This window comes from Callithrix jacchus, chromosome 11 (assembly GCF_049354715.1).
Source record: "Callithrix jacchus isolate 240 chromosome 11, calJac240_pri, whole genome shotgun sequence".
NCBI lineage: Eukaryota > Metazoa > Chordata > Mammalia > Primates > Cebidae > Callithrix > Callithrix jacchus.
The window spans coordinates 30443637-30731994 of record NC_133512.1 but is presented as its reverse complement, the minus strand read 5'-3'; the positions used below and the strand labels follow the sequence as shown (position 1 = coordinate 30731994).

The window sequence follows — 288358 nt, the reverse complement described above, 5'->3', positions numbered from 1 at the left end:
GGCTTCAGGCCTGGTTCCATCTAGGTTTTGACTCGTTTTCTGCAGTTCTTTCCATTCCGTGCTCTTCTGGGAGCTGACTTTGGCTTCTGGCTGGTGGTTGGTAGCAACTGAGACAGTATGCCTCCTAGCTCACCCCTACAAGGTTGACAGAGTCTGATTTCCCTACTGTTAGCTCTTAAAAGCAAGGAAGGACTTTTCTGGAAACTTCCAGCAAGGTTTTTCTTTCTCCAGAATTGGAGCATGTGACATCCTCAATCAGTGACTTAACATGGACCATGGAATTACTTCCGTGAGCTTAGTCTTATCAAAGTCAATTCTGAGTGACAGGTTATTCTGAAGAGGGAGCCTACCTGAACAAAAGCAGGGTCCTTGTAGGAAGGAAGAGGTGAGAATGGGCGATGGATAGACAATCAACAGAGTTCTCTGCAGTTACTCTATATGATTGCAGTAGGCCACACATTTGAGGAAATCCACGTGTTTGTTACGGAACAAGGTAGCCACAGAGACCTTTTTGGTTTGGCTAGAGGGACTGATGAACCAACTAAATCTGGGCTGTTTCAGTCTCTTAAGCACTTTCTTATTTTGTTTCCCCAGCAGCATCTGCTCTCGCACATGGCTTCTGCTTGCTCTTCTGCTAGACCCTGGGCTTCTCACAGGCACAATGACTGCATCACCCTCAGGAAACCCAGGGTTTTGCCAGAAGCACTCACTCCCCGAATCCCTAACTTCATCCTCTGCTGGACCCCATTTCTAAAGTGAAAGTACACAGAGGAGTTAGTCATATAGAGTCTTGTGCAATTTTAAGAGAGAAAGTGGGTGAGAGTTCATTGTTTTCCCTGAAGCAAGTCTTGGCAGTCCAAAATATTCCCCAGTTGAAGTTAGTTTAACAGCAATGTGTTTTTCTTCCAAGCCACAACCTTGTTGAAAAGAGTAGGGCCATACAGCTTACACAGCTCTATCCAACCTGACAATTACCTTATAGAACAGTACACACTAGGAAACTTTCAATTTTTTATCTGGAGAATCCTTGGTGTTGTAAATATGCAAAGCCTCCATTGCATCAGGCACCTCTTATCCTGAAGACAAGCCACACTCTTGGCTGTTAATCCAGGCCCAGTCAAACACACCAGGGCCTGCCGGGCCAGATCCCACAGTATCGGGTTATATGCTCAGAGAGCACTGCTTAAAATTGAGGCCATTGGAGACGCTGAGGAGGAGGAGGTGCCCAGCTTCCTTTAATACCATCACGTGTTTTCAAGTGGAAGATTCATTTAAGCAAGGGAAAATATCTTCTCCCTAGGCTTCAGGCCTAGGTAGGTAATAAAAAGCAAACAACACAACTCTAAACCCCAAACACTATGTCTTTTTAAATGAGGCTCGAGGCTTAGTTACTCACGTGTGACTAGCAGGACTGGTGTCATAATTTGCAGGGCCCTGTGCAAAATGAAAATGTGAACTCCTTGTTCAAAAATTATTAAGAATTATACGACAGCGACAGCAAAGCATTAAATCAAGCACGGAGCCCTTTAAGCATGGACGCTATGCAACTGCACAGGCCCCACACCTCCAAAGCCAGACTTGGTGACTGTGCTCTTTAAAGTGACAGCACATTTTCTCTCACTATTTCCTACAGCTGATTCTTAGCTCTAAACAGTCATTTCCTTCTAAAGAGCTCAGACTGTGGAAGACTACCTAGTTGGATATTAAGAATTGCTTTAATTGAAGGAGGAGAGCCTAGAGGCAGATACAATTGTGAGTTAATTTTTGTTCCAGAGTCAGCCTTGATTTGCTAGCGTCAAACCTGGTTTAATTGTGCGTTAATCTCTACAAGGCCTTCGGTGAGTCGCTGAAGTCATCCTCTCCTTTACTGTGAAGCCGGGCTGATTCTAGTGCCTACCGTATTGGACTTCTGTAAGAATTAAATGCAATATAGAATGTAAAGTACTTAGCAGCATGCCTGGCTCATGTTATTGCTCAACAAATATTAGCAACTGCCACAATAATTATTAACTGAGAAAGGGGTGTTTTTTGAGGACTGAGACTCCTCCAAGGATGTCTTAGGGTGAGGGGGTTTAAGTTGTGTTGTGTTTGCCTGAGCCTGGTTACCACTAGAAAATTTTTAAAAATGTTTGCTGATAATATATTCTTTATTTGTAGAAAATTTTAGAAAAAAAAATTTAAGTCACATTTACACATGGATTAATCATTCGAAGATAACAACTGTTAGTATTTTAATGTATTTCTCTGAAATTTTCTCTTTTGCATATATGTGTATGAGAATTGTATCCTAGCGTAGCTTCGGTTTTATATTCTGCTTCCTCCCCTTCCTGTAAATATCACCTCATGGCATTAAATTGCTTTCAAAAATTTTCATGACAGCTTAATTCTATATTGTGCAGATGTTCCATAATTTGTTTCCCTATCTCATGGATTTTAAGCCGTTTTCAATTTTTCTGTATTGTAAATTATGCTATAAATGGCCATGTGAATATATCCCTGATCACCTCTGACTATTCCTGTCTTAGAGAAGAGCCCTCTCTCTCTCTCTCTCTTTTTTTTGAAGTGGAGTTTTACTCCTGTCGCTCAGGCTGGAGTGCAATACAGGACTTTTTGCTTACTGCAAACTCCACCTCCCGGATTCAAGCAATTCTCCTGCCTCAGCCTCCTGAGTAGTTGGCACCCACCACCATGCCTGGCTAAGTTTTGTATTTTTAGTAGAGACAGGGTTCTGCCATATTGGTCAGGCTGGTCTTGAACTCCTGATCTCAGGTGATCTGCCCGCCTCAGCCTCCCAAAATGCTGGGATTACTGGAGTGAGCCACCATACCCAGCCGAAGAGTCCTCTCTTAAAGGGATCTAGAAATGCATGGGTTAAGCCTCATGCCATGTATAACACTTGCAAAATGATTGCACCAGTTTTTCTCCCATCAGGTAGGGATAGGGAAATCCTATCTTCCGAGACCTCCTCCAACATCGAGTTATTCGTTAACCTTTGACCATTTGATAGGCACAAAAATTGTCATATCTATAATACTGTATGTTGCTTTGATCAGCAGAGAGACTGGGCATATTTTCACATTTATTGAGTATATTTACTATTTACTCAGTATATGTTTCTTTTGAATCATAAGTTCATGGCTTTTTGCCAGTTTTTTTATTGGGCAATTTGATTTGTGCCCAATTATTATCTGGTTTGTGCCTAACAATATATTTTTAATAAGGTACCCCAAATGCTTACATCTTCTAATAATAATGCGTATGGAACACATCAGGTAGTTTTCTGTAATAATGTAGTGTTACTTCTAAAAACATTTAGAACCAGAGCACGGTATGAAGTGGTGAGATGGTAAAGTATCTGGCAAATATGGCTATTGCCAGCTTCTTTCGCCATTTCAGTCATGTTAGGTGGAACTTGTCTTTTAAGGAAAATTATTACAATACTAAGAGCAATTCTTCCATATTTTACAGGGCTATTGTCAACTGTTAGTGGTAATTCTTTTTTCTGTGATGGGACTGTGTGATTTTTATTTTATTTCCTTTTATTCCTTGTACTTGTCAAAATTTATATCCCGAACACATACTGCCTTTTCTTATCTGCTTTACAGTTAAACAATAAAATCAAACAAATTCAAAGACCTCATGATGGTTAGAATAAGCCTGTAATATTTTTGTTGCATATGATTTAGCAAAACTGAAGTTACAAGTAAAATTATTTGACAAATCACAAATGAGCTATTTAGTCCTATTACCCTTTCAGGCTTTATACCATCTGGTCTTGTAGTTGCCTGCACTCCCTAAAGGGGATGTAATGCAGTGGGTGCCACAATAGGATTTTGGGTCAACTAGATCTGAGGTCACATCTATATAGCCTCATGTTGGTTGTGTGACCCTGGACATTAACGTTTTTATGCCTTAATTTTGTTTCTTTAAAATGGGGACAATAATATCTTCCTAATAAGGTTATTGTGAGAAATTTAACACAGTCATAGACACATAGTAAGTGCTCAACAAATAGACTTCATTTTTATTAAGTAGAGTTGATGTTAAGCCTATTTGTCATTGGATTCAATGATAGCACTGATAGTCAAGTCTGCAGAGGCCTTATTTTATGCCTGTTCAGCCTTCACCCTGAGCAAGTGATGTCAAGAGACAAGTCCACTGTGATCACACCTGCCTGCCAAATAGGGTCTCATGGACAGCTGGCACGGGGCAGACCACTGTGCTCACAGGAAATGCCCCATGTGGCTGTGTGGGCCTTTCCCCGTGTAGCTGTCTCCCTCTCTGTCCTCGAATCTCTCCCTGGCTCGCCCTCTCTGTTTCTCACACACCACACCCTCACAGATTCACACATTAGACACTTAAACACCACACACACACTCACTACACATTTGCAAACCACACATTAATACACTCACATACCACACACTCACACACCACACACACCACATACACACCACGCATTCACAAACCACATATTAACACACACCACATGTGGACTCACACCACGCACACGTACCACACGCTCACAGACTCAGATATGGCACACACACACCACATGCTCACATACCACACACTAACAGAATCACACACACCACACACTCAGACTCACACCACACATTCAGACACACACACCACACACTCACATCACACAGACTCACACTACACACATACACACACACCACATGCTCACACAATCACACACAAACCACACTCACATACCACATGCTCACACACACACACCACACACACAGACACACATTCACACCATACATTCACACATCATGCATTAACACATCACACACAGACACACACCACACAATCACACCACACACTGCACTCACCATACACTCATACACCCCACACACACCACACACACACCACACTCTCTCTGATCTGAGCAAGTGGTGTGCAGGTGAAGAAAAATATCTTTTCCTTGTACTCATCTTAAGTTTATTGGCTGGGGCCCTGGTAATAAAAGACAGAGAACAGCACATATATTTATGTGATCCAAGTTTTGTGTCACATGGGACCCTTCATTAGGAGATACAGAGCCAAAGGAGCAGTTAAACCCGGCTGTTTCTCTGCTAGGTTTGAGCAAGAGTGGAGAGTAGTGGAGAATATGATAGGGCAAAGGAGGTCTGAACGAAATGTGACGGTCAGGGGACCTTAGTAAGCCTGCTGCCCATATGCCTCCCAGCCTCCCTGCGGCTTCAGAGGCAAGACTGCTTCTTCTCTCTGGGTCTAGGGGGCGCCTCTCTCACGAGGGGCTTACGACCTGCTTCAGGGATGGTCAGAAGCTCCATCTTGCACATGCTTTTTCTCAAATTCCTTCAGCTTAAGATATTCAATACGCCCATGCCATATTTCGGGGTAGCATGTCTTGAATCCCGTTAAATGGTGATGGAGGATTACTTTCCACTGATTTTCATCGTACACAAGGTTGTAACCACAAATATGGTGGCAGTCAGTAAGAAGTTTAAATGAAGAAGGCATTCCCTTTAAATGCAATCATAATACTTTAAAGCACACTCTATGACTAGAATTAAACCTTAGAAAGCATATGCTTTGACAGGACTGATTGACTCAACAGACAGACCAACTGTGATTAAGGCAGAGGCCCATGGGTGTACCCAGGAGGCTGACGTCCTTTCTCCCAAGTAGATGGGCAGGCCCTATAAATCTTAAACTCAGCGTTGTCAATCAATTTGGCAAAGAATTAGTAGAAAACCTAGACAAAAACAACTTGGCCAAAGAAGAGATACATCACCTCACCTAACAAATTCTAGAGGAAGAGAAATCCAGAGCCGGTTGACTGAGTAGCTCTGTGGTCATCAGAGTCCCGTGTCTTTTCTGCCTTTCTGCTCCGCCACTTCCCACATGTGGGGTTGTCCTCATGGTTCATTCATAATGGCCGTAGTATGGCTGCAGCAGCACCAGCCATCACAGACTCATTTGACAATGTCCAAAGGCGAGAAGAATGTCCCTCTCCTGTGTTCCTATTTAAGAGGAAGAAAACTTTCCAGGAGCCCCTCTATCTGCCCTCACATGGCTAATTGACTAGAATTTTCCCTCTAAAATTTTCCTCTACATTTTTTCCTCACATGGCTAATTGACTAGGTTAATATCACATATCTACTCTTAAATCCTGTCACTGGCAAAGAAGAGTAAAATTGTACAACTGGCTTGGGGCTGAAGAGAAACTTGGCTTTCTCTTAAGCACAGATCTTCCCAATATCTGAATCAGGTGTGAGTTCAATTAACAAGGAAAAAGTTGGTGGATGCTTGCTGTCTAGCCATCAATAAATAGAGTCTGTCATCCTCTTAAAAGCAGGGCTTCAGAGAGTTTTCCACAACCCGGCACACATAGAAAATTCTAGTGCAGGCCAGGTGCTGTGGCTCATGCCTGTAATCCCAGCACTTTGGGAGGACGAGGCAGGAGGATCACCTGAGGTTTGGAGTTCGAGACCATGGTGAAACCCCGTGTCTACTAAAAATACAAAATTAGTTGAGTATAGTGGCACATGCCTGTAATCCTAGCTACTTGGAGGCTGAGGCAAGAGAATGGCTTGAACCCAGGAGGCAGAGGTTGCAGTGAGCCAAGATCATACCACTGGACTCCAGCCTGGGGGCAACAAGAGTGAAACTTCATCTCAAAAAAAAAAAAAGAAAGAAAGAAAAGAAAGTTCTAATTCTAGTACAATATTTGCATGGCATTCTGAAGTAAATTGGAGAGCTTCAACATGGGGCTTGGTGGAAATAATTACTATCTTTTCTTTATGTTATATAATTAAAAGTAAAAATGCAAAATACTAAGAAGGATATTAAAAACTGAATTTGTGTAACACTTCCAAATAAAACCTTTTCAAGTTTTAACACAAGAAACTTGAGCTTGCTTCTAGAGATGCGTATTTTTTGGTTTCAGGTTTTAGGTTGAAATAGCTACACTGAACTCTTGATCAAGACTTTTGTTTGAATGATGACTTTTTCAAATTCTTTTTTTTTTTTCAAGTTTTAATCAAAGCTTGTATATAAGATTACTTTATTCCTGCATCTTCTCAATTGTTTCTTCCTTGTATTTGCCCTTTTCCTTTCCTACTTGGCGAGATTTGGCTTTCCGTTCAAGGATCTGTTTGCGGTCTTTGTCCAGTTTTAGCCTGGTGATAACCGCCTTGCTGGGGTGAACGCCTACGTGGACAGTTGTGCCATTAGCCCTTTCCCGCTGCACCCGTTCAATGTAGATTACGTATTTCTTCCTGTAAACCTGGACTACTTTGCCAATCTGCTGACCTTTATAGTGTCCTCGTACAGCCTGAACTTCATCATCCTTTCGGATGGGCATGGATCGCACGTTGTACTTCTGTCTCAACTCTTTGGAAAGAGGGGAGGACATAATCTTCCTGCGAATGTGGGAAGGTGCCTTGAAATGCCTTTTGCGATTCTTGCTTCGGTCAGAAGTCACAAAGGGATTGAACTTCATTTCGGCAGCTCCCGCTTAGGTCGACTTTTTCAAATTCTTTATAGTCACCAGAGGAGAAATTTATTCTGAAAGTAGGTGATAAAAATAATTTAACCAGCCAGGCATGGTGGCTCACATCTGTACTCTGGGAGGCTGAGGCAGGCGGATCATGAGGTCAGGAGTTCAAGACCAGCCTGACCAACATGGTAAAACCTTGTCTCTACTAAAAAAAATTAGGTGGGTATGGTGGCGTGTGCCTGTAATCCCAGCTACCCCAGAGGCTGAGGCAGGGGAATTGTTTGAACCAGGGAGGTGGAGGTTGCAGTGAGCTGAGATTATGCCACTGCACTCCTGCCTGGGTGACATAGTGAGACTCTGTCTCAAAAAAAAAAAAAAAAATTAAAAAAAAAAAAAAATATATATATATATATATATGTATGTATTTAAACCATTTTTACAAGCATTTGAACATTTCCTATAGTTGCAAATCTATTTTAAAAATTAATAGGTCTTTTTCTGTCACCGACAAATGTAACAGTGAAATTTTATTCATGAAAGTGGATTCCAAGCTCATTTGAACTTTTTCATAGCAGGTCTTTCAAAATCATGACACTGTTCTAATGTACATATGAAATGGTAGAGTGAGTATTATTACCTAGCCAAGGTGCCACCACAAAGGCACCTCAGGTAATGGACAGAGGTGTATGGTATAGATGAAAAATTGCCTCCCCGGTGAGCCCTTCCAGAGCCCTGTATTCAGTCTTCATTTTGCCCCTCTGCTCGATAATTGTACTTGGGACATAAACTACCCCAGCAGCTCCATAGGTCCTTGTCTACCAAGGGCCTGGTGTGATCTGTAGCCACCTGCCTGGGGAAGCACCCTTTCCCCATGCATACTGGGTTACTTTAGAACAGTGGTTCTCCGAATGTAGTCCCCAGACCAGAAACTAGAGGCATCATCTGGGAACTGGTAAGAAATGCAGGTTCTAGAGCCTTACCCTAGCCAGACCTATTGAATCAGAAACCCTGGGGGTGGGTCCAGCCTCTGTGTTGCAGAAGCCCTCCAGGTGATTCTAATGCGCCATCAAATTTGAAGACCGTAACTGCAAACACTGAAGACTGATGTTGCTCATCATGACCAACTGTGGGCGCTCTGTTAGTCCTCACTCCAACTGTGGACTGAGAGGATTGCTGTCTTGTGGTTGACTTGTGTCTTAGTCCGTTTGTGTTGCTGTAAAAGAATACTTGAGGCTGGGTACTTTATTACGAAACTTTGGCTCACAGTTCTGCGGGCTGTACTTTAATGGTTTCAGCACCTGCTTCTAGTGAGGGCCTGAGGAATGTTCCACTCATGGTGGAAGGCAAAGAGGAGTAACATCACATGGTGAGGGAGGAAGGAAGATTGGGGGGGCAGGGCCAGGCTGTTTTAATAATCAGTTCTCACAGGAACTGATAGAGGGAGAACTCACACACTACCACAAAGACGGGACCACAGCGTTCATGAGGGATCCGCCCCCATGATACAAACACCTCCCACTCGGCCCCGCCTCCAACACTGGGGATCGGATTTCAACTCGAGGTTTGGAGGCGACAAGGACAGACATCCAAACTATATCAAACTGTGACTTATCCAAGGCGCACAGAGTTTCTGCTCCAAAGCAGGGTGTGTCTCCCGCTCTCTTGCCTCTGGCAGTTATGAAATTAAATAGGGAGGCAGAAAGCAGGACGGAACAACAGTCGGGGGAGACAGGCCCGAGGCAACCCACCCATGGGATAGTCGGGCCCATTTTGTGTTTCCGTGCTTGTGGAAGTCATATTTTCCTTAACATTGTTTAAATTTGTCCAGGATTGACAATTGTGATAAGCCTGCCTCTGCCCCATCACAACTCCAGAGAGCAGGAGTAGCCGATCTTAGCCATTGGTCCCACCCACACAGGGAATAAGAGCACTTCCTATGTTACACACACACACACACACACACACACTCTCTCTCTCTCTCTCTCTCTCCCCCCATTAGCAGTTATGGTTGGGCAGTGTCTCACAAGATCTCACCTCCTGTGGGGCTTGTCCCTTTGCTCATGAGGAAGACGGGACCAGTATGCTGTAGGATGCAAAATCTCTTCATTAGATCACAGGGTGCCTGGAAAGTGATGTTAGATTTTTGACTGTAGAGAGAGGGTCTAGCAAGTCACTTAACCACTTCCCCAGTGTCCCTGAATCTTTGCTCAAAGTTGAGTCAGGCTTTCCTTCCAGGGCAACACTTCCTGGTAGTCAATAAAATGTGCATGACAGCAGATGGTGGCACTGGCCCTAAGGAATAATTTACATTGGGCTTTGTCTCTCTCCTCTGGTGTGTTTTTTGCTGACCCTTTGGAGGGCGATTTAGGATGGAGAGCTGAGTGGGTACCCAAGAGCCAAGGGGCTTCATTCTCCGTTCCATTCCTCACCAGCTGAAGAAAATAGTACTATGCCTTGATATTGTGATACTGACTACCCTATAGCATTTGATGCTTAAAAAGCATTTTCACATATTACTGGCTCTTTGGAGTCTCCCTAGGACAGTAGTATGAAGGAGGATTTGAACTTCATAAGTTCAAAGTGACTTGCCCAAGGGAATATGTTTGATTTTTGCAAGTGGAAATATGAACGCAGAGTATCTGGATCTAAGCGCTGTCCTCTTCTTGCCCCAACACGAGACCTCCTTGCTGGGACAGTAGTATGAAGGAGGATTTGAACCTTAGCCTAAGTGACTTGCCCAAGGGAATATGTTTGATTTGTGCAAGTGGAAATATGAGCACAGAGTATCTGGATCTAAGCGCTGTCCTCTTCTTGCCCCAACACGAGACCTCCTTGCCACCTCACCTTGCTCATCCTCAGCAGCTCCGGGTCAGTTTCTTTCCTGCAGACTTTCATGACGAGTCTTTCTGAGACTTGCTTTGTCTAAGAAAACCACCTTGTGTTGTGAAACATCCTCATGCTTGGGAAATTCTTTCTTATATTGGGCAAACATCCTTGCTTTAAAAATGGTAAGTAAGCCCATTTTTAAATGGGTAAGTAAGCCTGTTTTTTCTTTCTTTTCTGGTAAAAAGTGGGGCATAATAATAACAGTAACTAAATTTGCATCACTATGTTCTACGCATGCTTCCTCAACTTCATGAGGAAAGTACTGTTATGACCCCATTTTATAGATAAGGAAAACCCCATTTTATTTATAGATAGGGAAAAATGAGACACAAGGTGTTAAGAACAGGTATAACTGACCCGAGATGGAAGAAACAGAGGCAGAGGGGATTAAATAACTGGCCAGGGTTCAAAGGGCCAGTGGTTATGTAGAGATTCGAGCCCAAGTAGTTTGACTCCAAAATCTACGTACCTGATTCCAGGGCCATGTTGACTTTAAGTCAAAAAAAAGATCCCTGCTAAGTTTCTTTGTGTATCTCGGTGTAATTCCTTCATTCTCTCAAAATAAATCCAACTGCTTTTGTAGCTTTCCCCAGGTCTTGCCATTCAGTTAGTCTGTTTTGTTCCCCTATTAGCTGCACTTCAGCTGTAAACACTTTTGGGAGGCTCTTTTAACATTCTTTTACTCCTGGGTTATTACTTCCACTGTGGCAAAGCCAAATTCTCCCTTAGGAAGTTTTTCCACGTCCTACTTCTACGTGACCAGCAGGAATCTCCACTCCTGTTTCCTCTGCGCAGCCCGCTTCTACTTCACAGTTCACATTAACCAGCCAAACATCGTTCTTCAGGCTGCTGTCAAATTTCCCAATGTAATCAGCACAGAAGATTTTCTATGCATAATTTTTAGGTTAATTTACGTAATGAAAGTAAAAACAAACTAAAGTGAAAACTGTCAGTTGAACTTGTTTTTTTGTTGTTGTTGTTTTGACTTGTTTCTTGAGAAAGTGTCTTGCTGTGTATCCCAGGCTGCAGGCTGGAGTGCACTGGTGCAATCATGGCTCACTGCAGCCTCCACCTCCCAGGCTGAAGGAATCCTCACACCTAAACTTCCTGCAAAGCTGGGACCACAGGGGTGTGCCACCATGTCTGGATTATTTATTTATTTATTAGATTTTGTAGAGATGGGGGTCTTCCTATGTTGCCCAGATTGGTCTTGAACCCCTGAGTTCAAGCAATCCTCCTGCCTCAGCCTCCCAAAGTGCTGGAATTATAGTTAGGAGACACCGCACCTAGCCTGAACCTGTTTTAAAAGCTTGGATTTCAGAAACATTGAAAGGAGTGTGTATTTAAAGAACTACCTGAGCCTTGGTAATTTATAAAGAGAAGAGGTTTAATTGACTCACACTTCTGCAGGCTGTACAGGAAGCATAGCTGGAGAGGCCTCAGGAAATTCACAATCATGATGGAAGGCAAAGGGGAAGCAGGCACCTCTTATGTGGCTGGAGGAGGAGGAAGAGAGAGAGTGGGGAGAACTACACACTTTTAACCAGATATTGTGAGAGCTCATTTTCAGGAGAACAGCCAGGCGGAAATCCACCTCCATGATTCAATGACCTCCCACCAGGCCCCTCTTCCAACATTGGGGATTACAATTTGACATGAGATTTGGGTAGAGACAAATCCAAACTGTAGCAGAATGGGATTAAGCCCAGACTATGAAGCTAAGAAAAACCACTTGCATTATTACTTCTAAAAAATCTGGGGATATTTCTGGCCATGAGATTGGGGAACTGAGACAGGGACTGCCCCATCAAACAGTACCCCTGCTGTTCCCTTGTTCTGAAAGGACTTCCTTCTTTGTTCCAAACTGTCCTTGACTGTCATTGCAGTCAGATGTCCACTTAACCATCTCTTCTCCTCTGGGAAGTTCTTCCCTGATTCCAAATTCAGTTAGGTGTCCCCCTCCAGAGCCCTCCCAGTGGCTTGTTTTTGCTCATTCTGCTAAACAGCTTGGCTTCCGTACTGCCCCATGTTGCAGGTTATCACCTGTAGGCAATCACCTTGCCTCACCCTTCATTGGCTCCTAGTCCTACCCTGTAAAGGGACTGGTTCACAGGTACTCAATAAATATCTAGTGAATGAATGAATGAATGAATGAGACCCTATTCGTGCAGAAACTATTTATGTTTACTTTTTCATCTCTATAAAAGGCAACCTTACTTTTCTGTCAGTGAACATAATGAGAGCCTTTTTTCCTGACTTCTCTTCTTTAATTAGATGGATCATGAAAATTCGCAAGGTGCTTTATAAAATCAACTGGTTCAGAACATCCCTCTCAATTATTAGCAACTCCGAAGGATTCTACAAGGCGCTTTCATGATACCCCCTTTTCCTCGCTGATGTTTGCAGAGCCTGCTGGGTGGAAAGAATTGTGAAGGAAAAAGAGGTGCGCTCCGGAGACTGCTTTTCAACCCAGGTTCCCAGCCAGGACTTTTTCTTCTAGTTTCCCAGAGATCAGGCCAGCGGCTGCTTCCTGCCCCCGGCTGAGCTGTACCTGGAGGCTGGTGGTTTTACTGTTCTTGGGTAAGCATGCAGATTCAGAGCTGCATGCTCAGTAGCTTGAGGCCTCCCTTAACTGGACGAGGTTGGAGCCCATTCCATGAGTTGTCGGAAACGCTCAGCCTTTAGTTCCTTGTTATGAGAGTGTTACTGTGGCTCTGGGCTAGACAATGAATCTAGCAATAGTTTTGATGTCTTTTGTTGCATGCAGCCCATAAAAAAGCAGCCGGGCCCTGCTGTCTGCACTTGGTTTGGGCAGATAGACCCTCTACTATGACAGCCTTTAACTCTCACTCTAACCTGCCCTCATTAACTTACCTACAAAGGGAAATCTTGCATATCACATTTCGTTTTATAGTGGCCTGTAGCGCCCTCATGGTGCCCATCCCACCTACTCGCTTTGAGACCCTGACTGGGGCAGCTTGAGTGCATTGTCCCCGTTTGGTGATTCTTAGAACTGTACATAGGTCACTTTAGTTCACTGGCCTGCTCCTATCTCCTGTCTTCCCTCCATTAAGTAGCTGCAACTGAATTTCGTGATAGCCTTTTCATTTCTGCCTCTGAGGTGATTTTAGGGAATATGTGGAAATCTAAATCTCCTGCTGGTCAACAGGCAAGAGCTGGGTACCAGAGGCTGAGCTGCTGATGGGGTATTTGATTCTTTTTCATTCTGATTAAGCCTCTGGGGACTCATAGTCCAACCATGAAGGACAAATGGATTTTAAATTAGTTCCTAGGATCCAAAAACTCTGGCTGCAAGTACAAAGAGGTTAATGGTCTTCTAGGCATTTTTACTTGCTTCTCAGTTTTACAGCTTTGAATCCTTATGTGAGCCAATAAGAACTTCTTGTTGGCCGGAGATGTTAGAAAACTAAACCCAGGAAGAATAGAAATAGTGCCAGGAAAGACAGATAACCTGCAGAAAGGCGACAAAGCTGCTTCGGCTTCTCCCAACCTTTGCAAGCCTGCCATCAGGAGGGTAGGTGTAGACAGGTGACAGCCCTCATTTTTAACTACAAAAGGGCCTGGAGGTAGCATAAAGAACCATCGGGGTTGGTGTCAAACTCCTTTCCTCCCTATTAGATGTGCCACCCAGAAGGCATGGTCCTGTTGCTTTTCTGTTTAATTTTCTGAACAGTGGACATGTATTAAATGAGGAACAAGCCCTCCTGCAGATCTTTGTACAGTATGCAAGTATTCATTCCATGTCTAAAATGGTAGAAAGTCAGATGTAAGCCAACATTAATAACAGCTAAGCCTACGGGAAGTGTGATTTCCTCAGCCACGACCAAGGAAGTGACAAAGTACCAGATATGTGTTTTTATTTTTTTACTTTTTAATTTTTGTGGGTACAGAGTATGTGTATATGTTTATGGGGTACATGAGATATTGTGATACAGACATGCAATGGGTGATAATCACATGGAAAATGGGGGATCCATCCCCTCAAGCATGTATCCTTTTAATACCAGGTATTCGATTAAGAGAAATCGACTGCAGCAGAAGTCGTAATGGTCTTCAACTCTATATTGTCACCAGTCTTCTAGCTCAAATGAGTGTTTGAATACACTGCCACCAGAAGTATTTTCTGATTCAGAAATTAAAAGCAAGTTTTCAAGTGCCAGGACTAAATCCACCGCAATAATATAAAATGTAATCGCCCCATTTATTATTACAGAGATTATCAAAGGTCCGATGCTGTTTTTAATGGCAGTGTGTTTTAATGGCAGTGTGTTTCAATGGCAGTGTGTTTTACTTCTCTCGTGGAAAAAAGGGCTATGCTTCAGCGATCTAAAATAGCCCCGCTGAGCAAATTTCACACCTCCACACAAGACACTTGAGGATTTGTATGGGAAGGGTCCATTTGCTTGGGTTGAAAAAGATGTGATTTGGAAAGGGAAAAGGTTGCTGAGGGCAGGAAGTGCCTTCCGTTCAGCTAAGGCTATAGGCAGCTGTTATCTTTCTGGTGCCTTCCTCTGGCCCACGGGGGCAGCAGTGGGCAAGAGGGCGTTATTCAGTTGATGGAGGTAGAGGAAAAGTAAAGCATATGAAGTCGAGGATTGAGCACTATGTGGAAAAGTTTGACTGCTAAGCAGGGAACCTGTGTCTAGGCTCTGGGGGATGAGATGTCTAGACATGGGAGGGAATGTGGGGAGAACTAGAGAGGGTCCTTCAAAGCCAAGACACTGCAGACTCTATCTGTGCTCTTAGGATAGCAAAGTCTCTGATGGTTGCTGTTGGGCTGGTGGTATGTAAGCCGTCCCTGGGAGGGGCTCCTGCTTGGGATATGATGATACAAGATGTGGTGCCCAGATGCCCTTGCTATGCACAGGGCATGTGGGTCAGGATTGGGTGACCCAGTCCACCAGTCTCAGCAGGCACATGGCCAGGCCAGGGTTTATCAGTGGTTACAGTAGTGGGAGGTGAAGACAGTGTCCTTCTCATATGTTCCTTTTATTTATTTTACTCCCCTGGCCATTTCTACCATCATTCATATGGCACTTGAGAACATGCAGTTTGATCCTGGACACTAGCTTACCTCTCAGGAAGGGGGATAAATGCCCAGCACAGAACGAGCTTAATGTCAGACATCCTGAACCACTGATTGTGGACCACCCCGACCCTGCAGCTTCACAGGGGGCTTTTTTTTTTTTAATTCTTGCATCTCTTCCCAAATACCATGAAATCCTCCAGACACTGCATTCCTTATTAAGCTGGACATGTATATCTAACTGAAAAGGTGATCAACTAAAAAGTCAAGGTATAGATCAGGGAACCAGGCCCCGCTAGCAGCCCCCAAAGTTGTTGGTATCTTCACGCTGGAAAACAAGCCATTTGATCCCTTTCAGCTAATGAGAAAAATGCATTAAACTTCATGACCAAGAGTATTTATGATCCGTCTGACCCCAAATCTCAAAACCCATTGAAAATGGCATTTAAATTTCACAATGCCCTGAGATTCTGCCAACACAGTAGGGAATATAGCTAAGAGGCTGTGCTACATCTTTGACCTGAGCTTTTTTTTTCTTTTAAATATGGTCTTGATAAATGATTTCTCATTTACCTTTTTCCTTTCTCTATTGTCTGTAACCTTGAAACTTGATTTGCTATCCGCCAAGCAGCACCGATTTGCAACTTCACTAGATGGGACTGGGGAGGGAGGCTTACAGCCTCAAAACAACCTGGTTTCCCCATCACGGGGTCACAGTGAGTAGAGCTGCTTCTGAATGCTTGCTCTGAATTCAGCCTTGCTGAGTGCTACTCAAGGTAAATGTGCTGTGGGCGGTGTCCTCAGTTCCTAATCTGGTGAATTATCGCAGTGTACTTTGGGCAGCAAATTTCTGATGTAAAAAGGTAGTGTTGCACTGCAGAGCTGTGGTCTTAACATTTACACATAGTCACAAAGTTTGATCTCAAAGTCGCCAAACCTCTCTGTGCCTCAGTTTCCCCATACATGCAAAGGTATAATAACCCTCATCCTAGTGAGGGTTATTATACCTTCATCAAACAGTAGAATGTTTCAGCAGCAAATAACAGAAAATTCAAATCAAATTGGCCTCAACACTAACAACACTTACTGACTCCCAGAACCAGAACTGCAGTGGTAGGGTATGGCTTCCTCTCCTATCGTATCCTGCCCCCATCCCGTTTAGTTCTCACGACAACAAAATTCTTACGATGATAGGGAAGAGGAAGCAGCAATCTGCCAGCTGACGTGGTTGCTAGGGTTTTAAGGATTTTATTTAAGGCAACATCCTAACAGATTTTTGAACTACCAAGGTTATAGCCCTTAATGATGAGATTTAGTGCCCTAAAAGTCACTGGCATATACTTGGGATGCTAGGTATTTCATAGCTAGCATAAGACCGTAGGGCCACCCTTGCTTCCCTTGACATTCTAGAATGTGTCCACACCAGGCACAGGAGCCGGAATGGCTGTGCCTTCTTTGAGGTCACCAATATCATCAGAGGATGCTCCTTTTAGGGTATGCAGGTAGTCAATGAATAGCCAGAGCTGAAAAGGCACCATGAGGCTCAAATGTCACCGTGGGTTCCCTTGAAGGGAAGGAAACAGAGTCCAGCCAGTGCTCACTCCTGTTGGGGGTCGTCTTCCAGAAACCTAAAGCAGTGGTTCTCAAACTTGAGCACTGGCTTTGTTTGAGAGCTTCTCAAGATACAGATTGCAGGGCCACTCCTCAGAAGTCTCTGATCCAGCAGTTCTGGAAAAGACCCTGATCATTTGCATTGCTGACAAGTTTCCAGATGATGCTGATGCTCCTGGTCCAGGGACCAGAGTTTGAGAAGCACTGACCAAGGGGCTGAATGATGGAGAACGCTTTGCAGCAGAGACCAACGGCTGTTCAGTTGGCTTTCCTCTTACTCTGGCTTAGTGTATTTATTCTCAACATGCTCCCCCTCATCATTGAAGTATCCTGGATCATTCATTTATGGAGGGAACCACATTTTTACCTTATAGGCTGGAGCTCTCTGTGGGAGAGTGGTGGGGTTTTATAATTTATCAACTATGAGGAGCTCAAGATTTCGTCCCCATGGCTGTTTAGAATGCTTGAGAGAACACAGAAGCTCCCAGAGGTGTGGCCCTTTTTGCACTGGTCCCCAACACTGGAAGCAAAAGGAAGTCCCAAGTGGAAACCCTACACAGTGCTGAGTCTACTATGGCTCTGAGAACTTTTAACTAATGGGTACTTGTAAATGTAACAGCATTTCCTACTGGCGTGAATGCCTTGGGTAAAATGCTCATTAAACTGTCAGCCAGCAGAAAGGTGTTGCTCCTGGAAAGCGGGTCACAGCATCCAGGAGTGGAAAGTAGGCCTCCCCGCAGTCACCTGCCACCGACCCCAGGCGCAAACCCTCCTTTCAAAGCCCTTCAGAGGATGTTACAACTCTCCTTCATCTCCACCAGGAAATTATTATTTTTCTCCAATCAAAAAATATTTATTTATTTTTTAATCTATTTTCTTTTGTTGATAAAGATGTTGTCTGTGAAAACTGAGAATGGCTGGCCACTGTCCATGGTAGGACAGTCTTTCATGTACTTAGAATCCCTTATCAAATAATTTCTGAGTCTTTATCTTTCTTATTTTTGTTTCATCATTTAAAAAATTGCCATTTAGTATTACTCACATAACATTTACACAGTAAAAAGAAATGACATAGCACAAAATAGTATGTAACAATTCTTTCCTGGAATTAACCTCCAATAGTATTGCATATGTACCTTTCAAAGATTTTCCAAACATTTATTTGTACACACACAGACACGTTTTTTTAACTTAATGACATATCTTGGGGTTTCTTCAAATTAGCACATATACTTCTTTATAAGGATAGACTATAAATTATTTAATCACTTCTCTGTTTATGGTTTTTTGACTACTTCCGGTTTCGTACATTGGGCAGTGTTGTAGATATATCTTTCATTATTCTGGCAACTGCTAGATTTCCCAGAAGTAAAGTTGCCAGGCCAAAGTTTGTGTATATATTTTTTTCTTTTGAGACAGTCTCGCTCTGCCACCCAGGCTGGAATGCAGTGGCATAATCTCAGCTCGCTGCAACCTCCACCTCCCAGGTTCAAGTGATTCTCCTGCCTCAGCCTCCCAAGTAGCTGGGATTACAAGTGTGTGCCACCATATCCAGCTAATTTTTTTATATTTTTGGTAGAGATGGGGTTTCACTGTTGGCCAGGCTGGTCTTGAACTCCTGACTTCAGGTGATGCTTGCTTCAGCCTCCCAAAGTGCTTGGATTAAAGGTGTGAGCCATCGTGCTGGGCCCAGGTTTGCTTAGTTTTAATTTTGACAGATAGCATTCTGGAGGTTGTACCAATTCTCACTCCTGTCAAAAATGTTCAAGAGTGCCAGTGACTCCCTACATATGCTCACCTGTATAGTGTATTGACCGGCTTTTAAATTTTTGCCTCATTGGCAAAAATAATGAATGCTACTCACACTTGTAATTCCCAGCTTATCTTCTTATGAGTGTCATTGAGCACCTTTTCATATATGTATACTTACACATTGTGTTTCTTTGAAGTTTGTTTATATCATTTGACCCATTTTTCTCTTGGTTTTTTAACTTTTTTGTAGGTTATTTTTATGTATCAGAAATTAGCCTTTGTCTATCACACATGTATATTCTGTTGTAAGAATTTTAAATATTTTCCCCTTTTTGTTGTTTCTCTTAATTCCATTTAAAATGTTTTATGCCATGGAGCTATTTTTTATTTTTGTATAGTTAAATATAATCATGCTTTTTCTTAGGGACTTGTGAGTTTTATGTCAAAGGGCTTCCCCAGTCGAAGATTATTACAAATGAAAAAGAATATTCCTCGCTTTCTTCTAGTACTTTTGTGGTTTATAGTCTTGTGGTTGCTTTCTAATGTTTAATTTGTGTAAGGAGAGAGGTACTGATACAGCTTTATTTTGCTTCCTGATGGCCGTCCGCTTGTCTCCACACTGCTTGCTGATGGCCATTCACTCTCTCCTGATATACAGTGTCACTCCTGGAAACGAAATTCTCACTTGAACTTGAGTGAACTATACGTGGAATCTGTGCTCATTCCGTTGATTAGTCTAGTCATTTGCCAAAATCTCATTATAAGAAATAGAGCAAATTTATCATGCATTTTAGCATTTGGTAGGACAAGTATCCTTCATTACTCTTTCTCAGAGTTGTCTAGACACACTAGCATGTTTACTTCTGTATAAAAAATTGAAAATCTGTCTGGAATTGAAAGTTGGTATTTCTATTGAGATTGCATTAAATAGATCTATTTAGATTGATTTAAGAAGAATTGACTTTTTATGATTATTAAGTCTTTCTATCTAATGACAAGGTTAGCATTTCCATTTGTTCAGGTTTTTTTGGTGCCCCTTAGTGGCGTCTGAAAGTTTCTTCATGCACAAGTTCTGTATTTCTTGTTAAGTTCATTCCTGGATATTTTTCAGTTTCTTAATATAAATGAGTATTTTTTTCATTTTGTTTTCTAACTTGTGTATATTTTGCATCTTATTTTTATACCCATTAATTTTCTGAATTCTTTTACCTGCTATAGTAATTTTTCAATTGATTATCTTTTTGTACTCTCTGCAAATAGTAATTTTGCCCACCCTCTCCCCATGCTTCCACTTATTTCTTTCACCTGTTCTATCGTAGTGGCTACAACATCTAGAACACTGTCGAATAATAGTGGGAAGAATGGACATCTGGGTCTTGCTCCTGACATGAATTAGGAAGGCTTCTAGGGCTTCCCCATTCTGTATGATTCAGGCTTTGGTGAATGATCTTGTTATTTTATTGAGTTAATATGTTATGAAAGCATCCTCATAATATTTTATTAAAAGTTGGATAAAAATTTTACAATGAATGTTAGATAATTAAATGACTTTTCAGCATCCAGGGAAGTGATTATTATTTTTCTCTTTTGATCTATTAGTATGACAAACTATAGTTATAGCTTTTTCCAGTATTGGAAATAGCTAGTATTTATTCTGTGTTTACTTCATGCGAGGCCCTATTCTAAGCACTTTACATGTGTTAATTATGGAATTAATTATATACTATAATTAACCCCACCAGAAAAATTAGAAAACTAAAAACTAAAGCACAGAGAAGTTAAATAATTATGTGTACAAGGTCCTACATCTGGTGAGTACCAGGTCTGGGATCTAAATACAGGCAGTTTGGCTCCTGAATCTACACTCACCAGCTACTCTCAGCAGCGGTCTTTGAAATTCTGATAAGAGGTAGCATTCTCTTAAAGTGTACTGGATTCTGTCTGCTAACACTTTTTTTGCCTTGATATTAATAGATAACTTTGGACTATAGTTTTTCTATGTGTATATTATCATTGTCGAGTTTTGGAATTAATATCTCCTTAGCTTCAAAAAACTGATTTGAAAGTTTTTCTTCTTTTACTGTGGGCTGGAACAATTTAAGTAGTCCTGGAAAGATCTTTTCTTTAATACATTCTTGGCACCTATGAAAGTGTCTTATTCTGGTGCTTTTGAGTGAACTGGATTTTTGATAATATACGCTATTTTTTTCTCTAATCATTGGTTATTTAGATTTTTCTGTAAATTCTATGATTGGTTTTTGTAGTTTGTTTTTCTCGAAAACCAACCATCTAGGTTTTCAGCTTTAGTTCAGTAGAGCTGAGTATCTCCACATTATTTTGTTTTGTATACATGCAAAACAGTTCCCTATGTACTATTTTGATTTCGTCTTAGCCTACATTCATATGTTTTTCTTAATTATTTTAGCCAGCAGTTCTTCTGTTCTGTTTTGTTTTCAGAGAAGCAGCTTATGGATTTGTTTGTGAGTTTTCTGTTTCACTTTAACATTTTGCTTTTTGGTGTTACCTCCCCTACCCATTTCTAATTTTGTGTCTGTTGTTTCATCTTCTTACCTGACTAGGATGGCAATGGTTTATCATCTATTTTCTTGTTTTCTTTATTTATCCCAAGTACCATCTTTTGGATCTATTTTTAGTTCCATCTAAGAAAACTAATCCCTTTGGCCATATTTAGTTATATTTATTATTATTTTTGTAACTTGCCAGATTAACTGCTCATATTAATTATTTTCATTCTCTTCTGTTTTGCAACACTAGTTGGTATAACCATGAGGTGAGAGGCAGTATCCCAAAGATTGTGATACATGATTCTTGCATTATCAATATTTTCTAGAGATTGCATTTTAAATTTTGTTTTAATTTCTTCTATAGACCAAGAATTAAAGCGAGAATTTCTCAGTTTCCAGGTGGTTAAGATTTTTCTTTTGTCTCTTATAAATCTGGTTATTTTGATCAATATTTCAAGGACAATTAGATAATGGGCATATTCTTTATATCCAGGGTTTAGAGGCATAGATATGTACGGATACAGATACACACACGTGTGTGTACACCCTCCACCCTATTAACTGTGGGATTTAAATTGTCATTAGCTTTCTTTTTTGTCTACTTGATCTGTCATGGCCTGAAAAAGTGACTTAAATTTTCTCACCACAATTGCCTTTTTGTATCTTTCTCTTTGTCTTTATTGCAGTTTTTCTATTATGCATTTTGAAGTAATGCTATTTGCTCTATGAAAATTCACCAAATTGTATGTTTACCGTTATAAATTGTCCATCTTTGTTTTGTATAGTATGTTTTTGAATTTAATATCATGATCCTTGCGATTATTTTGCTTGCACCTAATTTCCATTTCTTTGCTTTACCTTTTACTAGCAACCTTTCCAAGTAATTTTATTATAGATGTATTTCTTGAATGTGTGATGTGGCTGATTTATATTTAAAAATCAATCTGAAAGTACTTTTCTATTAAAAAGGAGAGTTTCCCATTTACATGTACTGCTTAACTTTTTTTTAACTTAAGTTCTATCATCTTACAACTTATTTTACTCTTCCTTTTTATCATTTGCTCTATTGCTTAGGTTTTATTGCTTTAAGCTCTGAGTAAATGTATCTATTTTCTATGAGTTTTTAAGACTGACATTTTGGTTTTTATTCTAATGATACCCCAGTAACTTTTTTTTTTTTTTGAGACAGAATCTCATCTGTTGCCCAGGCTGGAGTGCAGTGGTGCCATCTCAGCTCACTGCAACCTCTACCTCCTGGGTTCAAGCAATTCTCCTGCCTCAGCCCCCCAAGTAGTTGGGATTACAGGCACCTGCCACCATGCATGGCTATTTTTTGTGTTTTTAGTAGAGATGGCGTTTTGCTATGTTGGCCAGGCTGGTCTCAAACTCCTGACCACAGTGATCTGCTCACCTCGGCCTCCCAGCATGCTAGTGATCTGCTTGCCTCGGCCTCCCAGATTACATGTGTAACCACTGCGCCTGGTCCCCAGTAACTTTTAATATGTTGAAAACTTCCTTTGTCAACTTCAAGCAATATTTTTCAACACCTTGCTATGAAAAATGAGGTAAATTAGCAAGACTCCCTGTTGCCCTCTGCACCTTCCTGCCTTATTATCCCTCTCAGCTCTGTTTGTACTCCGTCATTACCATTAGTCCAGTTCTTCATGGCACTTATCACAATGTGTCCTGATGCTACTCATTCATTTGTTTACTTGTTTATTAACTCCCCTTCTGGGCTATAAAATACTTGAGGCCAAGGGCTTTATATAGTTTCGTATGATCAGAAAGAAGTGATACAATTACAGGATAAGAGAAAGGTTATAAGGGACCTTTAAGATGATCTCACCCAAGCTCTCACTTCAAGTAATGAAATTGACCCCTGGCGGGCCCTTCGTCACAGAGCTAGTGAATGACATCACACAGCTAATGAATTTCAATCACTTCACCCAAGCTTGTTCCAGAACTCCAGACTCCCTCAAACACATCTTAATCACAAAGGAGGCTTCACATTTATGTAGAATTAATGTGGATAATATTTTTTAGCAATTTCATAGTAATTTCAACTGCTGTCACTCAGCGTCTTTTAAATGACATATTTGAAAATAGCTTCATTATAATGTACAATTTAAAAAATCATTGTTTCATATATTCATAATAATCTTGTAACTCATTTTTTTTTTTGAGACAGAGTCTTGGTCTGTTGCCCAGACTGGAGTGTAGTGGTGTGATCTCAGCTGACTGCAACCTCTACCTCCCGAGTTCAAGCAATGTTCCTGCCTCAGCCTCCCAAGTAGCTGAGACTACAGGCACACACCACCACACCCAGCTAATTTTTGTATTTTTAGTATAGAGGGAGTTTCACCATATTGGTCAGGCTGATCTTGAACTCCTGACCTCGTTATCCGCCTGCCTTGGGCTCCCAAAGTGCTAGGATTATAGGCATGAGCCACCTTGCCTGGCCATAATCTTGTAACTCTTTATAGATATATTCTGAATATAATTTTTGGACATTTCTTGGTGGAGGAAGCCTGAGAGGAAGAATACTCATTGTAAGTGGGGAACCAAGATTCCAATAAGTGACATTCTCAAAGTCACTTAGAATGGCAAAAATTGATTCCAGAAAAGAATCTCTGTTTCCTGGCAACCAGCTCAGTACTCCCTGAAGGGCACTTGGAAGGAAAGTTCAATCAATGTAAGGGTCAAATGTTTTCTTTTTCAAACGGCCATTTTGCATGTAATGGCTGCTTCGTGCAGACACTGTGGGCTGTTCTCTTGTTTCTAAGATCTAGGGTCCTTCTGTGCAAAAGCATGTGCTGTGGGTAAGAAATTACTTCAACTGAGTTTATTGGCATTTCTTAGCACATATGAGTTCAAAGAAAATTATTACAGGTAAGAGCTCTGTCCATTAAAACACCACTGTATAGATTAAATAGTGATATATTTGGTCAGAGAGACATCCAAGAAAAGCTCAGGACAGATCTTGCCGATTCCAAAGACCAGCCTTTCCAAAGGGTCTGTAAATCTTTCTCCCAACCCCAAAGCCACCTGCTTGGCCCTGATTATTTTTTCAATCTGACTGAATTCCTGCTAGTGGGAATGTATGGAGTGTAGGAAGGGTGCTGAAGTCAGACTGAACCCTTGGTTAGAACCTGAGCTTCTGCATGCTTTTGAGAAAGTCTTTATCATGGCCAAGCCTTCACTCCTTTAGCTGTGGACAGAGTATAATGACATTATTTTAGAAGGTTGTTGTGCTGTTTCAATAGGATTATGTGCGGGTATCTGCTGCTTGGTATATTTAAGTCTTCACTGATCACAACACATTACTATCTGTCAATGATTGGCAGGGACCAAATTGAAAACAGTACTGACCAATGCTGTATCATCATTTGTGCTCAATCAGAGACTTAGGTCAGTTTCTCTGCCAGCTTTCAAAATTCTATTACGTAATAACTCCTTAGGACTTAGAAACATGGACTTCCGGTTAACAGAAGAAAACGTGCAGTCATCAAAAAATAAGGTAATGAACCTAAAGTTAGCTGAGTCACTGGCCAGCTCTATGGATGAGCAGCTCTCACAAAGCAGCACTGTGGCACCCTGGGGGACCACCTATGTGTGATGGGGGATGGGTGCCACAGATCCCTGGAACTGTGGTCTCTGGAAGGCTCTCTCTGTTTCTGACTGATAGGAGACACTTTCTTAAATTTCAGTTGTCACACTGCAGACATTTCTTCCCTGTTAGTAATCATTAGTGCTTTGTGTGCTAGAAATCATGAGTCAGAGGGAACGGGACAGTCTTTTCTATGATAGGCCATTGAGGAGTAACCCCAAATAGAAACAGTGAGTTGCAATTTCTCCTTTAACAAAAATGTTACTGAACACTTAAGATGTGCTGGGCTAGGCGAGTGCTGGCTGATGGCAGGGACACCATCCGCGAATCAGACCCAACCTGCCTAATGGCAGAACTGCGAATAACTAGAAGAGACTCTGTGGTGTTCACCTCGGCCAAGTTAACCTGGACCTGGGTTCCTAAAGTATAAAAAAAGGGAACCTGGACCAGGTCATTCCCCAAGGTCCATTTGGTCCATTTTACTTCTTTGATTCATGTTTATATGAAACTTTACCCGCAGTTTCTAAAAAAAGTAAGGATAGAGAAATATAATAAGTAACATTTTAAATGATTTTACATCTTGATTTCCTCTGCAAAAAGATTTAAACTGAACTGGTAATGATGACTTCATCTAAGCAGCCAATTTTAGCGCAAAATTTAGGAATCGCCATGGAACCGCCCCAAGAGCCTCGGATGTTCTTTTTTTTTTTTTCCGCCTTTTGCTGTTTCTGGCCTGCTGCTGCTCAGAGTTTTCCATGTTGATTTTTTCCCCTGTCTCCCTACCTGCTGGTTCCTCCACATCGTTTACTGCTTGTGTTAATTCACTTTTATTTGACCCTTAGCATCATCCATCAAATTCTCACATGTCCACTAGCATATCGTTGTTTTAGTAAGGACTCTGCAGCTTCAATCCACCTCTGGCCAAAATTCCTCTCACTGTTGCTGCTGTTTCTTCCTCATTCCTCATCTGGCTACCTAGAAATGGGTGATATTAGCATTGAAAGGTCTATTCCTGTCCTCTCCTATTTTTCTCCCCTAAAATTTCAGCTTTTGAAACTGAACAAAGTGATACTGCAATAAACATGCCTGTGCTAAGAAAACTGGGACTTTCCTCTAAAACAAAACGGAGTTTCAAATCATAATGAATCTGAATTTTTCTTTGGAAAACATATTGCATCCAATTAAGCTGTATTGCAAGCTAGGCTCACAGTCTATGATTTATGTTGTTAAGATTAGCAGATGAAATAAAGATTATAAAGCACACTGAACAGGGAAATGCAACTTGGGAATATGTTAGAAGTGTTCATGCTGAACATTGCAGTGTTTGTTTCCATCAGCCTGTTTCTAATTCGAAGCACAAGCACAAAATACAACTAAAGGATAGGATAAAAAATGGAGAATATGTTAGGCCAGGTGGAGTGGCTCATGCCTGTAATACCAGCAGTTTGGGAGGCCAAGGCAGAAGATCACTTGAGGCCACCAGTTTAAGACCAGCTTGAATAATACAATGAGACCCCACCTCTACAAAAATAAAAAATAAGAAAAAAAGCTGGGTGTGGTGGCTTGTGCCCATAATCCCAGCTACTTGGGAAGCTGAGGCAGGAAGATTGTTTGAGCCCAGGAAGTTGAGGTGTTACAGTGAGGCATGATCACACCTCTGTACTCCAGCCTAGATGACAGCAAGACCCTGTGTCTTAAAAGACCCAATTTAAGGTAAATATCAGTCTTCTCAGGTTTGCACTAAGTCACTCAGTGTATTTCAGTCATTATTTTATTTATTGTCCATCCTTCCCTCCCTTTAGAATGTAAGCTCCATGAGGGTAAGGAATTCTGTTGCTTTTGTTTAGTGCTGTATCTTTAGGGTATAGAATAATGCTTGGCATATAGTAGGTGCTCTCTCTATATTTGACTAACTGAAAGAATGGAGGAATAGTCATATTTGCAGGATGAAATTCTAGTATTATAAAAGGAAATCACTATACTGCAGGCTAAATATGGTAAATGGAACACGTGTTTATCTCTGTTCCCTCCAGAAATGCCTCTAAAATAGTATAAAAGACATAAACTCACAAAGACTAAAATAACGAGAGAGAAAACAGCAGCAGACAAGAGATTTCAACAAAGTTTTGATGGCTTCAACCTAGGCGGAGCGGGGAGAAGCTAATTAGAAACGAGCTATTTGTGCCAGGGCTCCCTAGAAAGGCTCAGGATTCGGAGGCATCTTGTGCCCCTCATGCACCCTTCTCAGGAAGCTGCTGGAGGATGTACTTCACCAAAACTGGGAGAAGTCAAGAAAGAAAAAGACCTAGGATTGGGGAAACAGGGATCCAACACAGGAGAGAGCTAAAGGACATTTCCCAGATGAGAGTAAAGGGACATCTCAGCCTGACAGGGTAACAGGCCTAGGGAGCAACCAGTCCAGATGGTAGCAGGGAACAAAAGACTCCAAGGTTGATGTCTTAAAGAAAGGAAAACACGATCTTTCAGGAAACATTTCTCTAGTTGTTAAAGAAGTAGAAGCAGCAGCAGCTGAAGACAGCCTAGTACTTGAACAGACTCAGAGGAAATTTTACAGTTCTGTCAGGATTGAAGCTCCCATTATACAAATGAGAAAACAAAGCAATGATAATCTCCAGGGAAAGCAAACGGCTATACAACAAAATGAAATGGAATTATATTCTACCATGAAGGCTTAACTGTGATTAATAGTTATTTACTCGACGTAATACTATATATACTGGGTTTTCAAGGGGAGGGCAAGTGTTTGGTATGTGGGGGGAGGAGACAGTATAAGAAGATAAAACCAGTATCTTCCATAACTGAGAATCAATAGATGCTATCAAAAACTGAAAAATCATGGCTGGGCACAGTGGTTCACACCTGTAGTTCCAGCACTTTGGGAGGCCAAGGTGGGCAGATCACCTGCGGTCAGGAGTTCGAGACTAGCCTGGCCAACATGGTGAAACTCTCTCTACTAAAAATACAAAAATTAGCTGGGTGTGGTGGCACATGCCTCTAATTCCAGCTACTCAGGAGGCTAAGGCAGGAGAATCACTTGAACCCAGGAGGTGGAAGTTGCAGTGAGCTGAGATCACGCCACTGCACTCCAGCCTGGGTAACAGAGCAAGACTCCATACTAAAAACATAGAATAAAACTGAAAAATAAAAAATTGCAGTAGAAACATAGTATTCAAAACTATAAAGGTAAAAACACAAAGAAATGGCTAAAATTTGAAAGTGCTGGCCTTTGGAAAGCTTTCAAAGCTATGTATGCATGTGTTATATTTTTATATAAGTAAAAATAAAATTAACATTATTCTTTCATTATTTACCTCAAGAGAAGGATCTTGAAGTCAGATGTGTTCATCTTTTAATCTCCATACACAGAAGATAGTTGATAAATGATGAATGAATGAGTGAGTGGAGAGCTGTCATGAACTGATTTAGAGTTTATAACATATCGCTGGCAGCTGGTGGAATGATAACAAGTTCTGCATCAGAAAATGATTTAAGGAAGCTCAGAAAAGCTATGCAATTGTGTACCCCACTACAATGGAGCCCTGGGGTTTCTGCTCAGTTTAACCTATTACACAGTGTAAGGCTGGCAAAAATTGCTCATTTCCATAAAGCTGACTTTGCAGATTTAAAAAGTCCTGAATGGGAAATAAATATGCTGCTCTTAATAAATGTCTAGTTAAGGTATAGTTAATATAGTTAAATGTGAAAGTGTATAAATGATATATTTTAATAGCACCCAGAGCACATTTCAGGACTGAGATAAATGCAAACTTTAAGAAAATTCTAACATCCTCCAAACACATTGCCTTATCATAGTAAATGATAAATTACTAAAGAAAAATGTTATTCTGCAATGTTTTGAAGATTAAGTATCGTATGAGTGAAATTAACATTGTGTGTAAGTGAAGCTGTGACTATATCATGTCAGGTTGGTAATAAAATTGCAAAGGAGAGAGAATTAGAGTTTTATGCCACAGAAATGGAAGTAGTTTTCATTTTAATTGTTTTTCTTTAAATGGATTGTTTCTGTAATATACTATATTCTTTCCAGTTCACAGATGTTCAGGAGGGATAAAAGAGTTATAAAATATTCTAATGTGAGCTTTTAAAATAGCTTTTTTGGAAGAGGAAAAGAGCAATCTAAAGAATTCAGAATTTTTAGAGTTCAATAAAGTATTCATATTGCAAATTTAGTAATTTGCATTTTGTGGTATGGAAAAATAAATGGCCTTTTAACATTGACACCACGGCTGGCCTGTTAGTCACATAAATTCATTTTGCTCATGATTTTACTAAAGTCAGAGATCTCTACAGTTCATTTTCTTCCTTCCTCACCACCTCTCTTGCTAGCAGTAATTCTTTATTCTCGGCCTTAGGAAAGTCCACCTTTTCTCTAGCATCTAAATGTGGCTCTGGATTTTGCCTGAGCTGACCTGGATGAATGACTTTGTTGTGCCAATATGAGAGGCTCCCAGCTATTCCTCTGCCACTGGCCAGAATCCTTCCCCCTCTACCCTTCCAGCAGGCCCCACGCAGAGGCTCCTCTGTGATGGCACAGGGCCAGGGTGCTGTACTCCTTATACTTGCTGCACTTACTATTTCCTGTCTCCTTCTCCCTGTCTTCATATTTTTCCACAATTCTTTCTAAAGCTACGTTTTTCTTTTGTGCTGTATGTAAAGGCTCCTGTGTATCTCAGGGCTCTGATCTTCTGTTACCATCTTCTGTACCATCATAGCTGGTACAGAATTTTCCATGCCGGGCACATGCTCAGAGCCTAAGATATGCCCTGAGAAATGGGCACTACTGTGGAAACCAACACTGGGATCAAAATGCCACTTGATTTACTTGTTTATTCAACAACAATGGCAACCGATGTTTACCAAGTGCCTGTTACCCATGAGGTGCTGGGCTGGTTTTATAATGCTGAGCAGGAGGTGCATGTACTCTGCTTTTATGCAGCTTACAATCTGGTGAGCAAAATAGACACTGAAATGAATTCACCAATGAATCCATGAATTTCAGTATCATAAGTGCCGGAGTCAGAAGTACAGCGGGTATGTGTACATAGAGCAGGGGTATCCCACCTAATTTGGGGGGTTAGGGAAAGTTTTCTTCAGGACGTGACACTTCAACTAGAGTCAGCTGGAAAAGAGCAGAGCTTTCTCCACAGAAGCTCAGGAGTGAAGGCCTTGAGGCAGGGGAGAGAGCGGAGGATTTGAGAAACTTAGAGAAGGATTCTTGCTCTTCATTGACAAGGAGGCTTTGAAGGATGAAGCTGAGTGGGCAGGAGGAGATGTTATGGAGGGCTGGCATGTGAGGAGGCAACAGAGGCTTGAATGGGAGCAGGATGGCATCAGGCCTGTACTCCGACAGAATGGATTGGAGGGTGTAGGTGTGGATGGGAGACATCTGCTCAAATTCTCCCTGGTATTCAAGGTAAGCTGGTACCCTGAGGCTGCCTGGGTCTTCCCATCACTTCCTGTGGTCTTATTACAAGGTCACACACAGTCAGGTGTGAGAGGATGGAAAGCACAGGTGTGAGAGATGCATGGCTGCCTTGATTAGAAGACTTTCTAGATTTTTCTTTGGGCATTTCGTTTCTCAATGTCCAGTCAGTGCTTGTTTCAACCTTGCTTCTGCCTGATCCTCTGGTACCTCTTGGAGGTAGAAGAGGAAACATGAAATAGCGTCGCAAAGGCAAAGAGGAGTGCCCTGTCATTTCGTATAAGGGTTGTATCATCAATCAAGGCAACGAAGCTATGCTTGAGACAGCGGAAAGTGTGTCATTTCAAATGGAAAATCCAGTCATTAACTACATGGTAAAAATTATTAACAAGAAAAGGACCAATGATAGAATGAGACATTAATGAAAAACACAGATATGAGTTTCCGTTTCCCACACTGCAAAGTTGAATTCCATCAGTCAAGCCAGAAGGTTGGGATGACCCTGCTCTCCTAGCCTCCTCTCTACAACCCAAAACAAACATACTCTTTGCCAAAAGCAGCACCCACCGTTTGGAGAGATTTTCTGTTATGCCAGCTATTTAGAGAATAAGTTGTTCTCCTCTCCCTTCTTATGTAGTTTTCCACCACAGGGTGTTTTCCAATTTTTTCCTTGTAGTGCAACCCTTGGTGTCATGGGCAAAAATGCTTTCTGAGTATAAGAACAAATTCCCTCCTCCCTTCTTCTCTCTATCCTCCTGTCGTTTCCACCCTTTCTTCCTTCTTTTTTCCTTTCCTTTCTTTCCATTAGTAAGTATTGTTTATGACATTCAAAGCACTAACTTCTAAATCAAATTTGTGCGAAGTAGCAGTTTTGATCATCATCCCAGCGTTGTCCTGAAATGACTCCCCATTTATTGATGACCTTTCTGCCTGGTCAAGTCAGAGGAAGTGTTAGCCACATGGACTTTGTAGCCACAAATTCTAGCACATTTATTTTGATTCAGCTGGGTCTTTCCTATTTGGGCGCCTTCTTTGGAGATGCTTGAGGAAAGATGGAATGTTGGAGCGGGGGGGTTGTCTCCTCCTTTTTGGAGTTCCTTCCCCTCCACCTTCCCTCTTCTCCAAGGGAGAGAGAAGGTGACAATCCACTGTACGCAATAGAAAAGGAAAACTCAGGCCCCTGAGTGAGAGTCAACAAGCACTCCAGAGACTGAAGCCTGTGCCCACAGGTGAATGACAGCAGCGCCCCTCCGTAGGAGCAGGACCACTGCTGTGGAGTCTAGCAGGGATAGAAGGTGGGAGGCAGGAGGAGCCTGGGGAGATTAGCTTACCTGACCCTCACCTTCTCCCTTTGGCACCGTTCCTTTGCATGCCTGGCCACCCATCATGCTCTCAGCAAGCATTTGCTGAGCACCTTGTATGGCCATGACATTGAGATGCTCTCACATTGTCTCACTCCTCAAGGAGCACACAATCTAGTGGGAGGGAAATAAATAGACCACAGAACCCAATCTGTGGCAAAGCAAATGAAGGAACACAAACGGGGATATTTGCAGGCACACAGGGAGAAGGGGAGAATTTATTATGTCTGGGTTTAAGATTCGAATATGAGAATGTGATACTTAAAGTGACAAGGTCATGCAACGTACATGTGAGGTGTCTGATAAAGCTGCATGGCGGAAAAGTTGGGTGGCACTGTTACATCATAAACAGGTGCTTACACAAAAGATTCTCAAAATAGTAATATGACAAAATATTAACAGAAGGCGTAGACTTAAAGGGCCTTTGAAATGTTAATATAGCTATGAAAATACGGTTCAGCGTCTCATTGCAGACTATCTTTCATAAATATTTCTGTTGCATAAACTAAAACATGCCTGTAATTGGATCATAAGTGCAGACCTCTCCAGGAATAGGACCGAGGCATCAGGAGTTTTAAAACTCCTGGGTTGTTCTGCTGTGTGGCCAACACTCCCAGGCTGGAGTGGCGCGATCTCGGCTCACTGCAACCACCGCCGCCCAGGTTCAAGCAATTCCCCTGCCTCAGCCTCCCAAGTAGCTGGGACTACAGGTGCCTGCCACCACACTCAGCTGATTTTTTGTATTTTTAGTAGAGACAGGGTTTCACTATGTTGACAGGCTAGCCTCAAACTCCTGACTCATGATCCACCTGCCTTGGCCTCCCAAAGTGGATGCCACCGTGCATCATGGGAAACATCTGATTGGACAATGGGGACTTGATTTCTCCAGGGCCTCTCATCCTGGAGTACAAATTGAATTACACAGCAATCGCGATGCAAATGCCACTAGCTCTGATTTGAGCCAGTTCTCACAGGTGTGTTGCACTGCTGTCCCTACTCATGGAAAGAGAGCACTGCAAATATGTCCACTAGTCCTGTCATAGTTCTTAGGGGCAGGTACTGTGGGCTCACAGGCATGTGCAGTTAACTAGCCCATGACATTTCTCCCTCTTCTCTTGATTAGCTTTGTTACCTTATATTGTGACCCCAAACCACGACCCTACACCACACCCATGATGTTTCCAATAGGGGGCAGCCAGGAAATGATTCTAGCTAAAAGATACCATCCTGTCCTCAGAATTGCTGGTCTCAAGCAGCTCTTACAGCTCAGAGTGTTGGGTTTCATCTTCCCGTATAATGAGTTCTCTTTGGAGGGTCTTCATGACCCACAATAAAAAAAAAAAAATTCAGGGGGCCACCCCACAACGCAACAGCCTTGTCTTCATCCCTGCCCATTTTCAAGTAGGAGCCACAGCCATACCAAGCTTTGTTTTGTTCCTAGAAAGAACAGGACAAGCCTGGTAGAAAAAGGAGTATGGGGAGACAGGAGGAAAAGAGTTCTCAGGAGGAAGTCATGCCAAGGACCTCTGTAGCCACAGTCTCCACAGCAGCGGGAACACTGCCTGCGGCCCTGATCAGTGGGCTGTGTCTATGCAGGGAGGGCTGGACTCGCTTGCAGTGTGTTAGGATAGGGCCTTAGGACCTTCACAGAGCGGGTGTCTCATCCTACCACAGACATTATGTGACTGGGCGGCGTTGGGTGCAGAAACCTCATCAGTAAAGGAGCATACAGTGGTTAAGGGAGCACACAGTGGTTAAGGGAGCACACAGTGGTTAAGGGAGCACGCCACCTCTGCCTGTTGAACCAATCTCTCTGTGAACCCTTCTCATCATTTTTCCAGGTTCTCTTTTTTTCTCTCTTCATTTTTTCCATTCCCATCATATGTGTGCACATAGATGCGGCATGTATCTACACCCTATGCTACTGTTAAATGCAAAATTCTTTTTCTTTGTCAAAAGGCACATTTTTGTTGTTTGAGGAATAAAGAGACCCTCACAATGATTTAAAATGTCCATATGCAGTAACATACAACCTTCATAAAATCCTGGCACAGTGTCTATTAACATACTGCAGTATGTACGTATGTATATTTTAACAGGATCTTGCTCTGTCACTTAGACTAGAGTGTAGTGGTATGATCACGGCCCTCTGCAGCCTCAAACTCCTGGGCTCAAGCAATACTCTCACCTCAGCTTCCCTAGTAGCTGAGACTACAGGTAGGTGCCACCATTCCCGGCTAACTTTTTTTCCCTGTAAAGATGTGGTCTCGCTATGTTTCCTAGGTTGATCTTGAACTCAAGGAATTCTAGCCTCAAGGAATCATCTTGCCTCAGCTTCTCAAAGTGCTGGGATTACAGACAAGTGCCACTACACCCAGCTCTGCAGTATAAAATAGTAAATTCCAGGAAAATTTAAAGGAGGCCAGAATTTCCAAACCATTCTGCTGCCATTTATAACAAATAGGCCTCTAATATTATCTACGTCACTCTTTCGTGTATATTTCTATTGTTTCATAAATACAACTGTCTCAAGTGTCGCATGCTTTTAGAGTAGAATAAAGATGCCAAGTTGTTCAGATTCTCCAAGGTTTTGTTTAAGGAGACAAGCAGCTTAAGCAACACCCCCGTTGATAATTTTAGCACAGTTTAGATGTAGAAAAGCAGAGAGATGCCTTACTGCAAATCACCGCCTCCACATCGCTAGTGTGTAAAAATCCAAACTTCCCAAACATACAAATTAAATTAATGCTGGATGTCTCATTTTACAAAGCTTTCATTAGATAGTGGGTTCCTAGAATGCATTCATGTGAAGGCAGCTCTTCGGAAGTTAATCTCCTGTGCAGTATGAAGCAGGCATCCCTCTCATTCTGCATGAAACATTCCAACTATTCCTAAATCATGAGGCCTAGATTTAACAGCTTTTTTTTTCAACTTTTATTCGCTTTATTTATATATTTAACAATTCCAAAATATTTACTTCTTGCTTTGACAAAAAAATTAAAAATATAGGAGCACTGACTAACTCCTCTTTAGGAGAAAAGGGTTATATATACAGCTACGGGGAGTTACAGTTCCTCCTTTAACAAAGGAAAATATTAATAAAAAAAGTGCTTCATTGATCAAAAAAGGGCTAAGAGCTGCAAACATTTGTTCACACTAGATAAGGAAAAAATTATCTAGGTTTTTACATGTGTAATAAGAGGATACAGCAAGGCCAAAAATCATCTTGAGCCAAGAAAATTTAGTCTTGGAACAAACAAAGTGTACAAGGATTTCCAATGTTACAGCAGCCCCTGGCAGAGCTGCAAAGAAAAGCCAAGAGGTCTCCGTTCAAGTTCTAGCCTGGGGCCAGCTTGAGCAAGGGGTGCTTCTGCTGCTGGGGCTTCTGGCAGGGCAGTGAGGGAGTCATGGCTGAAGAGCACAGTCATGTCCACTGTCTGGGCAGACTTCACTAGGCATTGGCTCACTGTTCACCAGTATTTCCCGTACACCTTGTGCATGTCTACAACTAGTCTTCACTGGGTTATTGATGAAGTATTTTTGAACTGGAGAGATGTTAGAAAGCCATGTGGATCAACCCCTCATTCATTATGCATGAAAATGCAAATAACTTGCCCAGGGCCATAACACAAGTAAAGGTTAGAGTTGAGACTACAGTTTAGTGCTCTTCGCTTCTAGTCCAAGACTCTTTCTGTACCTGCTACCATAACTCTTCATCTCCCACCTCCAAAATGGGACGACTCCCTGTGGTTATCCTGCCAGTTAACCTGTCCATCACTAAAGAATGGCCATGATGAAACCCTGGGTACAAAGCTTCTCTAGCCATAGCATGGGCCCAGCGGCAGGTTCATGTAACAACCCTGGGCTTCTACAGACTCACCTGCTCCCGGGCCCGGCTCCCTCTGTTCCGCAGCCTCACTGCTAACAGGGGTCTCAGCCGTCTCTAATTCTTCCTGGTGGAAGCCTTAGGACCTAAACCTTCAGCTCCTGCATGCACAGCCATGGCGGGGCATTAATGCTAGCTTGATTTCCTCCAGAAATGGGCGATAGCTCTTCAAGCATTTTCTACAGGCTCCACATGGCTCCAAATCACAGCCCATGGCCACAGGCACTGCCAGCTCCCTCAACAAAATTGGGAATTTTGTGGACCCCATGAGAGGCCTTGTTTATTACCTCTCCCAGAGAAAGCAGACCGGGGCAATAATCGTCAAAGTAATATTTACCCCTTAATAACTGCCTATTTTTATACTGGTGTTAGAGGTTAATAGCAGTGTTATTTACTTCTCTGCCAAAAAGAACTGAAGGATGTGAAATGTAGCAGTCAATAAAGCTGAGCAGTCAGATAAATAACATTCATATTATTTCCTGACAAATCCTTCTGCAACCCAGGGATATAAATAACCCTAAGAAAGCAGTTCCTGCATTACAAGTTTACTGATGTGTAAAATGTAATTTAAAAGACAGCCTCGAACCCTAGAAACACTGGATTCTATAACTGTGTGCACTAGCAGACAGCCCCACGATTGTGCGCGCGCACACGTGTGGAGACCATCTTCAAATGCACATTTATTCCCAGACACAGTTATTATCACTAGTCCGTGAGTGTGGTCATTCCTCTCATTTCCTCTTGACTTCGGGGATGTGCACTTCTGCTTTTCCTCCCACCTCTTTGATGGCTCTTTCTTAGTTTTCTCCTCTCGTACTCTTAAGAGGACTTCGTCCTAGTCCCAGGTGTTCTGTTCTGGTGCCTTCCTCAGTGGTCCCGCCTGTCCGTGTCGCTGAAGCACAAATATGTATCCCCACCTTCCATCTCCCTGAGCTCTAACTTCTGTACTGACAGGCTCCCTGACATTCCCACCGGTGTGTAAGAGGTACCTCAGGCATGGTCTGGTCTCGATCCCACCCCTCACCTGCTCCCTAGTCCCTCAGCCCCTGTGGTCTTCCCCAAATCATCAAATGGCATTACCTTTCATGCAGCTATTTCATGAAAATGCCTAGCACCTTTTTAATCCTTCTCTGATATTCCCTTGCCCCCACTTGATATTAAAGCCACAAGCAAGTCCTGCAAACCTCCATCCCTGTTCTTTCTGTCCCTACCCCATGCCCTGTCCAAGGTCACCATCTTTCTGGTTGCTTTCCCAGCTGCTTCTCCAGCCCCTCACTCATTCCCCTCCCAGTAGAGTGAGCTTTTAAAATAGGAATCCAAGGTCTTTCCTTGGCCTACAGCGCTACGGACTTGACCCTGTTCCTTTCCAGCCATTCTCTCTCTCTCACTGCCCTCTAGCCACAACGGCCACCTCTTAGTTCATCAAACAGATCAAGCAGGTTGCTTCCACCCAGAATGCTGTGGATCCAGTGTTCCCAGGCTGGTTTCCTCCTGTCACTCTGTGAGAGGTCCTTCCAACCATCTAGTCTAAGTACACGCTGCTGCCTTCATGTCACCATTACTATTTTCTTTGTAGCATACATCATTTCTTGAAATTCCATTGTTCCTAGGTGGGCTTGCATGTTCATTATGGATCTCTACCAGACTTCAGCCTCCAGAAGAACAGGGCGTTGGGGCTGTCATCTTCATCACCATGCATCCAGTGCCTGAGGAGCTACCAGGCACATGGCAGGCCCCTGTATTAGTTTGTTAGGGTTGTCATGCAAAGCACCACAGACTGGGTGGCTTGAATAACAGAAATTTATTTTCTTAAGATTCTGGTAGCTAGAAGTCCAAGATGAAGGTGTCAGCAGTGTTGTTCTTCTGAGGCCTCTCTCCTTGGTTGGCAGATGGACGTCTTCTTCCTGTGTCTTCACATGATCTTCATTTATTTAATTTTTATTTTCTTTTTGAGACAGTCTTGCTCTGTCACCCAGGCTGGAGTGCAATGGCACAATCTCAGCTCACTGCAACCTCTGCCTCCTGGGTTCAAGGGATTCTCCTGCCCCAGCCTCCTGAGTAGCTGGAAATTATAGGCACCTGCCCCCACACATGGCTAATTTTTTTGGCATTTTTAGTAAAGACAGGGTTTCACCATGTTGGCTACACTGGTTTCAAATCCTTAACCTCAAGTGATCTGCCCACCTGCCTCCCAAAGTACTGGGATTACAGGCGTGAGCTTCCAAGTCCAGCCCACATGGTCTTCTTTATACATCTGTATCCTAATCACCTCTTCTTATAGGGACATGTAAGTCCCAGTCACAGTGGGTTAGGGCTCGCTCTAATGGCCTCATTTTAACTTGATCCCCTCTTTAAAGACCTTGTCTCCAAATACAGGCACATTCTAAGGTCCTGGGGGTTAGGGTTTCAGCATATGAATTTTGGAGGGAATACAATTCAGTTCACACCAGCATCTAATACAGGGTAATAGAGATGATGATGAAAACTACCATTATTGTGACTTTGTTATGTGCTATACATTGTTTCAGGTACTTCTCCTGTATTATCTTAGTTAATCTTCACAAGCACCCTGTAAGAATGTCATTATCAGTTCCACTTTCCAGGTGAGAAAACTGAGGCACAAAGAAATTAGGTGACCTGCCTGAGGTCACAGACTACGTGTGGTGGAGCCTGTTTGATTCTAGTATCTGTGGTCTTTACCACCATCCTGGCCAGCTCCTCTGCTGAATGCATGGATGCAGGGGGAGTGACCCGGAATTCAGCACGTGCATGTGCATGTGCACAGCAGCTAAGACAGGCACATAGCCACTGTTGCACCGTTATTTCCATGTGACTGAATCTATCAATCTCTATCTTTATGGCTTCCATTATGGCACCTTGCCGTGCTTAGAAAGGTCTTCCTTCTCCAACATTTACAAATTTGGAAATAGGTTTTTCTCCCTCATTTTGAGACATGAATTGTTACTTAAATTGGTCATGAGAGTAACTTTTTTCAGGATGACTTAAACAAGGTTTCTCTTTTGTTCATTCATTTTTCAGGGGAGCTGGGGGAGACAAGGTCCCACTCTGCTGCCCAGGTTGGAGTACAGTGGTGCCATCATAGCTCCCTGCAGCCTTCCCCCTCAGCATCTTAAGTAGCTAGGAGTACAGGTATGTGCCACAACACCCAAATAAGTTACAATCTTTATTTTTTTAAGAGATAGGATCTTGCTATGTTACCTGGGCTGGTCTCAAACTCCTGATCTCAAGTGGTCCTCCCATCTCAGCCTCCAAAGTGCTGGGATTATAGGCATTAGCCACTATGCCCAGCCGCCAATGTTTTTCTTAATCCGTAAAACTGGAACTTTTGGCCTTGACTTATAACAGTGGGAGACTTGAAAATGTGTTGTTTCCAAACCTTCACTGGGGCTTCTCCCCACAAAATCTCTCCTCTCACGTCATGTTGAACAGTTGGTACATGATGTGACACACTTTTCTAAGCCAGAAATCTCTACACTTTCTCCTAATGTCAGCTGCTTTTGACTTCTTTGAAGTCCTCAGACAAAGCAGGGAGGTGAGTGTGTGTGGTGGGTGGGGGCGGGGTGGCTGTGGCTGTAGACAGATGATGACTATTCCCCTCTCCACTCGGGATCCGTAAAAGTCATGGCAGACAGAATGGGAGGACAGGCCTTGCAGTGACCAGGGGAAGAGGGGAGTGAAAATGCAAGATGCTACAAGAAAATGATGTGACCAACTGACTTGGAGATGGACCCAGTAAAACTTGGAACTTTATGAGTTGTAAATATCTTGGTCTGTAAAAAAAAAAATACTGCTGAAATAGTCTTAGCGTAGCACGTCCCATTCTGGAAACCTCAGGCAGTTGCAGTCTGGTATCATGTGGTTCATCATCACTGTCTCTTCTGCAAATTTCTGAGAATAAAAAGAATTGGTTGAAAAAACTAACATCCCCATCGGTTTGTAATCAGTGAGTATAGTAAGTGCAGGGAACTGATGACTGCTTGCAGAGTACATTATTTTATGTATCTTGTGGGAGAGGTTGAGAGGGTTCTGTTTAAAAAGGCTGCCCTAATAAATGATTTACCAGGGCAACCAGAGATCAAAGAAATTGCTCAGAAATTGTATCTCAGGGCACCTAAAATTCAAAGTTTATGGAAGCCCTCAGAACCCCAAACCTTTTATGACTATTATATTAGCTAACCACTAAATTTTCAAAGCAGTGTGACTGCCGTGGGTTTTAATAAGAGCTGCATGGCCTAATCCTTCCTCTCTTAATAAATGGAATGACAACGCCGCTGAGAGACAGTTTGAAACTATGGCACATGTCATGGAAGATCTAACACGGAGCGAGGCTCGGGCCGGATTTGGGAAATTTTAAAGTCTGATGAGAAAAAAATTGACCCAAAACAAATCCCACATACTTTGAAACAAAATGATAGGAATTCTGCCTTGGACATGGTGCCTTAGCTGGAGTCTGCTTGTTAGAGAATTGTGGAGAGGCCGAATAGCTGCAGAGATTAGAAACCCAGTTCAGTGCTCTCAGAGCAGGCTGGGCCCTGCCTTACTCCTGATCACCATTTCACAATGACGAAACTTCCCCAGCAGCCCCAAGACTTTAGAGAGATTCCGAAGAACTAGCTGCTGTTCCTCCTCCCAAACAAGCCATGGTCCACTCTCAAAATGGAGAACCAAAAATAGAACAGCGATCCTCAAAGTGTGTTCCAGGGACCCTTTGAGGGTCAGTCCCGGAGACCCTCTCAGGTGGTGTGTAAGGTCAAAATTATTTTTGTAATAATTCCAAGACACTATTTGCCTTTGCCGTTCTCATCCTCACATGAGCAGCCACCAACAGGACTGAGAGGAGGGTCACCCAACTGAACGCTGCTCAGATTGCAGAATTATGAGCATGGAAAATGGTGGGAGTTTCCAGCCACTGAGTTTGGGGTGCTTTGTTTTGCAGCCGTAGATCATTGGAACAGTCATGCCAGGGATGCATGTTGAGGCTTTTAGTATCAGTGACCTTTATTTTTTTGAGAGAGAATTTTACTCTTATTGCCCAGGCTGGACTGCGATCACATTATCTCGACTCACTGCAACCTCCACCTCCCTGGTTCAAGTGATTCTCCTGCCTTAGCCTCCTGAATAGCTGGAATTATAGGCACCTGCCACCATGCCCAGCTAATCTTTGTATTTTTAGTAGAGATGGAGTTTTGCCATGTTGGCCAGGTTGGTTTTGAACCCCTGACCTCAGGTGATCCACCCGCCTTGACCTCCCAAAGTGCTGGGATTACAAGCGTGAGCCATCATGCCTGGGCAGTATTGGTGATCTTGATGGGGGACCACTCTAATTTTTTTTAGCCATTCGAGAGCTGAGTCTGGGTGTCACCAAAGAGAACAGATAATAAAGGATCAGTCACAGAGACGGAGATCAGAATTGCTGACTTCTTGACATATTGATGGCTTGAATCAAAAAGTGAGGGTATATGCACAGTCGTGGTTTCCTCTCATGGACAGTTACTGGGCTTTCTGCCTCCTACAGCTGCGGGCCAGGGAAAGGTGATGTGGTGCCACAAATAAGGCAAGCTCCGTGTTCCTAATGTCTGGAAGGTCCAGCATTTCCTGTTCTGTTACTGCCATCGTGTATAAACCAGTCATGTCCTAGTTGTTCAACACTGTCCCAAAAATTGGGGCTGGGGCTTGAAGGAGAAAAAGCAGGTCCTTCCTTTCTGGTCTGCTCATGGTGCGCAGAGTAACCCCCACTCCTCCCCAAAGATGGCCACGTTTGAATCCCCAGAACCTGTGGATGTGTTAGACTATGTGGCAAAGAGGAATTAAGGTTGCAGACAGGATTGTGGTTGTTAATAGCTGACCTTGAAGTGGGAGCATGTCCTGGATTATCCACATGCATCCAATGTAATCTAAAGGGTCCTTGAAAGTAGAAGAGGGAGGCAGAGGAGGAGAGGCAGAGGGAAGGCAGGTAAGTAGGACTCGGCTGGATGTTGTGGGCGTTGAAGGTGGAGGAAGGGGCCGGGAGTCGGGGAATGTGAGCTGCCTCCAGAGGCTGGACGAGGAAAGGAAAGGCATTCTTTCCTAGAGCTTCCGGAAGGAGCAAATCCTGCCAACACCTTGATTTTAGCCCATGAGACCTATTTTGTACTTCCGACTGCCAGAACTGTAAGATAATAAATTTGTGTTAAGCCACCAGTTTCCTGGTAATTTATTACGTCAGCAATGAGAAACTAATATATTGCCTGACATCTTAGGCAAGCTACCTTTGTGGGAGGACTTGGCGGAAGGATGGGAAGGTGCGACCCAGGGCCACACATGATATCGATGGAATTTTAGTTCCATTTGCCGTGAAACATTCAAAGACCTAAACCAGCAAGCTGCAAGGAAGGTCTGAGATTTTCTCATTTGTGAAGCTGTAGTTGTATAGGCAGGAAGTGGTATCAGCACCAAGAGCCAAGCTGCATACAATTTACCATCTGACATCTCTGTATTGACTTACTTGGCTTTTGTCTGGCTTCCCCTCCCTGGAATATAAGCTGTGTCATGTTCACTGCTGTGACCTCAATGCTTAAAATAATCCCCGGGCCATAGTAAGTGCTCAAGAATTGCTTATTAGCAAATTCACTCATTCAACACATTTTTGTTAAGACTGTGTATCAATACTAGAAAGTGAGTTAATTGCGGGCAGAGAGTTTTACCTGTTTTGTTAGCTGCTGCATTTCTATACGTAGAACAGTGCCTGGCGCTCAGTAAGCATGTAAGAATAGCTGAATGACTGATTTAAAGAATAACGCACAAAGGCTCTCCTTTTGAGGAGATGTAGACTCGGGACTTTAGTTTTTAGGCTTCTCAGTATAGCCACTTGTGCCAAAATTGAGCTTTGTTTTGTCTCCCAAATTTTCAACAATTGGCCATGACTTGTCAATTCATTGTGTGGCGGGGGAGGAGAGGTGGAGGCATGAAGAGGGGCTGGAGAAATACCATGGGGTTCTGAAGTCAATATTTTTCCAGGTAATATGAGGATTTATCTAGACAGAGTATTTGCTGAAACAATTTCTGTTTTTATTATTTTAATGCATATTTGCAATTTGGCGACATGACATGATCTGTAAGGGAGTCCCACCTCCCCGGTTCCGCTCCAACCCCTCAGAGGTAACCACTGTTAACAGTTTCGTCTATGTTCCCTTCTTTTCAAATATCTTAATAGAGGCCTCATTTTCAGACCTGCCTAAAATAAGTATGGGCTTAGACCTTGATAAGAACCAAAACTGCTGGGAAAACAACTTAAAAACACATGCTAAAAATAATATGAAAGACAACTGTGTAACAGAAATCCCTAGCCATCTAGGGATTTAAAACAGTTTAGAAATTGTTTTTTAAATTGCTGTGATTTGTACAATAGCTGGTTTTCCCATGCTCTATGTTTTTGTCTCTTTAATTTTTTTTATATCTTAAAATTACCAGGAGCCTTAAATCTATCTGCCTGGGAATAAACAAATAAGTCTTTACTACTATGAAAAGCAAAAAAGTACCTTTCCTGACATTTACAGGGATATTTTTGTGAAAAGTCGAATAAAGTACTTTGGAAAACTTTGTGTTTTGCAGCAATATAGGGAGATGAGGTTATCAGTCGCTCTCTCTCATCTAAATAATTCTCACCCATGATGACATCAAACCTCTCCAGAAGAAAGATATCAGCAAATTGGGGCTAAAACCCAGGCAGTGGTCTAATGGCTGTCCTTGAACTTCTCTCTCAGATTCCCTCCTAACCTTGGGTTGGCCTGGCATTTAAAGGCTAAATTTATACTATAATAATAATATTTAATATTTATATATCTTTTTAAATAGATTATGAAGCAATTTTCTACCTATTTTTTTTTATTTGATCCATGAAGTTTTTAAGAGATGTGTGCTATTGCTGTTGTGGTGACCATTAGCTCCCATTTCTCAGATGAGGAAACTGAGGCTCAGTGAGCCTAACTGACTTGCCCAAAACTATAAGGTCAGTTAGTGGTGGAACTTCTGCCTTCAAATCTCTTGTCTTTTCCTGGAAGCAATGGTGGCCCCCAGATAAGAAGCCACTTCCTGTTGTTGTTGCCAAAACCTGCACCAACTTACTGGAAAAATAATAATTACAAAAATAATAAAATTAGATAAGGTGTTTTGTTGATGCAGAAAATACAAGGTATAAACCACGCCTCTCTAAGGTGGTCTCCCAAGATGGAGAATGGACTTTCTTGAGGGAAAAACCCCAGGCTCTGCATGCAGCATCTCTGACTTTTCTACTGCACTGGCTGAAATCACTAGCTAGAGCCCCAGGGAACGGCTTTCACAGGAATCCAGGGCTAGGAACACAGGGGCTCCCCACAGCATATTCATCGCCTACCTCAGTCCAGTAACCCTCTTCCCCTGGCTTGCTGCCTCATTGTCCAATACCCTCGCAGCAGGCTGAAAACACAGACAGGTGGAGCTGACACTACAGGAGTCTTCAAAGACTTTAGAGTTTAACAGCAGGGCTGGAAAGATGGGAAGCCCAATGGATGGACCTCTAGGCCTTCCTGGAAGGTGTGGCAGGCTTCAAAAGCTCCATCTGTTAACATGATTGGAAAGAGCATTATGAGAAAGTCCTTCAGTGAACAAATACAAGATGGTGGTGGAGCATGGGAGTGGGGATTGCGTTTGAATCCTACACAGGATTACTACGAGTCTCCTAGCCTTTGTGACTCTGTCTTATCTTAGAAGCAAAATGGAGGTAGCATTATCTGCCATTCCTGGTATATAAAAACTCAATGAGTCATTAAGTAAAGGCACTTTAAAACCTATAAAATACCAAATAAATAAATAAATAACCAACCAACCAACGAACCCATATCTATTTGATTTTTGTTGTTGGTTAGTCTTTCAGATGGAAATCTCTGCCCATAAAAGTCTTCCACAGTGAACAGACATTGATACAAACACACTGGGCTTCCTTCTGTTACCTCATCATCTGTGTGCTCCTTAAAATCAATTGCCAGTGATTTCCTCTCTTCCTTCTTTCTCTGTGCTTATGTAATTCCTTTCCTGAATGGCTTATCTTAGTCCCAAGCTTTGTCCCCCGTCCCAAGTAGCCCTGTATGAAGAGAACATGAGGGAGACCCATTTGGTAGATGGGCGATGACTACAGGATGAAAATGATGTTGACATTTCCCTAAAGTCAGCAACACTGCTCAGGCTACTTCTCAGAGTTAATCAGCCTGGACTTCTAATGTTAGAGACTGGGATTTTTGTCCCCCATTATGTACTTTCTTTTTTATAATAACAATATAGATGACTCAATTTGAAAGTGGGCAAAGAGCTTAAATAGATATTATTTCTTCAAAGCAGATATACAGATGACCAATAAGCAAATGAAAAGATGCTCAACATCTCTAAGCATTAGGGAAATGCTGCTCAACACCACAGTGGGATGCCACAGCACACCCACAGATGACTATGTTTTTTTTTTTTTAATGGAAAATAGCAAGTGTTAGCTAGGATATGGAGAAACTGGAATCCTTATACACTGATGGTGGAAATGTAAATGATTCTGTTTGGTAGTTCCCCAGAAAGTTAAATATAGAATTACCACATGACCCAGCAATTCCACTCCCAGGTATATACTCCAAAAAGCTGAAAACAAGTACTCAGATGCATGTATACGTTCATCGCAGCCACATTCACAATAGCAATGTGGAGATAATTCAAACATCTACAATTGGATGAGTGGATAAACACCCATGGTACATACATACACTAGAATACTACTCAGGAATAAAATGGAATGAGCCGCTGTCACAGGCTACAACACGATGAACCTCAGAAACATTAAGCTAAGTGAAAGAAGTCAGTGAAAGGCCACATATTACATGATTCCATTGATAGAAACTATCCAGAATAAATAAATCCAGAGAGAGAAAGTAGACGGGTAGTTGCCTGGGGCCTGGGTGGGGAGAGGGGAGTGAGGAGGGACTGCTCAGTGGGTAGTTTCCTTTTGGACTGATTAAATGTTTTGGAACTAGATAGAGGTGATGGTTGTACAACACTGTAAATGCACTAAATGCCACTGAATGGTCCACTTAAAATTCAACTGGTTTTGTGTTATGTGAATTTCACCTCAGCTGAAAAAAAAAAAGCACAAAAAGCCATGGAACCCCAAAGCAACCGGAGGGTTGTTTGTTTCCAGAAGACACCCAGCGATGCAGGGGTCTGCTTCAAACAAGAACCTGAGCCAGCTGAGCAACTAGGCCACTAATGAGCTCCCCTCCTCCCCGGAAGCAAATGTTCCTCCTCCCAGCCATTCATTAGGCTCCAACCTGCTACTTGTCAGGTAGCATTAGTTGTACTGGTGTCCTGGGGACTGGGGTGCCCTTGCTCTTCCTGATTCCTTATTTATTATGTTAATGAGAACATAACCAAGGTTCAGAGGCAGAAACTCTGAGATAGATAGTTGGGCTCTATTTGGTGGGCAGGTGGTCTCCACAGGGTGCGGTGGAGGGACTCCCACCAAGATGTCTGGTTTCAAACCCAACTATGTCACACACTTGCTCTATAGTCTTGAGCAAGTCAGTTCTAAGGCTGAGTTTTCTCACCTTAAAATGAAACTACACAGTATTTTCCTTAATTAATATTAATATCCAGAAACAAATCGACTTGGCACCCCCTCACTTGCAACCTCCTTGGTCTGAGGCCCATCATCTTTTCCTTGACAAATGCAATGGCCTCTGAACTGATCCCCCACATCTGCCTGTGCCCTCTTCCTAACATAAAACCGGCCCTTCCAGACATAAGTCAGACTACCACATTCCTCCTCAAAGCCCTCCAGAGAGGCTGGGCACGGTGGCTCACATCTATAATCCCAGCACTTTAGAAGGCTGAGGTGGGCAGATCACTTTAGGTCAGGAGTTCAAGACCAGCCTGGCCAACATGGTGAAACCTGTCTCTACTGAAAATACAAAAATTAGCTGGAAGTTCTGTAATCCCAGAACTCAGGAGGCTGAGGCAGAGAATCACTAGAACCTGGGTGGCGGAGGTTGCAATTAGCAGAGATTGTGCCATTGTGCTCCAGCCTCGGCAACAGAGCCAGAATCTGTTGGGGAAAAAAAATCCCCCTCCAGAGCTCTCAGCTCACTCAGAGTAAAAGCAAGTCCTGACACTGGCATTCATGGTTGCACACAAGAGCCTGCCTGCTGCTGCTCCAATCGCATCTCTTACCACCCATGACCCCTGCTTACTCCACTCGAAGCCCAGAGGTCTCCTTTCTGTTTCTGCCTCAGGGCCTTTGCACTTGCTGTTCTTTCAGCCTGAAACGTTGCTTCTGCCCTTAGTTCCTCCAAGTCTTGAGTCAAATGCCATATTACCAGTAAGGTCTTTTCACCTTAGCATTTTTATCCCTCTTCCTTGCTTAGTTTTTGTTTTATATTACATTGCAATGAACACCACTGCACACTTAACACCAAACATAGTCTTATTTATTATCTATCTCCCCCTAAAATGTAAGTTCTCTGAGGTTTTTTTTTTTTTTTTTTTTTTTTGAGACAGAGTTTTGCTCTTGTTACCCAGGCTGGAGTGCAATGGCGCGATCTCGGCTCACCACAACCTCCGCCTCCTGGGTTCAGGCAATTCTCCTGCCTCGGCCTCCTGAGTTTTTTTTTTTTTATTGCTGTATCCAAAATGCTTAGAATCGTTCCTGGAACACAGTAGGTGGTCTATAAACCTGAATCAAATGAATGAGTTGTTTTGAAGATCAAAGACAATGAATGGGAAAGCACGGTTCAAATGTACAATGTTTTGTTATTCGTATTAAAATGAAGTTTCCTCAGTACACCAAAGTCTACACCAGTAGAATCAAATTTGTGATATTTGGAAAAAGAAATAACAAAAATAAAAATTTTCAGTTGGAAAACATCCATGAGCCGCAGAGGATATTTCAGGATCTGGCAGAGCCTGTTTCTAGACTCTCATCTCAAATGGCACTGTCATCTTCCCAGAGCTCATCTCACCAACCTTAACAGAACCAGCTTCACATAAGCAGGTTTCTGACGTGTGTGAGTCAAAGGAGCCTGGGTATATCGTAGCTGGTGTGGGAGGGTATGGATCCCACGTATCAAATCAGCTTTTTATTTGCCACTGCAAAATTAAATTAGGAATGAAAGCCATTTGGTTCAATGAAAATAAAAAACTAAACTCAAAGTCAGGAGAAAAAAGGCCAAATCACACAGAGGTCAGCACTGCCAGGAAGGGTCCTTCTTAAAGTCTTATAAATAGAAGGTAATTTCTAAAATGTCAAGGGTTTCTCGGCTCAATTAAAATTATTTGTAGCACAAATGTCTGAGACCAGGGAGTGCTTTAACCCATGGAAACGCAGTTACAAGAATAATAGGCGACCAGGCTGTTGAGGTTGTCTTATTTAAATGTTGAAGAATTTCAATCATGTCAGATGACAGAAAGGGTCAGTTGCAAAGAGTGAAGCTGTTGTCCTTCAGATTCTTTCCTCCTGCTTTGACTTAGAAATAGGAAACAGCCAAGAGCCATTTTGTGATCGAAACAACTTCATTTCCCATGTCCATTTGGAAGAAAGAGCCATAACTCAGCTAATACATGCTTAGGGCAGGTTGGGAATGGCTGTGATGCCACAGCCCTGAGCTAGGAGCATATAACTTCTTTCTAAATGTGTTTTGGACTCTGTGGCTGTCATGTACTAAAGGATGAATTTTGCAAATATTATGAACTTATCCATTAGGGAAGCAAAACCAAGTATCCGATAGACTCAGCTTCTGTCACAGATAAATAGTTCTTTACATAGCAAGCCCAAGAGTGTTTGGCACAGCCTCACAATGTCCAGTGAGGTGTCGATTCAAGCCAGAAGTGTGATCGTTTATTGTCAACATAGACTGTCATCACTTGTGGCCGTTAATTGGGAAAATTGCTGATGACTGATACCAGTGGCAATGATGATTACTCTTGCAATAAGCTTAATTAAAATAATGGCATGCTACTGCATGTTACTTAGTCGTGGCACACGTAGGATGGTGTATAGGCACTACAAAGAAGTCACCAGGCAGCATGGGGTTCATATTTCAATCCCGACACACCTGAAACACCCCAAAGGTATTGCACATGATTCTCGAGGTCCTCTGCCTTCTCTCCTGGGATCACAGTTCCTCATTCCTCCCACACACATAATTTCTGGAATAAGTGCAATGACAGAGGTCTGCTGGTTACTAGTTTTAGCCGAAGATCCAGCCCAGGAGATGGTCTGTTTCCTCCTCGTCAGTCTTCTTACGGCGCTGCTTATCAAACTCCATGGGAATGGTGATTTAACTTGGGTGCTACGAGTAGCTTCAATCTCCCTGCCACTGGCAACCAACCCCATCAAAGGTGAGGGAAACCCTGCAGAGAGAAACACTTCTGACCTCGTGGAACACTGCCTCAGAAATCTCACCCTCCACTGGCCTACACCATCCAGTTCATTTTTCTTTCCAGAGTTTTTTGCTTCTGCGTTTTCCCCTGTTCTTCATCACCTGGGGTGTAGGGGAGAGGGGAAGAGAAAGAATAAAAACCTTTGAGGGACGTTTGAACCACCCAGAAGGCCAGCCTCCAACCCAGCCCTGAGACCATTTCCCATAATTGGTGAGGGCCTTAAAAACACAAACAGCCCTCATCCTCGGAGGGAAGATCAAAGGAACATTTACCCACTCACTTAACTCAGAAAAAGTAAAACACCCAGCACAAATTGTGGGCTTTTAACTATCTTGCGGGGCCAAAACCTAATCAGAGTGCAGAGGACTATAAACATCTAGGAAGGGAAGCAGACAGTCATTAAAATTTGATTATGAGACTAGCAGCTCTGATAGGGCTTTGTGGGCTCAGAGAAGAAAAATCCCGGACTGACAGGCCACCTTCCCTGCAGAGGGGTCTGCGTGACAGCGGAGAGAGCGAGTGAACAAAATCAGCCTGGAACGTCTTTCCTTCACATGTCTAAGAATTTGGAGCCACACAGTCCTCTGCAACTTGCTTCCTGTTAAGGCAAAAATTGGCCTCTGCAGTTCATGGATTTTTTTTTTTTTTTTATCTATTAGCTTGCTCATGAAACATTCATCAAATGTCCATCACAGGAAAATGCAAACCTTCACAGAGCTTATCACAGCAACTTCTCTGGCTACTGGGAACTGAGATTTGTTTCATTCATTCATTCACTCAGGCATTAGGCAAATATGTATTGAGTATCTGCTTTGTACCAAGCTCTGTTCTGGGTGCCAAGGATGTAACAAGGATGTTACCTGAGGAGTACAGGAATTCAGGGAGTGGAAAACAAAGATCGTTGCCCTGATGGACCTGAGGAAGTGCTTCCTGGAAAAACTGGAATTGGAATCAGAAGAAATATCTGGGCAAGTTATTAAAAGGAAAAAGCGACGGGATTGGCATTTCTGGAGTGCCACCCTGTGAACAGCACAATGCTGGCAGCTTACAGGTGTTCTTGCTTTAACAGTGGCTTCTGTTGACACTCATCTGATTGCAACAAGTTATGCAGTCAAGGTCAAAATTGCTGAGGTTGGAACCTCAGGCTATTTGTCACCCCAACCCTGAAGTGCTCTCTGGAGTCTAAATGACTCCAAGAAGTCACTCTTGGATGAAGGTTTTGCCTGCAGCAAAGTAAAACCATTTTCAGGGACCCACCTGTAGTCTATGAATTATTCTGTTAATTGTATCACCCTTGGCACTATTAACATGCTGGGTCGAACAGTCCTCTGCGGTGGGGGCTGTCCTGTGCATTACAGGGTACGTAGCATCCTCCCTGGTCTCTTCTCGCTAGATGCCAGTAGCATCACCCCAGCTGTGACAACCAAAAATGTATGTCTCCAGACTTTCCCCTAGAGGACGAAGTCACAATGTTGAGAACCAGTGACCTAATGTGAACTGAATTAACCTTGAAAATACATGTGTTTAAGAGAAACTCACAGAAACCTCAGCACTGATTCAGCACCGCTCATTCAGCCACTCTTTTTGGAGCTACTCCTGCATGCCAGGGCAGGATGACGAGACTCTAGGTGAGATCACAGCTGTCTTCCACCCCCTGACCCATAGTGAGACCCTCCTCTTTGGCTTCCTTGCCACCGGCCTGCCCCCTGCCACAGCCTCTCCACCATCCAGTTTCTATAAAGAGATCTGAACTATCCCTCCTCTCTTTAAAGCCCTCAACAGCCTTAGAGGATAAAATCCCAGTGCCTTTTGGGACACCTCAGACCCTTCACAATCTGGCCTCAGTCACTTCTGTGGCTCCCTCCACCCCGGCCTCCAATTAAGTGGTCTAGTCCCCTCCACCTTCTCTGTCTATGCCCCAAATGGGATCATGCCCTCCTGCCTTGACCCGTCTCCACCCCTGCCTTGGCTTCAGTTCCTTGCTTTTTAAAAATTCATATTTGTGAGTACATAGTAGGTATATGTATTTATGGTATACATGAGATGTTTTGATACAGGCATGTAGTGGGTAATAATCACATCGGGATAAATGGGATCTCCATCACCACAAGGATTTATATTTGTGTTGCAAATAATCCAGTTACACTCCTTTCATTATTTTAAAATGTACAATTGAATTATTATTGACTATAGCCACCCTGTTGTGCTATCAAATACTAGGCCTTATTCATTCATTCTGTTTTTTGTACCTATTAACTATTCCCACAGCCGCCCCCCACACCCATCCTTCCCAACCTCTGGCAGCCATCCTTTCATTCTCCATCTCTGTGGGTTCAATTGATTTGATTTTTAGATCCCACAAATAAGTGAGAACATCTGATGTTTGTCTTTCTGGGCCTGGCTTATTTCACTTAATGTAATGACCTCCATTTCCATCTGTGTTGTTGCGAATGACAGGATCTCAATTGTATTTTATGTCTGAATAGTATGCCATTGTACATGTACCACATTTTCTTTCCCCATTCACCTGCTGATGGCCACTTAGGTTGCTTCCAAATCTTGGCTATTGTGCAGTCCTCACCTTTAAGCCACAGAGGCTCACTAAGCCTTTAAAGCCCAGATCCAATTCCATCTCTTTCTCAACACTCTTCTCAAGCCTTTCAAAACAAATAGCTTCTGGAGCTATATCTCCATAGCACCCGCTCACATCTGCTGTGCATTGTGCCTCAGCTGGCCTGTCCTTCCATCAGCAAGTGTGTGCTGAGGACCTACTATGCGCCAGGTACTCTTCTAGAACCCTGGAGAGAGAGGTGAACAAATCTGGCACGATATTCCTTTGCCAAGCTTACACTCTAGATAGGGAGCTAGGAAAGAAAATAAATGACCAAACACAGTCCGAGGGTCATGGTGCCAGGAGCTGTACTCTGTTGTGGAGATAGAAATGAGCTAGGCCCAATCCCTGCTTTCTAGGAGTGTATGGTCATGGGGACAGGGTGGGAGTGGAACATGAAATGAGGGAGTAGAAGTAGGGGATTATGGGAAGAGGAAGAAAGAGCGTATAAATAATGGGTCCCAGTGTGAGGAGTCCCTAAAGTCATGGAGAGGTCAATGAGCAATGGCCAGAAACCAGAAGGAAGGCTGATTTAGAAACTTCTGGAGAACCTTCCGAGAGGGTCAGGACATTGACAAGGTAGAATGCATTCTAGGGAGGCCCAGCCTGAGAGAGAAGAAAAAGAAACAATTTCTAGAAATGCTTGGATAGAATCCTCATCCAGATTTTCCAGTCCAGAATTACCCCCTTTGCTTCAAGACCACTTGAAGATAGTGGTAAAGACAGAACTGGAAGCCCTAAGGTCAAGTCCTTGACTCATATCCTGTGCCTGAAGCCCTGCTACTCCCTGAATTCCTGTGCTCCTCGGGTAAGACTTTCTGGTGGAGATGGAGCTAAAGAAACTAAAAAGCACTCCCATCCTTATCAGGATAGACTTCATTTGCACGTAAGGTCAGACAAGTTTCCACAATGCCACCTGCTATGGACTGAACATATTCCTGCAAAATTCATGTGTTGAAAGATAATCCCCAATGTAGTGGTACTAGATGAGGTGTGGGGAGGTGCTTTGGTCATGAAGGTGAACCCCTCAAGAATGGGATTAGAGCCCTTACAAGGGGCAGAAGCAACCAGAGTGTTCCTTTTCCATGCAAGGACATAGCAAGAAGGTCCCACCCATGAGCCGTAAGCAAGTCCTCACCAGACAATCTGCCTGCAGACTTCAAGGTCTGTGGGAACTGTGAGAAATAAATTTCTGTTTGTATGTAAGCTACTCGGCATATATAATTTTATTTTAGCAGTCACTTCAAATGGCCTAGATGCCACGCTTGAGGGGACTTCCAGGAACAGAAAAAGCTGTGTCCCATGTCTCCTACAAAGCAAGAGGTCACCAGAATGTATAAAATAAAAAGTCAAAAATCATCCCCAGAGGTCGACATTAAATCATCATTGAGACCCTGTGGCTCTTTACTTGCCCTGTTCTCCATGGCTTGTCTGAATTCTCTCCCACCTTCCCACCCTGCCAAGACTACAGGGATGTGTTGACTTTCATTGCCTTGAAATAGTTAATCTTTGCAACCAAGGTTCCAAATGGAAGGTTTAAACTGGGGATCGGCTCACTCTGCGTGTAGGTCATTTAAGAGCTCAATCTCGTCTTTGAAATATAGATTAACCAGGAGAGTATGAGTTCAGCATTTCTCTATAATGTTGTTTCATTGATCCTATGGGCCAACTGGACATGGCTCCAGACGGATACCTAAAAATTAGTTTTAAAACTTTACCATCTTTTAATATTTTATAACCTGTCAGAAAATCAATTATGGACTCTGCCACCTTTCAACGCTTGGTTTCAAAGGAGCCGATGTTTAACCAAAGCAAGGTTCTTTCCGCTCCTTTACAAAAAGCAATGGACAAGTGCAGAGCAAACGATGACTTCAGGGAAATTCTTGGATTTGTGAAGATTTAGAGATGAATTGAATAGCTTTGACCTGCCAAGTCCACAGCTTGAGTTTCTTTCTCTCCTGAGCAATAGCCGGCGAATGCCTTCCCTAAACACTGGGAAAGCTCAGGGATCCAGAGGTCAGTACTGTGGGATCCCAGCCATAATTTAAACTTGTCAGATATCTTGATATATTTCTTCAAGCCCAGTGAATCACAAAGGGCTTTCTCTAAAACCTGTCTGGGTGCCACATGCACATGGAGTACAATCTTTCAGGTTAAAAAATTTTTTTTTTTTACTTTTTCAGCATAGGAGGATTTAAAGGAAACAGGAGACTTGCCAGAGCAATTTTTATTTTTTCTTTTTCTGTATTTATAAAATTTCTAATATGAACGCATATTTTGTAAGATAAAAACATTTTAAAAAAAGAACTTAGGTAAAGTTACACTAACATAACGCTAAGAATCCATGTTGAAAGAAAGTGGAATTATTTTTAGGTTAACAATAAAAATTTCAACTGGCATAGTGTGAATACTCCAATCACTTCTGAATGGCCATATTCATCAAAATGAACTATAGTTTGTCCTATGAAAGTAGGTAGAAGCCAGGCACCGTGGCACATCTCTAGTCCCAGCTACTTAAGAAGCTGAGTCTTCAGGATCCCTTGAGCCTGAGAGTTCGAGGCTACAGCGAGCCATGATTGTGCCACTGCACTCCAGCCTGGGCAACAGAGACCCCATCTCTATTTAAAAAAAAAAAAAGAAAATAGGAAAATTAAGCATTCATGTTTAAGAAATAGGTGAGGAAGAAAGAGGGCGGGGTGGGGGGAAAGAAAGGAAGACAAGAGGGAAGAGAAAGAGATAAATCCTTGGCCAGGATGAAAGGGGAGAAAAAGAAGGGGAGTTGTAGAATGAAAAAGGGAAGTGAATTGAGTCAGATGTTGTTGAACTGATAAAGTGTTCAGTTCCGTGTGGGGAAATTCCAGCTGGTCTCACATCCATGTTTATTGCAGTAAGTAGCAATCACCTCACCCCTGCTAGTACCCATGGCACAACTGCACATTATGCTGGAAATGAAAGCAGAATATTTGCTATACTTACTATGCTGACATTTAATAACTAGAGGAGGCCTGGGAGAGAGATACCCATGAGATGCTGCCCTTGGTATGTTGGCCACAGCTCCCATAATGAGGATGTCAGTTTCTTGCCTCTCTTATGCTTTTGAACAAACTGTAGTCTAGCTACCAGCTGGGCTTCCCAGATCTCTCAGTGGTTAAAGAGCTGGGAAAAGTCTCCGGAAGAAGGTGATATGTTTTGCCTGGGGCATGGGGAAAGGAACACGGCTACTGGTAGCAGGCATAGTGGTGGGGGAGCCCTACCTGGATTACAGTGCACTGGAGTTTACCTAACAAATTAACAATATGTTCAGTTTCTGCTTTTTGCCTACCTGCCTGGTTCGTTCTGAGGACTTAAGTTAGTTTTCCTTATTGTATTTGCCAAATTCGACGAATTCCTGAAATGCATCACTGGCAAATTAACCCAGTTTGTTTCTTCTACCAAATGCAAGAAACCAAAACATTTCCTTTTCTTATTGCCATTTGGCAATGACATTTTACTTTGGATAGTGGGACGTGTCTAAAGTTCCTCCTGCTTATTAGTTACAAAGGCGCCATAATGTAGGCCTCAATTTCAAATCCACCTCCCACAAGCAGTGGGACCTTGGGCAAATTAATTTACCTCTCACTGCCTTCGTTTCCTAGCTTCTAAAATTCGGAGGGCTCCCTCATGTACTTGTTGCGAGGATTGCCCATGTTCATTAATGTAAAGCCTTTCAAACAGGTCCCAGCGTGAGTTTAACCCTCTGTGTTCACCATGATCGTTTCAATCATCCACACATATCTTTGAGTTCCTGTTAGGTGCCAGGTGCCTTCATGAACACCAGGAATAGAAAAGTGAAGGTGTCTTTGGAGCTTATATTCCAATGGAGCAATAGAGTCACAATAAAATTAACAACAATAACAGCCATTAATATTTATTGGGATTATAGTATGCATAGCCTTACTTGTAAAAGTATTATTTTATAGGAGAGATATCCACAGGCTTAAAGGGGTTCGATAACCTGATCACACAACACAGTTGTTAAGTGGCCCAGCCCAGGGCTGGAATGGGACAACATGGTTCCCAAATTTTCAGTCTTAACTGTGTCTTTCACTTTTGCTGAATTGGACTATTTTCAACTAACAGCCATGGTTCTAGGAAGCAGCACATCCACTTTGTCCTTTATGTTATTCTTTGTGTGTGTGTGTGTGTGTGTGTGTGTGTGTGTGTGTGTGTCTGGCCATATGAAGTCCTACATACCTCTCCAGCACCACTCACCTGGAGAGGCAGATATGGATGCCAGCCGCTGTTTTTTCTCCCTTCCCAAACAAATACAGCTTGGCCAACAGCTGCACTGCCCCATAACAAGGAAACTCTTTTATGTTATTCTTAAAAAATGTTGCCCTGTCTCCCACTTCTTTTATTCCAGGCACTAAGTTTTTTGGTAGCCATTCACTGAACATGATCACATTTAAGCACCCAGTGGAAAGGACTTTATCCGCTGGTCAGAGGAAAACTCGGCATTTGGAAGAATATTTAACACTGTACAGCATTGGCCTTCATGCTGGGAGACAAGTGCACACCTCAAGGCCTACCCTGAGCCAATCACTGGAGAATGGTTTAATTGGTTAATCATATAAATTACAATCACTTAATCATTTTAAGCACTATCAGCCAATTAGCTCAGAATTATGGGCTCTGAGGTAACAGTTATGCAAATGTTTGTTCCACTGCAGGCTATTAACAGCCATATTTTCTCTATCAAGATGACAGAGACTGATGGGTGAGGGAAGAAAAGGAAAGAGAGCATTTGTTTAGTTTAAACTTCTTTCCTCTTGGGTTATAATGAAGCATTCAGCAGGGAGGAGCACCACATGCAGTGATTTCTGTATCCTACTCCATGTGAGTCCCTGAGTGGATTGGAGGGAGGCCCCTGAGTGAAGAACTGCATGGAATGGCTGAGAAACTGCTGAATCCAGACTGCGCAGGAGTTTAGCCCGCCATTGCTGCAAGTGCTGGCTTCATTGACCAACAGGTGTGCTCAGCCATGATACGGATAAATTGGGGACCAGCTGGGCATGGTGGCTCACACTTGTTATCTCAGCACTTTGGGAGGCCGAGGCTGGCAGGTCACTTGAGCCCAGGAATTTAAGACCAGTCTGGGCAATATGGCAAAACCCCATCTCTACAAAAAGTTATTTGGCCATGGTAGCACACACCTGTAGCCCGAGCTACTCAGGAGGTTGAGATGGGAGGATAGATTGAACCCAGGACGTCTAGGCTGCAGGGAGCTGTGATTGCGCCACTGTACTCCAGCCTGGGAAAGACGCTGTCTCAAAAAAAAAAAAAAAAAAAAAGGAAAAGGAAAGAAACTGAGGACCAAAATGGGGACTTGACTTTTGTGGCTGCCTTGTCTCCACCAGGCAACAGAGAGTGTCCACTAATCATGCAGGAGAATTAGATCACGTTCAGACAGAGCATCCCCATACAATAGCAAGGAAGAAAACAAAACAGCGCTGGAAGGCGAGGTGAATCACTATCGGCCCACCCGAAACTGTGAACACCCAAACAGTTGGCCATGTGGTCGTAGAGGAGTTCTGTGTGCTCAGCAGTCCCTGGTTTAGGGCCTGGCACATGGTAGCTTCCCAATAAACTCTTGTGAAAGAATTAATGATTGTGGCCAAATGTGAACCTAAGAAGCAGAGAAAGAGAGGAGTGCTTCTCTGTTGGATGTGGCGAGTGTGTGTAAGACAGTTGGCCCCTGCTGTGCAGTCTTTGCCTGCTCCTGGCTCCAGCAGTGCCTAGTGTAATCACGCTTTCTGTCAGGTGGTCAACTGAGTAGATTGGCTCATTTGCTAGCCTGCAATTGTAATATTTGCAAGTGATGGTAAGGAACATCAGAACTTCAAAGATAGACAGAATTGATTTTGTCAGGAAAGTGCAGGAAGCAACATAGTTTTGTGGTCCCCAGTCACTTTTGACTACAGCATTGTGGTCTTCAGACTTCACCTGTCTTGACTGATTAATTAAAGTTAAGGTTGGGCTGGGACCACTCCCAGCCTCCCACCATTTCCCAAACACACACACAGACAGGCACATGCAACATATTTGTCACAAAATTTCATGCATTCATTAAATAATCCATACTGGACTTTTCTGTGCCGGAGACCGTACAAGGGACCAGGCAAACTGCATAGAACACATGGCACTTGCCATGTGACGGCAAAGTATGATCAAGTGCAGAGAGGACAGGGAGATTCCTGAAACCTGACATAACCAAGAACTTCCCACAGGAGGTGGGGATTGGTCTAGGGAGAAACTACATAGACAAAGAGATGAAAGTAGGGAACTTCAGTGAGAAAACTGTTTAGGCATCAGAATTTATGCCGCATATGTGTCTACGTCAGTAGTGTAATCCACACCATTAGTGTTGTGATGGTTTTTTTTTTTAAGGCTTTCTGTTTTCCAACTTATAAGTTTTAATTGTCTTAAGGAAGTAAGTGGCCTTGTTATATCTTGTTTACACACAACCTGGAAGTGCCTTACCCACAGGCGGCAGGAAAGTGTTCCTGGTAGCTCCCTGTCTGACCTGAGCCAATGGCATTTTTCCCTCTCTGGCCTTGCTTTTTCTTCCTTGAACAGGGAAAATGATATTGACATACTGTTGTGAGGAGAAACTGATTGAAAATATGGCAACACACTTCAGAGAGTGAGGTACTGCTAGAAAAAACAGTCTAAGAGTAAGAATGCTGAGACACAAAACAATGGGTGGAAATAGAAAATTGGACCAAAATCATATGAAGAGGCTTTAAAGATTTTCCTCCTTCCGCATTCACAACACTCTATTGTTGACTGTAGATTTTTTTCCTTGCACTTAATTAGTCAAAAACCAGGTGAACACCCTCTAAAATCCTTTTACAGGTCAGACACTAGCCAGAGTCCATATTCCTAACAACCAAGCTGTTCAGCCACTCCCATGTTGGATTCCTTCCCTTTTAGTTTTTATGCACACTCAGCTTGCACTGTGTTTGTTTGCCCTTGAAAGTATGAAGTCATTTTGTTTGTCTCTGGGGATTTCTCACACCCCTCACTGCCGCCACTGCCTTTGCCCCAAAATAGGTTTCTAACTTCCTGGGGGACTTGTTTAATGAGGATGCCTTGGCAAGACAACTCCCTTAAAAGATCTTATAACATCAGAGCTGAGTCTGACTCTAGCCCCTATGAGACAGGGTCAGCCCACATGCCCAGTGGGTTCCAATTCCTTCCACCTTCCATGGTTCAGGATGGAGTTGAAATTCGCCCTGGGAATTCCCTATACTCTTAGTCTGGCTTGATTTATATAGCATAGAATAGTTTGTGTCTTTGAGTTTCCCCAGAAGTAGACCCAGAGACAGGGGTTCAAATGCAAATGATTTCTTTGGGCAGGGAAGGGAGCATCCACATGGGAGGGGGGAAACAAGGAAGGCAGCCAGTAAAAGGTGCGTGAGTAAGCCAGCTGCCCCAGTGGGCGGCTGGAGCCAAGTCTAGGAAGTAGAGTAGGACATAGCCCATAATTAGACCACCAGAGGTGAGCACACTGGGACATTTAGACACAACTCCTGTTAGTCATTGGTTGAAGGTATTGAGGAGGGGTTGTTAATTTCAAGAAGAGGTACTGGCAGCTGGAAGTCATCTGTGTTTTGGGGAGCACCAGAAAATGGTGGGGTCTGAGGGATGTGGATGGGACCGGAAGAGTATCTGTTAGGATTTGCATCATAATATTTATACTTTCTTGCCCAATGGTCCAAGTTCAGGGACCTAGTACTAGACTTATAGCACAATTACAAACTTATAACATGATCGCAAATTTATACCAGAAGCCAGGGGATGACCAAAACAGCTCTTCATTTCCCCTTTGGATCATTTATCACAGGAGGCTGGGCCCACCCACCCAGACCCTGGAGGGGAGGCGTATTTGGTGGTTTCCTTCCTCTTGCTGATGATTGGTGTCCACCTGGCCATATGTCCTGGTCTCAGCCCATGAAACCTGAGAGAAAGTTGAGGGTGGATATGCAGGGAGTCTGGAAAACAATGTTCTTGCTCATAAGAGAGATACCTGGATGAGAGCATCCCTTTTTTTTGGCTAGACATCTTAGAGGGCTTCTGATGCCTGGAACTTGGGCACCTACCTTGCCATCATGTGGAGCAATCACATCCTGAGAGCAGGATAATAGAAAGATGGAAAACAGGAAACCCCTGGATCTCTGTGAGCCTCTGAGTTACAACTCTACCTTTGGACTTCTTGTTCTTTTAATTCAAGACACTTTTTGTTGAGTTTCTTTCAGTTTAAGACACTTTTATATTCCTTGTGCCTAAAAGCATCCTAAATGATACAATGTCAGGTAACCGGCTGACTGGTGACAAGAAGCCCTACTATATATGAAAGCAGGTGAGTGTGAGACTGCATGGAGAGAGTGAGTCAGGCTGGAAGCCTGCTCCCAGCCACAGCACAATACCACAGACTTAGTGGCTTAAACAGTAGTAACTTATTTTCTTACAGTTCTAGAGGCTGGAAGTCCACAATCAATGTGTCAGTAGGGCAGGTTTCTGGTGAGGCCTCTCTTCCTGGATTGCAGAGGGCCACCTTCTCCCTGTGTCCTCACATGGCCTTTCCTCTGTGCCTGTACTCCTGCACAAAGCACTTCTGCATGACAGTGTGACAGTTGTCTTGAGGAAAAGGACTAGTGTGATTGATGAAATTGGAAATAACAGTAATAGATATAATTTTTTAATATTCTATAATGGGCTGGGCATGGCGGCTCATGCTTGTAATCCCAGCACTTGAGAGGCTGAGGCAGGCATACACATGAGGTCAGAGTTCGAGAACAGCCTGACCGACATGGAGAGACCCCATCTCTCCTAAAAATACAAAATTAGCCAGGCGTGGTGGCACATGCCTGTTATCCCAGCTACCTGGGAGGCTGAGGCAGGAAAATTGCTTGAACCCAGGAGGCAGAGGTTGTGGTGAGCTGAGATCATACCATTGCACTCCAGCCTGGGCAACAAGAATGAGACTTTGTCTCAAAAAAAAGAAAAAGAAAAAAATATTCTATAATGAAATGTTGAAAGTATATTTTCCAGATGACCAATGTATGATGTTTCAAAATCGTGTGTGGATAAGTGATCTCATTAAACTGAAAGAGATACCAAGACATTGTAAGTAACTTGAGGAGTTCATTGATAATGGTTTTAGATTCCACATTGCAACTAACATTTAAGGAAGTGCTACTTGTCAAGTTTTGGTGTAATATTAAAGAACAATTATCTGGAATTATCTGAAAAGCTAGTGATATTTGTGTAAGACCAGATTTTCATTATTTACATCAACCAAAACAACAAAACATATTGCAACAGATTAAATGTAGAAGATAAGAAAATTGAGCTGATCTCTACTTATTGAGACATCAAAGAGACTGGCAAAAATAAAAATTAATGTTACCCTCCTCACTAATTTTTTTGTTGTAGAAACATCATTTTTCATAAAAACGTATTTCTGTTGATGTGAAATAAGTTTATTGTTATTTTTAAATGAATTACTAGATACATACTTTCTTAAATCTTAAAATATGATAAATATCTATAAATACAGCCTATCTAAACAAAAACTTTTCAGAGTTCATGATAATTTTTAAGCCCGTAAAGAGATCCTGAAACTAAAAAGTTTGAGCATTACTGACATAAATTAATGAAAACCATCTGAATAGGTAGCTCTGAGACGGGTCTGAGTTGCAGACAACAGAGACCCCTCTAGCTAGCCAGTTCAAGCAGAAAAGGAATTCATTTAAGGATGCTAGTTAGCTCCCCCAAAGCTAGATGTCTCCTCCAGCACCTTTGTGGAAAAATGGACTCCATCCTTCTTACAGAGGTCTCTTCCACATCAGACCCTCATGAGGGAACCTCCCACAGTGGAGGGACACAGGCTCAGAGTTCCTAGAAAAGCAAGAAACTGGAAAAGCTAAGAAGCCGTCAGGGGAGGTCGGGCTCAATGTATGAAATTCCCCAAACATAGGAAGGCTGTGCAAAAGATTGCTGGGCAGCCGCAAATGTCCACTGTAGTAACTATTAATAGTCTTCTTTTCTTCAGGGCAAAACCAAGGTTGAGGTGAGAGCTGTAAGGGAAGGGAGGAGCCATCATTAAAACTCAATCACTGATGCTGGATCCACCTCTGAACCAATGCATGGAGCCCAGAAATTCCTTAAGCTCTAAGACAGCTTCACTGAAGTTTGTCCCATAGGGGTCTCAGATTCCAAGGCTCAGGGAGAAGGACTGTGTATTTTTTAAATATATTTTTTATTTTCCTTATGATAACAAAAGTGAACATGTAATCCTGATAAATAATCCTCATTACCCCATCATGCAGTGATAAACACTGGTAACATTTTGATGTATTTCTCTTCAGATATTTTACATTTGTTATTTTAAAGAAACATGAGTTCATGCTGTACATGTTATTTTTAACCTTTGAGGCTTATATATCAGGATCATCTTTGCATGTTATTAAATATTAATATTTAATAACCTTAATTTAGTGACTATATAGTATTCTACTGGATGGAGGAAGATAGTTTATTAAATGATGATACATTGCTCTCGAAATATATGCTATAATACTTCTATTTCAGTGGCTCTCCATTTCTTTGTTGTTTTTTTTTTGAGACAGTCTCATTTAGTCACCCAGGCTGGAGTGCAATGACACAATCTCCGCTCACTGCAACCTCAGCTTCCTGGGTTTAAGTGATTCATTTCTCCTGCCTCAACCTCCCAAGTAGCTGGTATTACAGGTGCTTACCACCACACCCAGCTAAGTTTTGTATTTTTAGTAGAAATAAGGTTTCACCGTATTGGCCAGTCTCGAACTCCTGACTGACCTCTGGTGATCCACCCCCCTCAGCCTCCCATAGTGCCAGGATTACAGACGTGAGCCACCGCGCCCAGCTGGCTCTCCGCTTCTAAGACTAAAGACATCAAAGTCAATTTTTACTGCCTCCCTATTTTATAAAGCTAATCCGTTCCTTGTATCTACAGTGCCTCGCAGATAGCAGACAATCCAAAAATACCTGGTAAGTGGTGAAAAGAGTGACATATATTCAACATGAAAAATAGAGTGGATCAGCTCAAGCCTCATGTTTCAGGGTTTCAACATTCGGAGGTTCATGTGGAAAAAAGGAAAGGGCATTTGGAAGTAAATTTTTCCTGTCTTGTGGTTGTCAGCCACCCAACTGTTACAGAAGGGATACCCTGAAGAGATAGCACAACTGAGAGTGGCCTACATTCTGCGGGATACACAGCTGGTGCAGGCAGTGAGTCTTAAAGCCGTAAAGCTGAGAAGCATTAAAAGCACCAAAGAGCCGTTGTAAACTCCTGATTTAGACTTTTAATACAAGTGAGATGTGGCATTGCTGCCAATGAGGATAATGACTGAAACTCATGCCTCTGTCCGTTCTTTTTTTTTTTTTTTTTGAGACAGAGTCTCACTGTTGCCAGGCTGGGATGCAGTGGCGCATTCTTGGCTCACTGCATCCTCTGCCTCTTGGGTTCAAACAACTCTCCTGCCTCAGCCTCCTGAGTAGCTGGTACTACAGGCGCATGCCACCATGCCCACCTAATTTTTGTATTTTAGTAGAGATGGGGTTTCACCATGTTGAACAGACTGGTCTTGATCTCTTGACCTCATGATCTGCCCACCTTGGCCTCCAAAGTGCTGGGATTACAGGCATCAGTCACGGTGCCTGGCCCTGTCCATTCTCATAGGTACGGGGGGGCGGGGATGGGGGTGGGAGAGAGAGAGAGAGAGACAGAGACAGAGAGAGACAGAGAGAGAGAGAGAGAGAGAGAGAGAGAGAGAGAGAGAGAGAGAAACAAACCGAAGAATGGATGAACAGAAAAATAATAGGGATATCTTAATTTTTAGTCAAAAGCAGTTAAATTTGCAGCAACCAGTAATCAAAAGATCCTATTTACCTTTGGTTCGCAGAGCAGATCTTAAGTTAGTTTATTGCATACCCAGGCAGATAAGCTCCACGAGGACAGGCACTGGGGCGCCTTGATTGTCACTGTACCCCGAGTCCCTACAACAATTCTAAGCATGCTCACAAATTAAAAATGAAAACTATTTTTTAAAAAGAAATACAAATACACAAATATGATGAGCACATCACAGGTACGCAGTAAACACCAGTCGAAGGAATGAAGGAAAGAGACCTGGCCTTTCCTGTATACTCCAGCCACTCTACATTCCTCCATAGCTCCAAACTTTCATAGATGTGTGCCCCCCGCTTTTTTTTTTTTTTGCATGTAAACCACTTATTTTAATACAACAAATAACAGCTGAGCTCCCATTAACTGTTCTGGGCATGGGAGATACGTGGACAAATGGACACAGAACCTGCCCTTGAGGAACTCTTGACTGATGAGTATATTTGCCGGTGCTTCTGAGACTTTAATGTGCTTAGCAGTGCCCCAGGGGATCTTGTTAAAATGTGCATTCTGCTTCAGTAGGTCTGGGGCAGGGCTTGAGATCCTGCGGTTTTTGAGACGGAAGTATTGCTCTTGTTGCTCAGGCTAGAGTTCGGTGGCGCAATCTTGGTTCACTGCAACCTCCGCTCCTGGGTTCAAGCCATTCTCCTGCCTCAGCCTCCTGAGTAGCCGGGACTACAGGCGTGTACCACCACGCCCAGCTATTTTTGTATTTTAGTAGAGACAGGGTTTTACCAAGCTGGCCAGGATGATCTTGATCTCTAGACCTCGTGATCCATCCGCCTCGACCTCCCAAAGTGCTGGGATTACAGGCGTGAGCCACCGTGCCTGGCCAAGACCCTGCGTTTTGAAGAAGCTTTCAGGTGCTTTCTCCGAGGTGCTAGGAGACATACTGAGGACAAAGTATTCCAGCGCTTCTGGTTGTAGTATGACAACCGTGAAGATGCTCTCTCAAGGGACAGACTCATAGCCTGATTCCTTACCACATATATATAGACAGCTCTCATCTTATTAAGCCAAAGGTTGTTTGGGGCCCAGAATGTGAATACCTCCCAGGCACAGGTGGCCTGAGGGCAGGCAGGATGACTTTACAGTTCTGCCGCGATGTGAAAGAGACATGGTGGATGCGGCCCGGGTGCTCGTATCTGGCATCGGTCATGGAATCAGGGTTCTTTCTCTTCACCACTGGAGGCAGTTGAGCGCATTCTCATTTTCACATCTCCCACTGAAATATTTCATAAATCTGCAGGGTAATCATTTAAGTTCTTTCCTTCTAAAAAGTGTTCAGAGAGGATATGAGACTTAACAAAATGCAAAGGCTTTTTTTTCACATCATAAATGTGCTTCCTCAGCAACTAATAACTTTCAAATGATCTGTCACACTTTGCATAATTAAATCACAGTCTCAATGGCAGCAGATCACTGTAGGGACAGTAAGAAAACACTGAGAGAAGACAGAAGAATATGAAGGAGAAACTTTCTTGATTAGTAGTTTTTTCCTACATCAGGCTAAATACTCCACACCAGTCAATGGAGGAGGAATTTTTTTTAATTTTTTCTGAGGCAGGGTCTTGCTCTGTTACTCAGGCTGGAGAGCAGTGGTGTGATCCTGGCTCACTGCAGCCTCCACCTGCCGTATATAAGCAATCCTCCCACCAAGTAGTTTGGACTGCAGGTACACACCACCATGCCTGGCTAATTTTTGTATTTTTTTTGTAGATACAAGGTTTCACCATGTTACCCAGGCTGGGCGCAAACTCCTGGGCTCAAGCAACTACCCTCCTTGGCTTCCCAAGTGCTGGGATTGCAGGCGTCAGCCACCATGCCTGGCCTAAACTCTCCATTTAGATCCACCAACAGAACGTTTATAGGGCACCAACTAGGGTGGTTTCTGCCCACAAAAAGCTTATAGTTCGATGACACCAAAAAGTCTAACAACAAAACAGAGCTCCTCAGCACTGCACCCCTAAAGATGAAACAGAGGTAGTCCTCAGAGAAGGAAAAAAAGAAAAAACAAAACAAAAGACAGAGCTCCTCAGAGTTTCAGGAGAACCATCCAGATAACGATATCATTGCAGGGCAATTATAAAAAGGATCATTTTATGGCATCATGTGGATTCAAACTTCTCATGTCCTCTTTCTTGACGCCTCAGCCACCCCACAGCACAGGACTTCAGCCCTTAGGCCTGCTCTCCCTCCAAGACTTTGAATTCAGAGGCAGTTCCCACCCTTTTCCTGTACCCCAACTCTCTAAGCATCACCAGGACTTTATCTTTTGAGACAGGTACAGCGATTCAGAAGACAAAGGAACACAGACACTAGATCCTGACTGGTTTCGGTGATCTTGGGCAAGTCACCTAATGACTCAGTTTCCTCATCGGAAGAATGGGGATCATCATAGTGTCAGTTCATAAGGTTGTGGGGGTGATGCATGGAAGCACTGTGTGGGGCTTTGCTGTCCTCACCAGCACTCCCCTTATTCTCAGTCATCTCCACCGTCCGACTTCGCTCGCCTCCTGACTGATGACGGTCAACCGATGCCTGCCTTCACAGTGTACAGCCCTGGAGACCCAGAAGGTGGTTTTCCCCATTCCCACGACTAGGATGCCAAGTGTTATTAGGGGAAGATGAACCCTTCTTGGCGTGCTGGTCAGACTCACTATAATCCCGTTCTTTGGAATTGTCCCCAGTACACAGAGACAGGCTTCAGCCCTGGTGAGCCCTTGTGCCTGGCTGTAGCTGATTGTCTAGGAGTGAACACCTCGCCTAGACTGGGCCCACCATTCCCTCTTCCAGGAGCTTGACATGCCGGCCTTGACTCAGTCTTGATCATTGGCCAGACTTGGGAGTAAGAATCTCTGACCTTTTGATGCCGAGTCCCCAAGCACTGCCCTGCCTCCCTCGCTTCTCCTGGCTTTTGCTGAGACACCCCCATGTCTTTCCAATAAATTCCTCTTTCCTCATATGCTTTCACAAACCAAAGGAACCTCAGCTGAGGCTGCCGAGAAATAATGACAATGAAGTCTTTCACAGAGACACACTCTTTGATCTCAGATGGCCTGTCTGTCGCTACAGCCCAGCACTTACTGATCATCTCTTTTTGACTCCCTGGGACTTTCGCCACAGCAGCAGTGGTTTAAAATTTTCTCCACTCAGGTTTCACCTGACCCTCTTTCACCTCTTCCTCTACTCTTTAGGGCAGTGTTCTCAAACCTGGCTGTATGTTGGAATTACCCCCAGGGTGCCTGCAAAATCCTGATGGCTGGGTCTCAGTGGGTCCTGATGGGGTAGGGACTGGCCTGGGTTATTCCCATGTGCACCCTGGATGGAATCCTCTCCCAATCAGACCAAGACTATTCTACACAAACCCCTTCAGCCTTCCCCCTCTCCCTCTAGCAGTTTTTACTTTCTAAACCCTTTTTTCTTCCATCCATGTTTAGAGGATGGCATGCACCTGCGCTTTGCCAAGACAAGGCCTAAACTGATGAAGGTGGCCAATTCTTAGTCCCCACCACCACATGCGCACATTCCCTAGGAATCACTGGCCTCTCCTTCTGTTTCTTTCCTCAGGCTCCTCAAAGGAGCAGTCTGTAGCCTAAAGGTTCTATTATGTGCTAAACCAAGTTGGAAAGCACCAAAAGAATATATTTATTATTCTCCTGGGCATCACATGATTTAATCATTGCAATTAAGAGTTTTTAATGAACAGAAAATGTGCAAGAATAAGAATAGGAAACATATAATACAGCACATGCTACCTGTCAGGCACTGTCCTATGCACTTTTCATATGTATCTTACCTAATTCTCCAAGCACCCATGAGACAGGAGCTCTTATCACCACCTTCCAGGTAAAGAAAGTGAGTCATAGCAAGGCTAATGAGCTTGCCCAGGGACATACAGCTGAAATATGATGGAGCTGGGATGCAAGAAGATTGTAATAAACTTTTAGATATAGGGCATTGGATTTTATTTAAGAAACATATAATGTTTTGTTTTCAACTTAAATGGTTTTTTACATATGATTAACTCTGAGTTTGATTTTTTAAATGGCAGTATGACCAGGATTTTAAAATTAAAACAGAAATTAAACAGCTGCTGTCCCTTAGGCCACAATCACTTATTTCTGTAGTAATAGCCTTTTTCTTAAAAAAAAAAAAAAATGAGAGAAAATAAAGGAGGGTAATTGACAGCATTTTATAGTCAGCGTGGAGGCCAAAAATAATCTAACCTAGTCATGTCATATGCTAATATTGATTAAATTTAATGCTGAGATTTTTCAGCAAGTGAAAGAAAACTCAATCTATTTGTTTCAACTTAAGAAAGACCATTTATGGAATTCCTGCTGTTTATAATTGACCACTGTTAGAGCGGGTATTGTATAACGCAGCTGCACTCTGTGATTATTTTCTGCTTACCTTAATAAATTACAAGTTACAGTAGCACTTACTAGGAGCACTGTTTGCCGTCCTGGTCTGCATGGGCAGACAGCAGAATCACCAAATGAGCACCCGCAGGGCTGAGATGAGGCCACTGCGTGCCCACCGTCATAACCAGTTCACCCAAGTGACAAACAAGCCAAAGCTACCACCTTGGCTACAAAAAGAAATTGAATGCTGCTCAATTAGGCAGAAATGAGACTGTCACTCACAGGGGTGGAGACTGAGAATGGCCTTATGTAGTGCTCAATAGCAATTTGGGGTTTTGGAAGTTATTTTACTGTTGTAATTACAAAGGGAAATGAAGTCTGCTTCTGCAGTGTTACCAGGTGCTCTTCCTTCCATTATAACCTTGATGAATAGCCCCCAGAGCAAACACACTGGCTGCTCTGCTTGCTGGTTTTATTATGCAAGTACGGGATTAAAATGAACGCCATTCAGTTGAGGCAGCATTTTGAGACCCAGGAATGTCTGTCCCCATGTAAGCCTTTTGGTGAATGATATAAACTATCTCTCTGCTAGGCCAACAACAATGTTTTATGCTAAGAAAACGACATTCTAATCTAGACATTTTATATAAAAATTAGATTTCATGAAATAGCGTAAACGTGTTGCCATTAGCTCTCCTTTGCCATGAACTCACTGGAGACAAATGTGATCATGTGACAAGGTCCAGGTCCTGAGCTGGTCCAAGAGAGCAAAACATCTCCCAGGTTCCACTTCTAACTTTCTATGGTCAGACCTCAGGGCACACCCCTTCACTTTTCTGTGCTCCACTTTTCCCTTCTGTTAAATGGGGTTTTCTAAATGGAATAACTTGTAGGGAGGGCTACTGAGAGAGATGCTGAGGAAGCAGAGCACAGCAGAGTCACTGACTCCTAGAAGGTTGGGGGGCACTTGAGCAGCCATCCTGTCCAGTCCCCTCTTTGACAGTGGAGGGAACTGAGGCCGGAAGGAGGAGTGACTGCCCAAAGCCACACAGACACTTTAGTGTAGGGCCAGAGAGGGAAGCAGATCTATGAGTCACAGGCCAAGAGTGTCTCCAGGAAAAATTTGATGCTGAGTGGAACCCAATGCAAAAGTCACAACTTCCACCTTAAATCTGACACACAGGGGGTTGCACGGCAGTCACAACCTTGATCTCAGCAAGAACACTAGCTGATGGCGAAATGATCAGGATATTCCCTCTTGAAATGGGCATCATTGCTGTGCCAGTGTTAAAGAGGGAACCAGTGATAGAACGTTTATTAAGCACGTGCTGTCTGTCAAGTGCTGCCCTGATCAGTAAGCTGCAGGTGGGATTCGCATCTCCCCCAAACAAATGCGGAGAGTGAGATCCTTCCATTCCCTCCTGCCTAAACAGTTTCCTCTAAAGCTCAGACTCAACAATGGAACTAACAAGTGAATCTATGTCTTCCAAGTATTTCAGAAACTCTACACCTCTGGTGGCCTGAGAGGGAAACCACTTGCAAGGGTTGGGTTGGTGAGCTAAGAGCTAACCTTCTGACCCTGGCAATAAACAAATAGTAAAGTTGTCTTTTGCTAGTCAGTACAAAACTCCCTCTCACTGCTCTAAAAACCATTTGGAATTGGTCCAACTTGCATATCTGTTGGATGTTTAAGAAATAGATTAAGAGGTCAACAGAGAAAATAAGACATCTCCAGATGGTTGTCTAAATGGACAATGGTAATAAGAAAGGAGTGGAGGGGCCGGGGAGTTCATTGTCGTGGAACAGAAAGGGGCTAATCAAGACCACAGAAGCAGAGAGAAGCCCCGAGTCACCAGTGGAGGGAGCCTGTGATTTTTAGGATTTGTTACATCGAGAGTCATGGAAAACTCAAGTCAACAGGATTAAACTATATTGGGCAGTGCTTCTTGAACTTTAAAGTGCACACTCATTAGCGAGGGATCTTGTTAAAATGCAGATTCTGACTGACGGAATCTAGGGTGGGATCTGAGATTCTGCATTTCCACCAAGCTCCCAGGTAATGCTGATGCTACTGGTCCTCAGACAATACTTACTGGAGTATTTAAAAGTCCATGTGACTGATAGGACAGCTGTAGGGGAGGCTTCAGGATACTCGGTCCAGAGGCTCAGTCTCATCCTCCAGGACCCAGTTTCTTTCCACTGCTCTGCACTGTTGGCTACAGCCAAACGATGCTTCGTCTAGTGTTCATGTAACAGCTTCTAGCTGTAGTCTGCGCTACTGGCCTCTTCATTCTCATCCAGTGAGAGAATGTCAAGCAGAGCTCTGGGAATCCTGACTGGACCAGCTTAGGTCACATGCCTACCCATGAACCAGTCGCTGTCAGAGGAATGAGCTATGTGAAGTTTACTTATGCTCATCAGGCCCCCTTCCTTGAGTTGGGCAAGGAAAGAGGTTCCCTTCAAGCACAAGGGCTGCCAGATGAAAAAATTGGGTGCTGTAGGAAGTAGTACGGAAGAATGAACTCTGGGTATGTTAGTGATCCTTTAGATATGGTGGTTGGTAAAAAATATGAGCATTAGTGACATTCTTTCCCAGTCTTGGGTCTTTGGATGACCCAGAGCTTTCACTTTGTGTCTTCAAAATCACATTGAGGACTTCATACCCACAAAGGTGGCTGCCAGTGTCACCCACCTACACCCACCCACACATACACACTTGTAAGCCCCTGGTTAAAGTGGATGAGACAGGGCTAAAGTCATCTGTGTTTCCTGAATGAAGTTGCCAGCTTCCTTCTATATTGTGGACACCCTTCCATGCCCCTACCATTTCTACTGTCCTGCTGCAAGATTCAAATGTGTTCTTGGGACCCCAGGAAAATGTACTTACCCTGTGTTCTCTTTTCCGGGGTGACTACTAATTGATCTGATAACCTGCTTGATATCACGTGCCCAATGGTAAAACGTGTTACTTCTCCCAAAGGGACCATGCTTAGGTTTTTAACTGGTGTCCTCTGCAGCTTCAGTCTCTTGAATCAAAGGATTGACCCCAATAATGCGAACTTAGGCATCATGACAGACTCTGGATGGGAAGATGTTTGAGGGCAAAGGAGCTTTTGGAGCCCCTGAGACCACAGCATGTTGGTAGGTATGTGTCCTCACCCAGAGAGAAGGCTAGTCCAACATTGAAAGAAAACACACTTCCAGTTTAAAGGCTATTTTTCACAGGGATACATTCTCTAATAGAAACACACACACACCATGACATTAAAAAGCATGTAAGCCGGGCATGGTGGCTCATGCCTATAATCTCAGCACTTTGGGAGACCAAGGTGGGCGGATCACCTGAGGTCAGGAGTTCCAGACCAGCCTGGCCAACATGGTGAAACCCCGTCTCTACTAAAAATACAAAAAAATTAGCTGGGTATGGTGGTGGATACCTGCAATCCCAGCTACTTGGGAGGCTGAGGCAGGGAGAATTGCTTGAACCCTGGAGGCAGAGGTTGCAGTGAGCCAAACCACACCACTGCATTGCAATCTGGGCAACAGAGCGAGACTCTATCTCAAAAAAAAAAAAAAAAAATGGATGTTGCTGACACCTCTGTTTATTACTGTCTATTGTTTTCAGTGGAAAAAACTGCATCTAATTTTGCACCAACTCCATAGGATTTATTTTGTTCCATCTTGCTGATATTTTTGTATCTCGTCACCATACTGCAAGTTCCTCGCAGAACCTTTGTGATATCAAACATGGCACAGTGCAATATTAAATAAATGTATAATCAAGAGGAACCGATATGGTCAGGGCATCACGAGCCCCCACCAAGATTCCTGCCAAAAGTCTTAATAGGGATATGCTACAGCCCTACAATTACCCTACTCTAGTAATAATTCCCCAACAATTCACTTAAACTGTTTTTGAAACTGAAAGATAGCTTTAGAAAGAGTGACCATGTCCAGCTATCAGCAAATAATATACTCTAAAAAGGAAGAATAATAAGGAAATCATGGATTGAGCATGTGGTATACTACATGGCCATCAAATAATCTATGTTTAGATTTAATTAGTTTTCAATCCATGAGTCTATTATTATTCTTATTAATTATTAATCATTAGTATTATTCATATTATTAATCTAAGCATGGGTTTAATTAGTTTTCTCCAAATTTATAACATCCTTCTCAACAAAGGAAGGAAAGGAGAGAACAGGGAGGGAAGGAGGGAGGAAAGTTGGAAGAAATTGCTGGGCAGGGTGAACACTTTGGTTACTGAGCAATGGGGCTGAATATTATTTTCTCTTTCTGATAGAACCTCATAAGATAAGGTCAACATTAAAAATTAAAAGAGTCTTTTGAGGATGACACCATTTTGTCTGTACATTCTATCAGATCTCCATTTGGGAAGCAGCCAAGGTAGCCAGCTGCGTTAGGGCTGGGACCCTGCCAGGTCTCCCTGTAGAGGCCAGGAGCACAGAGACTGAGGGTCTCCTGTGTAGCATCAGCTTTGACATGGGACCAGAAGGACCCTGTGCCAAGCAGGAGTTAGAATGATCTTTATACCCCAAGTCATCTTGTACTTTTCATTGTCCCCCTGAGCTGGTGAGAGAACTGTTTAGATTTCCATGTTTAAATGTGCTAAGTTTTGCTTCACACTGGTTTAAATGATTGCATATTAGACCAATAAGAGAAGAGTTTCCAGTGTAAGCTGAGACCGGAAAACATTCCCAGAATCTGCTTCCACAGTAAGCTGTCAAAACTGCTATTTTGTTCAGAAAACTACTGGAGGTAATTTCAGTTCTTAGATCTGGCTGAGGATGTATTATAAAAAGTTAAGAGTGGAAGGAGGAGATAGTTTTTGTTTTCTATCCTCAAAATGGACAGTATTCTATTGAAAAGACACAGGAGCTCATGTGATTCTCAAAGCTCCGGTGAGTGTTAGTTCAAGGTCTTTCAGCTTCTTCCCTGGAGAACAGAGGGGAGGCCTGGAGCAGTGGGACATAGGGAAGTTTCCTTTCTCACTCCAAGAAGTGTACAGTCAACTGCACCTGCCAGGAAGCTGTGAGGATGGGGACTTTATCTTCGGCGAGTGCTTATACTTTTCTAGCTGTGGATACAACCGTACACAAGAGGAAAGAGTCTAGTGTAACTCCCTATGAAAGAAGAAGTATTTAAATGTAAGAACTAAGATGGATACCGAATTGTTCCTAGATACATATTTTAAACTCTTGCTTTCGTAAAACCAGATTCTAAAATGACATTTAATAAGGGAAGAGAGCTGCCTTGGAGGACCAGAGGCTTGGGCTTTGGTGCCATTTCTGCTATTTACTACTGTGTGCCTTTAGAAAAGCCACCTAACCCAGTAGAGTGACCAACTCAACCTGATTTTCGTGCTGCAAGTCTCAAGTGCCTGGCAAATCAAGGTGGGCCTTGCTGGGTCTCCCTTTACTCACCGATAAAATATGCAAGTTGGATTGGATTGTTTATTTTTTTCTTCTTCTTTTTTTTTTCGAGACAAAGTCTTGCTCTGTCACTCAGGTTGGAGTATAATGACGTGATCTCGGCTCACTATAGCCTCTTCCTCCCAGACTCAAGCAATTCTCCTGCCTTGGCCTCCCAAGTAGCTGAGAATACAGGTGCCTGCCTCTACCGCCCAGCTAATTTTTCTATTTTTAGTAGAGTCAGTGTTTCACCACATTGGCCAGGCTGGCCTCAAGCTCCTAACCTCAGATGATCCACCTGCTTCCCAAAGTGCTGGGAATGCAGGCGTGAGTCACCGTGCCCAGCCAGATTAGATTGTTTCTTAAGTCCCTGTTAGCTACAGAAAAAAACTGGTTACATTAAATTGTTATTTTGTTTGTTTACATATAATTGGCTGTTTTGATTAAAGGATTTGAGGCAGCGTATAAAGAATGAGCAGTATAAAATAGAAAATATATAGAGAGATTTAAAAAACAGCACCTGTAAAAACATTTGGAATAGAAGAACAAGGCCAAGGTTCAAGCTGAAGCAGAGAGATGCTGGACATGAGATCCAATAACTATTACAATTGACTGGCAAGTCTGACTCTGGAGCTTCCTGGCAGTCAAAGTGAAAAAAGAAAACTTAATCTATAATATATTCATTGTCCATGAGGAAAAGTATTAATTTCTCAGGGGAATAAAAGATTTTCCTGGGATTTGGTCTGAAATAAATTTTACACATGAATCGTTACATGAGGACATTGAATTGGTTCAGAAACACTGACTTAACAGCATCCTAACAGTAAATGCAATAATGACCTCACACGGCTGTTTATTGAGAATCCTTCAGTGTAAACAGAGGGGATGACACCAGAACAAACTCAGTGGAAATAATCCTAGAGTCTGCCAAAATAATGTCGTACAAGATGTTATTTTTGGCTTGATAAAGAGAAAATCTACATAACTTAGTACACTTGGTATGCTACATGGCCAGCAAATGATCCTCTCCGGATTAGGATCTTTCAGCCAGACTTTTCCTTGAGATTAAAAAAGGGTTATAAAGCAGGGAAGAAAGGGTAAAACTGTACCTCAGAGAGAACCACACGAAGAGTTCATTGGCAGTGCCTTTGTGGAGGTCGCTTCTGGATCTCTTTCCTCACACCCGGCCCTCCCACACCAATCTCCATGTGGCAGGTCCTCTTTCTTCTCCAGATGGAGTCCCTTCCTCTTTGCAACAGATCAAATACAATGTCAGTCTATAAGGTGTAGATACCTCTTCATATGACTGTCCAAAACTATGTATCATGAAACCTCCAGTTTAGAATTTGATTTGCGTTTTGTCTTTAAATAACCAATGTCTGTTGAAGTGTTTCATGCTAATTAAGAGCTCAGACTTCTAAAAGGGAATTCAAATGTCCACCTTGAACTACAGAAGGAATTGAGCAGTGCTCCAGAGTTCAGGTCAAAGCCTTTGAAAATGAAAACATTTTCCCTCAAGTGCTTATGGCACCCACCATTCTCTGGGGAATGTGTCTGGGGTTTTTGGAAGAGATCTTTATTTTCCATAGCAAATGCCAATAACTGAACTTTTTTTTGTTCAATCTCTGAAGTTACATAACACAGATGTAAGGACAGAGGGAAATTAAGAAATTAGATCCAGGTGAAGGTAAATGAACATCTTGCAGAAGCAGAGTTCTTTTCTAAAATTAACTTTTTTGGGGTTAATTTTCTAAAATTAAAAAAAATTCTAAAATTAATTTTTCTGAAATTAAATTGGTCCTTTTCTAAAATTAAATTTTGTTTTTGTTATTGTTATAAAGTCAATACGTGCTTACAATAAAAGCTCAAATAAGAAAGAGTAAAAAGTAATATTTCTTTTCCCTCCAGACGTACTTCCCAGGAGATATAGGCAAGATATACAGCTTGAATATTTTTTCTAGATACATTCTGTTGAGCCATATTTCTGATTAAAGATGATCTGTCAAGGATCTGGAAGCTGGCTTAATTAATAACACTGCTATTTTTTCAAAAAATAAGTACAAGATACTGATTGAGGATTAAAGTCATGGTTTTTAATCAAATCTCAAATCAGAGCAAGTACCTTATCATTTGGTCAGTGTTTTTCATAACCAAGACCCTTACTCACCCAACTCACGGGCTACCTGCCATAGGTAGCCTAGTATGACAATAGGCAAAATGTTGCAGAAGAAACAAATGTGTCTTGAGCAATTAGCTAGCAAACACAAAGGTTCGTTAGGGATCCCATGAAACTCAGAAGCATATTTTATCATGATCTACAGAAAATTAGATAGCCTAAGATATAACTTGAGACACTGTGGCATGAGATGGTAGAGCTCTCAGATTCAGATTCTTTAAGATGGTGGGATTCTGCAGGTGGTCATAGAGTTCTGAAACTGATTCACCATTAAGGTTATTGAGTGTTGGAAACTAGGGCATAAATGGCACCAAATTCAGGAAGAAGAAGGAACAATTTGTCTAACTTCCTTGATTCCTGCCTTATTTGTCTTTGTGAGTCCCTTTAAGGGAGTCAAGGTTTCCTTTTCTAATAAAATACGATTATGATAGGTAATCTCAAGTTAACAGTAATAATGAGAAAACTAAATAATGTAGTTTAAAACTGTTAGCATATGTGCATATCCAATCAAAAACACCAGAGACACGTCTTGGCCTTTTAATTTCTTTTTCTGTAAAATGAAAAGAACTTTCTTCATTGTGCTTGCATGAACTAACAGATTACTGTGAAAAACTTTTGAAACTGCCAACACTATTTGTATTAGTTATCTATGGCTGTGTAACAAATACTCTACTTGTGATGACTTAAAACTAGCCAATCATTTATTGTCTTCTGCAATTTCTGTGGATCAAGAATTCAGACAGGCCCAACAGGGACGTCTTTTCTCTGCTTCTCACTGTTGATGGTGGTTTTGGCTGGAAAGCTGAAAGTTTTAGATCTGGAAGCATATGAAGCCTCTTCACAATTGATGCTGACTGTTGACTGAAGTTCTAACTGGGGCTGTGGGTCAGAACACCCACATATGGCTTCTCCATGTGGCCTGGGCTTCCCCAAAACATGGTAGCTGGGTTCCAAAGGCAAGTGTTCTGAAAGAGAGAGCCAATCTATATTCTTTTGAAAAATCTATATTCTTTTAATGACCTAGCCTGAGAGGTCACATAGCATCACTTCCACCATATACTATTGGTTAGGGTAGTCACACCAAGATTTGAGGAGAGGGGACGTAGACTCCCATCTCTTGGTGAAGAAGTATCAGGCATCTTGCAAAAAGAGTACATGGGATAGAAGAACCATATAGATGTTGTGACTTCTGGAAAATACAATGTGGCACATTATTCAGTGGAGAAAAGTTTATTGTTAGTGGTAACATCCATGCTGGGAATGTTTTTTAGATATGATTATCAATACTCCTCTTTTGTCAGATCTTGGACTAACCCTACACAAAACAGTGAAATACATAAGGCTTGTTTTCAAAGATGTGCCCCTGCTCCTAGCCTTCTACTTCACTTTTACATTTATTCTTCCTCTCTCTCAGGGGTTCATCATTTCATAACACTTTCCAGATGCCCAAGCACCAGACATTTTTCTACCTCCCATGCAAACACAACCTTTGCTGTCCCCATCCACCAAGGCCTCAGGAGATCTCACTTTCAACCCCACTTTCTAAAGTGAAAATGAGCCATCTCAGAGACAGAACCAATTTCTACAGCATGAGGGTTTTGTGAAAGCAGTGTCATATGCCAACACATGTCTTGGGGGACCAGTAAAGCCACTAAGGTTCTTGATGGTTTGTACCATACAGGAACTTGCTCCTTGCTTCAGAAGAGCCAACGCATGTCCTTGATAGACATCAGAATGTTACCTCTTGTTATCTGTGGGATTATGGGTGACTTTTATTTTATCCATTTGTATTTTCAATCTTTTATAAGTTTTCCACAAAGAATGTGTATTGATTTTGTCATTTGGAAACAAAGCTATTTTTTAACCGCTTTATTGAGATGTAATTCGCAGACCATACAATTCGCACACTTAAAGTGTACAATTCAGCGGCTTTTGGTGTATTTACAGAGGCATGCATCCATCACCACAGTCAACTTTTGAAACATTTTTACCTCCCAAAGAAACCTCACACCCCTTAGCTGTCCCCTTCAACTCCCTCATCCCCCATTTTCTGTCTCTATGGATTTGTCTATTCTGTACCTTTCATGTAAATGGAATCATGTAATATGTGGTCTTTTGTAATTGGTTTCTTTCACGTAATATAAGGCTTTTCAAGGTTCATATGAATTATAGCATGTAACAGTATTTCTTTTCTTTTTATTGCTGAATAGCATCTCATCCAGTATGGATATATCACATTTCATTTATCCATTCCCCAGTTAAGAGATGTGCCAAATCTTTACCCCTGGAAGTGAGTCATAGGAACCGGAATTTCTCTTCCCCAAAATGAGTCGTAGGACCTAGAACTCCTCTCCCCAAAGCAAGCCATAAAACCCAAGAAGGTCCCTCTCCCTTTTCCCTTCTCCCTTGAAGACTCTCATTCCAGAGGGATCTTGTCCAGTCCTCAAGGAAGGAATGCTACACAGAGAGGCCAAGAAGAATGGGAACAGACAGGTCTTGCTGGGTCCCCATCTCCATCTATTACCATCGTATCATACCCTTTTAATCCAATCACATTTCTGCATGGCTGTCCATTCTTCATTGAACCTAAAAATAGACAGTTTTCCCTTTTTGGATTTTCATTTCTGAAGGCCCTTATGTCACATAAAAAGTTGATGGAGTAAGCTTATTATCTTTTGTCTTGTTAACTCATCTTTTGCTACAGACATGTTGGTTGTGATTCTTATGATGGATGAGTAAAGGTACCACACCTTTCCACCCCTACAGGGTGGAGTTGTTTCTGTTTTTTGCCTATTATACATACTACTGCTAGGGATGTTCTTTTATAATTTCGTGAGTGGACACACATTGTCATTTCTCTCATATATACACCTATGAGTGGAATTATGAGATGATATGGTAGCTCCGTTTAACCATCTGAGGAACTATAAGGCTGTTTTCCAAAGTTGGTGCACCATTTTACATTCCTACCAGCAGTGTCTGAATTCTCCCCAATACTAATATCTGTCTTTGAGTCTAGCCATCCTACTGGGGTGTATCTCATTGTGGTTTTGATTTGTATTTCTCTAATTACTAGTGATGTTGAGCATCTTTTCATGTGTTTGTTGGCCGTTTGTATGTCTTCTTAGGAGAAATGTCTATTCAAATCCAATGCCAATATTTCTATTGGATTGTCATTTTATTACAGAAGTCCCCCCTTATCCACAGGGGACATATTCCAAGACCCGCAATGGATGCCCAAAACTGAAAAGAGTGCCAACCCCTTTATATACTATGCTTTTTCCTATGCACACATACCTGTGCATAGGAAATATAAATTAGGCACAGTAAGAGATTCACAATAACTAATAAATAGAGCAATTATAAAAATATGCCAGCATCATTATGATTATACTTTGGGGCCACTATTGAGTAAAACAAAGGTTACTTGAACACAAGCACTACAATATGGTGACAGTTTATATGATAATTAGGAAGGCTCCTAAGTGACTAATGGATGGGTAGAGGATACAGCATGGATATGCTGAACAAAGGGATGCTTCACATCCTAGGTGAGGTGAAGTGGAATGGCATGAGATTTCATCACACTGATCAGAATGGCCTGCAATTTAAAACTTATTAATTGCCTATTTCTGGAATTTTCTATTTAATATTTTCATCCCATGGTTGACTATGGGTAACTAAAACTGCAGAAAGCAAAACCATGGACAAGGAGGAACTACTGTATAGAACTGTAATTGATATTTATGTGTTCTAGATACAAATCTTTTATCAGATGTGTGATTTACCAGATTTTCTCTAGGTTGTCTTTTCACTTTCTTGATGGTGTCTTTTGGGGCATAAAAGTTTTAATTTTGATGAAGTCCAGTTCACCTGTTTTTTTCTTGTCCTTGTGCTTCAGTGTCATTTGTATGTAAGAAACCATTGCTTAATCCAAGGTCACAAAGATTTCCCCTATATTTCTTCTCAGAGTTTTATACTTTTAGCTCTTACACTTTTGTTTTTATCCATTTTGAGTTAATTTTTATTTACGCTGTGAGGTATAGGTTCAACTTCATTCTTTTGCATGTGGAGATCCAATTGTCCAGCATTATTTGCTGAACAATTATTTTCCCCATGGAATTGTTTTGACACTTATGTCAAGAAAATAATTGGCTAGAAATTCAAGGGATTATTTCTGGTCTCTCAATTTTTTTTTTTTTTTACTGATCTATATGTCTATGATTAGAGAATAACCCACTGTCTTGATTATTGTAGCTTTGTAGTGAGTTTTAAAATTGGGATATGTGATACTCCAAGTTTTTCTTTACTTTCAAGGTAATTTTTTTTTGTTTTGGTTTTGGTTTTTTTTGACAGAGTCTTGCTCTGTCACCAGGCTGGAGTGCAATGGGATAATATTGGCTCACTGCATCATTCACCTCCTGGGTTCAAGCAATTCTCCTCTTTAGTAGCTGGGACTACAGGCATGCACTACCATGCCCAGCTAATTTTTGCATTTTTAGTAGAAATGGGGTTTCACCATATTGGCCAGGCTGGTTTCTAACTCCTGACCTCATGATCCACCTACCCGGGCCTCCCAAAGTGCTGGGATAACAGGTGTGAGCCACCGCGCCTGGCCCTCAAGGTTGTTTTGACAGAAGACATACAAATGGCCAACATGCATATGAAAAGATGCTCAATATCAGGGAAATGCAGATCAAAACCACAGTGGATATCGCCACACCCCAGCGGAATGGTTGTTATCAAAAAAGACAAAACATAGCAAGTGCTGCGGCAGAGAAAATGGAATTGTTAGACACTGTTGGTGAGAATGTATTGTGGAAAACAGTATGGAAGTTCCTCAAAATATTAAAAATAGAACTACCATATGATCCAGCAATTCCATTACTAGGTATATTTCCAAAGGAAAGGAAATCAGTATATCAAAAAGCACTCCAATATTTACTATAGCACCATTCACAATATCCAAGATATGAAATAACCTGTGTCCATCTACAGATGAATGGATAAAGGAAATTTTATTCATACACACACACACACACACACACACTATTCAGCCATAAAACAGAATGAAATGCTGTCATTGGCTAGGTGCAGTGGCTCACACCTATACTCCCAGCACTTTGGGAGGCTGAGGCAGGAGGATCACTTGAGCCTAGGACCTGAAGACCAGCCTGGGCAACATAATGAGACCTTGTCTCTACTAAAATTGAAAATTTAAAAAAAGTTAGCTGTGTTGTGGCATGTACCTGTAGTCTCCAGCTACTTGGAAAACTGAGATAGGAGGATTGCCCAAGCCTGGGAGTTTCAGGCTGCAGTGAGCCATGATTGCACCACTGCATTCCAGCCTGGGCCACAGAGTGAGACCCTGTCTCAAAAACTAAAAAGAAGGAAGGACAGAAGGAAGGAAAAAAGGAAGGGAGGGAAGGAGGGAGGGAGGGAGGGAAAGACATTCTGTCATTTGCAGCAACGTGAGTGAAACTGGAAGACATTAGGTAAAGTAAAATAAGCCTGACACAGGCTTATTTCATTCTTATGTGGAATCTCAAAATGTTGATCTCCTAGAAGTAGAGAGTAGAATAGCGGTTCTCAGAGAATGAGGAAGGGGAAAGGAGGGATGAGTAAATGCTGGCCAGCATCTAGCCAGCTACAGTTAGAAAGAATTAAGTTCTGGTGTTCTGTTACACAGTAGAGTGATTGTAGCAAATAACAATATATTGTATATTTCAAGATAGCTAGAAGAGAGGGCTTTGAATGCTGTTACCACAAGGAAATGATAAATGTTTAAAATGATGGATATATGCTAATTATCCTGATCTTATCATTATACAATGTCCACACATGCATTGAAACATCACACTGTACCCCATAAATATGTAAAATTTTGTGTCAATTATAAATTTTAAAAGATAAAATAGAGATTGTTTTGTCTATTTTGTGTCCCTTGCATTTTTATGTGAATTTCAGGTTCAGCTTATCAATGTCTGCAAAGATGTCAGCTGGGATTTTGGAAAGGATTATGTTGAATCCGTAGATCAATTTGGGGAACACTCCCTTCCTGATAATAATAGTACATCTTCTAATTCATGAACATGTGATGGCTTTCTGTTTATTTGGGTCTTCCTTAATTTCTTTCAGCAATATTTTGTGGTTTGCAGAGTATGAATTTTGTACTTCTTTTATTAAATTTACTGCCATTTCATTCTTTTAAATACTATTATAAATTGAATTGTTTTTTCTTTTTTTAAATTTTTATTTTTTGGAGATGGAGTCACATTCTGTTGCCCAGACTGGAACGCAGTTTTCTTAATATAATTTTTGCTTGCTCAATGCTACTACACAGAAATAAAATTGATTTTACTGAACTCATTTATTATTTCCAGTAGTTTTTTAGTGGATTTCTTGGGATTTTCTATACATAAGACCATGTCATCTGTAAATAGAGATTGTTTTACTTCTTCATCTTCAATCTGCATGTACTTTATTTCATTTATTTGCCAAATTACCTTGGCTGGACCCTCCAGTACAATGTTGAATAGAAGCGGCAAGAATGGACACCCTTGTTTTGTTCCTAATCTTTGGGAGAAAACATTGTCATCCACCATTAAGTATAGTATTCACATGGGTTTTTTCATAGATACCTTTTATCAGGTTGAAGAAATTCCCTGCTCTTCCTAGTTGGTTGAGAGTTTTATCATTAAAGGGTACTGGATTTTGTCAAATACTTTTTCTGTATTTAATGATGTGATCGTGTGGTTTTTGTCCTTATTCTGTTGATGTAGTGTATTAGCCTAATTGATTTTTGGATGTTAAACCAACTTTGCTTTCCTAGGACAAATTCCACTTGAGCGTATGTATAATTATTTTTCTATATTACCTATCCTAATATTTTGTCAAAGACTTTTGTGCCTATATTCCAAGTGATACTGATATGTAGTTTTTCTTTTCTTGTGATGTCTTTGTCTGATTTTGCTATCATAGTAATACTGGCCTCACTAGTATGTTGGGAAATCTCTTCTATTTTTTGGAAAAATGTTTGAAGAATCGACGTAAATTATTTTTTTAAATGTTAGGTAGAATTAATCAATGAAGCCATCTGGTCCTGGGCTTTTCTTTGTAGGAAGCTTTTTTATTACTAATTTAATTTCTACTTATTTTAGGTTTAGTCAGGTTTTCCGTTTCTTCTTGAGTAAGTCTGATGGCATCTGTCTTTCCAGGAAGTTGTCCATTTTATCTGAGTTATCTAGTTTGTTGGCATACAGTTTTTAATAGTACTCCCTTTAATTCTTTTTATTTCTGGAATGTCAGCAGTAATGTCCCTCTTTCATTTCTGATTTTGGTAATTTGAGATTTATCTCTTTTTCCCATTTAGTCTGGCTGAAAGTTTGTCAATTTTGTTCATCTTTTCAAAGAACCTTTGATTTGACTGATTTTCTCAATTGTTTTTCTATTTTCTGTTTCACTAACTTCTGCTCTAATCCTTATTGCTGTCTTTTTTCCTGCTTGCTGACAACGCTTTTTTTGAAATATTCAAAAGAAGAAAAAACTACCTATCCAATATGATTTGATAGTCATTTGGGTTATTTTCTGATTGAGGGTATAGGCAATTATGTATAAATTTGTACGAACATTCTTGCACATATATTTATATGAACAAATGTTTTTATTTCTCTTAAGTACCTAGGAGTAGAATAGGAATACAGTAGTGATTTTATAGAAAACTGTCAAACAATTTTCCAGAGTAGTCGTTCCATGTTATATTCCGACTAGCACTCTGAAAATCACCACATCCTCCTGAGGTTTGATGTTGTCCATCTTTTTCCTGTTAGCATTATGGTGGGAGTATGATGGCATGTGATGTTTTAGTCTGCATTTCCCTGATAATTAGTGAGACTGATCATCTTTTCACTTCTCTCAAAGTCACTGATCAAACTTTTGTCCCCTTTTCTGTTGACTTGTCTCCTTTTGTCTTACTGATTTGCATTCTTTATATATTTTCTATGTATGTCTTTTGTTGAATAAATTACAGGAGCTTCATACAATGGATTACTCTAGAGTAATCAAGGTCAATGGACTATTGCTACATACAGTTATGTGTATAAACTCACAGACAAAATGTTGAGCAAAAGAAGCTGTGAAAAAAGAGCACCTACTATATAACTCCATTTGCGTAAAGCTCAAAACCAGGCAAAACTAATCTACTATATTAAAAGTCAAGGGAGTGGTCCCTTTAGGATACTGGGTAATAACTAGGAGGGGGATATGGGGATCTCTGGGTATCCTGGTAACATTCTATCTCTTCAATTATACGCAGGTTACACAGGTGAGTTCGCTTGTGAAAATCCATTGATACACCACATTGCAGTTTGTGCACTTTTCTGCGTGTTACATTGGAGCAAACTATTTTTTAAAAAGGAAAATTTAATGAGTTCTTGAAAAAAGAATCTGTTAATTATCACATGACATTTGTTAGCAGATTCTCTATATATGATGTATTTCTAACTTACTGTATTAGGGTGGGGTTTTTGTATTAAATACTTTCCTTGTTCATACTTTATATTGTAAGCCTAAAAATTTCATTGATAGGTCAATAACAGCTTAACTTTTCCTTTGCTCTGGACTGAAGATATCTTGGCAAATAACACAGTCTGAGTTCCCAAGGGTATACCGATTTTAAAATCTGCTCCTTCTCCATCAATCCCATAATGCTGAATACAATGCTCATACAATGAAATGCCGCAGCTAACACTGCTCTAGCTGTCCCCTTAGGAATTCATTGTAAAAGGGTTTCACTGTACTTTGTAAAGCAATTTGGAATCCTTCATGATGAAAGGTTCTATATAAAGAAGGTAATATAATGGACTTGGCTTTCAACTTATTTCATTTAAGCCTTAACAGAAACATGAATCTACTATATTAGCATCATAAACCAATAGGTGCTATATAAATGCTGAATAGAAATATTCTGGATGAATTAAATTATGAATATAGCCATGTATGGGCTAAGTGCTTTACCAAGTATTATGCAAATGCTGATTAATAAGGCAATTATATTCAATTAAAATAATAATAATAATGCTACATTCTTTTATATTCTCCCAATTCTCTGGACACCCATTGACTTAGTTATTTTCTGTGTATCTGCCACCTAAATCTCAAGCCTAGATGCAAACTCATATGAGATATCCCTTTGGAAGGAAACAGTCTTCCCATGGGTTGGTACCAAACAAAAACTTCAGCAAGTATATGTCAAGGGGACAGGTAAAGGAAGTCCCTCTAATACATGTGACTGGCATGCCTTTAAAAAGTCCATAATATTCAAAAACATACTCCCAGGTATGTGTAACACTGCCCAGGGTTACTTTTATACTTCTTTTTTTTTTTTGATACAGAGTTTCGCTCTTGTTACCCAGGCTGGAGTGCAATGGCGCGATCTCGGCTCACTGCAACCTCTGCCTCTTGGGTTCAGGCAATTCTCCTGCCTAAGCCTCCTGAGTAGCTGGGATTACAGGCATGTGCCACCATGCCCAGCTAATTTTTTGTATTTTTAGTAGAGACAGGGTTTCACCATGTTGACCAAGATGGTCTCGATGTCTTGACCTTGTGATCCATCTGCCTAGGCCTCCCAAAGTGCTGGGATTACAGGTGTGAGCCACCGCGTCTTGCTCACTTTTATACTTCTTAGCATTTCTTTGTAGGCCAGATTCTCCAATGCTCCCAACATCATAATCACCAGGCATTAGCCATGTCATTGAACAAACAGTTGCTGTGCTTTACCCCAAAGCCAGTGATGACCAGAAATGCCTCATGCAACCCCTTCATGTAGTTTAAAACGTTACTGGAATGCTTTTGATAAAAGGTGTGTTAACATGAATCATTATCATCATCGTCATCATTGTTGTTTTAAATATTTCCTATCTGGGGACTGAGAGACGATTCCCACATCTATAGGAGCTGCATTAAAAAAAATTTTTTTTGTATTTGTGAATCCAGATTTACAGAGAAATGTATTTATGGAAATGTGTTAAATCTACAACTATTAGTTTTGCATGTATTTCAGACGAAGTACTCAACTTGATGGGTGAAAAGTGGCATTTCTATATCAACCTCTCGTTTACTGTGCCTTCTGTGATGGGACAGGGAACAGCAGGGTCTGGTTAGAAATCAATTTTCTTGCAGTTCTATCCCTCTCTACAGAATAATATAAATCACCAATCCTGTTGCAGAAAGTTTCACATTTCACTTTGAATGGTCACAAATTTGAAAATAAGGGAGACCACCAGACTGGAGAGGCTGCTAAAGAGAGGATGGTGACTAACTGCTGACGGTGTCACTGAAGATGGAGCCTGGCTTAACTGAATCAGGAAGGGTGAGGGTTTATATCCCTGAGAGGATTTGCAATTAACAAGCAAGACTCTCACCTCAAGGGAAGCATAGAATGAACCCTATTCTTGTCTCTATTCCTTTGGGTTGCAACATCACAGATATTCTGTGCATGAAGATTCTTAACAGCAGTTCAGCCAGGCACAGTGGCTCACGCCTGTAATCCTAGCACTTTGGGAGGCCGAAGATGGTGGATCACCTGAGGTCAGGAGCTCAAGACTAGCCTGGCCAACATGGTGAAACCCCATCTCTACTAAAAATACAAAAATTAGCCAGGTGTGATGGCCCATGCCTGTAATCCCAGGTACTCAGGGCGCTGAGGCAGGAGAATCGCTTGAACCTGGGAGGCGGAGGTTGCAATGAGCTGAGATCACACCATTACACTCTAGCCTGGATGACAGAGTAAGAATCTGTCTAAAAAAAAAAAAAAAAAAAAGGTAGCCCAGAGGATTTCAAAGCTCACATAGCTTGTGAAACACTTTGTTCAAGGAACCTTTAACATGAAACCTCAAAGAGAAAACAAGAGCCCCAGGATGCTCTCCAGGCCTCCTCTCCTATCTCCTCCAGCCCTCCTCGGGGCTCCTCCCAGTCTGTTGTTGCTGCTCTATTCTTGTGGAATGAAGATCCACAAAGTGAGGCCATTGTTAGACTCCCAAAATCTTCAGTGAGCTTCACAAAGCAGATGGGATCTGAACCAGGACTCTGCCCTGCGTGGTGAGGTGGGGTAACTTGAGGCACATGAAAAACAAAGGAATGAAACACAGGGAATGAGGTTCCTACAAAGTCATTGGAGGGGCTGGTGAATGAGCCATGGTGTCACTAGGCTGGATGATTGGCTTCAAGGTCACACCACAGCAGCTATGATGCAGAGGTCAGGAAACTGGCAAAACTGGCTTGCCTCCACTCTGGCTGCTGCCACAGTCAGCCTACACCCACGAAACTGATAGAGACTAGCTGCTGCCAACCGTGCTTGCTCATCAGGCAGCCCTGATACAGGAAGATGGCCTCTGCCTCTCTCTTTCCCATCTTTATGCAAGGGCATCTCTGCAGAATCTAAATCACATCCAGAACCATAGTCTAGGAGTCTGAGAGTCTAGCTGTCAGCCTTCCACTCCATGACAGGAGAAGGAACTAGGTGGATCTCAGTGGGTCTGGCACAGAAGAATTGGGGAAGAGGCAATGCTTATGAAGAGCCTGAGCAAAGGTGGTGCCAAAGCAAACTAGAGGTGAATTCTGGAAGTAGAGACCTTTAGTCCTGCTGTGAAGTCAACAAGAAGTGCCAGCAGCCTTCAATGGATAAATGGAAAGCATAGAATTTCCTCCTATAGAAAAGTTAAAAAATGAGGCCAGGTGCAGTGGCTCACACCTGTAATCTAATCTTCGGGAGGCCAAGATGGGAGGATCTCTTGAGGCCATGAGTTTGAGAACAGCCTGGGAAATATAGCAAAACCTCGTCTCTACACTGAAAAAAATATTAGCCAGGCATACTGGCAGGCACCTGTAATCTCAGCTACTTAAGAGGTTGAAGCAGGAAGATCCTCTGAGCCCAGGAGTTAGAAGCTACAGTGAGCTATGATCACACCACTGTGCTCCAGCCTGGGCAATGGAGCAAGACCATGTCTCAAAAAAAAAAAAAAAAAAAAAAAAAGAGAGAGAGAAAAGTTAAAGAATAGCTAAGGCCATTATTTTTAGGATCATTTGAGATGAAGGCTTAAATTTCTTTCCTATTTTTATAACATACAAAGCTTATCTTTATTGTAAAAATATTAGAAAATGCACTCGCTCAAAAAGAAAAATAAAAACCACCCATAATTCCACCATCCAGGGATAATCACATATTGGTGACTGTCCTTTCTTCTAGATATTCCAGGCTTATTTTACTATGATATCATTGTTTTAAACATTTTAAAAATTACGAACAATGCCATCCAGTGACACCGCCAGCGTCAACATTCACATTGTTGACAGCATTTTGTTATAGAGATGTCTCATACTTTAATAAAACATTTGAAGTCCTCATTTTGTTAGACATGCCAATATGTTAGATTAACAGTGATGGAGTGGCTAGAAAAGGTGATGTTGCAAAGGAGGTTTGAATTGGGAGGTACTTAAAGCTAAATTATTAATGAATGAGTGGGAGGATGCTGGAGAACTCACAGTGCGTTCAAGCTAGAAGGAATAGAGGGCATCCTCGTCCACCTTCCTCATTTAAGGGCTGAGGCCGACTGCAGCCACATCACACACTCTTTATCCCAAAGTCTCCAGTCCTCATTCTCTATATTTCTTTATTCTGTCCTCAGCCATGTGTACAATTCTTATTAAAACTCCAATCTAATCAGCAACTCACAGAAAATATTAAAGAACGAGAACAACAAAAAATAAGTTGTAATAATTTTATTTCATTCATTCCTTTCACCTAGCATTTATTGAAAGATTGCTCTGTGGCTGATACAGTGCTATGAGGGAGGGGTTTAAAAATCCAACACAGACCCAACCCTCAACACACTCACTGTTTTACAAAGGAGATGAGAAGAAATCTTCCAGTCACATCCAGGCAACTGCTTTTCCTGTATGTGGGAATGGCCCTGGGACCCACACAGTTTCTTCCATAATGTTTTACTTCTTGGGTTTTGGTTGTCAGAAGCAGGAAAATGAGGAAGGAGGGCGTGTGTTTTATATCTTCCAGTACAAGAGCATTTAAGGCATGAGCTCCAATATTTGTCTTGTCTAGACATCCCCATCTTTTTATTTTTTCATAATGCAGAAGGCAGTTGCCCCTTATGGTTTGTAGCAAGAGTTCGTTATCAGAGGAATGCTTGGCTTTTAAATGGTGCTAGCACTGAAATCCTCTCTTGTCTTTTCCTGGTTAGGATTTCCTCGTCTTGATCCTTTCTCCTCACATATTGGTCACACATTGCATGCTTCAGAGTGTTCACTTAATCATTCCACTTCTTCCAAGAGAATAGCTAACTCTTAACATGCTGCACTTTTCCTATTACACTTCCTTTGCTTTAAAAAAATATCTTGGAAGAGTAACTTTGCCCATAAAGAAACCATTCAGACCAAAAAGCTTTGTACACGTTCTCCCTAATGGAGCTGGACTGTAAGCAGGGAAGATGTAACAATAGCATCCACATACTGTCTGGGGTTCCTGGACCCATCTATCAACTGGTCCCATTTGAATGGAAACAAAACCTCCACCCGTCTCTCCCTCACACTCGACTTGCATCTTCTGAGGTCTCAGCCACACGTATCTGAAGCTGTCTGGGGATTATTCATTCCACGAATAGTTTAAGGTCTGGTCACTTTACTCTGTTGTTCTTGTATTCCTTCCGTTTGACAATTTGTAGCTTTTAATTTGCAGAGGGAGGGGGCAGAGTAAAAGCTCTTAAGCAGATGGTTGTAATTGGTCCCCAGGGGTGAACTTGGGGAGGGAGGTTGGAGGAGACTCTCACCAAGGTTCTAGGATTCTGTGACTCACTCGGCTTGATTCCAGGCCAGGAGTGAGGTTGCTGATTGCTTCTAACCTGTTCTTCAGCAAGTAATAAATGTCAATTGATCTTTCTTCATGTGGTAGGGATGATATTCATATAAGAGAACATGAAAAATAGTATGTGTTAAAATGCATTCGCAGGAGCCAAACTCATGCGTGCTTTGAATTAAGTCATTGCATCCAGTCCATTTGTTATTCTTTTTATGTCCAAGTTTTAGTAACAATGTTTTCAAATAGTTGACATTTCTCTTGGGACATCTTCCCTAACCGAATGTCATACTAGTGTTAGGTGGGAGTTCTTTGGATTGCTCAATTCTTATTGTTTCTAACAAGATTTAGGCCATTTCTGCAAGCAGAATTCTGCATTGAAGATAATGGGCTTTTCATGCCTGCTCACAAGGAGAAAAGTTATTAGTTCAGTGGGAATTTTACAGAGTACATTATTGAATCTTGGACATTAAAAACTTCAGTTACTTGGAATGCACAAGATAAGCAATGTGCGGCTCACATTCAAAAGCACACCTGGTGAAAAAGTTAAAGTTGCTGTTCCTCTTACTATTATTTTATGTAAGGTCTAGTGTTCTCCCAGACAACTGTATTTATTAGGCCTTTCTTTTTTCTTCTAAAATCTTTTTTGTACTCCAAAATATCCTTATTTTCTGATTATGAAATAGTAGATCTTCATGGTAGAAAATTTGAAAACATATGAAAAAGTACGAAGAAAATGTTAAAAGTGCCTGTGATTCTTCAGTCCTGGGCTCTTCATTTTTAAGAAGATAGTAAACAGTGAACATTATTTGAAATCTTGTTAAATGTTAAACACTTTTTTCTGAATTAAAGATTTCCGGATGTGAACCCTGATTCATTCTTCTGCTAAGGATCTTGCTCTGTTGAACCAGTTGAATGGATCTGATTCAAAGGGAGATTTGATTCTAGTGTCAAAGCTCCCTGATGCCACACTTCAAATGAAGCTGAGTTCTAGAATGACTCCTTTCCTGATAAGTGGACAGTAAGTCAAGGGCAAAGGTTTAGCCTGGTTTCATCTCACTGGGGTCTTGGTGAAACCACTATTTCCTTTTTAATGTAATATTCTGTGAATAAAATCAAGATTAGAACCATGCTTGCAATTAAAGAGATTACTCAGTAGTAATAAAAAAATATATTCAACAAGTTAGAAAATGAAGTATCAGCCCAGCTGCAAGGAATTCTGGGGACGTGAGTATTTTGAGTAGGACACATTGCTGCTCTGGGTAAAAATGATGTTTATGAAGTTGAAAAGGGAGTAAATAACCAATAGGCTGTCAACTGTGTCTGCCACAGAGATACTCACAGAGCAACTCAGAACATTCTGGGACACTGACCTAAGACTTCTAACCACACATCCCATGAGTTTTGAGCTACAGAGGAGTTATTATGCCCACTTTCCCATGTAAACCTGAAACCAAGTCAACAAGACAGTTATGTTTCAGAATTGTTCAAAACACATAGTGAAAGATAAAGGAATAGCTTCACAGAGCACAGGGAGTTTTACTGATTCAAATCATGTAGACGTACTTATGGCTGGATTCACCTTCTATCTCCAGAAGACTTTTAAAAGCCAAGTCTCTGGAAGCAAATTTTTTCCAGATTGAACTACCCTAAGATATTTGCATTCACGTCAAGAAATGTTTGTTCTATGACGGGTGCGATGGCTCACAGCTGCAATCCCAGCCCTTTAGCAAGAGGATCGCTTGAGCCCAGGAGTTGAAAACTAGCCCAGGCAACATAGCAAGACCTCATCTGTACAAAAAACTTTAAAAACTAGGCAGCTCAAGTGGCCAAGGCAAGATGGGTCAAGACAGAGTGGTGGTTACAGTCTTGGAGCTGGCAAGAAGGATAACAAGGACAAGAAAAAGAAATAAGAACCTCCTATACCAGCTGGAGTGAGGAAGAAGAAGAAAACAAGGGGACCAGATACTGCCAGCAAACTGCCACTGTGACATCTCACACTCAGTCCTGATTAAAATTATTGAACGTTAGAGCGAATTAAAGACTATCTTCTCATGAAGGAAGAATTCATTAGAAATCAGGATCCCCTTAGATCATGATGAAACTGTTAGAAGGAAAGCAAGAGGAGGAAAGATCAAAAGAGGGTGATCTCAGGGGACCCTGATGTCAGGAGGAACCTTGGGAGAGGTTATTGATGACAATCACGCGATTGTGTCTACATCTGTGGGCTCAGAGCACTACGTCAGCATTCTTTCATTTACAGACCAGGATCTGCTGGAACCACTGCTCAGTCCTGCAGCCGCAAGGTGCACACTGTGATATGGGTGCTGATGGATGACACGTATCCGCTAGTCACAATGATGAAGGTGGAAAAGACCCCCCAGAAGACCTGTGCTGGTATTGGGAAGTTGGACACCTAATTCAGGAAATTAAGGAATCCATCCTGAATATTGGGAAGAGATGGGTATAAAGCCCCTAAGGGAGTCATTCTCTATGGTTCACCTGGCACAGGTAAAACCTTGTTAACCAAAGCAGCAGCAAACCACACCTTAGCCACTTTGTTGCAAGTGATCGGCTCTGAACTTATTTAGAAGTACCTACATGATGGGCCCAAATTCATATGGGAATTGTTTCAAGTTACTAAAAAACATGCACCTTCCATCATGTTTATTGGTGAAATTGATGCTTTTTGGGGACAAAAAGATATGACTCAAATTCTGGTGGTGAGAGAGAAATTCAGCATATAATGTTGGAAATGTTGAACCAGGTGGATGGATTTGATTCAAGGGGAGATGTGAACGTTATCATGTCCACGAGCCAAATAGATACTTGGGATCTAGCACTTATCAGACCAGGCTACATTGATAGGAAGCTCGAGTTCCCCCTGCCTGATGCAAAGACTCATTCAGACGCACAAAAGCAGCATGATGCTGGCCAGTGATGTAACCCTGGAACGACTTGACATCAAGGCCATCTGCACAGAAGCTAGTCTGATGGCCTTAAGAGAACATAGAATGAAATTAACCAATGCAAGCTTAAAAAAATCTCAAGGAAACGTTCTTTTATAAAGAACAGAGAGGCACCCCGAAGGGGCTCTATCTCTAGTGAGCCACAGTTGCCATCAGGAAACTGGCTGAGAGATTTCCCAAGCCCTCAAAGGGATGAGGTTGGGGAGTTTCCCAGAGGAATTCATGTTCCAGTTTATTTTTATTAGCAACACATCCTGTGAGTCTTTTGGAGTTTGGTGTGTAAGACGTCCACTGGGCCGCCTTTGCCTCTCGGTCACTGTGCGACACTGTGCTTCCCAGTAAAGTGTGTTTTTCTTTCTCTCTCACTACACACACACACACACACACAAGAACTGAAAACCAGAAATGTTTTTTCCAGAACCAGTAGTTTTTCATACAAGCAATCACTAAGCTGAAAAATGCACCCTGGCTAACAAATATCAGGTAGGCAAATAGAAACCTATTTATTTAATTCCACAGATTCTCGTTTTGGTGTAACTTAGTTCCGTAAGTCTGTGTATAGAAATGACTTTAATCTTCTAAGACATCATTGATGTGATGTACTTCAATTATATGTTGATGCCAAAATTCTCTATCAATCTAAATGTCTATGACTTTTTCTTAGGCTTTTATCTCCCCATTGCAATTTGAAAGTAAAGGCATCTCCAGCCAGTATTAACAACCTTAACCCAACTCTAGGCTGGAGAACTTGTCAATTCTTCATCATTTTCCGATTCTTCACCTCCTGCCTCCGTTTACCACATCCATCCGCTCACACTAGCCTCTGGATTGGGTGAAGTTTAGAAGCATAAGGGAGATATTATTTGGAACAACGCTGTCATAACAAGGACTTTTTAAAAATTACAATCTTACCCTTTCCTGTTCTTTTCTTCAAGCCAGTGACTAATTCCTCAGAATTTCTAAGATTTGTGTTTAAAATTGCACTGTCTCTAGTCTGTACCTATTATTGAATGAGATAACTACCCTTGCAGAGGTGCATAGAGTGGTTTTGATGGTAAAGCACATTCATTTGCAATCACTGCTGCACAGAATGAAGGAAATGCAACTCTGTTCTCCTGGGAGAAGCCACTTAGGCAAGAAAATAAATAAGAGGATTTTGATTATATTTGGAACTCTTAAGCTTGTGTTCAGGGAAGCTCTGTTTTTAAACTCTTGTCATTTCATGTTTACACAAAAATTATAACGGAAAAAAAATAGGCTGATAGTTCTCTGTACTAGCATTGCACTTTTTTTTTTTTTTTTTTTTTTGAGATGGAGTCTCATTCTGTTGCCCGGGCTGGAGTGCAGTGGCGCAATCTCGGCTCACTGCAACCTCTGCCTCCCAGGTTCAAGCGATTCTCCTGTCTCAGCCTCCTGAGTAGCTGGGATTACAGGAACGTGCTACCATGCCTGGCTATTTGCATGTGTGTGTGTGTATTTTTAATAGAGATGGGGATTCACCATGTTGGTCAAGTTGTTCTCAAATTCCTGACCTCGAGATCCTCCTGCCTCAGACTCCCAAAGTGCTGGGATTACAGATGTGAGTCACTGTGCCCAGCCAGCATTACACATTTTAAAAACTATATCCATGTTTTATTGGGGTAATGCCAGCCACAATTCGTGCGTGTTCATTATTGCATCGCATTGTGTGAGACAACAAATGAAAAGGCTCAGCATGGTCTCTGGCACAGCGCGGGCCGGGAGCAATGTCCTTTTTCTTCCCTTCTCCCTCTTTTGCATGTACCTTATTGCCCCTACTTCTTGTTAGAAGTTATTCTGAAGAGAATGCAGAATTCCAGGTATCTGAACTACAGCTGTCAGAGCCAATGGAGCTACCGTTCTGCTATTGGACAAATTCTCCTAGTTCCCACTAGTTTCTGTGCACATCATGTCTCTTCATTGGTGAGTGCAAAGAATCCATGTTCAAACTGTTTTCTCTTCCCCTACCTGCCACAGTTAATTCAGCAAACAGAGTCTTGGTCTAGTTGGGGGAGAGACGTGCACATGGATAATAACTATTATTATTACTAAATAATATTATTTATCATAATACTGTGTGGCAGGTACCAGGTGCAAATATTATAACAGTAACTGTTACTACTATATTTATTGAGCACTTCCTATATGCCAAACATTGTACTAAATGTTTTTACACACTGTAGAGAATTACTCACTAAATGGGCCCAAAGAAGTATGCTTTAATCTAGAAGCTTCTTAGTTTATCTCCTTCAAACACTGTCTATTAGAAGTTGGACAATATCAGATACTTATCTCTCCAGGTCACCTTCAGTTATTAAAACAGTCCTGGCCAAGCTTTGTGGCTCATGACTGTAATCCCAGCACTTTGGAAGGCTGAGGTATAAGGATTACTTGAGCCCAGGAGTTTGAGGCTGCAGTGAGCTAGGATCATGCCACTGTACTCCAGCCTGGATGACAGAATGAGACCCAGCCTCTACAAATACAAATAAAAATTAAACAGTCCAATTGCAGATATGATAAGGTCTAATTCATACTAAAACAAAACTTCAGGCTTGTACGCAGTTTAGATCTGCCTTAGCCCCTGATGGCTTCCCAGCTGCCATCTGTAATCCCCATGAAGACCAGCTGTGCCTGACTTCCATGAGTCGCTCCTGTAACAGTTCAGTAGCTTCCTGGCTTTACTTGAACAAGCTGGCAACCTTACAACCCACCTTCCCCGACTAGAAGAAGATGGACATTACATTCTCAGCAGAGCTTTTGAGAAAAAGACACTTTGGCAGCTGCCACCTCTACCCTGGCCACCACCCTGTCAGGAGTCAGCTACCTTTTCCTGCCTTTCCACCTTGAAGAGTTCATGTGTTGTGGTTTTGTGATTTTTAACTATCATCTTTATTTGTGTAGAGACACCAGGCACAGGGGTAATTGCCTCTAGTCCCAGCTACTTACGAGGCTGAGACAGGAGAATCACTTGAGCCAGGGAGTTTGAGGTTGCAGTGAGCTATGATCTCACCACTGCGCTCCAGCCTAAGCGACAGAGCAAGAGCTTGTCTCAAAACAAACACACACGTATTTTAAACACATGGGGAGTTGCAGGAAGGTATTTTTGAAAAGGCTTTGCCATAGATCATGAGGGAGGTTTCTGCCTTCTCCCCTCCAGTGAAGTAGGGCCTCCATGGGGCTACCTGGCAAACTTAATATGTAAGCCCTGTGAAGTTCAGTGAAGCTCTAGCCTCCTCTCCCAAAGTCTACTAGGGTCACGTCTGCTGGATCTCTCTGCGAATCCGGAGGGGTGTTTCTGGTTCCACTCTTTCAAATACGGAGTTCCTTTCCCCGACGTCTCCATTTGGAGACAGTCAAAACGTAAGACAACAGGATATGTCCCCCTGTACATTGTGTTATGTAAACGCCAGGTATAATCCTCATAACAGCCTTCCGAGAGGGAGAATAAGATCACTGCATAAATAAGATTTACAAATGAGGAAGTGTAAGGAGACTAAATACCTTGTTCTAGATTGCATATTTTGTGACGCTAATACAGGATTAAAACCCAGGTTGTTCTGATTCTGAGGCCTATCCTTTCCACCACATCCCAGCAGAGAAGAAGGCAAAAAAAAAAGTTGCAAAAGATTGGTGCAAAAGTAATTGTGGTTTTGCAATCACTTTAAAAAAAAAACGGTCATTACTTGTGTACCAACTTAATCACTCAGTGTGAGCAGGGTCCTCGTTGGGGGTAGGGGGAACCAGCAATGTCTGTGCTCTTGGGCAGGTGCTCCTGGCCAGCTGGTGTGGAGGGCGTCCATGGGGAATGATAGGAGATGGGTCCGCAGTGGTATAGTCAGGCCAGACCACAGAGCACCTTGAATGTGGGAGGTGTGTGTCAAAACAGTGGGGACGTTGGACTCTGCCATAGATAACTGGGGGTCATTCAAGTTTTGAGCAAGTGAAGGACTGCCTCATCTCTGGTTTAGAGATTGTCCAGGTGAACGCAAGTAGGAGGGGAGCAAGGTTGCAAGTGGAAGCAAATCGCAGAGCCCGAGTAGAGCTTAGGAAGAGTCCAAGTAGGCAGCTAGGCAGTGCCGCAGGGATAGGGAAGGAGGAACTGTGCTAGGAGAAAAACCATTGGCCTGCAGTGCCCACTATTTCTTCCCAAACACAGACAAAACTGAGGCAGGAACAGGAAACGAGTGTGGGTGCTAATAGCGTGGGTGCTATCCAGGGTGCCCTGGATAAAACAGCCCCAAGGGCGTCTCCAGCGAAGCCAGCCCAGCTGGCACACAGGACGACAGAGAGGTGCTGAGTTCGGCAAAGGTGACTTAAGTGCTCAGTCAAATGCGGTTCTGCAGCATTAGATGGTCGCAGCCCCAGACATGTGTTTTTAATGGATTCCCAGGCTGCTGACAGTTAACATTGTTAATGACCTGCAGAGAGCTCAGATCCCTGGATAAGGGCTACCTGCAAATCTTGGTTATTACTTTTAAAGTATGCAAAGTGAGCCTGACCTGGTTCTTGTCTTCTTCCTTTTTTTAAAAAAATGTAGATTCTAGAGTCTTAAGGCTGGGTGTGTGTGTGTGGGTGTGGTGTGTGTGGGGGTGTGGTGTGTGGTGTGTGTGTGGGGGTGTGTGTGTGGTGTGTGTGGGGGCGGTGTGTGTGGTGTGTGTGGGGGCGGTGTGTGTGGTGTGTGTGTGGTGGTGTGTGTGTGGTGTGTGTGGGGGCGGTGTGTGTGGTGTGTGTGGGTATGTGTGTGTGGGGTGTGTGTGTGGTGTGTGGGTATGTGTGTTTGTGTGGTGGGGGGGTGTGGGGTGTGTGTGGGTATGTGTGTGTGTGTGGTGTGTGGGGCGTGGGGGGGTGTGTGTGGTGTGGGGGTGTGGGTGTGTGGTGTGTGGGGGGGGTGGATGTGTGGTGTGGGGGGGTGTGTGGTGTGTGTGTGGGGGGTGTGTGTAGTGTGTGTGGTGTGTGTGGGTGTGTGTGTGTGGTGTGGGGGGGTGTGTGGTGTGTGTGTGGGGTATGTGTGTAGTGTGTGTGGGTGTGTGTGTGTATGGTGTGGGGGGTATGGGTGTGTGGTGTGGGGGGCGTGTGTGGTGTGTGTGTGGGGGGTGTGTGTAGTGTGTGTGGTGTGTGTGGGTGTGTGTGTGTGGTGTGGGGGGGTGTGTGGTGTGTGTGTGGGGTATGTGTGTAGTGTGTGTGGGTGTGTGTGTATGGTGTGGGGGGGTATGGGTGTGTGGTGTGGGGGGCGTGTGTGGTGTGTGTGTGGGGGGTGTGTGTAGTGTGTGTGGTGTGTGTGGGTGTGTGTGTGTGGTGTGGGGGGGTGTGTGGTGTGTGGGGGGGGTATGTGTGTAGTGTGTGTGGTGTGTGTGGGTGTGTGTGTGTGGTGTGGGGGGGTGTGTGGTGTGTGTGGGGGGTATGTGTGTAGTGTGTGTGGGTGTGTGTGTATGGTGTGGGGGGTATGGGTGTGTGGTGTGGGGGGCGTGTGTGGTGTGTGTATGTGTGTAGTTGTATCTATACCATCTCTCGTATTGACAGACCACTTTCTCTGCCTGAGGCAGGTCACCTTGCTTAGGCTGGGAAACTTGGGAAACTTCATGTCGAGCATGAAGTTTTTCGCTCTAAATCAGTTTTCACTTCTAAATTAGTTCCACAAAACAGCGTCCATTAATCAATATCCTGTTCAATCATGAAGCCTTTTAAGCTGGACCAGGTTGAGTGCAAGTGTCTGATGTGGGCTTCCAGATAAAGTCCGCATCCCTAATCCTCGGAGGCCCTTCGTCATCTGCCCTTTCTTGCCCTTGTAGCCTCATCTCTCCCCTCTCAAGGGCTCCCTGTTTCTAAGCCTTTCTGAACTTGCAGTTCATCCAACATGCTTCTTCATGCCTAGGGCCATGGCACGTTCTGTTCTTTCTGCTTGTGCCCTTCAAGTGCAGCACCATGCGCACCCCCTTTCCTCACCCAGCCCCAACTCACCTTTAACGCTTGGTGCAGGTGACACCTCCTCCAGGAAGCTCTTCCTCATCTGCTGCTTCATGGTTCATCTTCTGTGTTCACACAGCTTTGTCGTAACACTTTCACACTATATAAGTATATTTTCCTTGATTATAAAAGTCACTCACACTTGTAGAAAATTTGTGAAATATGAAAAAAACAAAGCAAAAAAATTAACAACTTGGAAGTTATAAGCACTGTTAACATTTTGATGAATTTATTTCCAATATTTTTTCCATGTATGTATTTGTAAGACTTTCATACTCAGAAAAGAAAAAAAAATGCTGTAAACAGACAAGGGGAAACTTGACTGAGAGAAAGTTGAGTGGATTTATTGTTTGTAGGTGACCAGCAACTTAAAAAGTAATTGCTTCATTTCAAAATCAAATTACAAGGGATTTTCTTTAGCACCAGTGTAACAAAAGTGTGTGCTGGAAAATAAGTGCTTACACAAACACACGCATCCTCTTTTGTTAATTCAGCCTTTCATTGTGTCCTAAGACTTCTTTGAAAATGCATTTTCATTCCATAACCCTGTTTTCTGATTCTCATGACATTGTCCTCTTTGCTTACCTTTTGGTAGCCCCTACCAGACAATAAGCTTCTTTCAGGCAGGGCCTGTGATCTTACCCGTTTTTTAATTTTTTATTCAACCCCTGACCCAGTCTGATGGAGTGGGAGTAGGCATGTAAGAGACAGAATGCATTACCTGAGATTTCCAGAAGATTACCTGAGGCTTCCTGAATTACTTACTTACTCGACCCCTATTTGTTCTCTATACAGAGGTGTCGAGACTATACCAACATCCACAGGCCTGCACCACCCACATGCCCCTTAAGGGATGAAGGGCCACTCTCCAGCTGCAGGGACTGCTGCTGGCAGGAAGCCCTCAAAGATTGCCTCGCCCAATGGGGAGCCACTTCATCCAAGTTCACCCCCTTTCCCGGGGTGGCCTGCTGCATGCAATGACTGGTCCATGGAGGTATAAAGTCTCGGCCCCTGTTCCCCAACTGGGACAACTCTGAAAAGTCCTGCTTCAGAACTCTCCTTGGCATCTACCGAGGTCGCCATTGAGACCACACCACAGCTGAACTCCCCTTGTCCAACCTTGCTTCCCTCCCCTCCCTTCCCTCAGGTGCCACCCCAAGAGCATGCCCCAATAAACCTCCTGCGAATTTGTCTTTGCCTCAGAGCCTGCTTCTGGGTAGCCCAACCTGTGACAGTGGGCATCTAAACAATGCATAGCAGACACACCCCTAACTTGAGGTGACTTAGAAGCCAGCCATGTCACGTGCTTCCAGGTCACAGATGGAGAGTTCCTCGAACAGTGACCATGTCTTAGACCTTTCAGAGTGCTGGGCCTCGCTGCAGTCCCTGGAGCACAGAACATGGCCCAGCACGTCCCAGGTCAAGAGGCCCACATCTTTATCTGAGGATAAAGAAAAGGATACACACTGTTGGTGTAACCCTCATTTTCCAGCACACGCTTTTGTTGTACTGGTGCTAAACAGTTCCCAGGGAGCATCAGCTGGGTGCTGATGGCTGCTGGGATACGAGGCCAGAATGACGAGCAGGTGGTTTCTGAGTCTCAAGCCTGAGAGACTGAGAGAAGAGTGACTGCTGGAGCAAGAAGTTAATATTGTGGAAACTGGTTTGATTTTAGATTGGACTTGAACTGCAACATCAGCTCTGCCCTGGGCCTCCAGCCTGCTGGTCTACTCTGCCCTCATGAGCCAATTTCTTAAAATCTCTCTCTCTCTCTCTCCATATGCATATACATAACAAGAATGACAAACACGTGATTCCCAAGTTTCATATTTATATGGAGAGAGAGATAACCAGTAGGGTGTGTGTGTGTGTGTGTGTGTGTGTGTGTGTGTCTGTGTGTCTGTGTATACACACACACATATATATAGGTTCTGTTTCTCCAGAGAATTCTGACCAACACAAATTTGGATTAAAATCTGACTAAGACAGATACTTGATTAAGAAAAAGCAGCAGCAGGGAAAGGAAGGAGAAGTCAAATGTTTTACAAAGGGATTCACTCTGGTGCAGTGTCTCCAGGGGCAAAAAGAAGCAGGTTTCAATCATGACTTCCTTCTGTTTCTTTGGCTCCAGCTGCACCTTGAGTTAGCTCTCCCGTGATGCAAGCCTTGCAGAGGACACGGAGACAATGCCAGGAGCATGCAGAAGCCTACAGGAAGAGTGACTGATATCCTCAGAGAAGAAGAAAAATCAGATACTAGAAAGAAGGAATATCCAGCAAACGAGACAAAGCTCTTGGAAATTAAACCCACGATGACAGAAATTTTAAATGTAATCAACGAATTACAAGCTAACTGAGTAACTCTCAGTAAATAGAATAAATAGTCAAAGAAATTGAGAAAATTGGAGAATCAATTCTGAAGGTCTGATTTCTGAAAGACAGGACAGATAAAATGGACCAAGGAATTATCAAAAAAATATATACAAAAAATGTCCCTGAAGGTGTGATATTTCAGATTGAATGGGCTTGAAAGCCCAGTATAATGAATGAAAATGACTCATAACAAAGCATATCATACTGATAGTTCAGAGTTCTGAGGGTGAAGAAAAGATCCGGAGAGTTCTGACAGGGAGAGAGAACAGGTTACAGGTAAAATAAATATGGGATCAGACTTCTCAGTAGCAATACCAGAAGTTAGAAGACAGGCCGGGCATGGTGGCTCACACCCGCAATCCAAGCACTGCAGGCCAGGGCAGGAAGATCACTTCAGCCCAGGAGTTTCAGACCAACCCAGGGAGCATAGTAGGACCCCATGTCTACAAAAGTCAAAATTTAAAAACTGGCTGGATGTAGTGGCACATGCCTGTCCTCCCAGCTACCTGGGAGGCTGAGGTGGGATGATTGCTTGCGCCCAGGAGATCAAGCTGCAGTGAACTGTGATCACGCCACTGCACTCCAGCCTGAACGACAGAGTGAAACCCTGACTCAATAACAATAATGTTACAAGACAATGGAATAATGCCTTTGAGATCCTAAGGGAAAATAATTTCCAAACCAGAATCTTACACTCCACTTTCAGTCTATGATGAGGGGGTGAGACAAGGTCTCAAATAAACCTTCCGTGTATCACTTTTTGAGAAGTCGCTAGAAGACGTGTTCCACCAAACCAAGACTGTTGTCGAGAAAGAGGAAGATGTGAGACTAACAACAACAACAACAAAAATAAACAAAAGCCAGAGGATTTGCCACAGAAGAGCAGGAAAAGAGTTTCAAGGATGATGGGGCAGAGGAGTATGAGAAGGCTGAATTCTGATCTTTCATAGCAAGGAGTCAGTGGGTAGTATCTGTAAGTGAAGAATAAGGAAAAAAAACAGTGTAATATTGTTATTGAGAAATATGAAGGCATACAGCAGGAGGAACAGCTAAAGAGATGAAAGGAATTTCCTTTGGGAAACAGGAATTGGAGGAGGGGGTTGAGTGGGGAAAGGATTGCTGTTTTTCTTCATTAGTGCTGTAGTATTATTTGACGTTTAAACTAAGCACATTTATTGCCTTCATACAAATTAAATTGAAATAGGCAAAAGTCTATTAATATGCCAAAAATAATTTGTAAATTGTGAGTAAAAATAGACCCCTTGCCCACACTACTAGAAGTGGCCTTTCAGGGGAGAAAGCACAGCCCTCTGATTTGTCTCTTCCTCTGCAAATGGTTTTTAAGCAAATTCTTAGAAACCCATCAATCTGCCAATTAGAAGAAAATGCAAGAGTAACAGCAGGAATCATGACTGCAAGGAAACAGTTACCATCCCATAAAATTATTGCCTTTACCAAATTAGAATAAACCTGTCAAGACAATGTTTAACTATTTTTATGTAAAAATCAAAACGGTCTGACTTCAACTGTCAAACAGATCCTTCGAACTCGTTCCTAACAAAGTGCTCCCTTAGTAAGTCGTATACTTCAAGTTGCATTTGCAGTTTGGGGAAATGGAGCTGCCTGGCCCATGAATCTGGCGAGCTAGACTTTTCCATGGCTGCTGTTCCAGAAAGACTGGCTCATTTCTTTGGCCGGGCAGTTGCAGCAGGCTGGGTGAATGTTGCTTCTGCAGGAAAACTGTGAAATAAAATATCATTGCACCTACCTCACTGATCAATAACATTAAAAAAAAAATCTAGCTCCTCTATTCGGACAAGAGGCAATTTTCTGTGGCTTCTCACATTTGCTAGAACTTTACAAGTATGTATCACAAACTACCGGATGAGACAAATCGGTACAATACTGGTTATTTTTATGTGCTGCCTCATCTTTTATACAAAGTATCTCGGATCTCTTTAAAGTGAGAGGGCAGAAAGGAAAGTGTGATTTATAGAGCCTAAGGGACCAAGGGGAAGGCTGCAGAATCGGGGAACGGCCCGCTAAGGATTCTGGGACGGGAAGGAAGGCTAGGAGTCAGATGCAAACCTCACTTGCAACCCCTTCCAGAGACCAGGGAGACAGGTGTAGCAGGTGTCACAGCTTCAATTTCACAGTTGTGGAGCTCATTATGAAAGGAAGATCAAGCTAGAAGATAAATGAACATTAACAAAAGTTGAACTGCTTCTAAAACTCTCTGCTTGATCATTTCTTTTTAAAAACAACTGCTTTAAAAAAAAAAAAACTCTGGATTCAAGCAATCCTCCTACCTTACCCACCCCCTCACCCCTCAGGGAGTAGCTGGGACCACAGGCACATGTCCCAACACCTGGCTACTTGTTACATTTTTAGTAAAGACAAAGTCTCGCTATGTTGCCCAGGCTGGTCTTGAACTCCTGAGCTCAAGGGCTCTCCCACCTTGGCCTACCAAAGTGCTGGGATTACAGGTGTCAGCCATCGCACCTGGCTTAGTATTTTTTAGTATATTTCTGAGAGTTGTGCTACCACCACAATTTTATAACATTTTAATCCCCCAACCTCACACTTTTAGTAGTCATCCTCCTTTCTCTTTCTACACCCCCATTTCCCCTACACACACACATACACATGCACACACACGTACATGCGCACGCACAGGTCCAGGAAACCGCTGTTTCTGTCTCTGAACATTTCATAGCAAAAAAATCAAACCACACATAGTCTTCTGAGACTTGTTTCTTTCACACAGCGCCATGTTTTCAAAGTCCATCATGGTGCAGGATTATCCACATCTTCTCCTCTTTCTGGTGGAATAGCCTTCCATTTTATGTACGAACCACATTTTCTTTATCCAGTTCTCTGCCTGTGGACTTTGGGTTGTTTCCACCTTCGAGCTGTATCGATTATGATGCCATGAGCATTTATATACAAGTCGCTATACAGACGTTTGCTTTCAGTTCTCTCTGTTACAGACCTAGGGGAGGAATTCCTGGGTCACAGGATAAATCTATCCTTAACATTTTGAGGAACTGCCAAACTGTTTTCCAAAGGGGCTGCACCACTTTGCGTTTTCATCACAGCTGCATTTCCCCAAACTGCAACTGCAACCTGAGGTTCTGACTTTTCCACATCTCCCTCAACCCTTGCTACGGTCCATCTATCTCCTTACAGCCACCCTGACTGGTGTGAGGCGGTATCTCATTGTCCCAATAATTTCTCATCTTCAATGATGCTCCTATGTTCTCCTGCTATGTGAATTTTTTTTTTTTTTTTTTTTTTTTTTGAGACAGAGTTTCGCTCTTGTTACCCAGGCTGGAGTGCAGTGGCACGATCTCGGCTCCCCACAACCTCCAACTCCTGGGCTCAGGCAATTCTCCTGCCTCAGCCTCCTGGGTAGCTGGGATTACAGGCACGCACCACCGTGCCCAGCTAATTTTTTGTATTTTTAGTAGAGACGGGGTTTCACCATGTTGACCAGGATGGTCTCAATCTCTTGACCTCATGATCCACCCACCTCGGCCTCCCAAAGTATGTGAATTTTAATATCCAACAGCTGTTTTGTTAAAATCCCAAAATGGAAAGAAAAGATCGATAAAGAACTCTTGAACTTTGATGCACAAATTAAAGTTGTCTGTGGATCCCAGTGCTTGGAAAAAAATTTTATTTGAAGGTATAAGCGTGGATACTGAATAAACCACATATTATGACTGTTCAGCAGCAGCTGCTGAGAACATATTGGCCACCAAATGGCTATTCAAAGTAGAGGAAATGAAAAACATACAGGCTTCTTACCGCCAAGCACTTGCAGAATTCTAGTACTCGTAATGATGGCAGTAATACTGTTTACATGCACCTTTACAGATTATATAGGGCTTTGAAATTTTAATTCTGACTTCTATTCCTGGGGGCTGAGAGTTTCAGCAGCCATATCATTCAGGCCCTAACATTGTTGCATTGTAGGGGACTGGGAGGGTTTGGCAGGCTGCAAAACAGTGGCCTTCCCAGGTATTTGCCTCTGACTGCCCTGAACTGCCCACAGAATCGGTCCTCAGCTTCGTTAGTTTTCAAAGAGGTGCCAAGATTCAGGGGGCCCCCATCCTTGTTAAACACCCAGAGACTGATAGTAAGCCAGGCTGATTGTGTACAAGCACACTCTGCCCAGAGAATCAGGCGAGTCTGGCTGACATTCTGTGCATTCTATCTCCAGAGGGCAAGTCTCCTGGGAGGCCCCAAGAATGAAAGGAAAGTGGGTTGGATGGTTCGCAGGGCCAAGTGACTAGGCTAAGAACTGTAACCAAGGCTGTAACCACCAAACAGACATGAGGATGAATATTGACAGCTGGGAACCCCTCCCCACATAGCAGTGCTGAAATCATGTCACAAACTCTCCTTTACACTCTTCCAAAATCCTGAATCCATCACCAGAGCTTTCACTATTACTTCACCCAGTGACTGCTTAGAAGCCCAACACCTGGTGGATACTGAACAAGTAAATGGATGAATTAAGTAAATGGATGAATGGTGAATTAAGTTTCACAATTATCTCCATTTGCTATCTCATTGAGATAATATTCTGGAGCTATTCTCCTCTTAGGAGTTGGTCACACATTATTTCTCAGGATGAATTGCCTCCTGGGAAGATTTCCAAAGAATCATTCATTAGATCACTTTTCACTCACTTATTCACTATTCATCTAACAAACATTTCCTGAGGGCCTACTATATACAAGGCTCAACAGCACATGGGATGGGGCTTTAAAAAATTACATATATAAATATACAAAGAAAAAAAGGCATGTCAAAGGACAAAAGGCAAACCAAAATGTTAACAGTGGTGGGATCAGTGATCATTTTTCTTTCCTTCTTTTTGTATTTTCATTTTCTACAGTGCCTATGTCTTGTTTATTTGAAGTGTTTTAAGAGCATTCAAGATGCATCTTGCCCTCAAAAAACATGGATGGAGTGACTGGGCAGGAAATGGGACAAGACAAACTGAAAAGTGACATCTCTGAAATAAGTACGGGACATGATCATTTCCCTAAGAGGTTCAAATGCTGTCAGGGTTAAGAGGAAATTGTGATGACCCCAGCAGATCAGGGACCAGGTCACAGAGGTGCCATTCTTGAAGGACAAGAGGGCTTCTCTAGGGAGCAGGACCTCAGAGAGTGGGAAGCATAAAGGTGGGGAGACAGCAAGAAGTCTTCACATTTTCTATTTTCTCTTCATTGAGACCATTTCAGTGACCTTGCTTGCGATTCACAGGGCCCTCTAACCTCCTACCTCCACAAGGCTAGGGATCAAGGCTTAGCAGTAGGTGAGGATGCTGGGGGAGGGCAGAGTGCCAGAGGGAACATCTCTGGTGGGACACACTGGGGGAGCCCCATGGCACAGGAGCACAGTGATGAGAGCCAAGAAGGATGGGAAGCCTGAGAAGGATGTTCAATCACATCATGATTCCATAGTCAGGAGAGAGAGGTAGACTGGAGGGCCCAGTGCCCAGACAGACCCCAATGGAGTGGGGACCACCAACCTGGAGGCACTAATAAAAGCCTTTGCCAGCTGGGTGCAGTGGCTCATGCCTGTAATCCCAGCACTTCCAGAGGCTGAGGCAGGAGAATTCCCTCAAAGCCAGGAGTTTGAGACCAGTCTGGACAACATAGTGAGACCCCTATCTCTATAAAAAAAATTTGAAAAAAACTATCCAGGCATGGTGGCACATGCCTGTGGTCCCAGCTACTTGGGAAGCTGAGGTGGGAGGGTCACTTGAACCCAGCAGTTTGGGCTACAGTGAGCTGTGATGGCACCACTGCACTACACACAGCTTGGGTGACAGAGAGACCCTGTCTCAAACAAACAAAAAACACCATAAGCCTTTGCCCTCTCATCACCACTTACAAGAAGGCAGCCAACGTGTGGCAATCAATGCTGTTCTCAATCTAGCCTGACCCTGTGCTGCCCACTCCTCTGCTGCCCTTCTCTTGTCATGGGTCACTCTCCCATACGCTCTGCAAAGCGTTTCCTAATGCTCCTGGGCAGATTGCTCCCTTTTGCCTGCATTTCCACACTCCTTGCTTCATACCATCACTGCCTCCATCATTGTCTAGCACACTGTATATAAAGTTGTGTACATTTGAGTTCCTCAGATTGCGAAGTCATTGAAGACAGGGTCTCTGTCTCATTCATCTTTCTATCAACAGTGCCAAAGTGGGTGATCCAAGTCAAAGCATTCAAAAGGAGGGGAAAGGAAAGGATTTATGAGTAAATGAATGTAAAGGAAACACCAGGTTTGCTTAGAAAAATATTGCCTTGGATAAATGTCATGACTAAGAGTTCATCTCAACATGAGATCAGAATAATTAGCAAATTGTGCTTATGTTTACACTTTTGTTCTCAAGAGAGACTATTTACATATGCTCTCCTGCTTTGATTAGAGCTCTTTTTGATTAGTTCATACAGGATATAGAAGTATTATTTCAACCAAAAATGCAATAAAGACAAAATAGAAATGAAAAAATGAAATGCTTTTATTTACCAATGGTCATCAATAGCAATGAGCCAGAAGTGCAAAGAAATGCCCAGTTCCTGAACCTAATTACTTTCCATAATAGTAAGATACATTAAAAGAGGGAGAAGGGCCAAGGCCTTTAGGTGATTTTCTGAGAAATGTAATGCACTAGTACATTTGCAGAACAATCGGCAACATCAGAGATACCCTTTGTGGTACATTATGTCCTCAGAAGGGAATTGATCTCTACAAGGGAAAATGCCTGTAATTAATTAAAGATAGCTGCAACTTCTTTACCACTACTCTCATGGAGAGGCGCAGCCTATACTCTTTCATCTTGAACCTGGGCTGGCCCTGTGATTTGTTTCATCCAGTAAAAAGTAGCAGAAGTCACACTGTGTAACTTCTGAGGCTGAGCCTTGAGAGATCTGCAGTCTCTGCTGTTATGTGCTAGAAATGCTCCCTCTTAGAATCCAGATACCGTGCTATGAGAGGCTGCATGGAGGGGGACCTAAGGTGCTGTGGTCAGTAGCACTGAGCTTGCAGCCAATAGCCAGTGCCCATTGCCAGCCATGTCGGTGAGCCAGCTTCAACATTCCAGCCCAGTGAAGCCTCCAGATGACCATAGACCCAGCCAACACCAACATGAAGCAGAAGAACCACCTGGTTGAGCACAGTCAACCCACAGAATTGTGAAATATAGCAAATGGCTGCTGTTACTTGAAGCCACTATGTTTTCCAGTGGTTTGTTATGCAGCAACAGATAACTGAAACAATGCCTGATTTGTATTTGCTGGAAAGCTAAGAACAATTTGAAATTCTACTCATCTCTAGGAATAGCAACGTGTAGGACAGAAATAAGGCTTTCTGTCTCCCAGGCAAATCCCAGGAGAAACAGCTTAGTTGGCTGTAGAAGAATTAATAAGAACAACGCAGTAAAGTAAGTGAGACAAACTGTGCTAAGTCAGCAGTGTCACTGGCAAAGTGTGCAAAACCTTACCGCGCCATTAAGGCACGCAATCCAATTACTACAATATGAACAAAGAGAAACGATAAAGTTGATGGGAAGAGTATATAAAATCAGTGGCTGTAAAGAGCGTGGTAGAATCAATAAAGTTTATGAAAATGGAATTAGTTGTGCATGAACGTGGGTAACAAAGGCACAACATGTTCTATATCTAGGAATTAAGGAGAGAGCTCTCTGTGGTCTGAGGCATTCAGAGTGAAGGGTTAACAAATACTCACCTACTCCCTGATTTATTTGGATCACATCTAAGACTGTTGGGTTTATTCTAACTTTTTAGGCTTTCCTTTTGCCTGTGTAGCTTCTACCTCCAACCCAGTGGACACCACCTCTGTGAAGCCTTCTTTATTTCTCCTGCTTGTAGTTAGTCATGTCCCTCACCGTGTTCCAATGATACTTTTTACGAGTTGTTGTAATAGGACTTATCAGCTCTGTTTCAATTTCTGGAGACGTGAGCTCACTGGGAATGGGACCAAGCCTTATTCAGTTTGGCGTCCCCTCTCATGGGTAAGACATGGTTCCGGGCAAGTAGAAAAGGCTACATTGTGAGTGCTCAGCATTCAAAGATAGATGAATGGATACATGGATAGCAGGATACAAAGAAGATTAAATGGATGGGTGTGTGAATCCCCACTGAACTGTGACTTAGGAAGTATCCTAAAAGCTGGAAATATAGGAAAGAGTTACATGGTATTGAGTATTCTCCATAGGATTAGAACCATTCATTGTTCTAATAGCTTAAATTCTGACCCAGATACAATGGCAAGGACCACAGGGTGTACAGGATGCTCTGGCAACAGAATAAAAACATTGTCTGCAGATGAAGAGAGCCACATTGTATATACATTAATTCAGATGACATTTATTGCGTGTCTGTGATGTGCCAGGGGCCGGGATACAGGGCTATGTGGCTCTTGTAGAGATTATGTAAGTCTAGTTAGAGTATTAGACATTAAATAATAAACACACTCATTACAAATTATGATAAGTGCTATGGAAGAAAGGACAAGATGCTGAGATACAGAAAAATCCAGCTTCAGATGGGGTGGGAACAGAAGAAGAAGGCAGGAAACAAGTACTAGTAAGGTTGAGAGCCAAGAGTGTAATTCAGTGGGGTGTGTGTGTGTGTGTGTGTGTGTGGAGTTGGAAGTTACTATTAGGTTGAACCACATGCAATTACTGATATTTAACCATTTACGACCTACAAAATGACTATTTCATGTGGTTCAAGCTAATTTATATGTGTATTCCAGACACAGTCAGGGACAAAAGGGCATTCTATAATACTTTGATCAGAGCAGGGATAGATGGCTGCAAGATTAGAGGGAACTGTAGCCATGAAAAGAAAACTTGCACCCTACATTATAAAAGTAGCACCAGAATTTTAGCAGTATGGGTTGAGGTTAATAGTATTCTTTCAGTTTTAAATACTCGTGCTTGTTCTCAAAACACTTAATGGATGATTCGAGAAAAATTTGAACTTCTGTGATCTCACTCCTTTTAAAATAAAGGTGCAGGGGGGATGTCATTTAAGTTTGGGCCTTGGACAGCAGAAGAAACTATTAGAGTGAACAGGCAATCTACAGAATGGGAGAAAATGTTTGCAATCTGCCCAGCTGGCAAAGGTTTAATATCCAGAATCTACAAGGAATTTAAACAAATTGACAAGAAAGAAACAACCCCATCCAAAAGTGGACAAAGGATATGAACAGATACTTCTCAAAAGAAAATATTTATGCAGATATTTCAACATATGAAAAAAGCTCAGCATCACTGATCATTAGAGAAATGCAAATCAAAACCACAACGGTGATTATTAAAAAGTCAGGAAACAATAGATGTTGGCGAAGCTGTGGAGAAATAGGAATGCTTTTACACTGTTGGTGGGAATGTAAATTAGTTCAGCCATTGTGGAAGACAGTGTGACAAATCCTCAAGGATCTAGAACCAGAAATACCATTTGACCCAACAATCCCATTACTGGGTTTATACCCAAAAGAATATAAATCATTCTACTATAAAGACACATGAACATATATGTTTATTGCAGTGCTACAATAACAAAGGCATGGAACGAACTCAAATGCCCATCAGTGAAAGACTGGATAAAGAATATGTAGCACATATACACCATGGAATACTATGCAGCCATAAAAACTAATGAGATTATATCCTTTGCAGAAACATGGATGAAGCTGGAAGCCATCATCCTCAGCAAACTAACACAAGAACAAAAAACCCAAACATCACATGTTGTTCTTACTCATAAGCCGGAGTTGAACAATGAAAACACATGAACATGGGGAAAGGAACGACACACACCGGGGCCTGTCAGGGGGTGGGGGGGGCGAGGGGAGGGAGAACATTAGGACAAATGGCCAGTGCATGCAGGGCTTAAAACATAGATGATGGGTTGGTAGGTGCAGCAGATCACCATGGCACATGTATATCTATATAATAAACCTACACATTGCACTTAAAGTAAAATAAAATAAAAATAAAAACCATTTGGGCCTTGGGAATTGTGTGTTTCTAAATGAATTAGCCACCACTGTCACCATGTACTGCTATGCAGTCACAGTGACAGGAACATGAGCACACAGCATTAGGTATAAGGTGTGCTCATGTCCCTATTATTGTGACTACATAACAAGTCATCCCAAACTTAGTGATGTAAAACTTCAACCATGTGTGATGCTCACAGGTTCCAAGGGTCAAGTGCTGGGAAGGGCACAGTAAGGATGGTTCTTCTCTGTCCTATGTTGTCTGGGGCCGCAGCTGGGAAGATGTGAATTGCGAGTGGATATAAATGCAGACACTTCTTGACTTACAATGGGGTTTCATCCCCAGAAACCTAAGTTTAAAATATTGCTAAGTAGAAAATGCATTTAATTCTCCTAACCCACCAAACACCATAGCTTAGCCCAACCTTCAGAACATTATCCTAGACACAGACGGGTGTTTCATAGACATGATGGGATGTGAAACACAAAACACAATACCTAAAAAACGCTGGCAATGCAGTATGTGGTCACATATGGGTTGTTTACCCTTGTGATTGTGTGGCTGGCTGGGAACATGAGAGGATCACAGGGCATATTGCTAGGCTGGGACAAGATCAAAATTCAAATTACAGTTTCTATTGAATATGTATGGCTTTCACATCATGTTAAAGTTGAAAACTCTTAAGTTGAGCCATCGTAAGCTGGGCATCGTATTTGGTGGGAATGGAAGAACCACTTTCCCGATGGGTTCTTCGCTCGTTATCTGGTACCTCTGGGCGATATGCAGATGACCGGCTCAGCCAGGACTGTGGTACACAGCACCCCACACAGCATGGTCATCTCGCAGCCTGAAGGCTCAGGTTTTAAAGGAAGGTTTCCAAGAGGGGGCCTCTGGAAAAGGAGAATTCTAAAAGACGAGGACAAAGTTCCATGGCCCTTTCTTCACAGCCCATTCCTTCTAGTGTACTTTACCGGTAGAAACAATCACAAGCTCACTCAGACCCAAGGTGGTGGGGGTGGGGATGGGGGGAGGCAGCAAGAAATCCGCCTCTCAATGGGAGGAGTGTCAAGGTCACATTGTAGAAGAGCACCCTGGATAGGATATATTGCTGCATCTATCTTTGAAAATATAATCTGCCAGACAGGTGTGGTGGCTCATGCCTGTAATACCAGCACTTTGGAAGGCCAAGACAGGCAGATCGCTTGAGTGCAGGAGTTCAAGACCAGCTTAGGCAATATGGTAAGACCCTGTCTCTACAAAAAATACAAAAATTAGCCTGATATGGTGGTGCATGCTTGTGGTCCCAGCTACTTGGGAGGCTGAGGTGGGAGGATCGCTTGAGCATAGCAGGAGTCAAGGCTGCAGTGAGCCTTGATTGTACCACTGCACTCCAGACTTGGCAACAGAGTGAGACCCTGTCTCAGGAACAAAGAAAACAAAACAAAACCAAAGAAATATCATCTGCCATGAAGAGACTAAAGAGAGAGTAACACACAAAGAAACTTTTATTAGAGAGCCAGGTAGTAGCTTTGCAGAGGATTTTTGTGTATCTGTACAAAGTGAAGGTGAAGGTGGGAGTATCCCCTGTTGCAAAAAGGGAGGGACCTCACCAAAAGGAGTTTCCCAAAAACAATCCTCCTCTTGTCATAGCATGCAGAAAACTATTGGCTGTTTCTGGGAGGACACACACACTCCATCTAGAGAGACAGGTGACTTCTGCCCATAGAATTTTGGAAAGTGTAGAAACTTTCCAAAGTTTTTGGGGAAACAGTCCCACAAAGCAATCAAAGATTCAGGTTGGAAAGGCCGCTCTTGGAGCAGATCACATAAGCAATATCTGAGGGTTAGTGGTCGGAAGTAAGAATCAGATGTCAAGACTCAGATATTGTAGACTTCTGCCCAGAAAGGAGGGAAGCAGTAAAATAAATACCCTGATCTTTCTCAACTCCTGCCATTCCATCTCCCTCCACTTCCTACCATTGACCAAACCAAACCAGAGCCAGAGGGCAGAAAGCCTGAGAGATGCTGTCCTTAGATGCCAGCCTCCAGAGATACAGGACGGGGTGCAGATGGGTGGAGGGTGAATCTGGAGCACAGCCCTAAATGAAAGAACCCAGAATCTAGAGATAACTCGGATAAGGGAGGCTCAACCTATGTATTACATTCAAGATCCAGTGACACAGAATAAGCAGCGCTAATTTTGTGTTATTGAGGCTTATTTCTGTCTTGATGCTAATGGTATAGAAGGTTTCTGGAAAAAAAATCTTAATGTGAACACATCCAGAAATCAGGATTTCTGTGTTCTGTCTGAATTACTGCAAGGTAGGCAGCATGGTGGGTGAGCTTGAGGCTCTGGGTTCAAGTCCTTGCCCTGCCATACATTAGTTATGTGGCCTTAGGTGAGTTACTCACAATGCCTGATGGATAGTAAGGGGTTGATCAATGCCATTATTGTTTTTGTGCAATAGACACTTTCAGAGAACAGTTTATATGTGAATAGCTCTGTAGTTTTTCAATACAGTGTAAAGTTGCTTAAAACATACTTTTTAATGCAATTTTAATAACATGCCTCTTAGTTATTCTTTAACTTTTATCCCCCTGACACTTTTTGGATGGATAAAAACATTACCAGCCAAAATTTAAAATCCATATGCCCTTTGACCCAGCAATGCTAAAACTAGGATTTATTAAAAATATAGACTTTATAACAAGCAATGGGGAAAGGATTCCCTGTTTAATAAATGGTGTTGGAAAAACTGGCTAGCCATGTGCAGAAAGCAGAAACTGGACCCCTTCCTGACACCTTACACTAAAATTAACTCCAGATGGATTAAATAAACACTTAAACATAAGACCTAACACCATAAAAACCTTAGAAGAAAACCTAGGCAAAACCATTCAGGACATAGGCATAGGCAAGGACTTCGTGAGTAAAACACCAAAAGCACTGGCAACAAAAGCCAAAATAGACACATGGGATCTAAACTCCAGAGCTTTTGCACAGCAAAAGAAACAATCATTAGAGTGAACTGGCAACCAACAGAATGGGAACAAAATTTTGCAATCTACCCATCTGACAAAGGGCTGATATTCAGAATCTACAAAGAATTAAAACAGATTTACAAGAAAAAAAACAAACCTATTCAAAAGTGGGTGAAGGATATGAACAGACACTTTTCAAAAGAAGACATCTATGAGGCCAACAAACATGAAAAAATGCTCATTATCACTGTTCATTAGAGAAATGCAAATCAAAACCACATTGAGGTACCATCTCACGCCAGTTAGAACGGCGATCATTGAAAAATATGGAGACAACAGATGCTGGAGAGGATGTGGAGAAATAGGAACACATTTACATTGTTGGTGGGAGTGTAAATTAGTTCAGCCATTGTGGAAGACAGTGTGGCAATTCCTCAAGGACCTAGAAATAGAAATTCCATTTGACCCAGCAATCCCATTACTGGTTATATATCCAAAGGATTATAAATGATTCTATTATAAAAACACATGCACATGTATGTTCATTGCAGCACTGTTTACAATAGCAAAGACCTGGAACCAACCCAAATGCCCATCGATGATAGACTGGACAGGGAAAATGTGGCACATATACACCATGGAATACTATGCAGCCATAACAAACAATGAGTTCCTGTCCTTTATAGGGACATGGATTAACCTGGAAACCATCATTCTCAGCAAACTGACACAAGAACAGAAAATCAAACACTGCATGTTCTCACTCATAGGTGGGTGTTGAACAATGAGAACACATGGACACAGGGAGGGGAACATCACACACCAGGGTCTGTGGGAGGGGACTACCAGAGGGACAGTGTGGGGTAGGGAGTTGGGGAGGGATAACATGGGGAGAAATGCCAGATATAGGAAATGCCAGATGGGAATGGAGGCAGCAAACCACATTGCCATGTATGTACCTATGCAACAATCCTGCATGTTCTTCACATGTACCCTAGAACCTAAAGTGCAATAAAATATATATTTTTAAATGTATATATATACTTTATTTTTTAGAGTTGTTTTAGATTCACAGCAAAGTTGAGCAGAAGGCATGAAGAGTTCCCATACAGCCTCTGCCCCACACAGGAATAGTGTCACCAATTATCAACCACTTCTACCACAATAGCACATTTATTACAATTGATGAGCCTGCTCTGACACATTGTTATCACCTGAAGTCCCAAGTTTACATTAGGGATCACTCGTAGTGCTGTAAATTCTATGGGTTTTAACAAATGTATTAATCACATGTCTCCAGCATTATAGCCCCATACAGCATCATTTCATTACCCTTAAAAGCACCTGGGCTCCGCCATTTTACCATTCCCTTCCTTACATACCCTCGATCCCTGGCAACCACTGATCTTTTATTTTCTACAGTTTTGCCTTTTCCAGAATGTCATATGCTTGGAATCATACACTAGATAGCCTTTTCAGATTGGTTTCTTCCACTTAGTAGTTACACATTGAAGTTTCCTCCATTCTCCCATGTCTTTGCATGGCTTGATAACTCATTTCTTCTTAGAGTGGAATCGCATTCCATTGTCTGGATGTACTATGGTTTATTTATCAGTTCAGCTTCTGAAGGACACCTTAGAAGTTTTGGCAATTCTGAATGAAGCTGCTATAAATATCCATGTTCTGCTTTTTGTGTGAACATAAGTTTTCAACTCCACAGGGTAAAAACCAAGGAGATTGTATGGTAAAATTATGTTTAGTTTCGTAAGAAGCTGACAAACCGCCTTCCAAAGTAGCTGCATCATTTTGCATTCCTGCCAGTAATGAGTGAGAGTTTGCCTTGCTCCCATCACCACCAGCGTTTGGTGTTGTGAACGTTCTGGATTTGGGCCACTCTAATGGGTACATAGTGGTATTTCACTGTTATAATTTCCCCTTCCCTGATGACAAATCATGTGGAGCATCTTTTCATGTGCTTATTCGCCATACTCTTCTTTTGTGAAGTATCTGTTAAGGTCTTCAGTCCATTTTAAAATTAGGTTGTTTGGGCCGGGCGCCGTGGCTCACGCCTGTAATCCCAGCACTTTCGGAGGCCAAGGCGGGCGGATCACGAGGTCAAGAGGTCGAGACCATCCTGGCCATGGTGAAACCCCGTCTCTACTAAAAATACAAAAATTAGCCAGGCGTGGTGGCACGCGCCTGTAATTCCAGCTACTCGGGAGGCTGAGGCGGAAGAATCGCTTGACCCCAGGCGGAGGTTGCGGTGAGCCAAGACTGCGCCACTGCACTCCAGCCTGGCGACAGAGTAAGACTCCGTCTCAAAAAAAAAAAAAAAAAAAATTAGGTTGTTTGTTTTCTTCTTTTTTTTTTTTAGACGGAGTTTTGCTCTTGTTACCCAGGCTGGAGTGCAATGGCACAATCTCGGCTCACTGCAACCTCCGCCTCCTGGGTTCAATCAATTCTTCTGCCTCAGCCTCCTGAGTAGCTGGGATTACAGGCACGCGCCACCATGCCCAGCTAATTTTTTGTATTTTTAGAAGAGACGTGATTTCACCATGTTGACCAGGATGGTCTCTATCTCTTGACCTCGTGATCCACCCGCCTTGGCCTCCCAAAGTGCTGGGATTACAGGCGTGAGCCACTGTGCCCGGCCCGGGTTGTTTGTTTTCTTATGTTGAATTTTAAGAATTCTTTGTGTATTTTTGATAACAGTGCTTTATAACGTATGTCTTTTGTAAATATAATATTTCTTCCAGGTCTGTAGCTTGTTATTCCATTCTTTTGAAAATGTCCTGGCCAGGCATGGTATCTCACTTTGGGAGCCCAATGCTGGCAGATCACGAGGTCTGTAGTTGGAGACCAGCCTAGCCAACATGGTGAAACACTATCTCTACTAAAGATACAAAAAATTAGCTGGGTGTGGTGGTGTGCACCTGTAATCCCAGTTACTCAGGAGATTGAGGCAGGAGAATCGCTTGAACCCGGGAGGCAGAGGGCAGTGAGCCGAGATCATGCCATTGCACTCCACCCTGAGTGACAGGTTGAGACTCCCTCTAAAAAAAAAAAAGAAGAAGAAAATGTCTTGCAGAGTCAAAATTTTTTATTTAGTTTTATTATTATTTCTTTTAGTGATTGTCGTGCCTCAGCCTCCTGAGTAGCTAGAATTATAGGCGTGTGCCACCATGCCTGGCTAATTTTTGTAGTTTTAATAGAGATGGGGTTTTGCCACGTTAGCCAGGCAGGTCTCGAACTCGTGACCTCAGGTGATCTGCCTGCCTCAGCCTCTCAAAATGCTGGGATTACAGGTGTAATCCCACCACGTCCAGCCTAATTTTTTAATTTAAATGAAGAGCATTAACAATTGTTTTCACTGATTGTGCCTTTGCCATACCCAAGGTCATCTAGGTCTTGTCCTCTGTTACCTTCTAGGAGTTTCATAGTTTTGCATTTTATACTAGACATGTGTGTTGCATCCAATTAAGTATGCACGAGGATGTTCTCTGAAGTTTGCTTACAATTTCAAAATATTAGGAACAGCACAATAGTCCGTCAGTAGCGGGACTGATTAAATTATGGCACAAAGAGTGAGGCAGAGCTATACATTGTGATGTTGAACAAGCGTCAGGATATACTGTTGAATGGAAAAAAATCAATAGGCAAAGCAGTGTTTACAATGTGCCACCACTTGTACTTTGAAAAGGATACAATGTACACACACGCACACACAAATACACAAACATACAGACACACATACATACATGCTGGTGTGTAAGTAGACGATCTCTGGAATGACACAGAAAAAAAATAGAAAAAATGGTTGCTCCATGTGCAGAGGAAACAAAGTCCTGGGGAGTGGGGTGGGGACGGGAGGAAAGGCACCTCATCTTCATTGTATACTGTTGGGAATTTTTAGATTTTGATGATGTACGTGTATTATTCAGTAAAATTAATGAAATAAAAATCTAACTACAATAAATGCACAGCAATGGATACCTGTTCTATACAATTCAAGGACACATTTTAGGGTTGAAGGAATAATACAAAAATTATTTAAAATTTAATACGTAAGTATCATATTTTTAATGACTGTAAAGCTAAGATGTCCAAGGATGTGGAGGAGGTAGAGGGATGATCCACACACAGGTGGGCTTCTGCAGCAGGAACATTGCCTTGCGCTTTCCTCTGCCGGGAGATGCAGCTCCGGGGGGACGTCTCTGCAGATGGGGGTGGTCTCTCACTGGGTGCCTCTGCCAACCATCCACATCAAAGGTCATTCTCACTCCTGTCATCTGGCAAAAAGAGTGTGAATTTTAGGAGGCAAATCCTTAGACTATGGAATTCTTCATTTCTTCTTTACCAGGGTGTCATTTGCTAGGAAGCATATTTTAGCAAAATAGGTTGGCCTCAAGGGCGCAGAGGGGAGGAAGCCTGGGAAATGTGCAGGAAGTGAAGGCTTTGACTAGAGAGCAGCAGAGGTCAGTCTTTGAGGGATCCTAAGAAAGCATGCCTTGCCCTTCCCCTGGTTCTAAACAGGAAGGCTGCACAGCAGGAAGCTCGATGTGCCCCACCACCTGATTGCCACCCACTGCCATTAAGCTTAGACTGGGCCCCAGGAGCCAAGCAGAGACGGCCAGCCTCCAGCCTTCCGTGGCCTCCAAGACCATACTTCATCTTCGTTGGTGGCCCATCTGTAAATGGGCCAGGGACCTTAGTGACCTCCTTGAACCATAGCCCTAGACCCCCTCCCACGTCCACCTGCTCTGATGAACTGAATCTGGCCTCCCTGGCACAGTGGCAGTTCCCTTGTTGAAGGCTGGCCACCTAGAGGACAGTGACGAGACCCTTAAAGAGGTCAAGTTAAAGCACAGGTCTCTAAATTCTATTGTGTAGAATGTGGTGGAGTGTCCATTGTTCCTGGTCTTCCCCTATGAGCCAAAATTACCAGAAAACTGCACACAGGTGAGACAGAGAAAACCAGGGAAATAAAGACCTGGGCCAGAGCAGCAGGGCACTAAAGGTAAACAGGTGCTAGGATCCAGCCCACTGGATTTCTCTGGGGCCTGATTTCAGCTGGTGGACACTCACCTGGCTTGAGAGTCCTGCAGATGACAGGATATGGACTGTCCTATCTCTGAATCTCACTTCAAATTTGGATTCAGAGATGGCTTTTTTTGTCTAGAAGGAACACTCTGCCCCAAATGACGTCTTTTTCTAACTAAAGAAAGATTTTTGTCTTTTAATGAGAAGGATATTATCATTTTTAACTTGACCCCTGGACTGCAGCAGAAGCTGCATCTCAGCTTGCACGTCCTCTCACTGTGGAGCGCAAATGAGCTCCCCCTTGTACCATGCGTTCCCTGTGTGCTGGGCCCTGCTGGGCGGTCAAGGGCATCGTCTCACTCCTCACAGCAGCCTCCGAGGTGTGTGCTATTTTTAGCCATGTATTTATATATTTGAGACAGAGTTTTGCTCTTGTCACCTAGGCTAGAGTGCAATGGCACAATCTCAGCTCACCGCAACCTTCGCCTCCTGGGTTCAAGCAATTCTCCTGCTTCAGCCTCCCAAGTAGCTGGAATTACAGGTGCCTACCACCATGCCCAGCTAATTTTTGTATTTTTTTAGTAGACATCAGTTTCACTATGTTGGCCTGAGTGGTCTCGAACTTCTGACCTCAGGTGATCCACCTGCCTCGACCTCTCAAAGTGCTAGAATTACAGGTGTGAGCCACCTTGCCCAACCTCTAGCCCTATTTTACACCTGGTCAGCCTGACTTCATCCATCCACCCGTCACTGCTCTTTTAGTAGTTTAAACAACACACCAAAAAGTTAAAGAGCTAAGATCCCATTTCTTGACCCCCTAAGGTCCGATGCTTGAATTCAGTGACATGCTCCTGTAGCTCAAGCAATGCAGAGTAAAGAAAATAGGGTCAAAATCTGCTGACAGTGCCAAGTGCCTTTGCCCACGCAGGAGAGGGGAAGGCTGTCCACTGCTGTCCCATGGATGACATCTCCTTGCCCTTCCTCTGGAGAGGAGATATGGTCACAGATGACCTGCTACAGTGAGAAGCAGCGTCTCTTGGCAGACTGACAGTGTGTATGAGTAACCTCAGGATTCATCGGACCTAGACTTGGAGGTGGGGGTCTGCCCCATCAGCCATCACCTTGTGTCCACTCTGGCTCAGGACACCTGCTCCTGGGCAAGTACAAAACATCTCCTCCCTAGGCAGGGCCTTTGAGGGGATATCCTTGAGTGCAGCCTGGCTCTCTCAGGCTTCTCCCAATTAGGAGAGCACTTGCTTTCATCAATCTCTAATTTAGAGTTCGCTGCCTGATTTAACAAGATGCTGGTGCTGTCCTTGGGATTCCCGGAGTCCTGAAGGCTTTGCTTGGAAACCCCTGGGGAGAAAGAAAGGCGCCCTAAACTTCCTCCTTCCTCACCTTTGAAGGGGTTCCCATGGAACATCCTCTCTTATCCCCGCCTAACAGCATTCCTGACAGTCCCCCTAACTCACAGTTTGTTTTTATTTTTCAATATTTGTGGTTGCTTTAGTTTAGGGTCTTTGGGGGATTTAAACTACACGGATTAAAGAAGAGCAGCTGGAAGGTGGAGGAGAATTCAGCAGAGTGGCTTTTCTCTCTAATTGGTAGCAGCACAGTCGGTAACAAGGTGAGTGAGTCTAATTCTACTCTGCTGAGAGAAGAAGAGTTTGTTTTTATTATCCTTCCAAGACTGTCTGGCAAATTGGCAGGTTTTTTTTTTTTTCTAATATAATAAAAAGTAGAAAAGCCCCAGTTTCTTCCCAGTTCCGAGGAATCATCAAGTGTAGGGGTCAAATGAGAACACAGGCACATCCATTTCATCACATCATTGCCTTGCTCCAGGGACCCCCTTGCCTGCCGGGACCCATCTTACCTAGTCCAGCCTGGTTCAGCGTGGGGACAGCTGCCACCTTCTCCTGTCCCACCACTCTGGGCCCACACCTGCCGGGGCTGCTGAAGGACACGGGCTTCACATCAGCGGCTTTCCCCGCCTCTGGACCAGTCCATTACCCCTCTTCAAGACCTTCCTCAAGCTGCCTGTCTCCACAAAGCCTCTCCAGACTCAGCCAGACCCCTAAGACTGCTCCCTTTCTGTGAATTCCATGAGCTCTTATGCCCATTACTGCAAACATGTTCTGCTTGGCATAGTTTTTAGGTGTGACCACAGCAGCATGGAGGGAACCTTCAACTGTCATAGACACAGACCCTGTGCACAGTCAAAACAGGTACTATAACCGCCCCTCCCCCCATACTCTTACACTGGCCAGTTAAAAAGCAACTAAATACAGCCCTAACAGAGGGTAACTTGGTAATACGAATTTTAAAACTTAATATTTTGTAGGCTCTTTGACCCAGCAATTACACTTCTAAAATATCTCCTCAGGAGAAAATGCTATATGCAGGAATGTCCATTAGGAATATTTATCACTTCTAAAAATTGGAAATAATTCAAATGTCCAACAATAGGAAAATGGCTAAATAAATTGTAGAGTGGCTCTGCATAGGGCCATTCTACAGTCAGTCAGATATTAGTAAATAATATTTAATGACAGGGGAAGATATTAAGGTTATATTGTTAAGTAAAACAAAATAAAACCAAACCAGACTTCAAATTAAAAGCAAATTTTACTTTAAATCATCTCTCTCCAGCTCAGGAGAGCTAGTAAAGGAAATAGACAAGTCATAGAACTAGAAGGTAGAGCGCTTTTGATAGGTAATGATTCATTTTCTATATGCTAGATGGAAAACAAATTAAAATACAGATAAGCAAACGAGGAGAAAAATTGGCCAGCTGCCTCTACCCACATATAACCACAATTAATATTTTGATGCAGGCTTCCCTTGTGTTCTTTTCTTTTTCCTTTCTTCTTTTTCTTTCTTTCTTTTTTTTTTTTTTTTTTTTTGAGAGAGTCTCACTGTGTCGCCCAGGCTGGAGTACAGTGACATGATCTTGGCTCATTGCAACCTCCACCTCCTGTGTCCAAGCTCCTCCTGCCTCAGCCTCCTAAGTAGTGTGCAACACCACACCCAGCTAATTTTTGTATTTTTAATAGAGACAGTGTTTTACCATGTTGGTCAGGCTGGTCTCTAACTCCTGACCTCGTGATCCACCCACCTAAGCCTCCCAAAGTACTGGGATTACAGGCATAAGTCACCGTGCCCGGCCACCATGTTTTTTCTGTGTGCACAGGCAAGTGCATATGTGCATGGGTATGAGTGCATGTATCAAGAGTTGTACTCTTTTAATTTTCCTTGGGTCATTAGTCTAGAAATGCAATATACATCCTGATTTATAAAAGCCTGATGTTAGTTTGTATTTCTGCCCTCTTCTGATAATGCCTTAAGATACTAATTTATTAATGTATCCCCTTCCACTTCACTCTGACATTACATGATATTGTTGCCATACATTTTAATTCCATAGATATTATAAATTCCATGAAGCATTATCATAGTCAATATTTCTTTATATTTCCTACATACACTTTCCATTGCTCTTCATTACTTTCTATATCTCCAATTTCTATCTTTACTCATTTTCCTTCTGTGTGAAAAACAACCTTTGGCATTCCTTTAATACAGGTCTTCTGATGACAGATGTATCCATTTTTGGTTGAAAATGTTTTTATTTCATCTTGATTCTTGAAGGATATTTTTACTGAGTGTAGGATCCTCAGTTGGTTGGTTTTCTGTCAACTCTTTGAAGATGTTTTGAACAGTTTTACTGTGATGTGCCTAGGTCTGCTTTTGCTTTTATTCATCCTGCTAGGAGTTGGGAGTACTTCCTGAATCTGTAGCTCAACGTCTTTCATCAATTTTTGAAGATTCCCAGCTACTGTCTCTTAAATATTGTTTCTGCCCAATCTCTCTCCTCTACTTTTGGGACTCCAATTACACATTATGTTAGACTTTTCACAGTATCTCCATGTCTCTTATTCTATCCTCTGTCATCATTCAACACATCATTCCAAATATTTTTTCATGGCTTATCTTGCATATCATTAATTTTCTATTCAGCTGTACCTACTCTTCTGTTAAACGTACTCAATGAATTATTAGTTTTAGTTACTGAGTTTTTCAGTTCTACACATTCCAGTAGATTTTTCTCTGTTAAAAATCACAATGTTATCTTTAAACATATCAAGCAGGGTTATTTTAAAGTCTAAGTTAATACCTTCCTTGTCTGGATCCCCCATGGATCTGTTCTTTCTCTTGATTTTCATTTGTACTTTTCTTTTCTCTCATGTGCATGGTTATTTTTGTATAAGTGCCTGAAATTGGTTATGAAAAATAGTAGAAAAAAAGTAAAACTTAGAAGAATGTTATCATTTCTTCAGAAAGAATTTATCTGTGCTTCTGGATGATAGCTGCGGCATTAGCAACCATTAATTCAAATTCGGTAATGAGAGGATTTGAAGCTGACTTTCAGTCCCTTAGAAAGTTAATTTACTTTTGGTTCATCTTTTCTTCCAGAGTATAGATATTTATGGGTATCACCTCAAATTATAGGAGGTTTACCAGACTTTCTCCCTTTGGGACCCCCTAGAATCCAGTTTCTGTTCCTCTGTGTTCCGCAAAGCAATCAAAGCCATGCTTTCTTCCTAACCTCTCAGTCATCTCTTCTGGGATTAGCAGTAGTCCGAAATGCCACTGGGTTTGCATTGCTCTGGTTTCTGCCTTCCCACAAACCTTAACCTTCTGCCTATCTCCTCTCTAATGCCTTCAAGCTGATTTTTACAAACTACTTTGTTCAGCTTTTCTAATGGTCTTCAACAGATAAGTAGGTTGGCCCAAATACCCTATTCTGCCATTACTGAAAGCAGAAATCTGATATCTAGTATGAAAATCATTTTTAAAGGGCTTCTACAGATATTTTTTAATCCCTATTACTGAATAATTTGCCACTATCTGTTTCTTATTATTGTTGAATCAGTTGTCCTTTGTTCCTTTGAATCTCTAAAAAATTGCTAACCAAAACTGTAGAAAATTACTTCTGCCTGGGATGTTCAAGGATTCCTTCTCCTGTGGTTCACCTACTTATATCCCAATTTATTGCTCAGAAACTTATCCATGATACTGCCTGGCCAACTGGGACCCAAGACGAGAGTGCCTCTGGATGTCTCCCTGAGTGCAGACTACCCTGCCTCTTCTTCCCTGGGTTCTAATTCTTGCCAATGGATGAAAGCATGTCGTGGCCCAGGTCTATTGTCCTAATTCTAATGCTTTGGGGCTTTATAGAAGAAGAAAAATGAAGTCTACAATTCCACACACCAAAGACCTGGGAAGCAAAGCCAAAGCATCAACAAGATCATATTTTCATCTGCCTTTTGCCTGGCTCTCATTTGTGTTGGTGAGAGCTACAGCTACTGGCCCCTTTTCTGTCAGTGATTCACACAATTTTGTTGCTAGTGCTCAATTTCCCAGCTACCAGAAAGAGGATCTAATGTTTCTTTTTCAAAGGTCAAGTCTATCACAGTTATTATTTTCCTGTTTAAGTTTATTTTAAGAACAGTCTTTGGAAGGAGAGTGGGTGGCGTGGCATTCTATAACAGGGCTTCCCTCTCCGGTGCTCCTACTGAACAGAAGTGGGACCTGGGAGGAGGTGAGTGCAGTGGTATCCAAGACTTCAGTGTTCTGCTCCTTGGTACACAGAGCTTCAGGGGCTCAGGCCTCTTAAGGATGCATTAGTGACAATGGGTTTTCTGTGCCCCAAAAGCCCGTGTGAGTTAGTGACATTTGGACACTTGATTGACAAATGAGTACCATAGGAATTTTGGAGAGCTGGAGGTTTCCAAGTCTGTTGCAGAGTGCTCCATCTTAGTCCTGTCGCGTCCCCTCCATCTCTCAGCGAGAGGAAGATGTACCAGACTCCACGTGCTCCTGGATTCACATTCTGAGCACTCTCTCCCACCATGGGTTATGCAAGATTTTTACCAACACTGCTTCCCCCTTTCTATCAGGCAAGACATTCTTAGCAGCTCTAGTTCCCATATCCATGTCCTCCCCAACCAAGCTGCCAACCCCAGGGAATCTAAAGCAAAGGCTCCAGGGGAGCAGACTTTAGCAATTCAATTTGATCCAAATCACCTTTGCTGAATTCTTGGGGCTGAGGCTATAGGACATGACTAGGACTTTTTCTAAACAAAAGAATAGTCTTTTGCTGGGCACGGCAGTTCATGCTTACAATCCAGCACTTTGGGAAGCTGAGGTGGGTGGATCATTTGAGTCCAGGAATTTGAGACCAGCCTGGGCAACATGGTGAAATTTTGTTTCTTCAAAAAAAATAAAAATGCAAAAATTAGCCAGGCATGGTGGCATATGCATGTAGTCGCAACTATCTGGGAGGCTGAGGTGGGAGGATTGGTTGAGCCTGGGAGGTGGAGATTGCAGCGAGCAGAGATCACACCACTGCACTCCCGCCTGGGGCACAGAGTGAGATTCCATCTAAAAAAACAAACAACAAAACAAAACAAAAAGCCTTTAATAACCCCAAGATGTCTGGTATATGCTTTTTAGGGAAAACTGATTTACTCTCTCTATGTGATAATACCATTGTAGACAAACAACACATTTTCATATAGGTAAATAATATCTGCATTTTTTTTAAATTGAGAAAACATATAATATTCTGTTAATATAATTAGAAAGGGAAGACTTAGTCTAAACTCTGTTTCTAAATTTTTTTAAGCAAAAATTAATTTTAAATAAAGATTTTAAAAAATTTTAATAAAGGATTTGGAAGAATTTCATTTAAAAATGATAACAAGATACATTGGAATATTCAGAAATTTAAGTTATTTTAGCTTTTAAATTCTGTTTTGTAATTGGCTTTTTAAAAATTAATTCCACACATACATTTTTAACATCTCTGTTCATAGCATTTTATTACTAGGTGATTTTAGGGTTAAAATGGATTGGGTTAGAGAAAAGTGGGAAGAGTAAGAAAGAACCATGGAAGGAAAACCAAAGAACTAAAAGATAAGGACTGATATGATTTGGCTGTGTCCCCACCCAAATCTCAATTCAAATTGTATCTGCCAGAACTCCCATGTGTTGTGGGAGGGACCCAGGGGGAGGTAACTGAATCATGGAGGCCGGCCTTTCCTGTGCTACTCTTGTGATAGGGAGTAAGTCTCACAAAATCCTTTGGGTTTATCAGAGCTTTCTGATTTTGCTTATTCCTCATTTTCTCTTCCCACCACCGTGTAAGAAGTGCCTTTTGCCTCCCACCATGATTCTGAGACCTCCCCAGCCACGTGGAACTGTAAGTCCAATTAAACCTCTTTTTCTTCCCAGTCTCGGGTATGTCTTTATCACTAGCATGAAGACGGATTAATACAAGGACTTTGTACTTAGACTTTTGTAACTCATCCATCCATCCACCCACCCACCCACTCACCCACCCACTCTTTGTCTTGGTTTGAGCTGCTATAACAACATGCCACAGACTGAGTGGCTTTGAAACAACAGGAATTTCTTTCTCATGGTTCTGGAGGCTGGAAGTCCGAGATCAGATTGCCAGCCTGGTAGGGTTCTGGTGAGGGCCTTCTCCTGGGTTGCAGATTCTCATCTTTTCATTGTATCCTCACATAGATAAAAGAGGATGAGAGAGGCTCTCATCCTCCTTATTAAAGGGGTCCCTTTTATAAGGACACTAATCCCATTTATGAAGCTTCTGCCCTTATAACCTAATTACCCTTCAAAGACTCCACCTCCTAATACCATCACATTAGAAATTAGTTATCAACATACGAATCTGAGAAGGACACAAATATTTAGTCCGTAAAACCCATTCATCTCCTCACTGAATATGTATGCATTAGACCTTACCACTTGCAGTACCTTATGCTAAGTATAGTACTTCTGGGGATTTAAAAGGTTAGAAAGGCAAGGCACAGTGGCTCACACGTGTAATCCCAGCACTTTGGGAGGCTGAAACAGATGGATCACTTGAGCCCAGGAATTTGAGACCAGCCTGGTCAACATGTCTCTACAAAAAAAAAAAAAACAAATAGCTGATGTGGTGGTGCAGGCCTGCAGTCCCAGCTATTCATGCAGCTGAGGTGGGAGGATGACTTCAGCCTGGGAGACAGAGGTTTCAGTGAGCCAAGATCACACCACTGCACTCCAGCATGGGCAACACAGTGAGATCCTATCTCAAGAAGAAAGAAGGATTAGAAAAATTATTATAGAAGAATGATAATCTAATAGAGGCCACTATCATGGCCTTAAAATGTTTGCACTGTGTGATGAACACTGTGATGCCCCTCTGAAATTTTCCCTTCAATAAAAGACCAGTTGTTCCAGCTACTGGGAGGGGTGGGCAGACAGCTTTCAGTTGTCAGACCCTTTAGGGACTGCCTCAGCTCCTGAGAGCCACCTGGCCTGGTCTTCACAGGTGGCCTACATCCAACGAGTGACTGATGCATGAGAAGAAAGGCCTGGGCGTCTCAGGCCAGCTCGGGAACACTCTGAGAGCTATTGCAGGTCCAGCGCTCCCTGTGTGACTGGCCGAGTCTACTGCTGGGCCTGCATCACAGCTCAGCTTCTCACTCTATCCAGTCCAAATTCCTTGCCCTGTGTTCCACAGGTGTCAGTACCAAAGGTGCTCCTTAATAAATGTCTGCACGTTAAACTCCACCTCAGAGTCTGCCTCCCAAGAAATTCAATCTTCAAAATATCTAGTGGTTGCAGAAAGTGCTAGAGTAAGTCAGGTTCATTTTAACTCTTGGCATGAGTATACCCAGGGCTACAGATGCAGTACTGCACGGGGCAAATGTTGGCAAACTTTTTCTGTAAAGGACCAAATAGTAAATATTTTAGGCATTGCAGTCCACATAAGATTCCTGTTCTATAGTCTCTGTCTCTCTCTGTCTCTCTCTGTCTCTCTGTCTCTCTCTCTCTCTCTCTCTCTCTCTCTCTCTCTCTCTCTCTCTGTGTGTGTGTGTGTGTGTGTGTGTGTGTGTGTGATAGTCCATTAATGTAAAAATCATTCTTAGCTCATTGACAGTAGGAAAACAGGCTGCAGGCTGGGGGGCTGTAGTTTATTAACTCCAGTGTAAGATATTGAGAGCATATACTTGTTAGGAGGCAATTACTCATAGGTCTCTCACGTTTCTACACATCTAGAAAAGCAGAGATACCAAATAACATTGTTCTAAACTATCTTTTTGTGTTAGGCCATTCTTTCACATTGCCGAGGCTGGGTAATTTATAAAGAAAGGAAGTTTAAGTGGCTCAGTTTCTGCAGGCTATACAGAAAGCATGGGACCAGCATCTACTCAGCTTCTGGGCAGGCCTCAGGGAGCTTTCACGCATGGCAGAAGGCAAAACAAGAGTAGGCGCATCCAAGGCCTCCTCCTGCTTTGGGAGTAAGAGAGAGAGTGGGGGAGAGAGATGCCACATGCTTTAAACCATCAGACATCGCAAGAACTCAGTCAGTACCCCGAAGACAGCAGCAAGCCATGAGGGATCCATGACTCAAACACCTCCCACCAGGCCCCACCTCCAGCACTGAGGATTACATCTCAACATGAGATTTGGAGGAGACATCCAAAGTGTATCACTTTTGAAAAATGTTGTAGAGTTCTCAGCCTTCGAAGATACAGTGTCTCTCACCAGAGAAGAGATCAGGCATACTCTCTGTCCCTTATAAAAGATTCAGGTTCCCTCATTTTAGGATTCCTCTCCTGTAATTCAACCCACCACATGTAAAGGAATCAACTGGCCCTCTTTGGTTGTCATGTGGTAATGAGGCTCATAAAACCAGCACAAGAAAACGCTGATACTCTAACTACTGTTATTGCTATGAGCCTTAGTCTCTGATCCAGGAGTTTTGTGTCTGTGGCCAGTCCCTGAAACTGTAGCAGGCCAAGGAAAATCTCAGATCCTTTATAGTTCTTCATTTCCTAGGTTCAAATTCTTTCTCCTTCACCATTTACAGGTTGGTCAGACGGCCTAATTCCCAGCAGGGCCCAGAGACAGAGACAGGTAGGAAGCCTACCTAGGGACTGCCACAGACCTCGCCAGCTGACTGCATATTGGCTTGCCCCATTCCTGGGGTAGAGAACTCTGCAGCTGCTTCCCACTGAGCTTGCCCAGGCTCTGTATGTCAGGTTAGAGCAGTGGGTCTCAGAGTGAGGCCACCAGGCCTGTAGTCCAAGTGCCCCGTGAAAAGTAGTTAGACATGCCCATTTTCAGACCGAGCTCTCAACCCAGATGCACTGAATTCTAGGGGCCCAACCCAGCACTGTTTCCCCAAGCCCTCCAGGTGATTCCGATGAGCATCTTGCTCTGGCTTTCATCCCGAGAAGAAAATAGTTCTGTTTCACAGCCCAAACTCATTCTCACCTATCAGAACCCCAAAGACACCAGGGTTTCCAGTGAGCTACTACACCTTTCAAGTAAATTAAATTCTTTCTATGAAACTTTGGCCCCCATCCAAGGACATGTTCTAAGCACAAAATTAAAGGATCAAGAAACATGCCTCAAAGTCAAGGGCTCCTTTGAGAAGACAATAAATTCAAGCCTGACAGATTTGCAAACCTCTCGGTGTACATTTTTCCCCACCTGAAAGCCCACTGCAAAACTTTTTCTACTTGTTATCATGAGAAATAGCCCATGCCCCTTTGGTAAAGGTTTTTCTTTAAATATTTATCTTTAAATATTTGAATTATCAATATCCTAACTTAATATAATAGCACTTTTAGAAGAAAATTATTTTGGTATTAAAAACCATTTTGGGCCAGAAGCAGTGGCTCATGCCTGTAACCCCAGTACATTGGGAGGCCAAGGTGGGCAGAGCACTTAGGGTCAGGAGTTTGAGACCAGCCTGGTCAACATGGTGAAAACCCGTATCTACTAAAAATACAAAAATTCGCCTGGCATGGTGGTGGGCACCTGTAATCCTAACTCCTCAGGAGGCTGAGGCAGGAGAATTGATTGAACCCAGGAGGCAGAGGTTGCAGTGAGCCAAGATCATGCCACTGCACTCCAGCCTGTGCCTGGCGACAGAGCGAGACTCTGTCTCAAAAAAAAAAAAGTTAGCATCAAGCCCAGTTTATGATGTGTGCTAAGTATACTGTACCCGCTTCTACCCCTTTTCTTTGTTGCTTTTTAAGGGAGCATGCTTCCTTTCCTCTCAACTGAGAATCTCGGATTTAATTTCAGCAGAGCCACAACAAGGTGACAAAGTATAGACTAAGCACCTTAGAGTGTCCCCTCAAATTGTGTCTGGTTTTTATTAGACTATATTAATTTTACATACTGTCATTTGTAAGATATAGAGACACAAATACAGAAAAAAGGAATGAAGTAAGTCCTCATTTAACATTGCCAGTAGCTTCATGGAAACTGCAACTTTAGGTGAAACTCCATACAACAAAATTCATTTTCCCATAAGCTAATAACTATAAACATGAGTTAAGTTCCTGGCGTATTTCCAATCACAAAAACATCTCCAAACTTCTAAATAAAGACCAAATGCTTCTAATATTAAACAGCGAAGTAAATATGAGCTGTATATACACTTAAATTCAGTAGAACAGATAATTATTTTCCTGCTTATTCCAGTTCAGGGTGGCAGGTGGCAGGAACCAGCTCAGGGTGCAGGACAGGAGCCTGCCCCGGCCTGGACACCATCAGATCGCAGGGTGCACTCACACGCACCCACACTCACTCACACTGGGACCAGGTAGACAAGCCATGTGCACACCTTTGGGATGTGGGAGGAAACCAGAGTACTTAGAGAAAAACCCATGTGGATGTTAGGAGCATGCGCCAACTCCACACAGACACTGACCCCAGCTGGAATTGATTTTTCTTTTCTCATCAGTGTTGTAAGGAAATAATGATGAACTGAACAATGTTTTTTGGCTGGGCGTAGTGGCTCGCCCTGTTAATCCCAGCACTTTGGGAAGCCGAGGCAGGCGGATCACCTGAAGTCAGGAGTTCGAGACCAGCCTTGCCAACATGGCGAAACCCTATCTCTACTAAAAATACAAAAATTAGCCAGGCATGGTGGTGTGCGCCTGTAGTCCCAGCTACTTGGGAGGCTGAGGCAGGAGAATTGCTTGAACCTGGGAGGCAGAGGTTGCAGTGAGCTGAGATCCTGCTACTGCACTCCTGCCTGGGCGATAAGAGCCATACTCAGGAAAAAAAAAAAAGAGAAAGGAAAGAGATGGAGGAAGGAAGGGAGGGAGGGAGGAAGGAAGGGAGGGAGGGAGGAAGGAAGGGAGGGAGGGAGGATGGAAGGGAGGGAGGGAAGGAGGGAGGAAAAACGTCACTTGAGGACCTGCTGTATTTACTAAGTGCCAAGTATTGAATACACATCATCTCAATTCAGTACACAGCAACCTTCTGAGTTCGGCAGCAGCATCGCTACCCCACATGGTTCTCATGTGCAGCCAGACTTGTTGAAGTGAAGTTTGTTGGCAAACGTCATGGTTAGTGAATGCTGGGGCTCCCCAGCATGCTCCTTCAAGACCTCAGGTTCTCCCTGGAGCCCTGAGGCTGACACCGCAGATGGTAAGGGAAGTCTCACAGGAGCCATGTCTGTTACATGGATGTCTGGGAAACTACTAGTTCCGTGCCTGCCCCGCCTGGACCTGCCTGCTCTGGCCACGGGTCTGGAATGGAAGACATGAAAACCTCCAATGCTGACGGCACTCGTAGGTTGCCACTTGCCAGGATCATTGTGGCTATTTGTCAAGAAGGTAGTCAGTTAAAATGGAACCTGCCTAAGAGAAAGAGCCATTATTAAAGCACCAGCGTACCCATGAGGGAGGCTGGAGACTGCAAGGTTATTATATGGCCAGAGAGAGAGGGGCCTGATTTGGGTTTTTTTCCAAAGCTTCACTGGAACCAGAGGCGCAGCTCTGGCCCCTGCATGGTTATTCTCCCCTTGGCGCCAAGAGGGGCCACGTGCTCGACTCTGGGACACCTATTAAGCCTAGCTTCTTCAAGTGCTCGGTGGCTAGCGGAGGGCTGTCAAGCTCCTCAGCTCTTTCCTTCTCTGCCTCCCTGACTGCCCACGATTTGGTCATTTTGCTGCTCATTAGCACCTCCTCCAGAAGGTGACCTGGTTAAGGGGAGGAGGTGAAACTCAAATCCAGCGATCTTCCTGCCTGTTAGCAGCTCTTATAAAAGTCTTGATGGACAAGCAGGTTAATGCAGTTGGCTAACCCTGGAGCCTCCGGCATCCCTGTCCAGGGGCTACACAGAGGCTTGGCATTTACTGAGCACCTACTGGCATCACTAGAGCAGCAAGTGATGTTCTCTGAGGTGCTGATGAGTTCACGGAGCATTTTGGAACATACGGCTCAGGTGATCCTCACGGAAGCCTGTAGGGTCAGTGCAATTCCTGTTTTATTTTCAGATATCGAAGCTGAGGCTGGGAGAGGCAAATACTCAACACCCCACAAACCACAGCAAATAAGTCCACCAGGAATGTGAATTCTGATAGGAAACTGGAGTCCAGATCCTACTCGCATTACTGTATCACTGTTTTTCTAACATGTCACATTCGGTGTGAGGATTTCACGTTCCCGTTCTCGATATACTTCTGACCTAATAGAGGAGGAATGGCATCTTTAGGTGAAAAATAAAAAACCAAAAACCAAAAGGGAAACAGTCATGTGAGATCACAGCTGCTGTGAGGAATGTAACCCCAACAAACCAGGGAGAAGGAGGAGGGGATCTTGAAAGCAGAAAGAAATGCACTTGGGGCTGGGTGCGGTGGCTCATGCCTGTAATCCCAGCACTTTGAGAGGTCAAGGTGGGTGGATCACCTGAGGTCAGGAGTTCAAGACCAGCCTGGCCAACATGGTGAAACCCCATCTCTACTAAAAATACAAAAATTAGCCAGTGTGGTGGCAGGCACCTGTAATTCCAGCTACTCTGGAGGCTGAGGCAGGAGAATAGCTTGAACCCGGGAAGTGGAGGTTTCAGGGAGCAGAGATCGCACCACTGCACTCCAGCCTGGGCAACAAGAGTAAAACTCCGTCTCAAAAGAAATGAAATGCACTCAGAAAATAGGGGGAATTTTGAAAGGCAGAGACCAGAGGAGGCTCTAGTCAGGGACAGGAAAGCTGGGGGCAGTGAGCAGGGGCAGGGGACTGGGCCAGCACTCCTGGGGAAGGAGACCTTGCAAAATGACAGGAGGGTATGGTGCAGCTGAGAGTATTGTGGGAGGTGAGGCCACTGTGCAGGGTGTTAAGGCAGGTGCCAGGGGAGGGTGCGCTTCCTTCACCACCTCTGCAGGTGTCTGAGCAGATCAGGTCTGTGGTTGGAGCTGTGCTCCAGAAAGGCCAAGTGGCAACTGTGTGTGGATTAGGCCAGAGGGGACAGAGTGGAGGCAGGGGGATGAGTCTCACTGGCCAGCAGGGAGAGATGAAAGGAAGGAGGGGTCTGACGAGCAGAAAGACACTGTGCAAACCGAATCCTATTTATGGCAGTACCGCCAGCTCTCGGCAGTGCCTGTAAAACCACGCTGCAGGGCCTCCATGGCATTGGCTTGTTGTAGTATCAAAGGGCTTCAGTTTTGATGCCCAGAGGGCTGACATATTTGCCCTGGGATTTATAATTTTTGTAGAAAAACTTCTTAGTTTTTCTGATTAAAGACTCAAATCTTTCAGTAATAATTTTAAAACCTCTCAAACCTTCTCTAACAACTTCTTCCAGGCGTCATACATGCAGCTATGTCGTCAGGCTCTTTGGAGAGAGGTAAGGAGGTACCTGTCTTCTACATAACACTCCAGAAAATTTCCATCTGTTACACTTCCTTTCACCGGCCTCCCAGCCAGGTAGTTTTATGTCCTATTGTAAGTCTCTAAAATTAACTGGCCCACGAAATATCCTTAAGAATCAATGTTCACCTTCCCATATTCACCTTTCCTTCTTCCTCTCTCTGAAAGAAGTCTGGCAGTAAATAATAGAAACTTTTTAAATTTTCTAGCTCAAACTGACATTTGCATTGGGAAGCAGGTAAGAGTTTTTGTTTTTGTTTTTGTTTCTTTTGAGATGGGGTCTTGCTCTGTCACCCAGGCTGGAGTGCAGTGGTGCGATCTTGGCTCACTGCAACCTCTGCCTCCTGGGTTCAAGCGATTCTCCTACCTCCGCCTCCCAAGTAACTAGGACTACAGGCATGTGCCACCACGCCCAGCTAATTATTGTATTTTCAGTAGTGACGGCATTTTGTCATGTTGGCGATATGGTCTAGATCTCCTGACTTCATGATCCACCCACCTTGGCCTCCCAAAGTGCTGGGATTACAGGCATGAGCCACCACACCCGGCCTGAGTTTTTTTCCCAAGTTGCATTCAGATTTTTATTCTACAGTACCTACAAGCTGTGACAACTTTAAAGGTGGCCAGGGCCCACCTCCCAGGCCTCTCTAACTGTCTGCCGACCCTTGGCCTCCTCCCCTGCTGAAGGTGAGGCTTCATGCAGATCATTTGAACCCCCAGACCCCTAAGCTGATCCAGAGTCCAATTCTAGGCTAGCCAGTGACCTGTGGAAGGCTGAGAGCAAAACATTTTATTAGAATGATCATATTCTAGCTCTTGAGAATTTAGGTGGTGGAAATCAGGCATCTGAAGCTGAAGCTGAAAGGAGATGATGATGGAGAAAGGTGCTGGAGGGGCCCTGTGGACCACGTGAAAGCCACAGTTGTGCAGCAGCAGAAGCCGTGAGGAAGCGCTGAAATGCAGTCGGTGAAGGGAGGAGGGTAGAGCAGACACAGGAGTGAGGGAAGAGGGCAGCCTGTCCCTGGAGCTGCCTCCAGATCTTGCTTTCAGACTCCAGTTCAGGCCCATGCAAAGCCCATGAGTAAGCCCTCTGTTTCTTGGAGTGCTCTGGGTCTAGGATTCTTTCCTTACAGAGGACATTTCTCCAAAATAAAAACCTAACAATAACCCTAATCACCAGCATCTCCCGGCACAGTGCGAGATGAGGGACACTCAGCAGCTCTTCTCAGACCTGAACATGAGAGGAGTCCCCTGGGGATCATCTGACCCTTACACTGCCGATGCCAATCAACAGGTCTGGATGGTGCAGAGGCTCTGTATGCCTATCATGGCCCCAGGTGCTGCCACTCCTGGGGGACCCCAGTCCACAAGAGCAAGAGAATGGGTGACTTGCATGAGCAACCCGGTTACTGGAAAGAGAGAAATCCTGATCTGAAACAAACAAAACCAACAGACACTAGGTTTTCATGCTATCTAAAAGACAGGCAGCAAAGAGGCAGAATAAGGCATATTTCCTCGCTTTTCCTTTTCTTTGGCATTTAGGAAGAGTAAGGAAGATGCTCAAATCCCGCATGACCAAGGGCCTCTGAGGCCTCAGGATCCTGTTGTATCCTGAGGAAAGCTTTTTTCTTTGTTTGTTTAGAGAAGAACTCGGGTTTTTAAATAAATCTGTTCCCTGGTGTCAATAAATTCACCCAGAAAGGATTTTTTTTTTTTTTTTTTTTTTTTTTTTTAGCTAAATGGATTGGTCTTGAATAGTTTCTAAGACTTTAACAAGAACCTATTAGATTTCACTAGAAGGTAGTATGATGAGGTCTGGTAGTCATTTAAAGCCAGCGATGGGCTTCCTGATGTGCATTTTCCAAACATGCTGCTCTCCCTCGCTGCTGAAGTCTGTTCAAGTTCTTGATGCGTATTTTGCTTTTAGAGTAAGAGGTCTGACTCTTGACCAGGTGACTGGGTATAAATGGTAACATCATTTTTCTTGCACATATTTTTCTGTTCTAACTTCAGCATAGATCAGTGTTTGCCCTCTTGAAACGCTGGAAAGGACCCACTGGGATAGAGGTAACTGGGAGATGGGAAGTAAAGGGAAAACAAAGAGTGCATTACCGCAAATACCGAAGTCAACTAGGATCTGGTTCAAAGAAACCGAAAGGTAGAATATAAAAATGTAAGTTTGAAAGATAGCCGGTAGACTAAACATTCACTCATCCTAGGAAAACAGTCAAAATAAAGGCTTTGCCTTAGTGGTGTCTTCGGGGCTAAAGTCTTGGGCAATGGCTTTTTAGTACAGTATAATTTGTTAGCATTTACTGCCGGTGATAAATTAGGAGGCCCCACCATGTGATTTTACTGCTTCAGGTAGGGTGATCACAGCTTTCCAAATTGTAAATTACTTTAGCAACTACTTGGGACAGAAGGAAGTGAAACAGAACACTTTAGCTTCGAGGACCACTTCTTATTCTTCCTCTACCCTGGTGCTTATCTGCATGGAATGCTTGGATAAAAGCAGGCTTTATAACATCCCGCCATCCCTTGCCTGACCAGCCTTTTTAGTTGTCTTTTGAGTAAACTTCAAAGCCATCTGTTGGTTATGCAAAAGATACCGATATAACTTACCTGATGTTAAACACAGTGCTCACTGGAGAGAGAAACACCGCATTTTACGTAATTATATTTTTTAAATGCTGCTCTTGGACTTATTAATCCACACTTTCATTATTTAACCAACTCTTTTTTTTTTTTTTTGAGACGGAGTCTCACTCTGTCATTAGGCTGGAGTGCAGTGGCGCAATCTCAGCTCACTACAACCTCTGCTTCCTGGGCTCAAGCAATTCTCCTGCCTCAGCCTCCCAAGTAGCTGGGATTACAGGTACACACCACCACACCCAGCTAATTTTTGTATTTTTAGTAGAGACGGGGTTTCACCATGTTGACCAGTCTTGTCTCAAACCCTTGACTTGTGATGCACCCACCCCAGCCTCCCAAAGTGCTGGGATTACAGGTGTGAGCCACCACACCCAGCGGTTCCTATAGTTCTGTGGTGGCTTTTCCCACCTCACTGCCACTTCCAAAGCCAAACCTCTTCACCAGGCACACTGGGCCTGGCAAAGCTTGGCTACAAAGAGCGGGATAAGGAGACCAAGACATGGAAAAGGATCTGAATCACATGTCAATACTATTACATAAAACAAGCGAAGATGAATGAACACACTTGTAACTATTTCAGTGTTTAATTACAAATGAGTGTTTTTAAAATCTATTGGCAAATGGCCCTCCAGCAAGATTTTTATCAGTCTACACTCCTATCAGCTGTGCACCAGCTGAGTCCCTGGGTTTGCAAACATTTAGCTAACAATCTCCAGTTAGGTTTAGAGTGGTGTCTGTTTGTCTGGAAGCTTCAGAATTTCTAAATGAGAAAGACTCAGGAACAAGGATCGCACTGGGTGGAGGGGGGAAGGTGCTTTGAGATCGCATCTGCATGGCACTTTACATGAGATTGACAAAGTGTCCATTTTCCACATCAAAGCATGGGGTAGGGGAGGGTTGTGCAGGACTTAAAGCCACCATTTTCCCCTCTGGCCTGAGCGCTCACAGCCCTTCCTAGCTCTGAGAGTGGAATTCATTCAGCAGACTCTGTCTCCCAGGGTGTGACTTGCAGACCACTGCTTTTGTCTTAGTAGATACAACCAGTGAGCCCAGCACATTTCTGACTTCTGCCAAGTTTGAGAGAGCCAGGCTTTTTGGATTCACTGTCTCTACTGGGTCTTCTGGCACTAGATAAGAAAAATCATCCCACAACCAGGTTCAAACACTCTTGCTAATTAACCAGAAAGTATTTGAGGTAGAAGATGATTAATGGCGGTCTGGTATTTATCAAGTTTGCTTTTCACCTACTGGCTTCTTGGTTAACAGTGGCTCATAATAAGAGCTCATAAGTTTTCGTGAGCATTTACTATGTGGCAGACACCTAGACTGTCTTATTTAAGCCTTTCAATCATCCCCATGGGATAGTTACTATTATCATCCCTAAGTTATGACGAAAACACTGGCATTGACGCTAAGTCACCTGCTCAAGCCCACACTAGAAACTGGTATTGCTGGGTTTGGAACTCAGGCCTGACCTCTCTGTGGCCCAACTTTTAATACAGCATTGAAGGATGCAGGAGGTGAGAAGGGAAGCAAAGGATGGCTCTCATCATTTTTTTCAAAAGTTGATTTTAAGTTTGTGAACTAAAGCAGTGTTTAGACGGGTCTCACTTAGAGATGTGAAGTGAAATGAGATTAAGCAGAGTTTCTGGTCTCCTGCTGTGGCGGGCTTCTGTGCTCTCTAAGCTTGATTGGCACAGCAGCATTTCAATCTAACAGGCTTGTGACTCCAATCAAAGATCCCACCTGCCAGGATTCAGATGCAGTCACTCTGAGAGCAAGGGCATTTATTAAGCAACTACTACAGGTGAGAGACTGTGCTAGCGCTGTGTGTGTGAAGGGATGTTTAGATGGCCTCTTCCTGATGCCTTGCAATTGGCCCTGGGCCCATAATAACAAATCTATGTGTTCGTGTTTCTAACTCAGGGAAAGCTTCCAAATATTGGGACTGGGCTTCCTGAGACTTGGCAAACCTGCCTCACTACAATCAGTCCCTCTTGCCTCCAGTCCTTCCTGCTTTAGAGACCATGGAATCAGGACCCTGGGAGCTTTGGCTTTGCCTATGTTCCTGGACAGCCAAAGGACAGGGAATTACTATTTCCTTCATGATTTTATTAGTAAGTCAAGAAAATTATTAATAAAAACTGGGGTTATCTCATTCATTTGTTCATTCACCCATGCGCCAAACAAATGCCGTGTATAGATTCCATCCAATGTGCCAGGTGCTTGTGATATACCGCAGTGATAACCACATTCCCTGCCCTCGTGGAGCTCGTGCTTGAGCATCCACTCAGGCAGCGGACATGCTGATTTGCCTCGTGCCAGCCTGTGGCAGAAATGCAGGTGCTGCCAAGCATCAAGAGTCCGCCTCACTAGGCAGGTGGGTCAGAGCCTCATCAGTGACTATCTAAAGGGCTCCTTCCGAGCAGGGGTCCCTGCCTGTAAGATGCAGGTCTGTGCCTGTATGGAAGTTGAATGAAAAGTGGAAAAAGGCAAGCTGCAAGAGATCTTCCCCATCAGGAAATAGTGGGGTTGGGGGAGGTGCCAGCAAGAGGGACTGCAAGGTCCTCTGAGAGCTCACACACGGTCCTTTGAGAGATCTAGAATACCCCCAGTTTTTCTAGGGAGGAATGCTGGTGTCTTACCTGGTCTCAAGTAGATTTTACTAGAATGCTCTCCCTAGCCATCTTCACAAGCAGACAAACTAACAAGTCCTCCTCTTCCTCCTTAGGCTAATCAAATCCAGCTGGAGAGACAGAGGGCATGGCCTCCCTTTACACCCGCTATCCATCTGAATGGCCTGGACAGGACCCGGAGTCCTGCTCACGCCAGATGAAACGGTCCCAGGCTCTCTTCTAACACTTCTCAGAGCTGCACTGTATCTTCCTGAGTGGAATGGATCCAAGGTGATGTTTACAGGAGAGTGCTGATTTCATCTCGCTTCTAGGAAGCAAGGTAAGGCTGAGGTCCTTGGCCTTGACAAGGCAGGACCCAAAGGCTCAAGGTTGCTCTCTAAACCCCAGTTTCTAGCTGAGCAAGTTAGTGTTGCCAATGGTGACACTATTTAAAAACATCCCCATAAGCAGGACGATGCTGCAAGCCGCGCAAAGAAGCACCTGCTGTCCCTGGCAGCTCACTCCCCCTTGGAAGGCAGAGTCAGAACCTCGGAGATCACTTTCTTTTACTTAGAAACTGCTTATTAACTTACTTTCAAAGTTAAAAATAAGCGGTTTCTAATTGTTTCTACTGAGCTGCTCCATTTGTTATCTATTAAGTGATCAAAATAGGCAAAGGCTTTCTTTCCACATGTTTTTTTAAGACGGAGTCTTGCTCTGTCACCCAGGCTGGAGAGCAGTGGTGCAATCTCGGCTCACTGCAACCCCTGCCAGTAGGGTTCCAGTGATTCCTGTGCCTCAGCCTCCTGACTAGCTGGGATTATAGGCGCACACCACCACGCCTGGCTAATTTTTTTTTTTTTTTTTTTTTTAAGTAAAGATGGGGTTTTGCCATGCCGGCCAGGCCAGTCTCAAACTCCTGACCTCAAGTGATAAACCTGCCTCAGCCTCCCAAAGTGCTGGGATTACAGGTGTGAGCCATCGCGCCTCGCCTCTTTTGACATTTTTCTCCAACATTTAAGGAGAAGGCAGGTTCTTAGTTACCGACAGGAAGGTGATTCCCCATTATTCTAAAACTCAAAAATAAAAGTGCAGTAAGATTGATCAGAGGATCTGCTCTCTGGAAATACTGGTCTTGCCACGTTTTAAGCAAATGGCGGCTCACTGGTAGAAAATTCAAAACCTGTGCTTAAACTGCGAAATTCCTTTCCTCTGCTATTCCCATTTCTCTGTAATAATGGCGCCAGAAGGGAGGCTCCATGCAGGCAGAGGTTCTCTCTGCTTTGGGCCCTATGGGGTGTCTGGCCGTCGACACACACAGCCAGACTCCGAGGAGGTCCTCCATAAGCATTTGTGGATAAATATTTGTGATCTGTGTCTGCAGTGCATTTACCTTTTCTATTATAATTCACATTAGTCCTCCTTTGTCTCAAACAATAGAGAAGGGGGGAAAAACCTTTTTTGTAACCTAATTTCAAACGTATCACCTGTTTCTTTCATTACATCCTTCACCATTCAGAGCAAGCAAAGCAAATCTTAGATCATTTTCCCATTAGTGGAGGACAGCAAGGGTTCCCTTTATATGAATATTCTTTCCCTTTCCCACAGAGTAATGATCTAAGACTTCTAGCTAGAAAAAAAAATGGTGTTCTTCCCAACCTGGAAATAGCATTGCTCATTAAGTGACTGGGACTTGCTGAATCCTATGCAAATCAGTCCTGATGAGCCTTTAACTAATCTGTTTACAAACCAGACCTGCTAGACAGGCCTCAGTGATTTTCTATCAAAGCTAAAAGCACTGCTCTTTATGGGCATCTGGCTGTCTCTGAATGGGTAGTTTAAACATAGACTGTTTCCTTCAAAGTAAGATCAAAGGCTTTATTACTCCTAAATGAGTGCATTATTTCCACTTACTACCTTCTTGTTTGCAATTTGTGTTTATTAACAGCACTGTCTCAGGTTTACTTTGTGAATTACTAGTTTCTGAAAACAGTATGGCAGTTTTATGGACCACAGTATACATTTGTGGCGATTACGTACATAGAATACACAGAATGGCCCATCAAATAGGACATTAGGCAAAGACAATTCTCTGCAAAGATGATAATCCCTGACCATGCAGAATACACGCACGGTTTTGTTTGAGGAAACCATCTGGCATAACAGGGCTAACACGAGAAAAGATTCCCCAGCTCTCCAGATTTGATCACTCTCTGCTCGCCTTAAAAGAGTTTTCGTTGAAATTTTACTTCAAATAAAATTTTATTTCTTCCGAAGAGAGTAGGTATGTATCTAAAGCTGTATCATAGGTGAGGGAATGCCATTGGTACTTTTCAAGAAGAAGCACAGCCAGATACTTTTAGGCAGAGAACAAGCAGATTGCTTTAAACCACCACCAAGATTCCAGCATGTGACTAACCACTTAAGAAATCCTTCATGTAGTCCTTCAGCCAGCAGCTTCCCGTGTGAAGACAGAGGTCTCTATCGTCCCTGGTCGTAACACCGAGATTAGAACCCTGTCCTTCACTCCCACCCTCCAATTCATCTTAGGAGGATGAAGCTGCCAAGAAAATTGCATCTTTTAAGATTTGTGGTGACTCAGGTATACAAGCTTCAAGGTGTCGCTGACCTATAAACGGACTAGACTAAACTGCCATGAGTGCAGTGCGATGCAGGAGCATTCAGCTTTGGAAGGGGCAGCTTGTAATGTCACTTGATGGTCCAGTCAGAAATTAAATGGGAGGGCCAGGAAGGGCCATAATCAGGGACCAAGCCACTGTTCAAAGTCATATCAGTTTTTAATAGATTTTTTTTGGGGGGGACACTGAATCGAGCATAAATTCACAAGGATAAAAACACATTTGTCAGAACCCCGGGGATAGACTCCTACCAATCCGAAATGAATTGGGCTGAAAGTGGCAAGCTGGACAACAAGGAAGCTAAACCCATCGTAAATCTTCTCCTTAAAAGTCTCTTCAAGCTTATCACCTTCTAAGCGTCCTTGATGGCCCAGTTCTGCCACTGCAACTTTGGAAAAAAAAAATCAGAGATGATGTATTAAACTCAAGTCAGAAAAACACGCCCGCACAGACAGCATCAGAAATTCTGTTACAGAGGCTGGAGAAACGAGACATTCGGATCACAAAGTGACAAACGCCAAACATTTTAACTTTTTAACTCGGAGCCATGTTGACTCCTAGAACTCACAGGAGGAAAGTAGTCTGAACCGGAGCACACTAGGCGGTAGCTGTATAATAAAACATGTTAATGAACGTTTCTACTGGATCTATCATATGGCAGTTGGGGTACAGGATTTAAAGGTCCTCTCCCTCTCCAGCAGTTTGTTTTCCGTTTCACTCTCGGGTAGTAGTCTGCATCCTGACCCTTGTTTATGTTAACTGTTTGCATCTCTTTGTCTAAGACTAGACGCTTCATCTCTGAGACAAGGGGTCAATTCTAGGCAAAAGTAAAAGCCAAATAAATGAGTCAGGAGTTAACTAGTAGAGCATACTTACATTAGCACAAATAAGCTATCTGGTCTCCCTGGTCATCTTGGCTCATTAAAGGAACAAAACTAAACCAAGCAAGGAGAATGAATCATGTTTGGCACTTACAGAGAGTGGACCTCAGGTCAGGGTTAAGGTCACTAAGAGGAGGGAGAGAGACACAAGATTAAAGCTGCATTTGCTCTGGAGTCTCTGGGATTGGAACGGGAAGGTGAAATTTCTGGAAAAGTTCTCAAATAGTCTAAAATTACCACAGAATACTTCAGCGCTATCCGCAAACGAAGTTCAAGAGGCACAAAACAACTGTAAAAGATTAGTGAACTTGATATCATGTGAACTCAGAGGGGCTGAAAAGCTCCATCTGGAAGTGAATTAACTCTTTCAGGGCACAAGGCTATCTCTTAATGGTTCTGGGAGGAGTAATTCACTTCCAAAAGGCCCAGACCATCATTTTTACAAGGAGAGCTGGCAACAGTTATGCTCAATTCATATGATTAAAGGGAAAATAGTGAAAATATTTTAAGTTTTGATTTGACAGTGTCCATGAGAAATTTCCCACTCTAAAATCCTGTTTAGTATTGACACAGTATTTATTCTAACCTACAATAATCCAAACTCTAAAGTATTTTAGGCATTTATCATTTTTAATGACTACAGCAAATGCCAAATTTTGTCCTTTTGAAGATAAAATGCTACACTCAAAAAGTCATGGGATTTGCATATACAGCCAGGGCTGAGAAACACCCCAAACCTGCCTTTTGATTTTATGAGTCTGGCTGTGAAGAAGGTTTCCACAGTTTCTTCCTCTGCCAATGTCATTATTTCACAGAAAGGCCTGCCAAAATACAGCTCGTAGCTAAGCTTATGTGTCAGGTTTATTCAAGTGGCTCATTCTAGATGAGTTTTCTTGCCATCTCTTTACCAGGCATGACGGACTATCATTAATAAAAATGTATTGATCTCTGAATCTATTGCTGGCTATAAAAAAACCTTAATAAATGAGATGGCTATATGAGCAATAAATAATAACCAGAGAGTGTCCAAAAACTGTCAGAAGCATATGCCTCATGTTTTCTTAAACCCTTAACTAAGGGGAATCAGAATTTTAGAGCTAAAACAAACCTTGAATGAATGCCCTCATTTTAAAGAGAAGCAAACAAATCTACAATACACACTGCTTAGTGCTGACCGAGGGATAGAACTCGGGTCTTCTGTCTCCCAGCCCGGGAACCCTTCTGGTAACCAAGACATTTGAAAGCCCTCCTTGTAGGCTGGTTTCAAAGGGCTTCTGATTTACTGTGTTTTCCTATTAATGCTCTAATCTGAATAAAGAAGTCTTCATCCTTTTTAGATATTCTTGAATTATTAAATGATGAATACAATTACATAGCAAAAGGTCATCTTCAACCTGTCTGCCACCAATGAGAGACGAGACCACTTGCGCATCGGTATGATGGACACGCTAGTTTACGGGTCTGACACCTTGCATGGAATGTTACAAATCCCTATGATGTCCTTAAGCTCCCTCTTCAATTGAACTGAAAGATGGCTAAAAACCCCACTCAGGCAGACACCTCCCCATTGGCTGGCCATTTGAGAATGCTCAAGGGTGCAGTTACTGCCGCTGAGTCCGGTAGTAACTCTGCTGTTTTTCTGAGCAGCAGCAGGCTTCTGACAGTAGCCTGGGTAGAATTTATGCACATGGATAATTTTGCCCCATTCTCTGCTCAGATTTGCCTTCCCCCCCCCCCTACAATGTGGACAGATTCTACACATTTCTGATTGCTTAGAAAACAAGATAGAAATTTGTGAAATGAGAAGAATGGCCAAGGAGTAGGCCCAGTTCTTTTGGTGTGTTCACTTACATGTGGACTCAGCTGTGCTGAGTATGTGCCATTATAATGGTGTCAGATCAGTAGGATGGCAAAGAGTCTCCCAAACACCTATTTACAGACTCCCTTGAATAAATCACACCTGGATTATTCTGAGATTCACCTCATGCCTCAAGGTCTACATAGCATGTTACGTAGGATTACATTTGCAACTGCTGTGCTCCATAAGGGGAAATAGGTGCATGCTTTATCTGTATGCAAGTTGATGTTTAAAATACATCAATCTACTTAATGTACATAATGTGCATAAATGTTTGCTACCCAAAATACAGACTTTCTCTTTCTCAGAATTTCTCCAGTTTCAACAGCATAAGCTAAACTTTTGACTAATAAACTTGGTCTGCTAAGCAAGAATCTTTAAGAAAACATTTATGCAGTCAGTAGTTCACCTAACATAAATGTAATGCCCTACCTTTCACTCATTTATTTAAGAGCTTGTCGAACTCTTACTTAATGCTAGGTGCTGAACTTCGTGCAAACCGCAAAGCTGATAAGACACATTCCATGCCCTCCGAGAGCTCGCAGTCTGGTGAGGAAGACAAATGAGCAAAAAGCTACAAATACAATGTAACAGGGCAAGTGCTATGATGAGAAAGATACCAATAAGGGGCTTTGAAAACAGACTGAGTCTGAAGTAACTGAGGAAGGCTTTTTAGAAGATGACAGTGCTGAACCAGTCACAGTGCCAGAGGGGAGGCGAAGGGCATTTCAAATGAAGGAAATGATGTGCAAATGTACTAAGGTGTGCAAAGCATGGCCTGCCTGGGGCACTGGTGCTGGTGAAACAGAATAGAAGCCACAGCAGGAGGCCCTTGGAGACCATGCTGAGGGACTTCAGGCTGTATCCTAGGCTAAAACATTTTAAACAGGGGGATAGCTGGATAGGATTTCAGTTTTAGACCTTTCTTGCAGCAGTGCTCAGCAATTGGGAAATAAAACCAGGTTGGTGGCCAAGAAGCAGCTTTAAATCCAGGGTCAGAAAGCTTAGTAGCCACCAATGGCTGGGGGCAGGGAGGACGAGTAGTGGCTGCAAATGGGTTCAAGGGATTTTGCAGGGGTGATGGAAATGTTCTAAAACTGGATTGTGGTGATGGTTGTGAAACTGTTTACCTGAAGCCATTTATTGTATAAAAGGAGCAAATTTCATTGTATGTACACTATACTTTAAAAAGGCTGTTAGGAACAACAAAAGGTGCAATTGCAGATACTGAAGTACCCTAGATCAGGGGTCTCCAACCCTCTGGCCGAGGACCGGTACTGGTCTGGTCCGTGGCCTGTTGGGAACCGGGTCCCACGGCAGGGGAGTGGCCAGCCAGTGAGCAAGCATTACTCCCTAAGCTCTCTGCCTCCTGTTAGATCAGTAGCTGCATTAGATTCTCATAGGAGCCTGAAGCCTATTGTGAACTGCACATGAGGGATCTAGGTTGCATGCTCCTTACAAGAATCTAATGCCTGATAATCTGAGGTGGAACAGTTTCATCCCAAAACCATTCCCCCAACCACTGCCCATGGAAAAATTATCTTCCACAAAACCAGTCCCTGGAGCCAAAAATGTTGGGAACTACTGCCCTAGATAAGGATTGTCGAGGGCCTATAATAGGCACTAGAGATTTAAAATCAGCTCTGGAGAGTGGGTGGAGGAGTGAAGTCAGGGATGGGCCCTGAAAACCTGGGAGGAGTCATGGAATAGGACCAGAAGGAGAAGCAGGGCTTTGGGGGAACATGAGCTTGGGTTTCGATATGCTGAGTTCAGAGAGCTCCTGTGGAGAGCAGGGTTTCTTAAATTTTGCATGACTGGCATTTTGGGCAGGATAACTATTATTGTAGGTGCTGTCCTGTGCCTTGTAAGAGGTTTAGCAACATTCTTGTCCTCTACCCACTAAATGCCAGTAAAATGTGACTACCAAAAATGTATCCAGCCATTACCATGTCCGCCCTGGCAACCAAAAGTACCCCAGTTGAGAATCACTTATCAAAAGATCTTAACTCATGATTTTTTTTCTTAGGTTTTTTTTTTTAATTGAGTTATAATTCATTTAAAAGTATACAACTCAGTGATTTTTAAATATATTCACAAAGTTGTACAACCATTCTATTAATTCCAGAACATTTTTTTTTCTTTTCTTTTCTTATTGTTTGAGAGACAGAGTCTCGCTCTGTCTCCCAGGCTGGAGTGCAGTGGTGAAGCCTCGGCTCACTGCAACCTCCTTCTGCCGGGATCAAGGGATTTTCCTGCCTCAGCCTCCTGAGTAGCTGGGACCTCAGGCATGTGCCACCATGCCAGGCTAATTTTTTGTATTTTTTAATAGAGACAGGGTTTCACCATGTTGGCCAGTATGGTCTCAATCTCCCGACCTTGTGTTCCGCCCGCCTCAGCCTTCCAAAATGCTGAGATTATAGGCATGAGCCACTGTGCCTCGCCAATTCCAGAACATTTTCATCACTGGCCCCCAAAAACTCCATATCCATTAGCAGTCACTCTCCATTTTCCTCTCTTCTGTCCCTGGAAATCACTAATGTAGCTACTGTCTCTCTGGATGTGCCTCTTATCTGATAGTACAGATAAGCAGAATCATAGAATACGTGGCCCTTCACGTCTGCCTTCTTTCACCTGGGATGTTTTCAAGTTCATCCATGTGGTAGCATTAATCGGTACTTTATTCCTTTTTACGGCCAGGTAATCTTTCATTGTGCGGTTTGTTCGTCGCACAATGAAATGAAATGAAATCTTTCATTTCAGTTTGTTCGTCGAATCATCAGTTGGGAGATATTTGGATTGTTTCCACTTTTTGGCTATTATGAATAATGCTGCTATGAACATTTGTGTACAAGTTTTGTGTGGACATATTTTTTTCTTTTCTTGGTTATACATCTAGGAGTGAAAACGCTGGATCATGTGCCAACACCGTTTAACCTTTTGAGGAACTACCAAACTATTTTCCAAAGTGGCTGCACCATTTTATGTTCCCAGCAGCGATGTATAAGCGTTCCAGTTTTTCCATATGCTTGCTATCATGTGTGAGTGTCCTTACCTTTTGTTTTCATTTCCAGAAAGCACTTACTATTAGGCTAGATTGTTTATGACGTCATAGATGAGAAAATGAATGGTTAGCAGAGGGTGGCTTGTACAGGGTCACACTCAGGGGTAATTCCTTTCCAGCACAACTATTTTATTCTATGTTGAAAACTGTATAATTATAATTCTACTCTATCTTTCATGTAAGATGCTGACAGTCTGACATGTAATCTGATCTATTTTTGCTGGTTTCTTTAATTTGCAGAGATGTGGCCACAGTTAAACCCCTTTCCTCTCAACTCTCAAAATATATCATTTAGCAAGTATCCTCTTTCTGCTGTGTCATTACTTCCCCCTCGTTACTGGATCATTCCACTTCTATCTGTATAATCCCATAATATTTCCTATTTTAAAAATATAATAAAACTCCTCTTGACCCCTTATTTCCTGCCAACGTCTATCCCATTTGTCTGTTTTCCTCTGCAGCAAAGCTCTTCAAGAGTTCACTTGACTGTTTCCAATTCCTCTCCCATTCTCAATCCAGCTTTCATTTCCAAGATTCCGCCAGAACTCTTGAAAAAGTCACCAATGAAAGCTCTTGTGAAATCCACATGATTGATTCTCAGCCCTATTACTCAACTCATCAGAGAATCATTCCCTCCTTAAACTACTGTTTTCACTTGGCTCCCAGGACACTGCTCCCATGTTTTTTCCCTACTCGACTGCTCTCTCCTCTTCAGACTCATTGGCTTGACCCCTCATTTTCCTAACCACTGAAGTTACAGTAACACAGTACTCAGTCCTTGGACTTTTGTTGTTCTTTACTTAGATGTCTATTAGGCATTTCAAATAAATCCCTGATTTTTTTCTCCTAAACTTCCTACCATCCTCCCCAAATCTTCCTCCCACAATTTTCCCCATATAGGAAATAGCAACTCCTTTCTTCTACTTTCTCAGGCCACTGACAGTGGGGTTATCCCTGACTCCCCACTTTCTCTCTCACACCATCCATCAGTTAGTGGCTCTTTTCCATGTTCAGAATCTAGCCTCTTCTTGCCTCCTCCATCATTTTAATGTTCTGGTCCCAGCCACCACCTCTCAACTGGATTATTACTATTGCCTCCTTGTTTCCAGCCTTGCCCCTACAGGCTATTCTCCACACAGCATCCAGAGTGATCCCTTTAACAAAGTAGGTCAGATCACATCATTCTGGTGAAAATCCTTCACAGGCTGGTTGTGATAGGTTGTTTGCAAAAAGGCCACCATAATGTCCCTCTTTATATCGACACTCTTATGCAGACCCCTCCTATGCTGATTCTGGGCTTGGGTATGACACTTGCTGTGGTCAAGGGACAGTACAAACATGAAGCAAGCAGAGGCTTAGAAAGTCAGAGCTGGACCTATGCTGCTGCTGGGAATGCTTCCACAAACTGACTAGCCTCCTAGAGCATGCATGACCACATGGAGAGAAGCCACAACCATTCCAGCTGTGCCAGCTGAGTCAAGTCAAACTAGACCCTCTAGCTGCAGATGAGCTGGTTAGGCCAGAATAATATGGCCAGCCTACAGAATCGTGAAAAACAGTATGTTTGTTGTTTTAAGCCTCTAAATTTTGGGGTGGTTTGTTATCCGGCAAAAGCTAACTGATACATTGCCCATTTTGCTCAGAAAAAAATCCAGTGTCCTAACGTGCCCTGCAAGGCCCCATATGATCTGGCTACCCTCATTCTGTGTCACTTCACTTACAGCCTCCCTGTTACTCATATTCAGCACTGTCCTATCTCAGGGCCTTTGTACTTTCTGTCCCCTTTGCCTGGGATGTTTGTTCCTCAGATACCTGCACTGCATATTCCCTTACTTACCTCTGCTCAGTTGCTACCTTACTGGGGAGAACTTTTCTTATCACCCTAAGAAAATACCCCTGGCACTCCCTATCCATCCCCCTTATCCTGCTTTTTCTTTTTAATTCTTATCTGAAAAATACATCACATATTTATTTGTCTGTCACAAACACACGAGACACCAGAACTTATGACCTGCAAGGGCAGAAATGTTGTGTCTTGTTTGTCATGGTAACCCTAGCACTTATGCTAGTGCCTGGAATTTTTTTATCAGCAGGAAAATGATGAAAGTAGTACTACTTCTGCCAAATTTGGTGTCTAGGTCTATTACCTGGAATGTTTCTAGAGGCTGAGGTGGGAAAAGTGGTGACTGTGCTCTATATTGGGGCATGTTACACTTAATGCAGGCTGAATTCCTATAGAACTGACAACCTAAAAAATATTCAAACGAATACCCAAGGATTAAAGAAAAGCAGCAAAACGCTGGCTTGTCACTGGCCAACTCAGAGCTTTGTTCTTTTGACCTCTCCTCCTTTCTCTTTATGCCCATTCTTTCCCCATTAGCCTGAACTAACTTTTCAGACAGTCCCCATTGGTCTGAACACCAGTTTCTCAGATCATTAGTTCGCCAAATGATTGGGAAGAAACAAAAACTCCAGGAAAGTATTACCAGCATAGAAATTTATTTAAATTCAAAATAATATAGCTCTATAATAATATATTAATTATCTAAAGCAAATATCATCATTGGCTCTGAAACAGGTCTAAAGATGTCATTCTTTTTAAGTCAAAAAAATACATAGTAAGAATGTACAAGAAAGAAAAAAATATAAAAAGAAGTCTGCTGAGTGTGGGAGTTGGTGAGGGCTACACTACCACACTGTGACTGTCCACAAAGAAAACATGCAGCACCACTTCTCCTGCTTCGCAGTTCCCTGGAGAACCAACCAGCAACCCTGGTAATGCCGCAACCATTTGGTTAACAGGACAAACTTCCTGATGGACACAGATAGTAATTCACTGCATTTCCCTGCTCTAACTTCTCTGTTCACACCAATTCCTTTTCTTTCCTTTAAGGTGGGTTTCATCCTGTTGACAAAAGATTTGGTTTTATTTGTAAAGCAAATACTATCCTGATTGAAGTATTCAATGATTTAGTTGAGGATGCTCAGGGATCAAACTTTGTAAAAAGGTCAATTCAGCTAGTTAGCAGAGGCTATCAGTGGCTTGCAGGAAAAAAATTCAGATACTATGTTTGTTAAAAAGACAAAAAGAATAAGCGGTTTAAAAATGGGTGAAAAGTCCTAGGGATTACTGTGACCTAGACAATCAATACCAGATAGGTGACCTTTGATTAAATCCATATACTTGTGGAGTGAACTAGGAGGAGACTCCAAGACAGAATTTGGTTCCCAACAGTGTCCATGGCCGAAGGGCACACTCAGAAGGTCTCCTCCTCTCTCAGGAACTGGAACACGGATGAGAAGTCTTTCTTTGAGTAGCCCTTTGCACACATCATCCTGTAGATCTGATGGGCCAGACTGCCAAGAAGGATTGGGCTCTTTGTGCTGGTAGCAGAATCTTGTGCCAACCCCAGATCCTAAATCAAATGAGAGGAGAAGAGAACACATTGAGACTGGTGGTAAAGGCTCTTTGGAACTGTGGTTCCTAATGTTTTGGTTTCAAAGAAGGAAAAATGAAATCTGAACAAATAAGATACTTATAAATATTATGGTCCGTTAATATTTTTTTAATAAGTGCTTTCAAATAACTGCAAAAGAGACAGAAACCTTCGTTTCTGAGTGTCTCTTCTATTTTCCCACCTTCCACGATACCTGTTTGTATTGTTCCATGTATTTGAAAAAAAATTTCCCTGTGTAATCTTATCTGGAAATCTATAACACTGACATAAAATTTTTAAAAATTCTTAAAGCATAAAGAGAAATAAAACCACAAAATAGGAAATATAGTTTCAAATATGACTTCATCCAACAAATATCTGAAGTGTGCTGACAACGTGCAGCGGCTGGGATAAAATAATGAACAAGACAGCCACAGCCCACCCAAACTCAGTGTGTTAAGGAGAAAGACAATGACATAAGCACAGAATAACTGGAGAGTAGGAGTACTATCATGGGTTCCAAGGAGGCAGGGTCTGGGGTGCTGGGAAAGGTGAAGAGAAAGAGAGTGAAGCACAGACCTGGAACCAGGTGAAAATATGGAGGTGGCAGGGAGGTGGTGGGCAAGGAAGAATGATCCTGACAGAAGGATCGGCAAATATGAAGGTTTGCTAGAGACAGAACAAGAGGTAGAAGTGAGTTCAGCATGATGAAAGCATGGAGAGGGGGATGGGAAAGAAAATGAGTCTGGTTAAGGCAAGCAAAAGGCAAGGCATCCGGGGGCTTGTCAGACAGGTTGCAGAGATGGACTTTAATCTCAAAGTAACTGAAACTACTACAAAAACTTCATAGGAGAAGTGACACAGTCAGGATTTTACATTTTAGAAAGCACACTCTTGCTTTGGTGTGGGAAATAAACTGCAGACCATCAGGCTGAAAGGCAAGATCAGTTAAGATGTGTTTGTGGTATAACACAAAGGAGGGTCAGCTAAGGTACTGCTAGCCGGGGAGAAGGGAACTGGATGAATTCAAGGCATATTCAAGAAGCAGAATGAACAAACATCATGGGGAATGAGGGAGAGTAAGCCACGTACAGACACCTCTTGTCTTACTGTGCTTCACTTTATCATGCTTCACAGATAATGCATGTTTGCTTTTGTATTTTAATAATCAAAGGTTTGTGGTATCGAGCAAATCTATCAGCACCATTTGTCCAACAGCATGTGCCCAGTTCATGTAGCTGTCACATTTTGGTAATTTTCACAATATTTCAAACTTTTTCATTACTAGTACTTCTGTTACGGTGATCTGCGATAATTTTTTTTTTTTTTTTTTTTTTTTTGAGATGGAGTTTCTCTCTCGTTGCCCAGGCTGGAGTGTAGTGGCATGATCTTGGCTCACTGTAACCTCCACCTCCCAGGTTCAAGCGATTCTCCTGCCTCAGCCTCCTGACCAGCGGGGATTATAGGCATGCGCTATGCACCTAGCTATTTCTTTTTTTCTTTTTTTTTTTTGATATTTTTAGAGATAGGGTTTTGTCAGCTTGTCCAGGCTGGTTTTGAACCCCTGACCTCAGGTGATCCACCAGCCTTGGTATCCCAAAGTGCTGGGATTACAGGCGTGAGCCACCGTGTCCAGCTGATCAGTGATATTTGATGTTACTATTGAAACTGTTTTGGGGCATCACAAAGCACAGATAAGATGGCAAACATAATCGATAAATGTATGCGTGTTCTGACTGCTCTGCTGCTGAATGGCAGGTCTCTTTCACCCCTCAGGCCTCCATATTCCCTGAGACACAAAAGATTGAAATTAGGCCAATTAATAACCCTACAATGGCCTCTAAGAGTTCAAATGAAAGGAGGAGTCAGCTGTCTCACACTTTAAATCAAAAGCTAGAAATGATTAAGCTTGGTGAAGAAGGCATGTAGAAAATCAAGACAGGCTGAAAGGCAGTTCTATTAAACAGTAAGCCAGGTTGTGAATGCAAAGAAAAAGTTCTTGAAGAAAATTCCAAATGCTATTCCAGTGAACACATGAGTGATAAGTGCAACAGCCTTACTGCTGATAGGGAGAAAGTATGAGTGGTCTGGCTAGATCAAATCATCCCCTTAAAACAAAGCTTAACCCAGAGCAAGGCCCTAACTTTCTTCAATTCTATGAAGGCTAAGAGAGGTGAGGAAGCTGCAGAAGATATGTGAAGCTAGCAGTGATTCGTTCATGAGGTTTAAGCAAAGAAGCCATCTCCATAACATAAAAGTGGAAAGTGAAGCAGGAAGTGCTGATGGAGAAACTGCAGGAAGTCATCCAGAAGATCCAGCTATCACTGATGAAAGTGGCCACAATAAACAACAGATTTTCAGTGTAGATAAAACAGCCTGCTGTTGGAAGATGTCATCTAGAAGTTTCACAGCTAAAGAGAAGTCAATGTCTGGTTCCAGAGCTTCAAAGGAAAGGCTAACTCTCCTGTTAAGGGCCAGTGTAGCTGGTGACTTGAAGTTGAAACCAATGCTCATTTAACATTCCAAAAATCCTAGGGCCCTTAAGCATTATGCTGAATCTACTCTGCCTGTGCTCTACAAATGGACAGCAAAGTCTCGAAGAAAGCACATCCGTTTATGGCATGGCTTACTGAATATTTTAAGCCCACTGTTGAGACATCTGGTCAGAAGATTCCTTTCAAAATTTGAGTGCTCACTTGACAGTACAAGTGGTCACCCAAGAGCTCTGATGGGGATGTTCAAGGAGATTCATGTTGTTTTCATGTCTATGAACACAACATCCATTCTGTAGCCCATGGATCAAAGAGTCATTTTTCAACTCTTATGTGAGAAATACATTTCATAAGGCAATACCTGCCGTATATAGTGATTCCTCTCACAGATCTGGGCAGAGTAAACTGAAAACCTTATGAAAAGAATTACCATTCTAGATGCCATAAGAATATTTGTGATTCATGGGAGGAGGTCAAAATAACAGTAACAGGAGTTTGGAAGAAGCTGATTCCAGCCCTCAGGGATAACTTTGAGGCTTTTAAGACTTCACTGCAGGAAGTCACTGCAGATGTGGTGAAAACAGCAGAAGAACTAGAATTAGAAGTGGAGCCTGAAGATGGGGCTTGCTACAATCTTGCGCTAAAACTTGAAGGGATGAGGAGTTGCTTCTTATGGATGAGCAAAGAAAGTAGTTTCTTGAGATGGATCTACTGCTGGTGGAATGGCAACAAAGGATTTAGAAAATTACACAAACTTAGTAAAGTAGCAGCAGAGTTTGAGAAGATTACCTCCAATTTTGAAAGAAGTTCTGTGAGTAAAATGCTATCAAATAGCATCACATGATACAAAGAAACATTCTGTGAAAGGATGAGTCAACTGACTCATTACTCTCTTATTTTAAGAAACTGTCATAGCCACTCAACCTTTAGCAATCACCACCCTAGTCAGTCCGCAGTCATCAACCTCAAGGCAAGACCCTCCCAGCAAAAAATACTTTTTGACTCACCGAAGGCTCAGATAATTGTTAGCATTTTTAGCAATTAAGTGTGTAGTAGCGTTACGTCTAAACAGTACGTGTACCTTTTAAAATTAAGGTACACATACTGTTTAGACGTAATGCTACTGCATACTTAATAGACTACAGCACAGTATAAACATAACTTTTATATGTACTGGGAAACCAAAAAATGTGCGTGACTTGCTTTGTTGTGGTCTGGAACTGAACCCACAATATCTCCAAGATGCTTGTGTGGTATCTAGGTATATGTATTCTTGCCTTTTTTTTTTTTTTTTTTTTTTTTTTGGAGATAGTTTTGCTCTTGTTGCCCAAGCTGAAGTGCAATGGCGCAATCTATGCTCACTGCAACCTCTGCCTCCCAGGTTCAAGCGAGTCTCCTGCTTCAGCCTCCTGAGCAGCTGGGATTACAGGCACACGCCACCACGCCCGGCTAACTTTTTGTATTTTTAGTAAAAACAGAGTTTTACCATGTTAGCCGGGCTAGTCTCTAACTCTTGACCTCAGGTGATCTGCCTGCTTCAGCTGCCCAAAATGGTGGGATTATAGGCGTGAGCCACCACGCCCGGCTGTATTCTTACTTTAAGGAAAAAAAAATAGAAAACCTCAACTGGGGAAAAATAAGCACTGCAGAAATCTGAAAGTCAGCTGGTCTAAAAATTATTTTCTACAGTTGACAGCACAGACTTTCTAAAGTTGAGACCTCAAATGATAGAAGGATGACAGTTTGCTTTTCAAATGACTTAACTAATTTTTACATATAAGTTCATATATATTAAAGCAGGAAGATATATTTAGAAATATATAATCAATGGGAAAATTCTCTCTTGTGATGTATATACGCACTGCCAATGTATTATTAACAATGAGAAAATTCTCACTGCTCTCATTCTAAGAAGTTGGTAAATTAACATAAATGTATGATGAACAAAATGTTACCAGCTCATATAAACAAACTCAAGCACACACACACATGATCTGCCCCATTTTTCTCATCCAAAAGGCCAGGAATAAAAATGAACAAGATAAAGATTTTCATCTAAGCTAAATTTTTACTCATTTTTAGTGAGAGTTAATATTCTAGTAATCATGCCTCTTAGGTGAGACATAGGCTTTGTTAAGAGAAAGAGAAGGAAAGTGTTATTAGACTATGAAACATTTTTCCTTCTCTCTTAGTTAGTGTCTCCATTTACCGCACCTTAGCCATGAGTGTTGTTCCAAATCCACCCTGATAGTTATTAGCTGAGGGAACGCCATCCATCACTCCAGGCACAGGATTGTAAGTGTCACTCGACCAGCACCGTCCTGAGCTCATATTTAGGATTTTGGCCAGCAGTTTTGGGTCAAGCCCTAACCTGTTAAAGGTCAAAGAAAAGAAGTGTCAAGTGTCAAAATGTACAAATCGTGCATGACTTATTTACATATGAGGATGTTCCATCTTCTCTCTCCATTTATTATGTCTTCTAAAATCTAAGCACATTGATGTGAGAGTGAAGAATCCAATTTTGAATTATAGGGTACTAAACATGAATGATTAAACAATAACATTTTTGAGTCAGGACCATTTTGCATTTGAGAAAACCTTCTATGTTATCCTATTATTTTAAAAAAATACATATAATTGCATAAAAGCATTGTTGGTTTACCACACTCAGGGTTTCCTAGTCTTTGGACATCACTACATTTATGTGTCACATAAGAACCTTAAACTAATATGATAATTTAAATTCTACATTCTTCACACACAAATATTTCAGAGAGAAATATTGACAGATAAATGATGCATCATGGGAGTCTATGTGAGTCTATTTGTATGTATGTTTATTCCTTTAGTTTTTATGAGAATAAATGCAAGAGATGAGCCAGGAGCTGTAAAGGAGCTTAAGAAAAGTTGTTATAAAAGAAGACTTTTTTGCTGTAAACTTTTCCTTATTTATTAAATCTTCATTAGACAATCCTGCTTATGAAGCAAGTCTGCACAGAGTTGTGACATATGCTATCTATTCAGAGACATGCATTATAGTTCTGGGTCAACTGCTGATAAGGTTACTGATCCTGATAAAACAAAGCTTGCCCAAGCGGAAACATCATTTGTTCTATCACTAGGCTGATGGCATATAAACGGCTGTTCAATGTGGACCCTAGAAAAAATAGAATCAAAATGCTCCATTACTTGGATTCTAAAGATATAATGCAGTTTGGGAAGCACAATTTTGCTAAGTATCACCAAATCAAGTTTCAAATAAAACTTTATACCTAGCAATTTATTTGGTTTCTTTCAAAACAGCCATTTTGAAACAACTGTCATAAAAGCTTTCTGCTTTTTCTTTCTGCTTTCTCTTTGTAATTTTTTCTTAAAAAATTAAGAAGAGACACTTATGTAAATGTTAAATTGCGCCTTTTGGCATGCTTAGATTCTTGTTTACTTTGTGTGTCCACAATACATGTCTGTTTATTTCAAAATCTAAATATCATGGCCAATAAAACATTTTTTTCAGATGCTGGAGCAGGGGGCTGGGTCTAACAGCCAAAAATATGTATGGAATTACAATGTAATACAACTGTTATGTAAGCAGGCTTTCAAGGGGTAGCTCTGGTTCCCAGACTGCCATGTGGCATATCATGTGTCTGCATTCATATGGTGGCCTATGTTCTAGTGATAGGTTTTATTAAGGATTCTAACATATATAGAAATTCAGTCTAAATTGGCTATCATTCCTTCTGTTAAACTGTAGATTCCCAGAGAGAAACCCAATTGTTTCATTCATTCATTTTATAAAGATCCAAGTTCATTGCATGTGTCCTCTGATAGTGATGCTTGCTTTCTCCTTTTAAATAAAATTTAGGCTAACGGTATGCTTTTGTAGTATATGACTTAGGGTTTAGGCTAACGGTATGCTTTTGTAGTATATGACTTAGGAAAAGATAAAGCCAGTGTGCTTAGGGAATAATTGTGAAAAGTAAATCACAAACTAACAATTAGTTAATTTGCTATGACTGCAAAGCAGAAATGTTCAAAAATGCATATGTCTAATATGCTCTATAAGGAGAAAATACTTTCAAAGACTCCAAAATGTCACTTTCTCCCTCCATCTAAATATGATTTCAGGGCTTCCTAATTTAGATCTTCTTTTAAGATGGTTCATCACATTTAAAGCAGCAGAGTTTCTCCCTTCTTTCTAATCTTCCAGGTTACACTCAGTAGTAGTAGCTCACAAGAGTTTTTACTGCTAAGGAAATTCACTCTCTTATATAATATTCAACAAAATGGTGAGCAAAGCTAATTATCCTAACTTTGTAAAACTCTACATTTTTCTTGAATGTTCAAGGAAAAATACTGGCACTGATGGATGGAAACCCTTTTTGGTGAACACATTACTATTTAGAAGCATCCTGAGGGACACACACAAAAAGTCAGGTGGCAGTTGTTTCATTCCCACTTCAAATCTGATGCTTCTCCCCCCGCCAACCCCCACCCCACCCTGCCATGCTGATTCCCTTCAGGAAACGGTTACTCTTCCCTCTCCACTTCCCTCCCCTTGCCCCCACCCGCAGCAAAGTGTATCATTAAAAAGAGCAAGTTAGAAGTGTTTTGCATTTCTTCTTTCTGAGGATTCTTTCTCTGGCACATACATAACTGACAGTTAAAATTAGACATGATATTAAAATCAGTTACTGAAGTCCTCTGTTTTCCACTGTGCCCATGACTTGTAATGGTCTGAAACCAGCTAGAATACACAGTAATTGTCATTCAGAGTCTATCCTAGAACGTCATGCTTCACTGGAGAAGACTGAGTTTCCATTCGAAATCAACAAATTAATCCAAGACAGGTATCTGAAAGGGCAAGTTTAATAGGAAGCAGCTACTGGGCTCTCAACCATGATAAAATGTTATTGCTGTTTCCCTGTAAATTGGCTGGGAACATATGATACTTTCTGCATAAGAGCCCCATTGCTGTTCAGAAGATATACAGCTCAAGCCATCAAAAGAATGACAGTCTGTCAGTCCCCATAATAACTTGCCAGTGGATGTGGTTCGAGAGTGCATGCGTGCATGCATGTGGCTTTACAATTGCTGGAATGTTCTCTGATATAAACAGAATGAATTCATTGCTCTGACTGCATATATAATGCATTTCAAATAAACATCACTGTGTCACATCTACTCACCTCTAAAACATAAGAATTTTAAATGAGGTTTTGGAAGAAGTAAAAATGATGCATAAACTATAAATTTAAAAAATTAAACATCTGCTTTCATTGTAACCCAGACTTTATGGGCCAAAAAAGTTTGTTTACTTTATATTCTCTGTGAGTAATCTATACTGTCTGGTTTTATGTAAGAACAAAACAAATTATGTCACTAAACTGGAATGTTCGTATCACAGGAACAGATCTAGAAATGAAACATCTAAGACCATGTCAATTGTAATTAATCATTCCCTTATACATCAATGTTTACTCAGATCTGCTATATGCAACTGCTACGCCTGCAGCCAAGGAAACAGTAAGAAGGAGGAAGCTAAGAGGAGTGTGTGTGCCTGTTTGCCAGGAGGGCTGAGTTAAGACCCACCTGGATAACTTTTTACCTAAGGGAAGAGAAGTGCCATATCTTATGCCCTCACTCACTTGCCTACCTCCTCCCTCCTCTCCTCATTTATCTGACAAATCTTCTTTGGGTGCCTAATACCTGCCAGGTATGTTCTTAAGATATGGCAATGAGTAAACAAACCATTCCCCTTCATAGAGCTTACGTTCTAGATAAGAAGACAGGTAATAAACAGACAAAAAAAAAATGTAATGCCAGCTAGTGGGACATGTTATGAAAAAATACAATTCAATTAAAATACAATTAAATTTCAAATAATAACCACCTTACCACAACCACAAATACCATTACCACATGCTGACACCTACTATGTGCCAGAAACTATTTAAAAAGTTTTACGTGGATTAACTCACTTAATCTTTACAATAATCCAGTGGATACATATAATTATTTTTGTCACTTTATAAATGCGAAAAGTTTAAGTCTGTAGGACAGCTTGGATGCAGACCTACCTGTACGCCCAAACAAATGCCATCATATTGGCTAGCAGTTGACTATGAAGTAGGTGGTGAATGTAACAGTCAATGAGTCAATACAGTGGCATTTTATCAGCTTATTAAGAAATTTTTAAGTTAGATAGTGAATGATTTAGACTGACATAGTCTTAGATGTTTCATTTCCAGATCTTTTCCTGTGATACATCCCAGTTTAGTGACATAATTTATTTTGTTCTTATGTAAAACCAGACAGTATAGATACATACAAATAACAAACTTTTTTGGCCATTTATAAATTACAAACCTTTGCCATCTGTTATATTAGGGTGCACGATTAAGGCTCCAGTCATCACATAAATGCAAAAGCAACATCTTCTAAGCGTAATATGCAAGAAACTATTAATAAAACTACACTGGAGGAAAAGTTCTCATCTTGAACAGTTTTCCACAAGTTCAGCTGCTTTAAGCTGCTCTTGACGGAACACAAGACAGTGGCTGCTGGAGGAGCCTGGGCCTGGTTGGTAATGCAAATCACTTGTTATACCACCAATATTTTTTTTAAAAACTCAATTTCTAATGGAGCTAGTAATTTAAAACAAAACATTATCAATGTCGTTTCGATGCACAGGAACAAAACCTCTCTAATCTAAGTAGGGTACTTTCAGGGCCATAAAACTATGCTTCTAATGCCTAAGTAGGAATCCAATTCGAAAGCAAAAAGGTCTAATAAGAATCTCAAAATATACTGTATACCATATTTTTTACCCCCCTTTTTTTAAACAACATTTAAAAATTTCGCTAACAGCCATAAAGACTCACTGTAAAAGAGCATAGGGTCAATAAGAATTTTAAACTGTAATGTTTTATTCTTCAATTTTTTTAAAAAAGAACAGTGTTCCAGAAAAACCACTGACTTAGAATAAAATTAATCAGAAATGATCACTTCATAGGAATGGGTGACTCAATCTGTAAATGTTGACATTAATACTCTGAAAAAATGTCACTTCAGAGTGAACGGAATATAAATGTGGCTAACCCATTTTGATGCTATACTACTTCATGGGAATTTACTACTTGGGAATTTATGCTTGCTGATGCCAATTTTCTCTTTCACCTTGCAAAGCTCAATAAATCGTGGCCGCTCTCTATACTCTATTAGAGAACAATCCTGTCACTTTAAACCATGTCTGTAAACCATGGAGAAAAGACAATAGCAGAAGCATTCATTTTTAGGGCTTTTAAACTACTGAGAATCTTTGTAAGATAAAGTGATAAAATCCTCATGTTATAAAAAATAAGCAATTCATTGGTATAATCTGAAACACTAGAAACTTATGAATTATTTTTAATGGTTAAGTCCAACTAGTGAGTTTCTGCCTTGGGTTCAGACTTTTAAAATATATTTTATATTTATCAGTATATATGTAGAGTTTTAGAAAACTGAAACATTTAAAAATTTTGCATTTCTAAACATCATTTTTGTCATAGTTGATCAAAGCCAAAAATAAGGGAAACTCCATTGACTGCTTCTGTTTTCTTATGTCTCTATTTGGAATTTTATCATTTTGCACTTTCTCCTTAAAAACAAACCCACTTCAAGTAGCCAATGGTTTTCAGCTCATTGTACACCTTGTATTCAACTGATTTACCTACTATTCTTCACTAGCTGGTGTTTGGAGTAGAACTTCCACAAGCACTTACCCTATATAAAACTTCTTTTTAGAAGGTCAGATGATCATCTTATAATAAGAGTTTGACAGGAAAATTATTCAAGAAATGCCAGATGATGCATTCACTATTACTAAGGAATATCCTAGTCCAGTAATTCTCAATGTTAGAAATAGAGTCAATGGGCAAAGAGGGGAAGTTTTAGTACAGTCTAACCTAGGTTCATCCAGCCTTTTACTTTATATAATATATTCATTTATATCTAGAAAAATGAAAATAAAATTCTAAATTATATGCATACCAATCCTGATGTCAACACCAATTAACTGTATATGCAATTTTTGTTCCAGGAAACAAGTTACTAGTAACCAGTTTTTCAATATGATAAGTGACCCATATCCTAAAACTGGCCACAATACAAACATAACACTCTGACGAGGTCCCTATATACTACCACCTTTGGCTCTGTAAGACATGCCTTACCATCTTATGGACATCCAATTTTAAAATGTAAATGGTACATGATATTGATAAACCAATTAGTACTGATGCAAAGCAAATTCCTCTTTTATCTCAATTACAGCATGACAACTTAATAGGTCAAGATAGTTTAACATCTGAGACAAGGGCAATTCAATAAAACAACAGCATCTTGATATGGTAATTAAGAGGAAATGTGAATACATTACTGTGTTTTCAAAAATATCTCAAGTACATTGGCTCTTTTTATTTTATCAAAAGCTGTGGTATGAAACACTATTCTGTTTTGTGACATATTTGGTAAGCAGTTTTGGGGAATGTGATGAAAACAACTGAGGAAAGAATCTTGCTCATTAAGCATTTTCTAAAGTAAGAAATGTATATTTTCATGAAATACAAAACATTCAAAAATTAATTAGGTGATTGATCATAGGTAGCATTACTAACCCCAAAGATTAAAGGCTAAAATTAAGACATTAACCTTAAGCATTTAAAAGATGATCTTCCACAGGAAAAACAGAGTTCCTGAATCACTTTAAGCAAAGTATGAATGCCATTTTAATAGAAAGAGACATACTAAGGCAAAGTAACTGAACCACAGGCAAAATAAAATGAAAGAGTTATGCATATAAATTGCTGCTTTATGAATGCTATCCAGTTTTTAGCCTGAGAATGAACCACCAAGAACACTTTTAGGGCAGATTTCGGGGACTATTTTTTAAAGATATATAAAACTAGTCACCTGGTAGCATACCACTTGAATTCACTACACACTAAAACCATGTCTTACACAAATTTGTCCTGACATTGCCAGAGTATGTTTAAATTTTATAGTAAAAATGTTTCTTGCATTTCAACATAATAGAAGAAATGGGGCTCCCATATAAAAACGATAATATAACTTCAAATGCACAGGCAATACATTTTATGGCTATGGCAAAGAGTATTCATGCTCTCCTGGGTCCTATTGCTCGTCCAATAAGCAAAGTCTATTAAAGTTCAATAATGAAGTACTTTCAAAATGTTCTTGGATCAACTCATTTATCTCTCATGAACATCATCTTTTTTTTTACATCAGAAAATCAAATAGGAAAGCCTATAAAAATGTACTATTCAACAAACCTGATTCCAAGATTCATAGCTTCAGCAGTTCCAATCATACTAATAGCTAACAGCATGTTGTTGCAGATCTTTGCAGCCTGAAAATAAATTGAGTACATATTAAATATCTTTATTTCCAAGCTGTAACTCACAGGAGGTTTTTCCTTGCCCAATTCCAGGGGATACTTTCTAAAAGAAGTAACGTTCAACTGTTGATTCTCTCGAGTGGGGAAGAGAACGTGGTACAGCATGGCTCTCTCTCAACCTCACAAGCTATCCCAGAGCAGACTTGTGGGTCTCTCCCACTAGGTAATAAATTTGCATATGTGGAGATTTATTTTCCAGGTAACTACTATGGGCTCAGCACTATAGCGCGTAACTGCTCTTTAAGGGATGGAACTTACTATCTAATTGGGAAATGGGAGTAATATGCTATATTAAAAGGCAACAAAAACAATTAAGTGGTGAATTGTAAGGTAGAGGCTATAAGACAAGAGACCGGAGGAGTTCTTCAGAGCAACAAGATCATTGAAGGCAGGAACAGAGAGGAAGTGGAACCTGAAATCATCCCTTAGGAAGCCAAGGCAGGGTTTAAACAGGCAAGAAAGGGAAAGAAGGAGATCGGAGGGGAAGGATAAATAAATGAGAGATTAAATATGTAAGAACATGATGTCGTTGGGGAACAGTAAGAAAATTAATATGTCTATGTTTTACAGAATGGTGAGAAATTTAATAGTTAAGACTGGGGCAAGAACATGTCAGCTATGCAAGCTAGGGTGGAGAGTTAAAATTTGACATGGTAGGAAATAGGGATCTATTTCAGAATGGGGAAGCACTATGATGACAAAGGCATCTTGATGGAGTTGTCTGGGTTATGGCATTGGACAGAGTGGTAATTTGGCATTCAGAGACCTACTAGGCCCCATGAGCACTAAACTAGGTGTGAGACACTGAAATAAAGGCTTGGACCAGGTCTTGTGTTGAATGGAAATGAAGGTCACTTGAATGAATACAGCTTGGAGACTGACTGGACAAGAGTATGGAGACAATAAATATGTCTAAGATAATCCCAAATCGAGAGTGAGATAAATGTTTTTATCCTAGTTGACTAGGATAAAAACATTAAGAGGAAGAGTGAGTGTGTGTGTTTGTTGGGAGGGGGAGGGAGACAACTAGCTTGATTTCGCCGTTCAGTATTGTTTAATCATCTCTGTCAATGATCTAATATTTCTAAGTGAAAGTTACTTGCTTTTCAAGAAAAAGTTTGAAGTCCATGGGTTATTGCTACCTGACTGTACTACAAATAGAGCTATGGCAAATACAGCTGACCCTTGAATGATGAGGGGGTTAGGGAAACCAACCCCTGGTGCAGTCAAATACTCAGGTATAACTTTTGACTCTCCATAAGCTTGGCGAATTTGACTGGAAGCCTCACCAATAACATAAACAGTTGATTAACACATATTTTATATACGTATTATATATTGTGTCTTTATGGTAAAGTAAGCTAGAAAAAAGAAAATATTAAGAGAATCATTAAGGAAGAGAAAATATATTTATTATTCACTAAGCAGGAGTGGATCATCATAAAGGTCTTCAATCCCATCATCTTCATAATGAGTAGGCTGAGGAGGAGGAGGAAGAAGAGGAGGGGTTGCTCTTTGCTGTCTCAGGGGTGACAGAGGCAAGAGAGGTGGAGGTGGTAGAAGGGGAGGCAAGAGAGGCAGGTACACTTCGGATAACTTTATTGAAATATAATTTCTATCTGACTTTTTTGCTCTCTGATTTCACTAAAAATGATTCTGTATGGTACTAGTCTGTCTTCCACTGTTGCTTTATTTTCAGTGTCTGTATCATAGAAGGGTCCATGTTGTAAAAGAAGTTCAAAGTAGTTTTGAATAATCAGAACTGTTCTGCCAGACTGTAATGTCTATTTGTTTGCTGGCACTGCTTTTTATACATCCTTCTTATCATCCTTATCATCTGGCACTGTTCAGAAGCACTCATTTCCATCAAGTCTCTTCTGTTAATTACTCTGGTGTGGTGTCTATTAGCTCTTGAATTTCTCCAAGAGCCATATCTTGAATGCTTTCATACACTCCCCACCTTTTTTGCCATATGCACAATCTCTCCAGTGATTTTCCTGATTGGCCCTGCCATAAATCCTGTGAAGTCATGCACAACATCTGTACAGTTTTTTCCATCAGGAATTTACTGTTGAGGCTTGATAGCTTTCGAGGTGTTTTCTACAATAACAATGGCATCTTCAATGGTGTAATCCCTCCAGATTTTCACGATCTTCTTTCTATCAGGGTTTTCTTCCATAGTGACAATCCTTCCCATAGAGTACCATGTGTAATGAGCCTTAAAGATCCTCATGATCCCCTAATCTAGAGGCTGAATTAGAGGCATTGTGTTTAGAAACAAGTTGGCCCCTTGGATGCCTTCAGTGTTGAACTCATGCTATTCTGGGTGGCCAGGGTTATTGTCCAATATCAAAATAACTTTAAAAGTCAGTCCCTTACTGGCAAGGTACTTCCTAACCGCCATCGAGGGAAACAGTCCAGAATCAGGGTTCTCATTGTCCAGGCCTGCTTGCTATACGACCAAAAGAGAGGCAGCTGGTATTTATCTCTTCACTTAAAGCCTCAGGAATTAGCAACTTTACCGATAAGGGCAGTCCTGATTATCAACCCAACTGCATTTGTACAAAACAGTAGAGTTAGCTTATCCTTTCCTGCCTTAAATCCTGGTGCTTGCTTCTCTTCCTTACTAATAAATGTCCTTTGAACATCCTTTTTTTCCCTATAATAGGGCACCTTTTTTTTTTCTATAAGTTCATAATGCATTAAAAACTTATTCAGGCAGACAGCCTTTCTCTTTAATGATTTTTCTTTTTCTTTTTTTTAAGATGGCATCATGCTCTGTTGCCCAGGCTGGAGTGCAGTGGCGTGATCTCAGCTCGCTGCAACCTTTGCCTCTCAGGTTCAAGCAATTCTTATGCCTCAGCCTCCCAAGTAGCTTGGATTACAGGCATGTGCCACCACGCCAAGCCCGGCTAGTATTTTTAGTAGAGATGGGGTTTCTCCATGTTGGTCAGGCTGGTCTCAAACACCTGAACTCAGGTGATCCATCCCACCTCAGCCTCCCAAAGTACTGGGATTATAGGCATGAGCCATCGTGCCCGGCGCTCTTCAATGATTTTTCTTAATCAGCCTGGGAACTGTCTGCTGTCTCTTGGTCAGCAGAAGCTACTTCTATTATCTTGACATTTTTTAAGCAAACCTCTTCCTAAAATTATCAAACCATCCTTTGCTGGCATTAAATTCTCCAGCTTTAGATCCTTCACTTTCTTTTTGCTTTAAGTTGTCATATAATGACTTCACTTTTTCTTGAATCATATTATATATAGGCATGTCTTTCTATAGCAATCCTGCACCTACATAAAAGCTGCATTTTCACTGTGAGATAAAAAGATGCTGTGCAAAAAGTACAAGCCTGCTGGAGTAGCTGCAATGATTGGTTCATGAATATTCTTTTCTTTTTTTACAATGGTCCTTCCATTGGATTTGTTTATCTTGAAGGGGAAATGCAGCTGCAGACCTCAATCCATGGTACATATCAAGCAATTCAACTTTTTCTTGTAATGTTGTAACTTTTCTGAGCTTCCTGGGAGTACTTCCAACATTGCTAGGGGCACCCTGTATGGGTCCCATGGTGTCATTCAAGGTTTATGATATTGCACTAAACATGGAAAATACAAGAGAATCGCAAGAGATCAATTTTTACTATGATACAACATTTACTGAAGAGATGAACCACTCACACAAAGATTAGTGTCACATGACATTTTATGCCAATATTTGTAACACTTGAGTTCACTGCAATAGCAACAGGAGGTGGCCACAAAATTATTACAGTAGTACAGTATTACTATAGTTAATTTTATGCAGTTATGATTTATTTTTTATTTTCTTGAGATGGAGTCCTGCTCTTGTCGCAAGGCTGGAGTGCAGTGGTGCGATCTTACCCCACTGCAACCTCTGCCTCCCGGGTTCACGCGATTCTCCTGCCTCAGCCTCCCTAGTAACTGGGACTACAGAGCACACCACCACACCTGGCTAATTTTTTGTATTTTAGTAGAGACAGGGTTTTACCATGTTGGCCACAATGGTCTCGATCTCCTGACCTCGTGATCTGCCCAACTCAGCCTCCCAAAGTCCTTGGATTAAAGGCATGAGCCACCATGCCAGCCTACAGTTATAATTTAATACATCTTTACATTTGTTTACATTTCTCTCAACTGTGAATGGTCCCATGTATGGTCTATAAATGTTTGTAAGTTTTGATAAATTTTAACTCTTTATAACAGATTTGTGCATATTTATAGACTAGTATCTACCTACACATATTTTATGCATTCATGACATATCTAACTTTTTCTTAATTGTTTTTCTTTATATTTCTAGGCCATGCGGTTCATCTGTTTTTTCAAACTGTCACAAATCTTCAAAAGAATTTTGAAGATATCTATGGAAAAAAATACATGTATAAGTGGACCCATGGAGTTCAAATCTGTGTTGTTCAAGGGTCAACTGTAATTACAAAATTAGATGGAGGAAAACAGCAACTCAGAAATAAGCCCTTCACATAAAAGCAGTTTTAAGGATGATTTCAGTAGTTGCTTGGATGACATGTTAAGATCCTAACAATGAATTTTTTTTTTCCTTTCTTCTTTTTTAAAAATAGATTCTTGCTCTGTCACCCAGGCTGACTGCAGTGATGTTATCATGGTGCACTGCAATGTCTATTCCCCACCTCTGGGCTCAGGTGATTCCCCCCACCTCAGCCTCCTAAGTAACTGAGACTACAGGTATATGTCACCACACTCGACTAATGTTTTGTTTTTTGTAGAGATGGGGTCTTACTATGTTGCCCTGGCTGGTGTCAAACTCCTGGGCTCAAGCGATCCTCCTGCCTCAGCCTCCCAAAGTGTTGAGATTACAGGCATGAGCCACGATGTCTGGCCAAAATAAAACTTTTAATATCTTTTTAAATAAGTAAATTGGCTGATGACTGCTTAAGCCCACCAGGAATGATGCAAAACTAATTTATTCCAAATACATTTTTAAAAATTTGAACGAAGAATCCAGAGATTGAAGAGAGAATTAGAATGTGGTCAGGAAAGAGAAAGGAACATTAGTCAATTTTGCATCATCAAGTCAAGGTCATTAATGTAAAAATCTTACCTGCCCAGTACCAACAGCTCCACAATACACCACATTGGAGCCCATGCACCCCAGCAACTCTTGGGCAGCAGCAAATTCGTCTTCAACTCCTCCCACCATAAATGTGAGGTTCCCAGATCGTGCAGCTCCTACACCTGAATCATTTGGGGGTAAAGAGATAGAAGCAAAAGAATACATTTCTTAAAATTTTTAGGTAGATAATAAAATTAGAGAAACCAACTAAAAACATCCTGTTTCCAAACTGTATTTATGCCATACATGTGTAAGATACTCTAAATCTCTACAGAAATATTCAGTAATCAAGTATCACCAGGTTAATCACAAACCAAAAGAGACATACAGATTCAGTCATACTCTCGATCTCAACTTACCTTAGTCATTTTGGCACAACATTGGCATAATAGATAAGGGAACTTAAAATGTAAAATTTATTATTCCCATGCATCCATTATTCTCCTAAGAAACTATTAAGTTACGGAAAGTATACAAAAGGAGGTTTACCTGGGCCCTGATCAGCAAAGGAGCAGCCAGAGAGAGGTCTGCTGCCCATGTTTGGATTTGGGGTTCTTGCTCACTCACTCACTCTCTAAATACTGTCTATAAAGAGATCTACAAAGAGGGAGACCTGGCTGGGTTTGTTCCATAAACAAGTAGGCATTTCAGAAGGTAAGATTCTTTTTTTAAGGCAAGGAAAACTGTTGCTTATTTTGACTGATTATTCTCGTGCACTTTTCAAGATTATTTGATTTTTCTTTTTCTTCCTGCTATTTATCTTTTGGGCAATTTATTTTTAGTGATATGAGCAGAAAGAAGAAATAAACTTTAACACTGGCTTCACTACTACACCTTAGTAGTTTTTAACAAAGGCTTAATGCATGTTCATTCATTAGAATGACTAGAGAAACAACTTTTAATTTAGCACAGAAAACATGATCTAGACTTGTCCTGAAAGGGATAGGAAGAAGCTTCATTCATCTGAATTTTTTTTTTTTTTTTTTTTGGAGACGCAGTCTCGCTCTGCTGCCCAGGCCAGAGTGCACTGGCACAATCTTGGCTCACTACAATCTCCACCTCCCGGGTTCAAGTGATTCTCCTGCCTCAGTCTGCCAAGTAGCTGGGATTACAAGTATCTGTCACCATGCCTAGCTAATTTTTGTATATTTAGTAGAGACAGGGTTTCACCATGTTGGCAAAGCTGGTCTCTAACTCCTGATCTCAGGTGATCTGCCTGCCTTGGCCTCTCAAAGTGCTGGGATTACAGGTATGAGCCACCATGCCCAGACCATTCATTTAAATTTTTATTAACTATAAAATAAAACCAAGAGTATTTTAATAGTCTTGGTTTTAATATTAATTAAAAGTATTAATAACTTCTTCATAGATGGGTTGTGAATATGTAAACATATGCTGTAAAATAAAAATGCTATTTATTTACTTTTTGAGACAGGGCCTTGCTCTGTCACCCTGGCTGGAGTGCCGTGATCATAGGTCACTGTAGCCTGTTTTTAATATTCAAATAAATCTCGATTCATAATTTTCAAATTAGGCTTTCTTTTTCATAACTTCCTAGGAAAGTATGTGGAACTCATTTTATAGTACAGTAAGAACAAAGAAACTATAACTGTCTGTAGTATGTATCAAATCTGGCAATTAGAACAGACAGCTGCAAGTAATGTCCTGCTTTTGAATTTAATGTATTCACCGAAATACAGTATTTATCTGTTTTTTAAAAGCCCAAGTAAAGAGATAACTATTTCATTCAAACTGTGAATATTTTGCTATTGTCAAATCAAATAGCTTTCCATTTTACAGTTTATATTATTCATAACCAATTATTAAAACCAAAGACTTAGTCAGCATTATGCTAGCCAAATAATCTTGGAAGAGTGCCCACATGTTATGAAAACCTGAGATGCTCACATATATGGTTAAATTGCATTATTTTGCAGTATCTTGATTTTGAAATGGATTATATACAAAAACCCAATTTATAAAAAATGCTTTCAATTAATCTATGTCATTCGAACATTCTTATAACATTAACATTTAAGTGACTGTTGTTTTGTTAGTTTCCAATTTACTTTGTCAAGATGGTAAACCATTACTGTTTTAAAATTATTTTGCTCAATTTCTATAGCCATTTTTATTCAAACCATGTAACTACCATTCCTCATAATCCTGTTGGTCTCACCTAGAGAAATTAAGTAGATGATTTAAGTTAAAGCTTACAAACAAATCCAGCACTAGCCATCGTAGATCAATAGCTTTGCTTTGTATTTAGATTAGAGGCCACTGAATAGCTTCAGAGGGTCAGTTATTTTAAAAACAAAAAAATTAAATGCTGACAACGGTTATCAGCTGGTTAGTCTTTTGACAGGTGTACTTTCTCACTTGTACAAATACATATTTTAAAAAGCAGAAATAAGTTGCTTAAGCAAGAGAAGACCACAAAAGAAAGAATAATTTATCTTTTAATTCAAATGATTTTTATCTTTGAATTAAAAGATAAATTAGTTCTACTCCTTCCTCATATTGATGTCGTATCATAATTATTTCTGACTTTATCATAACCTACATCCCAAAGTAAGGGTTTGACTAAAATCGGTAATGCTAAAGTTCTGGCATTCCTTGGAACCAAATCTTACCTTCTCATACATATTCCTTAATCATACAACACTATCAAGCCTAGTCCCACTGCAAAGGCAGAATTAAGACCTAAATTAGCTAGGCATGGTGGCTCACATCTGTAATCTCAGCACTTTGGGAGGCCAAGGAAGGTGGACTGCTTGAGCCCAGGAGTTTGAGACCAGCCTGGGCAACAAACATGGTGAAATCCCATCTCTACAAAAAATACAAAAATTAGCTGGGCATGGTGGCATGCACCTGTAGTCCCAGCTACTCAGGAGGCTGAGGTGGAAGGACTGCTTGAACCCAGAAGGAGGAGGTTGCAGTGAGCCGAGATCATGCCACTGCACTCAGGTTTTATGAAAACCCGATATGCTCACACATACTGTTAAATTACATTATTTCACAATATATTCACTTTGACATGGATTATATACAAAAACCCAATTTATAAAAAATGCTTTCAATTAGTTAATCTTTGTCATTCAAACATTCTTATTAACATTTAAGTGTTGTTTTATTTCTAATTTATCAAGACGGTAAACCACTAATGTTTTACAATTATTTTGCTCAATTTAGATTTGTATTTAGTGTCAATTTGGTATTTGGTCTCAATTTTTTTTGTATTTAGATTACAGGCTGCTAAACAGCTTCAGAGTCATTTATTAAAAAAAAAAAATTAATGCTGACAATGGTTCTCAGCTGGTTAGTCTTTTAGACAACAAAGCGAGACCCTGTCTCAAAACAAAAACCGAAATTATCCCAAAATAAACATAACCATTTTGAACTTAGGAAAGAATATCTAGAAAGCTGGGACTCTAAAGCTGTGTAAGACGTCTTATGGATTTCAGAAGACACTGTATAGATTTTTATGTGTACCAAAAATAAAGAAGAAATGTATTACAATGACATGCCATTTTAATTCAAATCCATTTTCTAAAATATAAAAATACAAAAATACAGAATGTATAATCGGGTAGCTGCTAGAATACTGGAAGAAATATTTATTTTACTATATATTTTAGTAATTATATATACAAAACTAAAATCCACCCTGTGCTTAATTCTATTATAACATTTATCAAAGCTTATTAAAATCCTGGATTTTCTTGTCTGAGTCCTCCATTATAAACTCCTATAAAGTGAGCACTGGGGTCGTGGTTTGCCAGCATCCCCATTATCTATTACAGTGCATGATATATTCAACAAATGGGTGGTTGATAATTAGTAAGCATCATAGAAAGGGTAAAGGATCTGGAAACGTTATAGTTTGTTTTAGGGATGTGCCACTTGCTGGCTGTGTGACAAATTATTTAACTTTTGAGTCTTGGTGTATAAATGGGAACAGTATTAATAACTTCTTCATAGACTGGCTGTGAACATGTAAACATTATGCTGTAAAATAAAAATGCTATTTATTTATTTTTTTGAGACATGCTCTTGCTCTGTCACACTGGCTGGAGTGCAATGATCATAGCTCACTGCAGCCTCAACCTCCCAGGCTCAAGCAATCCTCCCACCTCAGCTTGGACTACAGGCATGTGCCACTGTGCCTGGCTGTTAGGTTGTTTTGGTAGAGACAGGGTTTCACTTTATTGCTCAGGTTGGTCTTCAACTCCTGGGCTCAAGCAACTCTCCTGCCTTGGCCTCCCAAAGTGCTGGGATTATAGGTGTGAGCCACCATGCCCAGCTAAAAATGCTACTTAAATGTAAGGACTTAATACTTTTTAACTTGAATTTGTGAAGTGGGCATTTTTCCTAGTTACCTAAGCCATTGTCTTCTCTGGGATAATTTTAGCCTTTCTTTTTAAGTGTTAGCAGGTTTGGGCTGCATCTGTAAATAATAGAAGAAGGCTGGCGCAGGTTAAGAACTATAATGGTCTACAGCCACTATGTTAAGATTACATCACTGTAAAGACTTCTTGCAAAATCTTTCAATGGCAGCTTAATGAATGGGAAAGATACAAGAAATCTGCATTTGTTTTTATCTATTCAACACAGTTAACTGGGCACCTACTAAGCAGCAGGCCCTGTGGTAAGCTCTTGGGTGAAGGATGAATCACAAATGTCCCTGCTCCTAAGAAGTTACATACTGGCTATCCAGCCACTTCTCTCATTGTCCGTCACTACCACCCTGGTCTGAGCCATAGGCATGCTCTGCCTGGACTACTGCAATAGTCTCCTACTTGATCTTGCTTTTCTTCTTGTCTCTGAAGTCTATTTTCCATATAGTAGCTAGAGGAATCCTCTTAAAAAATATAGTTCACCCAGTTCATGTTTGTTCCTTCTTCCCAACCCTCCGAAGACTTCCTATCACTCTCAGCATAAAATCCCAAGTCCTACAAAGCCCTACAAAGCGCTACATGATAACGCTTGGTCTACCTCTCCTATTTCATTTCATAGCATTCTTCCCATCACTTGCTGCCCAGCCACTTTGGCCTCCTTGCTGTTCTTGAAACAGGTGAAGTATGTTCCCATCTCAAAGCCTGGAACTTGCTATTCCTTTTGCCTGAAATATTCTTCACCCAGATATTCATGACTGGTATAGTTAAGTTTATTCAAGTCTCTGTTCAAAATTCACCTCTTCAAAGAGGACTTTCCTGATCACTCAGCCAAACAATCTAAAATGGCATCTCATCACTCTCTTTTTTCTGCTTCATTTTTATTCATAGTAAGTATCATCGCCTCTTTTAACACTTTCATTTGTTTCTGGTCTGTATTTCCTATAATAATACTAGCCTCCATAAGGGCAGTGATTGTTGGCTCATTCACTCACATCCACTAACTCTAGTACAAAAGAGATTCTCAGGAGTCAAGAAAGAAGGAAAGTCAAGGAAACAAAGGACGACTATAATACCGTGTGATAACTGCTCTCACAAGATATGCCTGAGATGCCGAGGATTAGAGACAACGCATTTCCATCATTCTAGCAAGTCATTAAATGCTGTTCACCCTTTTTCTTCATCTATGATGTGAAGTGGTTAGAGAAAATTATCACTGAACTACTTTTAAGCTTTTGAAATTCTATAATTTTGGGGTTTCAAGTTCCTAATCATCCACTTTCCTGCATTTATCATATTAATATATAAAACCATGGCATTTTTTACTTTGTACAAAAAAAAATAGTTCCAAATGAGAAAAAAGAAAATGTTCTCATGTAACTACATTAATTAACTCTAAAAAGCCTAAATATCTGTGGCTGCCTTTAGTGCTTTTTCTAAGATTTTCCTGTGATGATGTCTCTAGTGTTTCTTTCCCGTAATACTAGAATCGGAAATGTTGAACTCATTTGTACAAGTACATAAAAAAGCAAGTGACCAAACCATGCAAAATGGGTATCTGACTACCCTGATTTTAAAGTGATAGACATCTGTCACTTCTCTTGGTAATATGTTTTGATTTTAATACGTCTTATAGTGGAGAAGCACTTTTAAATCTAAGCACAAAGTCTTTAAGTCAGCTTCTCTATCTCAGAAAAAGATATCATAGAAGACTCCATTTGCTAAACTAGCTTCCTTCTTTCCTTCCACACTTACTTATAGTTGACATAAAAAAATTGATCATTGGAGATCCATTCTTCAGTGGTCTTCAACCCTGGGACTGAGGAAGAAACAATCCTTGTTCTCAAGGAGTTTGAAATCTTGTACTTGTGATGGTGGAGGGAGGGGGAAGTTGGAGAAGGAGGTAGGGGAAGGGATAAGGAAAATGCATATGGCTAATAAAAGAGTCAGATTCATGCTATTAGAGGGTATACAGTTATACAGAGGTCCAAAGAAGAAAAATATAATCAGCAAATATTTATTCAGTGCCTTTAACAACTTGCTAGATCTTTGATTCAACGACTCAGAATATTTTCTGAATCAAAAATAAGGACTTGTTTGCTGTTACATTCAGAGACTACCTGAAATATGACCATCACAGAAAGTGTAAAATGTAAAGTCATGGTAGATATAAAACCTAGTCTTTGTACTCAAAAAGTCCAAAATATAATTAGGGAAAAGAGATGTATAACAGAAGAAAATGCCAAAAGGCATCATAAACCAAGTGTCAGATGAATGAGGGCAATTGCCACCAAATCCCAATTCCTCCTTTCATTTTTCAAACCTTCATCATTGAAAGAATAATGAATTATCAGAGAAAGGGATGAAAAAGAAAACATATTGTTCTCAAAGAGCAATATTCTTGCTGTCAACTGTGGGTAGGCATCTAAAAACTCTGTTAAGAATATAGGTATTCTGATTCCATCTGCAAATCTAGTTCAGAGCAGGTTAAACTAACATGAACTGAGCAAGTAATCTGGTATGCTTTTTATTAGATGCTGAGGTTCTGCCTGTTATCTAAATGTACATAATACTCTACCTCTCTTCACAACCAATGTGGGTTTGCTTAACAAAGCAAAAAATTAGACAGCAGAATATAAGAAATAAGGAGAAGTAAGTTCAAGAGACCTACTGTACAACATAGTGATTATAGTTAATAACAATGTATTGTATTCTTGAAAATTGCTGATTTTAAGTGCCCTTATCACAAAAATAGTATGTGAGGTAATACATATGTTAATTAGCTCAGTTTAGCCATTCCACAATATATACATCTTTTAAAATATGTTGTACATGCTAAACATAAAAAATTTTTGTCAATTAAAAAAACTGCATCTTCAAAAGAACAAAATCCACATTAAGAACAATAAAAAAAGAAACCATAGTATCTCACAATAAATCTCAAATATGAATCTGAATATCTTAGAAGTCTTGGGAAACCCTGTTTGGGAGCAAGCATATCTCTTCCTTGAACTGAGTTACATATTTTAAAAAATTCTCATTTGGAACTTCATGCAGAAATAGCAAATGAAGTAATGAACAACGTTTTCACATTTTTGCATCAAAAATAGTGACCCTTTTTTTTTTGCAAGATAAACTGAATTAAAGCTTGGTTCTTGCTTTATATCCTTTTCAGGCTAATCTTAGCCTTCTCCCTATAAAAGAGGTAAAAATTAAAATAAATCACCTCATTCTAACATTTATGCTTATCTATCTCCTAATCTTTGGGCAGTTTTATTTGATATAAGAACGAAACAGGCTCAAGTCTTAAATTATACATTAACATGAAAATACCCAGCAGCTGAAAACATTATTCAATATTAGCATTTCTTATATAGTCTCAAGTTCCTCCCATTTTTTCTCCATTGTATTCTTTCTGAAGTGCCTGTATATTTATGCTTCGGCAAAAAAAAAGAACTACATAACTCACTGTACCTTCTTTTCTGTCTTTAGTTGTAAGAAACAATGAATCTTCTCTTCTCTCCTTAAATGATCTCTGATTTTTAAATCTTCATTTTCCTTGTCAGTGAATCCTAATTACTTCTCCGATTTCCTCATCTATGCTTGCAACAAAAACTACCACTTGATGCATGCTGAAAACTATTTGTAATGGCCAGAATGTGTAATGATTTTTTGGGTACCCATGCTGTTCCCTCACATGAAATACCCTTCCCTGCCTTCTTTGCCTGCCTAACTCCTGCTTATTTTTCAAAACTCAACTCATGTCAACTCTGAGAAGTATTTCATGACCCCCTTTCTCTATCCGTAAAACATTGCTGGTGATGTCTCTAACAAAACACTTACACTACTCTAATCAATGATTTTTCTGGTGTGTCTTATTAAGATCCTTATGGACATGAGCTGTTTGAATCTTTGTACCCAGCACGTGGTATGTGTGTGATAAATGTTAATTTTCTTCTTAGCAGGCAGGCAGCTATCAATGGCTAATAAAATGACCAAGAATACTCATTAAGACTTAATGTTTTCTAGTTTATCAAAAAAGCTCAACTTTTTAGTATCAATATGTTTATTATATTCTTGAAATTTACTGAGTAGATTTTGTTTTGTTTTGTTTTGTTTTTGAGATGGAGTCTCCCTCTTTCACCCAGGCCTGGAGTGTGATGGCACGATCTTGGCTCACTGCAATCTATGCCTCCTGGGTTCAAGCAATTCTCTGCCTCAGCTTTCAGAGTAGCTGGGATTACAGGCACCTGCTACCACACTCAGCTAATTTTTTGGTATTTTTACTAAAGACAGGGTTTCAACATCTTGGCCAGACTGGTCTTGAACTCCTGACCTCATGATCCACCTGCCTCAGCCTCACAAAGTGCTAGGATTGCAGGTGTGAGCTATCGTGCCTAGCCCTGAGAGTAGATTTTTAAGTAACTTCACCACACCATACACACACACACACACACACACACACACACACACACACACACACAAACACACGGTTCATATGTGAGCTAATCAGCTCAGTTTGGCCAATCCACAATGTATGCATATTTCAAAATATGTATACACTATATACAATTTTTATTTGTCAATTCCTTTTTTTAAAAGTTCAGCTTTGGGGCAGCATGATTCTTCACATGTGGTAATGGCATTTTCACTTCTGCATAAACATGTAAGCATAAATGTACATGTATAGGTTCATTATTATGAAGAGTTAAAAGTGAAAAATGTGATTGATTTTAAAAACTTGGAAAGAAATCATAGTGCAGGGTTGGACACCTTGGACAAGTTATCACACCTCTTAGTCTTGGTTTCTTCATCTGAAAATAGTGATAAAAACACTGGCCATACTGACTTTGACACTCAAATGAAACAATACATTGGAAAAGTATATAGCTATTATACAAATGTTATAAAAACTTAAACATAGAGGAGGGAGGGTGGGAGGGGGTGGAATAAAATACTATTTTTACTGCCAAAAAAAAAATTTTTTTTAATTTAAACATTAACAAGTACATCTATTCAGCTTAAACACGTCTAAGTCTTTGACCTAACCGTAGCAAAGAGCTGAAATTTGGAATTTAGCCTTACTGAAAAGCTGACCCAAAGAATTCTTGTAGATAAACCATGATACAGGTGCTGATAACTTAGACTAACCACTCCCAAGTTAAAAATAAGGAGATTATTTTCAATTCTATGGCTATTGGAAAGAAGTCTTCAAATCCAAAGAGGAAAGAAAGAGATGGGAAACTAAAAAGAACAATTCAAATTATATCTGTCTTTAACACTGTAAAAATATTGCCACCAAAGCACTTCCATTGATATATAGCAAAACATAGTAAATCACTTAATTTACTCAAAAGAACTTAAATGTTTTAACCAGTGTGCCATCAAAAGAGATCAAGAAGAGGACCAATGGGACTTGGGCTGCAATGTGAGCCGTCTTTAAAATGCAATTGTTCTAATCATTTTCTACAGATGCAGCCTCACAAGGGGCTGCTGTCACAGGGACCATTTACGACTTGTTATGGTGTCTCTATTGTTTACCAGCGACATTCACAGAAAAAGGCGACAGCTGGGACAGAAAGCTGCTACTCAACGAACAATATAATCCCGTGAAAGTAATCAACAAATTTAAGGGTGTTAATTAACTTTACACTTTATCATGTTCAATTAGTTGTCCTTTCTAGAAAAGATTGCCGTGCACAATCAGTTTAGAGCGTGCCATGTTTGATTTGTAAGTGATCACTGTTTCTGTTTCAGAGTCCATGTCAGATGTTCTCTTGGGTTTTGGTGACACAGATGAATGGCTCCGCACATGTTAGGGGTGATCTGGTTTAACATAAGCCAGCATAACATAACCTCTTGTTAACACTATTTCTGGCATTATCCAAGCTGGAAAGAGAAAAGCAAAAACACTCACAGCACTCTTCTGGAGTCAGATAAACAAAGTTTAGTTAGCTTTTCCTGAAATAAACACAGACACAAACACATAAAGAAATAAGCAATTTTTCATCATTATTTTTCAGAGTAAGACTTGTCTTTCAGGGGCATGTTTGGGATCATTTCCTCCCAGCAAGATCTCAAAGCTCTGCTGCATTATGCACAAAGCACCACTGTATCCTCAGACTTTACATAATGCAGACAGTCTTTTCTGTGGCAGTTGAATAAATGCTAGGGAGGTGTTGTTAAGTGCTGGCTTGTGTTAATTTCTAGAATGTGACTTTTAAATCCAGAAACTGTCACAAGTATGAAAAATCTGCAGGAAGAATATTAATCTATGAATGCAATTTGCCTTCTCTTTTACCTTAATGCACCTGTTCCTACTTGCTAATAGGACAAGGAAGAGCTCATGATGGAGTGACAATATTCAGTATTGCATTTTAATGAAAGTCACTGCAGCAGTTTCTCTGAATGGATAGAGCTTTGCATCAGAATATTTCATAAGCCATTGACAAAGTGAACAAAACTCAAAACTGAGATTTGGTACGTGTTTATCTTTAAGAAAACAATAGCAAGGGTCATGCATCTATCTATTTTTTTAGAAGAGGCATCTACATACGATTGTGAAACATCTTAATAAAGCTATACCTTGCTCTTATAGACTAGCCATTTCCTGCACAATACACAAATTAAATGCATATAAACTACAGCTGATGAGTTACAGCCTACACAAGGACAAAGCTGAACTTCTTCAAAATAGAAAAGTTGTTAAGCCTGAAAGCTAATAATGTCCTAAGTTAAATATTAAAGAAGGAAATTATAGGCTATATCTGAAACAGCTGAAACCACAATACACAGCAGCAGAAAACATTAGTTTTCTGCAGAAGATCTGCAGGGAGAAGAGAAACGGTCGATAGATCCTTAAATTGGAAGCAATAGCCGTTCTTCTATCCCAAGTTGGCAGCTGCTACATTTGCAGACCTGGTTCATTATTTACCCATAATGACCATCAAGTTGCAGTCAAAGTCAGATCACAACAACTGTCAGCAGCTCTTTTAATTAGCCTTGCTTGAATTCAGATAAATATCACAATAGACCTGCTTATGCTGAAAGAGCAACAGAATGTTCTGCATGGAGCTGGGCTGGCTTGAGGACCACCAGTGCAGTACAGAAGCCGTCAGACAGAAATGCAGAGTGGGGTTTTTAAAGGAAAGGGCAAATCAGAGAATGAAACGGTTTTCTTTCATTCTAAAAATCACTATAAAGCAATTCCCTAGCATTCACCTTGGATCAAGACAGTGTACAATGTTGGTTTACAATGAAACTCTAAGCTCCTGAAAGCTAAGTATCTGGAGCACAAAAGAGTTAACTTAATGCCCCTGGAAAACATGATTTTTAAAACTATGTCTTGCAAATAATATATCTTTCAGCTTTTAAGTCTTTATTTTTATTATTTATTTGAGATGGAGTTTCTCTCTTGTTGCCCAGGAGTAAAATGGCATGATCTCCACTCACTGCAACCTCTGCCTCCCAGGTTCAAGTAGCTGGGATTCTCTTGCCTCATCCACCCAAGTAGCTGGGATTACAGGCACCCACTACCACAGCCGGCTAATTTGTATTTTTAGTAAAGACAGGGTTTTACCATGCTGGCTAGGCTTGTCTCCAACTCCTGACCTCAGGTGATCCGCCTGCCTCAGCCTCCCAAAGTGTTGGGATTACAGGCATGAGCCACCTTGCCTGGCCAAAAGTTATTTTTAAAAGCCAAATAAGAGATCTATAGCTTGCAACTGTAATGTCTTTCTATTTTATTTTCTTTAGGCAACACGCAGTGTGTAACATTTCTGTGATAAGAGTTGGATATTTTCCTATAAATTTCACATGCATCCCTTTCATTCAACATTAACAATCACAAAGTAAAATAAGGCCAGTAACCAAATTCTGAGCAATCCAATTACCACCAATACCACAACCTTCTGGGTGTTCTCTCATCCCTAATCCCTGTCTAGTTTGCTGGAGAAGAAAAACAGGCGTAATAATCATGTGCCCTCTATTTTAAAGAAAATTGATTCACATGAGTTCTGTTATAACTTTGAGGGTAGGAAATTCAGGAAGCGATGACTGTCAGAGAAGAGAGGGTAGAGAGAGTAATAAGAAATAAGCAAAAGGCAAGCTGATAACCTGGCAGCAAACAGAAAACTGGGGACAGCAAGAAACTAAAGAAACTGAGAAGGCTGTGCTAATAAGCTACACATGGCTAACCGGGAATTCTCTCTTTCACATGGAAATCCCCTGACAATGTGGACTCTCATATATTTTGGGGTTCGGGGTACAGTTAAAAGAGGGTGCCAACTCCTACCTATGAGTTGAGTATGGTCTATTGTGCCATTCTTGCTAGTCCCTCAGCCAATGCATAGCCTTTTGCAACCATTTCTGATGATGCATTCACATAACATTAAGGAAGAGTAACTAACCAGATTTTCGTGAGGACAAAGGACACAATACTGCTTGTATAGACTTTGGATGCCACGTGATTGTTTCCTTATTGAGCAGAAAACACTCCTCTGAAAAGTAGTTTAAAAAATTAGGCTGGGCACAGTGGCTCACACCTGTAATCCCAGCACTTTGGGAGGCTGAGGTGGACGGATCACGAGGTCAGGAGATCAAGACCATACTGGCCTACATGGTGAAACCCTGTCTCTACTAAAAACACAAAAACAATTAGCTGGGCATGGTGGCACACGCCTGTAGTCCCAGTTACTCAGGAGGCTGAGGCAGGAGAATTGCTTGAACCCAGTAGGCGGAGATTGTAGTGAGCCAAGACAGTGCCACTGCACTACAGCCTGAGTGACAGTGTAAGACTCTGTCTCAGGAAAAAAAAAAAAAAAATGGTATTTTTGGCCTACTTCAAGTACTAAAACCTTGGAATAAAATTTTTACAGAATTCTGTATATGTGATAACAGCAACCACTGCTTAATGCTGGTAATTTAAGTGGGAAGAACTGTCGTTCCGGTTTCATGAGAATCACAGCAAAAAGGAACATTTCTTGCTTTTTTTTTTTTTTCAAATAAAAGTAAAGACTGAGCCAAATACATAAACATATCTCATGGATAATGGCCTTTCCCTCCTCAAATCTTAATACAACCCACCTCCTGACTATAAACAACTTGTTTCAGTAGAACACTGAGTACAAAGACAAGAGGCAACTTGTCAGTTCCAAGTCTAGAGTCAAAATTTCAACTACCTATTAGCTAATTCTTACTACTGGCCCTCAGAAGCACAATGAATTCAGTATGTCCAAACACCTTTTGTCCTCCCACCCTCAAATAGACCCCATATTGGTCTCCTGCATGTCCATTCAGTTATGATTACCATTACCCACTATATGGCAGCATTTCCCAAATTTACAGTAATATAAATGTATGGATATGTATTTGTTTCTGGCCAGTAAGGCTTCTCATCCGCTCCCTTCTGATATTAAGTCCTGCCCCTCTGGCCAAAGGGGTGTACTCATGGACAGTAAAGATACCCCCAGCCTCTCGGCAACAGTCATTAGTCCATGGAGGGCCAAGCAAATCCAACAAAACCAATAACATGATGCCCTGGACTGCTAAACTGAGGTTGTTGAAAGCTCACATGAAGAGTGTCTACAGTCAGCGCTAATAATAAGGTTGACATGCAAAGCATAGCAGACACAGATAATAACGACAGAAAAATGGAAACTAGCACCAAGTCCTCAATTCTAGTCACTGACACCCTAGTTCCTTTCCATTTGAGAGCTACCCAGAGCTACCCTAGTAATTTCCTATCAACATGAGTCATTCTTCACAAAAAAAAGTTCCTCAAATTGATTAAAGGTTTTGTGGCCAAATAAAGTTAAACAGATGTCTAAGAACTTCTGGACTTATTTTAATAGGCAAATAGCCACCTTGAATATCTTCTGGGGGCAGGGGGTGAGGAATTGAGAACACACCATTTCTCTTATTTTTTCACTAAATTTCTTTTCAAGGAACCTTCTCAGAATTAACTTTCTCAGGGGCTATGCGTTGTGAAATGCGAGTTTGGAATTATTTGACTTCTTCCTCACCTGTCCATATTCAGCTACTGATTTGCTGATTCTCACATAAAATTTTTCAGTTAATATTTTTTCAGTCAATTATTTTTCCCTACTTTTATGCTTAAGCTTTCAGTGTTGCTATTTTTTTTAAGTGTGGGTATGTCTCTCATATGGAGTACACAGCTAGATTTTTTTAAATGCAATCTGATGAAAAGTGAATTTAATTTATATTCATTGTGATTAGACATTTCTAACACTATTTTGTATTTACTATTCACTTTCATTTTTCCTTGAGGTTTTTTTTTTCTTCTCTCCTGCCTTTCTGTTGGATTAGTAAGTTTTCCTAGTTCTTTTTTATTTTTATTTTTTCCTATGGGGCTTTGGAAACTATGGATTACTTTTCCATTCTAATGGAATTAGTTACTAATTCTAAGACTCAGTTCTCTCATTTGTTAAATGAACTAAGTAATATCTACCTTGACAGGACTGTGAAAGACTAAGCAATGCTTGATACACAAAAGTCATTCTGTGTCCTCTAGAAGAGTATTCTTTTTACATAGTTCACTGGGTTTCTTCTTCAGTAAATTGCCTATTATATATTTCTCTACTTTTCTCGATTCTTGGTCTTTGTCTTGTTAATTATAGATTTTATGTCTACTCTGTTATATATTTTGCAAATAATTTCCCTCAGTCTGTTGTTGCCTTTTAACTTTTCATCTTTTTTTTTGAGACGGAGTTTCGCTCTTGTTACACAGGCTGGAGTGCAATGGCGCGATCTTGGCTCACTGCAACCTCCGCCTCCTGGGTTCAGGCAATTCTCCTGCCTCAGCCTCCTGAGTAGCTGGGATTACAGACACGCGCCACCGTGCCCAGCTAATTTTTTTTGTAATTTTAGTAGAGACGGGGTTTCACCATGTTGACCAGGATGGTCTTGATCTCTTGACCTCGTGATCCACCCACCTCGGCCTCCCAAAGTGCTGGGATTACAGGCTTGAGCCACCGCGCCCGGCCCTTTAACTTTTCATCTTGTCACAAAGATGTGTTTCAATTATTGGATCTGTTAATTTTTTTTAATGGTTTTTGATTATGTATCTTGCTTCAGGAGGTTTTCCTCGTTCTAAGATTTTGAAAATATTCTCTTAGATTTTTTTCTTCTTACAATTTTTTTTAAGCAATCAGTTACTTAATCCATCTACTATTTATTTTCAGTGTATGGTGTGAAGTAGGGATTTACCTCCCCCCCAATAAATTTATTAAATAGTTCATTTTCCCATTGATCTGGTTGCCTTACTCAGATTCCAAGTACCTATATATACAAGGGTCTCTCTGGGGTCCTAACTCTATCTCCCGTCTGTTTATTCCTGAACAAATATCATGCTGTTTTAATCACTGTTAACTTTATACTGTGTTCTGACTTATGTAGTATTAACTTATTAAAAAAATTTGGGGGGCAGGTGCCTATAATATTTGGGAGGCTGAGGCAGGAGGATAGAGGATAAAGGAAAACAGAAGACAATAGAGCCTGAGCCCAGGAAACCTGCCTGGGCAACATGGTGAGACATGTTTCAACAAAATTTTTTAAAATTAGTTGAAGATGGTAACGCATGCCTATGGTCCCACCCACTCAAGAGGCTGAGCATAGTTAGGCATGTTCACACCACTGCACTCCAGCCTGAACAACAGAGTGAGACTCTGTCTTAAAAAAAAAAATGGCATTTTTCATTTACTTATTCTTCCAGATGTGCTTAAAGTTTTTTTTTAAAGAAACAATATGGTTTTGCATTAAAATTTATATATTCTCTCAAGAGAATAGACATGTTTACATGCTTTCCCAAGCAGATAAGTGGTGTCTCCATTTATTCAGATCTCACTTTGCCTTAATAGTTTTGACATCTTCCTCATATAAGTCTTGAACTTTTCTTGTTAAATTTATTAAGCACTATTCTAGACCTTAGAACCTAGAATAATATTCAACTATGTTATATAGTTAAATATTGTCTTCTGTTTTGTGCTGCTACCACAAAATATCAGACTGAGAAATTTATAAAGGGCAGAAATATATTTTTTCACAGTTTTGGAGGCAGGGAAGTTGAAGATTAAGGCACCAACAGGTTCAGTTGTCTGGTGAGGGCTGCTCTCTGTTTCCAAAATGGCACCTCCTTGCTGTATCCCCTCCAGAGGAGAGGAACACTATGTCTTCACATGGCGGAAGAGAGAAGGGCAAGCAGAACAAACTCCCTCCATAAAGCCCTTTTATAGGAGGGCCTAATCCCATTCAGGAAAGGAGGAGCCCTCATGACCTAATCACCTCTTAAAGACCCCGTTTCTTAGTATCTTTACATTGGCCAGTAAGTATTAACACCTGTATTTTGGAGAGGACACATCCAGCCATGGCACAATACATAGGAACTAAGTATTACTTGAAGACTACGTAAGATTTGTCTTTCAAAAGCATGTTTACTTTGTTCCTTTTTAGTAATGGGTGTTTGAATATCTTTGGTCATTGGAAGTTCACTCATGTGCTTATGTCTTGAATAAATTTTTATAACTTATTTTTTCCTAGAAAATCATCTATTTCCTCTGGACTTCCCACTTTTCTGCGCCCAGACTTATAATTCCTTATCATTTCATCCATATCTGTGTGCAATCTCTTATCTCATTCTTGATGTTCATGGTTTCTTTATTTTTCTTGGTGAAACTTCTTAAAGATGTCTTCCGAAAGACCAGTTCTTGCTTTTATTTCACAATTCTATTTTTCTTGCTATTAACTAATTTCCTAATTCCAATGACCACATTTATCACATTTTTCTTATTTAAATTGGTTTATGTTTGTTTTCTTCTAGTTTCTTGAGTTTTAGAGGTTCAGCTTATTTTCAATTTTTTTTGAGACAGGTTCTCACTCTGTCACCCAGGCTAGAATACAGTGGCACAATCTTGACTCACTGCAACTACAAACTCCCAGGCTCAAGCAATCCTCCCACCTCAGCCTCCCAAATAGTTGCAACCAGACGAGTGAATGACTGTACCTGACTACTTTTTTGTATTTTTAGTAGAGATGGGGTCTTGCCATCTTGCCAGGCTAGTAAGCTCAAGCAATCCACCACCTACCTCAGCCTCCCAAAGTGCTGGGATTACAGATGCGAGCCACCATGCCCAGCCAATTTTCAATATATTTTGAATTATGAAAAGAATTTAGCCACATGTGATTGCTCATACCTGTAATCCCAGCACTTTGAGAGGCCAAGGCAGGAGGATCATTTGAGCCCAGTAATTTGAGACCAGCCTGGGCAACAAAGTGAGACTCCATCTCTACAAAAAATTTAAAAATTAGCCAGGTGTAGTGACATGTACCTGTGGTCCCAGCTACATGGGAGGCTGAAGCAAGAGGACTTCTTGAACCCAGGAGATTGAGGCTGTAGTAAGCCATAGTCACACCACTGCACTCCAGCCTGGGCCACAGGGCAAGACCCAGACTCAAAACAAAAAACAAAAACAAAACAAAAGCATTTAAAGTCTACGAAATCTTTCACAGTTTTAGCTTTGTAAAGGGGCGTAACCCCATTCAGGAAAGGAGGAATCCCTCATATTTTTTATGTAAAATGTTCTCATTTTCGGTTACTTCCGCTTAAAACTTCTCTGATGTTAAAACTATCCAGCAGAATACTTTCAAGTTTGAAATGGTAGCTGTATTAGTTTGCTAGGGCTCTCATAACAAAGTACCACAAACTGGGTGGCTTAAACAAAAGAAATGTACTGTCTGATGGTGCTGGAGGCTAGAAGTCTCAGATTAAGGTGTTGGTAGGATTGGTTCCTTTGGAAAGCTGTGAGGGAATCTGTTTCAGGATTTTTCTCCTTGGTTTGTAGATGACTGTTTTCTCCCTGTGTCTTCCCAGCATCTTCCTTTTATGTGTGTCTGTATCCAAATTTCCCCTTTTTATAAGGAGAACAATCATATTAAATTAAGGCCCACCCCAATTAACTCACTGTAACTTGATTACCTTTGTGAGGACTATATCTCCAAAGGTCATATTCTGAGATACTTGGGTTAAGGATTTCAACATATGAATTCTGGGAGCCCACAAATCAACCCAAAATGCAGCCTAAAACTGTATTTAGGCTGGGTACAGTGGCTCATGTCTATAATCTCAGTACTTTATGAGACCAAGGCATGGGGATTGCTTGAGCCCAGGAGTTCAAGACCAGCCTAAGCAAAACAGTAAGATTTCATTTCTTGAAAAAAAATTTTAAAAATAATTAGCCAGGTGTGGTGGCCCAAACCTACAGTCCCAGCTTCTTAGGAGGCTGAAGCAGAAGGATCACTTGAGCCCAGGAGGTTGAGGCTGCAGTGAGCTATGATCACACCTCTGCACAGCAGCCTAGCCTAGGCAACAGAGCAAGACTCTGTCTCAAAAAAACGACAGTAACAAAAAAAAAACCTATACTTGTCCTTATGATTAGGGATCACAAAAACCACGTATGTCCTTGTGATTAGAGAATGTGAAAAATTTTCTATTTCTGAATCTTTAAAGGTTTTATCTTGACCAGTTCTCCCCATGGAAATGTGGTAACAAAGTATATTCTCTATTTGTGGTAGTCTATTAAACTAAGCATAACTGTTCATTACTTTTATATGTGTTGTCATTTTTTTTTTTTTTGAGACAGAGTTTCGCTCTTGTTACCCAGGCTGGAGTGCAATGGCACGATCTTGGTTCACGGCAACCTCCGCCTCCTGGGTTCAGGCAATTCTCCTGCCTCAGCCTCCTGAGTAGCTGGGATTACAGGCACGCACCACCATCCCAGCTAATTTTTTGTATTTTTAGTAGAGACGGGGTTTCACCATGTTGATCAGGATGGTCTTGATCTCTTGACCTCGTGATACACCCGCCTCAGCCTCCCAAAGTGCTGGGATTACAGGCTTGAGCCACCACGCCCGGCGTTGTGTTGTCATTTTGATCTGTCAAATGCTGAGAGAATTATTATAAATTTCCAATATAATTGTAGTTTTAAACCAAACTTAAATTTCAAAAGGTTTTGCCTTTATTCACTGATATGTAATAATGCTACATACATAAACTCTTCACAAGTTGTGACATTTTGTTCCATTGTAAGACATCCCTGTTCGTCGCAAATTTTGCCTTAAATTTTAGTTTTTGTAGTATGATGTTGCCATCATATCTTGTTTATTTTCTATTATTATTAGTAGTATTTTGTTCTTTTTTTTTGAAAGAAAGAAAGAGAAAGAGGGAGAGAGAGAACAGGAGTCTTGTTCTATTGCCCAGGCTGGAATGCAATCTAAAAATAGGCATTAAAAACCTCTTTGATACCGATAATTGTGCTTAACAGCAGAGACAGGAAGGAATAAGGGAAGAAAATAACAAACGGCCAACGAGTATTCCATTTAAGTATGTGAAATGCTATGCAAATGCTGAAGAGTGATTTACTTCCAATTATGTGGTCACTTTCAAAATAGGTGTAATGTGATACTGAGAAAAATGAAGAATTCTATAAATATTCACTGAGTTTATTTGTTCCAGGTCTGAGTTCAAATCATAGATGTTCCTGTTAATTTTCTATCTTGTTGATCCGTCGAATATTAACAATGTGGTGTCAAAGTCTCCTGCTATTATTGTGCGGGAGTCCAAGTCTCGTTATAAGTCATTAAGAACTTGTCTTATGTATCTGGGTGTTCCTATATTGGGTGCATATATATTTATGATCATTGACTCCTGTTGTTGCATTGATCCTTTTACCATTATGTAATGTCCTTCTTTGTTTCTTTTAGTCTTTGTTACTATTAAAGTCTATTTTGTCAGAGACGGAAGTTGAAAGTTACAACTCCTGGTTTTGTTTTGTTTTTTTCCCCCCCCCGCTCTCCATTTGATAAGTCTTCCACCAACCCTTTGTTTTGAGTCTTTTTGTGTCCTTGCTTATTAGATGGATCTGGATACAGCGTTCCGATGGGTTCTGACTTTTTATTTAATTTGCCTGTCTGTGTCTTTGATTGGGGCGTTTAATCCATTTAAATTTAGGATTAATATTGATATTTATGAGTTTAATATTGTCGTTTAATGCTAGCTGGCTATTTTGCCCATTTGTAGATATAGATTCTTCAATATGGAGATACTCTTTACCTTTTGGCAAGTTTTTGGCATGACTGATACTTGTTCCTTTCTGTTTATAGTGTCTCTTTCAGAAGCTCTTGTAAAGCAGGCCTGGTGGTGATGAAATCTGAGTGCTTGGTTGTTTGCAAAAAAATTTTATTTTTCCTTCGTTTATGAAGCTTAGTTTGGCTGGGTATGAGATTCTGGGTTGAAAATGCTTTTCTTTGAGGATATTGAATACTGACCCCCACTCTCTTCTAGTTTGTAGGGTTTCTGATGAGAGATCTGCTGTGAGTCTGATAGGCTTCCCTTTATGGGTAACCTGACCTTTCTCTCTAGCTGCCCTTAGAATTTTCTCCTTTATTTCAACCCTGGTGAATCTAATGATTATGTGTCTTGGGGTTGCTCTACTTGAGGAATATCTTTGTGGTGTTCTCTGTAATACCTGGAGTTGAGTTTTGTGCTGCGTTAGGAAGGTTAGGAAAGTTTTCCTGAATAATACCCTGAAGAATATTTTCCAGCTTGGATTCATTCTCTTCATGACATTCAGGTACACCTATCAAAAATAAATTAGGTCTTTTCATATAGTCCCATATTTCTTGGAGACTTTGCTTGTTCCTTTTTTCTCTTTCTTCTCTAATCTTGTCTTCTTGTTTCATTTCATTAAGTTGGTCTTCAACCTCTGATAGCCTTTCTTCTGCTTGATCAATTCAACTGTTAAAACCCGTGCATACTTCGTGGAGTTCTCGTATTTATTCTTCATCCATTAATTCATTTATATTCCTCTCTAAATTGTCTATTCTCGTTAGGATTTCGTTAAACCTTTTTTCAAGGTTCTTAGTTTCTTTACATTGGGCTAGAACACGTTCTTTTAACTCACAGAAGTTTCTTATTATCCACCTTCTGAAGCCTAATTCTGTTAATGGAACGCACTCTTTCTCCATCAAGCCTTGTTCCCTTGTTGATGAGGAACTGTGATCCCCTGTAGAGGCAGAGGCATTCTGATTTTGGGTATTCTCAGCCTTTTTACACTGGTTTCTTCCCATCATTGTAAATTTATCCACCTGTCATCTTTGTAATTACCAAGTTTCTAATTAGGTCTCTGAGTGGATGTCCAACTTGTTGATTCTCAGCTCCAGAATCTGAGCAACCCACTGCACCGGCTAAAACAGCGGCGTTAAGATTCATGGTGCTTTTCTGCCCAGGAATCTCCGGTCTGGCTTCCTTCTTGAGTCCCTTTTTCAATCAGCTGAATAGGCAACTCTGCCTTCCCGAAGCTCCAAATGTCGACCAGAAGCAGACCCAGTCCCTTTTAGTCTGCACCAAAAACCACCACGCCGGCCACAAGAGTCGTGCTGGTGACCCGTGGGGCTCCTCCGCTGGGAATCTCCTGGTCCGTGAGCAACAAAAATTCATCTGAAAGTGTGGCGTCCTCTCATTCTTTGCGCTTTCACTGGGAGCTACAATCCTGAGCTGCTAGTAATCAGCCATCTTGGATCTCTCAGTAGTAGTATTTTGATACAGAGTCTTGCTCTGTCACCCAGGCTGGAGTTGCAGTGGCATGATCTTGGCTCACTGCAACCTCCACTTCCCAGGTTCAAGCGATTCTCCTGCTTCAACCTCCCAAGTAGTTGGGATTACAGGCATGTGCCACCACACCAGCTAAATTTTTTGTATTTTTACTAGAGACGGGGTGTCGCCATGTTGGCCAGGCTGGTCTTGAACTCCAGGCCTGAAGTGATCCACCTACCTCTGCTTCCCACAGTGCTGGGATTACAGGTGTGAGCCACTGTGCCCAACCTTTTATTCATTTATTTTAAAATATTTTTTATTTCATTAGCTTTTGGGGTACAATTGGTTTTTGGTTACACGGATGAATTGTATAGTGGTGAAGGCTGAGATTTTAGAGCACCTGTCATCTGAGTAGTGTATACTGTACCCCAAAAAATATATCTTTCTTTTGTTAGCCTTTAATATAATTTTTTTCTGATATTTCTTAAAAAGAGCAAACAGCTGCATTTTGTTTCTTAACCCTAAGAATCTTGTCTCATAGTAAAATTCAAGTCAGTCATGATTATTAATCATTTAAGTTTCATTCCTGGATTTTTACTTAGTAATTTTTTAATGGTAAAATGTACATAACATAAAATTTACCATTTTAACACTTTTTTAGTGTACAGTTCAGTGACATTAAGTACATTCATATTGTTATGTAACCATCACCACCATCTCCAGAACTTTTTCATTAACCCAAATTGAAACTCTGTACCCATTAAACAGTATTTCCCTATTCTACCTGCCACCATGCCCGTGTTAACAACCGTTCTATTTTCTATCTCTATTAATTTGATTATTCTAGGTATCTCACATAAGGGAAATCATATAATATTTGCCCTTTGGGTCTGGCTTATTTCACTTAGCATAATGTCTTTAAGGTTCATCCACATTATAAAATGCATCCGAATTCCATTCCATGTTAACGCTAAATAATAGCATTCCATTACGTACATATACCACATTTTGTTTGTCCATTCATCCAATGATGGACATGGAGATGGTTTACACCTTTTGGTTACTATGAACACTGCTGCTATAAACATATGAGCTCTCAATTCTTTGGGTATATACCCAGAAGTCAAATTTCTGGATCATATGGTAATTACATCTTTAACTTTTTGAGGAACCACCAATATAATTTTCCACAGTGGCTGCACCATTTTACATTACTACCAACAGTGCACAAGGGTTCTGATTTCTCCACATTTTCAACACCACTTGTTTTCTATTTGTTGTTTCAGTAATAGCCACTCTCATGAGTGTTAAATATAATCTCTCTGTGGTTTTGATTTGCCCTTCCCTAATGGCTAGTAATATAGAGCATATCTTATTTTTCAAATACCACTCAAAACTTGCATTCTCCGTTTCCTCTTTTTTTTTTTTTGAGACCAACTCTCACTCTGTTGTGTCACTGCAACCTCCACCTCAGGTCCCAGTTTTCAAGCAATTCTCCTGCCTCAGTCTTCTGAGTAGATGGGATTACAGGAATGCACCACCATGCCCAGCTAATTTTTGTATTTTTAGTAGACATGGAGTTTCACCATCTTGGCCAGGCTGATCTTGAACTCCTGACCTCATGATGCGCCTGCCTTGGCCTCCCAAAGTGCTGGGATTACAGGCACGAGCCACCGCGCCAGGTCTCAGTTTCTTAAAAGTCCTGCTGCAGCTGCATCCCAGTTTACTATACAGTATTTTCATTATTGTTCAGTTCTAACATTTTTTTCTTATATAACTTCTTTGACTAAAAAAAAATTTAGAAATGTGATTCTAAATTTTAAATGTATAGGTTTTAATTGTATTTTTCCTCCTGATTAAATTGCATTGTAGTTAAAGAATCAGTCTATAAGATACAGATTTGTTGATGCTGGAGACTTACTTTGTGGCCCATTGTCTAGTCAATTTTTTGATGTGTCATGAGAAATAAGTTTCTTCAATTGCTGGGTATGAGGTTCTACATATGTCCATCTGATCAAATTTATTGTGTTATTCAAGTCTATATATTTACCAATATTTTTGTTTGATCATCAACTGTCTGAGAGAAGCATACTGAAAGGTCCCACTGTGATAGTAGACATTTATAAATTTCTTCTTGTGGTTCTACAATTTTTTGCTTTATACATTTCTGAGGTTTATTAGATACAGTACATACAAGTTAACATTGTCATATCTTTTTGTTTAAGCCTTTTAATCATTAGTAATCATCCTTTATCTCTAACAGGGTTTTTTAATCTTAAGAACTGTTACATTTAATTAACCCATTTATTAGATATTAGTAAATCCATATTTCTTTTGGTTGGAATATGCATGGTCAAAAAGATATTTATACTTTCTGAGTTTTTGTTTTATAAACAAGATTCAGCAGGAGTTTTAAAAAATCCAACATGAAAAACACCTGTCTTTAATTTGGCACATTTAATCCATTTTTTCCTACTATTTCACTTTGTGCTTTTCCTCTATGTGATTTTTATTTGCCCTCCTTTCTTGTTCTTTAAATTGATTCAGGAGTTGTTTCTGTTTTCTTTTTACCTTTACTGGTTTGGAAATAATATTCTTTATTTTTATTGACCATGCATACTTGAAGTTAAACTTAAAAGTTAATCAACATCTTGACCTATCTTTCATATAACACAAGACCTTTAGACTTTTCTGGCTTATACATTATTGCTGTTCAGTATTTTAGTTCTTTCTTTAATCCCACAATTTATATTTTATTATTGTTTAGATATTTTCAGATTTATCCAAATAATTTAAATTACCCAATCTCATAGACCATTTAAATTCAAATTCTGTATTTACATTTCTTGTTTACCATTTCTCTTTTTTAAAATTGAGACAGGATCTTGCTCTGTTGCCCACACTGATGTGCAGTGGTGCAATCATGGCTTACTGCAGCCTCAAACTCCCTGGTTCAAGTGATCCTCCTGCCTCAGCCTCCTGAGTAGCTGGGACCACAGGCATGTGCCACCAATGCCCAGCTAATTTTTGATTTTTTTTTTTTTTTTTTGGTAGAGATAAGGTCTCACTATGTAGCCCAGAGTGGTCTCAAACTTCTGAGCGCAAGTATTCTTCCTGCTGTGGCCTGCCAAGTGCTGAGATTACCGGCATGAGCCACCACACTCAGCCTTACCATTTCTTTTCACATCTCAGACTTTCCTTTAGGATCAAAGGATAACCTTTAGATGTTCTTTTAGTGTACATCTCTTGGTGTTAAATTTTATCAGTTTTTGTTTACTGAAAATGTCTATATTTAATCATGATTCCTTTATTTTGAAATTAACGTGCTGCAAAATTAAATTTATGTGTGTGTAAAGTTCTACAAGTTTTGGCAAGTATACATTCATTTAACCACCATCATCGGTGAGTATACAGAGTAATTCTCTCACCCTCAGAAATTCTCTCATGCTACCCACTTTGTAGTCAAACCCTCTTGCCTTCCCCAACTCTTGATCATACTGATCTGTGGTTCACTCCCACAGTTTTTTGCCTTTCCAGAATGTTATAGGAATATAATCATATAATTATAACATTTTCAGACGGACTTCTTTCACTCATGTAATGCCTTTGAGTTACCTGTTATTGTGGGTACCAGGAGCACATCCTTTTATACTGCTGAGTAGCATTCACTGTATGAAGGTTACAGAGTTTGTTTATCCATTCACCCATTATAGGATTTTTAGGTTGTTTTCAGTTTTAGTGGATTATGAATTCGGATACAGGTTTTTGTGTGTACACAAGTTTTCATTTATCCAGATTGGACAAATGTTTACCTAGGAGTGGGATTGCTGGAACCTTTAGATAAGTGTATGTTTAACTTTATGAAAAGCATCAAATTGTTTTCCAAAGTGGCTGTACTATTTTGCATTATCAATAGGAATATGAGCATTCCAGTTTCTCTAGATAATCATCACTACCTAAACTCTTGTTATTTTTAAAGTTTTTGTAGCAATTCTACAAATGATGTGTACTGGTATTTCATTACGGTTTTAATTTGAATTTTGTTAATGGTAACAATGTCGAGCATCTTTTCATGTGCTTATTTGCCAACCAGGTATTTTCTTTGGCGACATGTCTGTTGAAATCTTTTGCCCATTTTCAAATTAAGTTGGTTGTTTAATTGTTGACTTTTGAGAAATGTTTATATATTCTGGCTACATGGCTTTGGTGGGATATGTAGTTTGCAATATTTTCTCTTAGTAAGCAACTTGTTTATTCAACCTCTTAGTGTTTTAGCAGAGAAAAAGTTTGTTAATTTTCATAGTACAATTTTCAATTTTTTTTATGAATTGTGCTTTCAAAGCCATATCACAGAATTCTTTCTAAACTCAAGGCCAGAAGGATTTTCTCATATATTTTCTTCTGAAAGTTTTACATGTAGCTCATTTTGAGTTAATTTTTATGTAAGATGCAAGCTAAAGATCAACACTTTTTTTCTTAATGTATGTAGAATCGCTTTGATATCATCTGTTGAAAAAGACCATCCCTTCTCCCTGAATTGCCTTTGCACCTTTGTCAAAAAAAAACAACAAAAAAATTCACGAGTCTAATTTTCAACTCTCTTCTGTTTCACTGATCTCTATATCTATTCTTTCACTAATACCACACTTTATTACTATAGCTTTGAAGTGTAAAAATTGAGTAACGTGACTTCAACTTGTTAATCACTTTTAAAATTGCTTTGGCTATTTTAGTTCTTTTGTTTTTCCATATGAAATTAATGTCAATTTCTCTGTAGATGCCATAAAAAGTAATAGTGCTAAATTGGGGGTAATTCACATCTTTACTACACAGAGTCTTCAAAGCCATCAATCCATGAACACTGTACACTTCTCCATTTATTTAGGTTGTCTTTGACTTCTTGCATCAACTTTTGTAGTTTTTAGCACACATATTCTATACATTTAATTAGATGTATAGCAAGTAATTTAGTTTTTGAAACAAATGTAAATAACATTTTCAATGTCAGTTACTAATTGCATTAATTATGCCTTTTAATTTATTTCTGATGCTTTGAAATCTGGGCCCTTGCTGATCCTGGAGACACTGCCCTTCCCAGAGCTAATCAATTCCTAGAGATAGTAAAAGACTAACCTTTAGCTGTGCCTTTCATGTATGCAAACCAACCAATCTAAAGCTCACATCTCCAATTACCTCTCCAAAAAAAAAAGGTCCATTTAGGCCAGGCGCCATGGCTCGCACCTGTAATCCCAGCACTTTGGGAGGCCAAGGTGGGTGGATCACCTGAGGTCAGTTCAAGACCAGCCTGACCAACATAGAGAAACACCATCTCTACTAAAAATACAAAATTGGCTGGGCATGGTGGTACACTCCTGTAATTCCAGCAACTTAGGAGGCTGAGGCAGGAGAATTGCTTGAAGCCAGGAGGCAAAGGTTTCAGTGAGCCAAGATTATACCATTGCACTCCAGCCTGGGCAACAAGAGTGAAACTCTGTCTCATCAAAAAAAAAAAAAAAAAAAAAAAAAGTCCATTTCATTTACACTGCAAAATTATGTCAACAGAGTTGCTTACAGTGCTCCATTCCTGATATTGGTAATTTGTGTCTTCTGTTTTTTTGTCAGACTGGTCTTTTCAAAAGTAATAGCCTTTGGTTTTAGTGATTTTCTTTAATGTTTTTCTGTTTCAAATTTCATTAATTTCTATATTTTATTATTTCTTTCATTGTTTGCTTTATTTTACTCTCCTTTTTCTAATTTCTCACGATAGAACTTAAATTACTAATATGAAACTCTCTTTTTTTCTAATTCAAGCATTTAATTTTATAAATTTCCTTCCAAGCACTGCTTTAGGAGCATCCCACAAATATGTTGTATTTTTATTTTTGCTCAGTTCAAAATATTTTCTAATATCCCTTGAGATTTCCTCTCTGACCCACTGATTACTTAGGAGTGTGTTTAATTTACAAATATTTGAGGAGTAAATTTCCATATATATTTGTTACTGATTTCTAGTTTAAGTCTTTATGGTTAAATAATCCATTTCTAGTTCTTTTCAAATTGTTAAGCGTGGTTTTGATCCAGGATAACATCCATCTTGGTAAATGTGCACTTAAGTGGTATGTGTTTTCTGCTGTTGCTGCACAGTGTTCTATACATGTCAATTAGGTTCATTTGATTGACGATGTTGCTCATTCTTTTATATTGTTGATTTTTCTGTCTACTTGTCATGTGCATTACTGAGAAGTGTTGAAGACTCCAATAATAATTGTGGATTCATTCATTGCTCCTTTTCATTCTGCTAGTTTTTATTTCATATATTTTGAAGCTGTATTATTAGGTAGATACAAATTTAGGACTGTTAGTATCTTCTTGGTGAATTGACTCTTATCATTATCTAATGTCCTTCTTTACCTTTGGCAATTTTCCTTGCTCTTTGTTTTGACTGGTATTTACATGGTATATCTTCTGCTATACTTTTAATCTACTTACATCATTACATTTAAAGTGAATTGCTTGTAAACACTTTGGCTCTTTTTTAAATCCAATCTAATAATATTGTGCCTTTTAGTTGATGTGTTTAGGTCATTCACATTTAATGTTAGTATTGATAGGCTTGGATTTAACTCTACTAGTTTATTTTCTGCTTGTCCACTAGGTTTTCAGTTCTTCTTGCTCCTTTCCCACCTCTTTCTGCATTACAATATTTGAACAATTCTTTGATATTCCATTTTAATTTATCTATTGCATCTTTGTATAGGGTGTGTGTGTGACTTAGGGATTAGAATATACATACTAAACTTTTCATGTCCATTGAAAATTAATATTTTACCATATCAAGTGAAATGTAGAAAATTTACCACATTTTACTACCTTTATGTTAGAGTTGTCATCTATATACATTTACATACATACAAAATTCCACCAGTGTTTTACAGAAAGTTCTTGACTTATGATGGTTTGCCTTAAGATTTTTTTGACTTTACAATGGTACAAAAGCCATATGCAATTCTGTATACTCCTTGATTTTCCATGGGGCTATGTCTGGATAAACTCATCCTAGGTTGAAAATGCACATTCAAATTAAAATATTTTCAACTTACGAAAGACAGTAAGTCAAGGAGCTTTTTAATTTTTAATCACAACCATCACACATATTTTAAAGAACTTAAAAGTAGAAAAAAATACTCCATTCAAATGCTTATAATTTCTGTTTCTCTTTCTTCTTTCCTGAAGTTCTACAGTTCTCTCTGGTATCAGTTTCCTTTTACCTGAAGAAATTCCTTTATCTTTTTTTGTAAAGCGGATCAATTAGAGATGAATTTTCTTAGTTTTCCTTTACCTGTGAATATCTCTATTTCATCTTCTTTCCTGAAGGATATTTTTGTCACATACAAAATTCTGGTTTCAGCCCTTCAAAAATGTTATTCCACTGGCCTTTTGGCCTATATGTTTTTTCTGAAGTCACTGCAATCATTGTTCTTCTGTAATGCATCATTTTCTAGCTGATCTCAAAAAATATTTATTTTTTAAACAGGTTTTATTTATTTTTGAGACAGTCTCTCTCTCTCTCTCTGTCACACAGGTTGTCCAGTTGCATGACCTCAGCTTACTGCAACCTTCGCCTCCTGGGTTCAAGCAATTCTCATGCCTCAGCTTCCAGAGTAGGTGGGATTACAGGTGCCTGCCACCAGGCCCTGTTAATTTTTTTTTTTTTTTTTTTTTTAATAGAGATGGGGTTTCACCATGTTATCCAGGCTGGTCTCAAACTCCTGATCTCAAGTGATCCACCCACCTCAGTCTTCCAAAGTGCTGGGATTACAGGCATAAGCTAGAGCCCAGCCAACATTTTTTTTTATGTCTCTGGTTTTCAATAGTTTACAATGATCTGGGCATAGATTTCTTTATTCTTTTTGGGGTTCACTGAGCTTCTTATAAGTTTGTCTTTCACCAAACCTGGAAAGCTTTCAGCCACCTTTTTTTTTTCTCCAAATATTTATTTCTGCACCACACTCATCTCCATCTGATCTCCACTGGCATAAATGTTAGATATTTCTTGATATTATCTCAGATGATCCCAAGGCTCTGTCCATTTTGTTACAGTCTTTTTCTCTTTTGGTCCAATTATGTAATTTCTATCTTCAAATTCACTGACTCTTTCCTTTGTCACAAGCACTTTGCTTTTGAACATATCCAGTGATTTTCTTCAACTCTCTAATTATTGTATTTCCAGTTATAAAATTTCCATTTGGTTCTTTTTTATAGCTTCTATTTCTTAACTATTATTTCTTAAAGCAGAGTTGTAACAGCTGTTTTAAAGTCATTTCCTAATACAAAACATCTGGGTAATCTCAGGGTTGGTATCTTGTCTTTTCCCTTGAGACTTAATCAGACTTTCCTGGTTCTTTTTGCGTCAAGTAATTTTGCATCATATCATGAACATTTGGGATGTAATATGCTATTAGACTCTGGGTCTTGCTCAAATTCTGTGAGTAGCATGTATCTGAATCTGTCCTAGATGTGTATCAGCCAGGAGTAAGTCTGGAATTTGGTGGGGGGTGGGGGCTGTCTATTCCATAGTTGTTTGGTATGCTGTTTAGGGTTAAATCCATGTTGTATGGCTCAAGAGTGGGCCCAGAGGTTCATACATAACATCAAGGGTTCCCTTTTATGAGCTCCCTCTTATCTGTGAAGGGCCCCACTCTCTGACACTCTACTACCCCACCTCGAGCCCCCATCCTACTCGGTCCTCTTGACTATTTGCAGGGAGTACAGGACTTTCTACATCTGTCTCTGGGTCCAAACAACAAGATAATTAAAAAAAGAAAAAAGCAATAGGAATAATTCTACACTATTTGGACCACAGTTCCTCTGATCAGAGATTTTTACAGGTCTGGTTGGCTGCTGCTGCCACCACAAAATTGCAGGTTCAGAAGTTAAGGATCATGTGGCAGAGCTGGGAGGGAAGAAAAAAAAGATAATTTCTTCCACTTTCTCTGTCTCATAGAGCCTCTCTCTTCCGGCTCCTTGGATCAGAAATTTACCTTGGAATTCTTGTTGTTTGCACCTGTGCACAGTCCTAGGATTCATGCTGTCTTTGAATTCAGACTGGAAGATATAAAAAGTGGGGAAAAGACCCAGGAAACTCATTGCCAGAGCTTTTGTATTTAACGTTCTATTTTCCTTCTCCAATCTACTTGCTATGATTTACCTTTCAGAGTCCTCAGATAACTTCTCTAGGCATTCTGTCCAAGGCTTTTAATACATTCAGTAGGAAAGAAAGGATAATCTATTTACTTCATCTTAACCACAACTGGAACCTACTATCATTCTTGATTCTGTTGGATGCAAATTATTAGGTGATGGTTACCTATATTTTGATGATATAGCTCTGTTTTCTGGCTTCAATTGTTCTTAAGAAGTCTGCTATTAACACAAAAGACTACATATTGTATGAATTCTACATACATATGTACATGATATATACATGGTATTCTAGAAAAGGCAAAACTATAGTATAAGAAAGCAAATCAGTGTTTACCTAGGGCTGAGGAAGGAAGTGACTACAAAAAGAGCATGAGTGGAGTTTCTGGAGTAATAGAAACTCCCGTCTGCCTTAAATGTAAGGACGGTTACACGACTATATATAGTTGTACAAATTCATCAATCCTCCACTCTGAAAACAGGTAAATTTTACTGTATTCAAATTATATCTCAATAATGCTGGGGAGAGGAGAATGTATCGTATCAGTCGGTATTGTTCTTTTATAGGTAACGTGTCTTTTTTTCCCTAGCTCTTTAAAGGTTTGTATTTGGTACTTTATAGTTTTACTATCATGTATTTAGTAAGATTTCTTTTTAAAAAATATTTAAACTCCTATTTGGTATACGTTGTGCCTCCTGTTTCTGCGGGTTTATGTTAATGCTGAAAATTCTCAGACATCATCATGTTGACACCCTCCTCCCTTTCCATCTGGAACTCCAATTAGATGCATGTATAACTTTTTCTTCCTAGGTTTCTGTCCGTGTCTCAATCTTTTATATTTTCCATTTCCAACTCTTTCTGTAGTACATTTGGGTCATTTCTTTAGATCGATCTTCTTATTGACTAATTCTCTATCCCATATACCATTTAACTTATCTATTAATTTTTAAATTTCATTGATTTTTCTAAATTTGGTTATTTCTGACATTTTCTGGACCCTTATTCATTTTCAGTCTGTCTATTATTTCTTCAAATGTTTTATATATAGTCACTTCATATTCAGTTTTGGAAATGTCGGTATCTACAGTTCATAGAGATTGAATATGTTTGTTCTTGTTGACTTCTCTGGTGGCCTGTCTCCCTATGAGTCTGGTACTTTTTTTTTAACTGTAAGCTTATAGTTATTGTACTTGATATTTATGAATTTTGAGAGTCCTAGATTAAGGATAATTTTCTGCAGAGAGAATTCTTATTCTTTCTATGGATGACAAGTGCTAGACCAAATTAAGGTCTTAATTAAGGTCTTAAATTTAATTATTGGTTGGGTATCTTCCCAATTGGATGAGCAATATAATTTTGAACTCTATGCCCATAAGTTCAGAGGTACTGTTATAAAGATTCAGAAGAAACTAATACATTTTATTTCTCAACCTATAACCAGCATAGACATATTTCCTAGTTAGGTTCTTTAGCAGGCTTATTATCCACAGACCACCCTTTCTCCCAGAAGTTATGGCCTCTGAGTATTTGGCTTTGTTGGGATATAAAGGTTGGCTTCCTCACTTTGTGTGAGCATAGTGTCTAGGTTTCCATTACCCCACAACTGTTTTACTCATGAATTTTAACACCCAAAGCCCCTGTTTTCTGGAATCAGCAATGGTTGCCCTGGAAGCAATTTATTTATTATTCTTATTTCAGATTACTACTTAATTATTTGGTCATTGAAGATCTCCCTTCTCTATTGAGAAATGTGAAGTACAGTTAAAAGTACATTTACTGTAATTTATCCAGCATGGATGTTTTATAGGAGCAGGGTATTTTAATAAAGCTAGTCCACCATATTGCTAGAAGCAGTAGATGGCTATGTAAAGAAACAAAACAGGTCCTTAAATGTCAATGGAAAGATTGATTTCAATTGTATTTTTATGCAAAGATACTTTTAACTGTTTTCTCATGATAAAACAGGTTTCATCTTTACCATTAGCACCTTCATTATACTAAAAATTTGTAACAGAATGCTGCTTTTATGGCATCTACTTTTCAAATAAAATCAAGAAATTTCATCCACCTACATACAGCAATCAGTCATGTTAATGAAGAATTACCATGAAAGTAATCTACAAGAAACCTTAGGTACTTGAAATCTCTAGATCACTTCAATTTTCTACCTTTGTTTCAAATATCTAAATATTTATAATCCACAAATGAAGTATTTACTAAATACCTTCTGGATACAAGGAACCTACTCTCAGCTCTTCGGGGTGTTCAAAATTATTAAGATGCAATCCTTGCTCAAATTAAGAATCTGATTTTGTGATCCAGACTATTACTGCACTATAAAATTAACTTGAATACAAAAAATATTGTCATACAAAGTTAAAATGTTCAAAATTCCCAGGAGAGAAATATCACATTCATTTGGGGCATAAAACTAGAAGAGGTGAGTAGAAGCAGCTTCATTAAATATGAGCTATGAAAAGATGATTAAGATTACGATATGCTGGTAAGAAACAACTTGGGACAGAGAAATTCTATATAAAGTGATCTGCAAAAGCAAATTCATAAAAGTGAAAAAAGTAGGGGATTTGTGCAGAAAATCATAAGTAGCTGAATTTAGAACAAACAAAACTCCAGATACACTGACTCTAATTTAATTGTCAAATATGCCATGCCCTTTTGTAATTCTCAACTTTGAATACTATCTCTTCTTGGAATGTCCTCATCCAATCCCATAATACACGGTAAACATGGATCACTTCTTCAGGAAAGCAACTGCCTAGCAATCAGATCTGGTAAATGTGAATGACCCTAACTACATCATCCTCTTACTGGAACTTGTTTATATCTCTGTTACCGCAATTACCAATCCATACTGTAACACAGTATCTTTCTCCACGCCCATCTCACTGACTAGACATTGTCTAGACTACAGTATGAGCTCCTCGAGAGCAAACACTATTACTTATTCTAGCAAAATGGCTGATTTGTAGATTATTCTAAAAACAGGAGTGGAGGAAGTATGGGGGAAAAGGGAAAAGAAAAATTCTGTAAATTTCCTTGCATGTATTAACAAACTTTGACAGACAGTGCAGAACCGAATGTCGCTAAGAAAAAAATGTAGCGGCAGACTCTAAAGTTGTGTACTGTCCAACAGAGTAGCTAATAGTAACGTGACTGTTGAGCACTTAAAATATAGCTAGTTCACACTCAGATGTGCTTAAAGTGTAAAATACACACATTTCAAAGACAGTACGAAAAAATGTAAAATATCTCAGTAATTTTTATCTTGATTACATGTTGAAATTATGATGTTTTTGATATACTGAGTTAAAGAAAATGTATTCCTGAAATTATGCTCACCTATGTTATTACCTTTTTTTTTTTTTTTTGAGGCGGAGTTTCGCTCTTGTTACCCAGGCTGGAGTGCAATGGCACGATCTCGGCTCACCGCAACCTCCACCTCCTGGGTTCAGGCAATTCTCCTGCCTCAGCCTCCTGAGTAGCTGGGATTACAGGCACACGCCACCATGCCCAGCTAATTTTTTTTTTCTATTTTTAGTTGAGACGGGGTTTCACCATGTTGACCAGGATGGTCTCGATCTCTTGACCTCGTGATCCACCCGCCTTGGCCTCCAAAGTGCTGGGATTACAGGCGTGAGCCACTGCGCCCGGCCTGTTATTACCTTTTTAATGTGACTACTAAAAAATTTTTAATTATACATGTGGCTTACATTACATTTCTATGTAATGTGCTACTTTCAGAATTGAAACCTAAAAGATTAGAAAAACTGCAATTGTAATATACTACAGTGAAGAGGAAGAGCTGATTTTAATAAAACAAAAAAGCTTGACTCTGAAAATAAGTTTGACTGAAGGGGTCCAATAAATAAAAATGCAGATCCAGAAATCAGAAGTCTGTGATGGAAACAGAGAGTTAGAAAATCTCTTTAGAGACGAGACAGTTGGAATTTTGGAAAAGCAGGTGAATCCCCAGAGAAAATTTTAGATCCCACAGCTTAGAAAAGGGGAGGAAGAGACAGTAGGTAATTTTTTTTCTCAAAGGATAGGAGGGGCTGGTATCCCAAGAGGAATCTCTGAAATCATTTCACACAGAAATATGATGCTAATTGTGTTATAATTTAGGGATATCCTGAATATACACAAGGTTGAAAATAGCCTAAATATATTAGAAAATGCTTTTCCAAGAAAAAGTATGCTCCAAACTTCAAACAGGTAACTCTTTACATTTTTTATTTGTAAACAAACAAAAATCCCTACAAGTTAGCTTCTGTCATAACTAAGTACATGGATAGGTTCAGACATGCAAAACTTTATTATTGCTGCTCTAGTAGAGAAAAAAGTGGTTGTGCACATCTCCCCCTCTAATAATAAAATTTATATACTGTACTCAGCCACTGGAATTAATACTTGAAAAGAGCCCCCAAAATACAGTTCAAGTTCAAAATCCATGTACCTTACACATCTATATTTTTACCAAAACACAAATTTGGAGCTGTTATAAGCAAATATTGCTTTAACAAAACTCACTTTCTTCAAAATAGAGCTAGGTACATATAAAATGTAGTTACCATTTAAATTATAAAATACATTTTCCTCTCATTTAGGAGATTTAATAGAGAATTGTTTGTATTCCCAGGGATATTACAAAGCAGGTAATCAAGAAGGGGAAGCCGACTACTATTCGCACATGTTCAGACAGCACTCAACTTATTGGACAAAGGCCTATCTTTTATAGACAAGAGTTCTAGCAAGGGATATCCCACAATCTTCGCTAGTATTACAGACCTTAGCATTATAAAATTATTTTACTTTTCCCAGAATAAAATTAGAAAGCCAGATATTCTGCCAAATAGGTTTTTTTTTAATTGAAATTTTAGCATCCTGGATTTATTTGCCAAGAATCTCTGTACTTACAATATAGTTAAACACAGGTATACAGTAATTACAAATGTGAGGTGAGACCCTGCCTGTCACGGTGCTTCACAGGGAGGGTGACCTCTACCTAAGGAGGGATCACAGGAGGTGGCATCTACATTGAGCTTAGAATTTGACAGATAAAAAATGAAGAAATTGAAATCCCAGTAGAAGAAAAGCATAAATAAGCACCAGGGGCTTGCATAAATAAGGCAAATATTAAAGAATTAGTGAATAGTCCAGTTTGGTTAGAATTTAAGGCATGTGGAAAGTAGCAGCAGAAAACACGAATGGAAAAGTAAGTTGGATCCAGACTGTGGAGAGAGCCTTGAATGGCAGACTCAGAAGGAAGACTGGGCTGGACTGCATGAACATCAGAAACCAGATAAGCTTCTGAACAATTATCAGAAGTATATCTTCAGCAGACTGAAACAAATCTCAGAACAGCGAGGTGGATATAACTGTATAGCAGTGGTATAGTAGCAGGGATAGTAAAAACAAGAAGTAGAGGAAGTCTGAGCAATGGTGTGATGTGCCTGCTTTCTAAGCAAGAATGTACAGGGCTGTTTTCAAAAAAAGGAAACACATGTGCACATGTTGTTTTTTCCCTATGATCATGAGGCCTCCTCTTGGGCAACTAGCCTAGCCTGTAAGGAGGAAAACAATTTTTATCACATAAGTAAGGAAATCTGCCTTTTCCTGAATGGATTCTGGGTTGGACAGACTGAAGACAGCCATCTGCTCCCAGCAGCAGCAGCAGCAGCAGCAGCAGCAGCAGCATGCTTGCTTATATGCATACAATCTTCCTTTGCTTTGCTGGTTGGCTTGGCTCAAGTTGCCCACCCTAGGATTCCTTTAACATATGCAGTAAAAGTCACATTCTTCTACTCAATGAATCAAGGTTGGAAAGCTTGAGAAGAAACATTCAACCGCTGACAAAATAAAGTGGAAAAGGAATCCAAAGGAAGGAGGGAAAGGAGTGAGAGAGCAGAGAACAGGGATGGGAGCAACAGAAACCAAGAATGAAGCAGGAAGACAAGACACAGGGGAGAAGAAACTGATCATAACTATTACACCTATGTTCACTTAAATGTAACTGTTATTTAGAGTAAAACTTTGTTTTCAAAAACCTTGTGGCCCACAAAAGATATGGAGGTGGTAACAATGTTAATTATGTCTCAATTAGTAATTAAAATTACATAACAAAGCCTTTGGCAATGTTCTACCCTAATGATGGAGGACCAACATCAGAGAAATATAATAGTGTATTAGCATAACCACATATGCAAAGTACACAGAACCATTTCCACAGTTAACTTGTCATTGAATGATTAAATATGAATTCATAATTAGAAAAATCCACACTGTAATTTATTGGCTCTCCTGACTGTTCTGGTTCATTAAAAGTTGATTACTAAACAGTGACCTCTAGTGGTCTATAATTTTCCAATGCTATATTGTTTCTCTTAAAGAGTCAGCATAGATTTGAAGAACCTATTCACCCTAAATAAGGCAATTACTTTGAAGATGTTAATATTCTTTTTCATTATACAGGGAAATATTCCTTTTTCCTGTACTTACATCCTTAAAATATATTCTGGCAAATACAAAAATGCCAAAAAGCTCTCCTGCTTCTACCCAAGTGTCACACATTCATTACAAATTATGATTGAGCACCTATGTGTGATACCCTGGGGCTAGGTGTTTGTGATATTTTATTAATAATTAGAAACTGACTTCACTAATTCTTTACTATCCAATGAAAACCTAAATAAACATTAATACAATTCTCATGCTACTATCTATTCACTGCATAGATGAAAACACAATTGATTTTAAAATTCAAAGACACCAATAATTTCTGATCAAATGCATACCAAATGACTGAGGTTTATCTTAAAAGGTAACAGATTAACAACTGTAAAAAAAAATCCGGCTTATTGCTTAAATTTTTCTTACAGAAATTTTTATAACAATGACCCTTTGGAAGAAATTACTTCTATAGCACATTTGTGAACTTTCCAAGCATTATTTCTCCATTAAGATGAATACGAATCTTTTTAAAACACACACATCCTTATAACAAGTTGAATTTAAACCCAATTTAAAAATCCATAAATACATAACATAAATTGTTTTTATTACTTGCAACCCAGGTACACTCATTATGAAAAGAACGTTTCAGAAAGGCTCACAATATAACGAGAAGACTTTGGTTTTGGTGTGTTAATCAAAGGATTATATATCCTTTCATCCCCCCAAATCAGCAAGATAATCATCCTGGTTTCCTAAAGTAGTGGCAATGCTGTAGCATCCTTTGAGAATGTAAGCAAGCCTCCAAAAAAACTTAAGATGTAAACAAAAGAAACAAATATACTTCCTTAATCTACCATTGCTACAGAGCACAAGGGTGTGGAGTGCCAGTTGTTTCCGTAATGATTTAATACAGTAGCTAGATAATGAGTCGTACCTTCTGCAACAACTGAATTGCCATTTAATGCTATTATCAACAGTTCATGACCCACCAGCAAGAAATGTCAACCTGATTAATCTAAACACTGCTGACCTGAAAAAAAAAACTTACTCCTCACAGAATACTGTTATTAGCATCCATTGTTCATTAATACAAAAATATATAAGTCAAATCATTAAATAAAAGAAATAGTTTAGAGAGTTCAGTATGTTAATATTGCTAAATGAGAGTTAATAGGGTTCTGAAAATGTGGAACTAAAGACATTACTTAAACATGAACATTTGGTAAAACTAAGAGAAACTTTTTTTTGAAGATACATAGTTTTATAAGTTCAATATGTCAATGAAAATGTTTTCTTCGTATTGTGCATCAGGGTTACAGTAAGATATCATTTTGGTTCTAAAGTTCAATGTTTAGATTGATTTTTTTCTTTCTTTTTTTTTGAGACAGAGTTTTGCTTTGTCATCCAAGCTGGAGAGCAGTGGCAGGATCTGAGCTCACTGCAACCTCCACCTCCTGGGTTCAAGAAATTCTTGTGCCTCAGCCTCCTGATAGCTAAGATTACAGGTGCCCACTAACATGCCCGGTTGATGTTTTATGTTTTAATAGAGACAGGGTTTCACCATGTTGCCCAGGCTGGTCTTGAAGTCCTGAGCTCAGACAGTCTGCCCATCTCAGCCTCCCAACATGCTAGGATTACAGGTGTGAGCCACCATACCCAGCCAAATTCTTACTTCTTAACATAAATTTCAAAACTAACCAGATTAGATTTAAAGTACAAATTAGACACTTGATTTTTACTAAAAATAAAACCAAATTTTTTTAATTACAATAAGCTAGGTCTTCAATACACACAAAAAGTAGTCAACCCCTGCTTCCTTGCACCTGAGTTGAGAGGTTAGGACTCTAAGTAAAGCAGGTGCGAGGAGGCAGAACAAGTTAAGATACTCTATAACTCAATGCTCAACTTCTTAAAAAATAATCAGACTCTATATGATCATGACCAATAACATTTAACCTAAAATTAACAGTAAGAAAATAGAAAATCCAGAATCAGGAACATTTCATAAAATAATTGGACTAGACTCCAAAAAATGTCAGGAAGGTTTTTTAAAATTTTTAAAGGGAGGGCATGGAAACTGTTCTAGATTAAAGAAAGATGAAGAAACAGAACAACTAAATATAACACATGAACCTGTATTAGATGCTGGATGAAAGAAAATTAGAAAGTCCAGTTATTTGGGAGACAACTGAGAAAATCTGAATATCGATTATATATTAGATGGCACTGAATCAAAATCCAATTTCTTTGGTATGATAGTAGTCTTGGAGTTATATAGGAGAATGTCCCTATTAACAGAAGATATAAATTGAAAGTATTTAAGGTTGAATGCTTCCACCAAAAAGAAAAATTGCGTGGCAGGAGGCTGAGGGGGGAAAGAGAAAACATATAAATTGAAATTTAAAATAAATAATTAGATAGCAGAGCACTGATCCCCCACATAAATAGAAGAATCTCTGTATACCCATTATTTAGAAATGTTTCATGAATTTTATTTTTACTGTGTCTTCCAAAAGGGCAGAAAGTGAAGGAGAAAAACTTTGGTCCCAAAGACCAATGGAGGTAAATAGTTATGTTTTGATTTATAAAACAGATATTTTCTTGAAAAATCTGAGTCAAATTTCTATAAACGGTATGCTTAATCATTATTTTCTATTATAACATTGATAAGTCACTCTGTATCTCCACTTTAACAAGCAGGTTTGTGTATGTGCTTTCTGTCTCTAGAGCTCTGAGCCTGCCCTGGCAATAGCTTTCCAAGTAAATGACTAACCACATTAATGATGTTTGTTCTAGGGTATCTACTAGAACATTATGTTTAGAAATGGCCTAGCTGAGCTCCATTTTAGGGTTGTCTTACAAATAAAAACTCAGTCACCAAAAAAAGAAGTGAAGTATCTTTATCATTATACCATTTTACTCACAAGGATTCATGGATTGGTTCTATAACAAACTGCCATGCTACTAAGTTATAGCCCAAGAAAATCCATAATACTTGCTCCCATACTAAAACTGCACTGCATGTATTTTAATATACTAGAGTCTGTTTGAATAGCCACACTTCTACGAAGTAGGATTCAGGGAAAAGAGATATTGAACTGAATTAAAATACATGTGGCTGTTTTCCTATGATTTTTCACGAAACACAGGTGTCAAGAAAACAAAAATGCTTCCCCTTATTTTAATGAAAAAAATGCAGTCAATTATATTGAGACTATACTAGGCATTTCTCAATACAAGAATCATGCCCAGATTTACTTCAGTGAGAAAAAGTAATGGAGCAGGCAGTTGAACTCAGGTCTTTCAAGTATCAGTAATGAATAAAATGAACAGTTCTAGATTTGTACAGATCTATTCACTTGTGAAACTGCCACCAGAGAAATTCATTTGAAAAACAAAGCTTTATTTTACCAATGTACTGAAAAAAAGAAAAAAGAAAAGCTTAACCACTTAGAAATCAGAAATATCTGTTTCCAGTAACAAAAAAAAATCCAGATAACTAGGACTGTCTGCATAAAAATTCTAGGAAAAGTTTTCAGGTGAGTTTATAGTAAATCAGCAGAAAATTCTTTGAATCAATATTATAAGATGAACAGTTTAGCTTCCAATTTGATCATAAAACACAGGGAAAGATTATTATGTTTTTTGCCTTTGAGAGTTTGTACTACAATTTATATCTTTTTACCAGAAAGATTCGTTCATTTATCCATTCACTCATCTATCCATTCAACACAAGACGGAGTGCCTACTTTTGGGTTATGTATTGTTAAAGGCACTGAGAATACATCAATGATCAAGAGAACAAATCTTTGCTCTGTGGAGTTTATATTCTAGAAGAGTGGTTCTCAATCCCAACTGTGTAATAAGGAACAACTCCTAGAAACTGATTTAATGAGGGAGAAGGCAAGAGAGATGGAGATCAAAGCAGAAGTAGAAAGGCTGAAGTCAGGGAGATCACTGATAGGTAGAGTATGCGCATACAAAGGCATACAGGTTAAAGGGGGGTGGATCTTGTGGAAGTTCTTTCATGACTATGTCTATTCTCAGTGAAAGTAAAAAGGAAGGTCATCATCAGCTGACACTGTAGAAGGATACCAGAGGTATAGAGAGACAAGAGAAGGTGTGAAATATTTGTTTAGGTGATGGAAAAGAGTGAAGGGACTAAGGAAATAAAGGAGAACTGTCTGGCAGCCCTAAGGGCCAACTTGGGATTAGTGATCATTAATTTAAAATTCAAGCCAGACCAACATGGTCATCCATTTACTCCAACCATGTTTAGCTACTCAAGGGCCGACGCAGGGCAAATGAACAGTTGGATTTGACCAGGGATGGGGTCAAATTCAATACAAGGAAGGAAGAATGAGGGAGCTGAGGATGTATAATCATGTACAGTGGAATATAAAGGAAGTTAGGACACGAAGAGGGTATAGATAAAAAAAGAAGCTGTTTAATTATTCTGCTTCAGTTTTTGCTACAACAGGTACTGTCAATCAACTATAATTGCTTACCTTCTTAAAATTTGAAATTCTCTTCCTTTAGAATTATTTGATTCCTTTTACAGAAGTACAGAAGGTAGATTTCCTTTTCTCCTCCAACTTTATTAAAGTTTAATTGACAAAAATTTTATAGGTTTATGGTATATAACGTATTTTGATAAATGTATACATTCGTGTAATTATTAAATCAAGCTAATTAACATATCCATCACCTTATATACTTATCACTTTTTCTAGATTACTTTTGCTCAAGAGTGGCCAAACTTAGTTTCTTTCAAAGTTCAGAAGAATTTAGTATTTGTAGATCCTACAGCACTTAAAGACCATCATACAGAATATCATTTTTCCATTCTCATTTAAAAGAAGTGAGATTCCATTATAAAAAGGAGTCTACAAAAAAAAGACGAATTCAAATGGATTTAGCTTCTTATGTTTATCCTCTAGAAAAAAATATGGTACTTGATTTTAGTCCTCAACTTCATTTAAACTGACACATACTTGAAAGAAGAGATGCTTGTTTTCTCTCTTGGGATGTAATTGTTAGTATTTGAAATCAAAGGCAAAAAAGACTTAATGCTTTGACTTAGGACTTAAGAGTCTCTTTTAAACAGAACTATCACTTGCCTATTCAATTTAGTAAAGTAATTGATAACTTCTTTATTCTTGAAACGTTGTTGTATGCTTTACAGATGCACAATCCCTTCCGTTCAGAAATGCAAAAGATTTTTTCTTCACTCATTTGGCAGCAAAACTTTACCTGAACTGATTTAAGGCTAGTTGCAGTCTTCATTTCTTCTGCTTAGTGTGAATATTCATATATTTCACTGCAGAAATTAATGTATTTTGATCACATGGGGCTGCCTTGGTCTCTGCTAGGGATGTTACATAGTATATGGCAAATATACATATTGTCTTTCTATAATTCTAAAACAAAACTCACACAGATCCAAGAGTTTCAAGTAAGGGATTGTGGGCCTTTGGGAATTTTTTTCTTTTCCTAATAGTTCACTCCCATTTACTAAATAATTATGATATACCAGGCACTGGGTTTTACACGTTTACATTATTCTAATTGAACACTGTGGAATGACTCTTTAAGGCCTAGAGATTTAAGTGTATGAGACTTAATCCAGGCTTCTCCCCACCTCAGAAACAATCTGGTCTCCCAGGGTAAGAAGCTGGGCTAGCTGCTGTGTGTCTATACGGTGGTTTTTCATTTCTCTTTAGTCAGAGATTATATTATACGGATAAAAAGCACAAACCTCACAGTCAGCCAGGTTCATGTCTGAATTAGCTCCACCTCTACAAATAAGTAGAACAAGTTCTTTAAGCTCTTTATGAGACCATTTTCCACATCAGTAAAATGGGGATAACAACAGTATTGACCTCACAGGGCTTTTGTGAGGATTAAATGAGATGACGACGTCTGTAAAGGACTCAGCAATTTTATAAAGTACCTGGCCTAGTACTTAGTATACAATCACAAGCTACCTTACCTATCTTTACCAATAAGCATCTGCATGATGATAATTCACTATCTGTATTACAGCTGTTATTCCACAAAACTTTTTTTTTTTTCACAGAAATAAGATGATATTTACATGATGTGTTGTTCTTTTCAAAAGACCCTTATTCTGACTTCAAGGGAAGCTTTATTAAGCATTGAATGTCACAGAGACACTGCTATTATACAGAATTTTAAAAGCTAAGGGAGATGTTAGAGAAAAGTAGAATACATTGAACAGCTTATTCTGTTAACAAGCTTGATCTGGTTTTTAAGGAGAACAAAATTCAGGCTTGGCCAAAGTTACAAAACTAGTAAAGAACAGATACCTTCATCAAAACCCAGAAGGAAAGAGTATCTCATGATGTAGTCTAACACTCCTATGACAACTGCAAAAAAACTTTTTCTACTTTCCTTTTCAAGAGAAAGCTGCCTAATACCTAAGTCTTATAGAATATTAAACATTATATATTAAATTTTTATGAAATTAAATCACATATTGTTTTACAACCTTTTAGTACTAACAAAATACTGTAAAATATTTTCATGTCATATATTTATCTACATCACTGATTCATAATATGTAATTTAATCAATTCTCCTTTATTGGACATTTGGGTTATTTCCAAGTCCTCATCATTTTAAACCAGTGGTTCTTAAACTTTTTGGTCTTAGGACCTCCTTATACTCTTTAAATATTATTGAGGGCACAAAAGCTTTTGTTTATGTGGATTATATCTATTGATATTTACTATATTAGAAATCAAAACAAATTTTAAAAACATTTCTAACGACTTAAAACCAACAATCATAAACCTACTACATGTTAACATATTTTGGGAAAAACAAGCAAAAAAATTTAGTGAGAAGAGTAGCATTGTTTTATAATTTTTCAAATCTCTTTAGTTCTGGCTTTACAGAAGACAGCTGGATTTTCATAGCAGATTAAATGCAGCAGCAGATCTATGTTGTTTTGGTTGAAATATAAAAGAAAAAGCTGACCTCATATAGATAATGCAGTTTAAAAAGGTAGGAGAGAATTTTAGTAACTTTTCCAGATATTTGTGGATATTCCCAAACTTGACAAATGGTGGTTTCTTAAAGACTTGCTGCAATGTGGAAATAACTTTTTATACTGTTATTAAAATCTACACCTCTATTTTGCACTTTGACTGCATCTTTATTTAGGCATAATTCTGTAACATCATACAAGGGTCACTTGGAAAATACTGGTTCAGTTAGTTACGCAGTTGGTTATCCAAATTCCCAGTTATACAACAGAAGAAACTCAGATTCTTTAACTGCACCAACAATCTTTTCACAAGTCTTTAAAGATTAGAAAGTCATTAAGTTCATATGGTCAGATACAGGTTTTCCAAAATTCCAATTTTTACTTGAAAGATCCAGTTTTATCACTGGCAACAAATACCATCAGTTGCCTTCCTTGAAGACTCACTTTTTTCTTTCTATAAAATGTCTTGTTATTCTTTGAAATAAAAATGGTGTTCCACAAAAATGCAGATAGCAACTCAAACACCTAAATACTTCTCCTCAAGACAACCCCAATATCAACTGTAGCAGAATCGTTTTGGGCATACTTTCCATTATGTCAAACAAAATGTACAAAAGACATAACATCAAGATTTAATAAAACTAGTAATTTTTAATCCTTCATCAAGGAACACTAAGCAGAACTGTATATGTGTACCTGTTAAGAATACAATACCACTGTTTTGACTCATGCTAAGGGCAGCAGTTTTACTCACCATTCCGTTTGCACTGTGAGTATTACTCTATTATTAAAACAGTAATTTTCACTTCATGTGGAGCCCCCTGGGATCCACAGAGGGCACATTGAGAACCAATGTTCTTAACAATGCTGAAAGTACATTCTTATAGTTAAATCTTTACACATATTCTTAATTTGGGGGGTATAAATTCTTAGAAGTGGAATTATTAAGGTAAATAATATATGTGTAAAATTTTACATATGTAAATTACTAGGTAAATTTACATATCTATAAATGTGAGCTTTTATACATACATACAGGTGTGTTTTATATATATGTATATATATACACGTATGTATAAAAGTATGTGTATATGTGTGCATGTGCTATACGCATGTGCATGCACACGTGTATAAACATGTATATGTATGTGTGTACATATGTATAATGCACACACATATAAAAGTTGTTTCTGATGCACACATATATGTACATGTGTATGTATATGTCTGCACACACATGTATAAAAGTTGTTTTGATACATACATACATGTACACATATATGTATGTATAAAAGTTAAGTTTTTGATGCATACTACCAAACTGTTATCTGAATTGGTTCAAATATGAGGCTACACATCTTCCCTATCTATGCTAAGATGAGACTTTTATATCTTTGCCAATCTGAAGGTTAAACAGTAACTTTTCAGAACAATCCTGACTGCCACAAAGACCAGGTAGCCCCAAATTTGCTAGGAGACACCACATTGTGGCTCACATTTCACCTCATTAAATGAAGATATTATCTACCCTAATTCACTGGGATGATATGAGAAATAATTAGGAAAAGAATGAAAAAGTCAAAAGCACTTGTAAGACAATTCAACAAGAAATAGATCAAATGTCAATGACAAACACTCAAAGGAAGTGTATATATGTTTTGATTTCACTAGATTTTGGTTGTCCTAAAAGGAAATGAGCTTGTAACATTAAGTTTTTTGTTTTACTGAAAAATGCATCTAGAGTTTTCCTGTTCTTAAAAATAGTTGTATTTTCCACAAAATTAGCCAGACATGGTGGTGTGCGCCTGTAGTCCCAGCTACTTAGGAGGCTGAGGCAGGAGAATTGCTTGAACCTGGGAGAAGGAGGTTGCAATGAGCTGAGATTGTGCCACTGCACTCTAGCCTGGGCAACAGAGCGAGACACTGACTCAGGGGAAAAAAAAAAAAAAGTTGTATTTTCTAGGTACATGATTTTTTTTTTTTTTGAGAAAGCGTTATAAGATGGCAAAATTCTCAATTCAAAACACAGATGTAAACTTTATTAATAGCAGGCAGAAAACTAGCCTTCTTCCATGCTATTCTAATCTAAGAAGATAGGGGGTTATGTAATTCCTCCACATAAATTCAGTCTACCTGGATGTGAAGAGGAAGGTGACCTAAAGAAACTGACTTCACACCAGTGCACTCATTTTGTCTGCATTTTTCTTTTTTGAGAGGGAGTTTCACTCTTACTGCCTAGGCTGGAGTGCAATGGCACGATCTCAGCTCACCTCAACCTCTGCCTCCCAGGTTCAAGCAATTCTCCTGCCTCAGCCTCATAAATTGCTGGGATTACAGGCATGTACCACCACACCCAGCTAATTTTGTAGTTTTAGTAGAGATGGGGTTTCTCCAATGTTGGTGAGGCTGGTCTCAAACTCCCGACCTCAGGTGCTCCACCTGCCTTGGTCTCCCAAAGTGCTGAGATTACAGGCATGAGCCACCGCCCCCAGCCAATTCTTTAAATATTTTTTTCTCCATGAACAATATATCCAATATAAATTATTAAATTATCACCAATTTCTAAAAAAACAAATATGCCCTTGTTGCAAATATGCAAAAACAGAAGGAAAACACAAAAAGGAACATTCTTTTCCATTCCAACTGATGTTCTCAGGAAGTTTGGCAACTGGGTTTCAAGATTTTAGGAGTATTACAATAATCCAGAATGACTGCAGTGTAGAGTAAATGTGAAAAAGGAAGAAAGAGAAAGAAACAAAGTGGGGGGAGGGGGAAAGAGAAAGAGAGAGACACCTTGTACTCTTAGAAAAGGAGGAAAATCACTCTGTGAGGTGTTAGCTTTGTGGTTTCAACAGTGACCACCCCTACTTTCCTGGGACAGAATTATTCAGCTTAACAACCCTCACTGGTGACTTGTGACATTCTCCTGCCAGTCCCCGCAGGTCCAGTACCCTGACAGGCCATTATAAAAAGGCTCTCTAACAGGGCCACTGGCTGTCAGAAGCCACCAGCTGGCCTGCCACAGCCCTGCAGTCGCCAGGGTCCAGCTGCCAGTCTGGGCGGTGCTGTCCATGCTGAGCAACGTGCCACCCAGCTGCTGCATGGTCACGTCCATCTGGAGCTCTCTAGCTAGACAAATCTCTATGCCTGTCAGATCTCTTCAGCAAGCCTTGTTATGCAAATTCAATTACTCAAGTGTGCCCTATTACTGCTGGCTAACTGCTCCTAGAACCGATCTCACACTGACAGTTCACATTTTTTGCTCACCAAAAAGTACCTCATTTATTCTTGCTTTGCTATCTCCTTGTATCATTAAAGCTGAACAGCCAAAGTCCACGGTATTCTAACCTCTCTGCAGTGGGCTACTGTTCTCCACAAAGAGCTGAGAGGAAAATTAATTGCAAAAGAAAACCTTCTAATCAGACATGAAGTGGTGTTAAAGCTGCAGATTCCCTACACTTGACAGAGATGATTTTACTACTAGAAATATGAAATTTAAATCTTAATGACCGAAAGGAAAATCTGGTATAACAAGTTATACTGGACAAAAAAAAAAATGAATTATTAGGAGAAAATGCTGTAGTAGCTTTCACTAATACCCACTTTTAAATAAAAAGGAAAGAAGTGACAAGACATTTCATCAGGTAAAGTTCATGTTGATGGCTCATTGCCTTGTCTACATTCTCCCCTCCCCGTACCCTCTAGCCCTAGGCATGCCACCCCCAAACATGTACTCTCCCTCTCCCCATTGCTTGTACCCTCTCCTCTTACCACTACAATTAGGAGGTTTCTTTTTTCAATAACTCATTTTATCCCATCAGTGACTTGAAGGTAATTTGAGTTGAGTATTCGAAGGCATTTAACCATTTCTAATCCATTCAAGACAACTGAGAAAAGATTCCAAGGTGCAGCTGTAATTCAAAGATTCTCACCCAACAATGTCATCATAAAATGGGACATTTTAATCAACTGAGGAGGTAAGAGAAAAAGAGTCCATCCATAGTTACACTTTCAAACTAGCAGTTTCCACAACATGAGTGACTATAGCAGTTTAGAAGGGAAAGGGAATAAGTAAATGTTTATGAATCATGCAATGATATAAATAGCAACAGAAATTTAGCTAAAATAGGTATTACACAGAGAGTGATATTTGGACATCAGTCCCCAAGGAATGTTTCTAATACATAAATGTTTAGGATCTTTACTCCAAAAATAACCATTCATTGTTGATTACAAAACCAAAAAGGATGCTAGCTAGACACAGTCAAATGCAACTGTGTTTCAGGTTCAAAGCCTGTGGACAACAGAGAGTTGTTGGCTTTTTTGGTTTGTTTCATTTTTCTAAGTGAATTTGGAAAGTGCGTAAGGAAAGGAGGTCCAGGATAAATACAAGGCAAGAAGTTTTGGTAACCAGTTTTTATGTATTTATTTATTTTTGTTTTCTTTTAAGAGATAGGGTCTCACTCTGTCACCCAGGTTGGAATGCAGTGGTATGATGATAGCTCACTGTAGCCTCTAATTCATGGGCTCAAATGATCCTCCTGCCTCAGCCTCCCAATTGACTGGACTACAGGTGCATGCCACAAGACTCAGCTAAGTTTTAAAAAAATTTTCATAAAGGCAAGGTCTTGCTATGTTGCTCATGCTGGTCTCTAACTCCTGGCCTCAAGTGATCCTCCTGCCTCAGCCTCCCAAAGTGCTAAGATTACAGGAATGATAATATACAGGACCACACCTGTCCTGGTATACAGTTTTTTCAAATGAAACCATCTTATTCTCCGCTAAGATGATTTTACTAATTCTAGAATTTTGCTTCTAGAAATTATTAAAATTTCCTCAATGATATCTGAGGAATTAATACTCTAAAAGCATAAGATGTTTTATTCTCTGATTATTTTTATTTTTTTACTCTGTTCTTGATCAAAAGTGAAAAAGTAGAGTGCTTATATGCTTGGCCTTAAGCCCCTAAAAATCCACTTGTTTAGGAATTACTTTTCAAAAGCCTAATTTGTAATAATTTTTAAAAATCAAGTATCTCTTAACTTTTGAGACACCAAAGTTTTTTTAAATTACATTAGTTAAAAATGAAAGCAAACTACTTCACTGAAGTATGTTAATCATAATATGTATGAAAATTAGGAAGTATCAGCATTTGCAGGGACAAATAGCTATCCCACAGGAATGACTTAAAATCTGAGAGTGGCACTATTAAGTAATACAGATATATTGAAAATGTGTTATTTTTATGTAATAAAATGATTTCATCAGCATGTTATATTTCCACTTATAAATTCAGATTAACAAAAAAGAGTAAGCATGCTTCCATTACATTTTTTTAAATCATTAAATTGCTTATATTTGAATTAGGAAAAACCTAATCTTTTTGTTTTAATTTTTCTAGTGAATAAAACCTTTTCCTTCAAATCTTTATACACAAGTAAAAAATTGGCAACTAGAATTTATCCTTAAAAGTAGCTGCTAGCTCTCAAATTCTTATTGACTAAATGAGAAATTCATGTTTTCCCCTTAATAATTCCAACAGTGATTTTAATAACAATGGGAGTAATGAATACTATTCAGCACAAACTGTGGATCAGGCACTTTCCTGACCCTTGAGAAATCAACGCTTGAGGTACATATTATATAATAATGTCTGTTTTACAGATGTAGAAAGGCACAGAGATAATAAATAACTAGGACATATGCCTAGTATGCATCAGAGAAAGTGATTCTAACTCCACTATCTTCAAATATATGGTAGAAACTAAAAGGAAAACCGAAATCAAATACTTGATTGTAAGACAATCAGTAAAAGGCAATCTGGAGAAATACTTCTCTGTATATAAAATGAAGACAGTTATGTTCTCTGAGCAACCTTTTCTGTGGCAAAGACTACGTTTGACTTTTGGATATGTGTGAACATATTCAAGTCATACAACTAGTAGATGATCTAAATTGCAGTCCTGAATCCAAATACCGTGACTGTTCCATCATACCAAACTGCCTATTCTTAAAGTTCTAGAAGTCCTATTTTGTGCACCAGAGTAAGAGTTTTGATTTGGGTTACAACATTCTCAAGTAAGCACTAATGTGTATCTTTCCACAATGATTACAGTAGAACATTTTGATAAAGTCAACCCTGAGGTTAGGATTTTGGTGAGAAAAAAAGAAAATATAGAAATCTCATTTAATTTTCACAAAAAGCACAGGCCCTAAAAATTGCATTAGAGAAAGGAATACGCTCACACCCAGAGATTCAATGGTACATCATTTTATGTAAGTCTCAAAATAAGCAATGCATTTAGACTCAGCACAAACAGTCCCATTACTCTTATTTACACCTAGAAAAGTTGAGGCTCAGAAAAGTTGATTTGCCCAAAGTCACATAACAGATAGAGGAAATAACAGAACTCAGATCTGTCTTCAGATTTCTCATATAAGTGCTCTTTTCACTATACCTAATTCAATTCTATACTGTAATTAATTGTTTTGCTGCCCATTAATCAGAACTTCCTGCCCATCCAAAACTGTCTGTTTTACAAAACAGAAAGAGTATGCTCCAAATTTTCACACCTCCTGAGTAGCTTCCTCTTGATTCTTTCAGAAGCACTAAAAAAAACCCAAGGTTTCTCATAGGACCATGTCAGCAAAAAATAAGCACTGTCCTTAATAGACCTTTGGTTTGCAGATTTTAAAAGGGACATTACTATTACTTAACCACCACCCATCTGATCCCTTTAGAACTGTACATCTATCTACATATACCTCAGGTATAAAGCATTCTGAAGTTATCTGTTAATTCCCTCATAGTCCCAGATAAGAATCTCACTTAATTCTATAAACTACAACTATCACTTTCTTCAAAGTTTGGTCATAATATTAGCAAATTTATTTGAATCATTTGAATTAGAAAATCACTTTCTTATACCATACTACCAGGTATGATTAAGTGAAATTCTATTTCCAGCCTTTCAGTGAGGTACTCTGTTAGCTTCAGTCCTTGAATATCTCCCTCAAATAACAGAGAAATGGTTAAAGGGAAGAGAAAGGAGCTCAGGAAAAATGCTAACACTGCAAGAGAAAAGTTGATTTTTCTTTTTATAAGGAACTTAACTGATACCATCATTTTGGTATCAAATGGTCTCATCTAAGTCTTAAATTTTTAATTTGAAGTTTAGCTTTCAGCTTTTCTAAACTGAGGCCCTATATAAATTCAATTAGTTAAATAGGTACAATCAAAACATCATTTAAAAAATTCTCTACGAATCTCAGAGACTCTCCATGTCTCTCCTTAGAAGTAAACTTAAAGTTTGGTGAGAACCTGAGCCCTCTCAGCTCATTTAGATTATCACTGAACCTACCACACGTTCTGACTGCCTTCAGTGAAGAGCATGGGAACTTTCATTATTTTTATTTATACACAATATAAGTTATTTATAAAGACAGTATTTTCTAAAAAGTACAACTAAATCTGTCCTCTTGAAACTTAGTTTAACAATTTACTTGTTAACCTAGGTAAAAAGGGCATTTAAAAAATGTTTAAATTCTAAAACCTTAATACATTGCTATGTTAATTTCTCATGCTAGCCTTTTATATCCCCCAATCAATGTAAATGCTTTTCTGAATACAGTGATTCTAGAAGAACCTTCATGTAAGTGTCTTGCCAATCAAGCCAATCCCATCTCTTCCCACTTCCCTCTCCATTTACAACCAGAAACGCCAAGATCCAAAACTATGAAACTTCCATATTTCAGCAAAAACACTGTATTATTTCATGTTCTGTGTCTTTGTAAATGCTATATTCCCTTTGCCTGAAAACAGCCTTCCCCTTCCTCACTTGGCAAATCTTCATTCATCTTTTAAAATGTAATTTGGACCTCACCTATTCCAGAAAGGCATCCAAATGATGTCTCAAATGTATCACAGCTTCATTTTGTGTGTTACATTTAGTGCAATGTGTTGTTTTATGAATATGCATCTGTCTCACCTAATACATTATGATGATCTTGAAGTCCCTGGGGGTCCATTTATCTCTTTCCTCAACAGATTGCGTGATACAAGAAATACTCAAATGTTTGCTAGATGAAAGGATGTTTAAGATAATGAAGAGAAATCTGAAGAAAAGAGACTGAAATTTTAGGTCAGAAACCAAAATAAGAAAGATGAGAAGAAATAGCAGGATGAGAATAAAAACAATAAAACAAGAAGTACTCAGACCAATCTGGTTACTTTTTATCCCAAAAGCCACAGCTTCACCTGGCCCCATTCATCCTATGAGTATTCTTGGTGAATGTTACAGGCTGACTTCTTATAAAGCCGAAACCTAAGTTACTTTTAGGAAAACAAATCATGTGACAACTTTTCTCTATCTCTACATCTCTAGCTCAAGCTACCATCCATGTGCCAGGACTACAATTGCCTCCCAATTCGTATCCCAGCTTTTACTCTCACACTGTCTCTAAAATGTTTTCCACACTATAGCTACCATGATCTTTTAGAATTCTTAACTGATCATGCTGTCCCCTTACTTAAAACTTTCAATGGCTTCCCACTGTTCTTAGCATATAAACAAAATTAGTAACATTGTGAAAAAGGTCTTGATAGTCCAGCCCAACCTCTCTCTTCAGCCACATCCAAAACCATCCTTCCCTATTTAAAATGTGCCACCAGGTGCTAGGCATGCTCTTCCTCCATGCCTAGTTAACTCATACTCTCCTTTAAGGTCACAATCAATGGTTACGTTTTCCAACAAGACTTTCCTGACCTCCAAGAAAATCCACCTTAGGTAAATTCTCCTATAGTTCAATGTAATGTTGCTGTAACAGGGCAAAATATGATACAGTTTTTAATGATTATATGATTAATACAGGTTGAGCATCCCTAGTCTGAAAATCTGAAATCAGAAATGCTTCAGTGAGCACTTCCTCTGAGCATCATGCCAGCACTCAAAAACTAGATTTTAAAACATTTTGGATTTTCAAAATGGGGATGCTCATCCAGGTATGTATCCTGCAAATACTTCAAAAAATAATAATAATAATAATAATCCAGAACACTTCAGGTCCCAAGCATTTTGGACAAGGGATAATCAATCTGTATCAGTTTCCTAAACAGACTGTAAGTTCCAAGGGCAGGGACTGTGCCTGTTTCTGACTGCTCACTTTTCCGGGCCAATGCTGTGAGTGACCCATAGTAGAAACATAATATCGGTTGAGGAAATGAATAATGCAAACATACATTAAAAGAACAAAGCCCAGGTGCAGTGGCTCATGCCTGTAATCCCAGCACTTTGGGAGGCCAAGGTGGGCGGATCACAAGGTCAGGAGTTCAAGACCTGCCTGACCAACATGGTAAAACCTCGTCTCTACTAAAAATACAAAAATTAGCCAGGCTTGGTGGCATGGGCCTATAATCCCAGCTACTCACAAGGCTGAAGCAGGAGAATCACTTGAACCCGGGAGGCGAGGCTGCAGTAAGCCAAGATTGCACCACTGCACTCCAACCTGGGCGACAAAGCAAGATTTCGCCTTGAAATGAACGTCTGGAAAATTCTGAGGGGAAGAAAAAGAGCAATGAAAGACGACTACCCTTCCAGACAGTAAAATAAAGCAATGGAAAGTTGTCCTACTTAGGAAACACTCAACAATGAGAATCAACAGAGAGCTCAGAAAAATACCCAAATATATACTGGAATTGAGTGTAAGAAATTAATGAGGTATTTGAATTTAATAAAGGGAAAAAAGACATTTTCATTAAATACATTTTTTTTCTCAAGACAGAGTCTCACTTTGTTGCCCAGGCTGGAGTGTAATGGCACAATCTTGGCTCACTGCAACCTCCACCTCCCAGGTTCAAGCGATTTTCCTGCCTCAACCTCCCGAGTGGCTGGGACTACAAGTGCCCGCCACCACACCCGGCTAATTTTTGTATTTTTAGTAGAGACAGGTTTCACCATGTTGGCCAGGATGGTCTCGATCTCTTGACCTTGTGATCCACCCGCCTTGGCCTCCCAAAGTGCTGGAATTACAGGTGTGAGTCTCTGCACCTGGCCTAAATACATTTTTAAAAGAAAAAGTATTCTAGATTTCTACCCTCATTCCCTCAACAAAATAAAATTCAAAGGAATCAAAAATTTAAATTTTTAAAAATGAAATCATAAAAATAACTAAAAGAATATATAATAAATTTCTTTTTAATTTTACAAATTTAGTGAGGATAAACCTTTTCTAGATAGGACATCGAAGAGAAGGCCATAAAGAGAAGACTGATACGCTCAACTGTACAATAATTCAAAACTTCTGTATTTTAAAAATTACCATAAATAGAATAAAGAAAGGACAAACTGGCAGAAAATATTTGCAACATTTTTATCTCCCCACACATATTCGTACCATTAAAAAGCAAATTCCAGCCAGGTACAGTGGCTCATGCCTGTAATCCTAGCACTTTGGGAAGCAGAGGTGAGTGGATCACTTGAGGCCAGGAGTTCAAGACCAGCCTGGCCAACATGGTGAAACTCTGCCTCTATGAAAAATACAAATATGACCCAGGCATTGTGGTACACGCCTGTAATCCCTGCTACTAGGGAGAGTGAGGCATGAGAATCACTTGAACCTGGGAGGCAGAGGTTGCAGTGAGCCTAGATCACACCACTGTACTCCAGCCTAGGCAAAAGAGGCTCTGTCTCAATCAACCAATCAATGTCATTTCCATAAGGGCAGGAGTGTGTGTGTGTGTGTGTGTGTGTGTGTGTGTGTGTTCCATGCTATATTCCCAGGCCTAGACTAGTACTTGGTATATGACAGATAACAAATATTTATTGAATAAATGAATGAACATTCAATACTCATACATACTGATTAGTAGAAAAGATCAATGCCTAGTATACTATAAATAAGAAATAGCTGAATGAATAAATCTAATAAAATCATGCATAAAGGACAGGAATTAGCAACCACTTTTGAAAAAGGCAAACAAATGGCAATAAATGTTCTTAAAATGCTCAAACAAGACCATAATTTGGAGGAAAAAAGGAAAAAATCAAAACCACACTATACTATTTTTTACTTCTTATTATACTAGAAAAGAAATGTAAAGATAGTGTATCAGTTCCCCCAACCAGCCTGTTGCAAATGTATGAACAAACACTCTTTCCTTTTGTGCTCCTACAACAAAATACCTGACACTGGCTAAGTTATAAAGACCAGAAAAGTATTTCTCACATTTCTGAGACCAAGAAATCCAAATCAAGGTGCCAGCAGGTCTGTTGTCTGGTGAGGGTTCCACCTGTGCTTCCAAGATGGTACCTTGAATTCTGTGTCCTCGGGAAGGGAGGAATGCTATGTCCTCACATGGCAGAAGGCAGAAAGGCAAAAAAGTACCAAAGGACCTAACTCCCTCCACCATGCCCTTTTATAATATTATTAATCCATTCACAAGGGTAGAACCCTTATGACCTGAACAGTTCCCAAAAGTTCCCAACACTGTTGCATTGGGAATTAAGTTTCTAACACATCAATTCTGGGGGATACATTCAGACCACAGCATTATCCTACATTTTTGGTGGAAGTAAAAACTTGGTTGAAAAGACTGGCAACATCTACTGAAATTTAAAATACACATACTCTTTGACTTAGAAATACCATTTCTTAAAATTTCTCCTACTGACAAATTTGCATATACATGAAAATATCTCTGCTCAAGAATATTCAGAGTAGCCTCTGTAATAGTAGAAGTCTGTCTACACAATAAAATATTTTGCAGTAATTTAAAAGTATAAAGTAAATCTATTATAAGCTGAATGTCCCTTATCTAAAATACTTGGGACCAGAAGTGTTTTGGATTCCAGATTTTGGAATATATCTGCATTGTACTTACCAGTTGAGCATCCCAAATCCAAAAATCCAAAATCTGAAATGCTCCAATGAGCATCTCCTTTGAGCATCATGTCAGTGCTCAAAAAGTTTCAGATTTGGAGCATTTCAAATTTCAGATTTCAGGTACTCAAGCAGTATATACTAAAAGATACATGAAATTTTAAAAAGTAATTTGCAAAAAATCCCATTTTTGTTTTTTTTTTAAGTGTGCATATGTATATATATGCAATAAAAACTTTTTAAAATATTGTCTTAAAGTAAAAGTAGGGAGTCTTTATTCAAAAAAAATTGGGAAAAATAAGCAAAGAAAATAAAAAGGCAAGAATAAAAAGTACATAGGGAAAGATTTTATTTATTTTTTTGGAGATGGAGTCTCACTCTGTCACCCAGGCTAGAGTGCAATGGCAGGATCTCAGCTTACTGCAACCTCTGCCCCCCGAGGTTCAAGCGATTCTCCTGCCTCAGCCTTCCAAGTACCTGGGATTACAGGCACAGGCCACCATGCCCAGCTAATTTTTGTATTTTCAGTAGAGACGGAGTTTCACCATCTTGGCCAGGCTGGTCTTAAACTTCTGATCTTATGATCCACCCACTTTGGCCTCTCAAAGTGCTGAGATTATAGGCATGAGCCACCGTGCCCAGTTAAGAAAGATTTTTAAAAGAGACAGAGTAGCACAAAAACCTGATGACCCTATAATTCATATATTTACTTTCAAGAAGGATTCTGAGATACTTTGTAAGATGACACAAACATATGGACTATAAGCACCATGAGGAAGGAAAGCAGGTCTCTGATGTTTACCATTGTATTCTCAGTGCCTAGCAGATAGTAGGGACTAAATAAATATTTTTTAAGCTAAAGACACAAGCGAAAATGGAAACCATACAGAAAAAGGGAAGGCCAGGGATAAACGATGATTATTAGGTTTCCAAATGTAGCTCCCAGCTTCCCGCAGCCTCAGTCAAAAAAACACCCATGGCGCTTGGAACCAATAATCCTGTATTCTCAGGCCTAGAATAGTATGCTGGGTACAGAGGCTACACCACTATAAAAGGCACTGCCAGAATCCCCCAAACCAGACTCCTTTGCATCCCGTATCTCAGATGCCATAATCACAGTCAAAGACATGAGTGGCCTCTAGATACCATAGAGACCACCTACTGATTTGATCATAGTTTATCATTTTCCCCCAACACAAATAAAAAGATGGGCTTAAGACTGCAGATGTCACTGCTATCTTATTTTGCTCCTAACTATTGGAAGAAGAGGGAGTTTCAGATCCCAGATCAATTTATGATTACCTATATTAGTGTAAGAAAATAATGGCAAATAGCTGAGATGCGTGATAATAAAAGTTTGCAAATCACCCCACAGACTCAGTTCAGGCTATAAATTTACTCTCAATTGTGTCAGAGCACATCTGAAGTGGGAATCACTTAAGAAAAAAGAAACTCTGTCTTTAACTGCCAAGTAATTTGATTAGAACCTTCTACTTGTTTTTAGTAACAAGTTTGTTGGGAGAATTTAATCAATCAAAAATTTATTTCCATCTAGTACGTAAGTGGTGGCTAACAGCTTTCAAAACCAGTGTAGATAAATTACAGATTGCATAAAAGCTATTAGAAGTACACAATTATCTAAAAATACTATTAGTCAAACTAATCAGAATGAAACTAAAAGTAAGCAAGGCCAAAGAAAAATACAGGAAATACAAAGATGTCTTTCTAGAAATAAAACTAAAGATTGCTATGCTATATGAATGGAAGAATTAAATGTTTTATTTCTGGAATATAAGAATATAACAGAACCACATGACTTCTTTGCTTTTATTTTTATTTTATAAAATAAGGACAAACCTTCATTATCTAGATATTTCTTCCTAGAAGCTCTAAAGAAAAAGATTTGACTATTTCTACCATTTATTTTATTTCAGACAAAACTAATAATCATTCTTGGTTTTTACTCCTAAACCTTTTTTTTTTTTTTAAAGAAGGAAAAAGAATCACAAGCATCAATTACAAGTGCACAATATTATTGCTGGTCTGCTCATGGACTTGTTTGCTTAATGGTTTGAATACTATGATTCTATTTTCTTCAGGAAACTGAAAAGAACAGTAATCTTTCCAGATCAAACTTCCACCCAGCAGTTTTAGTACAACATTTATCATACTTCGCAAAAACACCAGAGGACAACTCCATCTGCTACAACAAAACAGAGAAAGATAAAGGTCTCCAAACACTTAATAGCACTTTCCCAAAAAAGGGCCATATACCTAACACCACTGCAAGAGAAATGCAATCTGCACTTTGCAGACCTAGACAGGAATTGCTTCAATACTATCTTTTTCCCTCTTCCCCACCATAAAAACTACCCAACCCTAGTCATGATGTACAGATCTACATCCCAAGACGCTTAGAAGATTAAGAACTTACAAATACCAACAAAGACAGGAAACAAGGACTTCTTTCCCACACAAGCTTTATGTACTGAGTGCACACTGAAAGGAAAAGAAAAAGTATGACTACCAAGAGGCATAAATTGGGTACAATTTAAACTCCACATACTGTAAGGTAATCATCTATGTCAAATGCAGAACACCTTATAATGATATGTGATTGATTCCATCCAACAATTGTAGTTCGTTACTGAGAGGGAATAATTAAGGAGCCCTTCAGAAAGCAAACATTGTATCAAATATGTGTTTATATATTAGGTATGTATCAATTAGTCCATCAAAGTTGTTATTTTGGGTCCAAATAGGAAAGTTTATCAAATGTGTCCCTTAGGTTGAACTTAAGGATTAAAAGGAAATAACATTTTTTAAAGGAATTTCTATAGAAAATGCATAAAAATAGCAGAGCAAATTAGATGAATTTACCTTCCCAAACTTTGCTTTAAATCGTTTGTATTTCAATTTTTTAATTAGTTTTAAAAATTGAAACAGAACAAGAGAAAGGAAAATAATACGAATAAAACCAAATACCAATTATTTAAAAGATTCAGTTTTTTTAAGGAAAGTTTTTTTTCTCAAAAAAGGTTTGCATGGAAAATTCTAAGTAAATGTTTGTTGGTTGTTTATAATTGTGTATATTGTCATATAATCACATGAAAATTTGAAACTCAGACATAATAAGTAAAAGGAAGCTCTATCGCATTTTTGTTGCCAATGGGGGAAAATCAAAGTTTAAGTTACTATGTGATGTGGAAGAAATAACAGAAATAAGTAACTTCTTATTTCTCAGATGCTAAAATGTTCTGAAGGGGGTCAGAGAGTTCTCTCCCTTAACAAAAACAGAATGAGTTATCCTTCATGTTCCTTATTGTTCTTCACCTTCATTGCCATGGTTTTCCAGTATCATCTCTCCTTCATGAAAACACTGTCATATGTTCACATTAGCATACTTCCTAGAATATAACATTCCACCCTTTTAAAGTGACAGCCTCTGTCTTGGAAAAACACATCACTTACAACATGCATAAACATCAAGAATTGTTCATTTTTAATCCAATAAAGAAGCTCATTATCATAAGGCATTTTGGTTTGAAAAGATGATAACACTGAAGTCAGGCAAAACTAAACTTGACCTTGGTCCTGCCATAATCAACAACCCACTAAAGATCCTTTCCAGTCCAACCAACTGCAGGACAAGAGTGAGTAAAATCACACAAAAATAAGAGTTGGCTAAACTCCAGTTTTCATCACTATCTAGGTGGGCAATTTTCTGGCTAGCAATAATCCTTATTCCCTTGGAACTTTATCCCAGTAAGGGTCAGGGCCAGAATATATTTTCAAAAGTAATTTTCTTTACTTGCCGTTTTCTAAACCTTTCCTTTCATAGCAATATATCTAGTAAGCATTTCTAGAAATAATGTGTGTTGTTTTATATACACACACACACACACACGCCAGGAATCTTTAGAATAAGGAGAACAAGTTGAAATGAAAAGTCTTCATACACTACTTCTAAAACAATCTGGTAACTGGTAGAAGTCTCTTCTTTAGTGCTCCAAGCTACAGTAACAAGAGTACTGGTTTATACTTTACCTTTGAACACACCAGCATAAGAAGAAAGGCCTCCGTTTACTCTTCTTTCCAAACTGCTGCCAACCTTATTTGGTGCAAGAAATCTATGAGTTATGAAGCTGGACTTACCAGGATATTGAATTCTCATTCTTAGAATATGTAAAATATACTGGGTAAGTGGGGTTTGGTTTGTTTTCCAAAAATACATTAGCATTTCCTACTTTAGCATACTTGATCTTTGCAAAATTCAGACAAATACTGGCAAAGCCAAATGTTATAAACATCAGATTTTCTTAGAGCCTTCAATGAAACCTATGTATATAATATAAAAGTTAAGTCATGATGAGTATGGACTGGTTGGATCTTTTTAACATAATCTATAAAGTATCTTTCACTGAGTTCTCTTCAAGATAAAACCATTAGAAAATACCCACTTCTCATTCTTGAAGGTCTTCTTTTTAAAGTTATTGGGACAGATTTCTTTTGATAAAACTACTGAAAGATTACACATACTGAGAGGGATTAAAAATACTAACAAGATGCAAATCATCGGTTATCAATATAATTCTTTCAGTATAACACCAAGTGATAAATGCAATGACTGAATGGTGTATTTTATTATTATGATTGTGCAATAAGCCTGATACACTGTTAATCATGTATTAATGTTGAAACCTGAACTCTAAACATACTAAAAAAAATCTTATCCATGGTTAATGTTGAATAGTGAAATTCTCATTGATATTTTGTAAAAGTCAATTTTGGGTATTTAAAAAGTTATAAAAGTGCATTTAACTGGGTGATGTTGGGAAATAAACATTTAAAAATATAAGGTAAAGGGGAAAACATGTAAAGCTGTCCTGTGTACTCATATAATGATTAATGACTAAATAAGATATTCTGGCTCCTTTAAATAATCCAATTGCTATAAAAGACCTATAAAGGAAATTATGTTAGAAGGTTAAAAGTTCTGGTTTTCACTTCTGGTTATACATGTTTGCCCTTTTTGTTCCTTTAGTTAATTAGATTAAAGCACTGAAAACCAAAAATAAAATTACTTTACATTACCTAAGTGAACTTTTTTTGGTTGGCTAATAATTCTTTCTATATTTTGAGTGTGGGTATGTGTGTTGGGGCAAGGTCACTGAACGGTGTGATATCGATAGAGCAGCAAAAGTATTTTTCTTGATTTTGTTTTTAAATAAAACAAATTAAAGTCTTTTAGTTATTCTAGCAACCCAAAGAAACTCCAAACTTGAATGGATGAGTCCTGTCATAATATTTGAAAATCCTCTACCTAAAATGTCTTCGTTTTGCTAAATCAGGCTAATTCTTAAAATTGTATATTATCCTATTGTGCCTTCCTGAGCCTCAACTTCCTCACTGAAAAAAATGAGGATAATCTGCATTTCATGAGGATGCTATAAGGAAATGTTTTAAAATACAGAAACCACCCAGTGTGATAACCTGACACACTAAAGGTACTTAATAAATGAGTTGACTTCTAGAAAATTCTGCTCTATAAAATTTTAAGGTAATTAAAGATATTTTGAATCTACTTATTGATAAGTCTGTGTGTATTTTCACACTTTCCACTCTGCTAAGACTATCAGATTTTACTCCAAGAAAGAGTGGGGGTAAGAAAAAGCAGTGAGCAAAAACAAACAGAAAAACAATATGGAGTTACAGCTCTTACTTTCATTCTCTTATTTTTAAAAATAAACTTGACTTTTCCTCCCTCTTGTTACCTATTTTTCCAAGAAATACAAGTTTCCTTAGTCTTTTAGTTTTTAGCAGTCATGTTTAGAGCTAAGCTGATCTACTATGCCAACAGTACACTTAACACTGGGTATCTTCATTGCTGAATGTTTTATATTATAAGGTGTCAATCTTAAAAAAATTTTTTTAAACCTTAAGATTACTGACAACTAAGCATTCTCTTAACAATTACGAATTACTTCACATCATTTTAAGGTTTCACTTGATCAATTTTACGTACTTTCTCATTCTTTACTCTCATTCCTACTATGTTTTGCATGCCAAAAAAACTACTAATGATTATAAACTCTGCATGCAGTTCCCTTCTCAACAACCCCATCCATCCCAGCACCCACCCACTCCCAAAGAGATACCCAGCATTGTTTATGTGGAGTTGGAAACAATACACTTCCCACTGCTGGTTAATTTACATCAGATACAACCAGGCCTGGGGAAGCAAAGTGTCTGTAGTTTTCACCCCGCTTTCTTCTCCTTTGCTTGCTCGTGCCCCCTTACCCCTTTTAATTTAAATTACTGTTTTTAATTTAAAAATTCCTGGATGTTCTATTACCTTGGCAGCTTTATTTTTCCTCTGGATTGACTAAAAAGGTAAGTTTAAACCATTTTTGTTAGGTTAATATCTCTTTTTTAATACTTGTATCTGACAACCAGAATTCATAGTGTTAAAATTGTAATGCTGCTGCTGCTGCATTTTACAGGCTAACTCAGGGTGGGCATAATTTCATTGTTTTTTGTAACCTAAACATACAAAAAAAAGAAAAATGTTACTTTGTATGCAGTTAAATTGGTAGTTCTCTAATCATCTCTATCATCTTTATGTGCTCCTAAGGAACATAAAAACATTTGATACTAGGTTTTATTGTTGTTTTCTTTATTTTTTAAACGATAAAACGTTATATATGTAGATATAAGTAATTGTTTCCTTGCCTAAATTTTTATACAAAATTACTAAAAATATTTAATTTTTAAAATCTAATGTTAAAAATTCTATAAAGCCAAAATGCCAGCTTTTCTTTGAAAGTCACATGAACTATGTCCTGGTCAGTTTAGTTTTTCTAAATTTCAGATATTTAAAAAGAATTAAATGATAACCGTCTTTAATAACATTTATAATTAAAGCATCTCAAAGACTGATATGCTAATTCCCATATTTCACTGAATTAAATTTTATCTAAAACCAAGTAGTTAAACATATTCCACTGTAGTTTAAAAATACGGTATGCAAAGACTCCCCAACGTGTACAAATGATACCAATAATTAAGAATCACATTTCAAGCTTTAAAACACTTTCATCTAAAAGAATCCAAAAGTATGAGTAAATTGCTTTGACTGGTAACATTTACTTTCTGTACTACTTTCTCTCCCCTTCTCATCCTAGCTCTCACCCCCACACCAACACATACACAAAATAGATCATTTAGGCTAGTGGTATTTCAGTATGTCGCCCCTCCTCCTCCACTTAGACAGTATTGCCTTTTATATCTATGTGGAGGTTCCCATGGCAACACTCACTTACACCAATACTATTTCCAAATGAAATGAGAGAATCCAAAATCAAAATGCTTCATTACTAAATAACATACACCCTAACAAGTAAGAATTGTTTGTCTCATGATCATTATTTTTAAATGTTTTTAGATTTCTGGAATTTCAGCAAAAAAAAATCATTACTTTAATATTATAGAAATAACTAGAAAAATACAGTCACTGTAGGCAACTATATGTATGCATATCATTACATGAGATTTGCATGTGCTTACTCTTACTGCATAAAACTAGTATGCTGAGCCAAGGAATCTCCATTATAATTACGAATAGTAAGTATAATTTTTACTAATTTAATTTATAAAATTTGTTTTTTTTTTAAATGTTGGCTACATAGCTCACAAAAGACCCTGGTGAGAAACTCTAACACAAGCCAAGAAGCAATTCATGGACAGAAGGAGGCAATTCCAGAACACAGGCATAATCTATAAAGAGAAACCACTACAGCTTTTTGATGTTAAATAAGTAGAAATATTAGCATACAACAAAGCTAAGAAGCAGACTGTTGTATCAAGTTTAAAAGTAAAAATTTCAGGGTCAAATGTCATGAGTACCTTTGTCTAGACTACTTTCAAATGTGAAATTTCCTAATTTTTAAAACCAAAAGGTCTCTTCTGGTAATACTGAAGGGTGCATATACTTAGTTTTAGTACAACACACATTCTCATCAAGTTATTCAAAATATAAGGGAGAGTAGGGTTTTGCTTTTAAGTGGGAACATCAAGGTGGGAGGTCAAACATTTACTTTGAAAACATATACATTTCTTAAACAGGTTGTGCACATTAAGAAGCCTCAGAGAAGAGGCAAGAGTATAAAATGAGTAGCACTAAGCTTTTTGAGAAATGATCAAAGCTAAGCATTAAACATATTTCTGCATGGTGAATACATTTTTTAAAAGAATAAAAATCAATAGACTATACACTGAGTTTTATTTATTCTGACAACATATCCTAGCACCTGGATAGTTGTATTAAGTAATTTAATTGTTTCTGCTACAGTTTATTAACTTATATTTATGGGTTCATATAAATAGAACATGAATACGTATTTTAATGAAAAAAATCACACTTTTATAAAATTTATAATGAGCCTTTTTTATTGTGCTTTTTACATTATCACTGTTTTAAAATGAGCTGATTCAAAAGACTATAAAGACTCCCTGAAAACCAGTACAGGAAACTCAAGAATTTACTTTCCAAAAAACAGCTTTTAAGACATGAACATGAACTGCCTAATGAATCCATAGTTAGGCTTGTGAAAAGGACCAACTTGCACCTTTCAGAGCTCTCTCCCTCTTTTTAAAAATTCCCATACAGTAAAACCTGCTGACACTTTTTTTTCTTTTTAACAAGAGCCAGGGAAGGGGGTGGAATCTTGCCACATGGTGGGGGGCGGGGATTTGAAATATTTGTGAGAATTTTTATCGGCAGGATTCCCTCTCCAGTGTTTAGACAAGTAAAGCAAAAATAATAAAATAAAATTGCCAAATGTTAAATGCTTATTTTACTAGATGAAAAATGGCAATCCCCTCCAAATGGTTCATTTTAATTTACTTTCATTTTAACAACAACAACTTAAAAAAAAATATTTACAGAGTTTAGAAATTGTTTCAATTATATGGAGATACTTAATCAACCTTGACTTCAGATACAGTTTTAAGCCAACTTCAAAAGCAAATCTTTACGTATTTAACAAAAAATTATATATTTTAAAACCCTTCCTTTATCTCTAGCAGGTTTGGATGCAATGCCACCTGGTGGCACAGATAAAATCTTAACTGGGCTTAGGATTTTAGAAACTGAGCTGTTCTATGATATACCAACCATCCCTTCTGACTACTCTAACCTCCTCCTGAACAAGTTATTCATCCCATAGTTTAGCAATAAATGATCATTTTTATTTCAAATATGTTAAGATTGTTAAGCAATTAAACTATACATATGCACATGACAATTTCCTCAGTGTTTAAGCATCATAAAAGAAAAAACCATTTTTTTTCACAAACCATAATTATACCAAAGATGTACTTTTTAAAAGTTGAAATGTTTAAATATGGGGGAGGGGGTAAGATGGAGTAACCGAGTTGCTTTGTAAAATTACACTGTATAATTAATTCCATGGTAAGAATGTTTTTATGGTGTGTTTTGGTGACCTTTTATTACCATCAAGTTCACAATGCTGGTGGGCTGCCTTTTAATCCCTCCGCAGACAAAGGCCCTAAATAAACACAGATCCCTTCCTGGGAAAAAGTCCACTCTGGTTAAATGGTAAGGAAATGAGTAAATCATTAGTAATCTTTAAAGCCAAAGCTATAAACTCAAGTTACCTTAAGTTGAAATGAAAGTGTCCTGCAAGAGTTTCAAAGTTCTGTCACAGATAGAAATCTCCAGCTCTTGACTCCAGACTAGGCGCCAGCTGATAAACAAACAATTTAAGTCAAGAGCTGGAGAATTCCCAGCTTTTTCATTTAATGGCTTTGGCCAAGAGTATTTATTGCCTCCAGTTTTATTCTCACTTAGCTCTAAGAGGAAATTTAAACTCATCATTATCTTAAAGCCCCATATGGGTAGCAGTCAGCTCACCTGATAATAGCTCCTCTTACACTGTACTGGTTCTGAATCTCTACTAAAAGTGATGTAATAATATAAACTAATTAACTATAGTTTTAGGTTGACTTTTTAACAGGCTAAATAAATTTTGTTCAATATACTTTACATTCCCACTTGGGATAGCAACAACTCCAAAAAGTTTAACTTTACAGTGTTCAGTACAAACTACCAACTAAAATGGAAGAGGACAATGTAATCTCTCTCTCATTCTTGTGCATGCTCTGTCCTCTGGCTACCCCGCCCTCCAACCCTTGTTCACTAGCTCTTGAATATTGCATAAGTTAACTTTAATGTACCAAATGTAGACTTTGCCTATTAACTCCAAAACATCCAGCACTACTCTATTTCCTAACAGAGCAGAGTGCAAGATTTAAGATGTAAATGCCGTATCATGAAAAGCTGTTGATTTTATACGTGTACTAATAAGAATATAAAAGTTCAGTCCAATTAAAGACTGTGAGATACAATCAAACAGTTCTAAATACTGTTTTTAAAAGTTTGCTGCTGGGAGCCGTGGCTCATATCTGTAATCCCAGCACTTTGGAAGGCCAAGGCAGGTAGATCACCTGAGGTCAGGAGTTTGAGACCTGCCTGGCCAATACAGTGAAACCCTGTCTCTACTAAAAATTCAAAAAATTAGCCTGGTGTGGTAGCTCATGCCTATAATCCCAGCTACATGGGAAGGAGGGGCAGGAGAATCACTTGAACCCAGGAGACGGAGGTTGCCATGAGCTGAGATCATGCCACTATACTCTAGCCTGGGCGACAGAGTAAGACTTTGTCTCAAAAAAAAAAACCACCAAACCAAAAAAAAAACTTGCTATTAAAGATTATAGGTCTCAAAGTCAGAATTATGTCGCTGTTCTTATTCCTTTCTCCAAATTATCATTTATTTTTGGAAAAACCTCATCTCTACCCAGGATTTTATATGAAAATAATTAGTTTAACTATCTGAATGTTTGCAGATATTTGACAATTACAGTAAACTAGGCTCCTTCCTCCAGCTGCTTATCTTATGAAAGAATGCTGCAAAAAAATTTATAGTTTAAGGTAAAGGGTTAATAAAATATGTCATTAGTGAATAGAAAAATACTTTTCCTCCCATTTCTTAATTTTCACAAAGTTTTACAAACCTGTCTTGGCTGGAAAAGCCAATTAACTATTTCATTGTCTGCCAAAACTAGTTTTCTATTCTTTCAATATATGGACATAGTACATTAAAAATGTTGGTCACTTGAGAACCAGTATTATTCTCACACGTAAGAAGAATTAGGGGAAATGAAATGTCACTAATATAAAATTACTTGTATTCCTGGCCTTGTATTAAGTTTCATTTTAAAAATCTCCCTAGGAATAATGTTCTCCTAGAGACTGTAGTAGATACACAATTAAGATGATCAAAACTAACAGTGAAAAACTCAATGCAAAAAGATGTCAGATATAAATGTTAAAATTCTTATACTCTTCTAAAAGAAATCTACATCTTTCCTATCCCTGGAGGTAACCTAAGCTAAAGGCAAAATAACAACAATCTTCTACTTTCAGGTCAGGTTAATCTCTCCAAGGCAGAAGACAGAAGGCATATCTGCTACCATACTTTCCTTGGACCTGAAGGAAGGATGACTACTATGAAATTTGCATGTAAATTTAAAATGTTTACAACTACAACACCCAAGCGATGCAAAACAAAACAAAGTTTTATGGCAGATATGTAGAAAGACAGACTTAAAATACTTTTCATCTGTTAACATTATCAAACTTGAAAAAAATCAGACTTCTTGAAAATTTCAAATAAGTCTGATAAGGTTTCGGTTTGATTATGGTACCAAGACCCTTGTCAAATTCTCAATTACATCTCCTCCTCCCACGTCACTGCCAGTACTATCCAGGGATCACAGACAAAACAAAATAAAGACGTACAATACACAGAGTATACTAGAACTAATTTCACATTGCTTAGAAATCAATAAATGTTAAGGAAAAAGAAACTGTACATAAGTAATAGCTTCAGATTTATTTGCTAAATTTACCTTTATATAAAGAGGGTTCAGTAGTCCTAAACCGTGACCAGACCCAATTGTGTCTGGTCTGACTTACATCCTGAATGGCAATTAAAGGACATTAAAAATACCCTGGGATTACTTCGGGAAGGACCCCTGCCTTATCCATATACTTTCCAGCATAACCATGTGAAGAGAACATAGGTTCCCCCTCCACACAGGGTAGAGCCTGGCAAGAGCAGCTGGTATAATGGTTACTTGATTGAATATTACAATGCAATTAAAATTTGGTCTTCAGGTTTGGGGAAAAAGGAATTGCAAACTGTGAAAGTAAATTTTTAGAAATAAAGTAGGTTGTTGTTAGCAATAATTATTACTAACAATAAATAATGATGCAGTAATAAAAAATACTATAAAGTGAACACCTTGCCTTCTCTAACACATTCTTCTGTAATTTTTTTAGGAGACAAACTGTTGGAGCTGTCTCAACCATGTTATCTTGGGCAGTGAGTCAGCAGTCGTCTTTGAATGTGTTAAGAACTTAACACCTTATATATGAATTCTTGTCTATGACAACTGTTGTAAGGCAGTCTTAGGCATGCCAAAGAATGTAAAAAGATTTTTATGGGCACCTCTTCTTCAGGACTAATTCCAAAGAAACCCTTGGAATTTATTTACCAAACATTTCTGAACTACTTGTGCAATCTGTAGAAAATCCCAGGCTAAAGATATTCTCCAGAGACAGAAAGTATACTTTATGGCTATAGAGTGATAAGTAAAATTATGGGAAAATGTAAATGGCTAACATAATTGACCCAATTCTGTGTACTGGTACTGATCAATCTTAACTCATTTCTAAGGAAATAGATTTGTCCATCAAATAAAGTAAGGTATACTTTAATTGTGAGTGTTACTGAAGTTTTAAATAACAAGTCAGACCAAGGAAAATCTTACTTTATATTTTTCGAGATAGTGTAATTCAAGCCTTTCATATAAGTCAATGCACAACGTACTTTAAATTTTATAATAAGTAATAGCAGTTGCTAATTAAAAAGTTGTTTTTATTTTTATTTATTTTATTATAATAATTATTATTTTTTTAGACTGAGTCTGTCTGTTACCCAGGCTGGAGTATAGTGGCGCAATCTCGGCTCACTGCAACCTCCACCTCCCGAATTTAAGCATTCTCTGCCTCAGCCTCCCAAGTAGCTGGGATTACAGCACATGCCACCATACCCAGCTAATTTTTTTATTTTTAGATGGTTTTCACTATCTTGGGCAGGCTGGTCTTGAACTCCTGACCTTGTGATCCACCCACCTTGACCTCCTACAGTGCTGGGATTACAGCTGTGAGCCACCACGCCTGACCTATTTATTTATTTTTTGAAACACAGTCTTGTTCGTCACCCAGGCTGGAGTGTAGTGGTGGGATCCCGGCTCACTGCAATCTCAGCTTCCCAGGTTCAAGTGATTTTCCTGCCTCAGCCTCCTGAGTAGCTGGGATTATAGGCGCATGCCACCACGCCCAGCTACTTTTTATGTTTTTAGCAGGGATGAGGTTTCACCATGTTGGCCAGGCTGGTTTTGAACTCCTGACCTCAGGTGATCCGCCCACCTCAGCCTGCCAAAGTGCTGGGATTACGGATGTGAGCCACTGTGCCTGGCCAAAAGTTACTTTAAAAAACATAATAGTACTATACCTCTTTAAAGACAGGAAGCCATGAATATGAATTATTTTACCAACATATTTCAAACCATTTTAAAAATCTTTCTCAAGCAGACTTATTGAGGTATAACTGATACTGCACATATTTAATGTATACAATTTGGTGAGTTTGGACATATGCAAATACCCATATAACCAAGACCACAATCAAGGTAATAAATATTTCCATCACCTCCAAAATTTCCTCATGACCCACATGTTGTGGTGGTGGTGGTTGCTTTGTGGTTAAGAACACTTACCCTGATATCTATCTTCTTAACAAATTTTTAATACTCAACACAGTATTGTTAACTATAGGCACTATGTTATACAACAGATCTCTAGAACTTGTTCATCTTGTATAACAAAAATAAATTCTTATTGAAGAATAAAATGTAAGAATAAATGCCACATGCAAAACTACTGTATAACAAAGCACTTGTGAAAGTATCAGAAAGAAAAACCTATTCTGATAGCCCTTCCCCCTCTACACATTATAAACCAAGGCAATTTCAGTTATATGAAATTTGATAGAAGAATTTGCTTTTGGACAAAAATAGCAATGTTTCAGCCCAAAGCCAAGTAAAATTGCCAAGTTATAAACTTCTCTAAGAAAACGTTTTAATGGAAATGCCAACAGACCCTTAACTATATAACAGTGCTAGGTGCCAAAACATAAATAATTTTTTGTGGTCCTTTTACCATAAATTAGATACAGATCTAGTGGAAAAACAGTAGGTATCCAGTTCAGTAAGCAGTAAAGGCCAAGCCTGCATGGTTGATTTTAAAAACAATAATGAAGTCTATATGAAACTCACTGAGATTTGCCAAGCAAGCCTAGCACTAAGAGAAATTTCTTAATAGGCTTTGTGCTTACTCTAAGAATGCCTCAAACAAATTACTAAAACTTAGCCAAGTAGAGCATAACATTTGGTTTTCTGGTAGGGAACTGTTATATAAACACAAACACACAAGTTCAATTATTTAGTTTTACCATTAACTTGTACCTAGAACAATACAGTTTAGCACATCAATGAGGCTTGCCAGCATGCAATGCCTGGGGCTAACTACAAGAACCACTTTCGAGTCACTTCAACTTAAGGTCTCTGGGCAAATCTACAGACGTATTAGGCAATCAGTGAGTTTATTCTTCAATTATTCAAGCACAGTTAAGTCATAATGATGCCCTGGGAGCAGACTGAACAGTATTTGGTCATTAGTCACTAACAATAGTTTTAATTTGCTGTATGTCCAGCATTCATTATAGACGAGAGCTGATCAAATTGGAACCAACACTGTGGTAGCGGATCCACTGCACACACACATCAAAGTGCATGTATCCAAAATGGCATGACTAAACAACATTGGATGTTAAATAAAGATTACAACTTTCATAAAAATGTGATTTGCACAAGTTAATAGGGCATCATACTTAATGAAACCAGTGTCATGGGCTAATTTACATAAAGCCCAGTTCACTTTACTTTGGAAACAACAAACTGATAAACAAAGGCAAGGTATTAGACATATGGGGAGTCAAGTACAGGTTATTCAATTTAACAAACTCTGAGTGAAACAACTGTTAAGTCTGGTGATGCAGAGATAAATGTTCCATGAACACACCAAGCTAGGTCAATGCCTCAGAGCCCTTACAGAGGAACTCCTTTCAGTGAAACACCCTTCCCTAGACCTTTTCATTCAGATCTCTGCTTAAGCATCGCTTCCCCAGAAAGGGCATTCCATCCACTCTATCCAAAAGAGCACTCTCAATACTTTCTATCTCCCAAACTGTTTCCTGCCTTTTTTTCCTTCAAAGCAATTATCTCTGAAATTATTTATATGTTAACTCTCTCTATCCCTTTACAAGCTTCAAGCAGCAAAAGACTTTGAGTATCTTTAAAGCCTTAACCCTAGTGCCTTCATTGTACGAACTGGAAAATAAGGCAAGTCCCTTGTGGTAAAGACGCTGTGAGCATAATACAGAAGATAGATTAAAGTGTATAATAAGAAACAAGTAGATAAATCTTATTAGGACTGTATAAATAATTTCAAGTACAATATATTTGTTGAAGAAAAAAATGTAGACCTTGATTTTTAAAGTTACATTCTCTTTCTAAAAGTACCAGGCTCAGCCAGACACAGTGGCTCACAACTGTAATCCCAGCACTTTGGGAGGCCAAGGCAGGAGGATCACTTGAGCCCAAGAGTTGGAGATCACCCTGGGCAACACAGCCAAACCCCGTTGCTACAAAAAAATTTTAAAATTAGCTGGGCATGGTGGTGATATTCCAGAGGCAGAAGACTGGTTGAACCTATGAGCTCAAGGATGCAGTAAGCTATGATTATATCACTGCACTCCAGCCTAGATGACAGAGACCCTGTCTCAAAAAATAAATATATATGAATACGTATACACATATATATGCATATGTATATATATGTGTGTGTGCATATATATATACACACACACATATACACACACATATATATATATTAACCTTGAAAGAAGTTTCCTTTCTTTCGTATACATACATATACATATATATATGTGTGTATATGTATATATACGAACCAGGCTCTCTCTACCATCCAAGGAAATTTCTTTCAATAAAAGTACAACCACCACCAAAAATACTAAAGGTGGTAGGATAATTATATTAATTAATTCCCTTTCTTCTTTAAAGAATATGTCCTAAATAACTGTCAAATCTAATTCCAAATTCCCACTGGTTCCCCTAGGTTGTTGCTGAGAAGCATCTTAAGAAACTTCCAGTTGATCTTTAACAGAAACTTTCCATTTCCAGAACTAAAAGTCTTTCTGTTGGCCTGGAATCAGCTGTATAAATTAAATCTAGTAGATTTTGTTTGTTTGTTTCTTTGTTTTTGAGACAGGTCTCACTCTGTCACCCAAGCTGGAGTATTGGCTCACTGCAACCTCCACCTCCCAGGTTCAAATGATTCTCCCATCTCTGCCTCCCAAGTAGCTGGGACTACAGGTCCACGCCACCACACCCGGCTAATTTTTGTATTTTTTGGTGGAGATAAGGTTTCACCATGTTGGCCAGGCTGGTCTCGAACTCCTGGGCTCCAGTGATTTGCCCACCTTGGCCTCCCAAAATGCTGGGATTACAGGCATCAGCCACTGCTCCTGGCCTAAATCTAGTGTTACACCCTCATTAACTATCTAGAAAGCTGACTATGAGATAAAAGTCTAAGTAATAATAGGCAACCCAGATGGGATGAGGACTGTTTCTTTACAGTGCCTAGAATGTTGTTAGAGATTAAACTGGTACTGAGGAGTTCCACTTCTCCCTGTTAAATACTGAGAATACTGCCATACTGCAATATTTTGCATTCTGTAACTGTTTGCAAGTTATGGTATTAATATGTTTTTCTAAATTATAAACTTTTAATGTAAGAACTTCCTCTTTAAGTTGTTCTGAGTATTTCTCTACTTCTCTTACCCCATCCCCAGCAAATTGATCATAATCACACCACAATGGCACCCAATATTACAAAACAACATTTTAAACATAGTACATGCCTACTACCTGATTGATAACAAAATGTAGAGGCAGTTAGCTTAAACTTCACAGAGAGGTAAATAATCTGGAGATAACCTGGAGGTCAGCTTCAGAAAAATGAATAACTGCAAGAAGGCTCAAAATATTTAATATCAATTTTGAATTTTAAAAGAAGAAAAGATTCTTGATTCAACCAATCATACTTTATTAAGTGCCTAGAAGAAGACATATATTAGAGATATAAAATTAAATAAGACATGTTGTCTGCCCTCTTCAGTCTAGAAGAAGAGACAGGAACAAACATAAGCCTAACAGTGGTCCTTGCAATAGCACAGATTCCGTACTATCATTGTTGCTATAGAAAAATCCTCTCATCCCTTTGCTTTCAACTATAATTCTGTTCAATTCACAAATTCTTATACCTAAAAACAGATCTTATCCTGTTAAACTAAAACATGTTAAAGATATGTCAAAATACCACTTTACTTTCTCTTTCTCTAGAGGCTTATTTGATGAAACAGCACAAGCGAGGAGGATCTCAAACAGGAAAGACACCAAAAACTGGTTCCATCCCAATCCATCCACAGAACAAATGCCCCTTAGAGGCAGTTAACAAACATTCCAGGATGGACCTAATCTAATAGGACTGATCTGATCTCTCCTGAGTTCTCCAGATTCAAGAATAATGGCTTCTCAATGGTTTCTTCTCATATGAATCTGAAACAGAAATGTTAAGCCTCTTTCAGATTATAAATTAGCCTCTGAGGGCTAGGAAATATGGCAATTCCCTGTTTTCACTACATGCCAAGTACCTATCAGCTAGCAACACAGGAGACAGGGGAACAAACTGGGGTAAATAAAATGGATACAAGTGGAGTTATGAGAATCCCTGCTGATAACTATGACTGCTATGAAAAAGAGAGGAGGCCACCACAGAATGAGACTGAAGGGAAGAAGGTATGACATGTTTTGGAAGAACACCAGATTTAGTTGGAAAATTGATTCTAGTACTAGAGCTGCTAACAAGCTAGAGAACCCTGAGCAAGTCACTTACCCTCTTTGAACCTCAATTTTTCCATCTATAAAATGTTAACAGAGTTAAATTATTAGTAAGGTCCTTTCTAATAATAAAACCAAAGTCTAGGAGCACAGAGACATTTAACAGCTAGATATACTACATCCGTGCACTGCATAATGACATTTCAGTCAATGACTGGCTGCATATACAACACTGGTCCCATGAGATCATCACGGAGCTGAAAAATTCCATTCACGTAGTAACATCACATTACAACACATTATTCATGTTTGTGGTGATGCTGGTGTAAACAAATCTACTGCATTGCTTCTTAGATAAAAGTGTAGCACACACAATTATGTACCGCACATAATACTTGCTAATGAAAATAAAATAACTCTGATACTAGTTTATGGATTTATTGTATTTTTAGAGTAAATACAGTCTATTCCTTCTACTGATAAAGAAAAATAAGCTGCCCCTGAAGACTTTCCAGTGGGACAAGATGTAGAAGTGGAAGACAATGTGTCTTAATACATTTAGTGTTGCTATAAAGGAGTACCCAAAACTGGATAATTTATAAAGAATAGAGGTTTATTTGGGTCATAGTTCTGCAAGCTTTACAAGAAGCATGGCACTAGCACCAATGCCTTTTCTGAGGGCCTCAGGCTGCTTCCTCTCATGGCAGAAAAAAGTGAAGGGGAGCCAGCATGTGCAGGGATCACAGGCAAAAGAGGAAGCAAGAGAAAGGAGGAGGAGGGGACAGACTCATTTTAACAACCAGATCTTGTGGGAATTAAAAGAGTGAGACTTCACTCACTCCTTACCTCCAAGGAACGCCATTAATCTATTCATGAGGATCTGCCTACATGGCCTAAACACCTCCCATTAAGCCTCTCCTCCAACACTGGGGATCAAATTTCAGCATGAGGTCTGGAGGGTTCATATATCCAAACCACAGCACAGTAATATCCAATGAGTAAATGTACAGGCTTAGGAAAGGCCCAGGCTAATGTGTGTGATCATGTCTTCATTATTTTTTTTTTTGATACAAGGTAAAAACTCTTATCACCTAGGCTGTAGTGCACTAGTGCCATCACGGCTCACTGCACCCTCTATCTTCCACGCTCAATCGACTCTCCCACCTCAGCCTCCTAAGTAGATGGGACTACAAGTGCACGCCACCACGTCCAACTAATTTTTGTATTTTTTGTAAAGAAGGAGTCTCACTGTTGCCCAGGCTGTTCTTGAACTCCTGGGCTCAAGTGATGCACTTGCCTTGGCCTCCCAAAGTGCTGGAATGACGGGCATGAACCACTGTACCCAGCCCTGATGTCTTCATTTTTAAAGAAAAGAGTTAAAAGGAAAAAAAATTTTTTAATAGAAAAAAAGCTTATAAGAATAATAAGAAAAAATATTTTGTATAGCTGTACGCTGTGTTACTATTTTAAGTATTATTACAAAAGTCAGAAAGTTTTTTAAAGTAAAAACATTATAGTAGGCTAAGGTTTATTATTGAAGAAAGGAAAATATTTTGTATAAGTTTAATGTACCCTAAGTATGTAGTGTTTATCAAGTCTACAGCAGTGTACAGTAATGTCCTGGGCCTTCACATTCACTCACCACTCACTCACTGACTTAACCAGAATAATTTCCAGACTCACAGGCTCCATTCATGGCAAGTGCCCTATACAGGTGTGCCATTTCTAATCATTTATATTGTATTTAATACTGTACCTTTTCTAGGTTTAGATATGTTTAGATACACAAACACTTACCATTGTATTACAACTGCCTACAGTATTCAGTACAATAACATGTATAGGTTTACAGCCTTATGAGCAATAGGCTATGGCCATACAACCTAGATTCAGGTTTGTGTAAGTACACTCTATGATGTTTGAACAATGATGAAATTGCTTAACATTAAGTGACACAACACTGCCTTTGACCCCAGCAGTCCTAAGAACACTCCAACAACTTTTATTAAATTTTCACCAATTTGGTCAAAACTCAGTTACCTGGTTCAAGATGGCTAACTACAGATATCAGACAGCCACCCTCTCCAGAAATAAAAGTCAAAATTAGGAATAAAAATAACTCAAATGGAAGAGAACAACAGAGTCCAAGGGTGAATTCACAGAAAACACCAGAGGCATAGAAAGAGAAGAAAGGGAGCAGCCAGCTTAACCAAGATCAGCCAAGAGCCCCAAGGGACTCTGTATTACAGGAAAACAGTAAGTAAAAAAGGTTCAGCAATCCACACCTCTGCAGTGGTCTGTTGCAATCTGAACCACAGGAGAGCTCCTCTACCTACATGAACCCTGACACTGGCACAGGTAGAGATTTGGAATCCCTGCAACGGCAGCCAGTGCACCGGACAGGAAACTCTTGCTGGGTCACTCACCATTCCCCAAGACCTGAATGGCTGTGGTGGCACAGCAGTGGCTGGATCTAAAATACTTGAACACACAGGGAATACTACTCCCCAGGGAAAAAAAATGGTGCAGTGCACTGAAAGGCAGTACCTGGGACTAAGGAAACCCAAGCACACACTACAGTATCTGAGAGCTCTCTGTCGGGGGCCATGAGAAGTGACTCCCAAGCCCAGCAATGACAAAAACCTGTGCTTGGCTTCGCAAGGGAAGAGTGAAGTCCTCTCCCACTAGGGGAGCAGCCTCTTTGATCAATCTCTCACATAGAGAATGGTACTCCTCCCCCGTTCTGTATACCTGTTCCTGCTATCACCGGAGGTTGGGCCAGGCAAACCGGAGGGCTACCTATCTGGGGCAGTGAGTGGTGACTGAAACCCCACTGGCAGCATGGCTTCCATGCCAAGGCTCATATGCAAAGGCAGGGCCCCCTGCCCCACTCTGTATAGCACCGTGGCACTGCTGCTATAAAGAGCAGGAAAGCCTGGTAGCAGCATGTCTGGGGCTGAACCTGTATTGCAGCCACCACCACCACCAGTCCACACTGATAGGGACCCAGAAGGTAATCAAACCACCCCTACTGCCATTGCTCACACCACTCCAGCTGGCCAGGGATATGAGAACCTGCTTACCTATCCCATCCCACAGCCATACTGGCACTGGAATAAGCCATGTGAAGGTCCAAGAGTTGCCCCACTGGTAACCACTGACACAGATGCCAGCATGTATGAGGCTGTTCTTGCATTGCTATAAATACCTGAGGCTGAGTATTATAAAGAAAAGAGGTTTAATTGGCTATTGGTTCTGCATGTTGTCAGGAAGCATGGCACCAGCATCTGTGCAGCTTTTGGACAGGCCTCAGGGAGCTTTTCCTCATGGTGGAAGGCAAAGGGGGAGCTGGCATATCACATGGCCAGAGTGGGGGCAAGAGAGAGAGGGGGAAGGTGCCACACACTTTTAAATAATCAGGTCTCCTGAGAAGTTACTCTTTATTTTAAGGACAGCACCAAGGGGATAATTTTAAACTATTCACAAGAACTCTGCCCCCATGACTTCCCACCAGGACTCTCCTCCAACACTGGGGATTATATATCAACATGAGACTTGGGGGGACAAATATCCAAACTATATCAATCACACATTGCCCTGGGGAACAAAGGCATGCACAGCCCAGTGCTGCCACCACTAAGGCCTAAAGACTAGCCTACCTGGCTTCCCAGACCATACCACAACTTCACCACAGCTTCCACTAATAACTGCACTCTAACCTTCCAATGAAATAACATACCGGCAAAGTTATTTATAGCCATGGAAACCATGCAGCGACTACAATACTGCATACAACCAGAACCAAAGTCAAAGAGCCCTGCTCAATCATACCACAGATACATCTTTAAGAAAAAGTCTTCCCCTACAAAAAGTAAATTCAAAAATAGGAAGAAGAGACTGTTATACCAGATGCACAGATATCAACATGAGGACACAGAAAACATGAAAAAGCAAGAAAATATGACATCTTCAAAGAAATACAACAATTCTCCAACAATGTATTTTAATGTTTAAAACTCTTCAACTTCCAGATAAAAATTCAGAATATTGATTTTTTTTCTTGCAGATTCATCAGAACAGAATATTGATTTTACAGAAGCTCAGATTAATTCTGAAACATAATGCAAACAAATGAGAATAACAATTAAGGATATGAACGTGAAATTTACCAAAGAGATAGATATCTTTAAGAAGAACGGAGCAGAAACTTTGGAACTGAAGAATTTATTGAAGGAAATATAAAATACATTAGAGAAAGCTTCAACAAAAAACTAGACAAGCAGAAGATAAAAAGGTTAAGAACTTGAAGATAGATCTTCTGAAATAATACAGTCAGACAAAAATAAAGAATTAAAAAGAATGAGTAAAGCATTCAGGACATTTGGGACAACATAAAGAGACCAAATATACAAATTATTAGTATCTCCAAACAGGAAGAGAAAATGAAAAGATTAAAAAATCTATTTAACAAAATAATAGATGAAAACTAAGTCTAGCGAGAGATTTAGATATTCAGATACAGGAGGTTCAACAATCCCCAGAAAGATACAATGCTAAAAGATCTTCCCAGCAATTTTAATCAAACTGTCTAAAGTCAAAGCCAGCAGGATGTGGTGGCTCACACCTGTAATCCCAACACATTGGGAAGCCAAGGTGGAGAAGCACTTGAGCCCCGGAGTTTGAAGTCATCCCGTCACTACAAAAATTTAAAATTAGCTGGGCATGGTGATGCATATCTGTGGTCCCAGCTACTCAGGAGGTTGAGGTGCAGGGGAATTGCTTAAACCCAGGAGTTCAAGGGATCACACCACTGCACTCCAGCCTGGGCAACAGACTGAGAACTTGTTTCTAAAAACTAAATAAAAACATAAATAAATAGTCAAAGCTAAACAGCAAGACAAAACCACCTAATCACCTGTAAAGGGAACCCCATCAGACTAACAGAAGACTTATCAGCAGAAACTTTATAGGCTGGAAGAGAACAGGATGATATAGTCAAAGTGCTGACAGGAAAACACACACACACACACACACCCAGAGAAGCAAATGCTCAGGGAATTCATTACCATTAGCCCAGCCCTACATGAAATAATCAAGGGAATCCTAAACCTGGAAGCAAAAAGACACCATCATGAAAACACATGAAAATATAAAACTCACTGGCAAAGCAACCACACAAAGAAAAAAGGACTCAAATGGTACCAGTACAGACATCCACTATGCCATAATGACTAACAAGGAGAGAAAAAGAAGGAAACAAAATATATAACACTATCAGAAAATAATTAACAATATGACAGGGACAAAGCCTTGCATATCAGTAACCTTGATAATAACTAAACAGATTAAATTCTCCACTTAAAAGATACACAATGGTTGAATGGATTTAAAAAAAAAAAACACAATCCAACTGCTTACAAGAAACTCAGCTCACTAATAAAGACACATATAGACTGATAGTAAAAGAATGGAAAAAGATATTCCATGCAAATGGAAACCAACAGCAAGCAAGAGTAGTTATATACTTACATCAGATAAAAGACTTTAAATCAAGAACAGTAAAAAAAAAAGAAAAGACAATTAACTAATTGTAGATTATTAAATAATGAAAAAGAATCAATGCAGCAAGATGATACAACAATTACAAATATATATCCACCCAACACTGGAACACCCAGATTCATAAAGCAAGTATCATTAGATCAAAAAAGAGAGATCCAATAATAGTGGAGAACATCAACAAAAACCCAAGTCTCAGCATTAAAAAGATCACCTAGACAGGAAATCAAGAAATAAACATTGAATTTAAACTGGAGTTTAGACAAAATGGTCCTAACAGACATTTACAGAACATTCTATCCAGCAGCTGCAGAATATACATTTTTTTCATCAGTATATGAAACATTCTCCAGAATAGACCTTTTATTAGGCCACAAAATAAGCCTGAATAACTTTTTTAAAAACCTGAAAACATGTTAAGTTTCTCTTCGGACCATAATAAAATAAAACTAAAACCAATACGAAGAAGAACTATACAAATACATGAGTGGGGTCGGGAGGAAACACGCTCCTGAATGACCATCGGTTTGACTAAAAAATTAAGATGAACTAAAGGCTGAGTACCATGACTCATAGCTATAGTCCCAGCACTTTGGAAGGCCAAGGTGGGAGGATCACTTGAGCCCAGGAGTTCAAGACCAGACTGGGCAACACAGTGAGAATCCATCTCTAGAAAAAAATTTTTTAATTAGGTGGTAGCACATACCTGTAGTCCCAGCTACTAAGGAGGCTAAGGCTGGAGGATCCCTTGAGTCCAGGAGGTCAAGCATTACACTGGAAAAACAGAGACTAAAAAGACACCTTTCCTTCAAGACCAGCCTGGCCAACATGGTGAAACCCCGTCTCTACTAAAAATACAAAAAATTAGCTGGGTGTGGTGGCGGGCACCTGTAATCCCAGCTACTCGGAAGGCTGAAGCAGGAGAATCGCTTGAACCTGGGAGGCAGAGGTTGCTGTGAGCCAAGATCTCACCACTGCACTCCAGCCTGGGCAACAGAAAGGAAACTCTGTCTCAAAAAAAAAAAAAAAAAAAAGACACCTTTCCACGGTGTATAGGAATGCAAATAATATTTTTTTAAACTTGGAAATAACCCAAATGTATATCACAGTAGAAAGAAGAAACAGTGATGTATTTATATAGAGGAATACTACAGAGCAGCTAAAATTAATGAACTACATGTAACAACCACATAATGGCAATACATTTTATGTACACGTGGGCATCTAGCCAAAGGGGTGAGCAAGGGCTGACATTTAATCCACATTCAGTGTGTCAAACCACGAATGCTGACATAGGGCTACATGTGTCCAGAGAAAGGAGTACCTTTTTCTTTATACAAAGTTTAATTTTGCTCACCTGAAGGGCTATATCGGTACAGAGAGATACCTCTTTTTTTTCTTTCTTTTCCTTCATCTTTTCCTTCCTTCTTTCTTTTCCTTCCTTTCTTTCTCTCTCTCTTTTTTTTTTTTTTTTTTATTTTTTTGAGATGGAGTTTTGCTCTTGTTGCCCAGGCTGGAGTGCAACGGTGTGATCTTGGCTCACCACAACCTCCACCTCCCAGGTTCAAGTAATTCTCCTGCCTCAGCCTCCTGAGTAGTTGGGATTACAAGCATGCACCACCACACCCAGCTAATTTTCTATTTTTAGTAGAGATGGGATTTCTCCATGTTTGTCAGGCTGGTCTTGAACTCCTGACATTAGGTGATCTGCCCACCTCGGCCTCCCAAAGTGCTGGGATTACAGGCATGAGCCACTCCGCCTGGCAAGAGGTACCCCATTCTAATTCTCACGAAGGCGCCAAGTAAGCCAGGGGCTATAGTAACACCAGGGATGAAACTCAGAAATACAATGTAAAGTGAAAAAGCAAGTCAGAGAATATGCTCATTATGATTCCATTTCTATAATGTTCCAATAGTGGAAAATAAACTACTGTTTAGAAATAAAAACATATGGAGTTAAACTATAAAGAAAAGCATGGGAATAAGACACAAAATTCAGGATGCTGGTTACCTCTCATCAGAGAAAAAAGAAAATAGGATAGGAGAAATAAGAACTTCCAAGGTAATAAACAGTAAGGCTCTATTTCTTAAACTGAGTAGGGGTACGTATTAGCTCAATGTATACTTATACTTTATACCTCACATATGTTTTATAAATATCTTATACATATATTCAATATTAAATTTTTTTTAATTGGGGAAAAAAACTTACTCCCTAAACTTAAAAAGCTTAAACTCAAGAGGAAAAAATCATAGGCTATAAATACAGCATGATGTGGGCTCTAACAAAAATGTATAGTTTGAGGCCAGGTATGGTGGCTCACACCTGTATTCCCAGCACTTTGGGAGGCCAAGGCAGGCAGATCACCTAATGTCAGGAGTTCAAGACCAGCCTGGCCAACATGGCGAAACCCTGTCTCTACTAAAAAATTCAAAACTTAGCCAGGTGTGGAAGCAGGCACCTGTAATCCCAGCTACTCAGGAGACCAAGGCAGGTAGAATTGCTTGAACTCGGGAGGCAGAGGTTGCAGTGAGCCAAGATTATGCCACTACACTACAGCCCAGGCAAAAGAGCAAGACTCCATCTCAAAAACAGATGTACAGTTTGACAGCTTCAAAAAGAAGCACCAACCTCATTTTACATGATGTGATTATTACGCAATGCATGCCAGTATCAAAACATTTCATCTACCCCGTAAGTATATATATACCTATTATATAACTACAAAAATTAAAATTAAAACAAAAACAAAAAGAAACACCAAATAGGTTGAGGCATGCCAAAGTGCTTTATAAACTACTATCTATACTACAAAGTGATAACCACATCAATATTAAAATGGTTCTTCATACTGGTTTCAGGGTGATAAATGAAACAGTTTAAGCATTACTTATGTTTGATTTTTAAAAGAAGTCACATAGCACTTAAATACAATGGTATTATTTCTAATAAGGATAATGGATGCAGGAGCCATCACACAGTGGGTCTACTAAGTATCAAAATGAAACCAGAGGAAAATTTTCAAATTGTTACTCCACAGGCTAGAAAAATGATTAAGTAATAATTCTTACTTTACTCTCGAGAATAATACTTAGCAGGAAGTAGGGGGAAATGCTTGACTGAAGAAACCAATTGCTTCTCAAAAATCAATATTTCAAATTCATCTGAGTTTCTTTTTTAACTGCTCTTTAAAATACTAACGACAGAATAATAAAAGTATAGTTATGTTCCCATTTACAGTTTTAGAATACTATTCTATCTGTATGTACCTATATATAAATCCATGATGCATTTCTAAAAGTCTGGAAAAGGAAATAGATGAAGACATGAGAGAAAGGGATGGGGAGAAATTCTTCAGTTTTATTCAAATGATCTCAAAAATTCCATGTTTCAAGACTGATGAGCAACAGGACTTCTATAAAACTGTGGGCCCATTTTGGGTATCTAAGCCATGCTTTTCCCCCAGCCCTTTCGAAACCACCCTCACAGAGTTGATGGAGAAGTGCAAGCCAGTCTTTAGGCAGAATTATAGTCAGGTACTGACCAGGGTTCACTGGGGTACCTCAACCCACTTCCCTGTAGCTGCTAACTAACCAAGAGTCATGTGGCATGCTGACCACGTGCTCCCTCATTGTTCCTATAGACAGAAACTCTGACACTGGACCTTTTTACCCTAGAACTGCTTATGGTGTTTTTCAGATCCTGAATTCCAGCAGAATGGCTGAAGCCGACCAGTCTAAAGACCTCAACCAAGGAACCAACTCTGTACAGGACTGCCATTTCTTCATCTCCCTGTCCCAGGACTTCACCCCTTGCTTCTTGATCAATCAGCAATCCCCACCTTTCAGCCCATCACCTACTTGTTCAGACCCTTTAAAAGTTCCATCCCCAAGCCCTTCAGGGAGGCAAATTTGAAGGTTCCTCTGTCTCCTCATTTGACTGACCTACAATTATTAAACTGTTTTTCTACTGCAAATCCCATTGCATCTGCACACTGGTCTGTCACCATGCAACAATCAATCAAACCTAGTGGACCTAAAACACTTTCATTTAACTTTATTTAGTTAAAATACAGTCATTTTTAAACCAGTCTATTTAAGTAGAGAAGTGGAACCGTTTGTAAGAAACCATGTTAAAAAATATAAGCATAATAACGCTAAGACCAATATAAATAAGCTGCTATGATATACTAGTTAACCTCGTAATGATCATGTGTCAACCAATAAATTATCCCAAACCATCCCTGCACAAAGCTTTTAATCTACTATATGGTGCAGACTCAAGTGCATTCAATTATATTAGCATTTTTATGCCCTAAAACGAAAAACCAAAGTTTAAAAATTGCTTGTTAAGAACAAAAGAATAATTCCAAAGTTTTCTCAGATTGTATTTTAAAAATCAAATTGGTATTTATTATCAGATTATAATTCCAGGTTGTACTCTTGAAGCTAAAGAAAATCAATGGCAAGATCATTTGTACCATAAGAATTTTCAAATTCAACTGTAGAACCACTCTAAGAAAGACCTATTCAGTTTATTAATTCCATCCAATAAACATCACACTAACACCAACCTTAAAATTGCTTATTTTTAGTATTTTGTAAGTACTTTTGATCAACATACCTATACCCCATCATAAATCTTTATACCTAAATCCTGTTTAAGTAATCCAATATATCAATCAGAAGAGCTAGAAATTATTTATTCCTCCACTTACATTCAAAAATTGTTTGGGATATGAGGTACCTTTACAAGATCATTAAGTTCTTTTTAAAAAAAATACAAAATGATTTAAATTATATTTTACTTTTTAATTCTAAAGTCCACAATCAAGTTTAATGCAATTGGAATAAAATTTGTATTCTGCTATCTACTGCTATACTGCTACAAATACATAAATATAAAAGTTTACACAGTAATTCTGGTTACACAGTGATTTTGGAAAACTTGGAAATTACAGAAAAACCATGCTATGATCCTGCCATTCCAAACTACCCTGATACCTGCTATTAATGTATGATTTGATAGTAAGTTTTTAGAATTTCTTTAGTGAGTCTTTTCTTCCAAATGAGACAATCATATAACTTATAACCATGTTAACATGGTATATTATATGCACAGATTTTCTAAAATTAAGCCATCTCAGCATATATTGGCTAAACAAAACTTGGTTATAGTGTTTAATACATGGTTGGATTTATCTTGCTAATATATATTTTTTAAGTTTTTACATGTATATTCATGACTAAAATAAACCTGTATTTTTCTCTTTTATAACATTTCTATCTGGTGTAAACATCAGAGTTATACAGGTCTTACAGAATGAGGAAGTATTTCCTCTTTTTCTATTGTCTGGGAAAGTTTGTATAAAAATTTAGATGATCTGCTCCTTGAAATTGTGGTAATATTCATCTGTAAAATAATCTGAGCCAAGTTTCCTTTGTGAAATGATTTTTTTTTCTTTTTTTTAACCACTTGTTCAATTTCTTCAAAAGTTACAGGATTATTTAAACTAATTATTTTTTTGATGAGTTCCAAAAATTTTTTTCTAAAAACTGATGTATTCCTATCCACAATAAATGGACCAAAAATTCACTACACTTCAAAGTTGTGACATCCTTTTATGTGAATTTAAGACTAACAATGTTATTTAGACTTAAGAGTACTAAATAACATGTCAGTTTGTTTTTATTTTTAATGAGTGAGAATCCTGTAACAGGTCTAAAAATAACTACCACAAAACTATATGGTACCCCAAAACCACAACTGCTACTTTTGACAAACAGAAATAGGTTTGCACATATTTTAGCTACCGCTTACCACCAGAAACAGGGGCATCCATGAAAACTGCTCCCATTTTCTCAACTTCTTTGGCCAATTCTTTTGAAACTGCAGGATCAATAGTGCTGGAATCTATTAACAATGAGCCTTTCTTCACTTTTCTAAATAAATAAATAAAAATATTTCTAGTTTACAACTCTGAGTAAAAATTTCATGCAACTACCTACAGAATTAGAATCTGCTAAAAAGCTGCCATATGTCAAGCAGGTTTTTAGTTTAGTATTAAAAGCATTATTAATTAGAACAGGTTTTAAAATCTCATGTTCCTTTTTAGATCAATTATAGTTCAAAAGTAAACCCAAACTTTTTCAAAAAATTCAAAAAAAATCTAATATACTACATGGTATAAATTCTGATTTCAGGCAAAATACACACTAACCATAATAATAAACATGAGGCTAAGATGTAAGCAATTTAAAACACCTTTTAACTTTAAAAGGGTATTTGGCAGGACTTAAATTTTTGTTTGTAAAATAGTTCAGTCATTAAAAAGTAATTTATTTGTCTTTAACAAGCCAATTTCATATATCCATGTTATTTCCTCTATGAAGAATAAACATAAGCAATTGAAATCTAGCCATTTGTGTCAAGATGGCATATTCTTTTATAATTATAACTTTTTAATGACAAAATAAAATATCAAACAGGTAGAAAGGAAAATATATGAAAGAATCTGGAAATATCACAGTCTTTTTGGATTTTTATGGTAACATATATAAACACTATAAGGGGAAAGGATTCTTCATATATCATATTTTGCATCAATATTTAAATGGTGTTCTTACAGAAAAAATTTTCATTTTACTGTAAGTACAAAATATATACCTACGTAATTCCCTTGTTATCTATAAGGCAGTGTCTATTTTCACTGGCTAAGAAACTCTAACCTAAATTATAATTTCTTTAAAGGGCTATGGCTAACCTTTAATTCAAACTTTACAAAGTTCTTTTTTTTTTTTTAAGACAGGGTCTCCCATCTCAGCCTCCCACGTAGCTGGGACCACAGGTGCATGACACCATACCCATCTAAGTTTTAAATTTTATATAGAGATGAGGCTTCATCATGTTGCCCAGGTTGATCTTGGACTCCTGGGCTCAACCAATCATCCTGCCTTGGTCTCCCAAAGTGGTGGGATTACAGGTGTGAGCTACTGTGCCTGGCCAAACATTCCAAAGTGTTCTTACTATAGGTATACTAACGCAGAAGACATGGAATCATGATTAGAAAATTAAAACTGAATAAATATAAATACTGAAGAAGAAAATAGAAAAATCATTGATAAAAACTACTAAAAAGAAAAATCTATTTAAAAAATAGCCCACAAAATGGTTTACACATAACCAGGCATGGTGGCTCATGCCTGTAATCCCAGCACTCTAGGAGGCCAAGGCAGAGGGATCACTTGAGGCCATGGATTGGAGACCAGACTAGGCAACATAGGAAAACCAATTCAAAATAAAAAGAAAAATACATATATTTAAAAGTCTTTAAACAACAATTATAGACATATGAATTGTTACAATTCAAATGCAATGATTGGGTATATTTCACAGAAGAGAAATAGGTTTCTCTTTAACCTAAAAAAAATTGTTTATCAATCTGTGATCTTAATATTTTAAGATCTTAAACCTTTAAACAAATGGAAAATCATCCTAAAAATTATACATGCACTGGGTATGTGGAAATGCTCCTCACCCAGAAAAAAATAAAGAACCACCCATAAGAAGCAAATTATAGTTCAATGTAAAGCCAAACTTTTTAAAAACACTCCCTGAACAAAACTGTTCTGGTAGCTAGTCACTATATACCTTAACAAAGGATATTAACAAATGCAGAGCTGTATCTCCTCTTTTTAGCAACTTTTCCTTGAGAGGTAAAGCAGGACCATAACTGAAACAGGCCAGGTAATAGGACAGCTAGGATGTCTCCGGACCACACACACTGGGGCCCTGAGAGCTCCATTCAAAATGAGTGTCTTTTAACCTTCCCTGAAATCTAAATATTTATCTTATCAGTTTTCTGCCTAATATCCAAGTGTCTTTTGCTTCCTTCCTTCCAAGTTGGTTAGTTTTCTAACACAATTCCGTTATCAAAAACTTCAAATTTCACATATTACAGTTTCATGAAATTAAACCCTTTCTTTTAGCCCTTCATGTGACTACAGACAGCATCTACAGTTTGCTCTAGCTTTTTGCTGAAACTGAGTAACAAAATAAGTTAGGAATAGAAACAGTGAGATGAGAAAACTAAGTTAGGAGTTCAACCACTGACATCCTAACATAACCGCAAGGGTTTGGCAATAAGCAGCAATTAACCAAAAAATTTCTAGAGCCAGGGAAGATAAGCACTGGTTAGGAAACTCTGACCTAAGCTATATTTTACTTAACCAATTTATGCCTAGTGTTCCATTACTAGAACGCCAAGTTTGTGGGAGTTATTTACATCCTACTGCTCAAGGTCATTGACAAAGTCTGATTCTTCCCAAAAATAATTTCCAACCTCTGACATAAAGAGCTATGCTAACCTTAATTCCAACTTCCCAAAGTAATTCCAACTTCCCAAAGTTCATACTACAGATGTACTAACCCATAGGACATACAATAACTTTTTTCACATAATAAAATGTTTAACAATGGTGTTCTTTCCAATGTTTGACTATATTTTTCATAAAACGTTTTTCCTGAATTTCTATAAGCTGTAAGAAAATTTTATTATTAATAGTTGCACAGTTTAAAATGTAAGCTTTAAAAGTCTCTTAAACATGTTACCAACAAAAGGGTAAATTTAATGCAAGAGTTAAAGGAAAGAAACAGAACCAAAAGAATTTATTCACAATGTCACATACTTGACATCAGTGAAAAAAATAAACCTTTTACAAAGAGAAAACCCACCACACTATTCACTTTATGAAAATAGGAAACAGTATAGAAAGGTTTAACAAACAAAACTGTAATTTCCTAATGGTTCTAACAAGTGAAATTCATGAACTATCCTAAGAAGAAAATAACGACAGTTGAGAAATACATACTTTAGAATCCCATTTGCTCCAGAATAAGCTTCTACTGCATTGATACTGGTGGGCAGCATTGTAATAATTCTGTCAGCTTTTTCAGCAACATCTGCTGGGGAAGATACTACCTTTAAAAAAAATTGCAAAGGTACATTATTTAAATTAAAATGTAAGCAGTTTCTAGAGCATAAACAGGATTCACTTTTTATGCATGCCTATAATAGTGACAGTGCATAAAAACTAATCCTTGTTTCCAAATGACCAAAAAAAAAAAAAAAGCTTACTGCACAAAATAAAGGCACATCATTATACACAGATGCAATTTCTGTGAAATCAAATCTGTGGTTTATTTTTAAAAGTGTGAAGGGAGTTGAGGGTAAAAGGGCAAAACCCAGCAGTCCTGGGAATAGACATACTTCTCATGGGTTCTTCCTAGCTGGATTCCTATACAGCCTACTCTTTGGTATACATTTTGACTAAGAAAAATATTTTAGTACAACAAAGCTGGTAACTCAACTGTAAAATTCATTAGTGATTTGGAGGGGAGCAAAATCCCCTAACAAAAATCTCAAATCCCAATCCCCACCATCCTCCAGTCTCTATTTTTCAAGCAAAAAAAGAAGAAAATATAAGTCTGTTTCAGAAAAGAAAAGGTCAGGACAAGGACATAAACACTACAAAGACTGTGAATACCACCAGGAAGGTTAACAGCATGAGCTACCAGAACTTGTAAGGAACTTAAATATAGAATAAAGACATAGGGATAGGCATCAGTACATTCTCCCAACCCTCATTTCTGATTTAATAATGACCATGAACATACTGCAAAAGATAGTTACACTGTCTATCCTGTTTGTGTAGGTGCATGCATGAGTAGCTGTACTGTTACTCACATTCCCCACCCTTTGCTCACTCCCACATATTCACCTTGATAAACATGGCCAGCCAAGTGGCAACCAAAGAGGTCAGATGAGACCAGGAGCTCTCTCCTTTGACTCAAACTCTCCTTTAATAGAAAGAATCTGCTGGGTGCAGTGACTCATGCCTGCAACCCCAGCACTTTGGGAGGCTAAAGCAGGAGGATTGCCTGAATCCAGGAGTTCAAGACCAGCCTGGGTAACACAGCGAGACCCCAGCTCTACAAAAAAATAGAAAAATTAGCTGGGTGTAGTGGTGTGCACCAGTAGTCCCAGGAACTTGGGAGGCTGAGATTGGATGATAACTTAAGCCCAGGTGTTGGAGGTTACAGTGAGCTATGATGGCGCCACTGTACTCCAGCCTGCCTAGGCAACAGAGCGAGACCTGTCTCTGAAAAAAAAAAAAAGAAAAAAGGGAAAGAAATCCAGCATCTCAATTGTCACAACACCTTCCTTAAAGCCTTTTTTCTCTGTATTAAAAAAAGACAAAAGACTATCAGGCAGATTATTGAGCATTTCTCTCCAGAATGACTTACATATGTAAAAACTAACATATTTCTACATAAACTATGCATGTAAAAACATATATTTTCTACTAGAAAGTGTGAAGTGACAGGCCGAGCGCGGTGGCTCAAGCCTGTAATCCCAGCACTTTGGGAGGCCGAGGCGGGTGGATCATGAGGTCAAGAGATTGAGACCATCCTGGTCAATTTGGTGAAACCCCATCTCTACTAAAAATACAAAAAATTAGCTGGGCATGGTGGCACGTGCCTGTAATCCCAGCTACTCAGGAGGCTGAAGCAGGAGAATTGCCTGAACCCAGGAGGCGGAGGTTGCGGTGAGCCGAGATCGCGCCATTGCACTCCAGCCTGGGTAACAAGAGCGAAACTCCGTCTCAAAAAAAAAAAGTAAGAAAGAAAGAAAATGTGAAGTGACATGTAAGTGTCTTACGAATAGGAATGCCTCTGTTTTTCATGTGGTGGAAGTTTACACACATTTTCTTTTTATCTTTTATGTGCATTTGATGAAAATGAAATGGGAAGCCAAACATAGTGTATAATCTAAATATTAAGAGCTAGAAGTAATTACATTTCAATTTTCCATGACAGACTATCAGCTTTAAATCAAATTCAGGATAAATACAGCTTTAACAAAAAGAAGTTTCATAAGTCACCCTTTAAAATTTCAGTTAATCAAGTATCCTGGCATACTGTGTATTAACAAGGCAGCAAATGATATTATAAAACATCTCTGCCCCTAAAATAAACAAAAAAGGATATTCTCTTTTAATGTTTTACTCTAAAGACAACGCAGCATTTTAGAATCTACAATGAGATACAGTCAACCTGTGTATTTTGATATATCATCAGAATTTGCTACAAATAATTCTAAAAATTAAAAAATTTTCCATCAAATTACAAATAAGTGCTTAAGTTGCATGAAAACCTTTCCTATACCTGCATAAATATTGAGACTCTAGAAGAGGCAACTATTTCCTGGCAAACAGTTCAAGTTTACTCAAGAAAAACAGAGCTCAGTGAAATGGTAAGAAAAAAAAGTTATAGTAGTCATACTTCTCTACTCCTGTACTACACAAAAATATGTGTTACTTAGACAGTCCCATTTGTTCATCTATACTCCAATAAACAGAATGCAAAACAATGGCATGCTTTCCTTCTATTGCAGCTCCATCCTTCTAGATCCTTCAGAGACATCAGTAAGTCCTGCAGTCTAAGAGTTAATTTCAGACTTCCTCTTAGGAATTGAGTTCTCTCCCACTGAAAGAAATTTAATTCCATCTACATAACTCCTTTAGAGGGGCCCTGAAGGGGCACCAACAATTAGCTCACAGACCTAAGGGTATTTCACACCTCCAAGTTTCTTAATCCCATGAATTGGCAGTGCCAATTCAGGCACTTGCCAAGTGCATGGGGTGGCCAATCAGCCCCCTGCATCCCTAGCATCTGCTTCTTGAGATGGCTGCAATGCCAGAATAGTGCTAACCCCTCAATTATACAGGAAAGTAGTGTCAAAGCTCACAGGCCCAGAAAAAAACACACAATGGTAGTGATAGCTGGAATGTCACCACCGTACTGGCCACAACTGCTCTATATCTAATAACTACACACACACACATATATCTGGCACATTGTACCAGTCTCTAATTTGTACTACAAAGGCATGTTTATTAGACAGATAAACAGACATTCAAATAATCTTGCCATCCATGTGATGACTTCAAGACCCTGAAATAACTGACAAAATCTGGCCATGACTCAAAAGTTGGGAGGGAAAAAAAAAAATCAACCTTGTTGCCAGTATGACACCAACTACAAAAGCCTTTAGAAGCCAAACTAATTAGAGTCCCTTCAATTACATTTGCTAATTGAATGGATAAGCAAAGGCAGCATGGATCAGTGAAACGAATACTAATTTGAGAAGCCAGAGACCCAGGCTTAGTTGCAGCTCAGCCAATAAGTCATGAGTGATTTTGTGTAAACCACGTAATGTCTCTCTAGCTTCAGTTGCCAAATCTATAAAATAAGAATAGTGATTTGCATTATCTTTCAGGGTTCCTATCTCCAAAGTAAAAAGGAAACTTAGGCAGAGCTATTTTTCATATTTAATAATCTAAGTTCTAAGAAGGTATGGTTCCCATGAAAAGGAGCTGAGGGGAACGGAAGTACATGCAATGATTCAGCACAAATGCATAGCATAAGCAGGACTTTCACTGTGCAGGTTTTCAACACCTCCACAACTGTGGACGGTCATTGGCCTAGCTGACTCTGGGACATGGCTCTGCTCTGACTGTCAAGGCTGCCCCAGACAGATCTCCTGCTAATTCCAACTGCCTCATACTTATACTATTATGAATTAAGATAATTCTACTTTTCTATTATCTCAATTTTGACTACAGAAAAGTGATTTCTGTGTATAGCACAATATAGTCTTTAAGAATGCTTGCAGCCAATTTCTCTGAATTTAACTTTGATTTATCTGTATGCCAGTATGCATCAATGGTGGGTACATAATATAAAAAACAGATGACTGAATAAATTTAAAATCTGCTTAAATTAAAAATCTGTTTAATGAAAACAAAAATCTGCTTTCCTGGATGAGGAGGGGGTGAAGAGCCAAGAATAATCTGAAGGGACTGCATCCCCTTTTTACATATCCATTGGAAGAAGACAACTGCTACCTAGTTGCTTTATATGAAGAGAAAAATCGTGCTGCCTCTTACAGATAAAAACAGTCACGTAAGTTCACCATTGCTTCCAAGTAAACCAGATGGGCAGCAGAAATTTACAAAGAAACAAAATGACCGTGACCTTGTTAAACTTGCCACTCCTGTGTTTTTTAATCTTTTAAAATAGAAACTCAAAATTACTTCAAAATTACACTACACTTGGAAAACTGAAAAAAAGCACTTTGTGCCTACATCTTGAAACATTTGGTCAACATGATGGAGTCCATTCAGCAAGAGGCTTTTAAAGCTCTCATTTAACAAGACCTGAGTGGATGCCAGATTAGATCCCAAGAGATTTACTTAAGCAAACATGTTCAGCCTTACAACCTAGCAACAACAAAATGGTTTCCAAGATTTTAAAGAGAAAAACAAAAGAAAAGAGGATCTAATTAAGCCTAGTTCAATCAGAAACTTGCACAGAAATGGTGCACACATCCCAGACTTTTGGCATAGATCAGCAGCATTGCCAAGGAAAATCTTACACAATCAAAATGAAGTACAAGTCACATGCCCTTGATGCTAAGGTTTAAGTTAAAAAGAAAAACCAGTATCTTCCGCAAAATAAATGTGGGACAGGAGGAGCAGTGCAGAAAAGATTCTTAAACAGGAATACTGTCAAATCACTTTAACTCCTAGTTTGGTTTTAATTTGTATCTTCACTCTTTCATTTAGAAATATGTCTACATTATCACTTCTCAGCCTTCTGGCTATAACCAAGAATGAAAACATAAATGTGACTCTCTTTCAACATATTCCAGACTCAATGATTCAGCCAAGACAGTGGTATGTTTGGGGTATGTAAGAGAAGATTCTGGAGAGATGTGGTATGGATACAATAACAACAGCAGCAGCAGTAATAGTAGTTGCAGCAGCAGTGGTACTTTCCATGTGCCAGGTTCTTTTGGACTAAGAGAAAGATACTCTTATTATCTCCATTTTACATAAGAATAAGAAATGTAAGCAGAGAAAGGTTAAGTAATCTGAAATCGTACAGCTAGCAAAGGGTGGAGCTGAGATTTGAGCCCAGACAGTTTGGTTCTAGGGTTTATGTTTTTAAATCACTGCATTCACAATTTATTGATTCAAAATTTTTACAATATGAATATCTGGTTATTATTATCAGTTACGTTTTTGTAAAAGACACTAAAAGCTGAAACGATGCATCTGTTTCCAACAGAAACACAAATATAATAAAGGGATAAGCTACGACAAACCCACAACCAACATCATACTGATGGGCAAAAGCTAGAAGCATTCCCCTTGAAAACCAGAACCAGACAAGGATGCCCTCTCTCACCACTCCTATTCAACACAGTACTTAAGTCCTTGCCAGAGCAATCAGGAAAGAAATAAAAAGCACTCAAATACGAAGAGAGGAAGTCAACCAATCCCTGTTTGCAGACATGACCCTATACCCAGAAAACCCCATAGTCTCAGCCCAAATGCTCCTTAAGCTGATAAACAACTTCAGCAAAATCTCAGGACACAAAATCAATGTGCAAAAATAACTAACATTCCTATATACCAACAACAATCAAGCTGAGAGCCAAATCAAGAACACAATACCATTCACAATAGCCACAAAAAGAATAAAATTCCTAGGAATACAGCTAACCAGAGAGGTGAAAGATCTCTATAATAAGAATTACAAAACACTGCTCAAAGAAATCAGAGATGACACAAACAAATGGAAAAACATTGCATGCTCATGGATAGGAATAATCAATATTGTTAAAATGGCCATATTGCCCAAAGCTATTTACAGATTCAATGCTATTTCTATCAAACTACGAATTACATTCTTCACAGAAATAGAAAATAACTATTTTAAAATTTATATGGAAACAAAAAAGGAGCTCACATAGCCAAGGCAATCCTAAGCAAAAAAAAACAAAGCTGGAAGCATCCTATTACTTGACTTTAAACTCAAACTTTTGTGCAGGACTACAGTAACAAAAACAGCATGGTACTGGTATAAAACAGACACACAGACCAATGGAACAGAATAGAATCCAGAAACAATGCTGCACACCTACACCCATCTCCCATCTGATCTCTGGCAAAGTCAACAAAAACAAGCAATAAGGAAAGGACTCCCTATTCAATAAATGGTGCTGGAAAAACTGGCTAGCCAAATGCAGAAAATTGAAAATTGGACCCCTTCTTATACCATATTTAAAATTCAACTCAAGATAGATTAACAACCTAAATGTAAAACCTAAAGCTATAAAAACCCTGGAAGATAACCTAGGAAATATAATTTCTAGACAATGTACCTGGCAAAGATTTCAAGACAAAGATACCAAAGCAATTGCGATAAAGAAATTGACAAATGGGACCTAATTAAACTAAAGAGCTTCTCTGCACAGCAAAAGAAACTATCAACAAAAAGTAAACCAACAAGCTACAGAATGGGAGAAAATGTTTGCAAACTATGCATCCCACAAAGGTCTACTATCCAGAATCTATAAGGAACTTAAATCAACAAGCAAAAACCAAACAAACACATTAAAGAGTAGGCAAAGGCCATGAATAGACACTTTTCAAAAAAAAGACATACACAGTCAACAAGCATATTGAAAAAATGCTGAACATCACTAATCATTAGTGAAATGCAAATCAAAACCACAATAAGATATGATCTCACACCAGTCAGAATGGCTGCTACTAAAAAGTCAAAAAATAACAGATGCTGGCAAGACTGCATAGAAAAGGTAACATTTATACACTGCTGGTGGGAATGTAAATTAGTTGAGTTATTGTGGAAGCAGTGTGGCTATTTCTCAAAGAACTCAAAGCAGAATTGTCATTTAACCCAGCAATCCCATTATTGGGTACATACCCAAAGGAATAAATAGTTCACCATAAGGACACATGCACCTGTATGTTCATCACAGCACTATTCACTATAGCAAAGACATAGAATCAACCTAAATTCCCATCAACGGTAGTCTGAAAAAAGAAAATGTGGTACATATACACCATGAAACACTATGCAGCCATAAAAAAGAATGAGATCATATCCTCTGCAGCAACATCGACAGGGCTAGAGACCATTTTTCTAAGCAAACTAATCCAGGGAGAGAAAATCAAATATCTCATGTTCTCATTTGTAAGTGGGAGCTAAACACTGAGTACACATGGACACAAAGAAAGGAACAATAGACACTGGGAACTATCTGAGGGTGGAGGGAGGGAAGAGGGTGGAGATCAAAAACTACCCGCCAGGTACTATGCTTATTAAATGGATGGCAAAATAATCTGTACAACAAACTCCCGTGACATGCAATTTACCTTGCATATCTACCCCTGAACCTAAAAGTTAAAAAACATCATCAACTGCAAGCTTCCTGTGGGCCTTGGAGGCTGCCCTACAAACACACTCATTTTCTGAGTCCATCACTCTGCCCAACTTATTTTAATAAACTCTTATATAATAATAAAACTTCCCTGATTTTTTTAAATTAAAAAAAAGGATAAGGAAATAGAAATGTCCATATATTTTATGAAAATGGTCTCAAATAACAAGTTCAACCAATTATAAATGCCCTTTCAGAGTAGGTTAACACTTAAAGGCATAAGCAAGCTATTAAACAGTCATTTAAAACATATTAAACATGTCAAAGTTTTTATTTTCCTAACAATCCATGTACAGTCATGCAAAGAAGAGAGGTTCTGAGAAATGCATTGTGAAAAAAGAAAGAAAAATAACTTGGAGCAGTCTGAGCTATGTGAGACTTGCAAAATTTATCAGGCCCAGAGAGACATGAGCAGGGGACTTTGGTCACCACCACCCTCCATGCCCAATGGCAATTGTTTAAAGGCATTTTTATTCCTGACTAGTTACCTCATTTATTATTGTCATGTTCCTGGAATTTGGAATACAAAGAACAATGTACAGCCAACTCTTAAGGGTCATTTCATTTCTGATACGGAATTACAGAAGACTGCATATAATCTTTACTCACCAAAGAAAGATATTATCTTTGTAGTCATGGAAGTCATGAAGACAAGGTCTCCAAGATTCCTGCATAGAAATTTTAGGGTTCTAGGACACAGATTCAGTTACTGGGTTTTCTTTTTCTTCTTCCTTGCAATATGTCACTGGGTGTGAAGAAGGAAAGAAGGTAGGTTTTGGGTCAGTGCTCCTCCCAGATTAGTGAAGAGCGAAGGCTTGCCTTAGCTCCTTGTGTACAGCTGCCACCCTCTGCCAACACACAATGGGGAAATTTCTGTGTGTGGTTCACTCGAGGCAGGAAACCTGGAAGACAGAATCTTCTTGCCTCTCTTCCCCACATTTCTTATTCTCTTAAGCATCCTGACTCTAAGAGGTCCTCTGAGTACTGCTTTTAACAGCAGTGGAAGGTAGGACAATGTGAAATTTAGATGAATGAAGTGAGAAGGGTAAAGGGTGAAAAGCTTTGGTCCTGAGGGCAACAGAAAATGAAAGCATTTGTTGATAAATGATTTACATTGGCAGCTTAGAGAATGTTTTGAACAGTGGCAATGTCATCAGAACAAGTGTAATTTACTAAGATCACGACTTTAAAAGGTAATATAATTAACTTGGATGAATATGTTCTGATACATTAAATATCAACATTATTATTTCATAGCTATGTTTAGTTTTTAAAAATGTTAGATTTTAAAAATGAATTTCGGGCCGGGCGCGGTGGCTCAAGCCTGGAATCCCAGCACTTTGGGAGGCTGAGGCGGGTGGATCACGAGGTCAAGAGATCGAGACCAGCCTGGTCAACATGGTGAAACCCCGTCTCTACTAAAAATACAAAAAATTATCTGGGCATGGTGGCACGTGCGTGTAATCCCAGCTACTCAGGAGGAGAATTGCCTGAACCCAGGAGGCGGAGGTTGCGGTGAGCCAGGATCGCGCCATTGCACTCCAGCCTGGGTAACAAGAGCGAAACTCTGTCACAAAAAAAAAAAAGAATTTCATTCTACTACTATAAGGTTAAGACATGACTTGGGATGAGATAGAAAAGTATGTGTGAAACCTTGAAACTTTTTGCCACAATAGTACCCTGAAGAGTTTAAAGGTTACAAAATTCAGGGTATATTTGAGTTAACTCATATATTTTTAAGGACAGGTGCCCATTTCCTCTGCCTATGTTACTACATCAAGTCAATTTGATGAAGTGAGAGCTGAAGAAAACAAGTTTCTATTAAAATTGTAATCTGACTATAATTGAGTGCTAAGTCAATTTTTGAGGAGGAAAAAAATACCTATGGAGTTAGAAGTAAGTAATAATTATCTATTACGTGAGTTGTTTAGTGGCCCACCTCCCCAACCCCCAAAGATGTCCTATAAAACTGTTAGGAGAAAACACAGAGGTAAATCTTCATGATTTTGGATCTGGCAAGCATGAGCAACAGAATTACAAACTACAAATTACAAATTACAACAGAATTACATTGGACTTTATAAAAATTTAAAAAACTTGTGCTCCAAACACCATCAAGAGAGTGAAAAACAATTCACAGAATGAGATAAAATATTTGCAAATCATATATCTGATAAGGAATTTGTATTTAGAACATATGAAGTCTCACAATGCAAACATAAGACAAGTAACTCAATTAAATGGACAAAAGATCTGAATAGACATTTCTCCCACCAGGAAGACAGATGAACCGCCAGTAAACACATGAAAAGATGCTCAATATCATTAGGCGTCATAGAAATGTAATCAGAATGGCCAGGCAGGGTGGCTTATGCTATAATTCCAACACTTTGAGAGGCTGAGGCAGGTGGATCACTTGAGGTCAGGAGTTCAAGACCAGCCTAGCCAACATGGTAAAAACCCCCATCTCTACTAAAAATACAAAAAAAAAAATTAGCCGAGCATGGTGGTGCATGCCTGTAATTCCAGCTACTCAGGGGGCTGAGGTGGGAGAATCACTTGAACCTGGGAGACAGAGGTTGCAGTGAGCCAAGACTGCCACCACTCCCTAAAGGCAAGGACTGTGACTATCTTGTTCTGAGCTATATTCCCAGTACCTGGCACATACAAAGTTCTCAAGAAACATCTGTTTAATTAGTGAACTTAATAAAGGTCCTATCCCCTGTTTTGCTAAGGTAACCTACGGTAGACTTAACCCATAGTGATTTAAGTAATAAAAAGTAACTTTTCTTCACAAAGAAGAAGAGAATATCTGAATCTACCATCTGAATGGAGAGCATGAGAAGACGAACAGCTGTGTACAGCAGAGGTAAAACTAAGGCAGATAGAAACTAATTTATAGCTAACATTAACATACAGTGTTTAGTATGTGCCAAATAGTGTTTTAAGTTCTACACATAATTAACTCATTTAATCCCTTTAACAACTCTATGAAAACAGTATGATTATTCTTCACATATGTGGAAACAAGGGTATAGAGACACTGAAAAACTTGCCCAAGGTTGCACATATACTAAGTGGTAAAGAAAGATTCAAATCCTACACATTTTGTAGATTCCCAATGCTTGCTCATGAGTTTTCCACAGCTGCTGCAACAAGTTACCACAAACACAGTTGCTTAAAACAACAGAAACTGACTCTGTCACAGCTCTGGAGGCCAAAAGTCTGAAATCAAGCTGTCAACAGAGACAAGCTCCCCACAAAGGCTCTAAGGGAGGATCCATCTTTGCCTTTTACAGCTGCTGATGGCTCTGATAGTCCTTGGCTGGCAGCAGCAAAACTAATGTCCGCCTCCATCTTCACATGGCCTTCCCGTGTCTCTGTGTCTTCTTTTCTGTCTCTTGTAAGGACACTTGTCATTAGCTTTAGGGTCCGGCCTAAATCCAGGATGATCTCATCTTAAGTTACTTAGATCTTCAAAGACCCCGCTTCCAAAAAGGTCCACATCCACAGGTATTAGGAGTAAGAACTTGAATATATCTTCTTAAATACCTTTATTGACATATAATTCGCATATAATTCACCCATTTAAAGTGTACCAAAGCAAGGCCCTGTTAGCATATTCATAGATATATGCAACCATGACAATCAATTTTAGAACCTTTTCAAAAAAAAACCTTATATCCATTAGCTATCATTCCTCTATGCCCAACTCTCTCTTCCCCAGTGCTAAGCAATGACTAATCTACTTTGTGTCTCTATATAGACTTCCCTATTATAGACTTTCAATGTCTATAGTATGTGGTCTTTTGTGACTGGCTTCCTTCACGCAACATGCTTTCAAGGTTCATCAATGTTGTATTAGTATTAATATTAGTATTTCATTTATTTTTATTACTAAAAATAAAATATTAGGATTTCATTTATTTTTATTAGTAGTAATATCAGTATTTCATTTCTTTTTATTACTGAATAATCATCCATTGTATAGATATAACACATTTTGTTTAGCCATTCCATTCCGAGATTTTTGGGTTGTTTCCACTTTTTCACTATTATGAATAAAATTGCTATATACAAGTTTCTGTGGGGATACAAATTTTTTGTTTCTCTTGAGCATATACCTAGGTGTGAAATTGCTGGGTCAAGGCATAATTCTAATATTTAACTGTCTGAGAAACTCCCAAACTCTTCCAAAGTGGCTGTACCATTTTACATTTCCACTAGCAGTGTATGAGGGCTCCAATTTTTCTACAACCTCACATTTTGTTGGTGACTTTTTAATCTAGATTCTAGTGGGGTGTGTCTCATGGTTTTTATTACATTTCTTTTTTTTTTTATACAGAGTCTCACTCTGTCACTCAGGCTAGAGTGCAGTGGTGGCAATCTCAGCTTACTGCAACCTCTACCTCCCGGGTTCAAGTGATTCTCCCACCTTAGCCGCCTGAGTAGCTGGAATTACAGGTGCACGCCACCTCACTCGGCTAATATTTTAAACATTTTTAGTAGAGACGGGGTTTCACCATGTTGGCCAGGCTGGCCTTGAACTCCTGACCTCAAGTGATCCACCTGCCTCAGAAAATCACTTGAGTCTGGGAGGTTGAGGCTGCAGTGAGCCATGATCGCGCTATTGCATTCCAACCTGGGTGACAGAGAGAGACCCTGTCTCAAACAAACAAAATCACTTGTAACATCTGCCAATAGTATATATTTAAGACAACTTGAATTTATGCTTCTAGGTGGCCATTTTCCACCTTTTGGGCTCAAATAAACTCTACACCTAATCAGAGTTTCCGAACTGTTATTTAAGGTTGACAGGCGATTTCATGTTGTACAAACATCAGAGAGAGCACGTACAGACCTTCAAGGTATAGCCTATTGCTTCTAGGCTATAAACCTGTATGGCAATGTTACTGTACTGAATACTGTATGCAACTGTTACTTAACATATCTATACATACAAAAAGTACAGTAAAAATACTCTGTTATCCTATGGGACCACCTTTATGTATACAGTCCATGACCAAAATGTCCTGATGAAGTGCATGACTATAGTTCTACTACCAGTTAAAGCTTGAAGAAAAGCCTCCAGGGTCATAATATTCTAAAACACTTCTTTGCCTGGAACTGCAGGTGGCCATCTTGCACCTTGAAGAGAGAGAGGAACCTGATGGAGAAAAGCAGACCCAAGAGGCAAAAAGAAAAGAATCTAGCAATATCTGTATCACTAAATTCAGCTCTGCCAGAGGCCAGACCACTCCCCAACTCGTCAAATACATGAAACAATAAATTCTCAGTTTTTACTTTCAAAAAAAGAAAAGCACTTCTTCAAAACAACATCTGATTTTCCTCCCTGCAAATCTCTCACTGAGTTCAGTTGACTTTAGAAATCAACTAGCCAGCATTTCTGCAATCTTGGCAGGGGTTGGGGGATGGGCTTCTTTGCAGTATTTGTTGGTCTTGCCACCTAAGACATACCCAACACCTTGTCACATCAAACTCAACTTGTTTTATTCTCCAACAGCATTAGGTAAACTACCACACATATGGTAGCCACTCAAGCTATATCTTGACCTAGGATAAAAGTCTTTACCAAAGACTGAAGCTCTACTTTTTGAGGAAATTGCTCCTTTGTCCTCATTCTTAATCTGCATAAATCCTACCTACTTTTTGCTGTCTGCCTAAAGGTCTTGTCTTTAGAAAGAATTCCCCTACCCACCCTCTCACCTAATGTAACATATATTTTATTAAAAACTACTGTGACCTTTTACTTTTTCTTTAGACTTATCACAGTTTGGAATCACATATTTGCATGATTTGATAATTCATAGGTATAAAACCACACAAGAGAAGAAGCAAGCGAGACAAATGATCAGTGGCTTGACTGATCAAGGCACTTTATTTTCCAACAATCTAGTTTATAGATAAGTTAACAGGTAGCTACATTTCAGAATCATCAACAGAGATGACACACACACACACACACACACACACACTCTCTCTCTCTTTCTCTCTCTCTCTCTCTCTCTCTCTCAAAAATGTCTTTCACGTTAATTTCACTCATTAGTGACTATATATCAAGTAATTTAAAAAACCAAAACTCCAAAGTCAAAGACAGACACTGGCTCTTACTATTTATTCACTGTACAGTAGTAACCTCTCCTCTGAGAGGTATACATTCCAAGACTCCCAGCGGATGCCTGAAACCACAGACAGTACCAAATCCTTTTTTTAGACAAGGTCTCACTCCGTCACCCAGGCTGGAGTGTACAGCTCACTGCAGCCCCAACCTCCTGGGCACAAGCAATCCTCCCACCTCAGCTTCCTAAGTAGCTGGGACTACAGGCACACACAACCATACCCAGCTAATTTTTTTTTTCCGAGACAGAGTCTCCCTCTGTTGTCCAGCCTGCTGTACTGGGAGTATAGCATCAGTATTCAGAAATGAAATAGGCATCGGCAGCCACAACATTACCCTGAAAATTCCAAAGTCATACTTCCATTCTCACGAAATACTGCTGCAATTTCCATATGACATAAAAACCACAGAAAGGAAAAAAGATTCAGACATCTAGTTCTGAAAACAGCCTTTCTGTAAGTTAACTAAACCTATTTTGTATCTAGGTATAGCATTTCTCAGAATTTACTTTCAAGTCTATTTTCTAGAAGTTGACTGTGAAATTTTTTCTCAGGAATTTTTCAGTATTCTCCGTTCTGGGATCACATTCTATCCTGTTACCACTCTACAACTTGACCAGCAAGAATTTCCCTCATATCTCAAAAAAAAACTCCATATTCAGATACTGATACATGGCTCCTGTAATTTGAGTTACAGATAAAGTTGAACAAATCCAAACAACTCAAGACTTAACCAGAAGACGCTATCATCCAGCATGATAAACTCTAGTACCAAAATTCTTTAAACGTGAATGATAGCCTAAAAACAAAACACTAGAGATCCACTATAAGTCAACTCTTCATTATAGGACATAGTGTTTTTGGTTGTCTCCTGGTTTATGGCCACTGCCATATGATGTTTACAAAGTATGTTCACATACATTCTGTTACTTGAGCTTCACAATCTAATGGAATAGGTTGTCATCATTCACATTTTAAGGATGAGGAAATCAGCAAAGGTGATGTAACTTGCTCCCAGCAAGACAGCATGTGAACCATCTGAGCTGGAACTCAAACTAGCCTTTATATCTCTAAGCCTACTCTTGTTTTAAAGACAATTATTCTTTTAATAACATAGGAGGTTATTTCCACCAAACTAACTACTTTAACAGCACAATCAGTAAAGTTACTATCTCAGAAACTGATTTAGAGCTAAAGCAAGGCCCTCTGACTAAACTTGTAAAATGTTCCAAGTTATCTGCCAAAGAATAGATATCCCTGAATGTCTGATGAGAACTCTTCTGGATGTCAGATGAATGTTTACACACACACACACACACACACACACACACACACAACAATGAATTAGGTTTACAACTCCATTGGGTATACTTCTTTCTAAGAAGCTGTCACTTATTTGAATGTATATTCATTTTCAATTCTCAAAATCTAAAACAAATCTAAAGGAAAGGTCTTACCTGTTCACCTGCATCTTGAAACTCTTTGCAGGCATCAGGAAACACATCATAAATAATAAGTGGATAGCCATGTTTCATGAGATTTTTTGCCATTGGATTCCCCATGTTGCCCAGTCCAATGAATCCAACTGGAGTCTTAGAAGCCACTGACCTAGAACACACTGATTTCAATACATTATTTTCAACAGAGGCAAATAACATTTTTTAATGCAAACATTCATTTAATATTAGTAAGTCAACTGTTACTCAGATTTTTTTTAATAAAAGAAACTTTTAGGAACCAGGCACAGTGGTGCACACCTATAATCCCAGCTACTTGGGAGGCTGAAGCAGGAGGACTGCTCAAGCCCAGGAATTTAAGAATAGCCTGGGCAACACACTGAGATCTTATCTCAAAAATAAATAAAATGATAATACATCTAATTTTTTTAAAACCCCACTAACTTTTAAAAGGCTAATTTTAAACTAATGGACCTAACCACATTTAAAGGTATCAACATTGTGCAGGCAGACTAACTTCTAATTATTTAGTTTTCTGTGGCATATTCACAAAATTTTAAGATTTTCCTTGCTTTGTACCTGTATAACATTCATTTACCATTTCTAACAATAAATTCAATAATGTTATTTTTAAAACACCTAATATGTAATTCACCTACGATGTTAAGTATTCTATATTATCTCCCTTAATAATGTATATAAGACAGAAAGTATTCAATAAGACCTATGTCATGGACCAGCTCTAAGAATGGAAAAGCTTTTTATCTTCCCAATCCCACAGTTATAGAAACCACCAACTCCAAAGGTACCAAAAAAAAAAAATCTCAAAAGATGTTAAACCCAGGAGAATGGAAATCACCAGTTTATAAAGGTGGCCTGGGGGAGAAAGGGGAGATACTTCCACAGACTTTAAAGGGCAAGTGTAACAGTATCAGGACCTTGGTCTAACAACTCTGAACTTTCAGAAAAAAGAGACTTCCTTACTTTATTATGTATTTATTTATTTATTTTAAGATGGAGTCTCGCACTGTCACCCAGGCTAAAGGCCAGTGATGCAATCTTGGCTCACTGCAGCCTCTGCCTATTGTGTTCCAGCAATTCTCGTGCCTTAGCCTCCGGAGTAGATGAGATCACAGACATGCGCCACCACCCCCAGCTAATTTTTGTACTTTTAGTAGAGACGGGGTTTCACCATGTTGACCAGGCTGTCATTTAAAAAAAAAAAAAAAAAAAAGCCTTAAAAACTATACAGGTTTTATTTATTTTCTTTTTTATATAAGACTTTTTAAAATTACACTGTGGGCATACGAATCAAAGTAACGCATTACAGAGTAGGGAGGCTTTACATTACCATGGAAATAACATGAGATGCAATTTTTCACTTTCTAGATTGAGAACTCTACTCAACAAATATTCACTACATGAAATACTATGACAGAGCTCAGAGATAGACACAAGCAATGTATGGTCACTGTCCTTTAAAAGCTCAGAGTCTAGCGAGGGAAAAGAGAAATAACTCTCCTTGACCTTTCATTTCCCAGCATTATTTTTTTTCTTTCAAGAACTCCAGTTTTAAAATTGTGTAGTGCCACAACTAATCACAGTCACCCTTTTAAGTTTCATGTCCTCTCAACTGAACTTAATCTGCTGTTCTCTGAACTTAATCTGAATGGAATGAGATTTGTTAAAAGCAAATTATTCGAAGCCCTAATACTTAAGAACTAGAGGTCTTCTTGGGTTAGAAACATATTTAATTCCTTTAACTTGATGACTGACTCTACCACTTCCATTAAATGTGGGTATCATTTCTGTGCAACATCATTTTACATGTGCTAAGTTTAATACACTGGTATAATAGAAATTACTTGTCTTTCTGGCCCACAAGGGGTTCAGTGACAGAAAAATGACACCTTATTGAAATTTTATTTTGGTATTAAGCAGAATAAGTATACTTCATCAGAGAACTCTAATTAATGCTCAAAAACAAACTAGCAATTATAACCAGAAAGAAAATGTAGCATTACTGTGCCTGACTACTCTGTTAAGGTTGAAAAGATATAATTTGACAATCTAAAAACATTAGGAACTAGGAAGATTATAATTTAAAGACAGTTAATTTAACAGGCAATTCACTCTAGGTCAAACACTTCATAAACAGGGTAAGGCAGAACCACAATTCATTCACAAATCCAATATTAAGCAACATGTACCAAATGAAATGCCATGGAAGGTAAGAGATACAGTCCTTGCCTTCAACAAGCTTAAAACCCATGAGGAAATAACCATGTACATAAACACTAACATAAGACAGTTAAGGATAAAGTATTACAAAACCACGCTGATGAAAAATGAGAATTCATGGTGTGGGAACCTGAGGAAGGTGGCATCTGACATGGATATTACACAATGGGTAGGATTTCAAATGAATAGGAGGGTAAGGAGGAGGGGAACTCCATATAAAAAAAGGAAAATGAATATATACAAGGAACTAGGAGAGCCATGAAGAAATGAACGACAGTAATAGTTAATCCTTACTGCAATTTTACTACATGCCAGATACTGTACTAAGCACTTTATAAACAGTACTATTACTATATGCTATATATGATGCCCATCTTACAGCTGAGAACCCTGATGCTTAGTGAGCTGAAGTAAAATAACCAATACTGTACTAAGTTGTAATGCCAAGATTCAAACCTAGACATTCTAATTCTAGAGTCTCCACTTGTAAACACTGTATGATACTGCTCCCTATTCTTCCTAAAGGAGGCACAAAGAAACAAAACAGCAAGAGATTAAGATCAAAAAAAAAAAAGAAAGAAAGAAAAAAACAATGCAACCACAATGTGGAAGGATGGAAGGATGCTAAACAACTTGTATTTTGTAGGCAAGAGGTAGTTATTGAAGGACTGGCCAAGAGAAATGACAGAAGAGACTTAAACTTTAGGAATAGAAACGAGGATGCAGTGTACAATGAGTGAACTTGAAGAAGAGCCTGGAGGCAAAAGACCAATATAAAAGTGACAGTAATCTTCTACATGCCTTAGTTTAAGCTGCTATAACAAATATACCATAATGGCTTAAATAACAAACACTCGAACACTTAATTCTCATAGTTCTGGGGGCCAAGAAGTCCAAGACGAAGGTGGCAGCCTCCTGAAGGGCATTTCCTCACTGTATCCTCATATGGCAGAGAGCAGAAAGATAAGCAGCTCTCAAGTCTCTCTGTATAATGGCACTAATCCAATTCACAGGGCTCTACTGACATGATCTAATTGCTTCCCAAAGGACCTACCTCCTAATATCATTATATTGAGGATTAGGAATTTAGGATAGGCACAGTGGCTCACACCTGTAATCCCAGGACTCTGGGAGGTCAGAAGTTTGAGACCAGCCTGGCCAACACGGTAAAACCCAGTCTTTACTAAAAATGCAAAACTTAGCCAGGCAGGTTAAAAGGCACTTGAAAACCCAGCTACTCAGGAGGGTGAGGCAGGAGGATCATTTGAACTTGGGAGGTGAAAGCTACAGTGAGCCAAGATCGTACCACTGCACTCCAGCCTGGGTGACAGAACAAGACTCCAACTCAAAAAATTAAAAAAAAAAAAAATTCAACATATAAACTTTGTGAATATGTAAAATTTCAGTCCATAACAAAGAGTTAACAAAGTATGGTAGCCACAGGAAAAGACAGGTATAAAAAAATATTTCAAAGACAGAAGTAAAAGAATATAACAATGGATTAATTATGGGCTAAAATAAAGGTGAGGTCCAAAACGATAACAAGAGAATAGTGTTATCAATACCTAAGTGAAGAAATCAAAGAGAGCTAGCTCAGTTTTAAACAGTGTAACTATGAGCTGTTGATGAGCTAAAAGATGTCCAACAGACTATTTGAAATATCATGACCAAGGTTTCAGGGATAGGGTAAGAAAAAAGAGACATATGTGGTAGCCATCTGTCTCAAAGTAAGAAGTGAAATTTGTAAAAGTTAATAAAATCGCCAGATGAGTATAAAGAGGCTGAAGCCCAGAAGTTGAACCTCTCAGAAGCCCAAGGGAATGTGTATACTCAGAAGCCAAAGAGTCAAAACCAACCCTAAGCTGACACAGATGTTAGAATTAGGAAACAACGACATTAAAAATTTTAACTGTAGTCCATATATTCCAAAGGTAGAATTATGGAAGATATTTTTAACAATCCAAATTAAATTTCTTCAGATGAAATCTATTAATAAAATGTGTGAGATGAAAATTATACCAGAAGATTAACAAAAGAATAGATACCACAAGGAAAAGATTAGTAACCTTGAAGATATAGCAAAAGAAACTATCCAAAACACAGAGAAAAAAATAATTTAAAAAATGAAGAGAGCATCAATAAGCTGTGTGACAATTTCAACCACCCAAACACATGTAACTAGAGTGCTCAAATGAGAGAAGTGGGGCAGAAAATACGTGAAGAACTAATGCCCAAAAATGTTTTGAATGTGATGACAACTACAAACCCCATGCATCCAAGGAACTGGATGAACAAGAAACGTGAAGAAAACTGTACCAAGACACATCACAATCAAATGCACAAAAGCAGCCAGAGGAAAAAGAACACACTACATAGAAAGGGAAAAAGGTAAGACAATAGCAGATTTCTCATCAGAAACAATGCAAATGAGAAGACAAGGTGTAACATTTTTTAAATACTGAAAAAAAAAACTGTCAAGCTAGAAATCTATACCTAGGAAAAATATACTAATATTTGTATATTCCAGATGTATAGAAAAATTTCAGGGATATGGTAATAGATATGTTCGCTATCTTTTTTTTCTTTTTCTGACAGGGTCTCACTCTGTTGCCCAGACTAAAGTGCAGTGGTGTTATCATAGCTCAATGCAGCCTCAACTTTCCAAGCTCAGATGATTCTTCCACTTCAGCCTCCCATGTAAGCTGGGACTACAGGTATACGCCACCACATCCAGCTAATTTTTGTATTTTTTTGTAGAGATGGGGTTTCACCATGTTGGCCAGAATGGTCACAGACTCCTGAGCTTAAGCAAACAGCTGGCCTCAGCCTCCTCAAGTTCTAGGAATGTAGGCGTGAGCCACCGCACCCAGCCACACTATCTTGACTGTGATGAGGGTATTCATTGGCTTAAATACATCAAAACTTACCAAATTGTACACTTTTCGTACAATTTATCATATGCCACTATACTGCTAATAAAGCTGTTTTAAAGTCAATATTGTGTTACAGAAACAAAAGATGGTTCTCAATTAAAAAATACTAAAGTGATAGATCAAATGTAAAGTGTGAAGTCTGAATGGATCCTGACTTAAAAAAAAAAAAAGCTAAGACATTCTTAAGAAAATAATAAAATTTTGAATATAAATTGTACGTTAGACGATACCATGGAATCATTGCTAACTGTCTTAGGTAGGATAATGGTAGTTTGGTTACATAGGACAATGCCCTCATTCTTAGATTCATGATGAAGCATTATGGTTAAAGGGTCATGTCAGCAATTTACTTTTATATGATTCAGTGGGATAGGTATATACATGGAAGGAAAAAAGTCAATGTGGGAGAACGATCCAAGATGGCCGATCGCTAACATCCCGGGATTGCAGCTCTCAGGGAAGGCGCAGAGAACTAGAGGACGCCATACTTTCAGACAAAGTCTGGTCGCTCACGGAGCAGAAGATCCCCCAGTGGTGGAAACACACGAGTTGCCAGCGCGACTCTCGTGGTCGGCGCAGCGGTTCTGCTGGCACCTCGGTGCGGCAGCGCTCGGTGCAGAGTAAACGGGACCGGTTCCCCTTCTGACCGAGGTTTGGGGACCCGGGAAGGCAGAGTTGCCTACTACGGAAACAAGAAGGAAGCCCGACAGGAGAATCCTGGGCAGAAAAGCACCATCAGTTTTAACGCTGCTGCTCTGGCCCTCGGAACTAACAACCTGGACGTCCACTCAAGAGACCTAATCTGAAAGTTGGTAATTTCAAAGACGACAGGAGGATAAATTTACAATGACGGGAAGAAACCAGCGTAAAAAAGCTGAGAATACTCAAAGTCAGAACGCCTCTCCCTCTAAAGATGATCACAGTTCCACATCAACAATGGAACAAGGCTTGATGGAGAACGAGCGCGTCCTGATGACAGAATCACTCTTCAAGGAATGGATAATAACAAACTTAGATGAGTTAAAAGACCATGTTGTAGCCCAACGTAAAGAAACTAGGAACTTTGAAAAAAGGTTTGATGAAATCCTATTGAGAATAGACAACTTAGAGAGGAGTATGAGTGAATTAATGGAACTGAAGAATACAATACAGGAACTCAGAGAAGTATGCACAGGTTTAAACACTCGAATTGTTCAAGCAGAAGAAGGGATATCAGAGGTCAAAGTCCAACTTAATGAAATAAAACGCGAAGACAAGGTTAGAGAAAAAAGGATAAAAAGGAATGAGCAAAGTCTCCAAGAAATGTGGGACTATGTGAAAAGACCAAATTTACATTTGATAGGTGTACCTGAATGCGACGGAGGGAATGAATCCAAGCTGGAAAATACCCTTCAGGATATTATTCAGGAAAATTTTCCTAAACTAGCAAAGCAGGTCAACATTCAACCCCAGGTAATACAGAGAACACCACAAAGATATTCCTCAAGAAGAGCAACCCCAAGGCACATAATCGTTAGATTCACCAGGGTTGAAACGAAGGAGAGGATACTAAAGGCAGCCAGAGAGAAAGGTCAGATAACCCACAAAGGCAAGCCTATCAGACTTACAGCAGATCTCTCGGCAGAAACTCTACAGGCCAGGAGAGTGGGGGCCAATATTCAACATCCTCAAAGAACAGAACCTTCAGCCCAGAATTTCATATCCAGCCAAACTAAGCTTCACAACTGAAGGAAAAATAAAATCTTTTATGAACAAGCAAGAACTCAGAGATTTTATTACCACCAGGCCTGCTTTACAAGAGCTTCTGAAAGAAGCATTACACACAGAAAGAAACAACCAGTATTAGCCTTTCTAAAAATACACCAAAAAGTACAGAGCACCAACATAAAGAAGAATTTACACCAACAAATGGATAAAACAGCCAGTCAACATCAAATGGCAGTAACCCTAAATTTAAATTGACTAAATTCCCAATCAAAAGACACAGCCAAAACCCAACGGCATGTTACATCCAGACCTGTTTCACATGCAAGGATACACAAAGACTCAAAACAAAGGGATGGAGAAAGATTTACCAACCAAATGGAGAGCAAAAATAAATAATAAATAAATAAAAAGCAGGAGTTGCAATTCTTGTATCGGATAAAATAGATTTTAAAGCAACAAAGATATAGCGGTAAAAGGATCAATGCAACAACAAGAGCTAACGATCCTAACACGCAGATAGGAGACTTAGATTCAATGAGACAGAAAATTAATAAGGATATCAAGGACTCGAACTCAGATCCAGAACAAGTAAACTTAATAAATATTTATAGAGCTCTCCACTTCAAATACACAAAATATACATTCTTGTTAATACCACATCACACCTACCCATTAGTTTAAATGAAACATTGGCCATTATTAATACCCAATTTTTTTCAAAATAAAGCAATATTTCCATATACTCTCCCTCTTACTCTTCCTCTTTCTTCCTCTCCTTTACTTATTTTTTTTTTTTTCTTTCCTTCTCTCAAAAAAAAAGAAATCAACTTGTAAACCTCTAGATCCAGGTTGGCAATGTCTCTTTCATTGCTTGGTTTCCTTTCTTCCCTTCCCTCCCTCCCTCCCTCCCTCCCCGCTTCCTCCCTTCCTTCCTTCCTTCATCCCTTCCTTCCTCCCTACCGTCCTTCTTCCCTTCCTTCCTGCCTTCCTCCCCCCCAAAAAAAAAAAAAAAAGTCAATGTGGCAAAATTAACAACTGCTGTTTCTAAGGAAAGTATATGGATGTCAGTTATATTATTCTGCTTCATATTTTTTATAATAAAACGGGGATAAAGTTTAGCATCTCTAAGATAGGAAAGAAATATCTCAAGCAGATAAAATACAAATAACTAAGAAAAATACTTCTAACACATGACAAAAATAGGGCTACTTTGCTTTATATGTAAGATAACTTTAAAATGTAAAAGAAAAATATGAATATGTGATTTTTTAAAGTAGGCAAAAATCACAACAGAAAATATGTAAATTACCCCCAAAGAAACCTCTAAAAATATACCCAACTTGTCATAATTAGAGAAATGCAAAAAAAAAAAAAAAAATGATGTGATACCATTTTTTACCTGTTCAATAAGTTTTATTTGTTTCTTTGATAAAAACTGTTCCTGGTAAGAAACAACTGATGAAAACATAGGCTCTCATATACTGTCAAATTGTATATTAGGTCAACCTTTTGGACGGTAATCTGGCAAAAAAAATTTACATTTGAACTTTTATTTAAAATTTAAATTTAAAACATGCATACTCTTTGACCGAGCAATTCCATTTCTAGGAATATATCCTACACATAAGGGGCCAGCCAACTTTTTCTTAAAGGGTCAGGCAGTAAATTATTTTCAGCTTTGTGAGCCATAAGGCTTCTGTAATAACTATTCCATTCATCTACTCTAGTTTAAAAGCAGCCACAGACAACACACAAACAAATGGATATAGCTATATTCCAATATAATTTTATTTACAAAAAAGGTGCCCAACTATGGGCCATAGCAATCCCTACCATGTATTAAATTCTGAACAACACAAAGATATAGTTTTTTTATAGTACTGTTTGTGACAGCCAAAAACTGCAAGTAACTATATTAACAAGGCATTTTGTTTATAACTAATTATATATACTAATAAGGCACTTAATTCATAACTAAATATACCTTGTAGGGCACTTGATAATTCATAGTAAATCAACACAATGCAATGTGCAAATTATATCTAAAATTATAGGAAAAAGTCTCCAGGATAAGTCATTAAGTAAAAAAAAAAAAAAACACACACAAAATGCTGAACATTATAGGATACAGTATAAGAGGAGAAAAAATGATACATAGGCAGTAATTTTTCTGATTTTCTGTACAGATACATAAACACTAGTTACATCTGAAGAGTTAGTCTACTGGGTCTGAATTGAAGAAAAAATTCTTTTTATTTTATAAGTGTTTCCATTTTTTACAATGAGCATGTAACTTTTGTAACTACTTTTATAATAAAATGAAATAAATAAAGTGAAATTTAATACATATTATGTGAATCAATAACCAGCTAGGTGAGTTTCATCAAATGGGGATAAAAGCCAGTTCAGACGCAATTACAAAGTAATGATGCTGATAAAGTAGATTGTGTAAAGGTGAACAGTGTTGCAGTAATCATTACATATTGCAGGTTGACTCTCCAATATTCTTTTCCCTAGATCCGAGGTCAAGTTCAAACTGCCTAAACTAATACACGGTAACGGCATCCTTCTGCCAAATGACTGGTTCAGGAGTTGCCAGCCCTAAGTTGAAGTTCTGAAAATGCTGTGGAAAATCTGAAAATGTAATGGGGAATGAACAAGAGATTAATGAAAGCATTGTATCTAATCAGCAAACTTCTGTGACTCTCAGTATCACTAAGCTAAGCGACAGCTGGGGAAAGGCACAAACAGACCACAACAATGGATTTATCCAGAAATACAGCAAGAGATTGAGAAAAATAGTATTAGCCATCAGCAAAATTCCTAATTATAAATAACTTTGAGATTGGGTACAGACAAACCTAGAGAGAGACCTAAAGAAATGAGGAAACAAGAAAGCATGTCTACATACTTAAAAGGGAGGGAGTCAAAGGACCAGGTGTAATGATAAGCACTAAGTACGATATGTTAGAACAAGAATCACCGAGGCACTTAAATCAACCAGAAAACTAGATCTGCTGGTGAAATCTTGGCAAGAGAACCATTCCTACTAATAAGATCCTAGAAAAGCTGGAGTGCTGATGATGTTTGTTACTGAAACTGAAGCAGTCAAGAACAACGAGGCCATGTTGGATGGGCCAACATCAAAGTGAAAGAAGATAAAGTTTTCAAAGAAGGGCTCAGCTCTCTTTATTTCATGTTTACCTGTGGCAAAGTTAAAGAAAGGAAAATATAATTAGATGACCGGATGTCAAAAGAGGTTATTTATTGATGGTGATAATGTTTAAAATTTTCTCTAAGTTGAGAAGGCCTGGGTTCCTACTCTTAGAGGTATACCATTCAAGTAACAAGTTAGTTCTCTAGACATTGTTTTATAAACAAAAGTACCTACTTCAGAAGGTTATTGTAAAGATTACTTGAGATAATGCATGTAAAGCATTAAACAGTGCCTGGCACATGATAGATAGTATTACTTTTACCAAAAGTGGTCAAGCAGTAGCACTACAGGTCAAGTCCTATGCCAACTGCCCTTTCTTGCCTCGTGGGTTAGAACTAAGAGCCAAAGAGATAGAAAGGTGGAGATGCCCTGTATCTGGAGAAAGAAAGCTTTTAAAGTGAAACACCAGTAAAGTGCTTGGCAAATATAAAAGAATTTGCACCCAAAGAGGCAGAAATCCATGAGTATAATGGAATAATTATTGCCTCAAAACTTTCAAACCTAAATAATGCATCTCTCTTAAATAACTTCTGACAGTAATGTGTGGAAAAAGTAGACTTAAAACATAAATAAAACCAAGCTGGGAGAAAATCAATCAACAAAACACAAAGGTGATATACTAGTTGACTGGTTAAGAAACTAGCATTAGTGTCCATTACTGAGGACCAACGGAAAAAGAACTAGCTAGAAACTTGGCAAAGTTTGTTCCTGAATTTATAGATGCAAAGTAACTGATTTTGACCTTTTTCCAATGTAATATGGGGAGTTATCCATGTTAACTTGATAACCTCAAGTGCTACCAAAAATCAAGTTTCACTAAGTGCCAAAATGCAAAAATTAGTAACAAGTTAATTATTTTACATTTCTGAAGCTTCTTTTCTATTCACAATAATGCATATTCATTGTAGAAAACTAGAACGTATGAAAAAGTATAGTTATGAGAAACATTAATCTCATTACGCAAAAATAAAAACAGTATTTTGCATGGACTTTTAGTCTTCTGACTGCATTTTTCATTATATCATAAGGTTCTATTTTCTGTACAATGTATGTCCATTTTATCACATAATACTACATCATAAGCACTCTACCTGCTTTATTATTAAGAGTTACTAAACTAAGGATGATGACCTTCTCTATTAAGTCCTTTATGGTTTCAGTCAGCTTATTTTAGTAATAAATACGCTCCTTAAATAATTTCACAAGTTTAAGGTCAAGTTTTAGTCCCAGGACCATGATCAGCTTTTCAGAACTTCATGTGCAGCCCTAGAAGCTAATCTAAAGGGGAAAACTGCCATTATATATTTGCTTTATCCAATGAGTTATGCTACTCTGAAAGTAAATTTCATATATACAAAAAGGACCAATAATATTATATTCCTGTTTCTATGCATGATGCTAATTTTTCCATCCTACCGTTAGTCAGGTGGTCACTTCAGGATGATCTGATGTGATTTATATTTCCATGTACAAGTTGGAGAGTCACAATGTGACATTTTGTAGAGGGCCTACATCCTGTATATTTTTTTCTCTGTACAAATAAATCTGAAACTAAACTTAATTACCTTGTAAAATAACATACAAATTTAATTTTATCAAACAGGTGATGAAATACTAATATATGTACAATTTAATATTTCTAATTCTTCTATATCCTTTTCAATGCTTTTTAGGCTTAGGCACAGTGGCTCATGCCTATAATCTCAGTATTTTGGAAGGCTGAGGCAGGAGGATCAGCTAATCCCAGGAGTTCGAGACCAGCCTGGGCAACATGGTGAGACCCCATCTCTACAAAAAGTAAAAATAAAAAAATTAAGGTGTAGTGGTGTGCACCTGTGGTCCCAGCTACCTGGGAGGCTGAGGCAGGAGGATTGCTTGAGCCCAAGAGGTTGAGGCTGCAATGAGCCATGACTGCACCACTGTACTTCAGCCTGGGCGAGAGAGAGAGAGAGAGAGAGACCCCATCATAAATAAACAAACAAATAAATAAATAAGATGTTGCAGGCTGGGCACAGTGACTAATGCCTGTAAAACCAACATTTTGGGAGGTCAAGGCAAGAGGATGGCTTCAGGCCATAGTTCTAGACCAGCATAGTAGGCAACTAGCCTTGTCTCAAAAACACATCTTTTTAATTAGCTAGGTATAGTGGTGCACTCTTGCGGTCCTAACTGCTTGGGAAGCTGAGGTGGAAGATCACTCAAGTGCAGGAGTTCAAGGTTGCAGTGAGCTAAGAAAGTACCACTGCACCCTTGCTTGGTCAACACAGGGAGACCTTCTCTAAAACATAAAAAATAAAAAAGATGTGCTACTAACGGGCAACTTTTAGGTTTCATTTTTTGTAAACAGTAAATAAATTATATAGATCCTTATATTATCTGTATGACATAAACATCTTAAATATACTACAAGTATCCTACAGAATTCAGAGTATCACATAATGTTACTATTTGAACATGGTTCTTTTTCTTAATGACATTTGACTCCAAACTTGCAGGTAGATTTTTTTTTCTACTCTTTAAGAGTCTAATGTCAAAAAAGTTAACACTTTTGCAGTAAACTAAAATAAACGGAAATATAAATATTTAAAATAATTCCAGAGAAAAACAATTGAAGAGATTTAGCCACTGCATAACGAAAGAACTATTTAAAATTTATCAGAAATCTATATTCTTACAATATTTTTGGGCCAAAGAGGCAAAAGTACAAGACCATATGCCAGAGTAGTCTAATCAGCACTGTGAGGTAGACTCTCCCAATTTAGAGAGGCAAGTATTACAGTCCTAGACCTCAGCCTCTTCCACCATGAATTGGTAAGAACTTTCATAACTCTAAAAGGTACATCAAGGGTTGATTAAAATACCATTAGAACACCTTGTAAAACCCTTAAACAGCAAATAAGTCTTCCTTGGCTAATGAGAAGTCAAAGAATTGATGTGAAAACTGGTGCTTCTGCGGAAAAGTGTCTAATTTTCTTGTTAAGGTTATCTTCACAGTGGGAGGCACTTTTGTAGCTCAATATATGAAGCTCAAATAGTGGTTACATTCAAGTTTGGCAGATTCTGTGAGTTTTTTTCTTGTTACTGTGGTTCTGTACCAGACATCTGTTCTCTTGCATCTCACGGAGCCTCTGTCCTTCTCCAATCAGAAAGGGAATTCAGAGTTTTCAATGAGGGGCAGGATGGAAAGCTGTGAAGAATTGTAAGAGAAAGTTCTTACAATTCCCGGCCAGGCACAGTGGCTCATGCCTATAATCCCAACACTTTGGAAGGATCACCTGAGCCCAGGAGTTCAAGACCAGCCTGGGCAACAATTGGGAAACCCCGTCCCTACTGAAAATACTAAAACTGGACGGGCGTGATGGCACATCACTGTAATCCCAGCTACTCAGGAGACTGAGGTGGGAGGATCACCTGAGCCCAGGAGGTTGAGCCTGCAGGGAGCAGTGTGACTGGGCCACTGCACTCCAACCTGGGCAACAGATTGAGACCCTGTCTCTAAATAAAAGGTGGAGTGGGGGTGGGGGCTCAAATCCTAACCCGCTATGTTTTTTTAAGCAAAGATTAGACAAAATTAATGCCAAGGTTTTTTTTGCTAATCCTCAGTAGAGTCTTCCTAAACGGTGGTGCATTGTTGCAACTCTCAAACTTTCATAGAAGACAACAGCAGCGTCCCCACAAATCAACCAATTTTTCAATTAAAAAGAAGTCCTTATATGACAGAAAATGTAGGAATTAGGAAGAAATGAGAACCACTTTCTAGATCTTGCTGGGGATACCCCGATTCACTTATCCAGGGGGCCTCATGTTACTCGTGCAGAACATGAAAGACTGTATTAGATCTCCGTGGATCTTCATCCTGGCTCTAAAAACTGCCTCTTCCTAAACTCATGGTTAGCCTCCACAATTTACAATGGCATGAGAGAAGGAAGGCAGGATCAATTCTGCCCATAATCTTGAGGACGCTGAAAGTGTATGGTTCATAATTTGACAGAAGCAACATTTTTTAGGTAGCACAGTTACAGTAGCAGGGGAAAGCCCGTTTTGCTGGTCAAGGGTGACTCAAACTTTGCTGAACGACTTACTGCCTGGCTTGTACAGACCGCCTGTGTAATAAGGCCATCCCTCCGGATTCAGGTGGTTAAACATCAAATCAGGCCCTGCTGCCCGAAGAGTGTGCCCACACAAGGTGCACCCTCAGGGCGCTGAAAGGCCAGGGGTGGCTGGGGGTGAGTGCGGGGTTGCCCCTGGATTTGGGCCCTCCAAACGTCCTCGAAGTCCTAACTCCAAAGCAGCACGCTGGGATCCCAAATAGTCCCTCCTTTACCCCAAGTTCTTCCCCACCTCTTCCTAAATCCCGATAAGGGCGCTGACCCGCTCATCTGGAGCCAGGGAGAAAGGGAGGGAAGGCAGAGGAGGGTACTCGCGGAGTGACTGACGACAGCAGAAGAGGACAGGCCTTTAGAACGAGCCAAAATTTTGGTTTTTAAGCCCCATCCCAACCGCAGCGTCTCCCATGAAAACACCTCTTCGGCCATCTGGACAGAAGAAGCGAGCGTCCGAAAGCAGGACAAGGGGGAGGAGGCGCGAGGTCCTTACCCGCTGCAAGGCTGCCGGCTGCCGGCCGCAGCCGCCAACTCCAGTACCGGAGACCGGAGGCGGCTCCAAAGAGCCGTAAGGAGGCTGCCATGCCGCCCCCGCCCCTCCTCCCCGCGGTGACCGCCGCCGCCTCCCGGAGGGCCCACAGACTGCAAGCGCGTGTAGCGGGACTGGCGGGCTCCGCCACGGAAAGCGGCGCTCGCGCACGCGCTCTCACCGCTCGGGGGCGGGCGCCCACGCGCAAGGAAGGGAGCGCGGCTCCTAGAGGAGCGACCTGACGCGGTAGGGACCGTCAATCCCCTTACGGACAGGAAAACAGACCAATCAGAATTCCAAGGTCCGCGGCTGCGCGAAGCACCAATAAGAGGCCTTTTTCAACAGCGACATCAGGCGCCCTGGCTCCTCCCCCAAGCTCGTGCCTCCTTTATAGCCTGCGGGCGGGAGTTTCCTTGTTTATCAAAGCGGAGGTCGTCTAGGAGCTGGTGGTCGTCACTGCCTCCTGCCTCCTCAGAAAACCTGTCCCCAGCATCGCCCTACGGAGGACTGTATTGCGTGTTTCCTCCTTACTCAAAAGGACAAAATTGACTCGCAGCTTCAGAAATACTCAGAAAGCAACCATGTGTAAAATAACTTTTTCAAATATACTTTGAAGTTCTGGGGTACTTGTGCAGATAGGATACATGTGCAGTACGTGCAGGTTTGTTACATACGTATACACGTGCCATGGTGGTTTCACTTGATATTTTTTAACCCAACAGTTTGTCAATAAATTAGAAAAATAGGAAAAGAAGTTGGTAACATTATCTTTGAAGGGAATAATTACTAGAAATTTGCACTTTCTATTCCAAGGCACATTTCTCTCATCTTTGAAAATTCTACAGCCTAAATCCATTTTGTAAGCAAAACTAAAGATACAAACCAGAAAGTAGCAGTATATGTATGTGCGTTAGAAAGACAGACCATTTATGTGTGCGTGTGGAAAGGAATCTTGCTCTGTCACCCAGGCTGGAGTGCAGTGGCACGATCTCGGTCATTACAATCTCCGCCTCCCCGGTTCAAGTGATTCTCCAGCCACAGCCTCCAGAGTAGATGGGAATACAGGCCTGTGGCATCATATCTGGCTAACTTTTGGGGCACTTTTAGTAGAGGCAGGGTGTCGCCATCTTGCCCAGGCTGGTCTCAAACTCCTGGACTCAAGTGATCCGCCCGCCTCAGTCTCCCAAAGTGCTGGGGATTACAGGCCTGAGCTACTGCGCCTTGCAGAAAGACAGACATTCATTTATTCTTCTTTCAGTGCTTGGTGTACATATACGAGTCTGTAAACCCCTTGAGGGTGATTGCAGTGCTTCTCATCTCCACTGACTCCACCAAAGGGTTGGAAGCCGTGACCACACCAAACCAAGACTATAGCCTTTGGAGAAGGGCAATACAGCAGGAAAGAGAGTGTGTGCGGAGTAGCTAGGGAAATGGGAACCCCAATCTAAGTAGCGCATTCAACAAATTTGACTTTGACTTTCTTTTTTTTTTTTTTTCCC

General features: G+C 39.9%; 2 protein-coding genes and 1 pseudogene across 3 annotated transcripts; 1 reads left to right on the top strand and 2 right to left on the bottom strand.

Annotated features, from left to right (window-relative positions):
- Positions 1 to 6998: 6998 nt before the first annotated feature.
- On the bottom strand, positions 6999 to 7493 carry LOC100395849 (large ribosomal subunit protein uL24). The gene has a single exon (XM_002751448.7). The coding sequence runs from the start codon at positions 7475 to 7477 to the stop codon at positions 7040 to 7042; it is 438 nt and encodes a 145-aa protein (XP_002751494.3). The 5' UTR covers positions 7478 to 7493; the 3' UTR covers positions 6999 to 7039.
- Positions 7494 to 91357: 83864 nt separating this feature from the next.
- Positions 91358 to 92606, top strand: LOC100409271 (26S proteasome regulatory subunit 4 pseudogene; annotated as a pseudogene).
- Positions 92607 to 149830: 57224 nt separating this feature from the next.
- Positions 149831 to 287017, bottom strand: HIBADH (3-hydroxyisobutyrate dehydrogenase). 2 transcript variants are annotated; one of them, XM_035253556.3, is made up of 9 exons: positions 286824 to 287017; positions 284061 to 284158; positions 272130 to 272290; positions 257030 to 257139; positions 253980 to 254101; positions 167838 to 167971; positions 162610 to 162686; positions 155492 to 155648; positions 149831 to 150764 (listed from the first exon to the last, which is right to left on the bottom strand). In XM_035253556.3, the coding sequence occupies exons 2-9, from the start codon at positions 284134 to 284136 to the stop codon at positions 150606 to 150608; spliced, it is 996 nt and encodes a 331-aa protein (XP_035109447.3). In that variant the 5' UTR covers positions 284137 to 284158; positions 286824 to 287017; the 3' UTR covers positions 149831 to 150605. The 2 variants fall into 2 exon arrangements, with proteins under 2 accessions (XP_035109447.3, XP_035109446.3); XM_035253555.3 differs by lacking the exon at positions 284061 to 284158.
- Between the last annotated feature and the right edge of the window lie 1341 nt (positions 287018 to 288358).

Coding starts and splice junctions, on each gene's coding strand:
- LOC100395849 (XM_002751448.7), bottom strand. CDS start 7,477: ATGAAGTTCAATCCCTTTGTGACTTCTGACCGAAGCAAGAATCGCAAA.
- HIBADH (XM_035253555.3), bottom strand. CDS start 286,914: ATGGCAGCCTCCTTACGGCTCTTTGGAGCCGCCTCCGGTCTCCGGTAC. Junction 272,291..286,823: donor AGCCGGCAGCCTTGCAGCGG/GTAAGGACCTCG, acceptor TATTGAAATCAG/TGTGTTCTAGGTCAGTGGCT. Junction 167,972..253,979: donor GGATGCCCCTGTTTCTGGTG/GTAAGCGGTAGC, acceptor CAAATGATTCAG/GTGTAGGAGCTGCACGATCT.